Below are 288,358 nucleotides of genomic sequence, written 5' to 3'. Positions count from 1 at the left end.
GCATCCTATTGTTGAATCGTCTTTTAGGATTCGCCTACAGATCCGTGAGTCAGACTAGAGACCGAGGATAACCAACGAGAGCCAGCGTGACCCCGCCCCCGGGGCGGGTCGTGGGCGGGGCCGCGCACGTCCGCGTCCCTCGCTGCGTCACGGACGTCCCGCCCACGTGGTGTGCGGCGCGCGAGCGGCCACTGCTGCGCTAGCCGGTGGTTCGGGGCCTGGGAGCACGGAAGCCCGGCGCGTCGGCTATGGCTCCCTGGGCTGTGGCCGAGCTATGGGCGCTGAACCCGCTGCGCGCTCTGTGGCTCACGCTGACCGCCGCCTTCCTGCTGACCCTGCTGCTGCAGCTAGTGCCGCCCGGCCTGCTCCCGGGCTGCGCGCTTTTCCAGGACCTGATCCGCTATGGGAAAACCAAGCGTGAGGGGCCGTCGCGCCCGGCCGCCTGCCGGGTCTTTGATGTGCCCAAGAGGTAACCGCGCCCCGGCTTGAGCCCGGGAAGCCGAGGCGCGGAGAGCCCGGGGCGCCCGGCTCGGGCAGCCGGCAGGGGGCAGCAGAGGCGGGCGCGGGCCCGGAGAGGCCCAGGCCCGGGCCCGGGCCCGGGAGGCCCTGACAGGTCTCCGGGCGCGGCGGGCCTCGGCGGGTCTCTGGGGGCACGGCCGCGTCGGCGTCGTGGCCCGGGGGGCGAAATGCCCCCAAGGGCCCGCAGACACCGAGGATGCTGAGCCGCGCGTGAATTTGAACGTGTGGCCGCACCGAGTCTTCCCCTCGGGGGAAGTAGCGCTTCCGAATGTAGGCCTGGTCACCCGGCGTCAGGTTATAGCCTTTTGGTCCCAAATTTTCCTTTTAGCCCTCCTCTGCACTCTAGGGCTCGATCTCACTTGAGGTCACTCACTTGTAGACATAGAGGCAGGCCCGCCCTTCGCCTTTGCTTCTCTCATTTGTCTCCGACCTTCGAAGTCAGGACGAGGGGGCGAGCCGCTGGTCACAGGGCGGCACCCCTCCTTCTGCCACACCGACGCTCCTCACTAGCACTTTGGCCCAGGAGTGCACATTTTTGTCAAGACTGACCCCGAAGCTTTGACTTTCAACAGGTTTCATAACCAAATTCAATGAAAGATTAAATCGTTAGGGCTTAAGTAGGGTTCTTTCAGAATTGTAAAGACTTGTAGTTTGCTTTTGTTTGGGGTTTTTTATTTTTTTACTTTGAATTCAGAACATAGCTGAGAAGAGTCAGCCAAGCACTTCTAGACGGTAGGAGAATAGCAGTGGCTCTTCTGTCTTTAAGGTGCATCGAAAGTTGAACATTTAGGAAGGAATCTGGAGAAACGTGATAAGGTTTCAAATGTATTAAAACACCAGGGTTATCGCTTGAACCTCTCAGAGACAGTGTCCCAGGTCCACAGACAAGAATCCGGCTGAATGTAACTTGGCTTCTGAAACGTGGATAATCGCCCCCGCTTTGGTCTGTTGGGAGAGAGTGTCCTTAGGTGTTAGCACTGAGAAGGAAGATGTAGGACATTCACAGGAAGAGGAAAGGGAATGAGGTCCTGGGAAGAGGTAGAAGTATTTAGGACAAATTAGTCAAACCCTGTATTTAGTAGAGGCTCTTTTTAAGCAAACATTATCCATCATCCTATTTTTAATCTAGTTTGATTGCAGTACATCCTTTTATGCTTTATAGCAATGGCATCCCCAGATTATCATTTTTTACTGTTATAAAGTGAAGAAAAAATATTTCTTAGTGTGAATTCTAACAAATTGTTTTCTGAATTTTGAAAAGGATATTGATGTCCCTTATTAAAGGACACATTTCAAGTCATTCCCTGCACTCCGCTGTTTCTCTGCTCCCATTCCCCAGCTGTTAGTGCTCAAGCACTTGATTAGATGACAGCTAACAAAACAGGCCTGGTACCTTTCCTTTATTCATTACTACTCTTTGGGCTTGTTGTAATTTCTCCCATAATTTACACCTTTTTCTTCTTCTAGAATTCTAGAGTAGAACTTCCCATGATGTTCAAGTAATGTTTTGTTTTTGTTTTTGCTTTTAAATTTAAACCATTTATTTTAGTATTGGAAGAAGATACAGCAAATCCAGGCCAAGAAAGAAAGACAAATGTGCCTAGATACTATATTTAAATATTTTTCCTTGTGCAAAATTCAGTTGTACTCTTAAAAGTGAACCTGTAATTTTTATACTTAGAGGCAGCTGTAAATCATATTTCTGCATTCATATTTCTGCATCTAAAATGGTGCTTACGTAATTTTGTTTAGGGTTATTTTTTCCTAAGGAGGCAAGAATAAAACCTTAAATCAGTTCATGGCATGTTCAATTCCATTACCACTGTTGGGTAGGGGTTTTTTTCCCTAAATTAAGGTGATGGTACTTTTCTTGTTTTCCTTTTGGTTCGTAGATTGTTAATTTCCGAGAAAATCTGAATAAATAGGTGATGTCAACATGAGTCACAATGCTCTTGACTTGTGTAATGTGTACAGAAGTACTTCTGCTTCTAAGTTTCAAAATGGTATCAAAGCCTTGCAATTGAATTGAGCTCTGGAAGCAAAGAGCCATCCAGACTTTTCTCCAGGGATGCAGCAGTCATAACCAGGGGACCTGTGCACAGAATTCAGGGCAAACCTGGTTAATTACGTCTTTATTTCACTAATCTCTAGCCAAAATTCAGCATTTCCTTAATGATAAATGTATTTAATGAACCATGGTAGAATTAGCAGTACTTGAATATGGTGAAAGATTTTTTTATATCACATTAAAAATATTGAAGAGACATCAAAACGTTTTCATCACCACAAGAATGAATCCCTAGATCTTGTTATTTGATACAGTAATTAAGCACATATATTATTATATCACAGATTTTTTTTCTAGGAGTTGTGTGTTACCTATATTTCAATATAATTGATTTCCTTGGTAATCCCTATGTATTTTATGATCGAAGTAACATTTTGAAAAGTGGCCAGTTCCCTTCCCCAGACTGCCAGTGGAGTCCAGGGAAGAAAAGTATTAAGAACCCTTGCTCTAGACTATAAACTGGCCATAAGTTTACATTGTCTTGTTTGTTACCATATCCCTGGTTCAGTGCCTGACAAATAATAAGGTCCTTGATCACTCTGTCTTGAATGAATTTAAGAAAAACAGGGTTTAGGTTTAGTTGGTTTGTTGATTAACAAAGGGTTTATAGAGTACTTACGTGCCAAGAGCTTTTGTTCTTATAAAACAGGCAGTAAATATGTAAACAAATCTTACAAAACAAGGTAATTTTGGACGGTAATAAGTGCCTCAGAGGAAATTGAGCAGGATTACTTGATCGTGAGCAAAATAGGGTGGCCGTGACAGTGACAGTGACAACACTGGAGAGGATGGTAAGGGAGGGGTGGGGCAGGAGATGAGCTCACTGTGGGAGGCAAGGCTGGCTCACCAGGGCCACGGTGGAGATGAGATTTTATTCTGAGTGTATGGAAAGCCACTGAACTCTTTAGGACAGGGAAGGAGGCGTGACATGATGTGATTCCTGTTTTTGAAAGGGTGACTAGCCATTGTGTGAAGAAGACTGAGTAAGAGGCTGTTATGATGGTCCAGGCAAAAGGCTTGCTTATATAATAACACCTCTTTGCCATATAGGTGGTGACGACATTGAAGTACTTAGCACAGGCCTGGCACCTAGTCAGAATCAGTAAACATTAGTTCACTTCCTTAGTTAACCCCATAACTCCCATAATGGGGCCTTGGATCAGTCTCAGCTATCTGCAAACCTGTATTATTAGATCCTGCCTCCTGGCTCAAAATCATCCAGTGGCTTCCACCTTACTCACAGGAAGAGCCCAAGACCTTATACTGTTTTGTTCCCACCACCTCACTGACTTTGTGACGTATAGTTAGCCCCCATGTGGTGCCAGTCCAGCCCTGTAGGCCTCTCTGCTAGTCTTCTTTCTCACCTCAGGGCCTTTGCACTGCCTGTTCCCTCTATCTAGAAAGCTCTTTCCCCATAGAGCCACATACTTGGTTTATGTCCTTACTTCCTATAATTCTACTCAAATATTACCTTCTCAGTGAGGTATTGCCTATCCACCCTATTTAAAAGTATAATTCTACCACCACCATGACCACCGCACCCCCCCATATTCCTTCTTCTCTTCCTGGCTTTCATTTTCTCAGTAATGGTAAATGCCTGCTGGCATGCTATGAATTTTACTTTTGTGTGTGAGTGTGAGTATAAGTGACATAAGGGCTGGATTATCTGTTGTTTTCGTTGTTGCACCCCTAGAGCAGTCCCTAGCTTCTAATTAGCCCTGAAATATTTATTAAAGTAGTGCTTGCTTGGTGCCAAGTCCTGTGTTACCATGAGGATCACCTTATCCCTCTTCACACGGGCTTGGAAAACAGTGCTGCAATTAAGTAAAGTGCCAAGGGAGGAAAAAGGGAGAATGTCTAAAACAAAAGGGGTAGAGTTCTTAGATCTGTTGTTGGAGGCTAACGGGGCCTTTTAACGTGGTATAAATTGGCATATGTGATACAGAGACAGAAAACTTCAGGTTCAGGTGGGTCTAGGTTGCATGAATTAGAGGTGTAGCGGTGTGGGGGCATCTGGGTGGCTCAGCTGGTTGAGTGTCCAAATACTATTCTCAGCTCCGATCTTGCTCTCAGGATTAAGAGTTCAAGCCCCATGTTGGGCTCCACGCTGGCCGTAGCACCTACTTTAGAAAAAAAAAGAAAGAGAGAAAGGTAGTGCTACCAGGTGATTTTAACTTCAGAGTCATCGGGCTGAGTTTGGAGCTAAATGCTGCCACTTACTGTGTAACCCTGGATATGTAACTTAACATCTGAGCCTTCGTTTTCTCACCTGCCACGAGATAACCAAGTAAACTTTACAGAATTGTTTCTGCCTACTTACCAGAGGGATTTTTTTTTCTAACTTTAAAAAGAGTGAAATGAATAAGCAATGCTGTGTGTGTGTGTGTGTGTGTGTGTGTGTGTGTGTAAAATATACATGATGTAACACTTAACATTTTAACCCTTTTCAGGTGTACAGTTCATTGGTGTTGTATACATTCACATTGCTGTGCAGCCATCACCACTATCAATTTCCAGAACTTTTCCATTAGCCAGAAGGATTTTAAAACCTAAGTTATTTAAGTCACTCTGCACAAATGGCTCCCTGTCACACTGAATAAAAGCCAGTGTCCTTGTAAGACCCTATAGCATCTGCTTCTGCACACAGGTGTCCTTTATTGTTCCTCAGAGCCTATGTGGTTGTCATTTCCTCTGCCTAGAAAATTCTTTCCCATAGAAGCTCACTAAGGTTATTCATTCTAGCCAAATATCACTTTCAGAGAGGCCATCCTTGACCACCCTTGGCCTCCCCTCTGCACCATCTCTGCCCCCTAAACCAGCATTATGCTACATGTCTATAGGTTGATTCGTTGACCATATGCTGAGGGTAGACATCAAGGCAGAGACCTGGTCTGTTTGCTCCCTGCTGAGTTCCCAGATCCTAGAACATTGCCCAGCACGTTCTAAGTTCCCAATAAATATTTGTGAAGAAATGAATTAGGTAGAGTGGCTGGCCCAGAAGATGCTTTTCAAAAGTCAACCCCTCTCCTTTGCATGGAAGCCTTCAGAGCAAGGTGCTGCTGGCATTCTGCCCTGCTCCTGCAACTCAGACCATACCTGGGCTCAGTTCTAGGAAGCATGTCTTAAGAAAGACCCTAGAAGGCAATCAAAAACCAGTGGCCAGGTAGGGAAGGGAGTATTGGAAATACAAGGATGAACTTTGGAGGAAACTAAGCTCTTGAGCCTGGAGAAGATCGGAATCAGGAACAACAGGCTCGCTCGGCAAGGGCAGATCTAGTGATAGAATTTGTAATAGGAGTCAGGAGAATTAAATGGGTTGCTCTGGAATGATCAGATGAGATCAGTATTTGTCAGACCTGGTTGTGGGCAGGGTCTGGGTGGATGGGGCGAGGATTGCTGTAAAGTCTGATATAATCATCTGGATCTTCTGGAAGAAGACTCCCTGAGCTCGGTCTATTTTGTTGTGACAAGGAAGAGGCTTGATACAGAGTGTTGTGTTGAAGGCCAAGGAGGACAACCTGCAGAGTCAGAAAGATTTTGAATTTACTTAAATAAAGAAAAGTAGGAGAAGGATGGGTAAAGCGACCTCAGAATAACCTGTGTTAGGCCTCTGTGCCATGGTAGGTGATCTCCTTTCGGTAAACCAGCATCCTCCTTCACGTTAAGGTAACCTTGCTAATTTCAGTGTCCATTGGCTCTGGTTTTACTTGTATTTCATGTATAACTGTGTTGATTGCAAAATAGGCGCTGTACTTGATGAAAGGTGTAACCATCAGGATTTGGTTCCTCATTTTATGAGTTAAAGTCATGCTATTATAAAGTAATTTGGTCAACACAATTTCAGAAAACACTGAATCAGAAAACCTTTTAGGTTTCTGGCAACCCCGAGAGCTTGTGGTTTTGTAAATCTTGTGTAACAGCTCTATGGCTGTTGCAGCAACATTGCCCAGGATTTAGAAATCTTTCACACATTTGGCTTCTGTTGGCACAACCTAGGTTCTCTTTGCCAGGGTCTGGTGCCCCCTCTGTTGGAACTTGAGCCAATCCTGTCACCCAGAGATAAGAAAGGTTGCTAATTGACCCTCTATCCAGGTTTAACAAGGTCAATCACGGTCTCGTTAACCTCAGGTGGCCTCTTTTTCCGGAGTTAACTGGTCCCATCCTTTGAAAGCAGATTTTAAAAGTCTGAACGCCTGCAGGATTCAGGTTCTATTAAAAAAACAAAAGTACACTTTGGGAAACGGGGAAAGAGGCTCCAGAGTCTAAAAATAGTCTTCCTGCTTAATGCTTTAAAGAGGACCTCCTCTGATGATTGCCTAACTGGTTTAACCTTGCAGGTACTTTTCTCACTTCTACATCATCTCAGTGCTGTGGAACGGCTTCCTGCTTTGGCACCTTACTCAGTCTCTGTTCCTGGGAGTGCCTTTTCCAAACTGGCTTCACGGTCTGCTCAGAATTCTCGGGGCTGCCCAGTTCCAAGGTACAACTCCATGGACTAGTTATGACCATTTCGTCCTGTTCCTGCCTTTCCTGCCTGCAGGGAGCTGTTCCTGGTATTTCACAGTCACGCCCAGTCTCCTCCTGTGTGGGCCCCGGAAGTGGAGGGTGAGGCCAAAGAGAGTTCTGCGTGCTTCCTAAGCCGGTGGCCCCGGGGATGTCTCCATGTCCTTCATTGAGTCTGCTCTTTGTCCCTGCCTTCCCAGCGAGTGCTATGCTGTGTACAAGACGGCTGTGCTCCTTCTGATATTTTTAGTGCTATCGATATATTTATGCAGAAGTCTTTACACTGTGCGAAAGCTCTTAGGCTCCATTAGGTTTGCCTTGAAACATTTGTCATTTCTCTAGCTGAACCAAAATCATGTCTCAGAACCCCAGAAATAGAATAGAAATTACTCTTGATCACCAGTTAAAAATATTGGGTATACTGTAAGCAATAGTTATATAATAAAATTGGCTCTGAATAGTTGTTGACCAGATGATTATAAAATAGCCTTTAAATTCACCTCACTCAACCTCAAATAAAGGATGCATGGAACAATTTTAGAAATCGGGAAATGAAGGTGAAAACCATAAGACGGCCTCAATTAGTGTCAGGGAGAGGGTGAGGGGCTGAATTAGAAACAAATTGCCCTGGTGCTATCTCTGTCCTTTGTTCCACCACTGGCTCCACGGGAACAGTCCTTTTCTGCATAACCAGGGGAACTTGTTGCAAAAGACGACAGCCCGAGGGAAGACCTATGCAGAGACCTCAGCAGATCCCACTTCACCCATTAAAGCGTCATCTCTCCCTTTGTTTACTGTGGGGCTAGCTGGGGTTCTGGAATTTAGAAGGTTGGTTGTGAGGAGTTTTATTTGTATATTTGTTTTAACCTATTCCTAAAGAGTTAAAACTAGGATTTGCTGTATTTAAAATAGAAAAATAGCCAATGCTGTTCTGTACTGATAGAAGTCTAGATAGGGCTTACCTTTGTTGGGGGTAGGCAGTGCCTGGAGGGGAGACAAGGGAGTGCTGGTTGTGTTCTGTTTCTTGATCTGGATGCTGGATATATGGGCGGAATAAGTTGGTTTAGTTTGTAGAATTCGTTAAACTGTATCCTTAATTCTAATGATGTGTGTGTATATGTCTGTGTGTGTGTATGTGTGACATTCATTTAAAAAACAAAAACATCTAGGTGTTATGTCAGTTTAAAAACCAGTACTTCTGAATTCTTTTGGCAGAGGGGTGGGAAGCAGGTAGGAAGATTGATCTCAAGGCTCACAGTCCCCTGAAAGTATGATTTTGTTTCTTGTTTGTTTAATATGGAAAGAAATGCATATTTCCCTCTGTCTCTGTTCCTGTCCCCTTTTCTGCCTGTCTGGGTGCCTGTGTCTCATCTCCCCTGACCCAGGGATCCCACCGGGTGGGGTTAGTAGAGGTCATCCAGGCATTCTTCCTGACCATCTTCATCTGGCTGTTAGCGCCAGGAACCAGAGGTCCACAGACACCAGGTTCTGCGTGCACAGACTCCTTTGCAGTGACATGCGTGTAACCAGAAGGCTTTCCAAGCTTGTCACTAGTCAAATTCCTTAACTTCACTTGGCCCACTTCCTCATGACTTCAAAAAAAAAAAAAAGAGTGTTAGGCTAGATGATGTTCTAGGGCCCTCTCCTAGCTCTAATCTTATTTAATACTCCGTGGAAGAGGAGGAAAAATAATAATGACTTTGGCATTAATCCCAGAAAGAGAGATGCTAACATGTTGCATTCTGAATTATAGGGGGTGAGCTGGCACTGTCCGCATTCTTAGTGTTAGTATTTCTGTGGCTACACAGCTTGCGAAGGCTCTTCGAATGCTTCTATGTCAGTGTCTTCTCCAATGCCGTGATTCACGTCGTGCAGTACTGTTTTGGACTTGTCTACTATGTCCTCACCGGCCTGACTGTGCTCAGCCAAGTGCCAATGGACGGCAGGAATGGTGAGTGGTCCATGGGGTCTGTCAGCCGAGTCACTGGGCATGTGAAGTGCTGTTCAGGCAAAGCACTCCACCAAGCCTGACAAAAGTTTGAAAACAGACCTGCCCAACCCACTTTGCATTTAAGAGTTTGAACTCTACCAGCCTTGGCAAAAGTCAACATGCCCAAGGATATATACATTAACTATTATACAATTGCTAAAACCTGAGAGACACCAACATAAGCACTAATGCCCGTGGTAAAGATAGTAAAGTACCAGGTGTTGAGGAGGCTTGGTGTAAGGACGAAGAATTGGGATGTGGGTCTCCCTTGGTGGGACTGAAGTCCGTGACCTCACGCGGAGTTACTCTGGAGAGAAAGAGGGAGTATGGGCAAGAGTTGGATAGGAAGCAGGGGAACACCCAAGAGCAGGAGAAAGGGTCCGCAAAGTTGCTCCACCAAAGGCTCAGTCTCCCTCGGGTGTGTGTGTGGAAGGGGAAGGGTGGTACGGGATTAAATCTCAGAAAACCAGAGGAGAAGGGGTGGCCTGGGCCGGGGTGAATAGTTGTGATTTGAAGAGGGAGTAGAGAGCCATTTTGTTGCCATTTCGTTCTTAGGATGATTCCGATCCTAACAAAGCTTTTCTTCAAGGGAGGCAGCCTGAGGGGAGAGGACAAAAGCGTACTGTGGAGAGTCCGAGTTATATCTGAACATTGCTGAGTTCCCACTGGCCGGGAAGAGGGAAGCAAAATCATGACCTTTGTTTATGAGGGGGAAATGAAGTGTGCTTTGCCGGGGGAAGGGAGGCTGGAGATCTAACATATAGGACTATCATTTTTGTAAAAACAATGCGTGCTTTTTACACAGAACTCGAGTCATTTGCGGTGACTCACGTTAGTTTTTAGTGCTGAGGCGAAGTTCACCCTGCTTCGCCTTTGGTGTCCTTCTGCCCACACACTGTAGGGCAGAGCATTCATGACTGTTTTCTCTTAATTCAAGTCTTCGTGTGTCTTATCTGTCCGTGTAAATAGAGACCAAAGTCTGGATGTTTCTAGTATTCAGTGAACTTTCTCCTCAGGTTTGATTTCGGCATCAGAATAGCCCCTTGAGCACCCTCTCTCTGTCGCTGTAGCACAACCCAAGGTCTCTTCGGCTTAAGGAATGACATTAGAGTACAATTTAGTAATGATTTTTCTTAATTCATGAATTATTTATTGGCTTCAGCCACTCAGCTAGCATCTCTCCATCTGATTCCCCTGAATTTAATCAAGTCAGTGTTTCCTCCCTCAGCGTTCTGCTGTGGCACTCACGTGCAGCCCACATCAAGGTCTGAACTATTATTCATGGTGCACAGTGCTAGGATTTCCACCCAAAGGAGCTTTCCGAAGCACGCGGCTAACCCGCTAGCTTTCAGTCTGTTGGCCTCCGTTGGCATTACGTATCTCTTCTGGAGCTTCGTCTGCTAGCTTGACCCCAGCTTCTGCCTTCCCCCCCAAATAAACAGTCAAGAAAAAGCAGCTGAGACACCCCCAGAAATCGCTTCTTAGACACTCCTTTCTGAAGCTGTCCTCTGTTTCACCTACTTGTGTTTCAAGAAGTCATATGCAGGCATTTGGGACAATGTGAGGAAAACAGTTTCAGGCATTCACTGAGAGAGAACACACGGGCATGTGTCAGCCATCGGGTCTGATAGACTGAGTCTGAATTCTGGCTTACTTAACCACCCTGAACCTCAGTACCTTCATCTGTAATCAGGGACACATCCTGATTTCAGAGGGTTCTTGTGAAAGGGAGGAGAAAGGATGTCTACAAGCTGCCCCCTCATCTCCTGGTCTTCAAAGTCTAGAGGGTCTACCTCCAGCCACTTCCCATTACACTGTTGTGTTTTATTTTCTCCTGAGTGCCCTCTCTACCTGAACTTGTCTTGGTCATCAGTTTGCCTACGAGTTTCTGTCTGTCCCTTGCCACTGGAACGTGGGTTCCTGAGGACTGAGATCTTACCTTACGTACTCACTGCTTTATCCCTGTGTGAGATGCCAGGCTCAGTAGACAGTGAGTCAGTAAATAACGAATAAACAAAGAGTTAAATACTACACAGATTGGATTCTCAGCCTTCCACTTGCCTCCCCTTTCCTGCATTATAATTCCAACTTATTCTTAGGAATCTTTCCCTCATAGGTACTTTCTCTGATTCGGAGTAGGTAACTTGGCAGCGATGAGAACTCTCAAACACTTGCTTCAGTTTTTAATCCTAAAATGACTTGCTCTTAAAGCCCTCCAATTTAAAACTATTTTTCATATTTTGTTTATTTTTAACCTGTAAAAATATAACCTTTTCATTAAATGGCTAAGTCTAGTAAACATTAAGAGTATAGTAAACTGTTTCTATAGGGCAGATTTTTAAAAGAAATTAACACAGGTAGACATTGGTGGACTCTCATGAGTCGTTAGCTGTCATTAGTCTTCCCTCCGGGTGCCCATAGGGAATCGCATATTCTCGGTTCTCTTACCTGAATCAACTCTGTAGGGGCTGTCTCTTGGCTCCAGGCCCGCAGGCTCTTCCCCACCGTCAATCCAATCCACCGTCAATGGACAGCTTTGTTTCTTCAGTCAAGTTCCTGACTAGCCTGACTGCTTCCTGCTGATCATAAGGAAGTCCTGAATTTGCTTTTCTGATGCCAGTCCTCAAAAGACCTGCATTCTTCCTATCTTCTTGGTAGCTGGAGAAGAAAGAGGAAGATGATACTTTGAGTGTTTCTACTTATGAGCTAAATCTAACATGGTTCTCTCTAATCAGAAAAGGATAGTTTGGGGCGCCTGGGTGGCTCAGTAGGTTAAAGCCTCTGCCTTCAGCTCAGTCACAATCCCAGGGTGCTGGGATCGAGCCCCACATCGGGCTCTCTGCTCCACGGGGAGCCTGCTTCCCCTCTCTCTCTCTGCCTGCCTCTCTCCCTACTTGTGACCTCTGTCTGTCAAGTAAATAAATAAAATCTTAAAAAGAAAGAAAGAAAGAAAGAGAGAAAGAAAGAAAGAAAGAAAGAAAGAAAGAAAGAAAGAAAGAAAGAAAGAAAGAAGGAAGGAAGGATAGTTTGTGTCTTCATCTTGCAATTTACACTTCTTCTCTTTTGGGAAGCCCCACTGTGAGCTGTGACTTCTAGTGATTTTCTTCATTGGCTGATGCTAGTCAAGTCCGTGCTCTGCATTCAGTGTCTCCCCTGAATGGCTTAGGGTGGCAGCTCAGGGTGAGATTCCTTTAGAAAGTGTCTTACTGACAGTAGACCGTAAGAAAGAAGACATAACACCAGGCTTAGAAATAGAAATGCAAAGCAGTGTCACCACACGAGAGTGCATCACGAGAGTAGGAGACAGAGCCGACCTCTGTGCTTGAAGCATTTGAAGAGCAGCAGGAGAGCATGTCCATGTGGCACTCTCTATCGGGGGCCACCAAAGCTGCCCCTGGATGAGGAGCCTACCCCCTAACCCACAGGACAGCGCTCTCCCCCGCCAGACCTGGTACATTCGGTCAGGATAGTTTTCTAGTCGCGAGGAACAGTATAGTGGGTAATTGTGTTCTACTAACTGTATGGTTCTACTAGCTGTATCATTCCCCAAGCCTCTGAAATTTTGCAGGCTGGCTAATAAGCTAATTCTTTTTTTCTGTAGTCTATGTGATAGGGAAAAATCTCTTGATGCAAGCTCGGTGGTTCCATATCCTCGGAATGCTGATGTTTATCTGGTCGTCTGTCCATCAGTACAAGTGCCATGTCATTCTTGGCAATCTCAGGAAAAATAAAGCAGGTGAGGGGCCTTTCGCAGCCATTGCATGGGAAATTTGAACCCTCAGAAGTTAGTTATCCCTGTTCCTTTATTTTTTCCCCTCCTGCCCTAAATTAACGGACTCATCTATCAAATGCTCCTTTTCGACAAGACATCTCTCTGGGTCTCCATATTCCCCTTTGTAAAATGAGAGCGTTATACTGAAAGACTTCCCCAGCTCCATCTAGCCCTCACACTCTGTAATTCTATTCTGTGTCCACATCTGGGGGCCTGCACAGCAGACACGTGCCTAACCAGCACATGAACATTCCCGTTACCCTGCTGAGTTAGGGTCATTCCAGCCGCAGAAAAAAAAAACAAAACAAAAGTCTTGACTTTTTAGTTAGCTTGTATTGACTTACCACAGGTACAGTTTTCATTAGGTTTTTTGAAATACTAACAGTGGAATAATACTATTCAGCATTTTTCCAGTGCTTATTCTGTGCCAGGCCCGGTTCCTGGAACTTTACATAGAGTCTCACAGTGCTTAGTTGAGTTGGGGACAGTCTTATTCTCCTTTACAAATGGGGAGACTGAGGCACCGAGCTGTTAAGCAGCTTTTCTAAAGTTCCACAGCATGTGAGTGGTAGAGTCAGGATTTGAGCTCATGCCGTCTGAGCTCTTAATGACTAGCTTGGAGGCCTAGTGGGAAACAGGCTTTCCTCTGTGCTTATTTTCAGTTGATAGTGTAACCTAGGCATGTAACTTTCTAATACATAGTAGGTTGACAATGGAAGTGTGACAGGAAATGGGTTTGCACACAGGTCAGCAATCTGAGTTTTTGGAAATGACTTGGGGCCTGAGGGGGTAAATTCTCTTTCTACAACTTCATTTGTTCGTGGCCTTCTGTTTCTGTTTCAGGGGTAGTCATTCACTGTAACCACCGAATCCCTTTTGGAGACTGGTTTGAATATGTTTCTTCCCCGAACTACTTAGCAGAGCTGATGATCTACATTTCCATGGCTGTCACCTTTGGGCTCCACAACTTAACTTGGTGGCTAGTGGTGACATATGTTTTCTTCAGCCAGGCGCTGTCTGCTTTCCTCAGCCACAAATTCTACAAAAGCAAATTTGTCTCCTATCCAAAGCATAGGAAAGCTTTCCTGCCGTTCCTGTTTTAAGGTAACCTCAGTCATGAAGCATGCAAACCAGGTGACAGGTGCGATTCCTCAGGACAACAAAGTCTAGGGACCAAAGCACAGTTTCTACAGAACTGTTTGTAACTCCGCATTCCGTTTTTACACCCAAAAGTCTTCACCGAACGAGCAAAGCAAGACCCCGCAAGAAAATGAATATTCACAAAGGAAATCCTTCTGGCAGGCCTGGGAGTGCTGTGTCTGCCTTCTGAGATGCTTTATAAAACCAACCAACTGCTAACAAGTAGATGAGACTTCTCCAAGCTGCCTCACAAGCAAACTAACCAAGAATATGCCAACGGCTTCACACATGCACCTACGTCCCCAGAGGAAGAGATGAGACCATCCGTGGCTTTTTGTTGGGGACAGGTGAGCTGGACTACATAAGCAGCAGTATAGCAGTGCGCAGTAACTGTTGCATTTCAGTAAAAGCAGAAGAGCTTTTGGAAATCACAATATATAATTTCACAGCAACAGATTTAGGGGAAAATGAGTTTGTTGGAGATAGTGTATACCTTCACATACAGCTATGAAGATTTTCAGTTACGTAACCAGCAACAGCAGTTTCCACTCATCTCCCCTTCAAATCATAGGAAACCACTTTTATTTAATTCTTCTTTTGACATGCCTTTCAAGGAAGTACCTTAAAAGTGAAAGCATCTGAAAATAAAATATTTTTATATTTATGTGTAGAGCTCCTTCATGAATGGACTGACCTTCGCTGCAGAGGGGGCCAGTGCTGTAGCCTCGTTCGTGTGGAGTTACTCACACTGGATTAAGGTTTGCCTGAGTTTGAACTGTTTTAATAAAGTGAATCTGAAGATTTTTAGGAATAAAGTTTACACTAAAGCAGTCTGTTCAAGAAAATACCCATGATTAAATCAAAGGGCAATAAATGCATGGTTTAAAAGAAAAACAAGAACTGGAAAAGTAACACCACAGCCTGAGCAGCTCTGTAAAAACCGCACATTTGTGCAGCACAGGATTTCCTGGCTTAGTGACTAAGGTATTAACTTGATGGCTTTTGTGCAGGTGTCATATTACAGTCTACTAGCTAGTGAAGTTTTGCACTAATAGGTACCTTGCTGTGGGAGAAAGAACCTCATTATTATTCAGACGCATAACCAAATGCAGTGAAAGCACATCCTCCCACCCTCATCCTTGGAGTAGTAAAAACAGAGCTGCTAGACTGAGATTCTTCTTAATCTAAACTTTCAGTATAAGCACATGAAAGCACATTCTAAAGTGCTAAAAATAATTCTGCTGTAGCATTTTCTCTCCCATCCATCAAATACCACCTCAATCGGTTGCTCAGTCTGTTCCAACAAATAACCTATTTGTTTCATTTATCATTTGGGTGCACAATCCTCAGGACCAGGACGCAGAACAAAACTTTCCACACTGGAAATGTAAAGCATATTGCAATTTGGTCTTAATTTCCACTTAAATGACACAAATGCTTTTTTTTTTTTTAAGATTTTATTTATTTATTTGACAGGCAGAGATCACAAGTAGGCAGAGAGGCAGGCAGAGAGAGAGAGAGAGAGGAAGGGAAGCAGGCTCCTTGCTGAGCAGAGAGCCCGATGTGGGGCTCGATCCCAGGATCCTGGGATCATAACCCGAGCTGAAGGCAGAAACTTTAACCCACTGAGCCACCCAGGCGCCCCGACACAAACGCTTTTTAATAGCAAATTACTTGGGGGAAAATGTATTTTGCTTTAGCATGTCATTTCAGACTCAGGTTAGTCTAGGAATTTGAATGATGTTCTGGAATTTCATTGTCCTTTTAAATGAAATGATGATATCCCCTGTGAAGAACCCTATCAGGGGCTATTAGAAGGCATCCCAGTCCCCAGTGTCCTTGTCTCAAGCTCACCACTTGCTGTTGTCCCCTCCTCTCTGTCGTACTCACTTCCAGGTCTTTAACTTTCCCTCTCCCTTCCTTGCCCAAACACCCCATTTCCAGGTGAAGGCTAAAGAGGAAGTAGTGATGTCCTCAAAGGGGGTCAGAACAAAGTAGCGCGGTCTTTGACAAAAGCTTCACTGTGGAGAATCGGAGAATTGTGCTGAGCTTGGGAGATCACAATCGGCATTGCTCTGGGTGGTAGTGAAAATGCTCTATGCGCCCGAACAGGGAGAGTGGGCAAACCCGTGCGTGGAGAAGCCAGGAATAGGTTGGGGCTGGAGGCCCTTGAGCTTCCTGCCACCCTCGTCGCCAAGCCTCAACCTGTCATTCTGTTGCTCCTAAGGGGAAGTGACCAACTACCTCTCTACAGCATTCCCTGGACTAACTACCGACTGTAAAATTGTGCTGAAAATAGCCTTTGCTTTTTTTAAGTCTCCAAGCTGTAGCTCATCCTCTATACTAACATTTGCCGTCAGTGAGTGGATCACTTTTTCTCCACAGGGGCGTGTCCTATGTTACATTTTAATATAATGAGTGATTACATTTTTAATATAATGAGTGATTATTGCTAGATAATAATAATTGCTAGATTATAGGATACTCAATAATTTAAGGAGACTATAAATTTTTGTATAACTACCTGAGAATTCAAGGACATTGATGAGTAATGAACCTCAAAGTGAACCAATATTTGAAAGAAGATCTTAAAATAGTAAATGAGCAAGTAGAAACTTTTTACACCTGTCTAAAGCAGTTTTTTTTACCATTTTATTTATTTATTTGACAGACAGATCACAAGTAAGTAGAGGGGCAGGCAGAGAGAGAGAGAGGAGGAAGCAGGCTCCTCACCGAGCAGAGAGCCCAATGCGGGGCTCAATCCCAGGACCCTGAGATCATGACCTGAGCCGAAGGTGGAGGCTTTAACCCACTGAGCCACCCAGGCGCCCCTAAAGCAATTTCTGCCCACTCTTCACATTGCTTATCAGGGGAAAAATCGTTTAACTGGTTTTATAAATTATGTGTATTAGTCTAACCTAAGATTTTTTTTGAATAAATGGACAAGAAGCAGGGGAGCTGGCAGTGATCCACAAATAATTCACGCTACGCATGCTTCATCATGTTTCTCAAATACCAGTGATGTAGAAAGCCAGGTATTGATTTTAGAGAAAGCAAAATTTAATTATTCAAGTAAAAACTGAATTATAAAGAGCTACTATATGCATCTAATTGAGAAAGTTTAGCATTGAGTCTCTTCCTTGAAAAAGATTCTTGGGGCACCTGGGTGGCTCAGTCAGTTGAGCATCCGCCTTTGGGGTCCTGGGATTGAGTCTCCCTGCCTGCTCAGCAGGGAGCCTGCTTTTCTCTCTCCCTCTGCGCCTCCCCCATGCTTGTGTGTGTGCTCTCTCACTCTCTGTCAAATAAAATCTTTGGAAGGAAAGGGGTGAGGGAGGAGAAGATTCTAAACTCTTGAAGCCTGTAGACGATAAAAGAACACGGGGGTGGGGGGCACCTGGATGGCTCAGTGGGTTAAAGCCACTCAGTGGGTTCTGGGATTGAGCCCCACATCAGGCTCTCTGCTCAGCAGGGAGCCTGCTTCCCCTCCTCTCTCTCTGCCTACTTGTGATCTCTCTCTCTGTCAAATAAAAAAAAAAAAAATCTTAAAAAAAAAAAAGGGGACACAAGGGATTTCTGAGCAGAAAGACAACCCTGACTCCTGAGTCTAGCCCTCTGGTAAAACTTCATAAGATGTGTGTGGTTTTTATCAGGACTCCTTGGCCTATACAACACCTTCCTGGGAATTAGAAAAGATCTCACTCAGAACATCCCCATAGCGGCAGAGCATGACCCTTTGTGGGCATAAAAGGCCACTGGTGATGGGACAGCTGCCCAGTGAGCAGAGCTCAGGCTGGGTCTCAGCCCCACTCAATCTTTGTGTCTGGTGTCCTTTGTGCAGTATTCCAACCGCACAACCTTCCATAGCACAGAGACCAGGTTCATTGTGCTGCCTATCTGCAGATTCTGTTCACTTGGAAAAAAAAAAAAAAAAAAACAAGACTTGATTTCATGGAATCATCTCATTGAGAAAGAAGAATAAAACTAGGAGAAGGTAGAATTAAGCAGTCTATGCAAAACATCTGTGCTTCCACTTACAAAAGGGGGAATCTGGTGGACAGCAGGTGAGTGACCCTCAAACAGTAGAATGTCGGTTTGGATGCCAGAATTCCAGCCCCAAACAGAGAAAATATTTTGCTTACTTTCTCACTACCCACTCCTGCCTTTGCAGCTCTTTGTTCTAGGACTGCAATTCCAACAGTCTTGCCACCCTACTGGGACCTTTGATCTATTGATCTTATGGCATTTTTATAGTCCTTCACCCATAAGTCTTCTCTAATAGCCTTACCCTGCTTAAATTCCAGGAAGTCACCATCATTCTTCCTTCACATTTATCTTCAACTCTTGCCTCTTGGCATTGCCTCTTCTTACTGATTTAGCGAAGCCACAACCCTGGTTAGATTTCAACTCCCGCTGGGTATATGTGCCCACACAATTGAGCAGTGGCTAGAGAAATACAGTCCACAGATAGCCCACTTCCTATTCATGACCACTAACCTCAACTGGTCTTCCATGCTACAATCATACTAAAATTCTCTAGTCCATTCCCTCTCCCACTTGGCTGACTATGTTACATCTCTGTCCCCAGGAAAATGAAGCTACTGGAAGAGAACCGCCCCCCACATGTTACCACCACCTCCTCCACCCACCTAAGACATCTGTCCCTCCGTATGCTACTTTCCCTCCTTACTATTATTGAAGGATACTTTTTTAAAACGTAAAATCCTGATCCTCATGCAAATATAAGATAAACATGTGCCAACAATTTTACTTTACTCATTAAGGAAGGAACTAGCAAACTGTTAGAAACAATTCAAAGAGGACTTCCTAAAAGACACATATATGGGTACCAAGGCGTGCCAAAGTGAATGTAATAGATGCAAAATAATTGCTCAATAGTTTCAAAATTAGCCTCTTCAGCAGAGGGGGGAAAGCAATTGTCCCTCCATCGGACAAAATTCATTTGTATGTCTGTGGAAACTATTTGCATTCCTATCCATTCTCTATGAGTTGTAAAATAGCTCAAAGACTAGGGGTAGAGAACCCAAAAAGTGTGCTAGGAAGGACACCAGTACTATTTTTTGCTCACTTCAAAGTCCTCACAATTTTCTCCTGAAACTATAAACAGTCTCTCTGGATTTCTTCATAAAGCTAGGTCCCCCTTCTTGGGCACTAGATTCTACCCAAGGAGAATACTTGGCCATTCTTCCTCCCGCTAGATCATCATGTTTGCCCTTTCCTCAACATTTCTAGAAGCAGACAAATACCTTTTTAAAACCTTCTAACTCCATTTCCCTCACCAGATAACAAAGCCATTCCTGAGGTTTGGGTTGGTTGGTTGGTGTGCTGGTTTTGCTTTTAGTATTTTTGCAGCAAAACTAGAAAGATTGGTTATATTCTCACTAGCTTTGGTTCTCCTCCCACTGTTAAGATCCCTTTCGTAGATCGCATGACTCCAGCAAAGGAGACCTTTCTGTAGACCACATGACTCCAGTGAGGCTTCTCCGGGAAAGATCTCCAGGGACCCCACTAAATCCGGTGGTTGCTTCTCGGGATCCGTCCTGACACAGCAGCAGCAGCTGGTCACTTGCTCTAATCGTTTCCAAGACACAACACCCCTGGGTTCTCGTCCTAGCTCCCTGGCTCCCCTGATCCACCTACTTTTTATTTTCTCAAACCAATATGATGGCATCTTCCTTGACTCTCCTCCTTTCACACTCCACAAATCGATCTGTGGTTCTACCCTCAGAACACATCCAGAATCCATCCCTGTTATCATAACTCTCCTGACTACCATCTTGATCTGAGCTGCCATCATTTCTTGCCTAATTTACCACAACAGACTCCTAATTGGTCTCTCTGCTTTCTCCCTTATTCCTCCCAGCTGATTTTCAACACAAGCCAGAGTGATCCTTCAAAAACCTGTATCAGATCATGTCATACTCTCTCAAGACCTTGCAACGGCTCCCACTTTCTTTCAGGTAAAGGCCTAAGTTCCTATGATAACCTCCTAACCCCACATGATCTGGCCCCCAGTCACCTCTCTTGCTCACCTCCTCCTTGTGCCCTCATCCACTCCTCCCACACAGTGACCTCCATGCCCTTCCTTACACCTGTCAGTCCTGCTCCTCTGGTAGGCCTTCGCACTGGCTGTGCCCTCCGCCTGGAATGTTCTCCCCTAGATAGCCACCACACAGCTAACTCCCTCACATCCTTCAAGTCACTGTATTTGTTTTCTATCGCTGTGTGACAAAGTACGCCAGCTTCAAACAGCAGACCTCTGACAGTTTCTGGGCCTCAGGATTTCAGGAGCCACTGAGCGGGGTGCCTCCACCCCAAGGATTTACTTCAGTCAAGGTGGCACCTGGGCTGAGATCTCAACCGTAAGCTCTCCTGGGGCAGGACCCAGCTCCCAGCTTGCTCACCTAGCTGTCAGCAGGATTCAGCTCCCTGCGAGCTGCTGACCTAAGGGCCAGGAGCCTCCCTCAGCTCCCCACCATGCAGGTCTCACCACAGAGCAGCTCACAGCACAGTACCCAGGTCCCATCAGAGCAAGCAAGCAAGGGTGTGCAAGACGGGAGACACCATCTCTTTGTAACCTGATCTTGGAAGTGACATCCCAGTTCTCTTGCCAAATTCCGTTTGTTGGGAGGCAGTCACTAGTTCCAGTCCACATCCAGAGGAAGGGAATTATACAAAGGCAGCATGGCCAGGAGGTGGGGATAAGGGGAGCCATCCAAGAGCCTAATTACCACAGTCACCTTCTCAATGAGGTCACCTTCTTACTTAAAGTTGCAGTCTAGCCCTCTCTCATTTCCAATCCCCTTTGCTCTTAGGAGCATTAACAAACACTGTTTTGAGCCACTTCATTTTGAGGTGGTTTGTTCAATGGCAAAGAGCTAACTGATGCTCTCTCTTCTAAAGAAAATCTCTCTAATGTGCTTTTTCACTTATGTTTATTATCTTATTGTCTGTCTCTCTTCATTGGAATCTAAAATGTTGTTTGGGGGTTTTCTGTTTTGTTTTGTTTTGCTTGCAGATGTATCCCCAGCCCCAGCAGAGTGTCTGGTACATAATAGACACTCAATAAATATTCATCTAGAGAACGCTTCTGTTGTCACTGTTTTCTGCATAATCACTAATCTCCTGCCTTTACTTTGTTGCAGAATTACAATAATACCTGCCTGATGAACACTGAGCATCGTTTCTATTCACATGTATGAAAAACAATGATCAATTGTGCATTTATACGACCCAGAAGCCAGTAACAATTATGGTAAAGAGGAAATACAATGAAGTTTGGTCAAAAGAAATGCTTAGGAATCCATAAACTGTTACAATCCTACCCTCATATATTTATCAGGTTTTATAGAAGAAATGCAGCATTTATGGGAAAATTGGAATACATACATTTATTCTTCAAAATATTAAGATTAAAGCCTGTTTAGTGAAGAGGAAAGTGCTTACTCTTCAACATGAAGCCTGTATCTTTCATTCTTGTTCCTCTCCTACACTTAAAAAAAAAAAATCGGCACTTTGAGATTTTTTTTTGCTTCTTGACCTCTAGACCTATTACTCTGTGGCCTGCTATAACTATGACCATAATTTTTGACAAGTGTTTTAGATAAAATGTTTGAGGTTAAAGGAAAAAACAAAAACCCACACCAGGGGAAGTGTATAATTCAATAAGTTGGAAAGAACTTAATCTGATCCTCCATAATACTCCTTCAATCCTGAGCTTGTTTCTTTCAAGATTTTATTTTTGAGTAATCTCTGCACCCAATGTGGGTCTTGAATTTACAACTCTGAGATCAAGAGTCACATGCTCCACTGACTGAATCGCCAGGTGCCCCCAATTCTGTGCTTATGAAATGGTGAGATTAAGTCATTTTCAGTGCAAAATATGACCCATGCTAATGATTGAAAAGGATGGATGTTAGTTCAACATTCCACTTCTCATTCCCACTTAATTGTGGCCAAATCGCATTTCTAATTCATCTTTCTCCCTTCCCATCTAAAATTATCTGTTGGGGAAAAATAAAAATAAAGCTAATAAGGAAACTGCTTGGGGAAGTGAGGGTGGATATTTGGTAGTATTTTGGAAATAAATAAAAAATAAGTTTGCATTGCCATGGGAAAAAAAGCTTCAAAAAATTTAAAAATTAAAAAAATAAAATTACCTATTGGAGTCTCCTTCCATGATTTTGCTTTCAAGACACAGGAAAAAAATTTAGATTTCAGAGTCAACATGCAATTCAGGACCACAGCAGTTGGTGAGGGGCAATGAAATAAGAATGGATTCCCTTTCTTCCTTCCACACTCCGGGGATTAAAATTCTGAGAGTAAACTTTGTTAGTGGATGAGTGCCTTCCATGAAATCAAGGTCAGAAACTTGGAGATGGAAGAGACCTCAAAATTCCTGATTTTTTTCTAAATAATGTATTAACCTTTATAAATAAACCTAAATCTATTTTGTTCATAATCTCAGTAACATCTTTGGTGATCTTGTATCCTCTAAGTTTATCATACAACTTTTGTCTTTTATAAAACTCTCTCTTTCATTCTTCAAAAGTTTCATTTTTCCAGTCTAGAATTCCAGAACGTGTAGAGCAAATCAGTTTACCCCACCCACACTCATGATATTATATGCTCTAATGTTTTTCCCTTCTCAGGACAACTTTTCAGATTGTCACATTATTAAATGTTATTGTTCTTACTGTTGATTTATATGACAGGGACATGAGCTTTTAACTCAGATGAGTTTTGCTTGTGTCCACTGGATTGCATCTTTATTGGGGTGTGGGGATTTAGGTGCAGAAGCACCTGATAACATGAGAATATGTCAGAAATGAATAATCACCTAAGTATACCGTTTGGGGCATGGATGCTAATAAATTTTATTCATTAATAGGGTATAGACTTATCAAGATGAAAAGGCATTTGGGGATATGGATAGACCTTAAAACTGGTTAGTAGAGGTTCACAAGGGCATGGTTACCCTTGAGCATTGTATTGCCTTACAATACTCAGGACTACCTGTCATTTCCATGGCTTGACAAGGTCTGTCTTCATGACCATAAAATCCAAACTCTTTTATAGTGAGTGAAACAATAAAGACCTCAAGGCAAGTTCTTCTGCTCCTTGATGGAGCAACAGCACCCTGATTTGCCTAGTGAAGGAGAGAGTATTTAATTAAAAGTTATGGGCCCAGTTAGAAAGCTCACTCCTTCCTGTCGCACTTGCATAAACAGGCCCTCTGAATTATAATCAAATCATGAAGCCACGAGCCATTGCAGTACATTGAGCTCCATAGAGACAGCACCGGGGCAAGTGAGAGCCAGACGGGCACTGGGCGACTCTGTGCCTCGCTGAGGAAAATAATTAAACATGGGCAAAGGAGATCCTAAGAAGCCGAGAGGCAAAATGTCATCATATGCATTCTTTGTGCAAACTTGCCGAGAGGAGCACAAGAAGAAGCATCCAGATGCTTCAGTCAACTTCTCAGAGTTTTCTAAGAAGTGCTCAGAAAGGTGGAAGACCATGTCTGCTAAAGAGAAAGGAAAATTTGAAGACATGGCAAAGGCTGACAAGGCCCGTTATGAAAGAGAAATGAAAACTTATATTCCCCCTAAAGGGGAAACAAAAAAGAAGTTCAAGGATCCCAATGCACCCAAGAGGCCTCCTTCAGCCTTTTTCTTGTTTTGTTCTGAGTATCGCCCAGAAATCAAAGGAGAGCATCCAGGCCTATCCATTGGTGATGTTGCAAAGAAACTGGGAGAAATGTGGAATAACACTGCTGCAGATGACAAGCAGCCTTATGAAAAGAAGGCTGCTAAGCTGAAGGAAAAATGTGAAAAGGATATTGCTGCATACCAAGCTAAAGGAAAGCCTGATGCAGCAAAAAAGGGAGTTGTCAAGGCTGAAAAGAGCAAGAAAAAGAAGGAAGAGGAGGAGGATGAGGAAGATGAAGAGGATGAGGAGGAGGAGGAAGATGAAGAAGATGAAGAAGAAGATGATGATGAATAAGTTGGTTCTAGCGCAGTTTTTTTTTCTTGTCTATAAAGCATTTAACCCCCCTGTACACAACTCATTCCTTTTAAAGAAAAAAAGTGAAATGTAAGGCTGTGTAAGATTTGTTTTTAAACTGTACAGTGTCTTTTTTCGTATAGTTAACACACTACCGAATGTGTCTTTAGATAGCCCTGTCCTGGTGGTATTTTCAATAGCCACTAACCTTGCCTGGTACATTTTGGAGGTTGTAAATTGGCATGGAAACTTAAAGCAGGTTCTTGTTGGTGCACAGCACAAATTAGTTATATATGGGGATGGTAGTTTTTCATCTCCAGTTGTCTCTGGTGCAGCTTCTATGAAATAATTGTTGTTCTGTTAACTGAATACCACTCTGTAATTGCAAAAAAAAAAAAAAAAGTTGCAGCTGTTTTGTTGACATTCTGAATGCTTCTAAGTAAATACAATTTTTTTTATTAAAAAAAAAATCATGAAGCCACATTAGTCACTTGCATGACTTCCACAAGTTTCAGGAAACATTGGCTCGTGTGTGAGGAAACATTAAGATGCCATTGTATAAATTTATACTTACAATAAAATTCAGATTTACATAAAACTAATTGAGAAATTAAATCTGTTGGGAGAAACGGTTCCACAAGAATCAACACTTCTGAAGTACCAAAATGTATATCTCAAAATAAGTTATTAGAAAATTATCTTAGTGTTGTCACAGCCTATAAAACATTCTTAGCAGTTGCATCAACAGAAAGATCTTTTCCAAAATGAAAATGATCTACTTGAGATCTTGCATTTGCCAAGAGTGACTGATGTTGCTTTCAGTCATAGCTACTGAAAAAGAAACTGCATGCAATGAATTTCTTATCTATGGAAAATGAAAAATAAAATGACAGGATAAATCTTGGTGAATTTGCAGACAAGTAAGCCAGAAGAATTTCATAATCAATCAAGATATCATATTAATGAACTATTATTATTTATTGTGTTATAATTATGACATATTATTACATATTATTTTGCAATTCTTAAATTCATGTAGTTATTCATGTGTCACATTAGTACCTTCAATTAAGTGCACTTTTCCCCCTGCATTTGCTTTTGTTGTTGTAGTTGTTTTTAAAGAGAGAGAGAGTGAGTGGGAAGGGAGAGGCAGAGGGAGGAGAGAACCTTAAGCAGGCTCCACGCCCAGGGCAGAGCCTGACCCAGGGCTTCATTGCATGACCCTGAGATCATGACCTGAGCCAAAAATCAAAAGTGGGACGCTTAACTGACTGAGCCACCCAGGCTCCACTTTCCCTGCTTTTTAAAGAGGTCCCACATTTTCATTTTGCACTGGGCCCAACAAAGTATGTAGCCACCCGTGACTGCATGACAGGTGTTTGTCGTAAGCCATTCCTGAAGACAGTTCACAGCTACAAGTGCTTAAAAAGTGTAGAGAAGATCACGAAATGCAAGAAAATGCGTGTTCTTAATGTGTTCCATACAAAACTTAGCCGCTAGTAGACATGTAATCTATGTTCAGAGTAAAACAATGTAACAGTATGAGCTGGAGTACAGAGTTTTGCATAAGGAAAAATCTGTTTCTATTTGATCCAAAACAGATGTCACGAAAGAACAATTTAGGACAATTCCTCCAATGGGTTGGCGTACTCGTGAAAATTATGGTTTCTGCCGTCTAAAAGAATGAGTTTATCAAGGATAAACTTCCTTTCAAATGAGGGTGAAACTCAGGTGCATTATTAAAAGTAAGCCTGTCTGACTACCCTTCTATCAGCATTCTCTGATTTCTAACTAGAGAAAGCTCTTTGTCCAAAGATCTGAGAAATGGTCACCATAGTATGGGTCCCCCTTCTATTCTTGGTTTCTTCTGAAATGACTCCTTCCAGTAACTCTGCCTGAGAAACAAAATCACAATAGAGATGACTAACATTTGAGGATGAAACAACAAGGAATAGAACTTCTACCAGATAAATCAAATTTGTTTCCCATAAAGCTAAAAAAGATCTACTTATTATAATTATAACTGTTTTAATTTCTGTACGATTGTTGTATAAAATTCATTTATTGCAAGAATTACGAAACATAGAAAAGATTCATATTTACCCAAAACAATTTTACTTCTTTCTTCTTGCCTTTTAATAACATAATGGATTCTTAAGTGGTATAATTTGTACGTCAGTGCTTTTAATGGGCCCATTTTAGCCCCATTTCTAATGCTTGTCTTCTTAAAATAGACTGAGAAAAGGTGTGTGTGTGCACAGAATCACCGTGAAAGGTATCATCACTGTTTAAAAATCAGGAAGAACATTGCAATACATACAAGAATCAGAAAGTAAACATGTGTAATACAAACAGATTTATGAGATATAGATATATCTTATACATTTTATATACATATATGTATCTTACAAGTTTTTTGCATCATGCCTCCGTTTTCAAGGCTGACTCTATCAAAGTTAACTTTGGAAGACAAAAACAAGTGAGGAAGAGCTGTCTGAGGAGTGTGTGGACAAGAGTGGCCTTCCTGGGTGAGTGGCGGCGATTATAGACCGAAAAGCCATGGGACTTTTGTTAGCCCGGGCTCCCTACCTTCCTACCCACCTCTCCCTCCTGGGCCTCTCTAAAGGACTACTGAGTGCCAGAAACAGGATTTTATAGTAAAAATAACGTAATGAGTTAGAAAGGGGTCAGAGAGGAAATCATGTTTACCATACAGCATCTCGTCAACACAGTGGTGTGTGTACACACACACAAACACACACACACACACACACACACACACATACACACGACCAGCTGTCTGTTTCGGTAAAGTCTCCCAGGAAGGGTGGGGCTTTGGGACCTTCCCTGCAGGCTTCTTGTTACCACATGGGTGTGGTTCCAGTTCTACGGAGGGTGTCTGGCTTGGGTACTTTCATACTGTAGGTCTATAAAGGACCAAGCTTCCTGCTCCAGCATGTGGAGGAAGGATAACAAACTGGCAGGCTGCCAGCCAAACCCAATGCACAGATAGGTGTTTTTGTTTTGTTTTTTTATTTGAATTGGTGACGGTAATAGTTAATTTTATGTGTCAGCTTGGCTAGGCTATGTTGCTTAATTATTTGTTCAAACACTAGTCTAGATGTGTCTGTGAAGATATTTTATAGATGTGATTAACATCTACAATCATTTTTTATTTTTTAAATTTTACTTATTTGTTTGAGAGAGAGAGAGAGAGCACGAGGAGGAGAGGGAGAAGCAGACTCCCTGCTGAGCAAGGAGCCCGACGTGGGACTCAATCCCAGGACCCTGGGATCATGATTTGAGCTGAAGGCAGACGCTTAGTGAACTGAGCCACCCAGGCGCCCCCTACAGTCATTTTTTAAAATATATCTTCTAAATAATCTCCATACCAATATGGGGCTCGAACCCACACCTTGAAGATCAGGGGTCATGTGCCCCACCCACTGAGCCAGCCAGGCACCCCAACATCTGTGATCATTTTATTTATTTATTTATTTTTTTAAAGATTTTATTTATTTGTCAGAGAGAGAGCGAGCAAGCACAGGCAGACAGAATGGCAGGCACAGGCAGAGGGAGAAGCAGGCTCCCCGCCGAGCAAGGAGCCCGATGCGGGACTCGATCCCAGGACGCTGGGATCATGACCTGAGCCGAAGGCAGCTGCTTAACCAACTGAGCCACCCAGGCGTCCCTGTGATCACTTTAAGTGAAGGAGATTTCCCTCAATGATGTAGGTGGGTTTCATCTAATAAACTGGAGGCCTTGAGAGAAAAATATGAGGTTTCCTGAAGAAGGAATTCTGCCCCAGAACTATAATAAAAAAATATTGCCAAGTTTCCACCTACTGGCCTGACCAAAGCATTTCAGCCTCACTAGCCCCTAATCACTTGAGCCAATGTTTTAAAATTAATTTATTTCTCTCTCTATGTACACACACACACACACACACACACATTTGTTTTATTTCCCAACTTCCATTGCAATAACTGTGGCCATGGGGCTAGGTTCTTGCCCAGATATAAACAGATGTGCTTTCTGGCAGCTCCTTAAAAGACACTTGTGTCCTCTTCTTTCTCCAGCCAATCCTCCATCCTGCTTCCTGAAACAGGCTGCTAGGGCCTGGAGGTAAAGACGCAGCCTAGGCAGGATAGAGCAGAAAGCTGGGAAGAGCCCAGATCCCTCATCACTGTGGAGCTCCTGAATTAGTTCTCGACTGCCTCTTGCAAGAGAAAAACATTCCAATCTAATTTACCCTAGATGCTGTTTTGGATTTTCTCTTATATTTAGTGGAGTATAATCCTAATTCAAAAGCCAGGAAATTTTGCATAAGAATTTTGCATCATTTTCCACAGGAACGTTCTCGAATTGGTGGAGTCCACAAAGGAAGATGTTTCTGGCGGAACTGAGGCACTCCTCCACCCTTGAGATGCCACATTAGTAGCAGTTCTGCAGGTCCCCCTGTGGACGGAGGGACAGGTCTCAGTGTCCACAGACACTGGCATGGGGTTCAAGCTCTGCTGTCAAGGCAAGGCAGGAGGGAAACAGGGAAGCAGGTGCTTCCATTCCGTGGCTCTGACCTATTTTTCATTTTAAAGACCTTCATCTTGTCAAATCAATTTGTATTCCTCTAGTCCACATGATTTTGACCTAATACCTTACTAATACTCAGTCTATTTTAGTGAAAGAACATTGCCCCCACCCGATTTCCAACCAGCTCTCCACCCTGGACAGCATCACCAAACTTCTTGCATTAACTTGACAATGGAGGGATCTGGACCTGAGAGGATGTTCCCTAATCTGGGGGGAGGTGCTGAGGGGATAGAACTTGGAGTCTCAGTGGCAGTCAGCTTAAATGGACGAGGCCATCATTTGGGAAGAGAAATGTTGTGGGTTGAAGAGTTCTTGGTGAGTTAGAGATTGATTCTTGCCTTTGGCTGTGAATGAACTTGAGAATACCAGGATGTAAGCAGAAAGTAGGATGAACTCTGTTGCTCAGAACTAGGCCAAAGACAAAGAAGGCACAGAAGAGGCCTCAGAGCTGCTCAGGTCATTTGGGTGGATGTCTGAGTGCGGAATGAGACTGACCTTCAAACATGAACATATGACAAGATCAGAAATCTGTGTTTTTGAGCCAGACTGTGTCTATGTCTAGATCTGTCTTCGTCTTTTCACTCTCACAATTTCATTAAATTAATGTTTCACTCGTATCAGAGAATGGCCTGGCACTATTTTAGACCTTGGGGATACAGTGAGCAAAACAGGTAGGATTCCTGTCCTGATGGAGTTTATGTTTTGGTTGAGGAATACAGATAATAAATCTAATGAGTAAATGATCAGAAAATCAGGACAAGTCCAGATAGTGATAAGTACTATGAAAAAGCTAAAAAGAAGGAGGAGGAGGAAGAGGAGGAGGAGGAGGAGAGACAGAGTGAGGAGGGGGAGGGGAGGGAGGGGTATACCCACTTCAATGGATGGGCAGGAAGGTCTCCCTTGAGGAAGTGGTATTTACCCTACATGATCAGAAGATCTGAAGAAAGAGTGAGCAAAGAGTAACAACAAGTACTGGACAAAGGTCTTGAGGTGAAAACAGGCTTGGCTGGACACGGCACATGAGGTAGAGAAAGCCAAGGGACGAAGTCACACAGAAGGCAGGGGATAGAACACAGAACTTTAATTCAGAGAGAGGGACTTTGGACTTTATTCTAAGGGCATTAGATAATTAGATAATAGAAGCCATTAGATAATGTAAAGCCGGGTAATGAAATGACTTATTTTCATTGTGAAAGCACACCAGACTGCTGGTTAGATTACAGATTGGCAAGAGTGGAAGCAGGGAGGCTGTTAATTTAGAAGTCTCTTTTCAGAGTCGGGGTGAGAAATAACACCCGCTTTGGCCAAGGTGGTTACATCGGACTAGGAGCTAGAAGGAGGTGAACAGACTCAGGATCTACTTTAGAGCCAGAGACAACAGAACTTGCTGATGGATCGGATGTGGGCTGGAGGAAATTAGCGGACTCTAACGGGGTGGGGCTGGTTTACTGAGATGGGAAGACTAGGAAAGGAACAGGTTTCTAGGGGGAAATCAAAAGACCTGTTTTGCTCGTACTTTGTTTGAAATGCCCATGAAACACCCAGATGCAGACAGCAAGCAGATAGTTTGAGAAGTGGAAGTGAAGTGGGTCTTCGACAGTCTTCCTGAATTGTCAGCTTGTTTGCAGAAATCTCAGAAAAGTCTGAGAATGGGCCTAGAAGGGCATCCCTCTTTCCTCTGGGCCAGTAAAGGTCCCCTACAAGGACCAGATCCCTGTTATCGGAGGGGTTTGGAGTGCCCGTGGGTAGCATTATGCTTCATTTCACATACTGGAAGTGCATCAGGAGTCGAGGAGGTCAAGCAAGTTGTAAATTGCTATTTGTCATTTACCTACACATCAATTTGCCAAGCGTCTTCTCTTTAATTTTGAGTGATCTGCACAGTTGACTCTTAGCATGAAGTTTCTGGTTTCTGCTTCTTTCTCATTACTCCCTATTCTGGCTTCTCTTACCAGCCTTTACTCTCTGGACTGTTTAAAGTAAAAAGCTTTCATCCACCCCTTGGTGATTTGGGAGTGCAGAAAAGCTCTCTAAGGGAGCCCAGGAAATAGCTTGCCTCTTCATTACTTCTGTAAAGTTGAGGAGGGGAAACTAAGAGTGAGATAGGTGGTTAGGTTGGAAGGAGGGACTTCAGGTCTGGTAGCCAGGTGTGCTGGGCTAATACTGAATTCCAGAATTCCGGCAGTACTGGGCTCAGAGAGATTAATTCACCCTGTGGGCTGTACCTCTTGAGAGGAAAAAGGTGGTAGAACTAAGCCCAGTATTCTAGCTTACTCTGGCCAAATTTACTTTATAACATCAGTGGTAAAATGGTTACATTTCTGAGAGAGCCAGGAAACAGTCCTCTCCATGGGAACCTGGAGTGGGGAGAGGCATTTTCCTCTAATGGATAATGGAAATGTTCTCCATTAATTGGGCTGGTTTTATATTTTTCGATCAGTAAGTAGGGCACAGTTAAATTCAACAAAGAGGCATCTAGTACAATTCTGCCACTTATTAGCTGTTAATTTTGGGAAAGTTTCTTGACCTAAGTCTCAGATTTCTCACTTGTAAAAATGAGGATACTGGTACCTACCTTGTAAGGTCATTCATGTGACATATTCAGGGCACTGCCTGGGTCAGAATAAGTACTCAATAGTGACTTATTACTACTATTATTACTGTAATGATGGCTACCAATATTCCATGTTGGGAAATCGGCTAGGTGCTAGGGAATATAGAAGACATGATCTTACCATCTAAAAGCTCAAGACTCAGTAAGGAGGTAGGAATCAAAAAGGATTAAAAGACAGTATTACACGTATATGGTAAGGTTTCTTCACCAGAAGGATGCCTGTCAGTGAGACTGTGGTGAGACTCCATCCATATAGGCTGGACAAAAACAAAACCAAACCAAAAAAACCATTGTGAAATTGTCAAGTCTCTCACATCCTTCCTGGATAGGGGGTCAAGTAAGTAGCTCAGTGGTTTGCCACAAAATGTATCAAGAAATCTATGTTTTTAGACTTTTTTTTTTTAAGGGAGGTAGTCAGTGGTGAGGTTTTTAGAACGATGAGGAAAATCCTCAGAGTGGGGGAGCCAGGGTTCTGATTAGTCCCCCAGATCAGGCAAAGAATTCATTACTTTGAAATCTGATACCTGGGGCCTAAGCTGGCAAAGCCGAAAGTCCATGGGATCAAGGTGAGACTGGGACAGGCTGCACAGGCTCAGATTCTGACATGGCACTGACCCTACTGGGAAGGTTCCCCATGGTGACAAGGCGTTGGCTGTTTACTTTGCTTTACTTCTGTAAACAGCTTTGCTGCCTCACCCCTGAGCCACCTCACATGCAGCGCTATGCCTAGGCTCCTTGCAGCTGTCATCCATTCATCCTCATTGCCTCAGCTCACTGGGAATTGGGCCAGGCGCGCTTCCTGTTAGAGAGTTCTGGAGTGTGGGTGGCCCACCCCAGAAAATAAGCCAAGTGCCTTCCAGGAATCAGGGACACATGGCCAGTTTTGCCACATTTACCCTTTTGGCTCAGACTCCCTTTCAGGTACCTCTGAAGCACAGAAAATGCTGTAGGCATATGGGCTCCTGAGTGGCTCAGTTGGTTAAGCAGCTGCCTTCTGCTCAGATCATGATCCCAGGGTCCTGGGATTGAACCCCACATCTGGCTCCCTGCTATGTGGGAAGCCTGCTTCTCCTTCTCCCTTCCCTCTGCCTACTGCTCTGCCTGCTTGTATTCTTTCCCTCTGACAAAGAAATAAATAAAATCTTTTAAAAAAAGGAAAAAGACCGGGGTGCCTGGGTGGCTCAGTGGGTTAAAGCCTCTGCCTTCAGCTCAGGTCATGATCTCAGGGTCCTGGGATCAAGCCCCGCATCAGGCTCTCTGCTCAGCAAGGAGCCTGCTTCCTCCTCTCTCCCTCTCTGCCTACCTCTCTGCCTACTTGTGATTTCTGTCAAATAAATAAATACAATCTTAAAAAAAAAAGAAAAAGAAAATCCTGTATGCATAAAGGAGAGGGCATTGGGAGTAGGACAGTTGGACTTCTGGGATATCTATGACTGGTCTGTGAGGGCTTGAGCATTTACACTTTAGGGATGAATTGAAAGGCACAACATCTGTACCCCACACTGTGTAGGAGGCTCCCTGGTTACTAACACACCAAGAGAAGCATGTATGAGCTACAGCAGCATGATGCCAGGGGTAATGAATTCTGTAAGGGGGGGTGTTGGAGGAAGACTTCTTAGAGGTCCGGCCTGAACAGGTTTTCGAAGAATGAGTAGGAGTTTACAGTGGTAGAACAGAGGAAGTTAATCACAGAACAGCACGCACAGAAGCTTTACTGCCTGACTACATAAGGTGGTATCTTGGGTGAACTCAAAGTAAGTTTGCCCACTTTGCCATGTTTTTGTGGATTTCTTGTTCTAGTATTTAATAGGTAACTTCCATGGCTCTTTACAAAGTACAGGTTTAATGTATGTGTATTTATGTTAAGTATTTAGACTATTGCTTGGCACAGCACTCTCTTAGTCAAATTTCTGATAACTAAATAGCTCAACTTTTTTTGTGTAAGATGTACAAACACTTTCAAGCCCAACCAACAACTGTCTTTTCCTGTTTTCTACTCTTGTCTGCCAAAAATCCTAGACACTCAATATCTTTTTGTTGTTGTTGTTATTTATAGAGAGGGAGGGCAGGTTGAGAGGGTAGGACAGGGGCAAAGAAAGAAGGAGAGAATCTTAAGCAGCTTGGAGCGCCACCAAGCTTGGGGCTGGGATCGCAGGCCCCCAAGATCATGACCTGAGACACAATCAGGAGTTGGTTGCTGACACTGAGCCACCCAAACACCTAATTTCAAAAGCCAAACATGTTAGGAGACTAGTCTAAGATAGGTGCAGAATAAAAAAAATCCAAAATAGGCTTTAAATGTTTCTGGTCTGGGGATAATTACAGGCAAACAAATATCTAAAACAAGTTTGAGGATTTTCGCCTATTTCCGAAGTTCCATTTCAGAGATTTGTCTTAAATCTCATTTGACTCTCCAACACTGCCCTCAATAGATGGCCGCACGTTCAAGGCGGCACCGGGCTAGGTGTGGCGGTCCCCACAGCAAGCGCCACGTAACCACAGCGCTCCAACTAATTCAACACCTAGGACAGGCTAAGGGAAGCGTGGGCCGGCCCGGATATTAGGGCAGAAAACTCGGGCGGGAGCAGAAGCAACCGGCCGGGCGGTCCCGAGTCGCCGGGCAGACACCTGGGAGGAAAGATACGCGTGGAGCGCGACAGGGATGCGAGGCGAAGAACGTCACGCAGCCCGGCACCTCCCGGGACCGCTGGGTCCAATGGGAGGAGGGCGCGAGCCGCACCTCAACCTGCCCGCGGACGTCACGACGCCGAGGAGGACGCCGGGCCAATGGGAGGCTGTCACGGGCAGGGGCGGGGCCCCGAGGAATTGGGCTGGGCCGCAGCGAGACAGTTGGCTGAGTCCTGTGGCCGCCGCGGGAGAGGGGGTGGACCGAGGCGGTCGCTGCGGACGCCGGCCTGCTCTAAGCTTCTCGCGCGCCCTTGCCACTTCCCGCATGGTGTCGGTTTCTCACTGAGCGGCGGCGAGGCGTGAGGGACGCACGGCGGGGGCGGCTTGGGGTCGACGTTTCCCGTCGCGGGCACTTCCTCCTGCGGCGCCCGTGCGTGGCCGTCTGGGCCGGCGGGATGGCGGCGGCGGCCCGGGGGAGTGGCCGCGCATCGGCGCCCCAGCTGCTTCTGCTCCTGCTCTTCGCGCTGCCGTGGGCCCCGACCGGCGTCCGCTCCGTCCCCGACGAAGACCTTAGCCACCGGAACAAGGAACTGCCGGCGCCTGCCCAGCAGCTGAAGCCGCAGTCCGCGGCCGTGCAGGGCCCCGAGCCAGCCCGGGTCGAGGTGAGCAGGACGGGCCGGACCGGTGCGCTGGGTACCAGGCTCGCGGCCGCGGGCAGCGCTGTGCTCGGCCCCGGCGGCCGGCAAGGGGGAGGGGAGCCCGCCGCCGCTCCTTGCGGGTGGAGACGGTGGAGGGCGCTTGTTCCCGGGTCGGGCCCGGCCTCGCCCGGCTATTTATGGGGGAGGGGAAGGGAGCGCCCAGCCCGGCGTCCGCGGGAAGCTTCCCGCCCGGGGGCGCCGTGATGCTGCTGCCGAGGGATGGGCTTCTTGAGTACCCTCCGTGTCCTCGAGAGCGGCAGATACCCGTCCCGGGTAGGAAGTTTTTAACCGAGGACGGTGGGAAGCTTTTCGTGTTCCCTGAGGATAACAGCATCGGACGTTTCGGTGTTGAAACCGCTCGTCCCAGACCGCTTCCCGGGATTCAGCTTTGCACGACCTGTGTGTTTTGCCCAATGTATGTGGATTATGAAGCGTGACTCTCACTTTTTTAAAAACGTGCTCTGGCTTGCAGCAAGTAGCCTTCGGGAATGCAGAGGAATAACCAGTCAGAGTGCTGCGGCGGTGTGGGATGGCAAAACTAAATTCCCGACCATACCAGAGCCCGGTCCTTTGGTCTTATTAACGTCTTAATTTACGTTACTAGAATCCCTGAGTCGCTTGTATGCAGACCCTCGGCGGCATTTTTAAATGCCTTCCCTGTAGCCAGAAAGCTTTCTCCCCATTTCCAGTTAGGACTCCTGAATTGAGGCCTCTGGGATCTCTTCTCGTGGGGGAGGTTTGCGGTTCCGCCTCTCCCCCTCCGCCCAGGCAGGCTACATTTAGCCAGACAACGCCTAACGCATCTTTCTGAAATGGAGTTCTCTCCTACTGCTCAGAAACCCTCAGTGAGTTGCCCCCGCATACTGACTTCAGTCCATCCTCTTCTGCCGGATGTTGAGATTTCTTCCTGATTTGGCCCCAGTCAGCCTCCAGGCTTTTTGGACACTACTCCCTTGCTCATAGGCAGTACTCAAACCACTCAGCCTGGACATGTGCCATGTACTCTGTGGCCCGTCTCCCCAGCAGGGAGCCTCCCTAAAAAGCCTTCCTGAGCTTGGGGCGGGCTGTCAGAACCTCCCCACCTCTCCAGAACCAGCAGATACCTACTCGTTGAAGACGTCCCTAAAACTTCTAGTTAAAAGTGATTTCTCTCTTGCCTGTCACTCCTGGGCTCAGCTGACCCGGCTAGCCATTTCCACTTATGAAATGGAACTAAAATGCTGATTCATCAAATGTATTCTTAGTGTTTATCCTTTAGGTTTGTGTCATTTAAGCTCATTATCTGTCATTAACTCATTATTTTCAAACTAGACTACTTTTGGTTAAGTAACTTTGTGAGTGAGAGAGATTTTGAATGTAACATTCCAGGCCTTTCATCATAGTTTTAGTCACATAGTGATTTTTGAGATATAAATAGTGGTAGGTGTGGCTATTAATAATACCTTTTTAGGCAGCAAGGAGAAGTCTAGCCTTGTAAAATAAAGACAGCAGTGTGCCGTGACTGTATTTACGTGGACTTAAGGATCCTTGTCTTTAAAACTGGAGATGGGAAGGGAAGGGACAGGCACAATATAATGTGATTTTTGTCTTAAATATTTTGACACACAGTGGACCCTTGAACAATGGGTTTGAAGTGGATGGGTTCACTAATAGAAGTGGAGGTTCACTAATACGTGGGGTTTTTTTCAATACAGTATTGTAAATGTATTTTCTCTTCCTTACGATTGTAACATTTTCTTTTCTCTAGCTTACTTTATTACAAGAACACAGTGTAAAATGCGTGTAACATACAAAATGTGTGCTAATTGAGATCAGTGTATGTTATCGATAAACCTTTCTGTCAGCAGTAGGCTATTAGTAAAGTTTTGGGGGAGCCCAAAGTTATATGCAGATTTTCCACTGTGTGTTGGGGGGTGGCTCAGCACCTCTAATCCCGCATTGTTCAAGGGTCAGCTGTGTTCTTGGTGGTTCTTTTAAGATAGGAATTTTTTTTTTTTTTTAAGATTTTATTTATTTATGTGTCAGAGAGCACAAGCAGAGGGAATGGCAGGCTCCCCGCTGAGCAAGGAGCCCAACTCGGGGCTCATGCCAGAGATCATGACCTGAGCAGAAGGGAGATGCTTAACCGGCTGAGCCATCCAGGTGCCCAAAGATAGGAATTTATTCTAAATTGTTCTATATTGTGGTAGAATCTTATTATCTTGTTTTAGTCATGTTTTCATCTAAGGTTTTGATAAAGCTCAGGTTTTTTCTGTAGGGTTCTACAGCATTTTGGAAGAGATTTTTCTTTCTAAACTAAAACATGTTTTAGTTAAACATGTTTTTAAAACATGTTTTCTAAACTAATTTAAGGATCCTTTGTGGTTTTTTTGTCCTGTTATAAGTAAGATATGGTCAGAGTTCAATTTAATAACTATATAAGCAAGGGCTGATTGTTGCTGGGTATCTGGAAGTTTCAACCAGTTTGCTTTGCAGCTACATCCAGTAGCTTTTAAAAGGGTAGGTTATTTAAATTTACTTTTTTTCATGCCGCTGTGTGAGAGTGGACTTTTGAAAATGGAGGGGGGAGAATCTCTCCTTCGCTGGTAGACATTCACATGTAGGATGTATTATGAAAATGTTATACCTCAGGATACTTTGAAGCAAGATAACTGAACTTCTGACAGGGCTTTCGACATTTTTCCCCCCCCCCTATAATCAGCTAAAAAAGTTGGGGCTTCACTCTCTACCGACAGTTACAAATAAACCCCAGTTTACAAACCCTTGGGAAGAGTAGTTGTTGGTCACTTGGATCCTTTCATTTATGCAGTTTATGCTTCTAGTGATTTACTTAGCTTTTTGTTTTGTTTTGTTTTTTGTTTTTCTTTTTCTTTCCCTGGGAAGAGCATGTAATCCAAGAAGCCTTAGGTCCATTTAGTTGAGGGAGATCAGACAGATTTTATAAAGCAGTTTACAATTAGCTGCGTATTCTGGACGTCCACAGAACCGCTCTGGTTGCATAGCACAGTTGATAAAGCCACAAAAGCCTATTACCTCACCCAGTGCAAATTCTTGTTACTGTATTTCTGCTTTACTGTTTCTTGGCATTTCTTTTATTTATTATCTTTGAACTGTGAGAAGGCCTTCTGTGCAATATTTTATTTTTTTATTTATTTAATTTTTGTATTGACATATAATGTATTATTTGCCCCAGGGGTACAGGTATGTGAATCATCAGGCTTACACACTTCAAAGCACATACCCTCCCAATGTCCATAACCCAGACACCCTCTCCCCATCCCCCCACCCCCCAGCAACCCTGTTTGTTTTGTGAGATTAAGAGTATCTTATGGTTTGTCTCCCTCCCGATCCCATCTTGTTTCATTATTTCCTTCCCTGCCCCCCACAACTCCTTACCTTGCCTCTCAAATTCCTCATATCAGAGAGATCATATGATGTTTGTCTTTCTCTGACTGACTTAATTCGCTCAGCATAATACCCGCTAGTTCCATCCATGTCATTGCAAATGGCAAGATTTCATTTCTTTTGATGGCTGCATAGTATTCCATTGTGTATATATACCACATCTTCTTATCCATTCATCTGTTGGTGGACATCTAGGTTCTTTCCGTAGTTTGGCTATTGTGGACATTGCTGCTCTAAACATTCAGGCGCACGTGCCCTTTCAGATCACTACCTGTGTGATAATTTTATAAACATTTTTCCATTTTCATGAGATTGCACTCATGCTCCACGCCGCCCAACCCCAACCGCTCAGTTCTAGCCTCTTTATAGCAAAGATAGAGGTTGTCAGGTGACTCTTGTCTTACTCATGATTGCTCTGTCAGAATGAAGTGATCATTATGTTACAGAATTTGGTGGTATTCTACTGTCAAAGCAATTAAAAAAAAAATCAGTGAAGCTAAATACATTTAATACATTTCAAATCTCAATTTATAAATACATTACAAAACTAACAAAAATGAAGTTTAACTCATTAAAATGCATTTACAAAAATCTATTAAATACATAGTATTCTAATATGAATTAACAAGTAACAAAAAAAAATAAAAACAGACCTAGCCATTCACAGAGAAAAAGACATTCTAGTGAAATTCATAATAAAATACAATTTTATCTTTAAATACAATCTCTTATTTTTTATTTGCTTATTTATTGAAAACTTTTTATTTGGGGGGAGAGCATATACGAGCAGGGGAAGAGGCAGAGGGAGGGGCAGCATCTCAGGCCGACTCCCTGCTGGACCTGGAGCCCGGGTCACAGGATACAGGGCTGCGTCTCAGGACCCTGCGGTCACCACCTGAGCTGAAATCAAGAGTTTTGATGCTTCACTGACTGCGCCCCCAGGCGCCGGAACAGTCTTTTAAAACCAGGCTTTTCCGTGGTGTCTTATTTAAGTTGCACATGTGTTTCTGTGCACATTTTCCATCTTGTGGGAAAGGCATTTCTGACTCGATAACGGTAAAGTAACGGTGAGGAGACCGTTCTCAGCCAGTTCTAAACATTTTCCTCTAGACCCCTTGAACTCCAGATTTCCCCTCTTATATGAAGACCTTTGTCGATCGGCTTTCTTGCTGTCTTCTTGCAGGGAGACCAGTCCTTGTTTCACAGGCGTGGGCGGCCGTGTGGAGGTGCCCCTGGGGATCCCAGGCCGCTTTCGTTCAGCCGCTGCCGCGGTGTGCACATCTGAACTCTAGGACTCAAGTATGAGCTATTGTTTGCCTTGGCGGCATGTTCATCCTTCTCTTGAAGATCAAGAGAAGGAACACTTTCTCAAGGGAGAACTTAGCCCCACCCCCACTCCCGACCCCCGCTCCATTTTTCAGTTTGGAATTAATTCTAATTGAGTATGAGTTTTATTCAGCAAATTTTTTTTTCTGCATCTCAAGATGTAAATCATTTGCATCTGACCCCCAAACTGAAATACTGAAATGGTGGTATCTGAACAAAGGCGGACACTGGTGTTTCACCACTGACCCGTCTAACACTGTAACTGGATAGTGGGATCCCAGAGTTACAGTCCCTGCCTGTGAGCCGCCTGGAGCATCTCCACTTCCTGCCTTTCTCCGTGTGTGGGGCCAGATGCCATCCTTTCCGCGCCTCTTCGTGTCCCTGTGCCTGTTCTCTTCTGACCTCTGCTTCTTGCCCTCCTCAGAGTCTTTCTTCTCTCCCTTTCATTGGCTCCTTTCTGTCCACTGACACCAGCCCACAGCCTTCTCCTTTTTGGAGAAGGAGAGAAAAAGACCAATAACTTAACTCCCTGACTGTGTTTGTTTATATTCTTCAGTTTTATAAATCAGATTTTTTGGAAAGGTTTTATTTAATTATTTGTCAGAGAGAGAGGGAGAGCGGCAGGCAGAGGGAGAAGCAGGCTCGCCGCTGAGCGGGGAGCCCGATGCGGCGCTCGATCCCAGGACCGTGGGATCATGACCTGAACCGAAGGCACATGCTTAACCCACTGAGCCACCCAGGCGCCCCTCAGCCATATTTCTCACTGGGGATTAGGGAATAAGCTGCTCTTTTGCCTCACTCTAGTCTTCCTTATTTGGCTTCGGTCCTTGTCTTTTCATTGAAATTCGGTTTTGAAGGGTACCTAAACCTACCTCCTTGCTACATCCTGGGGCCCTTCCAGCTCTCATCTCACACTGTTCACGCTCCTCTTTAAGAGCCTTGACCCCATCTTGGCCGGATGTCCTTGAGTCTTCGGAAGTTCCAGTCTCTCCTCTTACGTTATGTGGAGAGAACAGCGCTCGGGTTTTTGAGAAGCTGGTTAAACGGCACAGAGTAAAAACCTGCATCTAGTTAGTAGCTGAGCGAATGGCGCCCGCCCCTCACTTGACCATCTGTGGTGCTCTCCTGCCGGGCCCTCGGATTGTTTCAGACAGTCGTACTGTTGTTGCTGTCTCCCCCTCCCTCAGGTAAAGACTTTCTCTGAGGCTCATTTTTTCAACTTAATCTATCTCCCTTTCCCTTGGAAATCCCGTCTACGCGCAGAGCTCTAGGCGATCAGCGTAGGCTGCCAGCAAGCAGACGCACGCCTCGAGACTGGGCTGGACTCAGCTCAGGTGTCCCAGTTCTGGTGGCCTCTTGGAAGCCTTCATTTGAAATGTTTTTTACTGCCTCCCAGTGAACGTATCTGAAACTAAACCTTATTTTTTTCCCACTTGCCCACACACTTTGTAGGAATATAAATATTCCTCCCAGTACACCCAGCAGAAAACCTTACCATCATCTTTGATCCATTCCCCCGCCCCCGACCCCACCGCCACCACTTTTTGAAGTTCTTTTGATGTTTTCCCTTTCCATCATGTGCAGAATTGTCCTTTCTCTGAAGTGTCTTCAACATTGGTCTTATGAGGCTGATCTCCTCATTCACTGGTCCAGTGGCTGCCAGCCTTCTCTGCTTTCTGCCCTGATCTATTAGCCACAGTGCCTTGATCGCATTTGTGGCTTCTGCTCAGACTTTTAAGGGCTTCTTGCTGGTCAGAACAAACAGGAGTTTCAGTCTGGGCTCAGTTTATTATCTTTCTCGTCTTACCCCAGCCATGCATCTGATGGGTTTACTCCCTGTTCTCAGAACATGCCTGTAATCTTTCCAGTTGTCAGTCCTGGCAGTGAGGTAAGGGCATGTGCCCCGGTGCATTTTGAAGTTGGAGTGGCTGGTCCCGAATCCTGCTGAGGCTTCAGGGAGGCTGACAAAATGAGAGCCCACTTCCCGCGTTGGTCAAAGGTTGCCCCACAGGTGTAGCTCCTCCAGACTGCCGGGCAGTGAAGGAGTGCAGAGCCCCTAATTTCTGGTTGAACCTGCCTGAAACCCATGAATAGCCTTTGAAGAATTGGTTCTCCATAAGCAGAGCGAGAGATTGGGTAGAGAGATTTTTGAAGTGGTACACAACAGGTGTCTGCAGTCATGTGTATGGAAAACAAAAACAAAAAACCCCGCAAGTACAAAGAACATAGAGTGAAACAGTATGTGTCCCCCTCCCTCTTGTATTCTAGTTTGAGGAGCCAGCAGACTGCATTTTACCCCTGGCTCCTAGGTTTGTTTTGTTTTTAAGATTTTATTTTTAAGATTTTATTTTTTTATTTATTTGACAGAGAGATCACAAGTAGGCAGAGACGCAGGCGGAGAGAGAGAGGGAAGCAGGCTCCCCACTGAGGAGAGAGCCCGATTTGGGGCTCAATCCCAGGACCCTGAGATCATGACCTGAGCCAAGGGCAGAGGCTTAACCCACTGAGCCACCCAGGTGCCCCGTAAAGAAAGTTTTTTACTGGAGCAGAGCCATGCCCGTTCATTAAATTAAAGTCTTCTCTGTGGCTGTTCTCCAGCTCCAACATCTGGGGTTGCATAGTTACCACAGACTTTGTGGCCTGTGAGATTAAACATTTGGCCCTTTAAGAAAAAGTTTGCCGACTCCTGTTGTGGTCATCCTGGTTTCTTTCCTGTAAACACCCACTGTTAACTGATCACTGAGACCTGGCATGAATTAACAGCGAAACCAAACTGTATACCGCCCTCCCTCCGCGCCCCTCCACACACACACATACAATGACTATACGTATAATAGCTGCTTTTTTCCAATTTAAAAATATCTTCCTGATTTTTCTTTATTGGTATAAATAAAACATTCTAATTTTTACTTTTCTTCTATTTTAGAAAACATTCTGATACACAGAGCGACCATTTGTTTTACTAGTTCCCTGTTGATGGACATTTAGTTACTTTGTCTTCTGTTACTACAGATGACTTTACATTTGCACGTGCTTCTAGTACAGAGAGATGAACTCCCCTAGGGCTCCTGTCATAAACTTCGCTTCAGAAATGTACCTGCAGTGCCCACGGAATGCATTTACTTTCTCTTGAGGATCGCAGGTGGTTAGGGGTGGGAAGCGTCGGGCTAGGCCTCGCTTTATAGCTTCTCTGTAAGTTGGATCTTGAGGAACCAAGGCAAATCAGAAAAAGGAGGTAGGAAGGGCGGTAGGACTGTGTGACTGAAGGCTGGTGGTTATCAGAAGCTTAACAGATTCTTGTGTTGTGCTGCCCAGAACGGTAGCCCGAGCCATGTGGCCATCCTTCCGCACTGGAAAACTGTGGCTTGGCTAAACGGGGACGTGCGTGAGCTGGGCGTGCTGAGTAGGTAGACGCCCGTGTGGAAAAAAAGGAATGCCGTGTTCCCAGAGTAGTGTTTTGGCTATGTCGGGTTAAGTAAAATATTATTAAAAATAACTTTATCTGGGGCGCCTGGGTGGCTCAGTGGTTAAAGCCTCTGCCTTCAGCTCAGGTCATGATCCCAGGGTCCTGGGATCGAGTTCCGCATCGGGCTCTCTGCTCAGCAGGGAGCCTGCCTCTCTGCCTACTTGTGATCTGTCAAATAAATTTAAAAAAAAATAACTTTATCTGTTTTTACATTTTTAAAACGTGGCTACCAGAAAATGTAAATTCTGTGGCTTGCATTATTTTCTGCTGGATGCTGCTGCTCTGGCCCATCCTTCCATAGGGAGCGTGAGGCTCTTCGTTAGTGACCAACTTAACGAACCAACTTCGTTTTACAGGGATGAAACTGGTCATTGTGGTACATTGTGGTTGCTGTGTGTCCCTGAGTGCTTGCTGTGTGGCTAGGCGTCATCCTAAAGCTTTCTGTGTGGGAGCTCATTTAATTTTCACAGCAGCCCTGCAGCTTGAGTCACGGGGAGGTAAGCTTCCGGGCCCAAGGTCGTACAGTAAGTGGTAAGGCCTTGGCTGTGGACCCAGGCAGTCTGATACCAGAGCCACGCATTAAACCGCTGCAAGTTATCCTGAAGGTGAATTAGAAAAAGGAGACGCTCCCTGCACACTGTAAACAGTTAGGCCTTTGACAACCAGTGATCATTTTCTGACCCTGTTATTAGCACCTTAAGTTTTAAAAAATCGACCTCCGTATACCCTGATGCTTCGGTTTTCAGTTCTTATCACAGTGGTTGGTGGTTTAACACTATCTTTTTGGACATCCAAGACTAGCCTAATATATGATAAAAGCTGCAGGTTGATTTTCTTGTGTTGTGTATATAGCAAGTTTTTAAGAATATGTGTTTTTTTTGTTTTGTTGTCCTTGCAAGGCAAGTTTTATTTTGTTGTCATTTCACAGAGAAACAGACAGGCTGAGTAATAAAGCCAGGGCTTTATGGTTGGGAATTACAAGGTCAGGAGAATATAATATGCAGTTTTGATCCCTGTGTTTTTAAAAGTAAACATTTTCTGGTTTTGAGCTTAGAGCTAATTGATCATAAATGGTGTATATTTATTCCTAAATGTTTTCTTGGATTTCAGATCCTAAATACTTTACAGTGAAATTCCTTCATACAGGAGGAAAATGGTTGCATTAATGAGAGCCGAGTTGAAATGCTTTTTTTTTTTTTTTAATGATGCTTAATGATCAAGGGTATTTGAAGAGAAAGGAAGCTCATCTTTAAAGGACCGTCAGCATAGATGGAGCTAAAATGGTCATGGAGAGAAAGCAAGAATTTCTTTTTTTTTTTTTTTTTAAGATTTTGTTTATTTGAGAGAGCGCAGGAGAGGAGGGAAGGTCAGAGGGAGGAGGAGACTCCCTGCTGAGAAGAGCCTGATGTGGGGCTCCATCCCTGGATTCAGGGATCATGACCTAAGCTGAAGGCAGTCACTCAACCAACTGAGCCACCCAGGTGCCCAAGAAAGAAGAATTTCTTAAAATGGTACTTGCTTAATAAAGAGCTGGCTTCCAAGGCTGTCCTTTTGATTTAGTCCTAACATCAGATATTTTCGAAAACATTAAATTGCCCCAGTTTTTAGCTCAGAGGTCTCATCTGATAAATGCTTAAATCTTGCTGATCTTTACTGTGGAATTAGGACTCACGTTCCTGTCGTGAGTTGAGGAAAGCTGTGCGCACTAAGAATTTAGAATTTTATTCTTACCTCTGACATCTCTGACTAGGACCTGTGTAAATCAAAATACTTGTTTTTTACCCTGTCAAATATCATATGTGTTTCTGGAGTTTCTTTCTCTTTTTCATCTCTTAGGTTTCTAGAGATTCATGGGCTTTAAAAGTTAATTAAAGGTTGGCTGTTAGGCTTGGAGGAGACATGCAGAAGCGATTTGTCCAGCCCACAGTTTCCCAGCCTGGGAACTAGAGATGTGCTGGGTTTGGTAATTCTTCACAGTGGAGGTTGGGGCCGTCCTGTGCATGGCGATCTGTCCATAGCAGCACCTGTGGCTTTTGCCTGCCAGATGCCAGGAGTTCACTCTCAGTTGTGACAGCATCTCTGGACATTGCATTAAGACCCCTGAGAGACAAAATGGTCCCGGTGGCGGACCTCCGACACAGTGCATGTCCCGTGAGGGGAGGTCTTCTTCTCTGGAACTCTGACACAGAGGAGGAGACTGGCTGCCTTCTCTCGCCATCCAGTATGGCTTCACCTGGCTGTCTTGGGGGAGAACTCTTTTCTCTGGGGTAAGCTAAAATCTGCCCCCTAAAGCTAGCACCTGTGACTTTCTAGTTCTACCTCTTGGACCCCGCAGTGTAGATACAGACCTGCAGACTTTTTGCGACCATGGGAACATAGGCACCTGGTTTCTCCTTGTCCCTTCTTTGATTGTTTTAGAGCCTAAGTTGGAAACTTTTTTTTGACGGCCAGGTAATATTTTAGGTTAAGGTCTCTGTTGCATAATTTTCCCTTCCTTCTTCCATCCCTCTCCCTTCTGTCCCTCTTTTTATTTTTTGCAACCCCTTAAAAATGTAAAAAGAATTCTTTCTTTTAAGGATTTTATTTTTTGGACACGGAGATGAGAGACGTAGCGAGAGAGGGAACACGAGCAGGGGGAGAGGGAAAGGAAGAACAGGCTTCCTGAGGACCAGAAGCCCAATGCGGGACTTGATCCTGGGATCATGACCTGAGCTGAAGGCAGATGCTTAATGACTGAGCCACCCAGGTGCCCCTATAAAAAACAATCTTAGCTGACACAGGCTGATCGTGGCCTCGCAACAGCCTGCCACCCTGGTAGCTTGAGAGCCTCTTCTGTCTGGGATGATCTTCAGGGGGTGGGGCCTTCTCCATGGTGGCGCCCCAGAACTGTGCAGGACTTTGGGTGAGAGCTGGGCAGCACAGAATAATGGACTTGTCACTAGCTGTTAAAAAGTACATCAGGTACTTCTTGCTTCTTGGAGCATGGTCCCATTTCAGCTTAAAATGACCTTAATGCCAACCAAGATTTAGGTTTGTCGTTTTTTTGGTTGTTGTTGTTGTTTTTTGTTTTTTAGTATTTTATTTATTCATTTAACAGAGAGAGAGAGAGAGATCTCAAGCAGGCAGAGAAAAAGGCAGAGAGAGAGGGGGAAGCAGGCTCCCTGCTGAGCAGAGAGCCCAATGCAGGGCTCGATCCCAGGACCCTGAGGTCATGACCTGAGCCTAAGGCAGAGGCTTAACCCACTGAGCCACCCAGGCGCCCCAGGTTTGTCGTTTTTATTAGACCACAGGACACCTCCTAGGATTGTTTAGACACTGGCAGAGCACTAACAATCCAGCTCTATATGTGTACATCTTTTTTAACAGTTTTAATTTTTTTTATTGAAGTGTAGTTGACACGCTGCATCACGAGAGTTTCAGGTGCACAGCATGGTGATGTAACAGCTCTGTATGTTCGCTACCTCACAGGTGTACCTACTGTCTGTCACCAGACAAGGTAACCATGGCACCATTGACCGTATTCCCTGGGCTGTCCCTTTCTTTCCCATGATGCACTCACTCATAGCTGCAGGCCTGTATCCCCACTCCCCTTCCCCCATTTTGCCCGTCCTCCAACCCCCACCCCCCGGCAACTATCAGTTCTCTGTAATTATGAGTCTGTTCCTGTGTTTTGCTTGCTTTTTTGTTTTGTTTTTTAGATTCTATGTGTAAGTGAAACCAGATGTTATTGTCTTTCTCTGATTTTACTTAGCATAATACCCTCTAGGTCCATCCATGTTGTTGCAATGGCAAGATCTCATTTTTTTTTTTGAAAGACTTTATGTATTTATTAGAGAGCACACAAGCAGGGGTAATGGGAGAGGGAGAAGCAGACTCCCACTGAGCAGGGAGCCCGACTCAGGGCCCTGATCCCAGGACCCCAGGATCATGACGTGAGGAGGCTAAGGCAAATGCTTAACGGATTGAGCCATGCAGGCGCCCCAAGACTCATTTTTTTATGGCTGAGTAATATTCATTGTGTGCGTGTGTGCGTGCGTGTGAGAGAGAGAGAGAGAGAAAATACCATATCTTCTTCTGTTGGTGAACACTTAGGTTCTTTCCCTGTCCGGCTATTTTAAATAATGCTGCAGTAAACATAGAAGTGCATAGATCTTTTCAAATTAGCGTTTTTGTTTGCTTTGGGTAAATACCCTGTACTGGTTCATAGGGTCGTTCTATTTTTAAGTTTTTGAAGAGCCCCCGTACTGTTTTCCACAGTGGCTGCATCAGTTTACATTCCCACCAGGTGCATGAGGGTTCCTTTTTCTCCATGTCCTCACCAACATGTGTATCTCATCTTTTTGATCCTAGCCATTCTGACAGTTGTGAGGTGGAACCTCATTGTGGTTGTGATTGCATTTCCCTGATGATGAGTTATGTGGGGCATCATTCCATGTGGCTGTTGGCCATCTGGATGTCTTTGGAAAAATATCTGTTTGGGATCTCTGCCTATTTTAATCAGATTATTGGGGTTTTTTTGGTATTTTATAAGTTCTTTATGTATTTTTATGTCCAGCTATATTAAATCACAGCTAGAACCATCTCTTGCTCCAGCCTGTTGAGAACTTTCTAGATCCTATTTTGTCCTGTAAAATGTTAAAGCAACTTCTCTCTGCTTTCTTTTACTTGAATGTTTGGTAAACATATCTGACTCTTCCATTCAAGTTACAAATAAAAATCTGAATGAGACATAGCTAATAACTAATCTCAGATGTTTGGGAAATAGAATAATTTTAACATTTGGCTATAGCTGGTCTCCTTAAAAAAATTATTTTGCAGAATTATACTTGGATCTGCATTGTAGCATCTATCAGTTAGAAGTTTTGGTCATTACAACTGGCTTTAGTGAGTTAATGACAGTGATAGAAAAACTTTAATTCACATCCAAAAATAAAAGAATTTTAAGTAACGATTTTTTCCAAAAAAAAAGCTGATACAGCTGTATGTATCTTTTTTATTTCAGAAAGGATTTACACCAGCTGCCCCGGTTCATGGCAATAAAGAAGATCCAGCTACCCAGACGAATTTGGGATTTATCCATGCATTTGTTGCTGCCATATCAGTTATCATTGTATCTGAACTGGGTGATAAGACATTTTTTATAGCAGCCATCATGGCAATGCGCTATAATCGGCTGACGGTGTTGGCTGGGGCTATGCTGGCCTTGGGCCTAATGACGTGCTTATCAGGTGAGTGTGCTTTTTTCCTCCTCATGGCTTTATTGAATTAAGGAGAAAGCATGGTGTGGGGCATTGAGTCATTGACTAGCTAGTCAGGTGCACTTGGGTTGACACAGTTCCAGAATTAAGTAACAGAAAATAGTGTCAGTTACGTACATTACTAAAAACCATATTGTACTTTTAAAATTAAAATTTCAAAGTTTGGAAGAAATTCAGACACTTGGAAGCTAAAGACCATCCTGCTCAAGAATATTTGGGCCCATCAGGAAATCAAAGAAGAACTTAATCAATTTATGGAAACCAATGAGAACGAAGACACATAGATCCAAAACCTACTGCGTACGGCAAAGGTGGTCCTAAGGAAGAAATACATAGCCATCCAAGCCTCACTCAAAACAATAGGAAAGTCCTGAATACACACACTGTCTTTACACCTTAAAGATCTGGAGAATCAACAACAAATTAAACCTAACCCACACATGAGAAGGGAAATTATTAAGATTAGAGGAGAGATCAATGAATTAGAAATCAGAAATACAGTAGAACACGTTAATGAAACTAGAAGCTGGCTCTTTGAAAGAATTAATAAGATTGACAAACCACTGGCCAGACTTATCCAAAAGAAAAGAGAAAGGACCCAAATTAATAAAATTATGAATGAAAGGGGAGAGATCACAACTAACACAAAGGAAATAAATACAGTTATCAGAAATTATTATCACAGCTATATCACAATAAATTAAGCAACCTGGAAGAAGGTGATGCATTCCTGGAAACCTAGAAACTCTCAAGACTGAAACAGGAAGAAATTGACAACCTGAATAGACCAGTTACTAGATCGAAGCAGCGATCAAAAACCTCCCAAGAAACAAGCATCCAGGGCCTCTTGGATTCCCTGGGGGAATTCTACCAAACATTCAAAGAAGGAATAATACCTGTTCTCCTGAAGCTGTTTCAAAAAATAGAAACAGAAGGAAAACTTCCAGTCTCTTTCTATAAGGCCAGCATTACCTTGATCCCAAAACCAACGAATTTAAGACCCGTATCCCTGATGAATGTGGATGCCAAAATTCTCAACAAGATCCTAGCTAATAGGATCCAACAGTACATTAAAAGGATTATCCATCATGACCAGGTGGGATTTATCCCTGGGCTGCAAGGGTAGTTCATTGTTCACAAATCAATCAGTGTGACAGAAGACATAGAGAAGAGACAAGAACCATATGGTCCTCTCAATTGATGCAGAAAAAGCATTTGACAAAATACAGCATCCATTCCTGATTAAAACTCTTCAGAGTATAGGGATAGAGAGAACATTCCTCAACTTCATAAAATCCATATATGAAAAACCCTACAGCGAGTATCATTCTCAATGGGGGAAAGCTAAGGGCCTTCCCATTGAGATCAGGAACATGACAAGGATGCCCACTATCACCGCTATTATTCTACACAGTACTAGAAGTCCTAGCAACAGCAATCAGACAACAAAAAGAAATGAAAGGTATTCAAATTGGCAAAGAAGTCAAACTTTCTCTTCACAGATGACATGATCCTCTATGTGGAAAACCCGAAAGTCTCCATCCCCAAATTACTAGAACTCATACAGTAATTTAATAATGTGGCAGGATACAAAATCAGCATCCAGAAATCAGTTGCTTTCTGATACACTAACAGTGCAACTGTAGAAAGAGAAATTAGAGAATGGATTCCATTTACAATAGCACCAAAACCACAAGATACCTTGGAATAAACCTAACCCAAGTAAAGAATATATGTTCTAGGAAGTACAAAACACTCATGAAAGAAATTGAAGAAGACACAGAAAGATGGAAGAACAGTCCATGCTCATGGATTGGAAGAATAAACTTTGGACAATGTCTATGCTACCCAGAGCAATCTATACTTTCAGTGCCATCCCAATCAAAATGCCAATGGCATTTTTCAAAGTGCTGGAACAAACAATCCTAAAATTTGTATGGAACAAGAAAAGACCCCGAATCGCTAAGGAAATGTTGAAAAAGAAAAAGCTGAGGGCATCACATTGCCTGGTTTCAAGCTCTATTACAAAGCTGTGATCACCAGGACAGCATGGTACTGGCACAAAAACAGACACATAGACCAGTGGAACAGAGTAGAGAGCTCAGATATGGACCCTCAACTCTATGGTCAACTAATCTTCAACAAAGCAGGAAAAAATATCCAGTGGAAAAAAGACAGTCTCTTCAGTAAATGGTACTGAGAAAATTGGACAGCTATATACAGAAGAATGGAACTGGACCATACTCTTATACCAGACACAAAGATAAACTCTAAGTGGATGAAAGACCTCAGTGTGAGACAGGAATCCATCAAAATCCTAGAGGAGAACATAGGCAGTAACCTCTTTGACATTGGCCACAGCAACTTCTTTCAAGACTTGTCTCCAAAGGCAGGGGAAACAAAAGGGAAAATGAACTTTTGGGACTTCATCAAGATCAAAAGCTTCTGCACAGCAAAGGAAACAGTCAACAAAACAAAGAGGCAACCCACAGAATGGGAGAAGATAGGCAAATGACACTATAGACAGAGGGCTGATATCCAAGATCTATAATGAACTTCTCAAACTCAGCACACACAAAACAGATAATCACGTGAAAAAATGGGTAGAAGGGGGCGCCTGGGTGGCTCAGTGGGTTAAAGCCTCTGCCTTTGGCTCAGGTCATGATCCCCGCATCGGGCTCTCTGCTTAGCAGGGAGCCTGCTTCCTCCTCTCTCTCTCTCTCTGCCCGCCTCTCTTCCTACTTGTGATCCTTCTCTGTCAAATAAATAAATAAAATCTTAAAAAGAAATTGGTAGAAGACATGAATAGGCACTTCTCCAAAGAAGACATACAAATGGCCAACAGACACATGAAAAAATGTTCATCATCATTAGCCATCAGGGAAATTGAAATCAAAATCACAATGACATACCACCTTACACCAGTTAGAATGACAAAAATTGACACGGCAAGAAATGGCAGGTGTTCTTGAAGGTGTGGAGAAAGGGGAACCCTCTTACACTTGTTGATGGGAATGAAAATTGGTGCATCCATTTTGGAAAACCGTATGGAAGTTCCTCAAAAAATTAAAAATAGAGCTACCCTGTGACCCAGCAATTGCACCACTGGGTATTTACCACAAAGATACAGATGTAGTGAAAAGAAGGGCCATATGCACCGCAATGTCCACAATAGCCAAACTGTGGAAAGAGCCAAGATGCCCTTTAATAGACAAATGGATAAAGAAGATGTGGTCCATATACACAATGGAATATTAGCCATCAGAAAGGATGAATACCCAACTTTTGCATCAACATGGATGTGACTGGAGGAGATTATGCTAAAAGTCAAACAAAGTCTATTATCATATGGTTTCATTTACCTATGGAACGTAAGGAGTAGCATGGAGGACATTAGGAGAAGGAAGGGAAAGATGAAGGGGGAAACGAACCATGAGAGACTATGGACTTGGGGAAACAATCTGAGGGCTTTAGAGGGGAGGAGGGTGGAGTATGGGTGAGCCTGGTGATGGGTATTAAGGAGGGCACAGATTGCATGGAGCACTGATGTTATACGCAAACAATGAATCATGGAACACTACATCAAAAACTAATGATGTGCTGTATGGTGACTAACATAACAGTAATTTAAAAAAATTTCAGCTCGTCACAGCCAAGATCCATACTCCTCATTTATTCGCTAGTTTTTTATCCTTGGTTTGCCTGTGTATACCCTTGTGGGGTTTTTTTGTTTGTTTTGTTTGTTTGTTTGTTTGTTTTTCAGTCCAGATAAGCTTCTGTCTGATTTCTTAGAAATAGGACTCAAGTCACAACAGAGGCTTATAGATTGCAGGACATTTCAAGGGCATGTTGGAAAGCAGTAACTGTTGAAGGACATACGGTAATCTGTAACAAGAGTCACTTTCAGTTTGTTGTGTTTGATTAAGCCCTTCTTACCCATTATAATACAGGGATGAAATGTTCTCATATTCCCAGTTTGTGTTACTATTGTATCGGCTTCAGTTTTTCAAAGAATTAGACCGTGAGAAAGTAAACTTAATACAAAATCATGAAGCATAGTTGAGTCTCTGTTTCAGAAGCCGCCCCAAGCCACCCAGCTGGGAGGAAAACAGCTTTCCCCTGAGAGTCAGGCCTGGGTGGGAACCTCACTGCCGGTAGTGGCCTGCTGATGAGGTCCTTAACCAGCGAGCGCCCCCTCTGTGGAGTGGAGACGATCGAGCTGAGTTCCCAGTTCCCTCGGAGGGCTGCTGTCTGTGTAGTGCTGCAGGCGCTGGGTCCATCACCCCTCCGCACCTCTCCCGCCTCACACGGAAGCTGGTTCTTCAAGTACAGAGCAAGTTCTGTTTTTGGCTGCTTGGATGCCTATTAAGGTTTATGTCCTGTTAAACCTATTACACATGAATATTTTACAGATTAAAATAATCTGACTACTTCTCACATTTTAGAAGTTTGCTTTATTGTTATTCATAATTCATAATAAAAACATAATTTTTTTTTTCAAAAGCAAATTTTGATATAGAAAATAGGAAAAGTGGAGTGAGTTGTTGGTGAAGTCATGTGTTGGGCATGAGTTTGAATAATACCAGAGAATTTTATTTTTGAAATGATTATAACTTCGTGCCTCAAAATCTTTTACGGATTTTGCTTGTTCAGATCTAGGCTCAGTCAACACTGTCATCTGCTGCACAAATATGCATACAAATGGAAATTTTTTTTTAAAGATTGATTTAATTATTTTAGAGAGTGTGCACATGCAGGGGGAGGGGTGGGACAGAGGGAGAGAGATTCTCAAGCAGATTCCTCGCTGTGTGCGGAGCTTGATGTGGGATTTGATCTCACAACCTTGAGATCACGACCTGATCAGAAGTCAAGAGTTGGAGGCTTAACCAACTGAGCCACCCAGATGCCCCCATAAATTGAATTTTAAAAGAGACTAACAGTTTTCTTCTTCGTCTTTTTTTTTAAGATTGATTTATTTGACAGAGGGAGAGATCACAAGTAGGCAGAGAGGGAGGCAGGGTTAGGGGGAAGCAGGCTCCCTGCTGAGCAGAGAGCCCGATGATGGTCCTGGCTTGATCCCAGGACCCTGAGACCATGACCTGAGCCGAAGGCAGAGCCTTACCCCACTGAGCCACCCAGGCGCCCGAGACTGACAGTTTTCTTTAAGTCTCCAAATGTTAATATTTTTTATAGATGAAGTTACAGTTATTAATAGTACACAGTTGATTAAATGCAAAATATATCACAAACTAAATACATTTATATTACATATATTTAGCTAGTATATCACACTACCTAAAACATTTTTTCAAATTTGGACATGCATCTCTTATTGAAATGATTGAACTGTTTGTTTTTAAGTAGGCTCTGTGCCCAGTGTGGAGGCCAGTGTGGGGCTTGACTTCAGCCTGAGATCGAGAACTGAGCTGGGATCAAAAGTCAGATGCTTAACCGACTGAGCCACCCAGGCACCCCAGAACTGTTCTTTTTAAATTAGTTTATATGTCTGTGGACGAATATTTTTATTGACTAAATGAAGTAAGGTTTAGCCTCAACTCTAATCTTTTATGTTTTTTTTAGTAGAGAGGTAAGGCGGGGAAATTTTATTGACATAAATAAGTAGATAGTAAGAAATTTTGTTATAACTGTACTCAGTTCATTGGACTGCTCCTGAGTTTTAGGCTGAAAATTATGTACTAATCTGTCATCACAATAATTTTTAATGGTTTACCAGCTGGCAATAACACTAAATAAGATTTTAAATACTGCTCTTGATTTTGTTGAAAGCAGAGAATTGGAAACCATCAAGTATACCAAAAAGAGTTTCTCTGAAATTTATCAAATGACTCTTCTTATACACGTTAGTCTTTTCCTTAGAAGTACCTTGTTTAACTGTATTTAGAAATGATCGAGAAAATGGAAATATTGTTCATTTCAATGTACTTCTGCCAATAAGGGGTTTTGGTTAAAAACTGTATCACATCATGTATTTTGAATGCATTTGGCCAGGCCTCGGAGCTGCAGAGTTCGGTCGTTCAGTTTGCGGAAACCGTCCACCACCTGACCTGCCTTGGGGGCTCTAATAGGTGAACAGTAAATTATCCAGGCTGGGCTTGCTTTCGGTCTGAAGTCATTTGAGTTGGTGTTTGAAGTGAAGTGAATGTGATACACCTCTCATGACAACCATCTGCTTTAGAATTCTTCTAAAACGGATAGTGGGGGTGGGATTAGGCACGGCAGCCTGCTTGGAGAGTGCCACTGGGGCGAGAGAACACCCCACAGTCTTTGGTGTTGCCTTCTGATGCTCTCTTTGCTTTGTGGTAACAAGACTCTGCCTTAGGGAAAAGGCATTCATTTGCAGTGGCTGGGGAATGAAAGAGGCAGGATTTCGCAGTGAAAACTGTCATTCCTGCCAAGGCTGAAACTCCGTATTTCTAATGCCATGAGCGTTAGTTCCAGTAAACGTAATGCCATTATTTCTGATGTCATGACTTTACCAGAAACTTGCATAAGACAGGGAAGCCCCAAAGCCTCGTGTCTGGTTTATGATGCCTTGATTGAGGACCCCAGTGGTTTTAGGCCCCCCTCTTGCTGCCCGAGGGTCTATATTTTTCCATACTGTGGGGAAATGCACCATAGAAAGCTGGGCACAAAGGGGACAGAAGGGATGAGAGGAAGGGGAGCCTGACTGACTCCTTAACCAGAAGCACATTTCAGGCAGATGAGTTTTAGGAAAGAGAAGTCAGACTTCGGGGAAGTCCTTGAGAAAGTAGTCATCGTGGCCCCTTGGGAATTTTTTGTCTGTCCCTGGGTCAGTCCCGGTTTGGAGCTTGCCATTGCAGGTCTTGTCTCTCTCAGACGCTGCTGGAGGGCTCAGTGCTAGGCAGGCCCCTCACTTCACGGCGGGGTTCACCCGGTCGATCTCGGCCCTTCCACGATGCAGTATAGTCCCGTGTGCTGCTCCCTCCTCGCCTTTCGCCCATCTCATTCCTTCACGCGTCATCCGATTTCTGCTTCTGACACCCTCGGAAAGGCTTCAGTGATCCGCTTTCCTCGGTAGAGTCCAGTTTGCATTTCCGTGAGCCCCTCACGCCACATTCCTGGCCGCTCCCACCTTTTTATTCTCTTGGCTCGTGTATCGCCCTGTGTTTACAGGATAATTATTGTTTCTGTCTCTCTGGGGGAAAATTTTGTGCCATTGAATATTCCTATTCCCCCCAGTTTTACTCCTGGGCTATCTTCCCCCCCTTCACACAGTGTCCTTATGCGGAGTGTTCTCAGCTTAATTACCTGAGAGTCGGCGAGTCCCAGATCTCTTGTCTCCGCTCCAGGGGATTTTTCTGGGAACTTCCACATGGCCAAGGTGTAGAAGGACCAGGACGTGCAGCTCTGTTCTGACTTGTTGCAAAGTCCTTGCTTAAAGACAAGTGACGTCTCCCTGTTCCCAGAGCAAAAGTGCTTGAGTGTCTGAGGGAAAGTTTTCAAAGCAGGAGGAAATACAGGGACAGTAACCAGAAGAAGAAAAAGTTATAAAGCCAGGTAGTTTTCTGCTTTCTCTGGAGATGTGGGGCAGAAAAGATGGCGTTGGAAGTGTCTGTAAGTATCAAGGTTTTTTTTGTTTTGTTTTTTAGATTATCTGAAGATAGAAGGAAAACTGAGTTTAAGAGACTTAAAGAGGCTTGCTACATTCTATTTTTAAATTTAAAGCTTTTATGGAAACTATTTTAAACTTACAGAGTTGCATATATAAAACCGTACAAACACCTATGTACCTTTTATCCAGATTCACTGTTAACATTTTACCTCATTTGCTTTAGTGTTTGTGACCTGTCCATATCTAAATAAAATTATGCATGTGTATGTACGTACATGCTTTATATATTTGTAAATATATGTGACCTATACATGCTTTGTAGGTAAGAATGTACATATATGCTTTTTTTTTTTTCATTAAAGATTTTATTTATTTGAGAGAGAGCATGAGCGAGGAGAAGGTCAGAGGGAGAAGCAGACTCCCCATGGAGCTGGGAGCCCCATGTGGGACTTGATCCCGGGATCCCGGGATCATGACCTGAGCCGAAGGCAGTCGTCCGTCCAACTGAGCCACCCAGGCGTCCCTGTACATATACACTTAATTTATATATAGATTTATATACATGGATAGAGTGGTGCATGTTTTACCAGCCCTGTGTTAGTCAGCCGACCTAAAACTATAGCAGTTTTTCCCCTCCTGTAGAGGAGCGAGTCTAGGGAAGGTATTACATTTGCTTCTTTTTAGTCTTTTAATCTGAAATACTTCCATAGCCTTTTCTCATGTTTTACAATATTAATATATATTTTTTAAAGAATACACCCCCTCCCCTTCTCATGGATTTCTCATCTTGTGTTTGTCTGTTTTCTCATGATTGCTTTAAGATTGTGTATTCTTGACCAGAAGACAGCGTAGATGTTTGTCCCTTCAGAGTGTCACATCTGGGAGAACATGATGTCCCTCTGTCCCTCACTGATGTCAGGATTTCTCTTGCTTGTATCTTCTTCCCTGCAAATAATATGCAGTCTTTAAGGGGACACTGTAAGACAATACGGATACTCTGTCCCCGCTGTTTGGCTGATTCTCACATGATGTCACCGTTCCCTTGATGACTGCAGAACGGTGGCTTTCTCGTGCTGGGGCCCCGTCACCGTTTCCCACGGGCCCCAGCACACCGCACTAAGAGCTCCTTCCTATCCCATGGGCTTGTCTGTGTGTTGTTAGTAATAAACTGGGGAATTCACATTTTCAGTGGGTTTTAATGACTTAACTATATGCTTAAATTGTCCCAGATCTGACTGCTGGGAGCCCCTGCAGGCCGGCTCGTGGTCCTCGTGTCGTGCTCCCGTCTGTTGGTTTTGCTCACGCTTGTTTTCCCATCTAACGAGGTAGTGCAGGTGCAGCTTGTGCCCATCTGCCCAGCCCTGGAGTTAGCTGTTTGCCTGAGGGGCCTTTTCCAGAGGAACACCGTGAGAAACCAGGGTCTGCCTGTGAAGTGGCCTCGTTCCTGAGGTGTCGTTGCTTTGTGGCCTTGTTTCAGTGGACGGAGCTAGAAAATTGATGTATCGTGTATGTGCACACACATCTATGCAGATATACATGTTCATACATAAAATTAAAACATGTACACATAAGCATAGATTTGATGTCTTTCTAAACAGGATTTTAAAATTTTCAATTTTGTCAGGTAACGCACTGGGAATACATTTGATGTGGTTATACATTTAGTGTTCAGGCAGATTTTAAGTGTTGTCCTCATTTTATAAAAAGAGCGTGTGAAGTAGAGAGTAATTGCATTTAGGGCGCCTGGGTGGCTCAGTCGGTTAAAGCCTCTGCCTTCGGCTCAGGTCATGATCCCAGGGTCCTGGGATCGAGCCCCGCCTTGGGCTCCATGCTTAGCGGAGAGCCTGTTTCTCCCTCTCCCACTCCCCCTGCTTGTGTTCCCTCTCTTGCTGTGTCTCTGTCAAATAAAATCTTTAAAAAAAGTAATTGCATTAATTATGTGTATGGAAACATCCTCTGGCCTTTCCATAGTTTTTAAGTTTTAAATACTGAACTGATAATACTGGTATAATTGTGTTTCATAATTGGGATCTGGGCTCTTGATATGGTTCCAAGTATAGTTTTTTGTATAACGTCTACAGTTGTCCTCTTTTTAACGATAGGAAAGAGTGGTACTGAATACATTTGAGTCTGCTGTAAATGTTATTTCAGTATATGTATAGGAATTTTCTTTTATAAGATCTAATTCAAGTAGTTCAAAAGGAGCAGAGTTGGAATCATACCTACCATGAGAATCTTGTCTTGATGTTTCACTATAGAAGTTTATAATTTAAAGAACTGTGGTGAAGAAATACCACTTACATATGAAGGTGGTATCCAGCTTCCAGGATCCTTAGAAAGCATCAGCGTTAACTTTCTCCCTGAAGTACTGTGCCCTGCATGACGCGTGGCAAGCCAGTACCTGGCTGAGTGTGTGCCTGGAGAGGAGCTGGTCATCTCCCCGTGGAAGACGTGCCATCTTCAGCCGGACCGGACCGCTGATTTCATTGTATTAGACTACTGGCTTGATCGAAGCATCCAGAATTGGTGGAGGGAAAGAAGTGGAATTATTTAAGGTTTAATACGTATTAGATTAGCTTCTCATTTGAACCATTTTCCTTTAGAACAAAGTTCGGGTTTGTTAAGACTTATTTGAAAGAGAGAGTGTGTGTGAGTGGGGGAGGAGGAGAGGGAGAGAGAATCTCAAGCCAGCTCTGCCGCTGAGCAGGAGCAGACACAGGGCTTGGTCCCCGGACCCTGCGGTCATGACCTGAGCCACCCAGGCGCCCCGAGACCAGCGCTGAGTTAGGATTCCTGAAGTGCACGACTGCGTGGGTTGGTTGTGCCACATGCTTGTTCACTGGACACACTGCTGCATTTTCTTCCAGTTCTGTTCGGCTACGCCACCACCGTCATCCCCAGGGTGTATACGTACTATGTTTCCACGGCGTTATTTGCCATTTTTGGCATTAGAATGCTTCGAGAAGGCTTGAAGATGAGTCCAGATGAAGGTCAAGAGGAATTGGAAGAAGTTCAAGCGGAATTAAAGAAAAAAGACGAGGAAGTAAGTCATGGCAGTATAAAGTATCTGGACCAAAAAAGCACTCAGCTAAGCACCCTCACTGTCCTGAGGTTCGTCAGTGGCCGTCCCCCCCCCCGCCCCCCGTGTGATGTGTGCAGGCCACCCAGAAATGGCTTGTCGTGCCTGGTTTGCGATCTCAGAGCTGTCCGTGATGGGACTCGGGGCGGGTGGGGCTGTGGTGGGCAGGGACGCTGGGCAGAGTGCCGACCTCGTGTGGGCAGGCTCCCTCCTTCGAGATGATAAGCTCCCGCGAAGCAGGAACTATACTTTCTATGTTACGTGTCTTCCTACAGCATTGAGGAGGGTGAGCGAACAGTAAATCCTGATTTTGTGGCAGAGGAATGGGAGAATTGAGAGTATAGTGTTTGTCGTCATGTGTGAGAGGTTCAGAAGAAAAGTTTGGGGTCACACAATTTTAGTTTCTGGGAGCATAGTCCATAAAATTTAAATACTTTTTAAAAGAAAGATTAAGTAACTTTGTACTATTTTGATTTGCTTCCTGGGATTAATCTACCTCTCTCTCTCTCTCTCCTTTTAAAAATTTAGTTTCAACGAACCAAGCTCTTAAACGGACCAGGAGATGTTGAAACGGGAGCCAGCACGACGATACCTCAGAAAAGATGGCTGCATTTTATCTCACCCATCTTTGTTCAGGCTCTGACGTTAACGTTCTTAGCAGAGTGGGGTGATCGCTCGCAACTAACAACAATTGTTCTGGCAGCCAGAGAGGTGAGTGATACTTGAGAAACGGCCACTTCTGGATTAATAGTGAGACTAAGCGTGACGCTGTTACTTTGCTCCAGAGGACCCTGGACGGTCAGTCTGGGCCGAGGGACTGCTTCATGTGCTGGACTGTTTTAGACCTATCATCCTGATTCTCTTTAAAATGTCGGTGTCCCATTTCTGCATCAGATTTCATTCTGTGTCCCGGCGGAACTGGCGTCTTTACATTTCTCTTGTTGATCCTCTTCCCTTCGGTTTTGCCGGAATGATACTGGGGCAGTTGCCTTGACTTGGTTTTGTCTCTCCTTAGACCTGTAGTGTTGCGGGGGTCGCTCTACAAGATACCACTCAGTAGAACATTAACAACAGCCTAACTGTCCAGCGTGGGGAAGTTAGTTCGTTTATTTACGAAGTTCTGGGTAGTTCTGGGAGTATCCACTCCTCGGTGAGCAGAAGACCGGAGCTTGAGATGTTCCCAGTGCTTGTCTCTGGCGAGCGCGGTTACACTTGACTCCCTGAATACTAAGGCCTGAGTGCTCAACTAGAAGAGATTTCTGATCACTCTGTCCTCTCCTTTGCTCTAAAGATGCAGAACCTGAGGCAGACACTGGGCGACTTGTCCGAAGATAAGCCAGTTGGTAGCAGGGGCAAGGACTGGAAGCTGAGGCTCTCTGCCTTCTTGCGTTTCCTTCTAGATCTTGCTTGTAGTTGTCAGATGCCACTTATTTAAAAGATAGCTTTGGAGGGGGTTGTTTTTAAAATTTTAATCTTTCTTCTGGGAGGAATTTGTTTCGCATGAGGCATCTTACTGTTCATACTGGTTTATTAAGATGTCCTGGGAGGTGGTGGCAGAAAGTGGCGCTGCTGTTCCTTCTCCATCTCTTCTTGGTCTTAGTGGATACAGGGTCTTTTTTTTTAATCTGTTAAATTACACTTTTTACCCAGTGGTAGGATTTAGATAACAAGCTTGATTTGAAGGTGTCCTTAGCTCCTGGGGGACACCTGCCATAAAAGAGTAAGTTTCTTAACATCGGCCCCAGTTTCAGACAAGAACAAAGCCAGGACAGGGCTGAAGTCAGGCTGGGCCAGAAGCAAAAAAATGCTGTATTAAAAAAAAAAAAAAACTCAGTTTTTCACTCGAGTCCTGTATTTTAAAACTTTCTTGGAAAATGTCCCCATAATGGCCGTGCCCTATATTTTTTTGATCTCTAGCCTTTTTTATTGGCTTTCAGATGGCCAGGATTGGGTCGTGAAAGTAAGTGAGCTTTTGGTGGTGGTGGTGGGCTGTCATGATGGAAGAAATCACTGCATTTTTCTTAACAGTGTCGTCTGTGTGGCACAGAGGGCCTTTTGAAAGGTCCGGGTCCGCTGTGCCTGTGTTCCCTCGGTCCCGCCGCTATCTGGCAGCCTGGAGCGTGCTGAGCAGGCTTGCGTCTTCCGCTGTGTGACCAGGTTACTGCGCCCTGTTTTGTCTGAAGATGGGGCATTTCTCCACGTCATGGGGTGGTTGTGTGGATGAAGCAGGGAAGGCACGCGGGGGCCCTGCCACAGGGCCGTCAGCCACCTGCCCTGCTACCAGCACCGAGGGGACACGTAGTGAGCTCTTCAGCAGCAGACATACGGGTGTTCTGTTTTTGCTCCCTTAACATTCCTAACTTTTTTGGGTAATTTTTTGTACAAACCATGCTGAAATGCAGTTCAGTTCTTTTTTTTTTTTTTTTTTCTCATTTTAATCTGAACTATTCTTCCAACACTGCGTCTTTTGAGATGTTAATTAGGTACTAAGATTGAAAAAAAAAAGTGGGGTAGGGGATAAGGTTCCTGGGTCAAATAAATTTTGCAAATGACAAAGACTGAAAACTTCTGTATCAAAGAAACTGTTGGATTGTACTTAATCTGTTGATTTTTCAAGCATCACTTTGCAATAGAACGGCCCCATCTTGGGATGCCAGCTGAGAAGTGCGAATGCGCAGAATCTGAGCGCCGCAGTCCCGCCCTGCTGCCCCCCACTTCACGGGGGAGCGCGGCTCACCCCCCCCCCCCCGCCGTGGCAGTGCTGTCCCTGCTGCACATCGCCGCCCCGCTCCTTGTCCCCACTGGGTTGCTGAAATCTTTGCCTTTCTCCCAGCCCAGTTTTGTGAGCATTTTGGCATGCGCGAGTTTTTCTCGTATAAGAGTTTTGCCACTTTCCCTCCGTTCCGCTTCTCTTCCAGATGCCTCCCTCTCTCCCCTCTCCCCCGAGTCTCATGGGCTTGGCTCTGAGGGGAAACAGGTGTTGGTCCATTTTCTTGCCCTCTAAACCCACTGGCCCCCAGCGTCTGACCCCACCGGCTCTGTGGACGTGGGGCTGAGTGTTCACTGCAGCCACGGGCGGCCCCACGGTGGGGGCTCATCTCGGGAGGCTCAGTGCCTGGCTTCCTCCCGCCGGCTTCTTGGGGCCGCTCTGCCACTGCCCGCCCCTCACGGCTGCTTTCCTTTGGCTGTATTCGCTCTCAGGGTCATTCTCTTCGTTCACTCACCGTTGAACTCAACGGACTCCTGAACCTCTCCTCTCCACTCTAACTCCTGTCAGCACCCATAAACCCCTTCTTCATTCCTTCCACTAACTTTTTAAGTCATGCTGGTAGTATTGTAATTCATCCGGAGAACTGTGGGTGAGAAATACGGATACCAGGCCTGATTTTTCTCTTCCTTAACACCGAACACTCCCTTATCACTAAGGTAGATCACTTATGCCTCCTAAAATTCCCAGATCTACCTGGTTTTCTCTGCCTACAGTCTCCCTCCGCAGCCCAGGCGATAGCATCTCCCTTGACCACCTTACCTTTAATTTTGTTCCCTTCTAGTTCCCTTCCAGTTCACTCTCTGCACTAGACTTTTAAAGCCTAAACCTGTTCTGTGACTCTCCGGCTAAAAAACAACCAGTGTCTTAAAAAGTCCAAATTCTGGGGCGCCTGGGTGGCTCAGTGGGTTAAGCCTCTCCCTTTGGCCCAGGTTATGATCCCGGGGTCCTGGGATCGAGCCCCGCATCGGGCTCTCTGCTCGGCAGGGAGCCTGCTTCCCTCTCCCTCTCTGCCTGCCTCTCTGCCTACTTGTGATCTCTGTCAAATAAATAAAATCTTTTAAAAAAGTCCAAATTCTAAGCTTTTAGATAGGGTCCTTCACGAGCTGACCTCTACCATGTTATGTTCTATGTTAACATGGTCTGCAGTCGTCTCTTATCAGTGGCCTGTTGCCTTCTAGTATGTTCTCTCCTCCACAAAACAAAGTCAAATCTTCCTGCTCGTTCTTCAGGGCTTGCTTTTCTGGAAAGCTCTGGCTGGTCTTCCCAGTCTGAGCACCTCCACGTTGTGCTGGAAGCAAGCATTGACTGAATGAATACGATGTTCCTGGCGCGGAGTTAAAGCACCAAGGACACAGTAGGGAGGGCAGGCGGGCTCTGTGCTGTAAGGGCTCGCCTCGCCTCCTCAGAATAGCAGACAGCACCCAAGGGGAGAGAGGTCTGGGTGGAGTCCCATCAGCACTGGTCACTGTAGCGCCGTGAATGAGGTGTGGCCGTGGCCGAAAGGCCGTATTAGCGCTATTTCGATCTCAGAAACATTTCTGCCGCTTGTAGCTCTATTCCTAGATGTAGCTGGAACATATCCCTTCGAGCAGCTATTACACTTTTCATAAATGATACACTTGAACTCGTGGAGCTATTTTTAGGCTGTGTTGTTCTCCATTTTCAGTGACAACCCATTCTCAGGTAACCATTTCAGCTGCTTTCAAATGAGCGTTACTATACTTGCTTCCAGGACCCGTACGGTGTAGCAGTGGGTGGGACAGTGGGCCACTGCTTATGCACCGGATTGGCAGTGATTGGAGGAAGAATGATCGCACAGAAAATCTCTGTCAGAACTGGTGAGTCTTTGGTTTTTTATTCTTTTTTAAGTAGGCTCCACACCCAGCATGGAGCTCTCAACTCGAGGCTTGAACTCACCCAAGATCAAGAATCAGATGCTTAATTGGGAGCCATCCAGGCACCCCTTTTTATTAAATTACAAAGATAATACCATTTGTTTTAACTTCCAGAATTACTGAGAGAGAAAGGGGAGTTTAAGTTTTTACTTCTGGAGTACTCTTGGTCTCTGCAGTGATGATCTCCTAGAGGTCTAGTTCATTGCTGCTTCTGTTGGACACATGGACTGTTTTTTACATGCATAGATTTAGTAAAATACAAATTCATCTAAAAGCCTTATCGCATTTATAGTCACTTTTTATCAATGTATTTAAGTAAAAAAAATCATCACGTGGGAAATAAAACTTCCAGGCCTTCCAAGTGTGTTTTGTAAGATTGGGATTCATAGGTGGAGACGGTTTATGGATTCCACTGAAGAGTTCCTGTGTAGCTGAAAGGGCCTAAAAATGGAATAGAAAAAGTCTTCTTGCTTGTCAGAGGCTGTTGAACGTTTTCTAATAACTGGGTTTTGAGAGGAGTTAGAGTTCTATTGCTGCTTCTTAGCACTGTCTCAATTTTAATAGAACTGTCGTTTCTGGAAACAGTGCTGGAGAAGCAATGGATGATGACTGCCCAGTCGGGCGTATGTAGTATTCTCTGCTGTGGAAGTGTGGTTTGAGTGTTTCTAGTTTATTTCCAAGGTTAGTTCAAGAGATTGGAGGAATAATGGGCAACATCTGAGCTCCCTCAGAGAAGAATTTTGCCTTATTTCCCTTTTTTTCTCTTCTCTTACAGTGACAATCATAGGAGGCATCGTATTTTTGGCCTTCGCATTTTCTGCACTGTTTATAAGCCCCGATTCTGGTTTTTAAGAAGCCGTTTGCTCGTTTGTATTTCATTTAAGATGGGTAACTGTTTATGTACATAGTGCACGTTATAACTAAAAGTGACGGAAAAGACTGTATTTCGTAGCATTGATTTGCGAGTTTGTCCCATTTAATGAAAGTATTATGTCCAAAAGAAGTAATCACTGATTCTATTTGCAACATGGATTTTTAAGAAACCTGATATCTAAGTGTGGGTTTTTCTTTTCTCCGGCACAATTATGTTCATATGGTCACTGTTTGTTTTCTGTTTTTCTTTTCCCCATATTTTTGGGTTTTCTGGTAGGACAACGATACATAGAACCCCTGTACAATGGGGTCTATCCTTTATTTTCTTTTAGCACCGACCCCTTTAATGACGAAGATCTGTTTTCTCCTGGATCACTGAGTGATTTGCCTTAAAAGTTTTCTTGGGAGGAATGAATTTTTAGCTTTTAAAGTAGTTCCTTAAGCCAGAAAGCAGTGTAATCACAAAGTCTTTTAAAACTTTTTGTTTTTTTTTTTAAAGAATTAATAATGTATTACTGTTATGATGAGAATTGTTTGCCAGGTCCATTCTCCCTTTTTTTTTTTTAATTGGGTAGGACACCCAATATAAAAACAGTCAATATTTGACAATGTGGAATTACTAAATTAAAAGAGAATACTATGAGTGTATTCATATTTTTTCTATATTGAATAAACAATGTAACATAGATACAGTGTAAATAAAAGTGGTATGACCAGAGCTTGTTTTCCCTTGTGCATTTTATAAGTGAGTTTGTAACAGTAATTTATCAAAGTAGTAGTAATATTTATAGACCAGTTTCTAAAGTTGATGTTAAAAAACAGGAGCCAGGCATCTTCTAAAGCCTGTGTTTAACTACCTCAGATCACTCTGGGACATAGTAGCTACTAACAAGGTTAAAAAAAAAAAGTTGTATGGTAGAGCAGTGCGTCAGACCAGTTTCATTCTAGAGCCCATAACCACCAGTCTTTTTATCACCCTAACTTCAGTAATCACAGTCATGTCAGTCTAACTATGAATGATTGTATCCAAATAGCATCACCACTTCTCCCGGCCTCCTCGGTTCTGTTCCCATACGCAGTAGCCTGCTATTGAATAGCCTCTTAAAAGTAGCAACAGCACATATTGATGAAAAAGTCATTTTTGGAAACTCTTTTAAGGAGTTCTCTAGCCACCATAACAAGGGCCATTATAGGGTCGTAAACACAAGGCCCACGTGTAAAAATACTTCAGAGAAATTTCAGGCAAGACCCCAGAATACACCATTAACTCCCCTAGGACAGCCTTAGCTGATTAGAAACAGGGCCGATGAGTAATTACATTTTGTCTTCTGCAAGAAGAGACTGGATGATCCCTGGTTAGGCGGCAGCTGGTACCATCACAGCGCGGCCCGGCAGGACAGACAGCCTGGCCCGAGAACGAGCCGGGAACGGTCCTTGAGTAACAGCACAGCTCCCTGAGGCACCACAACCTTCTAACAGGACATGACTACTCACAGAATTTGGTAGCTCAGTCTTGAAGGTACAAGGTAAAAGTCGTGAATACTGTTAAGACTCCATTGCTGAATATAGGAAAAGAAAATGTCACTGATTTTAAAATATTTAATAGTTGTCCTTTAAAATCCAAAATAATGTGATTCGTGTAAGTTATGTGCCACATAAAGCAAGTGTTATTTTTTTGAGAAATGCAGGTGATACTGAAAAACATAGCACTGAGGTATTTTTTATTTTTAAAATTGAGTAAGGAAACAAAGTCTGGATCTAATTATTTTTACATTTACAAAAAAAAAAAAAAACAACCAATGCTACTGCTTGGCTCTTTTGCTATGATTTTCGGTTCTGAAAACATTACAAAAGTCTGTGGGAAAGAGCATTATAATAGGACATGTAGTTTTAAAAAACTATGCACATCATAACCTGGAGAAATGATCAGATACTAAGAGGCCTGAGTGGAGGTAGGCTATTAAGACATTTTACCTCTTCTCAAAGGACAGCTCTGAAAAACAAGGGTAAGCAACTGTTAACACCAAATTGAAATGGCAATCAACAGTAAGTTGGTAACAGAATGATCCACATTTTATATAATATTGTACTTCCAAACTCAGCTCTTGCAAATCACCAGAGAACCTAATGTAGCACCATGGAAACCATTCATTATCCCGTCCTGCTTCTGTGCAATGTAGGATTTAGGCAGAAGACAGTACCTAGAAAATGTCAGTCTCGTTTTTTTAATCAGTTTGGATTTCAGTTAAATATTTGCTTTAGGAAAGTAGGTGTTCTTAAAGTCAATTAGCCGTTTATAGCTCTACCCTTTTGGGAGTTTAAGAAAAATGGGCTACATCTAATTTTTATTTAAAACCAAGAACCAAGCAGTAAGGACAGCAATGTCAATAGTAGCACACTGAGAAACCACACAGAACATGAGAAAGAATTTGGTGTATGTTTTTACAGCTACTAACTGATGTTAACAATTAAAGATTTACAAAGATAAAACTTTTTTTGCACTAACTGGTTTCAGTACAACACTGAATGTGACTCGTCTTTGGGCTTCAATCTACATAGAGTGAATATGCAAGTGCCACATGAGGCCCTTCCCTAGCTTAAGCCATAGTAAAATAGATTTCAAAATCTTTCTAGAATGGTCTAAGAATTACAGCTGTTCTGGCTGTCATGAATTTAAAAAAAAAAAAGGACATTCCCTGGCCAACTGTTTTTGCTTGATTGTCTCGTTCACAGTGCATCAGTCACAGGGCGGTCCAGCCTTCCCTCCAACAGACTCTCCGACACTGGCGGCGACACTGGCGGCACCACTGCCCGCAGTGAGTCGCCCCGGCACAGACCGACTCAACACACACATACAACATCTGAATGTCATTTTTAAAGCGATGTCACAGTTTGTTTCCTCAGAAATTTAAAAGCATACATTTGAGAACATGACATTTTCAATGTGGCCCTCGGAGTTAAACATTTTTTACATGATTAAATCCAACTTGTGGTTGACATGCTTTCATTACCATTCTTGAAGGGGTCCCGGGAACTAGACCGTATGCCCTGTCCCTGGCGTGTGGGACTCACTCGGGGAGCCCTAACGTGGAAAATTCTGTTCCAACGTGTACTAGGTGGGAAGCATCCTCAGTTTCTAGCCTTCAAAGGCTCAAACACTACTTTCACTGGATAGTGCTGTATATGAAGGATTTGTTTTGTTTTTAAAGGTCCAAGCAACAGTCACTATATAAAAGCAAACATTTTTTGTAGAAGAGTACAGTGCACATACATTGTTCCACCTATATTTAAGAACTTCAAATGGATTTTAATATGGATAGGATAGTGACGGCCACTAGAAGGTGCTGATCGTCTTACTAACATTTCCCCAAATGGGCAAAACACAGGCGGTGTGTGCCATCGGTTCTGTCATACTGGCCTTTGGCTGCGTTGGGGAAGTAATCATATGAAAAGTACCCATAAAATAGAAAAGGCAGCAAGTGAAACTGGAAAAAGGTTGGAGCTATACAGAGCAGATTCGGAAGGAGTTACCTTTATTTTTTCTTAATTGAGTTGAGAACAGGAGAAAGTGCAAGGGCATCTGGCTTTGGGCCCCGCACTGCCGTCCTGAAGTGACACAGATTGGGATTGGCCCGGGACAGTCCTCGTGAGGGCCAGAGACTGCGCCCCAGGTAAGAAGAGTCAGTTCTTTACATAAAGGATCACGAAGCAAAACAAAATAAACCACAAATTAAATACATGACACTGTGAAATCACTTGGATGAGAAAACAACACAAAAGATATTTTAAAATATAAATAAATACATTTAGCCATTTTCATTTTCATTCAAGAAACCCAGAGAACTGCTTTCAAAGCAATTGCGTCTTTAAAATCACTTTCTAAATTCTTCCATAAATACTCACTATTTTGATTGTCACTTAGTGCAGCACCTCAGTGTTTGCTGGTGGTGGTGAAGGATTCCACTAAAACAGTCTCCTCATAGACTATCCTATTCCACTAAAGACCGTTTCCCTAGGAACAGGCAGCTTACAAAATATTGTTAAATACTCAAAGCAGAACCTGCAGAGTATTATTTTATTTACGAAAAACAAGGAATGTAGTGTTAAATTACGACAAGGGGAAAAATATGCAAAAACAGTCACATGGAAAGAAAGTTTTAATTTTTAAACGTCCACGTTTGCTTAATTTCTTGTGAGCTGTTCAATACTGTTTTGAATATCCTGAATTAATAACTATACCAACAAAATGCATCCCCAGTGTTTCCACAGGAGACATTTAAAATAAGACCAAATTATACTTTTCTTCAACCAAAGTAGTCTTTTTCTCAGTCCTTTTTGTGCAAAAATATTACAAGAGCAATTCAAATGGGAAACACTGAAATGACATGCCAACATTTCAGAGCACATTTAAAACACCCAGAATAATTCTTGAAATTATTGTATTCTAAAATATTACTACCAGTCACTTTTAGGTTAGTTCTATACATCTATTCACACTGATGCAATTTTCCTAGACCTCTGAAAATAAACAGGCTCATTGGTCTCTTTTGGTGTCCACACGATAGGCAAGATAGGTTTACAATAGTGTCGAAATGGAACTAGGCATTTTACAATCTCCTGACTCCACCACATTCACAACCAAAGTCAAAATTCATTTGGCTACCTTGAAATCTACTCCCATAAACCTGCTACGGTTCACTGGATCTAAACATTTCTCAGAAATGTGTTATTTTTAAATTTCACCTAAGTGATGATTTGGGGATCCTTTAGAAATGGTAATGCCTAAGGTAATAAACTTTATCAAAATGAATAGTTGCAATAAAGTGCTTGTTACATTTCAAAATGATGCTTTCAGACTGCGGTATGTTGTTTGAAGAGTGTGTGCTAGTCCTACAGAAAGGATCCCCAGGCATGAGAGGTGGGTCCTCTCACCTGTCTCAGGAAGCAGCAGCACTATCTTTTCGTAGGCTGACAGCAGGCACGTTACTCATGCAGATGAGGCTCTACTAGTGCTATGGCAAAAGGGGGAGAAACTTAGAAAAGGGGGAGGCATGTGGAGGGTTCCTACTATACTCATAGTTATATACAAATATATTAAATATGCTATAAAAATAGTCGACTCTTTTCCTTTGCATTTATTTCAGAAGCTCCTTTCAGAGGAATACTCACCCAACCCAAACAAACTTCAGAGGGTCTCGCTCTTCCATCACTAGTAAAATGGCCAGTGCCTTTGTGCTGTTTCTTTTCCACCATTTGAAAATCCCAGTCCGCCTACTCCTGGCTAGACTCACTCGGCAATAGTAGCTTCCAGTGTTTACACCTCCCAACATCGACTCCCAGGGGCTGAAGAGCAGGGTCACAGATATTGGAAAGGTCACAGACGCGAATGAGCTTTACACAAATGTTCACTGACAAACTTTCAATCATCAAAGAAAGAACTAGAGCAAAAGAAAAAGGGAGAAATGGTCAATCCTAGAGAAAAATGCTATTTGCCTTCCACCTTACAAAAACGAAAAGGTTCACCTCACTGTAGTGGAAACATCAGAAAACAAGTTGAGTAATAATCCAGTTTAAAATCATTTTAAAGGATTGTGTGGAGCCAGAGAAAGTACTACTTGAGGGGGACCCTTTCCAAGGCTTCTCGCACAAAGGCTCCCCTCCCCCGAGCACCTGCCCTGCACGGCGCGGCGCAGCCTCCGCCCAAGCGAGCGGCAAGCAGACCGCTTTCAGGCAATGACCACAAACTAGTGCTTCGGCAGAATCCAAATCACATTTTCACTGTTCTGCACGGAGTATCCTATAACCAACTTCTCAAAGTCCCTGGCATCCTCTGATTTCTAGTACATTCCTAAATTTAAGTGACAAAGCAGAGCATGGGACGCAAATGACCCCCTCAGCTTAGGACAGACTTTGGAGGCGGAAGGGTCGTATTTGCTCACGTGCATTCCCCATCCCTCCTGTTAGCGTGTTCTCTGATATATTCTACCAAAAATCAGAGTAACTTTTGAGTGTCCGGGTTCTGGTCTGACACCACTCTCAGCAGCGGCCTGACTGATCCTTGCGGTCCTCCCTCGAGGTGTCCCAAGCAGAGTGGCCGCAGAGCAGCTAACATTTCCCCATGGCTTCAACAGTTTTGGACCTAAAAGTGCCACCCAGAACAAGATGTTTTTTAAGAAAAATCAGATCTCTGTGAGAGTAAAGCAGAGGGAAGGTAATGACCTTGAAGTAGCTGAAAGGTGTCTCTAGTTGGTATTTTTTCATTACGCAGATTTGGGATTTTAAGGAACAACTTTGGCTCCAGAAATGAACAAGAGGCAACTGCGGAATCTTCATCAGAACGTCAAGTCTCAGAGACTGGGGGGTGGGGGGAGGGACAGCTCTGCAACCCAAGTTCAAGGAAAGCAGGAGGAAAACACAGAAGGAGCCGAGGCAGCTGGTGCTCCCTCGCTCTTGGACAACGGTTCGTACTGCCAGAAAAGGGATGGCAGCTAGCCGCTCCTTTTAATTCAGCAATCCATTCCACGGGCAAAAATGAGCTGTGAAGAACAACAGGAATTATAAAATGACGTCTTACCTAATTCTCCTTCCCAAATATGGAAAATACTTGAAGGAACTGGTAGAGGAGAATGTGAACAGTCTACAGCTTTACCTTGTGGCTTGTCTTACGCTTTGCCTTTGTTAACCTAAGTACACAGTACTCACAGCCGGCCCGCGTTCCTTCTAAGTATGGTGTTTAGAGGATAAATCTCAACAGAACAGTTCTTCTATCTTCTGTCACCCATACCGCTAGATACTACCAATGAACAAATGAGGCACAACTCAGATATATATGGAATGGCGTAAGGTTGAGAAAGGCAATTTGAAAGGGGAGAAAATTAATACTGTTGCCGTATTGTACAACATCAGTTTCGTCTATGTGTACCTGTGCTCAAGTTACAACACACTCCGCCAACCGTTCGTGACATTCATGAGAAAGTCAGAAATCTCTTCATCCAGATCATTTAGCTAGAAGAGGAGCTTCTTGATATGTTAATTATTGATTGGTATCTAGTGACACTTCTTTTGTAGAAGGGTAGGTACCAACTTTCTTTGGTTATTTTCTTTTTCAATATAACTTTTTAGTCTAAGTGTGCCCAAGTACAGTTGTCTACAGAAAGACAAAGTATATCCCTTCGGGATGAGAGCAAAGTGGAGGACAGAAAAGTCCTAAGAACTGAGCTTAAGAGCAATTCTGTAGTAGGTTCTTTTCATTGCTCAAAACCTTCTGCTTAACAGCCTCAGTTCTGTTATACATTTTCTTTTAAGGTCAATTTTTATATATTACCAGCTTGCCATCCTCCCTTTCCTCACAGTAATAATTTTTGATACTCTAATATTTCCATTAATTATCCTTTGCTCTATAGTTATAAATTTAATTATTAGTACCATAAGAATCTATAAAATGCTTTATGTAATTTCTGTTGGAATTTATTACCTTTAGAATCTAATATTGCCAAATGAAATCTTAGTTCATGTTTAGAAAGCATGTGAGTTTACAATATTCTATTGTTACAGTGAAGGCAAAGCCAATTCCTACCCCTTCTTTTTTCTTTGTAGGAATATCAACATCATACTGAGAAAATACTTACAGGTAATTCTTAACTGTTTAGCTTGAAAGGAAGATGTTGATTTAGGGAAGTAATTGTGTGATCACATCAATGACTCTGGTAGTGTTAGGATGTCACCCCCCCCCCCCAAGTTACTTGTACCCCCAGTCCAAGAGACCCAAAGCGTCTTCCTGGGAACTGAGGAGAATCTTAATGGCACTGACACCCACATGCTGTTAAAAATGTACTAAGGTTTCAAAACTGCTACTGAAACCAGACAATGAGTTCAAGATGGTGAGTTATCACCTGAATCAAAATCAAGGCACTATGGGTTTTTTCTCTCAAATAACCCTGAATCATTTCTGACTAAAAGAAGCATTGAAATTGTGAAGGATATAATAAAAAGATTCCAACAAATCCTAAAAGTTAAAATTCCCACCAGTGAGAATGTTAAAAAGTGCCTAAAATCTTTTGTGTGCAAATTTTACTCCTATAACTGGAACATTCTTGAAATGACTTTCAGGCTTATTGAAAGCCGTTTACACAACTATTCCCAACTATGAACTGTATCAAAATATGTGACCAAAACTTCCAACCATCTAAAATAAAGCAGTGCAAATCCTATTTTCAAACCTACATGAAAAATAATGAAATGAGGGATATTTCTGGAAATCCTGTTGCTTCAATAATTTAACCTGGAAAAAAATATCCATTCCCAGCAGCACATCATACCTCACGGAACAAACTGTGACATCACAGCCAAAGTATGAACAAAAAGCCTTGTGCCCCGGAAAGTGAGTAGAACACTACTGTGTTGTAAACAAAAGGGGAAACAGAGAAAGTACTGGTTTGTACATGGTGTCAATCTAAGGAAATAGACCTACGAGGAGATAATGCTTTCATGCAGCTTACAAAATGTTTTGCTTTCTTCTCCTTTTATCCAGACATATACATAATTTTTTACAGCATCTATACATAGAGAATTTGAACCACACAACATTCTGAAATTAATGACTATCCAATCATTATCTGAAAACGGGAGAGGGAATGGGGAAGGGGGCCTACTGCATCTACTGGACTGTCTTCATGGCATCATTGTAAGCAACCCCTGACGTGACAGTGGTGTGTCCTCTGTAACACAGAAACAGGCACAGAACCACTAAAAGTTACTAACATTGTTAGTGCCTTTCTGACTGGAGGTCATGTTTCATAGCTGAGCTTCTTAACATTTGGCAATACACTCTTTCCATCGAGAAAATAGCTGGGCGAGGAAAACACGGTCAGAACTGGCTATGGCCCCGTGATCCTCTCCTGCTGGCTGGTACTGCATGGACATCTGGAGCTCTAGGCAGCATTTTCCCTGCTAACCAATCCCAGAAACTACAACACTCAACACTGCATCCTGTGAAACTGCTGGAACTTTTCCTTGTAGCCTCAGATCATCTGAGCAGCTGCTCTGGACAACCCCTTCCTCCCCCGAGGTCAGGGAGGAGGCGCGTGCGCTACTGCGGCTGAACCTTGGAAGGGTCGCTCAGCCCGTCAGTCCTGTGCCGGTGCAGTTGCTGCTGCTGCGGAGACTGGTGCTGCTGGTGATGCGACGGAGGGAAACCGCTCTGCTGTAGTGGAAACGCGGCAGAGAGGATGAGCTGAGCGGAAGGACTCCCGTGGAGCAGCCTTGAAGTCTAAAAGACAAGTGCATTATGCAGCATTGCTTTACCCGGTTAATCCGTCCACATCAAGATTTACTCAAGTTTTCTACTCTGGACAGGGACAGAATTCTTAAATTCCACATAATCTACATCATTTTTTATCTTCTCATTTAAAAATAATATTTTGGAAAATGTTTATGAGATTTCCTTTCTGACAATAAAGAATTTTTTTTAATTTATTTTTTAAGGGAACTGAGCTAGGTATTTTTTGGTATAGAAAGCATTCTATGTCTTGAGAACAACCACACGTACTTTTTCCCTTGGTACACCTTAAAGACTGCAATTTTAAGCAGACAGTAAAATGAGTAAAATGCAAGCGCAGCTGAGAATGCACGAAACACAGATGCTCCGCAGTCAGACAGGGCCTTCAGCGCGGGCTCCTTCAGTTGGTTAGAGCAGCCCTTCCGGAGCCGAGAGCGTGGGCCGCCGGGCTCAAGCCGGCGCAGCCATTCCCGAGACTGTGAGATTTGTTCAAACTACTTACTTCTCTGGGCCTCGGTTTCTTCATTCACAAAATAAAGTGCCTCCATACTGGGTTTTTATGAAGATTAAATATTAACATTATTATTATTTAGAAGTACCACAAAAATGAGGGCAAAGTGAGAGACTTAAGTCCTATATATGTAGCAGTGTGGTTTAGAAAACAAAACAACAACAAAAAAAACAAGGGCCCAGGATGTGACGCCAGAAACCCTGCATCTGAGCTGTGCTCTGCCATTTATCAGCTGCGTAACCTTGGGCAAGTCGCATCTCCATGAGCCAGTTTCTTTCACCTGATTCTGATTTCTGGTGATACAAAGAAAATTAGCCCAAAGAAAGTGAATTTTTACAATGAATCTTCTTCCTCGCTACTGGCAACACAGACTGACGCAGGGCTCCTAATCCAAACACGGGACTGTGATGGGAGACCTTCGCAAATGCATATAAAGGGCACAAGCACGTATACACACACACACGGGCAGATCTTGGAACCTTAAGCTTTGCCAAAGACCTGGACAAACTTCTTTCTCTGTTATTTAGGAAAAGCTTTTGTAACAAAAAACTCAGGATATCTGTGAGCTTTACAGGATTACAACAGAGGCGTATTTTGGAACGAGATGTTATATAATCAGAGAAGCCCAATTTATATCAACTCTCTACACAGAAGTGTATTTCTAAACGATACTGTTGATCTCACTTCTTTAGGGGTCTCATGTCTCTGGCATTCTTCTTTCAGAAGCAGGGGAGAAGAGCGTGCCTGTTCTTGTGCTTGTTCAAGGGCCCTTGATTTAGGAGACCGAGATCTTAAGGCAGGTTCTCTCCTTTTTTAAGGTTTTGCTCAATTGTCATTGAGTATGACTTTCTACAGAAAACAGTTTATAACTTATTGTAAATTCTAGTTATTAATTCATTTATAACAACAGCTAACCTAGTCACTAATAGCTACAGTACAGGCTTCAGGTCTAAGGGGCTGTCAGTAGGACTCTCAGAGGTATTTAGGCAACTAACCTGGTTTAGTTTTCTGTTCTCTTCAAGAACTCTATTTGCACCGTTAACACTAAGGGTGGTAGAGGAAGGATGTATTTATGCCTGAGTATACAGTCTAATACTGAATTTTCTAATCATACCATCATACATACATAATCATACATCTCCATGACTCTAAAACTGATGATACACTATGTGGCTGGCATCCATGGACTGGTCTCCAGACGAATCTAGGCTAGCCTGTACTCAAAACTGCTCCCCATAGGCCAGAACGAAGAAGCTGGATTTCCAGAAGTCAAAACCTGCTACTGTGTGCTCCAAGGAGGGTGCTGAGGTCCAGAAACGTATCCTGCTGAATTCCCAGCTGAGGATCCCAACCTAGGTTAACTTTCTTCTCTACCCTTTAGATAGACAGTTCCAGTCTACTGAGATAACGGGAGATATGTGATGAAATATGCGTCTGCATTTTTGGCTAATCTGAGTGTTTACTCCATTGACCAAGACAGTGCTCATAAATGACAGCTAGTTCTGTGCCTCTGTGTTCAGTGACTTACGCGCATTGTTTACCCACGAGGTGTGAAGTGTGAGCACCTCCATATTATAGATGAAGACACTGAATTTTAGTAAGTAACCTGCCAAAGGGCACACAGCATGTGGAAGAGCAGGGACTGTCTCCAGGCAACCTGACTTCAGAGCGTGTGTGTGTGTATACCGCCACAGTATTTCTCCTCTGACACTAACTCACAACCAAAACATCGTTTCTAAGATTTAATCCAACATAATAATTTAAGGTAATGCCTCCAATTTTTCCAAAATTCCCTTCTGATGCCCCTGGCCTGTAGGAGCGCATGTCTGACGGGCCACTAAAAGGAAGACAGGGTTTGATTTCCAGAAACTCCAGCCAGACAGAGCTCTATATAAAGTACCTTGATGTGGACAGCAAGTAGCTACTCATTCTATCCAGTAGTTCAGATAACGGGGTATGCCCATGGCAGAGCTAAATGTCTTCCAAAGACCAAACAAGGGAAGAAAGAACAGCTAACGAGGACAAGCTTTCCGCCCTTCCAGAAATTTAACTTCTACAATAAGCTTTTATGGATTTTTCAGATGATTTGCAAAATTGTTTTTTTATCAAAAGTGTTATTTTTATTGAGGAATTACTCAGGGATGTACATCCTGCCTAAAGGTATATTTTCACGATTCTACATAAAGAGGACTAAGGAAAAACCATCTATTACATAACTCAACAGCAACATATATGTCACCACAATCATTGCAAACTTGTACTTTTTTTTAATGAAAATGTATTTTATTTTTATTTTTTTTATTTCTTTTCAGCGTAACAATATTCATTGTTTTGAAGGGGCGGGGGGGTGGGAGGTTGGGGGAACCAGGTGGTGGGTCTTAGGGAGGGCACGGATTGCATGGAGCACTGGGTGTGGTGCAAAAACAATGGATACTGTTACGGTGAAAAGAAGTTCTTAAAAAATTTGTTCTTTTAATGCCTAATTTCACTCTGTGGAAGGAAATGAGAGAGCTCCCCCTAGGGGGAATTACCTGTAAGTACTGCTGCGGGGGCGGAGCCTGAGACGGTTGCTGAACCGAAGCGAGCTGCTGCTCCTGGGAGCTCGGCTGCGGCTGCGTGACTGACAGTGTCTGCGGGGGCTGCTGTTGTGGAGCAAAGGTAGGGTAGGCGGTCACCACCTGACCCATGAGCATTGTGCTAGGTACCATGACCGCCCCACAAGCTACGGGAGCAGTTACTAATTTGGTCACAAGTTGCTGACCTTGAGAAAATCTGTGAAGAGGAAAGAAAGAGAAGAAGGGGAGTCAGAAGTGTAAGGTATATATTATAAAAGGTGGTGGGCTGAACACTCCTCTAAGATAATACCCAATGATACTGCCAGTTTAGTTTTTAAAAGCTGTACGTTCCAAGTTCGTTTCCTGTTTCATGTTTTTAAAGATGCCTTTGGGAATACCAGTAAAACAAAAATGTATGTAGCACAATGAAATGATCACAAACAAAAATATAAATTTTTTGGACAACTATATGCAAAAGAATGAAGTTGGATCTTCACCATTCACCACATACAAAATTTAAGTCAGACTGGATTAAAGCACTAAACATAAGAGCAACAACCACGAAACTCTTAGAAAAAAACAGGGTAAGTTTCATGACACTGGATTGGGCAGTGATTTCTTGGATATGATGCTAAAAACACAGGCAACGAAAGATAAACTAGACATCAAAATTAAAAACTTTTGTATATCAAAGGACACTATCAGCACAGGGAAAGACAATTTCTCTTTCTCCTACTCTGTGGGAGGAAATTATCCGCAAATCCGATATCTGATATAGATTATATAAAATAATCCTGTAACTCAACAATAACCAATCTGATTAAAAAATGGGCAAAGGTCTGGAATAGATGGTTTTCTAAAGAAGATCTACAAATGGTGAATAAGCAAATGAAAAGATGCACAGGGAAATGTGAATCACACCCACCAGGATGGCCATTATAAAACAAACAAATTAATGCTGGTGAAGATCTGGAGAAATTACAACATGCACTGTTGGTAGGAATAATAAAATAGTGCAGCCACTAAGGAAAACAGTAGGACTGTTCTCAAAAAATTAAATACAAAATTACCACGATCCAGCAATCCCAATTCTGGGTATATACCTAAAAAGAACTGAAAGCAGGATCTCAGATACTTGTGCACTCATGTTCACAGCAGCATGATTCACAATGGCCAAAAGATGGATGCAACCCAAGTGTCCATCAATGAGTGAGTAAACAAAACACGGTGTATTCACACAATGAAATATTATTTAGCCTTAAAAAGGAATAAAATCGGGGCACCTGGGTGGCTCAAGAGGTTAAGCATTCGACACTTGATTTCGGCTCAGGTCATGATCTCAGCGTCCTGAGATCAAGACCCACACTGGGCTCTGAATGTGCAGCCTGCTTAAGATCCTCTCTCATCTGTCCCTCCCCACTTGCACTCTCTAAATGAATGAATGAACAAATGAATGAATAAATAAATATCTAAAAATAAAAGGAATAACATTCGGACACATGCTACAACATGGGCAAACCTTGAGAACACTGTGCCAAGTGAAATAAGCCAGTCACAAAAGACACACATATTGTATGATTCCATCTGTAATCTAGAGTGTCTAGAGTAGTCAGAGTCATAGATTTATGTGCTCAGAAAGCAGGATGGCGGCTTCCAGGACCTAGAGGGTCCTGGAATGGGGAATGGGGAATTATTGTTCAATGGGGCAGAGTTTCAGTCTGAGACTAAGAAAAAAGTTCTGGAGGGAAAAAAAAAGTAAGGAAAAAGTTATGGAGATTGATGGTAGTGATGGTCCCAACAGTATAAATGTACTCAACGCCAAAGAAATGTACATGTTCAAATAGCCGATGTGGTAAATTTCACGTATATTTTACCACAATGAGAAAAAGTTTTAAACCTGTTAAAAAATATCTTCCTTTTATAAAATTCTAGGTACTTGGGGAATCGGCTATATGTGGCATGTGTTCACTTTGCTAATCATGAATAAACTTAAAGCTATCATAAGGGATTTTTAAAGACCTTTCTATTAGGTTTAAAGATGACACTTATACTGTAAGTTGTACCTTATGAACATAATTCAAAATTAAATGACCTTCTAACACTGAATAAAAATATCCTCAATTTGTAAATTCATCAATGTAGCATATACCCACTGTGTTAGAATTCACTAATATTTGCTCCCTCCCCACCTTCCTTCTATTTTAATAAGACAACAACAAAAAATGATACCTGTTCAGGGAACCAAATAGTATTTCTATTTGCCTTTTCTGTGAGATGAAGTTAGTTTCTAACATTGGCCATTACAGAGCTATGACTCCACTGTGACTGGAGCACGACATCACTGCAATTATACACCGTGTCAAGTACATAATGGTATTAAAGTTAGTAGAAATTAACTTTATTATTTATGTGGTCTGTAAGACAAAATAAATCCATTTTTAAATCCATACCAAATCCTGAAAATAAAATACTCTTATTTTACATACTTCAGGGCTGAATGTATTACTTAATGCAAAAGATATGTAGAAAATAATTTAAAAACTGACATACGGAGAATGATGCCCAAAGAGAAAGTAACATTTTCAAAGTGGCCTGGGCATAGAAGTACTAAATGCTCATTTATCTCTAATCCTAAAAGAAATTGCCCTAACTGGTCACTGATAGAATGTGATGAGAATACTTCATCCATCTCTGGCACCAAGACACATTCTTTAGTCTACTTAGTGCTTAACTCCACTTCTGTGATTTCACATACACTATTCCCTTTGTTTAGAATACCCTTGTGAGAGTCCCTGCCACATGAAAAAGTCTAGCTCTTTAAGACTCAGGCCAAGTACCTCCTCTGTGAAGCTTGGCCTTGACCACACTCCTCTCTTCACCTGTTTGCCTCAACCCATAAAACTGCTAACTTCCTTTTTCTAAAGACCTAGGAAGAAGTATTTATCATGACAAATAATACTGATTTGTTTAACCCTCGACGGCTTCTAAGTCTGATCATTCTCTTGGGACAAGGAATGTGCCATATTCACTTAAGTAGAATGCCAACGGTTGCTGAAATATGTATTTTCACCTAAAAAAAAAAAAAAAAGTCCACAGTTGCTAAATTGTATCATCCAAAATGCACATCGGCATTCTAGATTAATGATGTCTTCCTCCGGCTTTAAAAGTAATCCTCTACATTTCTATGGAGCACATTCATAATACCTCCTTTTAGAATGTCGGAGCGAGAAGTTGGACTTCATTTGAGGAACTGAGTTCCAAAGAGAAGCAATAAGCTCTCTGTGCTCTCACTGCCTCTAGGATCCTACAGCTTCTTTACTCTTTGGAAATTAATAGGATTCTAATCAAATCTATTACATAGTTTGACACAACAAAATTGTATTATAAAAGCAGGAGCCTACTTGTATTGCAATAAAATAAAAACTAAAAAGTATTTAAAATAGGAGTTTTAAGACCATAGAGATCCCACAGAGTTAAGAGAAAGCTTCCCAATAATTTGAAATAATGGCATTTCTTCAAAATATTTGTTTCTATGTCAACTACTTGGACTGCTCACTAAAATAAGTCATAAATGGCTGTTTTTCTAGAATGGCCTACAAAAGTTTAGTGTACTATAAACTTAAGTCCTTGAGTTTTGAAATCAGATACCCAGGCTTAAATTTAGAAACTACTCATCACCCCTTTAACTCCCTACAAGCCCCTAACCAAATTACTATAAACTTACTCTTTTCTTATCTGGGAAATAAAAGACCTAACCACATCTTAAAAAAAAAAAAAAAAAAAATTCAATGAGATAGTGTATTTTGAGCACCTAGCACAGTACTCAACAAACTCAAGAAAGGTAAGCTACTTTTATTCCATAAACCATGGGAGTATAAACCTTAGCCATTGTTACTGCATGAAAACTCATCAACATTTGTATTAAAATGTTGAAAGTTTCAGAGTCGTACAAAGCCTGTCATAAAACTCCTGTAACAGTGTGCTATGGATACTGGACTCTGTAATATTCAGTAGAACATTTTTGGATAGGAAACAAAATTTATTGTTACTGTTTTATTATAAATCCTTAAACAATGGACATGTTCTGCATTTTTTTTGTTTTGTGTTTTTTTTCTTGTTTGTTTGTTTGAGAGAGAGGAGAGAGGAATTGCAAGAGAGAGACAGAGCACGAGAAGGGAGGAGAAGAAGAATCAGACTCTCCACTGAGCAGGGAGCACAATGCGGGACTTGAACCCGGGACACTGAGATGGCCCATGACCCGAACTGAAGGCAGACACTTAAACAACTGAGCCATCCAGAACCCCTCTGCATTTTTAGTTCTAATTCAAGAATGCTGGTGGGAGTTGGCTACAAACTAAAATCAAACTTTTAAAAATCAAATCAGTTTTTTAATTCATCAATTTTTACAACTTTGAAATGACTGAATTTTGACAACTACCTGATCTGTCTGTCCTGAGTGAATGTAGTTACTGCAGCACTCGGGGTACTGCTCTGTGGCATGCTAGATGGGATCTGGACCATGCTTCCGGCTGCCGGCTGTGAGATCACCATAGTGTTGTACAGTGGGGCTGTAAGAGTGCTCTGTGTCTGACTGGGAAGAGATGTTTGTTGACTGTGCCCACTCAACACATTCTGTTGACTCTGCTAGAAAATAGAAGATATTACAGATGAATTAAATGAAAAATTTTTTTTAGGAAATATGCATCTACTATTCATTACTCTAACAATAGTTGACATGACCAAAAAAGGAGAAGCAGGACATATTACTCTGGGAGAAATCTAACTACAAAGGAAAAAAACCTATAGTAATTGAGAATGAATTAGTCTTCAGTATCTTGTTAGAATATAAACTATGACCTTTAGAACTTCTGTTAAATGCCCAGAGTGAGTGACGAACGTTAGACATCTTGACAGATTTCACCTGAAGTCTTGGGATTTACAGTCACTAATGTACACCAATTACCTGCATCAAATTTCCTAAATTACTGATTAAACTATCACTACTGTAACAGCTTATTCTTCATAGTAATGTGTTTCCTGGTCACCCTCTTTTGTAAGTCAAACCTTTATAACATACAGAAGTAGCCTGTATGTTCATTTTCAACAAACTGCAAAATTTTTAAATGTCAAAATACTGAAAGCATTTATAACATTGACATCTTAACAATTTTGCACAAAATATTTTAATGATCACCCTCAAAACTAAACTTCTAATTATTACTATTAAAAGCTAAAATATGGAATTATTTCAGATAGACCTTCATTTTCATTTCTGCAATAGTGTACATTTCAATCACTCAACACTCCAGAGCTCATTGCACTTGATCCATTACCTGACTTGATGTACTCTGTAAAGTCTGCTGCGGTATCATATGCTGACTTGTGCCAATGTGTCCAGTATTCATTCCACTTTGAATCTGGTTAGTTTGAACGACCTGGCCCTGCATATTTATAGGTGTGAGTTGCTGGATGTTAGATGAATTTCCAGAAGAAAGTTGAACAGAACCAAAACTCAAACCAGGGGTTGACTGTTGTAAAAACATCTTTAAAAATAAAGATTACATTAAAATGAGCTTTGTAGATTAAAAACAAAGAAGAATGAGAGCAATTTAAAAAAGAGAAAGCAAAAACAAGCTACAAATTAAGTTTAAAAAGCAAATAACAGGATGGTTAAGTCTTTTTCAGTGACCAATTAGCAATAAACAATTACTGGAAAAAAACCAATTCTTATCCATTCTTCCAGTCATCCCATAACCTTATCATGTTTCCAACTGTCAGAAAAAGGGTGATAAATTTCAAAACCTCTACTTGTTTGAATATTTTACATGCTGGTCACTGTTTGTTCTACCAGCTAGCATTACCCCAATTCAGTGCTACTCAAAGATCTATGGACAGGCAGTTTTTCATCAATCATTGTTTATAATGTCTGGCATCAGACAGAAGTAGCTTTTTTTCACTTAGTTTCCCTTCTCCAAAATCCTAGTTTCTTCTGAAAGATACAACTTTTGTGGCCCTGTCTACTGATCAAATAAGACTAACCAGAATTATATCTACCAGTTTACTAAAATAATGATTGATGATTGATTTATAAACTCTACCTACATGTACCTAGAAATCTACACAAAATACAATATTATGGGTTTAAATTTACTAAAAATTAGATTGCTAAAAAGAGAACTTTAATCTGGAGAAACAATGATGTTGATGGAAATACTCTCAGGAATGAATCAGAGTGTAAATTCCATCATACTGAGTAGGTAACCAATGAGTATTTATTGAACTAAACTGATGAAATGTTATCTCTTGCTTCTCATTTTTAATTAAGAAAAGTCAATTTTCCTAAGAAACCAAAATGTGAATGGCATGTTTTGTTTGTATTCAAATATAATAACTTTACCTGCAGCCCTTGACCATGGACCATTTGAAGTTGTTCTTGAATTTTTCTTAGTTCTTCTTGTTGTCGATGAATATTTGCCTCTATCATCCGTGTCCGTTGCTCTAATTGGTCTTTTAGATGCTGCATGGCTCCTAATTGAGCTGAAAACTGAAACTGAAGTACCAGTTTGGGAAAAGCGTAACATATTTTAGAATCACTTACTCTTCATAATTGTGTGACGTGAAAAATAAATAGTATGTATCCCAAGCTAAGAATGTTACACTAGTTTTCAACGTATTATCTCTCAGCTCCTAATTCACCCACCTTTGCTTGGTTTTCTGCTACTGGAGCTGGACCCTATAAACATCTCCTTTGTCAGCAGACACAAACTTAGTCATGTCCGTAGATGCTGCTGGAGGGATACTGCAAAAGGAGTATCCCTTGACTTTCCGGCAAGTCTTATTGGCATTCTTATGGGAAGCTCCCCTGCAATTTCTGCTGGTAACCCAGCAGGCGGCTTCCCACACTCCAGCCCTGGTCTGTGGTACCTCAGTGAACCTCTCTCTCATCCAGTGGCTACAGCCACACCAGCCCCTTTGGGAACTGAATTTCAACTTGGCCCTGGAGGAAGAAAAGTTGAGGAGGCCTGGGGGAGTTTTCCAAGTTGTTCCTTCTTTGCATACTATACTCCCCCTCTCACAGTTAGTGGCTGTTCTCTACATCCATTATCTCTGTATTACTTAGGATTCCCTGTTACCCTGTTAATAATTTTTTTATTATCCCTATTTCAAATTTCTGGTATGGCTTCTGACTTCTGACCAGATCTCGCCTGATTACAAGTACACACTAGCATTGGAAGACCAGCGCTCAGTTGTTCAAGCCTGCAATTCTTGATTTTGGTTCAGGTCTCCAGGTCCTGAGATTGAGCCCTGTGTCAGGCTCACACTCAACACAAAGTCTGAATGAGACTTTCTCTTTCTCCCTCTCCTCTTTCAGGACCCGAAGACTTTTTCTCTTTCTCCCTCTGCGTCTCCCTTGCCTGTGAACATGCGTGCTTGCTCTCTTCTAAGATAAATAACAACAACAAAAAAACAAAAAGACCAGAGCTCATACTGTGGCTCTATCATTTCCTAGAACAAGTTACTTAATTTCCATCATTTAACAAATGAAAAAGTAGCCTGCTCCTAGAGTTATTCATATTAAATTCTATCATCCCTAGAATGGCCTCTTTGTATACATCATTAGAAGGTTATAAAAATCTAACAGATAACTAACCATATTTTTATTCATATTTTCAGCTGAAACTATTCACAGTTGTATGTTCACAAGTATGAAATGTAGACTTTTATAGACTAAGCAATTATGAATGAATAAATGCATACATGAATGCAAACAGTTATTCTACTTCCAGGATTTTCAATCTTATTTCATGGTTTTACTTGAGTCATAAACAGCTTCTATTTACTACTGCTTGAAATTTAGTCACACTTAGTGATTCATCACTTAAGTGTATCCTGCTCATTTAATTATTTCCATGAATATTTAGCACAGGATATGGCAGAAAGAATTCCAATTTATTGGGAATGTGTCTTAATCTTAAAATAGTCTCCTACAGGGGCACCTGGGTGGCTCAGTCAATTAAGCATCTGCCTATGGCTCAGGTCAAGATCCCGCGGTCCTGGAATAGAGCACACACTGGGCTCCCTGCTCAGCAGGGAGTCTGCTCCTCCCTGCAACTTGTGCGCTCTCTCAAATAAATAAAATCTAAAAAAAAAAAAAAGTCTCCTACAGTGAACTGCATCTAAAAGTGAGCAAAGCCCTCCAAAAAGCCTTTTTCTCTATCTTCAAAAGTTTGTGTTGAGGATACTGAATATTACCTTTCAACAAGTACAGAACTCTGTCTTTTGAATTGACAATCATCAGACCCTATCTTATATTAGATCACAGTAAGTAGGAGAAAACTTACGAGTTTTGTGCCTTAGCTCCCTCATGCCTTTAAGAAATATTTAAAATATTGTATTTTATCCTAACAAAAGTTATTTATACTTTTGGGTAAACATTACATTGTCAACACTGAAAGGATTTCTATTAAATGCAAATAATAGAAACCCAGAAGGCAGAGTAACAGGAAATAACATCACAGAATTAAGAGACAAAGTATTTGGCTTTATCGCTCAATGAAATATGAGATCTGTCTATAGTGTCTCCCAGCGGGGGTGTTATAGCACATAAACCAGGATAATTCCTTGTTGCACAAAACTGTCCTGCATCCTGAAAGATAACTAGCATCCCTGGCCCTTGTCTATTAAGGGCCAGTGATACTCCACAATTAGATCACCGATCAGATCACCGACAATCAGAAATATCCCCCAGACATTATAAATGCCAACAGGTGAGAGTCACTGCATTAAAAAGTATATATTTTTAAAAATTTCTATTAGCTTAAAAACAATTTATCATTTTAAAATACTTAACTGAAACAAACAAACAAAAAAATACCTGGGACATGCCTTGTGGAATTGGTAAATTTGCAGCTTGAGACATCGCTGGCTGTGTTAACGACTGACCAACAGATTGGGAATTTATGGACTATGAAGCAAAACAAAAAATAACACTGGAGTGACAACTATTCCCATCCATAAGTACTTCCACCAGAAATAGCACCATGGTATCTTTATAACTGAATTACAATTTGCCTCATAACATTTTTAGCGGAGTACAGGCATGCATATCGCCCCCTCTACACTGGATGTGCCCATTCCCTATTTATCCTTTCATCTTCTAAGTCATCTGCCACATTACCTTGCATGGGCTCTTAATAAAAATTAAATGGACATAACTGAAGGTGATTGGTATTCGAAATTAAATATGAAATGGCTCTAAATTATTAACTTTCCTTAAGTAAAAGAAATATCTAACGTTTTACCTGGAAAATAATCGAAAGGAGTATGTCTGAGAATGATTTCACAAAAAGGGAAAGATCTCAAATATTATTTATCAACAGCAATTCTGATCTTTATAAAAAGGGGTAATGAATTAATGAATTTCTAAAAATTTACATGATTTCCCCCCCTTATAATAAATCTTTATTCAGATGAGTACTACCTAGATAAAGTTTACCTGACTACTGAATGATGCCCTCCTCGATGCCATCTTTTCATGAGCTGGTAAATGTGGTCTGGGAGGAGTGCTTGTGTCCGTTGGGATCTTTGTTGGTGTTGCTGAGGTTAGTCAACAAAAATGAAACAGCGTTAGTACTTTACAAAATATAATTTGCGAAGATAAATCTCAAGATGGATTCGATAAATTAAAAATAAACTTTCAATTATTTTTCTAAATTATTTCATAGAAGTGAAGTCTATGACAATAAGAGGATTCACTTTAATTACTTCTTTCTTAAGGACAAAGAATATATCTAAAATAGGAAAACTTTATATTTAAAAATGGTTACTACTCCTAGAGCTCAATAGTAAAAAAAAATAATAATAATAATAATAATAATTCCATTTAAAAATGGCCTACAGACAAAAAGACATTTCTTCAAGAAGATACACAAATGGCCAGCTAGAATATGAAATGTTCAAGGTCACTCACCATCAGGGAAATGCAAATCAAAACCACAATGAGACATAACTTCACCCATGACAAGATGGCTATTATAAAAAAACAAGAAGTGTTGCTGAGAATGTAAAGAAACTGGAACCCTTCCACACTTAAAATTGGTGGGGTTATGAAATGGTAGAGCCACTGTGGGAAACCGTAATGGAAGTTTCTAAAAAAAATTAAAAATAGAACTACCACATGTGATCCAGCAATTCCACTTCTGGGTTATTTATCCAAAAGAACTGAAATCAGGATCTCAGAGAGATATTAGCACTCCTATGTTCACGGCAGCACTATTCTCCATCATGGCTGCAAAGTGATCTCGTACTATTCTTAATAGCCAAGATGTGGAAACAATCAAAATGTGTACTGAGAGATGAATGGAAAAACAAATATGTGGTAATATATATACAATGAAATACTACTCAACCTTTAAAAGGAATGAAATTTTGCAAGATAAGACAAAATGGATCAATCCTGAGGACATCATGCTATGTGGAAAAAGCCAGTGAATGAAAGACAAGTACTGCATGACTCCCTTCTATGAGGTATTTAAAATAGAGAAATTCACTGAATAGGAGTAGAATGGTGACTGACAAGGACTGGAGGGATAAGGAAAATAACGAGTTAATAATCAATGGGCGTAACGTTGCCATTAAGTACAATGAATAAGCTCTAGAGATCTGCACTACAACACTGTATCTATAGCCAACAATAATGTACTGTAAGCTTGAAAACTTAAGAGGATAGATCTCACTTGAAGTATTTATACCACAGTAAAATAAAATGTATAAAAAGAGAAACATAGCTACAAAGGAAAAACTTTTTCCCTTAAGATTTAAGAAATTCTATGTTTAACACCTCTTTAATGTTCTACCTATGGTGTTCAGTGGTTCCAACAACCTCCTTTTCCTTACGTGGTTGTAATACCCTGGGAAATTAAACTGCTAAACTCTTTAAACAAAAGAAGGTTACTAATCCAATGATAATTATGCAAGTCTTCATTAAAAATTAAGAATTAAAAATAACATTCAGGAGTTAGTCCAAATGGCAGAGGAGTAGGAAACCTTAGTTCTGTCTGGCCCCAGGAATTCAGCGAGACAGCTATCAGCTCGTCCTGAACACCTATGAACTCAGCTGCAGATCTAAGAAAAGAACAGCTGCAACCCTACAACGAGCAAAGCGACCACTCTCTTCGAGACAGGAGGTGCAGAGAAGTGAAGCTGAGGCCATATGTCTGAAGATGAACTAACTGCGGGGGAGGAAGCCCCCAAAAGCCAGCTCCTGGAAAGTGATACAGCAGTGGAGTGCAAAATCAGAACTTTTAGAAGCCTGCTCAGGTGAGAGACGTCTCTGCGTGAAAGGTGCTCAGGTGGCGGAAGCAGGACGGAATACTAAGTGGGATGGTGTGGTCTCAGGATCCCCAGGGTCACAGGAAGACTGGGATTGCCTGAGCGTGGTCGAGTTTCCAGGCATCAGAGCAGGGAAGCTGGCTATCATCAGTGAGCCCAGGAGTCCGCTCCCACCTCGGGGTTGCCATATACTGCAAATCGGGACACAGCAGAACCACAGCGAGACCACCCCCTCCAGAAGTGGCATAAGGATGCGCCACAGAAGTCTTCAGGGTTTGGAGCCTCAAAATGGGGTCATGTGACTGAAACAGAAATGCTGGGTCATAGGCCAGGTGAGCAGCAACAAGGAAGACTGTAGTGATTGACTGCTCTTCCCCGAGGGTGCACTTAGCAGTGTGGCACTGAACCAACCTCATACTCATCCTCTAAAGCAGCATGGAAAACCTTCAGGGAACAAAAGCCACAAGGAGCAATCAGGCACAGATTACTTAGCCTAGCCCCTGGCAAGGGTGGTTACCATTCCACCTGGGGCAAAGACACTTAAGAATCAATGCAAGAGGCCCCTCCCCCAGAAGATCGGCAAGACCAAGTTTACTGATCACAGAGAACTGCAAAACTCAAGCACTGGGGAAGACAGTTTATATAATAAATGGTCTTCTTCCCACGATTTTTAATTTTTCAAAATTAATTCTTTTTCCTCTTTCCTTTTTTTTTTGATTGCATCATTAAACCTTTAATTAACTTGATGGTTTTGACTTAAGAAAATCAATTCCTCTTTCCTCTTTCAACCAATTTTTACTTTATGAACTTCTTAGAAATCTTTTTAACTTTCATTTTTACATTTACATTCAATCCTCTCATTGTATTTTATTTTTGTATATAAGTTTTTCTTTCTTTACACTTTTGGGATGCAGTTTCCTTTAACAAACAGACCAAAACACACCCAGAATCTAGTGTATGGTTCTATTCTCTTCACCTATTTGATCATATTCTTTTTTCTCCTTTTTTTTGGTAAAAGTCTTTAATTTTCATCTTTACAGATACATTCTATCCTTTCAATGTATTTAAAACTTTATTTTTGTACATGTATGCTTTTTTTTTCTTTATAATATTGACAGGTAGTTTCTTCTAACAAACCAAAATACATTCAGGATATAGCGTATTGCTCTGTTCTGTTTACATTCCTTCTTTTTCTTTTTTTTTTTTGTATTTTAACTATCATTTTTACAGTTACATTCTATCCTTTCATTGTACTTAATTTTATTTGTGTACATATTTTTTTTCTTTACAATTTCCAGATCTAGTTTGGTTTTTTTTTTTAAGATTTCATTTATTTGATAGAAAGAGAGAGAGATCACAAGTAGGCAGAGAGACAGGCAGAGAGGAAAAGCAGGCTCCCTGCTGAGCAGAGAGCCTGATGTAGGGCTCGATCCCAGGACTCTGAGATCATGACCTGAGCGGAAGGCAGAGGCTTAACCCACTGAGACACCCAGGCGCCCCCAGATCTAGTTTTCTAATAAACAGACCGAAATACACACAGCATACAGTGTATTGCTCTTTTCTGTTCACTGTCCGATTGTACTATTTTTTTTTTTTTTATTCAGTCTTGGGTCTTTTCTGATTTGTGCATATTTCTCTGGGGTCATTGTTGCCACTTTAGTATTTTATTCTCTCATTCATCTGTTCTTTGGATAGAATGACAAGATGGAAACATTCACCTCAAAAAAGAGAGTAACAGGTGGTACTGACTACCAGTGACCTAATCGATATGAAAAGTAAGGCTCAGAACTAGAGTTCAGAATAACAACTATAAAGATACAATGCATAACGATACATTAAAAAGTCTACTAATGAGATGCAATAAAAAATGGAGGCCCTAACTGCTAGGATAAATGAGGCAGAAGAGAAAGAGTGATACAAAAGACAAAATAACGGAGTATAAAGAAGCTAAGGGATAAACAACTACTGGATTATAAGGGGAGAATTTAAGAGATAAGTGATACCATAAAACACAACAGTATTAGAATAATTGGGATCCCAAAAGAGGAGGATGGCCAGGGGAGGGTGCAGAAAGTACAATGGAGCATATTATAGTGGCGAACAGGTCTGTAACCTACAAAGGCAGAAACAACAGACTGGCAGGAGACCTATCCAGAGACCTGACAGACCAGAAAGGACTGGCATAATACATTTGGGGTGCTAAATGAAAAAAATATGCAGCCAAGAATACATTATCCAGCTAGGATGTCATTCAAAACAGGAGACATAAAAAGCTTCCTGAACAAAGAGAAACTAAAAGAATTTGTGATCACTAAACAAGGTTTGCAAAAAAAAGTCTAAAAGGATCCTTTAAGCGAATACAGAGCCCAAAAGAAGCACGGACCAGAAAGGAACAGAGACAATATACAGTAACAGTAACTTTACAGGCAATACAATGGCACTAAATCCACATCTTTCAATAGTTACTCTGAAGGTAAATGGGCTAAATGTCCTAATTAAAAGACATAGGGTACCAGAATAAATTTTTAAAAAAAGCAAAAACTTTCAGAAAGCAACCTTAAACAGGTGCCTGGGTGACTTAATTGGTTAAGCATCTACCTTCTGCTCAGGTCATGATCGCAGGATCCTGGGATCACGCCTTTCATCAGGTTTCCTGCTCAGTGGGGAGTCTGCTTCTCCATCTCCCTCTACCCCTCCCCCCAAGTCGTGCACTGGCTCACTCCCTTTCTCTCTCTAAATAAATAAAATCTTAAAAAACAAAACAAACAGGGGCACCTGGGTGGCTCAGTGGGTTAAGCCTCTGCCTTTGGCTCAGGTCATGATCCCAGAGTCCTGGGATCAAGCCCCACATCGGGCTCTCTGCTCAGCAGGGAGCCTGCTTCCCCCTCTCACTCTCTCTGACTGCCTCTCTGCCTGCTTGTGATCTCTCTGTCTCTCTCTCTGTCAAATAAATAAATTAAATCTTTAAAAAAAAAAGAAAAACAAACAAAACAAACTAAAAAGCCAACTTAAAGAACACTGACTGGTTCTACCAGTAAAAAAATGAATAAACAGTTTTGTTTTTTTGAGGGACGATTAAAGGCAACTTAACAATACCAATACTACTACCTAAATATTTTATACACTATTTTATAAACTTAATTCTTTGTTCAACGTGAGCAACATGGCTTTTGCTCATTGGAAAGGTTAGTATATTTCAGAAAAGTATAAATTTATCATTTTGAAGTAGCATTTTACCCATCTTCCCACCTACCTCCCCTCTGACAACAAACCATGCTCTTTTCTATATTTAAGAGTCTGGCTTTTTGTCTTTTTCTTTGTTAACTTGTTTTGTTTCTTAAATTGGTGAAGGAGATTAAGAGTGCATTTATCATCGTAAAGAATTAAGTCATTATATTGTACACCTGAAGCCAACATAACACTGTACGTTATACTTCAACTAAAAAAAGTAATAAATTTAAAAAGAGTGTTTCTTACTTTTTAATGTAAGCAGTGCTACAGTAAACCTTTTCATATAAAAAAATAAAGTAGCATTTGATGAAAAATGCTGACACCAGTAACACAATTTAGAAGCACTCTCCTGAGGGGCACCTGGGTGGCTCAGTGGGTTAAGCCTCTGCTTAAGGTTAAGCCTCAGCTCAGGTCATGATCTCAGGGTCCTGGGATCGAGCCCCGCATCGGGCTGTCTGCTCAGTGGGGAGCCTGCTTCCCCCCCAACCACCCTGCCTGCCTCTCTGCCTACATGTGATTTCTCTCTGTGACAAATAAATAAATAAAATCTTTAAAAAAAAAAAAAAAGAAGCACTCTCTTGAGAGAGAGTGCTTTCAAGTTAGGGTACTCACAGGAAGGGTCTGAGACGGCTGTGTGAGATGATTTTCTTGAACTCCGGGAGGAAGCAGAAGGGGTTGGGCTGTGATCAAACCTTTCCAAAGCTTCCTTGAGACTGACTGTGTTTATACGATTATCAGACCCAGAATCTTGGCTCTAAGGAGACAGAGTAAAATATGTTTTCTTGTAGTTCAGTTCAGAGATCCCTAATTAGCAATCCAGCCTGTTAACCCCCTTCTTCCCCAAAATCAGTTTTAACCCACAACAAGGCAAAGGTACCTATATAATATTTACCTGTGTAATATTAGGTAAAGAAATAAAAATTTTTCTATTGCCAGAAAATTTTGGCTTCATTCTCTACAGAAACAGATGCAGAAGAAAGAAGCTGGACTCTTAACTCACACCACATACAAAAATTAAGTTAAATGGATCAAAAATCTAAGCGTAAGAATTAAAACTATAAAACTTTTAGAAGGGGAAAAGCTTTATGACACTGGACTGGGCAATGACTTCTTGGATGTGACACTGAAAGCACAGGCAGCAAAAGTGCATCAAACACTATAAAAAGAATAGAAAGACAGCCTGCCCATGGGATGGGAGATAACATTTGCAAACCACTATCTGATAAGGGATTAACACCCAGAATATACAAAGAACCCTACAGCTGAACCCTACAGTTCAACAGATCTAGAAAATTAGATCTGGGGTTGCCTGGGTGGCTCAGTGGGTTAAGCCTCTGCCTTCGGCTCAGGTCATGATCTCAGGGTCCCCGCATTGGGCTCTCTGCTCAGCAGGGAGCCTGCTTTTCCTCTCTCTCTGCCTGCCTCTCTGCCTACTTGGGATCTCTCTCTCTGTCAAATAAATAAATAAAATCTTAAAAAACAAAATCCAAATTTAAAAACAAAGTTACAAAGACATTTCTCCCAAGAAGATATATTAATGGCCAATAAAACACACTGAAAAGATCTCAATTTCAGTAATCATTAAGGTAATGCATATCAAAGCCACGAGATATATACCACTTCAAACCCATCAGGATGAATATTACTTAAAACCAAAAAAACCCCAGTGCTGACAAGGATAAATTGGAACCTTTGTACACCGCTGGTGGGAATATAAAATAGTGAACCTACTATAGAAAACAGAATGACGGTTCCTCAAAAAATTAAGTATAAAATTACTACATGATTCAGTAATTCCATTTCTAGGTATACACTCAAAAGAATTGAAAACAGAGACTCAAACAAGTCTTTGTACACCCATGTTCATAGTGGAATGATTCACAATAGCCAAAAGATGTACGCTACCCAAGTGTCCATCACTAGATGATGGATAAACATAATGTGATCTTTTAAGTGGTGGCTCTTTTCTATCTTATAACAGTCAGAGCCTGCTCTGGAGAGGAACAAAAGTCCTCCTACTGCTCTTTCCAGAAGGCTTCCCTTTCCTTTCCCCAAAACTCACAGCCGGAATTTCACATTATCACTATATGACTAACTCTCATTGCTATGGTCAGTCATCTACTGACCTTGTGGCCACTCCTCACTAAGCACCTGAATTCAAATTTCTGCTCCTGGCTCTGTCTTATCCTCACTAATTCCTACTTCCACAGTTACCAATATCAGTATTAACTCACATGTTCAACATCATGAGTTCTCTCTTCCTTGATGCCTTGATCTTGATTTCTACCTGTCCTCAGTCACTCATTCCGTTGTCATTACCACTAAGAATAAACCTTCCATAATCTCAATTTCAAACACCCTCCTTTCTGAGCAGCATCTTCCACATTTCCTACTCATTTCTCTTTAGTATCTCAACTCCAATAACCCTTTAGCAGAACAAAAAATACATTGATTCTACCACATTTTCACAATCACTCTCTCGCTCTGTCTTCTCTCCTCTTTACCCAGCTTAAATTCATGGTTAGCCATCATAACCACACCCTTAGGGGTATCATCAACTCTCGTGCTCCTATCTCCCTTCACCACACTCCCCTGGAAAAATCCCAGGGGACTGCTGGTTAAGCCAAATTTTAATCTATTCTAAACATGGCTGAAGAAATTCAACATGGTGACTGTTCTCTTTAAATTAATGGCCAAGATCCTCAAGCGGGCCCTTAATCCTGCCTGCCAGACTAAAATTACCTTGTTTGTTCACTTTCCTACTCTCCTAGAAAACAATTTAATCCTTGTTCCCCTCTTCTCAAACCTCCAACAAGTCCTGTCCTAACCTCACTCTTAGCCAGTTCCTCTGCTTCCTGTTTGACTGAAGAGTATAGCTTTATATTCCTATCATTCTATCAATCTACCTAGCAGCATCTATACTCATATATTCTGCCTTTCTTCATGTCACCACAGATCAGGGATCAGCAGACACTCTCTGTGAGGGTCAGAGAGTCAGTATCGTAGACTTTGAGGGCCAGTCTCTACTGCAACCATGGGCCATATACGAATAATTGAGTGTGGCTGTGGAATCAGAGGCTGTGATTTTCATGTGTCACAAATACTATTCTTTTGCTTTTTTTGTTTCAATCACTTAAGAACATGTGGAAAACATATTTTTAGCTTGTGGGTGTTACAAAACCAGGCAGAGGACCAGATTTGGCCTAAAGGTCATAGTTTGCTTCTCTCACTGAATAATTTTTCCACTAGCTAAGCCCTGTGTGTCCACTATGGACTGGACCCCCTCCTCTCTCATCTGTTCAAGAATATTGCTCTAGCATTTCTACCTCTGTCTCTATCAGTAATTCTTCTCTCTCCAACAGAGCATTCTCATCAGTATACAAACATGCTATTATTTCTCCCACCTTAAAAAGCAAAAACTTCTTTTAAGCCTACTTCTTCTTCCTACTACTGCACGACTCCTCCCCTTTGTAGGAAAACCTTCCCTCCTCGCTAAATCCCCTTGTCCCAGAAAACTCTCTTAAGCCCACCCTAATTAGGCTCTCACTCCTATTGTTATTCCACCCAATCTGCTCTTATTGATCAACGAATACATGTTGTTAAACTCAGTGCTCACTTCTCAGTGCTCATCTAATTTAATCTACTGTAGGTGACTCTGACAAAGCTAACTGTTCACTCCTCATGGACACACTTTTTCCGGCTTCCAGGACAACTCAGTTTCCTGGTTTTATTCACACTTCACTGGATATTTCCCTTGAGTCTCCTTCACGTCTTAATGATGGAGTGCCCTAGTACTTAGCCCTTCATCATCCTCTCTCTCTCTCTCCACTCATTCCCTGGTGACCACATTTAGATTCATGACCTTCAAATCCATCCACACATTAAAGTTTCTCAAAAACATGTGTCAAATGGACCTCTTCCCTCATCTCCAAGAGGACTGTGGAGATAAGAGTAAACAGAGCTGAACTGACATAGGCAGAGTATATTCTGGAAGTAGGGCTAGTTGAATTTACTAAGGACTGGACACTGGCATAAGAGAAAACAAAGCAAGGAGGAATGACCTCTATATTACTTTAATTTCTATAACTGTCCTCCCTCATTTCAAGGAACCCTAGATTTAAGCGCTTTTCTCGGAAAATGTATTTCACTAAAATATACTGGATCTTCTTCCACTAAGCATACAAAGCCTCTTTGAAAAAATTCTTTCACGTGGGATCTGTGACCGCCGAGCACTTCTCTGGGTTATTCACTGATGTATTCTGAGCATCTGGAGCCATGTCCAGTACTTCCTGGCGCATGGGAAGAGTTCTTAATAAGGGTTGTTGAAAAACTGACAATCTCCCACACTGACCCTGGCAATGCTGCCTATTGAACTCACTTTTTGTACAGATGCTTGATTCTTTTCATTCCACTTATTTTCTGCACATCGAAAGTAACTGTTGTGGGCAGCTTCTGACCAGCTCACAATGATCCCCACTTCCTGGAAGTCACCACCCTGTATAATCCCTCCCCTAGAGACTGAACCTAGTGATTTGCTTCTAATGAAAAGAACAGATAGAAGTGATAGGCTATTTCTGTGAATAGGTTACAAAAGACTCTGACTTCCATCTTGCTGCTGGTGTCTCTCCCTGGATCTTCTTACCTACTTACTCAGATGGAAACAGCTACCTGGAAAGGAACTGAAGGTTGTCTCTGGCCATTAGCCAGCAATAAATCAAGGCCCTCAGTCCAACTGCTGCTAAGGAACCCCATCCTTCCAACAAGCACCGAGGAAGCTTAGAAACAGATTCTGCTCCAGGGGAACCTTGAGTTGACTGTGGCCCCCACTGACACCTTGATTACAGCCTTGTGAGAGACCCTGGCCCTCGAAGCAGAGGGCCCATCTAAACTGCCTAGATCTCTGACCCAGAGAAACTATGAGATAATAAATGTGTATTATTTTATATCATTAAGTTTTGTTACACAACAATAAGTAACTAATATACTAAACTTCCACCTGGTATTAATGAAAAGAGAAACCACAGTTTAAATTCCGACTACAACTCCAAGCCATGTGTCTTTAGGGGAGACTCCCCCCACTTAAAGCCTCAGTTTCAACATTTTCAAAATGGGGATATTACCTATGAGATAAGATGTCTGAGGAATAAATGACTCTTCATGCTTCATATGAAGAACTAGCCAGAGCCTTGCACATTGCAGGAGATTAGTAAATGGTAGTTTAAATCCGAGATAATATGTCTCTCACTAAATAGGAGGCCCTTCAAATCTTTTTTAGAAGCAGAAAAGATTTTTAAATATTAAATTTAAAATAAAAATAAATAGTAAAATATAATTTATAACCCTGTCACAAGTGAGGCAATGAAATATTTGAAAAATACTTTTCTTACATTGAGTCTTGCCTTTCATTGGAAAGAAATAATTTTTTTAAAAACTCTAAAATACATACTTTGTCAGCAGCTGTCTCAGGTAGAGACTCTTCAATGCCAAGTTCTCGTCGTCTTTCAGCCCTAACTTCTGCATAACTACAAATGGAAAAAAAAAATAGAATTTTTGTGCTTAACCATTCATTTAAAATACTGCAGAGATGTGTTCCGTGTTTGTTATGTGTCTTACTTGTTCATCACAGATTCCACAGTATTTGCTAAGCACTACCCAAACCTAGAACCCATCTATAGTGTTCTATCTTAACCTAGGTATCTCAGAAGTTTTATACGCTTCTGTAAATGATCTGTGACTACATAGTACTTAAAAGGAATTAAATAAAGGAAAAGTATGCTTATCTATTCCAGTGCTCCTTTTACACGATGGACTTTGGTACATAAAAGACAGTTACAGCTTCTGCTCTAAACTATGACATTCATGCCAAGAATTATATATGTATATCACCTCCATTCTATCTCCATATAATGCCTTTAATGATGCACTGAAAACATGTATCAAAAATTAAGAGAAAGACCACTGTAGTTCTTAACAAGTTATGCCTAAAAATTACATTGCCAAACTATCAGTGTTTCTGTAATTCAGAAATGCTATAAAAGGATTATTACCTTACTACGGTGTGAGTACAAACAATAAACTCTGGCCTTGAATTCCACTGATGATAAGTGATGTAATAATGAGTCTGAAGCCAAATCCACTGTTGTCCCTTGGTAAGGAACCTATAATAACATGATTTGCCTTTCCCATACTGCATTACTAAGAAGAAAAGAGAAAAAATTTATTGATTCATATCATTAGCTATGAATCTGGTTTTTAGTCAAAGCTATCATTTATATTTAAATCTATATACACAATTCTTCTGGCTTTTCAATAACATATATATCAGTTGTAAGAAAATGTTATTCTACAGAGATTATTCTACAGGCCTTAAGCTTAAGGTCCGAAGCAATTATTGGATCTTCCATGGTGCCCAACTTAGAGTCAGTGCTGATCTCAGAAACTTGTCACACACGATACATTTCCAAATACTTAAGAATGAAGCAGTCACATATTGGCTTCCTCCTACTAACATGGGTTAAGGATAACAGCAATAAATAATCCCATTTGAGGTTTTTACCCCCACAGGTACCCTGGCAGGGACAGCATCTTTGGAGCATTTAATTCAAAACTTTAATGAAAATCCGAATAAGTTAATTGTTTAAAGTAACTGGTAACTATAGTATTACTCAAAACGTTCTTTGTAGATTATAAGTTCTGAAGTCTTGTAATATATTAAGCAAAAAAAAAAAAAAGTTCTATAGTTAATTTGGAAGCATTGTTAAATAGTTGAGTTTTTCTTTTTAAAACTTTGAGTATGCTAATTTATGTCATGATTCTGGGGGTGAGGAGGTGGTGGTAGGGATTGATTATGAAGTGTTTCCCAGTTTTCCTTGACCATAAAATCTGTTTTTAATGGACTAGCATTCTGTGAAACAAACCTTAGGAAATGCTGGTCAGGAATCAATCTCTCTCTCCCTCTCTCTCTCTCCATGAGGAAAATGAGGTCCACAAACTCAACTGCTTGTCCAAAACTACCCAGCTAGTCAAGAGAAGTGTCCGATCTCGTCAATACATCATAGAGCTTAGTGCCCCTATCACTGGGAGTGAATAATGTTCTTTTTGTGCTGAAATAACTTCACTCTGAAATCTTCCATTTAGTTGATACTGTTATGCAACATGGTTTATTTTTCATATAGAGGCTTACTAGACCAGCCTAAGACATCATGAAAATATCTAAAATATCTAATTAAGATTTAGAGGACACTTCAAGAGGGTAGATTTGGGGAGGAGAATCAGAGAAGCAAATAAAACACACTTCTGAAACAAAAAAAGAACAGCATGTGGTAAAGGGTCTAGGTTCTAATCCTGTCTCTGCCACTTATGAGTTGTGGGATTGTCAGTAAATTACTTGGCCTTGCTGTACCTCAGTTTACTTATGGAGATAACAAGAATATCTACTTTCTATAACTCTGGTAATGAATAACAGAGATAACATACATAAATCATTTAGAATTGTGTCAGCCAGGCACAACGAGATGCTACTGTTCCTGCTGCTAATAACCAAACACAGCAGGTAACATTAAGCATTCATTGTGGCTCTCTAAGAGTTTCTTTAAATGTGTACTCGCCTCCTGGGCAGACTTACATGCCTGGGTATTAAAACTAATGAAGTAAGGTTACAATATTTTGACATATACAATTTTCAAAGGAATCTATTTCTCTTATTCCAGATGTAGAACTTATACACTTCAAAAACAAGGTTCACTAGATGCCATATTATAAACCTGTACTTACTATTATAGATTAAAATATGTAAAACAGAAACAAGTTTAAGTTTGATCTACAATTCCTACTGGATGGCTATAAAGTAAAATTTTCCCAAAAAGGAAATCTTCCAGTATTTAAAAAAAAAAATACAAGAATGGTTACAAGTCTGCATTTTACCACCCTCTATTAATACACTATTTAGTTGACCAGAAGCAGTTATTATCACCAGAAATATTAAAATCTACTTACAATGCTCATGACACTTTGCCAAATTTTCTAGGTCATCCACATGATAGTAATCATAGCCTGATGTTCCCAGAACTTCAAATGGCAAATATCCTATTATAGGTGGTGCCCTAAATTATAAAACAATCAATATTATAACTTTTCCATAATAAGAAATACTTCAACTAGAAATCAGTTTTGGGGAGGCACGTGACTCAGTCGGTTAAGCATCTGCCTTTGGCTCATGTCATGATCCTGGGGTCTGGGGACCAAGCCTGTGTTGGGCTCCTTAGTGGGGAGCCTGCTTTTCCTTCTCCCTCTGACCCTCTCCCACTGCTTGCATTCTTGCTTGATCTCTCTCTCTCTCTCAGATGAATAAATTTTAAAAATCTTTAAAAAATAAAAAATAAAATAAATCTTAAAAAAAGAAATCAGCTTTGGGGGAAATCTTAAGTTCTGAAAAATGGATAATGGATTGAACATCTCATTAGAAAAATTTTGTCCCTGAAACCCATTAATTTCAAGACTTACATGACTTTTAGCTTTTAATGGAATTTAAAATGAAGTTACCTGTGATCTAGAAATAGGAACTTCCATTCTAAACTATGCCTGGATGTAAACTCTTCATTAGGTTCCTCAACAGTGCACATTTCCTAAAAGCAAATTAATTAAAATTTAGAAATACTGTTCTGTGCCCTTAGAGAATCCTAAATATTGTCAGCCATGATACTCATTATTAGATCATTTTTCCCTAAATTATTTTTTAATCACATTTTAATTTTCTAGTATTAAAGAATGTGACAATAAACATGCAGAATTCTGGGGAAGTATTTCCCACTCAACATATTTCTCTATTCACTCACATGCCTGTAAACCCTAATTCTAAATTCAGATCTCTCTCCTGAATTACAGTTCTATATTTCTGTCTGGATGTCCCCACGCATCACAAACTCCGTATGTCCTAAAATGAACTAACTGCCTTACTCCTTACATCCACATAGTTTTGTATCTCGTTACTGGAGGCATACCTGTGTTGTGCCATCAGTCTAGAAATCTGATAGTCACAAGACACTCTCATTTTGCCCTTTTAAAAACCACCTAAATGGCTGTTACCAAATCCTTTCAATTTCACCTTCTAAATTTAAAAACAAAACAAAAAACAAAAACAAAACAAAAACAACTATGTAATCCCATCCGTCTGCAGGGTCTTATTAGACTCTAGACTTGCCATCTCTGGCTCATGTTATTGCCATAGCTTCTCCCCAGACAAGTCTCCCTGTTCTTTAACTCGTCTTTTTTTACTCTGGCCACATTTACCTTCTGATACTCAAGTAAGATTATGACTTCCCTGCTTAAAAACCTTGATGATTTCTCATTCGGTTAGGATAAAGTTTAAACTCTTTAGCATGGAGAAACAACAAAGAAACATATTTTATTTCTGGACTCTGCTTGCTGTTCTAACCTCATCTCCCACCATCCCTACGCCCTCCACTCGCAATAATCCTAGACCCTAGTCATACTCAGCAATGTAGTCCAACCTCCTGTGTCCTTGAATGACCTCCTACAGCACAATAAAGTGAATTAAGAGTTTGGGCTTTGAGAAAATGGGAATTGTAATTAATCTACCACTTAACAGCTGCAACTTTGAGCAAGTAACGTAACTTCCCAAAGTCTCAGTTTCCTTACATATAAAATGAGGTTCATACTAGCATCTATCTTATAAAGTTCTCACAATAATTAAATGAGGCCGTACGTGTGAAGTAAGCAGCAATCAACAAATGTCAGCCGCTGCTATCATTTCCTACGAACAGAAAAAGCAGAACGAGACCGGACTAAGGTTCTCGAACTGCTACTTCTAGAATGCGGTCTCCCTCTAAATTTAAAATCTTAGCCTGGCTTATTTCAAGCCACTTTCTAGTGGCTGAACTATTTTCCCACTTGTCTACTGCTAATCATCTACTTCTTGAGCCCCAGAGAATAAAATAAATTATTTAACTGAATTTTAAAATTAAAAAGGTAAAACTATATGCAGTAAAAGGTCACTTGCATATTTCAAAAGAAAATTTCAAAAGCAATCTTTAAAAATCACCTAGATTTTTGGTCTTTCCCCTGGAGTATAGACTGTGAACTATATAAAAAAGTAACCTAACACTTTGCACAAAAGCAAGACAGTGGTGATATATAACCACTGGTTAGCTGCAAAGGATATGTATTTTAAAATTAATTATAATTTAATGAGTGCCTTGATAACTCATTTGCTTCAAAATAAATTAAGATGAAATCAGAGAGGGAGAGAAACCATAAGAGACTTTCGACTCTGGGAAACAAACTGAGGGTTGCTAGAGGGGACGGGGGCTGGGGGATGGTGTAACTGGGGGATAGGCATTAAGGAGGGCACTTGGAAGTAGTGAGCACTGGGTGTTGTATGCAACTAATGAATCACTAAATTCTACTTCTGAAACTTATAAAACAGAATATGTTACTTAACTGATTTTAAATTAAAGAAATTATCACAACCACGTATATTTAATGGCTCATGATCATTACTGCTTTAATGTTTGTAAGAAATATCAGTTATTCTGGAAACAAAAAAAATTACATAAAGCTAGTTCTCATAATATGAAGTGAAATCCTCTTTGGAAAATAGAAACATACCTTGATGAACTGAGGTGTAGCTAATCTCACAGTAGCTACAAAACAAACTCTATCATCATAAGAAGGCCTGTGTGTGCGTTGTATAGTCCCTTCAAAACCATTGTGTGCTGAAGTGGATACTAAAAAAATAAGGAAACACTTATCAGTTACTCCAGTAAAATCTAGTTATTACTGATGTTCAAACATCTGTGTCTTTAAGAGTTTAAAGAACCAACTTAAAATTCACTATATTTTTAACTCACCACTATTTAAAGATTTGAAATTTCCTATAAATTTCACATATTCATAGGTAGACGGCTCCTTCGGGTCTATTGTTCCTCGAAGCATATGGCAACAGAATTCTAACTGATTTTTTGCTGAAATGAGAAAAAATGTGATATATTTGTGATTTGTCATAGTGAATGATCTATAAGATGATAAAAGTTGTGTAAGTTTATAATCATTATTTTCTCCAACAGAAGTTCTCAATGGCATTTTGTTTAGTTCGTAAAAGTAAAATATCTTTAGGAGATGATCTCATCTTATTCTTAATAGAGGAGACATATCTTCTGTTATAAGCAACTGTATATTTCCCTACTTTTATCTGTTTTTCCTTCTCATTCTTCGCTCTCATGTGAAAGAAAGGTTTCGCTTCCCATTACAAAGCTAATGCTTTTCTCCACCTCGAACAGTCTTTCCTACCTTTTCTAGGACTAGGGCTACTCCACTGTCATTCATTCCTTTAGCATCCATACATTCTCTTTGGGTCCTTACTTTCCAATTTTAAATTTGTTCAGGTCTTTCCACCTTAAACAAAGGGTTTTTCATGCTACTCTTTTTAGTATCATAGATCTTCCTTTTTATTATGTGCTCTATTTCCATAGATTCATCTCTCTGAACTTTCATGAAATGTGGTGTTAGTCCTTACACCTCTGAAGAAATTTCTTTTTAAGATCACCAACATTTGTATTGAGTTAACAATAAAATCAGTGATCTTTCCTCGTTGTTTCTACCTCTTTAAGACTCATTACATTTTCATCTCCATAACACGAAACTTAACCTTCCTACCTTACTATTTCCATAAACTCTCCATCAACTCTCCATCAATCCATTTTTTAACTATGAGCATTCACAAGAGTTCTTTTTCATCTTTTACTATCCCCTTATAAATTTATTGGCATTGGTAAATTTATTTGCTCCTAAACCTCTAATTCTAACATTTTATGTTTAAGACCAAATATCATATCATTATTTGCTTTAGGCATTTCTACTTGATTGTCCCACCAAGCAACTTAAACTCAAAATATCTGGAAGTGAATTTATCCCTCTTTCTTCCAAGCCAGCTGTTCTCCTTTGTCTTATGTGTCTTATCTCCCCAGTTAGAAACCCTACCAGTCTGGTCTCTTCTTTATCGTATGCCCCAAATCTAATCTGTCACCAGGACCTGCTGTTTAGTTCACCAAACTCTCACTACTCATTTTTTCCAACTTAGCATCCAGTACCACCAATTTAGTAGAGAAATTACCCTGCATTCAGGTAGCTGCAAAATGTATTCTTTAAGCTTCTACACTCCTGCCACTAGAATTCAATCCTGCCTACTACTCTTAGACTAGTATTACCTTCATCATTATTTCAGCACTCAAGGACTAGTAACACCTCTTTTCACTCACAGCATCAAACTCATACTCTTCTGTTATTACCACAAAAGGCTTTATTATCAAACTCAACAGATCTAACTACTTTCTTCCTAAAACCTTCCTCACTGATGATCCCTGGCTACTTGGTCACCTGTGCCTAAGGCCAAGTCCTCCTGAGTTCATCTACTCAACACTCATATATAGGTTTTTCTTTCCACCCTTACTTCTATTGCTATTCTTACCTCCAGTCTGGTCCTTCCAAAATTTTCCACCTGAGGTATACTTTTTTCCAGACCACCTTTTTTGTTTTCCCCCAAATCCCTTTCACTAGCTCCTCATTATGTAAAAAATAAAACTCAAACTCCTTAGGATGAACTAGTGAGCCCGATTTCCTTCTCTGGACACAAATCATACCACCTGTACCACCCCACCTTCACTATGGCCCAAACGACCAGCTTGCAGGATCCTGAATTTTCTAAGCCATTTCCTCTGTTATATATCATATTATTCACTTGGCATCAACACTTTTGGGGGAGAAATAAATTTGTTTTGTATACTAATTGTTTAACTAGGGCGTCAGGAAGTCATTTAATTAAAGCTTTTCTCTATCAAAAAGTACTGTTGCCAACCTCACCTCTGGTCTTGGAAGCAGAAGTCTAAGAGCTGTCTTTCTGCCAGAAGCTTGCCTGCATTCAGTTCTCCAATCAATTCTGCCCTTACGAAGGTCGCTAAAGTGGACCATCTCTCCTCTGTCCACCTACTGCTATGGCCCAGAGTTCCAACTTTCTTCTCTTTGCTCTATATGTTTACCTTAAGCAGTGCCATTCAATCCATGACGTCAAGCCCTATTTACAGACACATAACTGCCTCTGTGTCCAGTCCAGATCTCTTTCCTGGAATGGTCTATTGGTCAGTGTCATAAGAACTAGGCTTTAAATGGATTTTCCTTATCCCTAGTTCTTCTTGACTCCTTCTAATCCGTTCTTAACAAAGATATACATTCACACATAGTTACACATAAACATGTGTGTGTGTGTGTGTGTGTGTGTGTGTCTATTCTTAGTAAGTATGCTACAGAATTTCAGGGTTCAAAATAAAAATAACTTTTAAAACGATTAAGCAGTATTACCAGAAAACTCAAATATTTTAAATCATGAAAAAAAATGATTAAACACTAAACAGTGTTATAATAATTTCAGGTTAAACAAGGGGTAATTTAGTGAAGAAAATGAAACATTCTGGTCAAATTGATTTGTCAAATGAATCTAAGAGAAATGTCTAATTATACCACAGTATTTTGTACTTCTTGAAGGCAAGGACTATTTTTCACTATTCTAGGCACTCTTATGAGATAGCCCAAGTTCCAGGCATATTAAATATATACAATAAATGATAACTTAATTTAGTTTAATTAATAAAGCAATTTCCTTTACATAATAATATTCTGAAATACAAAAGTTACTTTTTTCTACAGTTCCAGTGTTCAATTGGTCAGTGATGGTGAAAATGAGACTATTTTCTTTCATTACATACAAAAATATTTTTTCTTAATTTATTGCCAGGTTCCACTTCTGTGTGAAATATATTTTTATGGCAAAACTATTACAACAAAAAAGAATGGGTTTCAATATACCCTGAAAGAGAGTGCAGACTTTTAATATGGTCATAATTCCATTATGTATATACTAATATTTAAAAAGGATCTAATAGGGTATATTGCATTATGCTATGTGTTGATATGGTTTGACATGTCTGTGTTTGTTACAAAAACTGAACTGTGTTTGTTATAAAACTAAAGGAAAGTGCAACCAAATACATTTAACTTTTTGCTTGATAGTAACTACTTACATTTTAAATATTCAGGGGTTAACGAATCACTTTCCAGCAGATGAGTAGAGAGTATTTTATAAACCTCTGAATGTTCCCCCTCTGGGATAAAATTAAATATACTTTGATCCACAAGATCAGACTAAAAAAGAAATTTTTAAAAAATACAATAATTTTAGTGATTCAAGATACATTTATTTTAAAAGTATATCATCATTCTTAAAACATCACATTGAGCATATGGCTAACTTTCAATCATCTATAAAAACTGACAAATTCCAAGTTATAAAGCACAGCTCAAAAAACAAGAGAAGGTGGAAGAAGGTTAACATGACTTCCATGCCTCTGCTATGAGTGTCATCAGATCAATGATCAATATATGACTGTGAAAGTCTGATAAATTATTTGCAAAGGTGAGTTTGACCTAATTTGAACAGTTACTATATAACAGGACTAAGAAGGTTTAATACTAATATCTTTGGCTAGGAGATACAGCCTTACCACATATCCAAACCTCTGGTAAATTAGGGTGGTGTACGATATAACAAAGGACCAAAGCATTATCCACTGGCTAAGTGAAGAGAAGATTTGACTGCAGTGTTATTTCAATTATCTAGTGTGTCCTTTCTTTTTTATTTCATTTTTTCCTGCCATCTATCCTGTATCCCACTGACAAAAAGCCTTGCTTTTAGATAAAAAAAGAGGCAAGTAGTATGTTAAGCTTTACAATCCTTGCTAAAAATATGGCTTTTAACCATGGTTTAGTAACCAAAAATAATTTGACAAACATCAGGTTGTCTATGATGTGCCATGGCTGTGGAATAAAAAACGGTTAAGATAGTTCCTACCCTTGAGGACTACTGACGAGGGGCACCTGGGTGGCTCGCTTGGTTAAGTATCTACCTTTGGCTCAGGTCATGATCTCAGGGTCCTGGGATCAAGCCTGCCTCAGACTCCATGTTCAGCAGGGAGTCTGCTTCTCCCTCCCGCTCTGCCTTCTTCCGTGCTCATGCATATGTGCACTCTCTCTCAGATAAATAAAAATAATAACATAATAATAATTAAAAAAGAATCACTGACAAAACTTCAGTGACTTCACATTTCCTATTAAATCTAGCCCATTTGACTTGGTTTCTCTACATTTTCAAACTGCCCCCATGGAATTCTGGGCCAGTGAAGTGGTATGCCAAGAACTGTGGAGGAAGGGGTGGAGGGTAAGGGAAGTGAGAAGGTGTTGTGGAGGCCGGGCTAAAGGTCTATGCCCCTGCATTCAACCAAAGCACTTCCACTGTTTCTATTTTAAACACTAAACACTTTGTTTGAAAAAAAAAAAGGGGGGGGGCAAAACAAAGGAAAAAACCCTCAAAGAACAACAAAAAACAACCATGGGGGCTAGTGAGAGGTAAGAAAGGGATGTTTTACTACTCTCCACACATTTTCTTTTCTCTAGCCCTCATTGTCCAACCCATGAAGTAGAGTATCCTTCCCTCCTCTTTCCAGATTTGTACACTCTACCTTTCAAAGTTTAATTCAAATTATTTCCTTCAAAAAAGCATTCTCTTCCTGCTCTTTGCAACGACGTGGATGGAACTAGAGGGTATTATGCTAAGTGAAATCAGTCAGAGAAAGACAAGTAACATATGATTCCACTCATGTGGAATTTAAAAAACAAAAACAGATAAACATAGGGGAAGGGAAGGAAAAATAAAATAAGATGAAAATTGAGAGGGAAGCAAACCATAAGAGATGCTGAACTCTAGGAAACAAACTGAGGGCTGCTGGAGGGGAGGGGATAATTGGGTGATGGACATTAAGGAGGGTACTCCTTAATGGATACTTGATATAATGAGAGCACTGGGTGTTATACACAACTGTGAATCATTAAATTTTACCTCTGAAATGAATTTTTTTAAAAAAGCATTCTCTAAACACCATAAACCACAGTAAAAATAATAAAATCCTTTAGTATTTATTACTCATATCATTCCTTTTTCACAAAAAAACACTGGTTATATTTTAATGTCTATGTCCTGCTACTCCATGAGTGAACAAAAGGGCCCTATCTCTTACACCTTTATCTCCTGTCCTTCAAATCAAGGCAACACTGGCACAGTGCTTTGCATATAAGTGTTACCAGTACAGTAAAATATTTTGGACTAAGGAGTTATTTGATAAAACTTAAGGGATAACCATACCAAAAATATATCTGTATTTTAATGAGATTTTTCTAAAAGTCTGAAAAATCTCCAGAAGTAATGAACTAAAAATTGAAGCACGAATAAGAACAAAAGCTAGAAAACTACTTTTTATTGACAAAATAAAGTATCAATAATCTATGCATTGATACCAGTATAAAAATTGTCTTAACAGAAAAATAAGACACCAATGTGAAAAACTAAAACTTTCATTTTGGAAATGATTATTGTTTTCTTTTCTTTTTTTTTTTTTAATAAACATATATTTTTTCCCCCAGGGGTACAGGTCTGTGAATCTCCAGGTTTACACACTTCACAGCACTCACCATAGCCCATACCCTCCCCAATGTCCATAACCCCACCCCCCCTCTCCCAACCCCCCTCCCCCCAGCAACCCTCAGTTTGTTTTGTGAGATTAAGAGTCACTTATGGTTTATCTCCCTCCCAATCCCATCTTGCTTCATTTACTCTTGATTATTGTTTTCTATTATTTATTCTTATCTACAATTTCTTCTATTTCAGTAAATTATGATGTGAGCCATGTTACCCTTGCTTTTCCACCCATAAACTTATAGGAGGTTTCATATTTATAGAGAAAATATGAATGACTAGTATAGAGTGGTATGGTCACAGGTAATGCTTCCCCACCATTCTGCTTCCCCTGACACTTGATAATCTGAAATGTCAGAGTGAGCAAGCAACTAATGAATTAATTAATGTGTCAAACTTTCCTTCAACCACTACATTTAAAATCTCTAAATGAAGGTAATCATACTTGATGTTGGCAAACCACCCACTCAGTTCCCAAACACAATTCAAAGGAAAGAAAATAAAATGGTAGCTATCTGGCTCCTTCTATCCCTCTCAATCATTTTCATGAAGAAATATAAAATCTGCTATTTATAATGTGACCTAAATCAACAGCCTTTCTGTTTTCTTTCTTTACTTTTCTTAAGCTGGAAATTTGTGCCTCTTAATCCCCTTCTCCTATTTCATCCATCCTCCCCCATCTCCTCTGGTAACCACTAGTTTCTTCTCTGTGTTTAATAATCTATTGGGATCTTTTTATTCATTTCTTTTCTTTTTCAGATTCCACACATAAGTGAAACTATTTAGGATATGACTTTCTCTGACTTATTTAACTTAACATAATACCCTCTAGGTCCATCCATGATGTTGCAGATGGCAAGATTTCATTCTTTTTTATGGCTGAGTAGTATTCCATTATATATATACACCACACCTTCTTCATCCATTCATCTATGGATGAACACTTGGGTTGCTTCCACACCTTAGCTATCTTAAATAATGCTGCAATAAACAAAGGGGTACATGTATCTTTCTGAATTAGTATTCCTGTTTTCTTTGGGTCAATACCCAGGAATGGAATTACTGGATCATTCAGGTCTTTCTGTTCTTCTCTACAGTAGGTCAATGTGACCATTAAGTGGAAACTATTCACTCCCACCAATTTCCTTTCCTTTCAGGTAGACAACCAACAGTCAGATAACTGCTTTTAGTTTGGAAATATAAACACAAGTTGCTTAAAAAGTATTAAAAGCTCCTCTAAAAAAGTATCAAATATATGTTGGATATAATAACTATGTTCCTTTTGTACAGGCACCAGGAACAAAAATTCTGGCCCTATCAAATAAGCTTTCAAAATCATTATATAACTATTCAAAAAAAATTCTAAATTATATTGTGGCATACTATATTTATACCAAAGTCTGTACTGACTTTCTTAAAACACACTTTCGTTTATACTTCCCAACTAACAAGTTAAGAAGAACAGAAAAGGAAAGGAAAAGTATCTTCAGAGCAGCACTTTCACTCTTGGACTCTGTTACACTGTAACATGGTTAATCATTCTCCCACCCCCAACCCCCCCCTCCCCGCCCCACATTACAGGTGATTACAAGTTTAATATACTCTCCCTCTCAGGAGCACATTTAAGCAAGTGTGAGGAAATCAAGTCTTAAGTTGTCAAGTGTTAACCAATTTTAAGTTCCCAGTCAAGAGGCCTGACTTTTTGTGTTGCCCTTTTTACTAAATGTTTGCATAATTAAGTCCAATTTCTTTGGGAACATGTCTGCTGATAACATAAAGGCAGGCTGGGCTGAGGAGGTCTAAAATCCCTTCTGATGCTGAGGTTCTATGACCCTATGATTTTGTCACAGAATGTCAAACCAAGAAGGGGGAAAAAATCAACAAAATGCCTTCTCCTAATTGTTAGCCACAAATAGTTAAAATGTACCTAAGTTAATTTCCTAAGTATGAAGTGACAAGAATATTCTTTTTGGAGGACCTAAACTATCAATTTTATAATTTTATAGTCAGAATTAGAATTTAAAAATTTTAAGTTCCACTGAACACTAAGATGGCAAATTCTAGTTTCTCAAGAGAACTGAATTATAAACACTAAAGCCAAATTTGGGGATTTGCTAATGTTTCTTTCCTTACAGGCAACAGCCAAAATTCTATTTTAGACAAAAAAGGTATGCATATTAAAATGAAAAAATTATTTTAAACTACTTGTTATACTCAATTTTTTAAAAGATTTTATTTATTTATTTGACACAGAGAGATCTCAAGTAGACAGAGAGGCAGGCAGAAAGAGCGGGGGAAGCAGGCTCCCTGCTGAGCAGAGAGCCCAATGCAGGCCTCGATTGCAGGATCCTGAGATCATGACCTGTGCCGAAGGCAGAGGCTTAACCCACTAGCCACCCAGGTGCCCTGTTACAGTTAATTTTTAATGACAACTCAAAATAGGAAAGCACATATTGTTTTCTCCTATTATGCATAATCCTAAACAAGTATTATTTCATTTTCTCAAAAGACACTTGTGCTTATGTTTTCAAATCATTAAATAACATATAATTCAGCAATGTCAGTGATGTGAGGGAAAGTACAGTAAGCAGAGAAAAGCAAAAAACTGTTTTAAAAAAGGCTACTCTTTACTCAGAATGAAATGAAACGGGTCTACTGGATCAGCAGCAATCTTCTCTGCCAAAAAAATATACCTGCCAGTCTATAAGCTTTGGCTTACACAATCAACTAAAAAGATCCAGAAGATGTGAGTAAGAGAGGAAACTGGGCATGCGGCATATGGGAACTCTCTGTACTATCTTCTTCATTTTTCTGTAAATATAAAACCAGTTCTAAAATTAAAAGTTAAAAAAAAAAATAGGAGGGAATGTGAGGGCAAAGAGGGTTTGCATTGGAAGAAAAACATTAATGATCAAACACCTAAATCCTAACTGGACGTGCTGTAGAATCTGATCTTTAAGTGTGATGTCTATTCTTTTGGTAACATATAAAGTAGCAGAATAATCAAAGGAAGGGTGATAGTGCTTTTTGCTATCTCTTGAAAAAGACCTTTACAGAAGAGTTACTCTGTATTCTAATAGATCTTCAAAAGATGGGCAATTTAAGAGTAATTTATAAATAACTTCAGAATATTTATACTACAAGTCCTATCTTAGATAAGAACAATTACATTTTTTAAACAATTACATTTTAAATAAAAACTTTAAATTCATAAAAACTGTCAACTGCAGCACAGCACCTAGCATAACAGTGACACAGAGTAGTCAACAAATACACGTTTAATAAAACAGCAAGCAATAAGATACAATTCAGGTATTCATCATCCTGATCAAAATTATACAATATAATTTTCTAATTCTGTTGGGTCATATTGAAAATAAATTGAATATGGTCATTATAAAATTCTCATTTCTAGCACAGAGCACAAAAATTCTGTACCTATTATTTTTAGTGTGTTATTCTAAGTTATTCTTTTGAAAAAATTACTTGAGTTCCTCTGAAAGGAACAAATAACTCCCCCCAAATTTACTTACTCTTAAGTTATTTCCAGTGACTTAGCAACACTGTCACCAGGCTGATTAAAAAGGAAACACTGAGAACAGCATGAGAGTAAGAAGGGCAGAGGTTAGATACAGTGGCAGTTAAGTATTAGTTACTGCCAAATAGAGAGACATGGTTAGAGCTCACCTCCTGACTCTAACAACTGTTCAACATTGCTCTGGAGATCCTCTTCCTCATGCTTTAGAACATTTAAAATAGGTCTTAAATAAGAAAAAGATCACAGGATACTTACTGGTAAATGTTCAAGTAATGAAGTTATACTCTCAGACACATATATTATGCTTCCATCTGTCATGATTGCTAAAAAAAAACCATCAAGAGCCTGAAATTAAACATAATGGTCAGTTAAGCTAAAAGAAAAAAAGTATAGGACAGAAAAAAAAAAAATCTAATTAAATGACAAAGACTTAGTGTGTAATTTCCAGAGTGCTGCCAAATGCTAACTTTTCCCTTTACAACACCGTAGTACATATCTTTGTGCATTCTTAAATGTTTCTGGGGGGAAAAATCACAATATGGTCATACATGGGAGAGTTGCCTTCTAAAACAGATACCTAATGTTCTATCATTATTTTATGTACATTATAAGAGAACTGCCTTATTTGAAGATGCTGGTATCTGACATGACATCAATGATATGTCTGACACAAAAGAACACATTCCCACCTTTTGGGTATATTAATAAAAAGATGTTGAACTGAAACTTAAGGAGATACATGAGGTTAAAGTGAAAGAGAAATTAAGCTGAAAAAGTAGGCTGGGTCAGGTCATGAAAGGCCTTGAATACCAGGTCAAGACATAAGGACTTCGTTCAGAAGTAGTCTAGAAGCAGTATTACATGGATTTAGAAGAAACATAAGTTAGGAAAATTTCAGTGGCTTCTGGAAGTCAGGGAAGTTAATGAAAATATGAATGAAATCAGTAGCAGTAAGAACAGAGAATTAGGCAAACTTTGAAAAATGGGAAGTTAGAGTTCAGAGAGAAGCTAGTACAGGGGATAAGATAATTAACAATAAAGCAACGCTGTACTTTATATTTTATAAAGTATTTTCACTCGAGAGCCCTAGGCACAGAAGTGACAGCTGAAGAAATGAGATCTGCAAAAGACAGAAGCATGCCGAAGACAAATCCTTGGAATAATTATCTACACATAGGGATGAGGAGGAAGACAAGGGCCAGAGAAAATGACAGAGAATAAAGACATTGTCAAGGAAGGCAGTGGAAGAGCAAATGACCAGGTGAGTGAGGAGGAAGAGGGATTGTTCACTATAAAAAGAGATCAAATAGGATAAGGACTAAGAAAATGACAAGTGGATTTTGATGACTTTTAAGAGTTATGTCAGTAGCAAGGTGCATCAGACTACACTGAGTTTAGAGACAGTGGATATTGTCCATTACAAAGTACTCCTTTATGAACTTCAGAGGGAAGGAAGGAAAAGGGTAAGTTCTAAGGGGACCAAGTATCAAGGGAAGTAACTGAACTATATATGCAGGTTGAAGGAAAAGAAGATCCAGTGGAAAAGATGCTGAAGATACACAGCAGAAAAGATATACCATAAGAAGAGTTCCTCTCTGCCTATCAGAACGGCTATCATGCTAAATTTAAAATTATTTTTAATTATAGGGCTCTCTCAAAGGATAGCAATTGCTGGTAAGAACCATATGTATCTTCTTGAACACCGTGTCTGCAGTACCTCGCAGATATGTGGCATGTAGTAGATAAAAAAATATCTGTAGTATATAATGTATGGACCTGGGAGTTAGAGTCATCTCCTACTTCGAAATAACTGTTGAAGAATTGCTGAATATATAGAAAAAGGCACCCTCCACCTCACCTCACCTTCTACTGGGGGACAGCTCTGGATGTCAGAAAGAACTTACTTTGAGTAGACGCCTATCTTCTAGAATGGCTCAGAAAAACCCATTCTCGGCTGAGCATGTGTGAGAGAGAGAGACAGAAAGAGAACCTTGTAATTTAAGAAAATTCAAGGGTACCTGGGTAGCTCAGTCTGTTAAGTGCCTGACTCTAAATTTCAGTTCGGGTCATGATCTCAGGGTTGTGAGATCGAGCCCTGTGTTGGGCTCTGCACTCTCTCTCTCTCTCTCCCTCTTCTCCTTCTCTCTTTCCCTCCCTACCTCTTACCGCACCCCCCCCCAACACACATATGTGTGTGTGTGCTGGCTCTCTCTCGCAAGCGAATAAAGAAATCTTTAAAAAAGAAGAAAAGAAAATTCATGAAATTATTTTTATCCAAACTCCTTAGTACAATAATGCTTGTATTATTATTTCATAATGAATGGGTTAAGAAGAACATACTTCACGTGAAGCTAGATCCTGTTATCTCTGAAAGTAAAATAATATTTATTATGATGACCTGTATTTGCTCTTGGGATATTTGCTAGAAGCTGAGTGGAGCTCTCTTCTGTGAGGGGAATGAACTGAAATCAGAACTCTTAATAACGTAAGCGCATCGCCAGAACCAGAGCCTAGCCGTTCATCTTCGAACAGGCAAAGACTAAGCAGAGAAAAGTCTCCACCAACATACCACAAAAGTCTTAACACAAGAAAGGACCCAGGGCCCAGGACTTCTTTTGAGAGGAGGGATATAATTTCCGAGCACAGTGGATATGTACACCAAAAACTTAAGGGGTCTTGAGGAGAGCCGTAAGGAGGAAGACTGGAGAAATATGGATGAGAAAGTAAGACAGGGAAGGACATCCTACTCCCAAGACTGAAGCCTGTGAGGCTTATCCCTTTTCCCATACTGTCTGATATAATGGGAAGAGATCATTAGTTAAAACTGTTTGTCTTCAATGATGGTGGCAGAGTAGCAGGATCCTAGCTATACCTTATCCCCAAATACAACTTGATAACTATCAAATCACCCTAAATATCCCAGAAATCCATCTGAAGACTGGCAGAGCAAACAACTAAAGGTAGAGAAGAGAGCACATTAAAGAAGGTAGTAAAATGCAGAGAGGCAGTGAAAAAGACGGGCTGCTACAGTGGGGAGGGAGCCCCAGTAACAGAGACTCACAAAAGACAGACTAGCACACAGTGGAGTACAAAAGAAAAACAAATCCCCATAGCACCTGGGCTTGGAACATAAGAGGGGCCAAATTTCATGAGTTCTGGCAATCAGCAGGGCTTAACGCTAGAGTTCTAAAGATCTGCAGGTTTGGCTCAGAGAATCCGGGGTCACTGGGGAAGAAGGCAGGGCAAACATCCTGCGGACACAGTGCGGAAATGGAGATCTGAAGAGCAGGTGGGATATACAGTGGGGAGGTTATTTGCTCATCTCAGAGTGTATCCCAGAGAGACAGCATTCATAGAAAGACCCCACCAGGAACAAAGGAACTGGCAGGTACCATTTCCCTCTCCCACCCCTCAGCCTAAGCACACAGCCACCTGTGGGAACAAGGGCAACCTCAGCACTCACTACTTAATTCCTTTACACCGAGTGCCACCCTTCTGTGCTCCAGAAAAACCACCCTTTCCAGTCACATTTGTGTCAGTCCCAGTGTGATGCCCCCCCACCACCCCCAAAACCCAGCCCAAACCCTTGGCCATACCACTTCTCCCCACCCAGAAGTCTTACAGGGCCTCAGTTCCACTGGTGGTAGTGACAGGTCTCATTTCACAACAGGTGAAGAGAGCCTCTGCAGACGACTTGCCTGAAGGATAAAGTGGCCAGGACACAACAGCAGAAAATACACAGCACACGCTGGAGATACTCCTTGAAGTGCTAGGCTCTGGGGAAGAGGTAACACTACTTAGCAGGGCATTACAAAACCTCTCCTTCATAAGGCCATTACCCTCAAGAACAGGAGATGAAGGTGACTTTCCTAGCACAAAGAAGCAGCCAGAGACTTAAACAAAATGAGAAGGCACAGGAATTTGTCCTAAATAAAATAAAAGGGCAAGGCCACAGGCAGAGACCTAAGTAAAACAGATATAACTTACATGCCTGATAGAGAATTTTTAAATAATGATCCTAAATATATTCAACAGACTTGAGAAAAGAGTGGAAGATATCAGCAAGACTCTCAACACAAAGATAAGGAATAACATAGCAGAGATAAAGAGCTCAATGAACAAAATGAGAAATACACCTGATGGAATGAAAAGTAGAATGGAAGAAGCAGAGGAATGAATTAATGACCTACAAGACAGAGTCATGGAAAATAATCAAGCTGAAGAAAAGAAAGAAAAAAGAATAACACTAAATGAGAATAGACTTAGGGAACTCAGTGACTCCCATCAAACTTAGTACCATTCATATTATAGGAGTCCCAGAAGAAGAGAGAGTAAAGAGGGCAGAAAATTTATTTGAAGAGATAAAAGCTGAAAACTTCCCCAATCTAGAGAAGAAAACAGATATCCAGACCCAAGAGGCACAGAGAACCCCCAACAAAATCAACAAAAGCAAATCCAGTGGTAAAGAAAAAAATCTAAAAGCAGCAAGACAAAAGACAACAGTTACATACAAGGGAAACTCCCTAAGATTAGAGGAGGATTTTTCAACAAAAACTTTCCAAGCCAGAAGGGAGTGGGCATGATACATTCAAAGTACTTAATGGGAAAAAAAATCTGCAGCCAAGAACACTCTACACAACAAGGCTATCATGCAGGGGTGCCTGGGTGGCTCAGTCATTAAGCCTTCAGCTCAGGTCATGATCCCGGGGTCCTGGGATTGAGCCCCGCATCAGGTTCCCTGCTCAGCAGGAAGCCTGCTTCTCCCTCTCCCACTCCCCGGCTTGTGTTCCCTCTCTTGCTATGTCTCTCTCTGTCAAATAAATAAGTAAATAAATAAAATCTTTAAAAAAGGGAAAAAAGACTATCATTCAGAACAGAAGGAAAGATAAAGAATTTCCCAGACAACAACAACAACAAAAAAGTTTTTCCCAGGCAAACGAAACTAAATGAATTCACAACCACTAAATGAGCCATTCAAGAAATATTGAAGGGGACTATGAGTCGAAAAGAGAGACCAAAGTGACAAGTGTGAAGACAGAAAACACAAAAGCAGGAAAAATGAGTATTTCTGTAAAATATCAGTCAAGCAACTTAAAAATAAAAGGATGTAAAATATGACACCATTTACCTAAAACATAAACAGGAGAGGTGTAAAGAATGGGCTCAAACTTAAGCAACCATCAACTTAATATAGACTGCTATATGCAGAAGATGTTATATACAAACTTAATGATAACAACAGATCAAAGATACTAATAAATATGCAAAGAATAAACAGGAATACATCTGAATATATCACTAAAGAAAACCAGCAAACCATCAAAGAGAAAAGACAAGAAAGGATCAGAGAAAAATCTTCAGAAACAACCACAAAACAGGTATTAAAAGGGCAATAAATACATACCTTTGGATAATTACTTTGAATACAAATCGACTAAATGATCCAATCAAAAGATACAGAGTGATAGGATGGATAAAAAAACAAGACCCATCTATATGCTGATTATAAGATACTCATTTTAGACCTAAAGATACCTGCAGATTGAAAATGAGGGGATGGAGAAATATTTATCGTGCAAGTGGATGTCAAAAAAGAGGCAAACCAAGAAACAGACTCAACTATAGAGAACAAATTGATGGTTACTAGAGGAGAGGTGGAGGGGCTGAGGGGGGTTTGGGGAGGGTGGATGCCAAACACATGATGGGCATTAAGGAGGGTACTTGTGATGACCAGTGACTGTTGTATGTAAGTGATGAGTCATTATATTCTGCAACTGAAACTAATATTGCACTACATGTTAACTAGCTGGAATTTAAATAAAAACTTGGAAGGAAAAAAAAAAAACAGAATAGTAATACTTACATAGGACAAATTAAACTTTAAAACAAAGACGGGGTGACTTCCAAGACAGCAGAGGAGTAGGAAACCTTAATTTTGTCTGGCCCCAGGAATTCAACTAGACAGCTATCAAACTATTCTGAACACCTGCAAACTCAACTGGAGATCTAAGAAAATAGCTACAACTCCAGGAATAGAAAAGCAACCACTTTCTGTAAGGTAGGAGGTACAGAGAAGTGAATCCAAAGTGATATATGGGAAGACAGTGGGGGAGGGAGGCTCCATCAGCCAGCCACCTGCAAGTGACAGAGCAAGGAGCACAAAAAATCAGAACTTTTAGAATTCTGCTCCAGTGAAAGGATGTCACTTAGGCAACTAAGCAGAAGGTGGAAGCCTCACTAGGGCAGTGCAGTCTCAGGATCCTCAGGGTTACAGGAAGACCAGGGGTTCGTATTGGAGCGGGGAAGCCAGCAACAAAGGGTCAGCCCAAGAAAGGGCTCTCAGCTCAGGGTTGCCATAAACTGCGATCCAGGGCACAGTGGGGCCCCTGCTCTTCGAGCAGCGGCCCAACAAGCAGGAGAATCATGGAGAGACCCCTGTTTCTCCCCCAGGAGGAGGAGTGCAGAGGCATGCCACAGAAGTCTGCTGGGTTTGGAGGCTTCACATGGGGTTGTGTGCCGAGACAGAAATGTTCAGTCATAGGCTGGGTGAGCACATGGTGTGGCCAGAGACTAGGGACAGGAATGACTGACTTCTTTTCTCTAAGGGCTCACTGAGGAGTGGGGCCCTGAGCTCTCAGCTCTGGGAACAGAGATGAGAAGACTGCCATTTTCCTTCTCCTCGTCTAAAGCTGCGGGGAAAACCTTCAAGGAACAGCAGCCACATAAGAGCAAACCAGAGCAGATGACTTAGTCTGACCCCTGGCAAGGGTGGTGCAATTCCACCTCAGGCAAAGACATTCAAGAATCACTGCAATGGGTCCCTCCCCCAGAAGATCAGCAAGAACATCCAGTGAAGACCCAGTTCACCGATCAATGAGAACTGCAGAACTCCAGTATTAGGGGAATACAGCACATAGAACTCGTGACTTTTGTCCCATGAGTCTTTAGTCTTTCGACTTTAGTTTTTTAAATTTTTTTTTCTTTAAAATGTTTCTTCTTTCCTTCTTTAATCAACTTCCTATTTTATCAATCTTTCTTTAAATATATTTTTAATTTTCATTCTTACAGTCGCATTCTAACCCTTCATTGTATTTAACCTTATTTTTGTATATATAAGTTTTTCTTTCTTTAAAAGTTTGGGATGCAGTTTCTTCTAACACACCAAAATATACCCAATATCTAGTATATAGCTCTGTTCTATTCTCCTGCCTGACACTTTCTTTTTTTTTTTTTTTAAGATTTTATTCATTTGTCAGAGAGAGAGAGAGCACAAAGAAGCAGGCAGAGGCCGAGAAAGAAGCAGGCTCCCTGCCGAGCAAGGAGCCCGATGTGGGATTCGATCCCAGAAACCTGGGATCATGACCTGAGCCAAAGACAGGAGCTTAACCAACTGAGCCACCCAGGCGTCCCACACATTCTTTTTTTTTTTTTTTTTTTAATTTTCACCTTTACATTTACATTCAATCCTCTCAATGCATTTAATATGATTTTTATATATATAAGTTTCTCTTTCTTTACAATTCTGAGAGGTGGTTTCTCCTAACAAACTGACCAAAATACCCTCAGGAGACAGTGTATTGCTCTGTTCTGTTCACCCTTGTTGTTGTTATTTGTATCCCTTTTTGTTGTTGTTCTTTTGTTCTTTTCTTTCTCTTTTGTTTTTTCTTGTTTTTTTTTTTATTTCATCTTTACAGTTACATTCTATCTTTTCATTGAATTTAATTTTATTTTTGTACATATACAGGTTTTTCCTTTGTTAGAATTTTGGGATCTAGTTTTCTATAAACACAAACCAAAAATACACATAGAATCCAGCATATTGCTCTATTCGGCTCACCTACCTAATTATATTCACCAGTTCCCCCCACCCCCAGTATTGGGTCTCTTCTGATTTGTTTAGTGTATATTTCCCTGGGACTGTTGTTGCCCTTTGAGTATTTTTTTCTGTTCTTCATCTATTCTTCTCTGGACAGAATGACAAAACAGAAAAACTCACCTCAACAAAGAGAATAAGAAGTAATACTGACTGCCAGGGACCTAATCAATATGGACATAAGATGTCAGAACTACAGTTCAGAATAATGATTATAAATAAACTAGCTGGGCTTGAAAAAAAACATAGGAGCCACTAGAGAATCCCTTTCCAGAGAAATAAAAGAACTGAAATCTAACCAAGTTGAAATAAAAAGGCAATTAATGAGATACAATTAAAAATGGAGGCCCTACCTGCTAGGATAAATGAGGCAGAAGGCAGAATTAGTGATAGAGAAGCCCAAACAATGGAGAATAAAGAAGCTGAGAAAAAGAGAGATGAACAACTACTGGATCACAAGAGGAGAACTCGAGAAGTAAGTGACAACATAAAGCAAAACAATATTAGAGTAATTGGGATCTCATAAGAACAGGAAAGAGAGAGAGGAGCAGAAAGAACACTGGAGCAAATTATACCAAAGAATGTTCCTAATCTGGGGAAGAAAATAGGTATCAAAATCCAGGAGGCACAGAAAATCCCCTCAAAATCAAAAACAGTTCAACACCCTGACATATAAGAGTGAGACGTAAAACATCAGAGACAGAAAATCCTGAAAGCCGCTGGGGAGAAGAGATCTGTAACCTACAAGGGTAAAAACACAACACTGACAACAGACCTATCCACAGAGACCTCCTAAGTCAGAAAGTACAGGCATGATATATTGAAGGTGCTAAATGAGAAGAATATGCAATCAATAATACTTTATCCAGCTATGATGTCATTCAAAATAGGACATATAAAAAGCTTCCAGGACAAAGAGAAACTAAAAGAATTTGTGATCACTAAACCATCCCTGCAAGAGATATTGAAAGGGATCCTCTAAGCAAAGAGAGAGCCCAAAAGTAACACAGACTAGAAAGGAACAGAGACAACATATAGTAACAGTCACCTTATAGGCAATACAATGGCACTAAGTTCATATCTTTCAATAGTTACCCTGAATGTAAATGGGCTAAATGTCCTAATCAAAAGACATAGGGTACAAGAATAAGTTTTTTTTTTTTTAAATCAATCAGGATTATTTATTTATTTATTTGACAGAGAGAGAATTCACAAGTAGGTAGAGAGGCAGGCAGAGAGAGAGAGGAAGGGAAGCAGGCTCCCACTGAGCAGAGAGCCTGATGTGGGGCTTGATCCCAGGACCCCGGGACCATGACCTGAGCTGAAGGCAGAGGTTTAACCACTGAGCCACCCAGGCACCCCCAAGAATAAGTTTTTTAAAAAGCAAGACCCATCAATACACTGTCTGCAAGAGACTCATTTTAGACCAAGAAACACCTCCAGATTAAAAGCGGGGGCAGGGCAGAAAACCATTTACCATGCTAATGGACATCAAAAGCAAGCTGCGGTGCCAATCCTCACATCAGACAAATTAGATTTTAAACCAAAGACTGTAATAAGAGATGAGGAAGGACATTATATCATACTTACATGGTCTATCCAACAAGAAGATCTAGCAACTATAAATATTTATGCCCTTAACATGGGAGCAACCAATTATATAAGCCAATTAATAATAAAATCAAACACATAGATACTCATACAATAATAGTAGGGAATTTTAACATGCCCCTCACTGCAATGGACAGATCATCTAAGCAAACTCAACAAGAAAACAAGGGCACTGAATGACATGCTGGACCAGATGGACTTCACAAATACATTCAGAACATTCCATACCAAAGCAAAGAAATACACAATCTTCTTGAGTGCACATGGAACATTCTCCAGGATAGATCCCATCTTGGGTCACAAATCAGGTCTCCACCAGTACCAAAAGACTGAGATCATTCCCTGCATGTTTTTGGAACACAATGCTTTGAATCTGGAACTCAACTACAAGAGGAAAGTTGGAAAGAACTCAAGTACACGGAGGTAAAAGAGCATCCTACTAAGGAATCAATGGGTCAACCAGGAAATTAAAGAAGAATTTTAAAAATTCATGGAAACAAATGAAAATACAACTGTTCAAAATCTCTGGGAAGTGGCAAAGGCAGTCCTAAAAGGGAAGTGGATAGCACTTCAAGCTTTTCTCAAGAAACAAGAAAGGTCTCAAATACACAACCTAATCTTACACTTAAAGGAGCTGGAAAAAGAACAGCAAATAATGCCTAAACCCAGCAGGAGAAGAGAAATAAATACTAAAGACTGAGCAGAAATCAATGAAACAGAAACAAAAGAACAGTAGGACAGATCAATGAAACTAGGAGCTGGTTCTCTCAAAGAGTAAGATTGACAAAGCCCCGGCCAGACTTATCCAAAAGAAAAGAGCAAAGACCCAAATAAATAAAATCATGAATGAAAGAGGAGAGATCACAACCAACATCAAAGAAATACAAACAATTTTAAGAACATATCATAAGCAATTACATGCTGACAAATTAGACAATCTGGAAGAAATGGATGTATTCCTAGAGACATACAAACTATCAAAACTGAAACAGGAAGAAATAGAAAACCCGAACAGACCCATAGCCAGCAAGGAGATGAAGCAGTAATCAAAAATCTCCAAACAAACAAGAGCCTAGGATCAGATGGCTTCGCAGGGGAATTCTATCAAACATTTAAAGAAGAACTAATACCTTTTCTTCTGAAACTGTTTCAAAAAACTCAAAACAGAAGGAAAACTCCCAAACTCTTTCTATGAGGCCAGCATTATCTTGATCCCAAAACCATATAAAGACCCCATCAAAAAGAAATACAGACCAAAATCCCTGATGAACATGGATACCAAAATTCTCACCAAGATACTAGCCAATAGCATCCAATAGTACATTAAAAGGTTTATTCAAGTTGGATGTATTCCTGGGCTGCAAGGTTGGTTGAACATCCACAAATCAATCAATGTGATACACTACAGTAATAAAACAAAGACTAAGAACCATACGATCTTCTCAATAGATGCAGAAAAAGCATCTGACAAAGTATTTCTAGATTAAAACTCTTCACAGTGTAGGGAGAGAGGGTATATTCCTCAACATCATAAAAGCCATCATCCATGAAAAGCCCACAGCGAACATGACAGGATGGCCACTCTTACCAATGTTGTTTGACACAGTACTAGAAGTCCTAGACTCAGCAATCAGACAACAGAAAGAAATAAAGGCATCCGAATCAGCAAAGAATTCAAACTCTCACTCTTTGCAGATGACATGATATCTATGTGGAAAATCCAAAAGACTCCACCCCAAAATTGCTATAACTGATAATAGGATTTCAGCAAAGCGTTAGGATATAAAATCAATGCACAGACATCAGTTGCATTTTATACACTAACACTGAGACAGGAAAAAGAATTTAAGGAATCAATCCCATTTACAACTAAACCAAAAATCATTAAGATATCTCAGAATAAACCTAACCGAAGAGCCAAAGGATCTGTACTCAGAAAAATACAGAATACTCATGAAAGAAATTGAGGAAGACACAAAGAATTGGAAAAACTTTCCATGCTCATGGATGGGAAGGACAAATATTGTTAAAATGTCTCTGCTACCTAGAGCAATCTACACATTCAACCCAATCGATATCAAAATACCATCAACTTTTTTTCACAGAACTGGAATGAATAATCCTAAAATTTGTACGGACCCATAAAAGACCCCAAATAGCCAAAGGGATGTTGAAAAAGAAAACCAAAGCTGGTGGCATCACACTCCCAGACTTCAAGCTCTACTACAAAGCTGTAATCGTCAAGACAGCATCTTACTTGCACAAAAACAGACACATAGATTGATGGAACAGAACAGAGAACCCAGAAATGGACCCCCAACTCTATGGTCAACTAATCTTTGACAAGGCAAGAAAGAATGTCCAATGGAACAAAGTCTTTTCAGCACATGGTACTGGACAGCCACATGCAAAGGATGAAACTGGACCTTTTTCTTATACCACACACAAAAAATAGACTCAAAATGGATGAAAGACCTAAATGGGACACAGGAATCGATCTAAATCCTAGACGAGAACACAGGCAGCAACCTCCGTGACCTTAGCCACAGAAATTTCTTGCTAGACACGTCTCCAAAGGTAAGGAAAACAAAGGCAAAAATGAAATACTGGGACTTCATCAAGATCAAAAGCTTTCACACAACAAAGGAAACAGTTGACAAAACCAAAAGACAACCAACAGAATGGGAGAAGAGATTTCCAAATGTCTTATGAGGTAAAGTGTTAATCTCAAAAATCAATAAAGAACTTATCAAACCCAACACCCAAAGAACAAATAATCCAATCAAGAAAAGGGAAGAAGACATGAACAGACATTTCTCCAAAGAAGACATCCAAATGGCTAAGAGACACATGAAAAAGTGCTTAGCATCATTCGGCATCAGGCTAATACAAATAAAAAACACAGTTAAGATACCACCTCACACTAGTCAGAATGGCGCTAAAATCAACAGGTCAGGAAATAACAGGTGCTGGCAAGGATGTGGAGAAATGGGAACACCTGTTGGTGGCCGTGCAAGCTGGCGCAGCCACTCTGGAAAACAGGATGTAGGTTCCTCAGAAAGCTGAAAATAGAGCTACCCTATGACCCAGCAATTGCACTACTGAGGATTTACCCCAAAGATACGAAGGTAGTAACCCAAAGGGGCAACTGCACCCAATGTTGATAGCATCAATGTCTATAGTAGCCAAACTATGGAAAGAGCCCAGATGTCCATCGACAACTGAATGGATAAAGAAGATGTGGTGTATATATATTTGATGGAATATTATGTAGCCATCAAAAAAAGAAATCTTGCAATTTGTGACAACATGGATGGAACTAGAGGGTATTATGCTAAGTGAAATAAGTCAACCAGATAAAGAAAATTATCATATGATCTCAATGTGGAATTTAAGAAACAAGGCATAGGATCACAAGAAAGAGAGAAAAACATGAAACAAGATGTAACCAGGGCGGGAGACAAAACATAAGAGACTCTTAATATTAGGAAACAAACTGAGCTTTCAGGAGGGGATGGCAGTGGTGGATGGGGTGGCTGGGGGATGGACACTGAAAAGGGTATATGTTGTAGTGAGCACTGTGTGTTGTGTAAGACTAATGAATCACAAACCTGTGCCCCTGAAATAAATAATACATTATATACTAATTAGCTGAATTTAAATTAAAAAAATTAAAAAACAAAGACTGGAATGCTTGACTAGCTCAGTCAGTGAAACATATGACTCTTGATCTTGGGGTGTGAGTTTGTATGGAAATATAATTGAAACATTATAAAAAACTACATGCCAACAAATTGGACAACATAGAAGAAATGGATAAATTCCTGGAAACAAATAACCTACCAAAACTGAACAGGAAAATAAAAATTTGAACAGACCAACTACCAGAAAGAAATGGAATCAGTAATCAAAAAACTCCCAACAAACAAAATCCTAGGACCAGATGGCTTCACAGGCGAACTCTACCAAATATTCAAAGATAATACCTATGCTTCTCAAACTCTTCCAAAAAACCGAGGGGAAGGAAAGCTTCCAAATTCATTTTGTGAAGCCACCATTTACCCTGATATGAAAACCACTAAAAACCTACAAGAAAAAAAAGAGAGAGAGAAAGAGAGAACGACAGGGCAATCCCTGTAGTTCATCCCTGATGAACCTAAGTGCAAAATCCTTACGAAAATATCAACAAACCAAATCCAACAATACATTTTAAAAAGCATTCATCACAATCAAGTGGGATTTATTTCTGGGATACAGTGGTTCAATATTCACAAACGAATTAAGTGATACATCAAGTCAATTAAGAGAAAGGATACAAACCATATGAGCATCTCAACAGATGCAGAAAAAGTATCTGACAAAGTGCACCATCCATTCATGATTGAAGATTTCAATAAAGTGGGTTTAGAGGGAACATACCTTAACATAATAAAAGCCAAAGATGAAAACACACAGCTAACATCATACTCAGTGGTGAAATACTAAGAGCTTTTCCCTTAAGTCAAGAACAAGACAATCATGTCCAATCTCAGCACTTTTATTCAACACAGCACTGCAAGTCCTAGCCACAACAATCAACCAAGGAAAAGAAATAAAAGGCATCCAATTTGGTAAGGAAGAAGCAAAACTTCCACTATTTGCAGTTGACAGGATACTGTATATAGAAAACTCAAATGACTAACATCCTTAATGGGGAAAAATAGCTTTTCCGCTATGGTCAGGAGACACACAATGCTATCCACTCTTACCACTTTTATTCAACACAGTACTGGACTTACTAGCTACAGCAATCAGACAACAGAAAGCAATATAAGGCATCCAAATCTGTAAGAAAGAAGGAAAACTTTCACTATTTGCAGATGACATGATCCTGTATATAGAAAACCCAAAAGATTCCACCAACAAACTGATACAGTAAATCACTAGAACTGATACACTAATTCAGTAATCAATCTACAGAAATCTGCTGCACTTCTAGATACCAATAATAAAGCAGCACAAAGAGAAGTTAAGAAAACAATCCCATTTACAATTGCACCAAATTAATGAGATACCTAGGAATAAACCTAACCAAAGAGATCAAAGACTTATGCTCTGAAAACTGTAAAACACTTACAAAAGAAATGGAAGGTGACACAAAGAAATGGAAAGACATTCCATGATCATGGACTGGGAAAGCAAATATTGTTAAAATGTCTACACTACCCAAAGCAATCTACACATTTAATGCAATCCCTATCAAAATACCAACAGCAACTTTTATGGAACTAGAAGAAATGATCCTAAAATCTGTATGGAACCACAAAAGACCCCAAATAACCAAAGCAATCTTGAAAAAGAAAAGCAAAGCTGGACACCTCACAATTCTGGACTTAAAGTTACAGTATAAACCTGTAGGAATCAAAACAGTAGGGTACTGGCACAAAAACAGACATACAGATCAATGGAACAGAATAGAAAACCCTGAAATAAACCCACAATTATATGGTCAATATTCAACAAAGCAGGAAAGAATATCCAATGGGAAACAGTCTCTTCAGCAAACACTGCTGGAAAAACTGGACAACATGCAAAAGAATGAAACCAGACCACTTTCTTACACCATACCCGAAAATAAATTTGAAATGGATTAGAGACCTAAATATGAGACTTGAAAATCCTAGAAGAGAGAATAGGTAGCAACTTCTCTGATATGAGCCATCGCAAACTTCTAGATAGGTCTGCTGAGGCAAGAGAAACAAAAGCAAAAATAAACTATAGTGACTACATCAAAATAAAAAGCTTTTTCAAAGGAAATAATCAACAAAACTAAAAGGCAACCTATGGAAGGGGACAAGATATTTACAAATGACATTATCTGATAAAGGGTTAGCATTCGAAATATATAAAGAACTTATAAAATTCAAGACCCCAAAACCAAATAACCAATTTAAAAAAATGGGCAGAAGACATGAACAGACACTTCTCCAAAAACATACAGATGGCCAAAAGACACATGAAAAGATGTTCATCGTCACTTATCATCAGGGAAATGCAAATCAATACTACAATGGGATATCACCTTACACCTGTTAGAATGGCTAAATCAACAACACAAGAAACAACTGGTGTTGGTAAGGATGTGGAGAAAAATGGAACATTCTTGCATTGTTGGTGGGAATGCAAACTGGTGTAGCCACTGTGGAAGACAGTATGGAAGCTCCTTAGAAAGTTAAAAATAGAACTACCCCATGATCAAGCAATCACACTACTAGGTATCTACCCACAGAATACGACACTAATTCAAAGGGATACATGCACCCTTATGTTTATAGCGGCATTATTTATAACAGCAAAGATATGGAAACAGCCCAAGTGTCCATTTGACAGATGAACCAATAAGGAAGATGTGGTATGTATTTATGTATGTACAAACACACACCCACACACACACAAATATACAATGAAGTATTATTCAGCCATAAAAAAGAATAAAATCCTGCCATTTGCAACAACATGGATGGAGCCATAGAGTACAATGCTAAGTGAACTAAGTCAGTCATAAGATTTCACTGATATGTGGAACTTAAGAAACAAAACAAATGAGCAAAGGAAAAAAGAGAGAGAGACAGACCAAGAAACAGACTCTTATATCTAGAGAACAAACTGATGGTTACCAGAGGGGAGGTGGGTAGGAAAAGGGGTTAAACAGGTGATGGGGACTAAGGAGTACACTTCTGATAAGCAATGGGTAATATACAGAATTGCTTTATCACTATATTATACACTTGAAACTAATATAACACTATATGTTAACTAACTGGAATTAAAATAAAAACTTAAAATGGAAGTTTAGAGAAAGGGACAGTACCTCCTTGTGGATCTGTATCTAAGATAAGGCTGACAAGGCACTAGCCCTTCCCTTATAAATTACTGGAGAGAGAGGCCAGCTGCCAAGGGGAATGAGGTACATACTAGGAGATTATTTCACATAGATACAACTTTGTAGAAAGAGCTGATCAGCCTAAATCCTCCTGATTTCCTAGACAATTCTCAAGCTACCCCCCCTCCCTCCCAAGGATGAGAAGGAATATTCCTCAGGCAATAAAGATAAAAGGGAAACAGACAGGTGGCAATGGAGGAAAGGTGAGAAACAGCCAACACAGAAGTTGTAAGTTTCCCAGTTTTGAAATTAATTAGCTACCGGACCTTGGACAAGCTGCAACTTTTCTGAACCTCATCCATAAAATGAGCTGAATGATTTAATATCTTCTACTAGCAGCTCTAATATTCTAAGATAGAGCCTATATTTAAAATTCTGCTGAAAATGCTTTCAGGACTGCTTGTCTGTAATCTAATCAACACAAGTGGCCAACAGTAACACAACTAGGTTAGGTGGACCAAGGTTGTAATATATATACACATTTATACATGTCCTCCTTGTATCTTGTACATATCTTGGCATATTAATGTTAGAACATATATAATATATAGTAGCTAATATATAGTAGTAGATATATTGTATATGTATATGTAAAGTTAATATATAGTACCTGTTAATATTCATTAAAAAGCAAAAATGTCCTTATTAATAAATAAATAAATGTAACACTTTTTAGTAATCTTAAAAGTTGCAAGGATAATAAGACAATTCATATTTTCAAAAATTTTTAATATGTTCCAATTTTCTCTGTTGCATGTGACAATGTTCTAATTTCCAAATTTATTTATTTTTTTGTAGTTACCTATGTTATGTACTACTATGTCTTAACAAATAATAATAAAAAAATCTGACCAGTGTAAAGAAAATTTGGAGACAATACTTCTCTGTATAGCCTATTAGGGAATTTACCTTCATTAAGATATTAAGAAACAAGTGAAGATATTATACAAATTTGTGTAAGAAATGTTTCACACCAATAAAGTAGAGTGGGTACTTTATGATTAATATAGAAGAGCTTATTAAACCACTGCGTTGAGGTTATAATCATAAAACAAAAATTAAGGAGTGATTAAGTGAGTTATTTCCTTTCTCTGTTTAGACATTAGGATGTGTGTACACTTTCATAAACACATTACTTATATCTAACAAGATAATTTTGGACAACTTCAATGAGTTTAGTGATGAGAAGATGATCAGAAGGCTATTACAGACCACTCCTATAAACTCTAGAAGTAATAAAACAATTTTGTTACAGAAGAACACTTACCTTTTAGAGGAAAAAGACCCTTAAAATTACAGACTATTATTTGGTTTGTAACTAAAGTGTCCGCTAATTTAAAGACCCAGTTGCTGGTTTTTGAGCTACAAGATCTGTTCTTGGGCTAGCTTTCACTGAAAAGAAGTTTCATGAGTGGCAGTGTGCACAGAGGCTCAGGCTATGGAGCTGAGAGGCTACAGTGAATCCTAGCTGAGCTACTTCCTCTGTTTTGGGTAACATAATCCCTTTGTTCCTCGATTTCCTCATCTGAGGCAAGTAAGAAAGGGATACTAACAGACTCTACTTCATAAGATTACTGTGAGCATTCATTGAGTTAATATGTGAAATATGTTCTATTACTGTTCAGATTTAAAGCACAGCAATATATATATATATATATATATTTACAGTCCAACAGATTTTCATATGGTAACATTTCTACTGAATATGTACCTAAGCAATCCAGCAATTAACTATCTAAAGTATCAACAAAAAAATAACTCATTAATTTCCAAAGTATCTTACATTGCTTTAGACTTTAGCTGATATACAAAGACACTTGCAATATGGTCATTACACATATATACATGACATAGATAAATGCTTATGGTCTAAAATAATATATCCAAACAAACAGGGTTTAAGAGATGTAAATTATCTCTGTTAGAATATCTCTAACATCTCTATCTCGACTGCTTTCTTCAGCTCTATGTCTACTTTGTTAAGAGTTTATTTTTCTTGTCCTTAACTGTTATTGCCAAAGTATACCACCTCCGTTTCCTATTTAAGTTTTCATGGAAATTTGATAATGAGCTGTGTACTTTGTATACAGAGATGATACCTATATTATTCTACACAGGAAATGATTAAAAAGTAGAAAAGTAAAATTGATAGATATGAGTGACTCAAAATGTTTGTGGATTTTATAATTGACTGTATGAGGTATTGAGTTTTTTCAATTACAAGCAAGCACGTTCTGAATTGTTTTCAAAAATAATTTTGTTACAGAACACTTATTTCCTTTTAGAAGTTTCTACTTGAATTAAGAAAGGTTGTCTTTCGATGTATATTCAATGTTTTAATATTTCCAAAATACTTCATTTATTATCATTCCACATTGTATTTAGGTGAATTTCAACTTGTTAAAAATGATCCTTGGTCCAGTAGTATACATTTCATAATAATATTTAAAGACTTTATTTTTAAGTAATCTCTATAGCCAATATTGGGCTTAAACTCATGACCCAGAGATCAGGAGTCTCAGGTTTTACCGAGCCAGCCAGGGCTACCTGGGCATAAATAATATTTAACATGTGATGAATAAAATACATTATTCTTCACTTGAATGTTGTTAGTGGCCTCAGGTAGAGAACTTGATAACTATAGGTTTCTGACTTTTACTAAACCTCTCAAAAATCATATAATATTAAAAAATATAAAAATTTAACACTACCTTACCACACAGTACTATTTACTTATACATATCAGGGAACTAAGACTTTCCAATATTAAATTAATATTGTTAAAACCATACTAATATTCATCACCTCAATGATTTTTTTGAGGAAAACAAACTTTTCAAAAATTAAATCTAGACATACCTCTAACATTAATTGTGTAAATTCTTCATTACTAAGGAATGTAGGTTTCCAGTCCTGTCGAATTTCACTGGCATCTGACTGTGCAGTGATTTCTGTAAAGATTATTTGACACATTAGTGGCATACTCCAAACACAGGGTAGGGGCAAGGGGTGATACAAAAGTCCAACAAGTTGCGTTCTCTCCTCCCTCTCTATTTAAGATGAGAACCACAAGCAGTAACATTTATTGGTTTTAGGTAGGTATCAGGAGGCCCAGGTTTGGGTATGATGAAATACATGCACAAAAACGTGGCAAGTTATCTCCTTGGATTCGGTCTTTTGGAAATACCAGTCTTTGGTTTTTCTTTGGGGAGCTTTGGTATTGCTATATTGCTGAAGGCCTGAGAATGCTTCCTGCTTGACATAATGACCAAATAAGAATCAAAATAGGCATACTAGTAACAAGCACTGGGAAGAATCATCTTTCTCTTGACATTCAAATAGTGGAACCTAGCTAGAGCAATCGGACATGAACCTGGAGGAAAGAAGCCAAGGAGGTCAGTCAATCAGTCTGCTTTTAACTAAGATGACTTTAGGTTTGCCTCTTACCAGGCAGAAAGATTCCTCCCAACCTGAGGTGCTCTATTCCAAACTAATCAAGGAGACTAAAATTTGCGGAAAAACTTTAAAGTAATAATCCCAGAGTGATTTTGCTTAGTGTCCTCTTGAATGTTTTCTTAGTGGTAAGGAACTGGTCAGAAGTCTGGAAATCCCTGGCTTGGGGCACACGTTTTAACAAAATTATTAGTTTATTTTGCAACATTATTCTAATGGATTTAGTTACAAGAAAGCTATAAATGATGAAACCTGAACTATTTAGTTAATAAATATTTTTCCATTTTTAAATGCAGACATATTCAACAACTTGGCAAAATAAAAATCTGTATCATAGATTTTACTCTATAAAATATATTCTACTTTGCAGTGAATAGTAGGGACCAAGTGGTTTTGATTTTCTATTAGCAAATATATAAACGTAGGATATTAAATTATCACCCAACATTTGGCATATTGAAAATGCCTGTATTACAATATTATAAGTAACTAAGAAGTCTAGCTACTAATTCTGTAGAATATAGTCATGCTTTTCAAATTCACACCAATTATATACATCCAGAAAAAGAATTTAAATCCACAAGCAAATCCATCAAGTTTAGTTAAACACAGGCTTAGAGTATTTAAGAACTCCCTTTCAATTTAAGGTAAACGTTGCTTTTATGAGAATTATATATCCAATTTTGGAAAAAACAAAACAAAACAAAACAAAACACAAAAAACCTGACCTACTTAATGCCAGAATTAATCCTGTATTATCAGGGGCAAATGCATTCATATGATTTCATTTCATTCAGCAATCATTTATTGAACTGCAGTGTTTGAGGGGACTAGGTGTGCTAACAAGGGACACTACGGTTAGTGAGAATACGATTTGCAGAGGTAAAATGTAATGATAATGGTGACAATAAAAAAAGGAAAACAAGCAATTTTGACACATTTACAGAAGAATCAACAGAATTTGGCAACTGTGATACAGTACTAAGGAAGGTGAAAAAAAACTGTCTTTTCAGGCTTGAGTCCTAGGGCCTGAAAGGGTAGTGTTGTAAAAATGTAAAAAGGAAAGGTGAGAGAAAGAGGTGACTTGACAAAATGAAAATGAATTCAGTTTCAGATACACAGTTTGAGCACAAGCAAAAGAAAGATCTGGAAGTTATATGGAAACAAAAGACTGAAAAGTTTGCATCTAAAAATACAGATATGGTAGTTTAACAGGAGGCAATAGAAGCTATGGAATGAGATAACCAAGGGAAAGAGTATAAAACAAGAGCACAAAAGAGAAGACATATGGGGGGAAAAAGAAAGAGTTTCAGTTAGGGAGGAGAGGTGAATGAAGAAGTGCAGTATAACACAGGCCAAGGGAGAAAAAGTCAGTGGTGGATGGATTAAAATTTCCAGCACAGGGGCACGTGGGTGGCTCAGTGGGTTGAGACTGGACTCTTGATTTTGGCTCAGGCCATGATCTCAGGATCCTAGGACAGAGCCCCAAATCTGGTCCCACACTAAGCATGGAGCCTGCTTGGGATTCTCTCTCCCTTCCTCTGTGCCTCCCCTCACTCATACTCTCAGACTCTCTCTCTCTCTAATAATAAATAAATCTTTTTTGAAAAATTTCCAGTGCATTCGATATAAGAAAAAGCTATTGCTATTGTCTGACTGGCAGCAGAACAGGTGGGGCTGCTGGCAATTGTGAAATTACCAAAAATAATTTCGAAGAGTGGTGAAGCATAAACCAGCCTGATAATGCATGACTGAGTGAGCTCCAGAGGAGTGACTGAAAGTACTAGTTACAAATTCTCCTTCTGAAAAGTTTTATGGTTTCATTTGCCATCTGGAAAAGGACATGTCCTTCTACAAGTTTTTCATCTATTATCTCTGTTACCAAAACATTCAATATTCTTTAACTTTTTCATAACTCAGTCAAAATTATTTTCTTCAATTAATAATCACTTTATTTAATGAACAGTATTTATTTCCTAGACATACACTGAAATAATCTTTTAAATAGCATACAAGGCCCTCATGTTGTGGTTCTTGCCTTTCTTTGAAATATACGCACGATATTCCAACTCAACTATGCTCCAATTACACTGAACTCTTCCTGCTTCTCTGCGTTTGCACACACTATTCCTATTTCCTCCAGGTGAAATGCTGTTCTCCTTAATCTAAAAGGAAGACTAGCTGCAAAATCAACTATTTTTAAGGTTTTCTTGACACATTCATTTCCCCTCTGTGTTCTCATGGTAAGTTTTTGTTTGCAAACGTTACTCATGTTTTAAGTATCTGCAATGTAAATTAGCTGTTTCCATATCTGTCTTCCTTGGCTTGAGTTAACTGAGGGCCAGGACTGCTATTCTGTACCCCAAGAACCTAGGATACAGTAGGCACTAAATAAATGTTTGTTGAATGAAATAAAGGACATACCAGGAAACCTTTAAAAAGGCAATTGATCACTTTCTCTCAAAAAAGGGTGAGGAAGCATCCAATTTTAAGAATCACTGTCAAGATTCCATCACATTATGCTTTAAAGAAGACTCTTATTAAAAACATGTCTTATAAAGTTAAAATTTTACCTTTATGTTTTCGTAAAAAATCAATGCTCTTCTGCAGAACAGTAGATTTGTCCATCTTCCTAGCATTACCAGGAAGCATGGATCCCAGTTCTTTAATGAGAACATTAAATTGATCTCTACGTTTCTTTTCAGATTTGTTTCTAGATACTCTGATGGAAAAAAAAAATTAAGCAGCTTTCAAACAATCCATTTGATTACACACATAGTTTAATACAATGCTCGCTTTGGACACAACTACACATGTATGCACTTCCATCAATATAGGTGTAATAAATATTTATCCACAGGTTACCAACAATGTACAGTTAACTAGGGCAGTAATTTTCTTCTCAGTTTATCACTGAAGAACTTAACATATTCAGCACTTGCAAACATGTTCTTAGGAAAAGGCCAATAAGACAAACCTCATTCAAATCACAGGTTGTATCTGATCTAATATTTACCAAAAATTTGTATTTTACTTATTTGGCTATTATGAGTATTACTGAGATATATTTGTGGAAGTGCATATAATGTGTAAATACAAACTATTCAAAATTACTAGGTAGGAGAAAGTTAACCATTTCCTGTAAGTTTTAAATTACAAACAAATCTAAAAATGAAAATCTACCCTCAAGCTTATCCATTCAGTCTTCCTCTTTATTCCTGTATGGCCAGACTCCGGCACCGAGCTAGAACCATTTGTCTGCATCTCTCTTTCCATTAGGCTGTGTACTCCTTGATAACAGAGGCCCAATTTTTTCACCTAAGCACTTAAGGGTAACAACTAACAAATATAAGCACTCAAAATATGCACACCAAATGAATAATTAGTACTGTTGTATGTGAAGTAGCTAACCAGTAAACATTTATCGAGTGGCACCAAGACCTTTAGACAAGCAAATACAATTATTTATATAGCAACTAATCATTCTACTCTAACCTCTAACTGTATACTTTGTGAAGTTAGATTTTCTAATTCAGTTTTTGTTTAAGCAAAACTTGTTTATACTCATTTCCCAAAAGGTCAGAGGACAATTTTATTTATTTTTTGCTCGGTAACAAAGAAGTATATATTCTATATTATTACTGGGAAATGACTCCTCCTTCAAACAGTGAGTGCTTGCTATAATAACAGAGACTATGTTAATAAAGGCTAAGGATACTGAGAAAACACAAGCTCTTTCAAGAAATTTATCAAATTCCAATGGAAATTCAGAGGAACCACAGATGGCATCCTCATCTACTGAAGTGAATCATGAAGGCTGAATGAGAAAAGGATGATAGTGGAGTGTACACAAGGCACTGCAGGTACAGAAAGCTCGTACAGGAACAAAAACCTATCACTAGTAGTCTGATATGGCTAAACACAGCTAATGAATAGGCTTTCTGTGCCCCAGTATGCTAGAGCTGGGGGCTGGGTGGGAGACATAAATGCTGGAAAAAATCATGAAGTTTTTATGTTACATAAAAGGATTTTAATTTAATCCTGAAAGTAATGGGAAGGCACTGAAAGGTTTTAAAGCAAAGAAATGATGGGAACGGAACAGCTCGTTAATAAGATCATTCTGGCATCAGAGTGAGGAAAGGATCAATGCTTGGTGAAACAAAGTCATTTAACAAATACTCTTGAAAACTTACTGTATGGCAAACAAGCCTGGACACCAGATGACCACCATGTAGAAGGCAAGTGCACCATCCTAGCCTATAAACCATGGCAGTGGCAGTGTTAACAACAGCGTGGGTTTGAGGGTTAAGAGGCAGAACTATCCATTCTAGGTAAATCAAACCAGGTTTACAGTGGGAAGCAAAAGGGAAACCTACAAGGACTCCCAAGTTACCGATAACGCTGTTTATTAATATGAAATAATAACATGTGATACTGGTTTTGGTGGACAGATGGTTTGGAGAGAATATGATGAAATTGCCTGTTGCATATTTTAAAAGATATGCACAAGAGGCTTAGATATACAAATCCAGTTATATCCCTTCAGAAAACAGTAAGAAATAAGCATTTGAGAATTAGCATGTATGAAGTATCTGAACACATGAACTGGAATAAAAATAAAAGCCAATATTCATTGCACACTGATGTGCCAGGCACTACTACAAGCACTTAAGAAATCTCATTTACTCCTATAAGGTAGACTTTCTTACCACTTTTCATTTTCATTTCATTTTACAGGTGACAACTCAGGCACAAGGAGAACGTGCCCAGTACCACATAGCTACCATGAAGTAGTAATTCAAATCAGCCATTTTTATTCCAGGGGAAGAAAACATACAGAAATCACATACTGCCAACTCTATCACTGGATGACAACCACTAAAGCAAAGTTTACTTCATACTACATGGAGGATGGAATTTCTCAGCCCTTACGATAACTTCACTGAGAACAGGCCACAGATGGTTCATTTTGAGGGTGGCTATAAAACTCCCTTTGTTCTTAGGTCAACACTAAGGTACTTGAACTCATCATTGTTTTAGTCAGAGTTCAGTGTGGTACTCCTTAACTGTGATAGTATAGTGAGATTCTTTTTCTTTCTCCGATATCTTTCAGAGCCACAGTATTTCTGGTTCCCTAAAAACATTATCAAACTTTCAGAATCTTCAAAAATAGAATACCCGGGGCGCCTGGGTGGCTTAGCTGGTTAAAGCCTCTGCCTTCGGCTCAGGTCATGATCCCAGGGTCCTGAGATCAAGCCCCACATCGGGCTCTCTGCTCAGTGGGCAGCCTGCTTCCTCCTTTCTCTCTGCCTGCCTGTGATCTCTGTCTGTCAAATAAATAAATAAAATCTTAAAAAAAAAAAAAAAAAGAATACCCTTAGCTTACCTTACCCATCAATAAGCTTGGCCTTTAAGAACGTCCAAGTCAATTCCTTATAGTTCTACCTCTTCATTCAAGCAAGACTGAAGAACTTTCCTTCATCAGACTAAGGTTAAGGGATAAGGGGTTGTCCTATATATTTTTAGTTTCAAATCCAGGTCTTTTTTTTATTTCCTTGAAACATTGTATAGTTTTCCACAAAATCTTCTTAGATGTATTTTAACCATTCATTAAAGTTTGCATTTTTTATATCCCAATACCCCCACTCCCTTTTTTTTGGCTAAATACAGACATGTAAGAACTATTACTTATTACATGTTTATCTTTTATATATATGTATAAAACAACATCTACCCTTGTCTAAGCACCCACAGAGTTCAACATAGCTGGGGAAAAAACCCAGAAAGTGTTTACTGCTCACTCTGAGGGACTACAAACTTTGCTATAATGCTACCTGGACTCTCCCCCTCCCGATACTATAACTAACTGCCCACGCTCCTATTTAAGGTAGAAGCCCCTATCAATACCACCATGGCCCTAGATCCCATTCCCTCACCTAGTTGAGGATATCTCTCCAACAATTCTCCTCTCCCTTTCCCCATTATCTACTTTCCCCTCTCTTGGGAGAATGGAGGCATTGGGAGGTCCCAGGGGCCTACCCTGAAAGAACTCCCAATCGCCAAAGCTGAAACAATTTGAGCAATAAAATAAAAAAGCATGGAGTACATAACCTAAAGCATAAAATAAACCGATGAGTCCCTACAGACATAAAAAAAAAAAATGGGAGAAAATGTTTTTACAGAAATATTCCAAATGTGCATAGATATCCCTCCCTATGGGAGGTGGAGCTTAATTCCCTCCATCCCTACTCTGAAGGTAGGCTACATCCCTACTCTGAAGGTAGGCTACACTTCGTAACTTGCTACCAAAGAACAGAGTAAGTCAAGGGGAAATGAGTAACTATAATGGTGAATCTGGCAAACCCTACCTTAGCCGAGTGATGAAAGTTAACATCCTTAGTGATGCCTTATAGATATTATATACTTGTAATATGATGTAATGAAATGAGCACTTTTACTGGATAATTTTACTTAAATTATAAAATGCATATTGATATTCTAAGCTTTCGCACCTTGCTAATATACCTAAGTTCTTAAAGCAGACAGCTTTTGGAAACCACTGATTTACTATTTACTTACTTTTACATTTACTTATTTATTTACTACTTTACATCTTAAGTTGAACTACCTTTTTGCTTTGTCCTTGTCATCTTCTTCCACCAACCCATCAAAAATACTACCATCTTCTCTAAAAGAAAAAAGAAAGTGGATAGAGAAAATAAGAGCAAACTCATTGAGCAACAGCAATTTCAAAATGACATGTGAATCAAATCAGTTCTATCCTAGGATTTTTGTAGAGTTAAAGGATTGTACAAATTCAAATTGAATTAACTGCTCACCTGTTCTCTAACAAGTATTAGAAAACTAAAGTTAATGCATGTTTAATTACATTTTTTAAAAGTTTATCACAAATGTGAATTTCAAAACTACTTATGTACTATATATACAACATGCTAAACCAGAATTTAATTTAATCAGAGGTTAATACCTTGTTTCAAACTGGTAGTAATCAATGAGAACTACAGAAAGTGTATTTGCCATTATATAAAAGGATTCATTTGAAATTATTTTTAATTATAATAGCATGGCTTAAAAAATTTTGAGACATTCATGTTATAAAGCCACAAATTACTCATAAACATCACAGTATCTAGCTTTTATATATACTTATATTACTACAATTCATTCAATACTGATTCATGCGACAAATATTTACTAATACTCGTGTGCCAGGCTCTGCTCTGGACATGATTACACAGCATTAAAACAGTTAAACACGGAAATCCCTCCTTTCCTACAGCTTATTTTCTAGTAGAACAAAATAAATCAAGAAGGAAATATATGATGACAAGTTTTATATTTTTTAAAAAGGGGTGATTTTTTAGTTACTGTGATGTTACTTTAATCTGAGTGGTTAGGAAAGGACCTGCTGAGATGCAGACATTTAAGCTGAGATCTAAGTGACAAGAAGGGGTTGGTTATGGGAAGATCTAGGGAAACAGCATTCTAACAAATAAAATCATGAGCACCGGTGGCTAATTCCTTAACCTAAGTAGTGATATTAAATATTTTCATATGACCTTTATAAGAATTCACTATTCACTACTTTAACCGCAACTTTCTGAGGCCTACAAAGGCACATATGGTGTCTGTTGGACCCACTGTTGAGAATATCTACAAATTTTATATTATAGAGTTCCATGTCTGGACTTTCAGGGTTCCATGTGTGCACTGCAATTTATGACAACTTTTGTATGTATATGCACATTATTGAGGAGAAAGTCCGTAACTTTCATGATATTCCCAGAGATAACTAACTCATATTAAGAATCACTGCTTCTGTCTGAACATGATGTTGTCTCTAGATGTCATATTGTCTAGAATGAGAATTGGCAATCATCAAGAAGCATAATACCACAATCATATTTAACCATTTAGGAGTACTGAAGGAACATCCTTTCTGAGGAGACAACTACACATAGAGCCCACCTGAAAATATGGCATAGCCCAAATCTATGGCAGTGCTGCAGGCAGGCCTCTCTAAGGAAACTCCTTGCCCCTTAGGTCTTAAGTTCTGGTAGAGTATGTATCTTCACTGTTTATCTCACAGGAAAGGGAGACGGGCTGGCCCCAGACGTCAAAGGTCACTTCTGTATACAAGTCTAGCTACAAAACTCTTAAAGAATCCCCTACGGAAGAATCACACAGTACACTATAATAAAAATACAGGAACTTGAGTGTCAGACAGACCAAAACAGGTCCTAATCCCAGCTCAGCACTTAACTATGTGACCTTAAACAAGTTATTCAACCTCCCTGACCTATTGTTTCCTCAGCTGTAAAATCTCATGGCATTACTAGGAAGTAAAATGAAATAACATATAAAAAGTACTCGACAACAAAGAGCTGTCAAAGAATAAGAGCTTAAAATATGTTACTGTATTTCATCAAATTAAAAACACCATTAATCTTTATAAAGACTTATCAGTATTTTATATGCCATCACATTGGGAAAAAAATGCTACCAATTAAACTACGATAAGGCAATTGTAAGATGAATCTCAGAGGTGTTAAAACGTAAACAAACAAACAAAAGTCTTAAAATCAAAGAAACAAGGTTTATCCTACACGTGAGAGTATGATTTAAAGACTGTAATTTTAACTAATAAAATCCTAATTAAAGTTACCACTTATCAATCACAAATGCTAAAACACTTAAAGGGATGGACTTAGCAGCAATAAGGAGAAAAAAATAAGACGTAAGGAGATAGAAGATTCCATAAGAATCTTCTTCAATAAGCCAAGGAAACATCTGCCACTGTCACAATTTCTTTCAGGGCAGCTCTGACCAAACACTCAAAATTATAGTTCATGATCTGTTTGGGACACAAACCATATGCTGTTGACTTTGGCTACAGATAGTAACAGTATGTCTTACTATTACACTCTGTTTGCTCAATATGGAAATTAAGTGTAATAGGAATTATGTTTAAATACGAAACTCCTTTTATCAGTATGATACAGACCATTACTTTAATAATAAATTTTAAAATAGCTTTATAGGATTCAAAATAAAGAGTCTCTAAAAACATACCTGTCAACAATTGAGCTCATTTTACTACAGCTTACGGTAAACAACATAACATATTACGTTTTCGTCTTGTGGTAGACATTTGTACTTCTCCTTGGGTGGAAGGAAAAATAAACAGTCATTAGTTTTCAAAAAATGTATTTCTACAAACATAGTAATATTGAGGAACACTGTATGTTATCATAGAGAATTTAAATGTTTTGGTTTGTACCCAAGGCTGAAACATTATTTTCAAGCAAATACCTAGAACCGGGGCAAATGTGAGGCTCCCTTCTAAAAAAAGGAACACAGGGGAAGAAAATTGAGGATTCATTTTCTATTATAAAGCAGTAAAAAAAGGCCACTCTTAATATTTAGTATATAGATTAATTAGAGTATGTAACTGTGAATAGGCTATAATTCAAAAAAAGATACATACATCCTTATGTTCATGCATCAGTATTTACAAGAGTCAAGATATGTAAATAACCTAGATGCCCACTGAGACAGATGAATGGATAAAGAAGATGCTGTGTGTATGTGTATGTGTACAGTGGAATATTACTCAGCCATAAAAAGAATGAAATCTTGCCAATCTTGACAACATGGATGAACATAGAGGGTATCATGCTGGATCAAAGAAGTCAAACAAAGACAAATTCCATATGATTTCACCTATATGTGAAATCTAAAACACAAAACAAAACAGAAACAGAGTCATAATACAAAGAATAAACCTGATAGTTCCAGAGGGGAGGGGAGTGGGAGGATGAGTGAGCTAAGTGAAGGGAAGTAAGGTGTACAAACTGCCAGTTACGAAATCAATAAGCCATGGGAATAAAAAGTACAGCATAGGGAATGTAGTCAATAATACTGTAGTAACATTGTATGGTAACAGATGGTAACTACACTTATCATGGTGAGCATGTATAATGTATACAATTGCTCACTGTTTATACCTGAAACTAATACAACATTGTATGTCAACTATTCTTTAATTTAAAAATCGAATCAACAACAAATATTTGTTAAAAACCTATTTTCTATTAAACAGTAGGCTAAGCTTTAGGAATACAAGAAGAAAACACAAAGTCCCTGTAGGCAAAAATCTGCAATTGAATAGGGAGACAGATACCTAAAGAATAATAAAAAGGATAATGAAGGTATACAGAGAGGAGTCAGAGGAAATAGTCTTGATGACAATGAATTTGTCAGGTAGTCTAGATTGTTACTAAAAATATGGTGCTGAGACCATCAGCAATGGCATCATCTGAGACCCTGTTAGAAGACAGTCCTACTGAATCAGAATCTACATTTTAACATGGTCCCCATGTGATTTGTATGACCATTTGGGTATGAGAAATAATAGACTAGAGGACAAGAGAAGGTAATATGTGAAAGGCTGGAAAGCCACAGGAATGGCAATTTGCAAAGGCACAGGCCTTTATGAGACAAGGGAGCACCCTATTTGAGAGACTAAAGAGGGTTAGCATTTTCTTTAGGGAAAAATCCAGTCATGTTACAACTTCAAGTGTAATTACTAGAGCATAAAATGAGAATAAGAGTGGATAGAAGGGTGAAGGTAAGACAAGTAGAAAAGAGCCTTATTAGGGTGCGCCTGGCTGGTTCAGTCAGTACAGCATGCAGCTCAGTCTCGGGGTAGAGGTTCAAGCCCCACACTGGGTGTAAAGATTACTGAAAAATAAAATGAATGAAGAGAAAAGAAATGAAAGGAAAAGGAAAAAAAAAGAAGAAAAGGAAGAGAAGAGGAAAAAAAAGGGAGAAAAGAGCTTTATTATAAGGAGTCTCCTACCTACATTGAAGGAATTAAGATTTACTACTTTAAAACAGAATCTTAAGCCTAAAATTTGTCATCCTGTATTCTACAGTTTTTATAAAGTGTAAGGCAGGTTTTATTCAAACAAAATACTCATATCCTATAGCTATGAACTAAATACTGAACAACCACCTCAACGCTAATAAAAACCTTAACAGTTTTGAGGCATGAGAATTCTACTTTAACTATTATATCTTTTGTTTAAAATTTAGAAAATACTATAAATTAAGGTGGAACTCTAGGTGAGAACAGATGGAAGTTGTCCTAAGAACATGGGAGTCTGAACTGTTCTGTCACTGTTTTCAAATGTACAGGCACAAAGGAGCGAGGGAATGGTCCTTGCTCAATGACGCTCCAGTGCCCATGTGGTAATGGCTACAGAAGTGAGACTGCAAAGGGCTAAGAGCTCTTGAAAGAAAATGAATGTGGAGTCAGAGGTAAAAATAAGAACTAACACTAGATAAAATATTGGTTTTAAGTGTCTGGGTCAACATCAGCAGATAGAGCGTGGAATTACACAATTTGGGAGTTAGAGGAGACTTTAAAGATGACCCAAGCACAACTCTCTAAGAGACAAACCTATCATCACGGTAATGACAGAGGCTGGTTCTATCACTAGAACAAAAAGAACGATGCAAAGGTAACAGCCAAGTTGGGTGAATTAAAAAAGAACAGTTTCACTTTCAAGTTAAAAGGCCAGATCTGAGCGTTAAGTGGCACCAAGTATATGCTTCTTTAATTATCGAAAGGTAGAAAATATGACAAACTAGGAGAAAAAAAAGACCCCAAGAATTAGGGCCTAGACTATATCAAGGGCCATCATAACTGAACCCAAAATGGTTTAGAAGATACAGGCCGATGCTTTATTAGGCTATTTTACTAATGTCATTAACAATATGCTTTCCAAACATCTATTGTGCTGCTAACTGAATGACATAGACTATGTTTCTCTACCAGTCTAGTCCAAGATCTTTTTTTTTTCCCTTTCTAGACAAGTGACAGGATATATTTAAGGGAAAAGTAAGGGGAAAAGTGAAATGGGCCCAACTAAGTACTCTAGGGCCGACTATGACTTCTTTAAATAGTGCCAAATTAATTTTATCAAAACACAAGGGTAATGGTGGAACAGCCAAAAGGTCTTATTTTAGAACCATCCGAGGCCTCACATTTTCAGTACGAAAAAAACTATCCTGAGTCATACTTTCCAGTCTATGGATTCTAAGGATTCAGCTTTTAAAAATAAGCAATGTCCCTATAGACAGCATGGGGTTCAACTATATAATCTAATACAGACCAAATTTTATTATTAAAAATCTTTTTTCTTGGGGCATCTGGGTGCCTCTGTCAGTTGAGCTTCCAACTTTTGATTGTGGTTCAGGTCATGATCATAAAACATGATTATAAAACATTCAAACTTTGCCAAATACAGAAGCAGATATGTTTTTAATTCAACATGCAACATTAAATATAATTAACAGAAAATCTCAGTGCCTGGAAATCCATCTTTGGAAAAGGATCCCTACGCATAAAATAACACATTCTATATTACAAGTAAACTGTGCAATATCTAATGACATAACACTAGTCTTCTGAATCCCATCTGTTATCACCTCTCAAGGCTTTCCATTCCTACATCATGAACTTGTCTCTTGATAACTGGATTTTTCTGATTATCAACTTAGTATTTTACCTTAAAAACAACAACAACAACAACAACAACCAAAAACCACCCTTGACACACCAACCCCCTTCAGGTACTACCTTTCCTTTTTTGCTCCCTCTCGCAGGAAAATTGCGTGGCAGAGCACAATTGTTGTTCCAACATCTTTAATTCCATTAATTTAATTCCATTTAATTTAATTCCATTCTCTCCCTTCCTTTAAAATGTAGTGTTTATTTTCACCACTGTATACATGTTCAGATCTAAAGTGGCCACAAAGTTTTATAGGAATTATTAAAAAATCAGAAATCCTCTGTCCTATGATCCCCATTTCCCACTTTTCACCACTTTCACCTCTTAAACTATTTCTTCTGGCAGTTAACGCTCCAATATTCTTTATTTTGTGACCTCTTGATTCCTTCTGTTTTAGGGAGGGTACCTACACAGTCCTAATTATTCAAGTTGTCCCAATGTAATTATTTAAAATGTCTCCTTTTGCTCTCAAAGGAGTCTTATTTTTCAGGCATAACCCACTGAATTCCACTAAGAAAAATACGAATTTAGTTTTCTTTGATTCCCCATTCTTACTCCATATATGTGCATATTTGCCCAAATTCCCAGTACCATAACTTTGGCTAGGTGGTTATATTCAGTTAACATTATAATGACTCTATAAAGGCAATTCACAGCTAAGCCATACAGCATAATACAATTGCCTTCCCTTTCTAAATAATTTTCCCTAGAGTTAATCATTGTTTTATTATTGACTTACTTTTCTATAAACTTATCACCAATTTACCCCAAACTCTTCCCTGTCTAAATCCTCTTAATATCTTCAAACACATTACACATTCTACCAATGTAATCTCACACCTATTTATCTTGATACCTTCTGACCTACTCCTGTTGGGACTGGACGTTCCCCATAAACAGCAACCAGCGATCATCTTGGGATCATTATTCACAATCTTCCTGGTGATTTCCTGGGTTTCTATGTAAGGTGCATTTTCTGTTTCTTCTATCTTATGGCTTCATCCCTTTCAGTTTACTTCTTTATTTGTGTTGAGTACCTCCTACAATAACTCCCCAAGAAAGGGGGCATGGCAGATAAGTATTTTTAGATATCCCAAGTCTGAAACTGTCATTAGTCTGTACTTAATCAACAGTTTAGCTCCATAATGAATACTGGATTGGAAGTAAGTTTTCCCTTAGCATTATGAAGGCTCCAATGCTTCTAGTTTCCAGAGTATTCTCAAGAAACCCAAAGCCTTCTGATTACTGATCTTTACAGGTGACCTATTTCTCTTATTCTGGAAGCTCTCTTATGTTTTAAAATTTAACAGTGATATGTCCTATTTTGGACTTATTTCCATAATTTTCATACTATAGGCTCTTTCTACTTGGAAACTTATGTCCTCTAATTCTGGATAGTTTGCTGAATCAGTCTCTATTCTTTATTTTATTCTTTTCTCCTTTTTTGGAATTCCCATTATTTCAACACTGGATATGCTGACAGTTGCTCCAATTTTCTTATTTTTTTCTCTCCCATTTAACTTTGCTTTACTCTCAAAATCTCAGTTTTACTTTTCCACTCTTCCACTGAGTTTTTCATTTCTAATGTAATTGTTTTTCTTTCATGTTTCATGGATTTAGCATCTCCTCTTACCTCTCTGAAACTACTAAACAACAGTTTTGTATTTCAATTTTTACCTGCCTGCCGGCCCCCAACTTGGTATTTTCTTTTGGCATTGTATTTGGCTCTTACATAAGAGGTTTTCCTAAAATGTTTAGTGATCTCTGGCCACCAGCTCATTTAAGGGTGGGGTCTAATAGGATCCCTGAAGCTCTGTATGATAGGGCTTGCTGACTATCAACTTTATTGCAGGGATACCAGGTTGGAATATTTCTTTGGGGAAATTCTTTGAGTCTGTATCTTCAGATCTTTTCTCTTAGGCTGGTTACAATTTCCAGAAAAGAATCTCCTAAACTACTGACTGAAAATTATAAAAATCTGGTAGCCTAAGTTTTTAATCTCTTTACTTTCAATATGGTACTCCCATTCTCAACCATGCTATTTTATCTTTCCTAGAGAATAAATGTTTAGCCTCCTGCTAAGATAGTGATTGGGTAGTTGCCTGGAATTCCAAGGTCAAGAAAAGGAGCTATAAAATATAATCACCTCTTAGACTGGCAACAAATCAGACTGTGTTTAGTCCCATTTTTACTCCTTTGCAGAAGTAAAGCATGCTCTCAATTCCTGACATTTTAGAGATCCTACAGTGCCATAAAGTTTCTCATCATTCTCATAGGTGGCTCAGGATTCTAAGATCCATAAGATAGATATCACACTTCTTTTTGCTTTTCAGCTTCCAAAATTTTGTTCTAATTGTTTTTCCTCCCCTTCTCTTTGTTCTTATGAAGTTATGTCTTTTGTTAAAAAAAATTCTTTAGCTTTAATGGAGTTTCAAGAAGAAATAGAACTTAATTGCATTTTTTGCCATCTTCAACTGGAAATACCCCATTTTCTCTTCATCAATTTTAATCAGGCTTTCACCTTCACACAATCCCACTGAGATTGCTCACTCTTATTAGAGTTGTAAAAGACATTCAGGCTGCCAAATCTAATGGCTGCTTTACTCTACTCTCTATTTTACTTCTTAGTAGCATATGATGTAACTGATCACTTCTGCATTTATTACTTTTCTTTTTTTGCCTTCTGTGACAGAACACTTTCCTAATTTTTCACCCATCTCATTGGCTGTTCCTTCTCCTCTGATTAATACTGGCATGTCCTAAGGCTACATCCTTCCCAGTCTATGTACACTTCCTAGATAATTTCATCCAGACATACTCCTCTAAGTATCTCTCTATGCCAATAAATCCCAAATCCATACCCCTAGACCAGATTCTCAACTTCAGAGTCTTATATCCAACTACCTTTGATATTTCTACAAATTTTACAGGTGCCTAAAATATTATACAGCAAAACAGAACACTTGACTTTCTTACAAAGAAAGCACTTCTTACAAAGCACTTTCTTACAGAGCACTTTTTCTGCAAATTTATAAATCTGTTCCTCTCCCAGTTTTCTTCTCCAACCTAAATTCCATATGCTCTTCCCCTCATTATACTCTAGTCACATTTTTCCTTTCTGTTCCTCAAGTATTCTATGGTCATTTTTGTTTACTGCCTGTAAATCTCCTCTCTCAGATCTTCACAGGGCTGGCACATTCTTGCCCTTCAGATCTTAACTGAAATATTTCTCTTCAATGAGAGCTTTCAAATATTTCATATTTCTATCAATTATGAAAGCAGTCACCAGTCTCTATCACATTATCCATTTTACTCTCTGCACTGAACTACAAATGTTTCATTGGTTTGTCTATTATTTATCCTCCCTCCCTTTAGAATGCAATCCTAATGAGAGCAGGGACAGCTTCTGTCTTGTCCATCACTGGATTCTCAGTATCTAAAGTAGCATCTAAATATAGCTGATACAATAAGCATTTGGAATAAATTAATACAACAGGAAAAATTTTAAAATAAAACATTCCTCAAATTAGTATTTCAAAATACGTATATGGATTCATTTATATATTTTGCCGAAAATAAACTCTAAGATACAACCTTTTCATTACCTTTTGTATGTTTTGGATCTTTGAACTGATTCTTCAGAAAACTATAGGTTCAATATATTCTTCTATATGGCTGACCATCACTCTCAAAATTCTGTTTAAACAACAAAAAAATTTATTAGATGTACTGAACTCATATAGAAGTTTATCATGAAAAGTTTTAAAGTAATTTTTAAACTTAAGTTTAGAACTTAGTCACAAAAGTGTGCGTAACAAATGTTAAACTCTACAAATTGTTTCTAAGAGAAAATAACTTAGAGAATAAATGAAAACAATAACTTAATTCTAGTGTAGAAGTTAAAACATAAATATAAATATAACTACAAAATACATTAATAAGCTACACAATAAAAAGATGTAATTTGTGATACTGATGATAAAATGTAGGAGAGACATGTAAAAGAGAGTTCTGAAGCACCATCAGTTTATTATAGATTGTCAAAATTATGAGACGCTTTGTGTAAAACCTATGGTTAAGCACAAAGAAAACACCTGTAGAAGATACAAAAAAGGAAATGAGAAAGGAATCAAAGCATGTCACAAAACAACAACAACAACAACAACAACAACAACAAATCACCATCACCAACAAGAAAACAACAGGAGGAACAAAGAGACAAAAAACCACAAAACAGTCAAAAACAAATAACAAAATGGACGCAGTAAGTCTTCCCTATCAGTAATTATTTTAAATATAAAAGGACTAAAGTCATCAATCAAAAGACAGAGTAGCTAAATGGATCAGAAAAAGTAAGATCCAACCATTAGCTGTCTACAACAGACTCACTCTAGATTTAAAAAGACATACAGAGGATGAAAGTAAAAGTGAAAAGATATTCTATGCAAATATAACTGAAAGAGAGAAGTGGCCATACTTATATCCAAAAAAGTAAAAAACTGACAAGAGGCAAAAAACAGGACAATATATAATGATAAAAGGGTCAATTCATCAGAAAGACGTAAGAATGGTATATACACCCAACATCAGAACATACCCTAGTATCAAAAAGGATAAAATATCTAGACAGACCCAATGTTCATGCCAGCCATGGCCACAGTCACCAAACTGTGGAAAGAACCAAGATGTCCTTCAACAGACAAATGGATAAAGATGATGTGGTCCATATATACAATCGAATATTATGCCTCCATCAGAAAGGATGAATACCCAACTTCTGTATCAACATGGATGGGACTGGAAGAGACTATGTTGAGTGAAATAAGTCAAGCAGAGAGAGTCAATTATCATATGGTTTCACTTATACATGGAGCCTAAGGAATAACATGGAGGACATTGGGAGATGGAGAGAAGTGAGTTGGGGGAAATGAGAGAGGGAGACAAACCATGAGAGACTGTGGACTCTGAGAAACAAACTGAGGGTTTTGGAGCGGGGGGGAGTGGGGTTGGGTGAACCTGGTGGTAGGTATTAAGGAGGGCATGAATTGCATGGAGCACTGGATGTGGTGCATAAACAATGACTTTTGGAAGACTGAAAAAAATAAAACAAAAGAAAAAAAGAAAACAAATATCTAGACAGAATTTCAACAGGGAAACAGGCAACCTGAATAACATTACAGACCAAATCAACTTGACAGATGTATACAGAACATTCCACCCAACAGCAGCAGAATACACATTCTTCTTCACTGCACATGGAACATTCTCCAGGACATGTCACATACTGGGTCACAAAATAAGTTTTAACAAATTTAAGAAGATTTGGTATGAACCAAGTGTCTTTTCCACCAACAATGGAATGAAACTAGCAATTGATAACAAAAAGGAGAACTGGAAAATTCACAAATGTATGAAAACTAAACAATACACATCCTTAAGCAGTGGATAAAAGAAGAAATTGGAATGAAAGTTAAAAAATACTTGGGAAACAAAAACATAACACATCAAAATTTATGGGATGCAGCAAAAGCAGTACTAACAGGGAAGTTTATAGTGGTAAATACTACATTAAAAAAATGTAAAAAAAAAAAAAAAAGTGCCACCTGGGTGGCACTGTCAGTTAAGTGTCCAACTCTTGGTTTCAGTTCAGGTCATGATCTCAGGGTCATGAAATCAAGCCCTGCAACAGGGCCCATGCTCAGCACAAAGTCTGGTTGAAATTCTCTCTAACCCCTCTGCCCCTTCCCCCAGCCCTGCTCTCTCTCAAAAATAAATAAGTAAATCTCGTAAATAAATAAAACAGAATCCAGTAAGGAAGGAAGGAAGGAAGGGAGAGAAATCTCAAAAACGAACCCTAACTTTATACCTCAAGGAACCAGAAAAAGAACAAACAAACCCAAAGTTAGCAGAAGGAAGGAAATAATAAAGACTAAAGAAGACTAAACAAAACAGGATAAACAATAGGAAAAAAAAAATGAAAAAAAAAAAGAGTTTTTAGAAAAGATCAACAAAATTGAGAAACCTTTAAGCAGACTAAGAAAAAGAAGAGAAAATTCAAATCAGAAGTGAAAGATGCAGTGCTAAAACTGACTTTGTATGAAATACAAAGATTCATAAAAGACTACTTATATGAACAATTAGATACCAATTAGATAAACCAGAAGAAAGAGATAAATTCCTAGAAATGCACAACCTACCAAGACTGAGTCATGAAGAAGGAGAAAATCTGAACACAACTATGTAACTACTAAGGATACCTAATCAGTAATCAAAAACCTCTCAACAAAGAAAAGCCCAGCACCAAAAAATTCAATGGAGAATTCTACCAAACACCTCAAGAAGAATTAATTAACATCAATCTTTCCCAAACTCTTCCAAAAAATTAAAGAGGGAACACATCCAAACTGATTGTATGAAGCCAACATCACCTTGACACCAAAGCCAGTCAGTCAGACTCTACAAGAAAAGTACAGTGTCAACATCCTTAATAGGTGCAAAAATCCTCAACGAATACTAACAAACCAAATCCAAGAGCATATTAAAAGGGTAACATCCACGACCAACTGGGATTTATCCCTGGAGTGCAAACATGTTTCAATCAATATCAGTACAAATCAATATCAATACCAATCAAAATCAATATGATACAGCAAATCAACAAAACAAAGCATAAAAATGACATGATTATGTCAATGCAGAATAAGCATCTGACATAATTCAACACTCTTTCATGACAAAAACACACAATAAACTAGGAATATAAATTTTCTCAAAATAACAAAGGTCATAAATAAAAATCCACAGCTTACATCAGATCAACAGTGAAAAACTAAAAGCTTTCCCTTTAAGATGAGGAACAAGGCAAGGATGCTTACTCTTACCACTTGTATTCAACATTGTACTGGAAATTCTAGCTAGAGTAATCAGGTAAGAAAAAAAAGGCTTACACGAATCAGAAAGTATGAAGTAAAATTATCCCTGTTCACAGATTACATGACCTTATATGTAGAAGACCCCAAAGATTCCAAACAAAACAAAACAAAACAAAAAAAAAACCATTAGAACTAACAAATGCCAAAGTTGTAGACACAAAATCAACACATCAAAATCAAATGCACTTTTTATACACGAACAACAAACAATCTTAATGGGAAATTTTTTAAAAATGTCATTTACAATAGCATCAAAAAGAATAAAATAATTAGTAACAAACCTAACCCAAAAGGCAAAAGACTTGTACACTGAAAACTACCAAAAAAAGCTGAAAGAAATAAGACACAAATAAATGGAGGGACATTTACAGTGGACATACAGAGGATGTTTATGGAAGATTTAGTATCATCAAAATTGTCCATATCACCCAATGTCATCTACGGATTCAATGTAATCTCTATCAAAATCCCAAAGGCATTCTTTGTAGAAACTGGAAAAAAAAAATCCTAAAATTCATATGGAACAACAAAGACCTCAACTAGTCAAAAACAATCCTGAGGAAAAGAACAAAGCTGAAGGCCCCACACTTCCTAACCTGTAAAGGTATTACAAAGCTACAGTAATCAAATGGTATGGAAATGGCATAAAGACAAACACATAGACCAGTGGTAAAAAACAGAGAGCCTAGAAATAAACCTTGGTATATATGGTCAAATGATCTTCAACAAGTGTGCCAAGACTACATAATCAGAAAGCACAGTGTCTTCAATAAACGACGCTGGGAAAACAGTATATCCACATGCAAAAGACTGAAACGGGATGGACCCTACCTTACGCCACACACAAAAGCCAAATCAGTATGGATGAAAGACTTAAATGTTAAGACTTGAAACTATAAAACTCCTAGAGGAAAACAAAAGAGAAAGTTTTAGGACACTGGATTTGGAATGATATCTTGGATATGACACCAAAAACAAAGGAAACAAAAGCAAAAACTGACAAGTGAGACTCATTCAAGTCAAATAACTTAATAATTCCTGCAAGTGAGGTCTACTACCAACAAATTCCCTCAATTTGTTTGAGAAAGTCTTTATTTCTTCTTCATTTTTCAAAAATAATTTCACAGGAGGGGTGCCTGGGTGGCTCAATGGGTTAAAGCCTCTGCCTTCGGCTTGGGTCATGATCGAGCCCCACATCGGGCTCTCTGCTCGGCAGGGAGCCTGCTTCCTCCTCTCTCTCTACTTGTGATCTCTATCCGTCAAAAAAATAAATAAAATATTTTTAAAAAAATGATAATTTCACAGAAAAAAACAATTCTAGGTTAGTGAGTTTTTCTCTCGATACTTTAAATATTTTGCTCTATTTCCTTCTTGCACAGTTTCTGAGAGGAAGTCAAATGTAATTCTTTGTTCTTCTGCAGGTAAGCTGTTTTTTTCTCTAGCATCTTTCAGGATTTTTTTCTTCCGATAGGATTTTCTATAGTTTGAAAATGATACACCTAGGCGTTGTTTTAGGGGATACTTATCCTTCCTGGTGGTCTCCAAACTTCCTGGATCTGTGATTTGGGGACTAACATTAACTTGGGGAAATTCTCAGTCATTACAATTTCAAAACTTCCCTCTTTCTCCTGCTATTCCCACTACACGTTACTTTTGTAGTTGTCCCACAGTCCCTGGATATTCTGTTCTTTTCAGTCTTGTCCTCTTTTCTTTTCTAAGATTTTATTTATTTATTTAACACAGAGAGAGAGAGAGAGAGAGAGAGAGAGAGAGAGAGAGAGAGAACAAGCAGGGGGAGCAGCAGAGGCAGAGGGAGAAGCAGGCTTCCCACTGAGTAGGGAGCCCGATGTTGGACTCGATCTTAGGACCCAGGGATCATAACCTGAGCCAAAGGCAGCCACTTAACTGACTGAGCCACCCAGTACCCGCTTTTCATTTTTGAAGATTCTACTAAGATATCCTCCAGCTCAGAAATTCTTCACTCATGTCTCCAGTCTAATAAGCCCTCCAAAGGTATTCTTCATTTCTGGTACAGTGTTTAACTCCTTATCTACCTTTTCTCTTAGGATTTCCATCTCTCCACTTACACTGCCCACCTGTTCTTGCACACTGACTATTTTATCTATTAGATCCCTGAGCACATTAATTATAGTCACTTTAAATTCCTGATCTGGTAACTCCAACACCCTTGTGCCATGTCTGGTTCCGATATTCACTCTGTCCCTTCAAATTGCGTTTTCTGTCTTTTGGTATGCCTTATAATGTTTTCTTAATTGCTGGATATGATGCACTAGGTAAGAGGAACTGCTATAAACAGGCCATTAGTAATGTGGTGGTGGGGCATTGGGGGAGGGGAAGCATTCGATAGTCCATGATTAGGTCTCAGTCTTTTAGTAAGCTTGGACTGTGAACTTCATCCGTGTTTGTCAGGCTTTTTTCTCCCTCCTTAAATTAACATGGTTAGAGTAGGCAGGCATTTGATATTTTCCTTCCTCCAAATCAGTTAGACTTCCATTAACTAGTTTCCATTAACCAGAGTGAGTCTTGTTAAGAAAAGAGGGTGCTGGTATATTTCAAAATGGTTCTTTTTTCCCCACTCCTGCTGGAAGCAAGAGGAGATTTTTCTGATATTCACTATGGGAACCTGGTTGAGCTCTTAAGAGGTAAATCTCACAATACTGCTAAGGCCCCCCTGTGACTAGGTCCCTTTGGAGTTTTTAATTGTCAAAGTTATCCAGAGTAAGCCTCCAGCAAATTGTCAATTACAATTACCAGAATTACAGTTCCAGTTCTGTACTGGTTTCTGAGATGGTTTCAGCTCCTAAGTCTCTGTTCTAGGAAGTTATGACCTCCTATATTTGCCTGTCTGACTCTAATCTTGGGGAGATTGCTCTGTAATCAAGTTTTCCCTGTGCCCCCCCCCACCTTTATGCATCCAAGAATTGTTTTTTTAGACCATTCAGCTTTTTGGGACAAAGTGGTGACTTTGTATTTGTTTTCTTTTTTCCACTATAATAATTTTCTTAAACCTAAAAGTGTCACTTTAATAATATAATTTTAATGTTTATATCACAAATGTATTTTTACCTAGGAACTTTAAAATAAAAAAATTTATGAGAGACTCAATTTTTTTTCAATTAGAATTTTTATTACGTAAAAAATTACAGAAAAATAAAGGTACCCAAGATTAGATTAAGGCTGTCAATTACTCATTTTAAGTCAGTAAGTATTTAAGGATCAACAGAAGTTCAAACTCTATGTTAGAGATTATAGGTACTTTATAAATTGAAGTAACTAATTAACAACAAGGAATTTCTTGGGCCTTTTCCTGTAATAGACCATGGTACAAATTAATGACATGATCTAATGCTTTATAACACCAACTGTACAGAGGCTGCCACAGTATTTACTATTTAATAGTTTTTCTGTGAATTAGTTCTCAATAGTTCAAATGCTTGCTTTAAAAACACCGATGAACATACAGGAATTATTTTCACTGAAATCTCTGCATCAGCTAATATAAAAAAAGGTCATGACCCAACAGTGACTGATAATCATCTTTACACAATATTTATTAAAGAGTCAACTATTCACATGGCTGGTTCATATTTGGTTTCTCCCACTGTCTTCCTACTTTGTGTGTGTGTGCGTGCATACTTTAGTTTTCATTTTCGCCTTCAAGAAGGAAAATTAGGGTGAATTTTACTCAAATTTTTTGGTGCTGAAAACTTAAGGAACCTGTCAATTTCAGTTATCAATGTTCTTTCACGGACAAGGAAAATTAGGAATTACTGTGTTCTCACTATTTTTCATTGTAAAAGTGGAGTATCATCATAACATTCTCATTGACAATAGTCTTCTAAATCATGAATTCCTTCAAAATAGGAGTAATAATTTATTCATCTATTACGAGGAACCTGTCGGAGTATTTGACAAATACTAATACTCAACAGGCACTGGTGAGTAACTCAATTAACTGAGACCAATTCAACCTTCCCACAAAATTAGTACAAAACTTTACACTCAAGTTTGCTTCTGACCCACTCAATGCCCATTCTAAATTTTTTTAGGATTTTATTTATTTGACAGAGAATGAGAGAGAGAGAGCATGAGAGAAGGGAGAGTCAGCGGGAGAAGCAGACTCCCCACTGAGCAGGGAGCCTGATGCCAAAAGTGGATCCCACGACTCCAGGATTATGACCTGAACCAAAGGCAGTGGCCCAACCAACTGAGCCACCCAGGTACCCCATTCTAAATTTTTTAAGATAAAGAATATAATTGTATATGAAATATAACAGCAACAAAAGGATATTTTTTATAGGAAAAGACTGATATATTTTTGAGAAAAGGGGATTTTTTTTTTTGGATAATGAAACATTATCCTGGAAAACTGAAGGAATCAAAAATAAATCAAAAAATTTCAGTTTAAAAATAAACTGAAGGAATAAAAAAATAAATCAAAAATAAAAACTGGTGCTCAAAAGCACCAGAGCAAAAGGACTGAGTTCCTAAAATGTGCATGCAACAAAATTCAGAAGCCAGATCCCTAAGTCCTAGTTGGTTTTAAGTACTCTGGGATAGTGCTCCCCAGTCAGAATTAAAGCAGCTAATAAAGAGCATGCTGGAGGAGTCCGTATAAAATTTAAGATCTTCGGAATTTAGAAAGGAATGGATGGAAATCTCTGGAAAATAACTTACCCAAACTAAGCTTCAAAACTCTTAGCTAAAAGGGTTCTTGTGAAAAATAGAAGATATAATGCTGAGGGATACCTATTTTTGTTAACAAAATAAAGACAAATGGTAACTCCCCTTGGGGGGAAAAAAAAAAACAGAAGGCTTAAACATTTGCAGCATGACAAAGGGTTAATATCTTTACCACATAAGGATATTTAGAAGTTACTCAGAAAAATGTTAAAATCCATCCCCCCCACCCCTGGCCCTAGGTTTTCAGTGGATTCACCAAAGCAGCTTTACCCAATCTGGGCCCCAGAATCATCTTAGAAGCCCAGTGAAGAGAATCCCCAGGAAGGCTCAGCTGCCTCTCAAACTATCTCCAAAGTATTAATAAAGAACCGTAGTAAATTGACTCAACCCTAGGATCCAACTCCTTTCCCCTCTATGAGAATATCCACCCCAACGGGAGGACAGAAAGAAGAAACCACAGGGGCTCACTGACCGCATCCGCAGCAGCAGGAGGAGGGGCAGAGAAGGACCCTGTTAATAGCTCCGAAGAAAGGATGGAAGGATGATGTGACTGATCGAATACCAGCGCTACCACAACCAGCAGTGCACACTTCAAAAAGATCTAAGCAGAAGGAAACTGAGGCTGAATCAGAAGAGTGGAAAGATTTAGAAATAGCCGTCATTGTTGCCTGTATCATAAAGATCTTCCTGAGGACACCAGCATGGAGAATAATTATGACACAGAGCCCATGTAAACATAAACTTTATCCTTGTACCGTCCCTTCTTGCCAGCAATTTTAGGATCATCATGTAGTGACTTGGGAAAGCTGCTCTACGTTAGGGCAAACTGTATAATATTTTAATAATCTATGGTATAGGCTCTGTCTTTTTTTTTTTTTAATCTTTTCTACCTTAATACCAGTAATTTGGGAGGAATCCTATCGTTTACATTTGAATGACCTCAATATACTTCCATGTTTTGATTTGACCTAAGGAAGCACTAACAGGTTTCAAATGTGGCCCCTGTGTTTGATAAGCCTGAAGTTATTAAGATAAAACCTAACATCAAAAATTGGAAGCTAAGTAACTTGTGCAAAAGAAATACACAGAAAACTTTGGGTGGTTTGGTTAGAGCGTAATTGGCAGGGTGCATAGGCCAAATTTTCTGGTTTTCAAAAACTGAACTGTAATAAAATTTTTTGGTGCTATTTAAATTTTCAGTAGCAACTGTGTAGAGGTTATTATTAAAACTGAGACTTATTTGAAAAAAGTAAAACAAGTTTTGCACAGTGGCAGTATCGTAGCCAATGAGGTTTATCTGAGGCACGATTATTGCTAATTTAAAAAGTAAAACAAAGTAAAATAAAATCCAACCCTCCAAAATGAGCAAAAAGTGTAACTAAATGAGGCACAAAGAAAATACATGGCTAATAAATGTAAAATTATTCCTGGCTAGAAATCAAAGAAACTTAAAATAAAAACTTGTTATAAATATCAGTGACTCCTTAAAAATTATACTTCACATATTTATCATTCAGCAAATATTTACTGAGCACCAATACAAGTGTCCAACACTATGTTATGGTAGTTTTAAAATGGCAAAACAGACATAGCAACTGCATTTGAGGCACTTCCCAGAGGCATGCACAAAATGCTCTGTGAATACATACGAGGGACACAAAGGCTGAGGAAGCCTGCTGGAAGAAGTAATCCCTAAATTGGGATCTGAAGGATGAATAAAATTCACCAGGCCGAGAGACAGAGAACTGTGATGCCATAAGAACAGTAAATGCAAAGGTCTGGAGACATAAGTAATAACTATAATTTTAGGGTACTATAAGTAGTTCAGTATGATTAGAGCAAAAACCTAGGGACAGGGTGGGGTAAAAACTGGGGGTAAGAGATAAGAATGATGAGGTCTGTATGTAACGAAAGGTCACATGAAGTTTAAAAGAAAAAAAATCATCTGCCCCTCAATGGCAACATGAAAACACTGAAGTAACTTTAAGCAGGGAAGTGAAATTAATAGATTTGTTCTTTTAAAGTATCATTCTGGCTATAATACAGAGAATGAAATGAAAAAGGCAAGACTAGAGTTAGGGAGACTAAGAGAAGTAGGTTATTATAATAGTTTAGGCAAAATAATGAGGCAGGGGTCATATAAATAAAAGAATTTCAATAAATGGGGCACCTGAATGGGTCAGTCAGTTAGCGTCTGACTTCAACTCAGACCATGATTTCAGTGTCCTAGAACTGAGCCCTTCATCAGGCTCCTCACTCACTGGGGAGTCTACTTGTCTGTCTCCCTCTGCCCCAGCCCCCACTTGCACACACTCGCTCTCGCTGTCTCAAATAAATAATTAAATCTTTAAAACAAACAAAAAAAAGAATTTTAATAAATATACTAAGATGACTACACAGAACCTGGTGATTAATAATCACAAGTGCGGTTCAGGAAGCAGCTGAGAAAATCATCCAAATTTTGGCTTGGACATATCTATGGGTTGGATAGGAAACATAGGAAGAATAAGCTGGAGGAAAACGAGAACTAATGACACTGAAAGCAGTGGCTACTATTTATTGAACACTTACTGTGTGCCCAGCATTCCTCAGTCTTCTCTCATTTAATACTCTTAATAATCATATGAGGTAAACTCTATTATTAGCTCCATTTTACTGATGAGGAAGCTAAAAAACAAAGACTACTGGTAAACTAAGCAATAAAGCTAAGGTATGAATGTAGATAGTTCAGCTTGAACTATGCTCTTAATCACTATGTTACAGATACCTCACATATATTTCAGATGATGGATTCAGTTTTATACATGTCGTGTTTGAGATATCTAAGGGATATGCAAGAGGAAAAACATCCAGTGGACGGTTAGAAGTGAGCTTGGCATTCAAGATAGAACTGGATGAAGATGTAAATCGGGAACCATCAAAATAAATATGTAAATTAAAGACAATGATGGGATATTCTAAGAAAAACATATAAGAAAGTCTAAGGCTGACACTTGATAAAAAATTCCTATTTCAGAAACCAGAAGATTAATAAAATGGGAAGGAGGCAGAGCAAGGAACTTAAAGAAATGAGCTCTGCCTATACTTTGAAAACTATAAAACATTAATGAAAAAAACTGAAGACAACACAAACAGAGTGATATTCCATGACCATGGATTGGAAGAATTAACATTGTTAAAATATCCATACTACCCCTATACTGAATCCACAGATTCAGTTTAATACCCATCAAAATATCAGTGGTATTTTTCACAGAATTAGAACAAATGATACCAACATTTGTATGGAACCACAAAAGACTCCAAATAGCCAGAGCAATCTTGAGAAAAGAACAAAGCTGGAATATCATTATCAGAGATTTCAAGATATACAATAAAGCTATAGTTATCCAAACAATATGATACCAGCACAAAGATGGACAGAGATCAATGGAACAGAATGGAGAACACAGAAAAAAAAAAAACAAAAACCCATGCAAATATGGTTAATTAATCTACAACAAAGGAGGAGAGAATATAGACAGTGTCTTCAACAGATGGTACTGGGAAATGGAATATTACTCAGCCATAAGAAAGATGTTATCTGTGACAATATGGATGGACCAAGAGGGCATTAACCTAAGTGAAATAAGCAGACAAATACCATATGATTTCACTTACATATATGGAAGCTTAAAAAACTAATGAACAAATAAAAAAAAACAGAAACAGACCCATAAAAACAAAGAACAAACTGGTAATTGCCAGAGGTAGAGGTGCCCATCAAAGGATGGGCAAAATAGGGGAAGGGGAGTAGGAGATACAGGCTTCCAGTTACAAAATGAATTTAAGTCATGGATATAAAAGGCATAGCACAGAGAATATAGTCAATGGTGTTGTTACAGCGCTGTATGGTGACAAATGGTAGTTACTCTTTTGGTGAGCACAGCATAATGTATAGAACTGTCCATCACGATGCTGTACACCTGAAATTCATGTAACCCAGTGTGTAAACTATACTTCAATAAAACAAAATGTTTAAGTAATTTAAATAAGAATCAGAGGCGCCTGGGTGGCTCAGTGGGTTAAGGCTCTGCCTTTGGCTCAGGTCATGATCCCAGGGTCCTGGGATCGAGCCGCGAATTAGGCTCTCTGCTCAGCGAGGAGCCTGTTTCCCCCCTCTCTCTCTGCCTGCCTCTCTGCCTACTTGTGATCTCTGTCAAATAAATAAATAAATAATCTTTAATTTAAATAAGAATCAAACAAATAAAAAAAGAAATGGGCTCTGAAAACAGATTTCTTGGGTATGTATTATAGCTCAGTCCCTTTATTAGCTGTGGGTCTCAGACTAGTCAGTTCATCTCTACGCATCATTTTTTTTTTCATTTTTAAAATGGAGATATGACAGTAGGTACATGCCATTGTTCTGAGGATTAAATATGTTCCATGTTTGGGACAGCACACAGAAAACAGCAAATGAATTTTACTTTTTTAAATTTTTTTTTAAATTTCTTTTCAGCGTTCCAGAATTCATTGTTTATGCACCACACCCAGTACACCATGCAATACATGCCCTCCATAATACCCACCACCAGACTCACCCAACATCCCACCCCACTCCCCTCCAAAACCCTCAGTTTGTTTCTCAGAGTTGGGGGAAATTGGATGGGGAGACGAACCATGAGACTGTGGACTCTGAGCAAATGAATTTTAAATATGATTAGTGCTAATATTATCAATTAGATGAGACGGCAAAGGATCAAAGAGACAGAAGAAAGCCAAGAAGGATTAGCTGTCCCTAAAATTAAAGGAAAAGAGTGCTTTTAGAAGTTGACAATATTACAGTGCAGACAAGACAATGACTCTAAAATGTCCACTGTATTTAATAACAAAAGAATTTGATACCTTTGGTGAAGGAGATACGAAACAGACACTGAGCACTGCTTTAAGAGAGTAAACTGGAAACCCCTTCCTTAAAGTTTGGTGAGAAAAAGTTTAGAGAAATGTATCAATAGCTTGAAAATATTTATACCCTTTGACCCAGTAATTTTACTTTGAGAAAAAAGGGAACAATCAGAGGTGTAGCCAAATTCTGTATTCACTGCACTACTGTGCAAAATCTAACTGTGTAAAGTTAGAAAGAATTTAAGCATCTAATAGCAGTAACAGTGGCACCAAGATATATCAAATATAAATCGAAATAAGCCAAAAGTAAAACTGTAGTTAAGTAGCTTATGAATTTTTAATTTTCTTCTTTAGTGCATTCTAAAATTTGTTGCATGAGCATGCACGATTATTATAATCAAAAAAACTGAAGTGCTGCCTTTTCCTTTTTAATTGTCCAATATTAGAGCCCTGATACTTCAGGAACATAAATTACATGTTTATCCATTCCAGAAAACAAAGTATGAGGAACAAAATAACATGTTATTGTTAAAAAATAAGAGCAACAGAGGCTATCTTCCTATGTACTGTTCCCATAGTTTAAAGAAAAAACTTTTAATTTTACCTAATTATCAATAATCTTTAAATTATTAATTTAAAATGATTAACTCAGGAACTTGGGTTTAAGAAATGGAAACTACAATAGATCTTTTTCTAACCTAATAACCTACTGACCCACTGACCTACTTTGGAATTTAGGTCAGTTAAATCTGATATCCTAGATTATTTCTGGAGCTGATGGATCTACTAACATTAATTAAAAGTAGTGCTGAAACTTAACTGACTGGTATAATACAAAATCCAAGCAGAAATCATCACTATGTTTATCATGATTTATGAAAAACTCTAACTTGCTTCTGCAGATCACTCAATGTTTGTATTATAACTGAAAAGATAATTATTCCTAAGAGAACAATTTTAACTTGTGAAGATTCAAATACTTTTTAAATTAATTGTTTAACATATGAGTAAAGATGAAATTAAATAGTTCTTAACTTACTCAATACTAAATGGGAACATTAGCCTACCCCTATGTACAATGGATATAAAATATTAGCAAGATGAAAAACATTCTTACCTCTCTATATAGGAGTTTCTGAAACTAACTGAAATGGAGAACTGACAGTAAGAACAAGAAACACACCCCAAACCAAACTTGAACTATGAACCAGATGAAATTCTGGCTCCAAACAAAAAACAAACAGCCAGAACTATTGTCTTTCAAAGGTCTAAATGTGAAGAATTTTGAAGCTTCATTACATAAAGAAATATTAAAAAACGAGTACAACGTTCTTAGTAGGACACAAAAGAGTATTCCAATGATTCAATTAATGTATTTCTTCAAATAATGCCTGAGATCCCTACTCATGTAGTAGACTATTCTGGTCCACAGAATATTAGGAGCATCTTATTCCTTTTTCAGAGAGAAGACTGAGGGCTGAGCCTGTCCCCAGCCTCCACTGAGTCCCACAGAAGATCTGAAGGTACAGAACTGAAGCCGGACTCTGAGTGAATTACACAGGAACCAGGTACCACAACCCTGAAGCTACACTCCACAGCCCTCCTGCCCCCACACCAGGACTCTTTACTAGGCTCAGCAGGAAGATAGAGGGAACCCTGTGGTTGACAAAATATGGCGCCACTAAAATGATCATTCATGCCCTAATCTCTAGAGTCTGTAAAATGTCACTTTACATGGCAAAAAAGGACTTGGCAGATGTGATTAAGGTTAAAGATCTTGAGATGGGGAGATGATCCTGAATTATCTGTGGGTGTAGTGCGATCATGTGAGTCTTTAAAAGAAGAGGATCTTTCAGATACATGCACCCTTATGTTTACAGCAGCATTATTTACAATAGCCAAATTATGGAAGCAGCCCAAGTGTCTATTCAAAGATGAAGCGATAAAGAAAATGTAGTGTGTGTGTGTGTGTGTGTGTGTGTGTGTGTGTGTATGTATAGGGGTACACACACACACTGGAGTATCATTCAGCCATAAAAAAGGATGAAATCTTACCATTTACAACAACATGGATGGAGCTATAAAGTATAATGCTAAATCAGAGAAAGACAAATGTCGTATGACTTCATATACCGTAATGCCATATGACTTCACTCATATGTGGAAACAAAACAAATGAGCAAAGGGAAAAAGAGAGGGAGAGAGGGGGAGAGGGAGGGAGGGAAAAGAGACAGACAAGCAAGAAACAGACCCTTAACTCTAGAGAACAAACTGATGGTTCAGAGGGGAGATGCGGTGGGATGGGTGAAATGGGCAAAGGGGATTAAGGAGTGCACTTGTGATGATGAGCACAGGGTGTTGTGTGGAAGTCTTTAATCACTCTACTGTACACCCAAAACTAATATAACACTGCATGTTAACAACTGGAAATAAAAATGAAAAAATGAAAAAAAAAAAAATACAAAAACACCAGAGACCTTTCCTGGTTGTGGTCAGAGAATTTATGAAACCCAGAAGAAGGGTCAGAAAGATACAATGTTGTTGGGTTTGAAGGTGGAAGAAAGGGGCCATAAAACAAGGAATATGAGGCTTCAAGAAGCTGAAAAACACAAGAAACAGATTCTCCTTGGGAAAAAGAGGAAGGAATTTTCCAGAAAGTAATGCACCCCTGCTGACACCTTGAATTTAGCCCAGTGAGACCCATGTGGCGCTTCTGAGCTTCAGGACTGACTGTAAGATAATACATTTTTACTGTTTTATGTCATTAAGTGGTAATTTGTAGGACAGCAACAGAAACAATCCAAATCCAAATATCTCTGGCTGCTCTTGATAAATTTGCCTTTCGCAAATCTCTCTCCCTCAATATTTACAATAACCTGCCTTGGAAACCAACAAGACTAATCCCATTATGCCCTACTTTCCTTTTATATCAGTTACTAAAAGAGGCCCAAGACCCTCCTCCCCCCTCCAACACACAATTACCTGGATTCTTGTCCTTACACACTCTTTATAGCCCTACATTGATCCCTTTTCCCTTCCTTTCCCAATTCCCAAACTCCTTTAACTGTGTTCTCTGGAACTCATAGTGGTATCATTAACAAAATCTCTTACTTCCTCAATATATTCTTGCACACTCTCTTCGCCTTCCTTGCACCCAATGAAACCCCACTCTCCTCTAGAAGTTCTGCTCTAACTACAGTCCTTTCAAATGACAGCTGTTTTCCTCTCCCATGTCACAGATGACCAAGTCCTGGTGGTGAGGTGGACCTCCTTTTCCTCACTGTCACTGCTGAATTATTCCCTTCTCATGTCTCCAGATGATGTCAGCTGCAACCCTCTCTGTGTTAGAACTACTCAAAAAATTCCCAGAATAAACCCTCTTGTTTCTTCAGGGCTGTTACTCTCTCCACATTTTCTCTCCTCCAAAATCCTTCCAGCTCATTCCCCTGAGTTATTCTAGAACTCACCATCAGAAATAATCACATGCCTCTCCATATTCTCTGTTTCAAACACTGATCCCTCCATAGCTCACACAAGCTGAGACAGCTAGCATGTGACCTGCTTGATTCAAAATCACAAAAAACAGATTTTTTAAAAATTGGCAGTACAGCTCTAACTTATTTATTTATGCCTCTGACTTTTTTTTTCCCCCAACCTGTCCTAGCCTCCTAATCTTTGCTGGGCCTCCACAATTTCTCATCCCAGAAAAGGCACAAAGGAACAAGGCAAGTTTATCTGAGATGGTCAGGGAATATCAGAGAGAAATGCTTACTTTTTTTCCGTGTTTGTCTAAATGCCTTCCTTTTTGCCACTGAATCCTTTGTACATTTATCATGGATAAGCCGCTCCATGAGACGCTCTGTAGCAAAATGCAATGACTGCTTACAACTCTATACAGTGCAAGTCATACTGATGATAAAAACTTCTTATAATTCCAACTTACAGCATTTATTAATACAGGCACAAATCACACAAATACTGAAAAACATGTGGAGGGGAAACCAGGCTTCTGAAGGTCACATATCTTGCCACATTGCACAGTACCATTTTTCCTTTCTAACTTCATATTTCTCTAACCTCATCCCCCATTTCATCCTCACTGTAGACATACTCCCTATTCTTGAACCACAGTGAACTTCTCACCAGTCCCAGGAGGTAGCAAACAAAAAGACCCCTGGGTAAGCCAAGGTCCACGCGTCACTGCCCAACATATTATCAACACAAAAAACTTCTGAATAAACTAGAATTAATATTCACAGGAAATCACATTATCATTCACATCAGGATTCAATTAATCAGTATATAAAATTGATGTTGTTAGTGAAAAACTAAACAGATGTACCATGTATTAGTTTCCTATGGCTTCTAAAACACATTACCACAAACTTAATGGAATGAAAAAAACACAAATTTATTCTCTCCCAGTTCCAACCCCACTGGGCTAAACTCAAGGCGTCAGCAGGGCTACGTTCCTCTCTGGAAACTTTAGCAGAAACCGTTTCCTTGCCTTTACAACCTTTTCAAGGCTTCTCACCTTCCTTGGCTTATGGCTCCCCTCCTCGATCTTCAAAACCAGCAGCAGGCCATATGCTTCTCAAGCCGCCATCTCTTCTGCCTCCCTTTTCCCTTACAAAGACCCTAGTAATTGATCACACTGGGCCCACCCCGATAATCCAAGAGAACCTTCCCAACTGTAATTCCTCTTTGCCAGTCAACCTAACATAATCACAGGTTCTGGGAGTTAGGAAATGGACATCGTGAAGGACCATTATTCTGCCTACCACATTCCTTGACCAAAGAAGTCTCTCTTTGGTGAGGACAAAATTAAGTATCTTTGGGGAAGATAAGACATCAAAGAACAATTTGATCCATCAATAGATAAAGGACCACACCACCAGAGCAGGTAGTTTGTAACCTTTTTTGTTTTTTGGTATTTTATTACTGAAGTACTGTAACTTCTGAGCTATCTTTTCGTTTTATGTTTCTTCAAGGAACCTGAAGAATAATGTGGATGATAATTCATGTTCTAGGAATTCAGCCGCAACTTTCAAGCCTAACATTATTGCTATATGGCCCCAAGAGGCTCTATGTCTGCTTTTTCTGGATGGCAAAAGTTAGTTTAATGTCCAAAAGAATATGAAAGCATTCTTTCCCTTTTGGACAACTATTTCATGTGCTATACTGAGTTTAAAAAAAAAGGCATAATTTCTAAGTGTCAAACATTTGTCCAAAGAAGATAAATTAAATTTGATCCTTTGTGGATTGGCCCGTTTTAAAAAGACAAGTGTATGCAAATTTCTCTTTTCTCCCCAAGATTTTACTTATTTATTTCAGACAGGGAGCGAGCACACGAGGGATGAACAGATCAAGGAAATACCTAAACAGACTCTCACTGAGCACATGGAGCCTGATGCAGGGATCTATCCCGCAACCCATGACATCAGGACCTGAGCCAAAACCAAAAGTCGGCCCCTTAACCAACTGAGTCACCCAGGTGCCCCTGGGTGTATTTAAATTTCTGAGCTGGATCTGAAGAGGGGGAGAAAAGAGGGAAGGAGAGAAATGGAAAGGAAAGGGAGGGCGAGAATGAATGAATAAAACGTATCGACCTAGAAGTACAGAATTTTATTAGAGATAAAAATTTCCAGGGACCTGTTTTTAAGTAGTAGTATGAAATAATGGGCTTAGGGGCTAGCTCATAAGATATTTAATAACTTAAAACTATTATGTACAAATATGACAACGCCACCAGACCCATGTAAAATGCCACTAAACATATATCAATTTTTAAGGCCACAAGTATTCCTCTTTTTGCAGTATAATCCCTTTATAAAATAGGCAGTTGTTCTGTCCTATTAAAACTTGGGTAAACTGCCAGGTTGTTTTTGTGTAACCAAGTAGGCCAAACAAGTTCACAACTATCTGAAAACTAGTTCAAATATGTTTAGATGGATCCTGAACCACAGATTATTCAGAAAACTACCATACAACATTTCTTCACTGAAATAATCATTATATCTACACTTTAAGATAAAATTTACTCCCTTTACATTTTAAGATTTTGCAGTATGACTCATATGCTATCCATTTCCACTTTTCTGTCTTATCCTTATTTACCTTCAAAATTCTGAAATAAATATATGTGGGTCTCTTAGTTGACTAATAACTATTTTTTAAACCTGATTAAACAGATTTAAACTGACTGCCAAATCCTCACCTGAAATGTTAAGGTCTTAGAAAATGGCAGATCAAGACACTATGTGGATCTGTGGAATAGGAAGGGAGATGGGGGCTCACATTGCACAGACAAATCATCTCAGTAGCATGCAAGTAGGAATCATTAATGACAAAAGAGAATGTGTGAGTGGCAGACTAATTCACAGCCAGAAGGCCTATGACCAGGTTTCACAAGATGCAACCTAGACTTGACAAGTATTACAGAACAGAGACATTCATGATACAGAAGACGCAGGATTTGAGATTTCGATGGATTTATCTTTGTGTCTGCTACTGAGCCCAGAAAGCAGATTTGTATTTCATATATTATTTGTTTTTTGGTTCTGAAATTTCCATTTCATTCTTTTTTTTTCAAAGATTTTATTTATCCATTTGACAGAGATCACAGGTAGGCAGAGAGTCAGACAGAGAGAGAGGAGGAAGCAGGCCCCCCTGCTGCACAGAGAGCCCGATGTGGGGCTCGATCCCAGGACCCTGAGACCATGACCTGAGCTGAAGGCAGAGGCCTTAACCCACTGAGCCACCCAGGTGTCCCCCATTTCATTCTTTTACATGATTTCTATTTTTCAGAGGAGAACTATGTTCCATTCATTTCAAAAGTGTTCACTTTTACCTCAAGGAGCACAGATATAACAGGTGTTTTAAAGCCTTTTTCTAGGGGCACCTGGGTGGTTCAGTTGTTAAGCATCTGCCTTCGGCTCAGGGTCATGATCCCAGGGTCCTGGGATCAAGCCCCAAGTTGGGCTCCTTGCTCAGCCGGAAGCTAGCCTGCTTGTGTTTTCTCTCTCTCTCTCTCTCTGTCAAATAAATAAATAAAATCTTTTTAAAAAATTAAAAAATAAAGCCTTTTTCTAAAAACTCCATCATTGGATCATCTGAGGTTTGGCATCTATTCATCGTCTTTTCACTTAAAAAGTGGTCAGTTTTTCCTGTTTCTTGGTATGTCAAGTAATTTTGGATTATATCCTAGACATATATAACCTGAGTATCAGGTTGTAAAACTCCAGATTCTATTAACCCCTTCTGGATAATTTGATTTTTTTACTGAAGTTTATTTTAAGTTCCGTATTGCCTTCCATGGGTAGTAGTTCAAATGTCAGTTCAGTTTTTAAAGCCTTTAACTATATTATTTGGGTCTATCCTTTGCATGCAACACTCAGAGGCAAGCCTGGATCTGAATAGTTGTTCATATCATAGTTCAGTTCTCTAGGTCTTTGCTTTGTTTCTTTGGATCTGTTCTGTGCATGTATAGCTCATGAGTAATGTAGGACCTTTGTGGGTCGTACTCACAATTAGGGAATCTCCTCTCAGCTCTCTTCTCCCTGAGATTTTCCTCACATGCTCCAGTTTCCAGCAGCCCCTTTCCCAATTCCTCTGCCCAGAGAAATCAACTTCTCTCAGAGTTTTAAGTGCTAGTGCCGCCATGGCAGTGCAATTTTAGAAGTGGAGAGAGTCTTATTGCAGGTTTGAGAGAGAAAAAGGAAAGTAAGTGGACCCCTCTTCCTTATTCTTTGGCTAGAAATAGAGGTTTCTCTTGAACTTTTTGCTAACTGCTACACCTGCTGTGTATTTCTACAATTCAGCCCACCATGTGGTCAAAACTGGGTCAAAGAAAGAAAAAAATGATAAACTCACGATTATACAAGTTACCCTTCAAACTACAACTTCCCTTCTCAATTTGCTTTAATTTCCAGTCTAAAATAGTTGTTTTTGTATTTCATTAGGAGTTTCTATTTCTAATCAGTCGGAGAATTAGGCTTATTCCATATCTTGGTCTACCCACTGTATTATAACCATGTCCCAAAAGACTTTTCACCTACTGGCTTCAGTAGTCACTTACTGATCATTATCTTGATCCATTATTTCATTAGAAGTTGCACTGTGGTGAGTTTCTAATCCTATTATTTTCTCAAGATTTCTTATCAGCTGTGATCCTTCTACATAGGTAAACTTCCCCTCTTAACTATTTGGTTATTCTGGAATATAATCTGTGCAGAAAAACATTAAATGGTTAGTTCTTTCATTTATAAATGATTTTCAGAGTAATGACCTGATACCTGGGGGAATTTTTAAATATTATGATGAACTTCTGGAATCTTATATGTGTATCAACCTACTACAGTCATTACATTTCTTATAACTATTTTTATGAAAATTTGCAAACACACACAAAAGTAAAAAGAATAATATAATTATTAACCTACACATCACCTATTTTCAACAATAATCAAATCACGGTCAATCTGGGTACGTCTATACTGCCCCTTCTCTATTCCTCCCCACCCTCCTTTGTATTATTAAAAGTAAACCCCCAAAACTGTATCACTGCATCTGTAAATACCCATGTGAATCTATAAATTATAAGGACCAATAAAAAACATAACCACAATATCATTACCCTAGCTTAAAAAGTTAACAGAGATGTGTAAGATCTCCATACACAAAATAAAATTCTGAGATTCTGAAACTCTCAATACTGAAAGATGTCCAATATACCTAATTTGATCTATAGATCTGATATTAAGCTGGCCAATATAAATATTAAATAAATAATATTAAAGTTGCTTTTTTTAAAAACTTGCTTGCTATAAAGAAGGTTATTTATCTATTTAGGAAATTGACAGGTTGACTATAAAATTTTTATTGAGATTCAAAAGACCAATAAAAACCAAGGCAATTGTGAAGAACATAATTGGAGAATTTAAAGCTACAGTAATTAGAAGAGTATGGCACTGGTACAACAACAGCCCAATGGAACAGAAGAGCCCAAAAACAGACCCACGAATAAATACCCATCTGAATTGCAACAAAGGCACTAGGGCCTTACCATAGGGAAAGGATAATCTTTTCTTCGACAAATAATGTTTGACAAAATGGGTTTCCATATGGAAAATAAAATGAACCAGGAACCTTACCATATGCCATGCCTAAACCTAAGTGTAAAGGTTAAAACAATCAAGTTTGTAAGAGAGAACATACAAGAATACCTTCTTGGCTTTGGGATAGAAAAAGATTTCTTAAAACACAAAAAGCACAAACCATAAAAGAACTATTTGGTAAAATGAATTTTATTAAATTTAAGAAATTTTCTTAATAAAGACACACTACTGAGGCACCTGGGTGGCTCAGTCGGTTAAGTGTCTGCCTTTGGCTCAGGTCATGATCCCAGAGTGCTGGGATCAAGTCCTGCATCAGGCTCTCTGCTCAGCAGGGAGCCTGCTTCTCCCTCCCTCTGCCTGCCCTCCTGTCTGCCACTCTGCCTACTTGTGCTCTATCAAAAAAAAAAAAAAAAAAAAACTTTTAAAAATAAAGATACACTGTTAAAAGAGTAAAAAAGTAGGATACATATCTTCAATACTTAATCCAACAAAAAACTTACCCTAGAAATAAGGAACTCCTACCAATCCATAAGATAAACAACTCAACAGAAAAATGGTCAAATGACATGAAAAGGCATTTCTCAAAAGAGGATATCCAAATGGTCAACAGCATACAAACATGTGCTAAATCCTTAAAGACAGCAGGGAATTTCAAATTAAAACTCCAATAATTTTTTCACCGCATATATGGCAAAGAAGCTAATATTAAAAAACACTAATAATTTTAAGTGCTGGTGAGGATGTAGAGCAATGAGAAGCCTGTTCACTGTACCCTTGTACACTGTTGGTAGGTACAAAGAATTCCAACCATTTTCAAAAGCTAGGGGCACCTATTAAAGCACAACAGTGAAATACCGTGATCAACAATTTCACTCTTAGATATTTACTCAAAAAAAAAAAAAAAATGCATGCATATGTGCACCAAAAGACATGCTCAAGAATATCCACAGCAACATTGTTTATAATAGCTAAAAATTGATAATGATCCAAATGTTCATCAACAGTAGAATGGATAAACTGAGGCAATATACAATGAAGTATTACAAAGCAATGCAAAAGAATAAGTTAATGTTGTGTGAATCAACATAGGTGACTCATAAACAAGATGTTGATCAAAAAAGATAGTCAAAAGATGTTTAACAACAGACAATACTAATGAATAGTAAATGAAGTCAGAATAATAGTTACCTTTGGAAATGTGTGTTGACTGTCAGGGGGCATGAAGGAGGCTCCTAGGTTGATGAAAATATTCTATATCTTGATCTTGGTTAAACGAGTGTTGACTTCATAAAATTTAATCCAAAGGATACTCAAGATTTATCCACTTTATAAAAAGCATGGTTTAATTCAATGCAAAAAGTTTTAAAAGTTAGCAATACTGTATCAGTCCCTTAATTTTTAAATTTTTAACTTTTTGGTTGTTTTACTTGGTAAAATTCAAGTCTAGGAAAACAAGATTTCTACATCAGTTTGCTTCTTAATTGGCTATTAAAAGACGTATTTACTTCCTTTATCAGTACAGTTACTGAAGAATGATCTTGATATACTGATCTTTCCCAAATTATGAAGGCAACAGAAGGTCTAGGTTGAAGTTAGACCCATCCCATTATTTACAACCTAAAAATTGTAAGACGACTTTTTTTTTCCTTCAGAGACAATGTGTGTGTGCAAGTAGAGGGAGGAGCAGAGGGAGATGGGGAAAGAATTCTCAAGCAGACTCCTTGTGGAGCACGGAGCCCAATGCTGGGCTCAATCCCAGAACCCTGAGACTGTGATCCAAGCAGAAACCAAGACATGGACGCCCAACTGACGGAACCACCCAGGTGCCCCTATTGATCAATTTTTCTATATTAACTCCAGATCCCTACTTCCCATAATTTGTATTTGGTGGGGGGAAAAAAAAAAGTAAGAAATTTAAGGCTTCTGAAGCTTAGCAGCAGTTTTAACTAGAATTGCATAGCAAATCAAGGCAAGGTGTTAGCATAAGGCTGTTGTGAAAATGAAATAAATTACTAAATGTAGCATGCTTAGAATATAATGTCTGGCACTAAAATAAAAAGCTCAAAAAGGTCATCAATTATTAGTAGCAGTATAAGAACCACTATAGTAGATCCTTACTCTTGAATTTCCTTCAAAATATAATAAATTTAAGGTCAAATATAATAAATATAAGACAGTAAAACCAGATCTACTTTTAAAAACAAAGCTGCTCTATGGCGTTAAGGGACACAATAGACTTTTAATAAAACAAGCTAAGTGGACATTATATTAAAGCAAAGTAGCAGATAGAACAAAATTTAACACATTATACCTAAAATTTTTCAAGTTCTAAATTCTACTAATTGGTATTTAACTATGACTTTATGATTAAAAAAACTGATGAGATAATCAGCAAGAATACTGCTAATATAAAGACTTCATCTTTGCATAGCAGTTTTACATTTGCTAACTTCTATTTCATCTCCACATTACTATAAAATAACTAAATTTTATAGACTATTTATAAGTCAAACTTATTAAATCTAATAAAGAATCACAGAAGAGTATCTGCACTTACAACCACAAATTAAGCATAAAACACCCAATAAAAAATATTGTTCAGAATAGTAGCACCATGTACACAGAGTATGTGTGGAAAGCATTTTGAAAAAAGCACAAACACTGTAAAGTATATTTTTAATCAAAGTAAATAATTTAAAAGTAACAGTATTTGGACATAATCTCTAGGTTTTTGGTAACTGCTAATGTCATTTCTTTAAACTTTTTACTTGGAAATACCTTCAAACTTCCAGAAAAGTGCACAAATAGTTCAAAGAATTTCTATGTATATTTTATCCAGACTGATCAATTAACATTCGCATCATTTTTCTCAACATATATAGATAAACATTTGCTGAACCATTTGAGAATAGGTTGTATCTATCATACCTTTTACCCCTAAATATGTGAACATATGCCTCTTAAGAACAAAGACATTCCTTTAAATAGCCATAATATAGTTACTAACTTCAGGAAATTTAACAATTACACAAAATTTTAATTTAATGTCTATTTTCCTTTCTTTTTTTTTTTTTTTAACTGACCAAATGAAGTTCTCTTTCTTCCTCCTCCAACACAGGATCCAGTCCAGAGTCATGTAATGACTGCACTTAGCTGTCCGATCTCCCTAGAATCCTTTAATATGGAACAGTTTTCCTCCACTAAATGCCCCTTAAACTATCTCATCATTAACAAGGTGTTGGGCAGGATAATGCTTTAAAAGCTGGGTTCTTGAGCAAACTATACAGGGAAGGTTCATTAAAAAAAGAGATTCGATGGATAAGTTGGGGAAGTTTCAGACGACTTAAGATGAGAATATATGAATCTTCCTATCCAAGAGCAGCTTTTAATATATATATAAAACATATATATATAATTTATTTATTTATGTATTTACACACATACATTTTAAAGCTTTATAAGAAGAAGGCTTCTAAGTTTCTTTGAGATTGGTAATTTCTGGATTAATAGTTTATTTTAAAAAGTAACAATTTATAAACAACTTAGACAAATAAATCTAGCCAATGATTTCATGGCTATCTGTAAAGAACAGATCCAGAGAAAATTACTGTTTTCATCAAAATTCTCTCCTATAGTTTTTGTTTTGTTTTGTTTTAAGATTTTATTTATTTATTTTGACAGACAGAGATCACAAGTAGGCAGAGAAGCAGAGAGAGAGAGGAGGAAGCAGGCTCCCTGCTGAGCAGAGAGCCCGATGCGGGGCTCGATCCCAGGACCCTGGAATCATGACCCGAGCCAAAGGCAGAGGCTTTAACCCACTGAGCCACCCAGGCGCCCCAGTTTTGTTTTGTTTTGTTTTTTTAAATTCTCTCCTACAGTCAACAAAAAACACCCACTCCCAATAAGCAAACCTTTAAAGAAACTAGAATTATTGTGATCATACATACATAAAATAGGTACTAGAGCTACAAAAGATCTTATTCTTTCACTCAACACTGACTTTGTGCCAACCATGTGTCAGGCCTACAATAGCCATGGTGGCATCCATTGTTTAAAAAACAGGCACAGTATTTACCCTTAGGAAACTTACAATTTAGTAAACCCAACACCCTGGTTTCAGATAGAAAAGGTATTATTTTTCCCTATTTTGAAAATAAACCTACTAACACTCAACCTATAAGTACTTCTCCAACCATGAAGAGCAGAGGTCAGTTAACGTATTCTGAAAAGGGCTACATAGTAAATACTCTTGGATTTCTGGGCCCTAGGGTTTCTAATGCAACCACTGTACTTAAATCAACTCTGCCACTAGAGCATGAAAACAGCCATACACACTATGTTAAAAAAAAAAAAAGAGGGGCTGTGTTCCAATAAAGCTTTATTCACAGATGCTGAAATTTGAATTTCATATCATTTTCACTTCACAAAATAGTATTCTTTTGAGATTTTCTTTTCCAAAATTCTAAATATAAATTAAGGCTATCAAAACAAGTAGGAGATCATGCTCTAAATATTCTTATAATACTTTGTCCTATGCTTCTTGCCAGGTGATCGTATACCTTACTATAACCAACAATTATGGATTACACAGAAAAAAGAAAAAAATACAGCATACCTCAGAGCTCAAAACGAAAACTGAAGGTATCTAGTGAAACTCACCAGGTTCTAAAAATTCATCTAAGAAGAATGCAGAATGTTCCAAACACATCTTACACTGTGACAGAATCAGCTTCTAAGTTTCAGCGGCTTTACAGGAAAAAATAAAATAAAAATACTGTAAAACAAGGGCAGCTGTGGAGATAATGTTAGCCAAAGCCTAAGCAAAAATATCTCTAGTATTTTTCTTTCCCATGCATGTATACAGCATTAATTGGGGCCTCCTATGTGCCAGGAACTGGGGATGCAGCAATGAACATGTCAGATCCCATCAACCCCTGTGGGAGCTCACTATGTAGGGCAACTCCAAATGGGATGAAAGGCTTTAAGAATCATGATGTTGTGAGGGGAAGGTATGGCAGAAAAACAAACCAGTCTGGTGAGAATTGGTTAGGAACGGCCTCCTAAAGGAGAAGCATTTAATGGAAGCATGAACAGGATCTGGCCAGATAAAGAAAGGCAGGAGGGAAGAGAAAGTGTTTCATCCAAAGTGAACAGCAGGTTCAAAGGGCCAGATACAAGAGAGAAGTCGGCATTTGTGTAGAAGTAAAATAAGTGCAATGTGGCTGCTCAGAGTAAGAAAGGAGATAAAAATAACATTCTTGGAGGTGAGACAGATAAGATAGGAAATAGGCGAAGAAATTTGCCCCAAGTCACAGAGTCACAAAGGGGTAAAAGGCAGAGCCCATTTAAAACCTTCATCACCAGACTGGGATATACTGCCCATTCTTAAGTTCTTTTCAACCCACTAGCCTCGAGGGTTCAGAGTGGGCCCTTGGAAGGAAGCTGAGGAAAAAATGCTTGTGAAGGATGATTCTTTTAGGGGGCTTTTGCAAGGGCCTGAGGGAAGACTGCCTTGGGCCAATTGCCTGCCTCCCTATGAATGAAATGGACAACTAACCATCAAGAAATCCTCTTGCATGGGGCATCTGGGTGGCTCAGTGGGTTAAAGCCTCTGCCTTCGGCTCAGGTCATGGTCTCAGGGTCCTGGGATCAAGCCCCACATGGGGCTCTCCCCTCAGAGGGGAGCCTGCTTCCTCCTCTCTCCCTGCCTGCCTGCCTCTGTGACTACTTGTAAGATCTATCAAATAAATAAATAAATAAAATCTTAAAAAAAAAAAAAAAACCCTCCTGCAGAATGATGGCAAAGAAGTCAGTCTCCAGCATCCTTCTCAGTTACTAACAATTACCAAGCACTTTACTATGTGTGAAGCCCTGCTATAAGTGCTTTACATATGTATTAACTAACTCAATCCTCATAATATCCCTATAAGGTAGGTACTTTTATTACCCTCTATTTCCAGTGTGATTTTATAAAACCATCCCATCATGACCAGTAATTCTTATTAACAATTAAAATTAAAATGATTAGAAACATTAATATTTCTCACCACAATATTAAAAGTATTTTCATTACCCTTCTACCAGAAAAGTACCATTTTAAATATCAATTAACAAAAATAAAAGACTACAACATTAATTCGGTTAATTTTTTTAAAAAACTAGCAGTTCTATTAAGGAAAGAATCTGGAAAATCCTGTTCTCCTTATTCATTCGCTCACTATGGTCTGTTCTGATAAGAAAAACACACCACATTCCTGGCCTCATGGAGTTTTAGGCACTGAAATACAATGATGTTTGATACTCCTGGGCAATTACATTTTTGTAACATATACTAAGTTTTTTAGGTTTTTTTGGGGGGGGGGGGGGTCCTAAGTTTTTTTGAATGAAGAACCAACATCACATAGACAAAATCTGATGCAACAGAAGAGAATCAAAACTTGAGGGAGCAGATTGTGAGCCAAAATATACAAATGTTAAAAGAGGAAGAGAAAGAATAAGAAACTGTTCCACTGAGCAGTATATTCAGGAAGAATGAAAAAGAATCCTCCCTCAAAGAGAGCAGAGAGAAATAGTAGTAATTAGTGCACAGTGATGAAGGTCCTTAAGGAAATTAACAGTAATGAAAATAAAAAGTATATGAATATTTTGCAGCATCAGATTCAAGACTATAATCTAGTGACGAAAGATTAAACCTTAATCCAGCAAACTTCACACTGGGGACCAGATGGTTTTAGAAGAATCAACTTCCATATCCTTAATTTCCAGAGTTATCAACCAATTACTAGAATTAATACCAAGGTCAGAGCATTATACTCCTTTCTCCTTTCCTACACTCTACATTCCCTACACTATACATTTAATAATCCTCCTTCTTGCAGTTCACAAAAGATGTATCTCTCACACATCTAACATCTCACTACAATGCATCTCCTCGAATTGCTAAAAAACATCCAAAACACCAAATTTGAAATATTGGTATCAGGGGAACACTTAATGGAAGCACCATATATCTAAGGTGGTTTTGTTTTTCCCTATTCCTTACACTTCTGTTAACAATAATACCTGATATTAAAAAGGAGATATTTTGGCCCAAATGGGTTGCTACAACTTTGGGAGGCGAGAATAAGAAAAACTTTTGATTAAGAAAGCTCACATGAGAGAGAATCCAATGAAAACAGTGATGATAAATATTGAAAAGTGCTATAATTTAGTTCATCCAGGTAAAAACAGTATGACTAGAGTCCTTATATAACTTATCTAGAATTATTTAGAATCTAAGATCCGGAAAGCATCTTGAATTAGAATTCAACATCTGTACTTTCAACCATTCTCAAAAAAAACAACAGTCACCTGTGTCTTACGTCTGTGAATTGAAGATACTGTGCATGGTTTTAATCAGTTGAAAAGAGCACTTACAAAAAAAAAAAAGGAAAGAAAGAAAGAGAGAGAGAGAGAGAGAGAGAGAGAGCTCTTACTGTCAAATCAATAGCATCTTTCCAAGTGAAAGTAGCAAACACTAAAGTTAGTGTTTTACATTTTTTTATTGAGAAACATTTTTATTAACTTTTGTTAAAAGAATACTGGACACAGTGAATCCGTATTTTTTTCTAACCTGGACAAAGCCATCATGCTGTCCACATATCAACCAATTCTTTGCCCAGTTTTTCATCCCTATGTGAACTTAGGAGATACAGATTAATTTATCAGGAATATGCTATATATTCTACTATAAATGATATACTTAACAAAAAGTTACCAATAATCTTTTGTAAACCTCATACTAATGGCCTAATATTTCTTTTTATTATTAATTTCCACAAAAACCAGTCTTATTCTAACATAAGTAATATTCATCCATGGATACATAAATTCCATGAAAAGAGCAGTCTGCTCTAAAGAGATGCGTTTATGTTTAAGAACAACTTAATAAACAAAACCAAGAATATATTTATGTTATACTCATAGTAATTATAATTTAGGAGAAAATTCTTTAACACTTAGACCACTATGGTCACAGTTAGTAAACATTAAAAATTTCAATTTACATTCATATTTTTGGTGCCCAGAAACACTTTTCAAGTGCTGGAAAAAAAAAAAGGACTACCAATCCAGAATCCTGTATCCAGACAAAATATTCTTCAGGAAAGAGAGGGAAATTAAAACATCCACAAATGAAGGCAACCAAAGAAAATCTGTCACCAGTAAAACTACCCTAGCATAATAGCTAAAGGAGGTCCTTCAGACAGAAAATACATTTACATATGTATTAACTAACTCAATCCTCATAATAGCCCTATGATGTAGGTACTTTTATTACCCTCTATTTCCAGTGTGATTTTATAAAACCATCCAATCATGGCCAGTAATTCTTATTAACAATTAAAGTTAAAATGATTAGAAACATTAACATTTCTCACCATAATATTAAAAGCATTTTCATTACCCTTCTATCAGAAAAGTACCATTTTAAATATCAATTAACAAAAATAAAAGACTACAACATTAATTTTAAATATTGGAAAATCAGGAAGGATGGTAAGAATAGAAAATGGATAAATACAACAGACTTTCCTTCTCTTATATTCTTCTTCTCTTATATTATTTTTAATGGCTTACGCAAAAATGATGACACTGTGTGGTATGGTTCTCAAAATGCAGGAAAAAAAAGGCAATATATTAGAAATGGAGGGGGGATAAAGAGACTTAAGAACCAGCAGGCTATGATAAATTATGTATACATAAAACAGTACCTAGAGCAATGACAAAAAAGCTATTCAAAGAGATACCATATCTCAAGGTAGCCAAAGAGACCTAATAGTGAGAGGGCTAGTCCTTCAAAGAATTTCAGCTAATAAGAACAAAAGAAATGACACAGATGGACAATAATCATTAATAGATTTGAAACAATTAGGGAAAAAAGGAATAGTAAATTTCACAATGGATCATAGGGTTACCAACTGCATGTGAACTTATGAGTTCTTAGCACTAATCAATCTTAGCACCTCCAAAAGTGAGACAACAAAATATTAAGTACCCCCTGAGGTAATATGTAATACATAGTACTACTTATAAAATATTCTTGTTGAAAAGAGTCAAAATAGGATCAAAACTTTAGATCATATATTCCTTTTTTAAAGATTCTATTTATTTATTTGACAGAGACAGACACAGCAAGAGAGGGAACAGAAGCAAGGGGAGTGAGGGGTGCCTGGGTGGCTCAGTGGGTTAAAGCCTCTGCCTTCGGCTCAGGTTATGATCTCCAGGCCCTGGGATCGAGCCCCACATCGGGCTCTCTGCTCAGTGGGGAGCCTGCTTCCCCCTCTCTTTCTCTGCTGCCTTTGTCTCCTTGTGATCTCTGTCTGTCAAATAAATAAATAAAATCTTTGAAAAAAAAAAAAAAAGAAGAAGAAGAAGAAGCAGGGGGAGTGGGAGAGGGAGAAACAGGTTTCCTGCCAAGCAGGGAGCCCAATGCTTAATCCCAGGATCCTGGGATCATGACCGGAGCTGAAGGCAGACACCCAATGATTGAGCCACCCAGGTGCCCCTAGATCATATATTCTTAACTGGAGTAATATTACACCCAAAAGGTAAAAAGATCTTAAAATAATAAATTAAAAGTTTCTTACCCTTCAAAGCACAACACTATGATCTGTCCCCTGGGTCTCAGGAGGTAGACAACAAAAAATTCTAAAAAGGCCCTTTAACGGGACAATAATGAAAAAAGAAAACAGTAAGTTAATAAACACTACTTTGGATCAAATTTCCTGTTTACATTAATACTGGAAGAAAACAAATAAAATTACATCAGGAAAAAGCAATCAGAAAAACCCAGAATGTGAAATATTCCATAGAACAGTTCCTTCAACATGGAGGGAAAAAAAGGTAAAGGCAAATGGAGAAGAAGGCCCATCAATTGTTCTGAAATTTAAAAAGACTCAAAGTCTTCAGTTTTAAAAATATACTTAGAAATACAGAACAATGACATGTGGAATTTGCTTCAAAACAATATTAGGAAAGGAGTGAGGGTTTAGATGAAAAAAGACCCCATTATTAAAGCTGGGTGACAGAATTCTGTCATTTCATTATTCTATTCTGTATACTGTTGTATAGTTTAAAATATTCCATTAAAACAAAATCATGAGTTATTTGAGGAAGATTCTTCTTTCTTCATTAGAGAACTATATACACACAATAAAATACAGCAGCTAAAAAAAAAGAACAAAATAAATAAGTATATCAATTAACTCTGGAAGAATCAGATTACTTAGGGTACAGAAGAAAACTCAAAACAAAACAAAATATCCTCAAGACACTCCTGAATAAACTGCACTGCATGAAACAAAACCAGGACGCTATATATTTAACAAACAATAATACAGATTTTGCTACACCAATAACTGTTGAAAATGTTTTACAAATATAAACTCCTTTGCCCACAAACTAGTTATTCTCTTCGTTTTGGTTACAGTAAGTGACCTAAGATAATATATTAAGTGGTGGAGCTGAGATCTAAACCCTCACAGTCTGGTAGTCTGGTTCTACTGCACAAGCTTGTAACTACTATACCATGTTGCCTTTTGAAATGATACAAGGAATATTAACAATGCTTTTACAGACATTCACAGAAAGGCAGAAAGATATAGTTGAAGGAATCTGTCAGAATACTTAATAAAAAAGAAGAGGTAGAAAACATGAGAAGAGATAAAAGATGTAAAATCACTCCAGAAGGCCAACATTCTATTGGTAAGCATTTCAAAATGGGAGAACAAAGAAAACCAAGAACTATTACCAAAGAAATAATAAAAGAACATTTCCCACCTGCAGAAAGACACAGGCATTTCAACCACAAAGGGCCCATCAACTCCAAAGGGTCCAGTGAGGACAAAAATAATTCATACCTAGACAAAAAACTTTAAGATTCCAGAACTACAAAGATCCTGAAGCTTCCAAAAAGAGAGGAAAGGAGTCCTTTATAAAGTAACAAGTCTCAGAATAACATCAGACTTCTCACCATCTTGACCCAGAGAAAAAGAGCAAAACTCTCAAGTTCTGAGGAAAAATTAACCTAAATCTAAATTTCTACACCCAGCCAAACTATCAAGCAATTATGAGCCAGGCCAAAGCCATCTGAAGACAGCAAAAATTTAGAACCCTGTACGCTGAAGTTAATTTTAAGTACTTTGGATACTGACATTAATTTAGGACACATTCCAGAAAGAGGGAGAATGCCATGAAAGAGACATATGTGGGAATCTAAGAAACAGTAAATCTAACCCAGAAATGCAAGAATACCTTTGAATGGAAGCTATACAGACTTCCAAACCTATCATGACTAAAGCAGGCAGGAAGAGGGCTCTAAAAGAGATTCCATCAACAAATAATAGATGTTATGATTCAAGCAGGAAACATGTGAGGATATGGTAAAGGTATCTTTTTCAAGGAAAAAGGCAATTAAGGATGATAATGGCAGAAGATAAACAATATAAAGCAAACTAGTAAGAAAATCAAGTCAGATTATAAAGCAAACTAGTAGTAAGATTTTGAAAAACTTCCTATTTGTAAGTAAAGATAATCTAACACAGAGAGCAAATATTTTATTTTTTGAGTTCCATTAGCATCATGACCTTGAACCCACCAAGAACAAAAATTAACCTTAGCTCAATAACTGCAATTTACTGTGTTTAAAATCAACCTGACAAGCCTGGATTCTTGTCATTACAGAACAAAACATAAATGTTACATTATAAACCTACTCAAATACAAAACAAAAGATAGAAATGGAAATGAAGGAGTAGAAGACACAAGATAAAGAAAAGGATAAAGTCTTGATGTTCTTTTTTATTATTAGAAGATTTTGTTTTTAAGTCATCTCTACACCACATATGGGGGCTCAAAATTACAACCTGCAAGAGTCACATGCTCTACGAACTGAGCCAGCCAGGTACCCCAAAAGGCCTAGTGTTTTTAACTTGCATAGTAGGGATTTAAAATACAATATCTGAGGAATTCAAATATTTTATTTACAGTTGAAAGCATTAATAAGAGAACTAAATATCGTAAGTATTAAACTGGAATATAGAGAGAAAAAAAGAAGTCTAAGGATAAATAAGCTAAATCCTCATCTTTTTTAGCAGGAAGTAAAGAGACATAATTGAAGTTAATTAATCAAGAAATAAAAGCAGATCGCAGAGGAAGAAAAGCCCAGGACCACATGGCTTCACAGGAAAATTCTCTAAAACATTTAAAGATCCTTCTCAGGGGCGCCTGGGTGGTTCAGTGGGTTCAAGACTCTGCCTTCCGCTCAGGTCATGATCCCAGGTCCTGGGATCGAGCCCCACGTGGGGCTCTCTGCTCAGCAGGGAGCCTGCTTCCTCCTCTCTCTCTCCGCCTGCCTCTCTGCCTACTTGTAATCTCTGTCTGTCAAATAAATAAATAAATAAAAATCTTTAAAAAAAAAAAAAAATCCTCCTCAAACTCTCCCAAAGAATTAAAGAGGAGGCAACATTTCCAAATGCATTCTACAAGGCCACCATTACCCTGATACCAACACCAAAAAAAGACACAATAAGAAAATCAGAGAGTAATATCCCTGATGAATACCAATGTAAAAATCCTCAACAAAATACTAAGAAACCAAATTCAACAGCTCATTAAAAGGATTATGTACTATGATCAAGTGGTATGTATGGCAAGAATGCAAGGATGTTTCAACATATGAAAATACACCACTATAATACACCACATTAAGAAAATGAAGGGGGAAAAAACACATGAACATTTCAATTGATACAGAAAAAGCATCCAACAAAATTAAATGCATTTCCCAACAAAAACACTCAGTAAGCCAGGAACAGAACTACTTTAACATAATAAAGTCCTAATATGAAATGTCTACAGCTAACATCATACTCAAAAATGAAAAAATGAAAGTTTTTCCTCTAAGATTAGGAACAAGGCATCACTTCAACATAGTGCTGGAAATCCTACCTAGAGCAATTATTAGGCAAGAAAAAGAAATAAAAGGCATCTAAATAGGGAAGGAAGAAATAAAAGTTTACTCTTTTCACTGATGACATATATGTACAAAACCCTAATGATCCTACACCCAGCAAAAATCTTTTAAAACCAATAAATGATTTCAGCAAAGCTGCGTAATATAAAATTGACAAACAAAAACCAGTTATGTTTCTACACACTAACAATGAGCAATTTGAAAAGGAAATTAAGAAAGCAACTGCATTTACAATAGCATTAAAACAAATAAAATACCCCAACTTGGTGAAAAACGTGTATACTGAAAAATACAAAATACAACTAAAAGAGATCAAAGATACAAATAAATGGAAAGATACTCTGTATTTATGAATCGCCTCCTATGACTAGTGGCTACTACTGTTCAGCACAGTTGTGGAATACTTCTATCACCAGAGAAAGTGCTATAAAACAATCCTGGTAGAAATTATAATGTAACAAAACTAGAAAATTAACAATAAAAATTTTTAAAAGGCTCTCCACCCTGTAAATTAATGTGTCTGTTTTTACATGTTTTCTATTTTTTATATTCCTTGCTATTTTTTGTTGCTATACTGTTTGTGTTTATTGAGTGCAAAGTATATTTTGTCTATAAAGTTTCTTTCCATTTACTAAAATGAGTTTTATTCTGACTCATCTGCCTTTTCCATGTTACTTTTTTGTTCATATATTTGGCAGTTTTACTTAAGGCCTGTGCCAATTTTTTTTTTAAGTTTTAATTTCACATCACTTTTTTTTAATAGGACTTGCATTAGTTTCCTAGGGCTTCCAAAACAAAGGACTACAAACTGGGTGGCTTAAAACAACAAATATTTACTCTCTCACAGATGAGGTATGTGCCTTCTCTACCCAGTCTGTTGAAAGTTTTTATCTTCAAAGAACGTTTAACTTTATTAATGCTTTTCCTGTATCTATTCAATAATAAACTGTGATTTTTATCTTTCATTCTATTAATGCTGTTTATCACATTCAATGACTCTTATATGTTGAGTCATCCTTGTACCCCAAGGATATACCCCACTTGATCATGGTGTATGAACCTCTTAATGTGCCACAGAATTTAGTTTGCTAGGATTCTGTTGAGAATTTTTGCATCTATATTCCTCAGGAACATTGGCCTCTAGTATTCTTGTAGTATCCTAACCCAGCTTTGGTATCAGGATAATACTTGTCTTATAAATGAGTTTGGGAGTACTCCTTCTTCTTCTGTTTTTTGGAAGAGCATAAGACTAGTGTTAATTATTCTTCAAATGTTTGGTAGAACTCACCAGCAAAACCTGATCCTGGGCTTTTCTTTATCGGCAGGTTTTTGATTACTATTTCAGTCTCCTTATTTTCTACTTCATAATTCAATCTTGGTAGGTTATGTTTCTAGGAACTTACCCTTTCTTTTAGGCTAACTAATTTGTTGGCATATAATTGTTCATAGTAGACTCACGATCCTTTCCGTTTCTGTTGTATCAGTTGTAATGTTTCCTCATTCGTTTCTGAATTTGAGTCTTTTTTTCTTAGTCTAGATAAAGATCTGTCAAGTCTCTTTCCAAAGAACTAGCTATGAGTTTCCTTCATCTTTTATATTATTGTCCCAGCCACTAGTTCATTTATTTCTTCTTTCAACTGTTTTCTTCCTTCTGCAAACTTGGGCCTAGAGTGTTGGTTTTTTTTTTTCTAGTTCCTTGAAGTGTAGTTATATTGTTTATTTGTCTTCCTTTTTTCTTAATCTAAGGTATTTATCACTATGAACTTCCCTATTAAAACGGTCTTTGCTATATCCCATGTGTTTTGGTGTGTTTCCATTTTTAAGGGATACAGTTTACTCTTGAGCACCACAGATCTGAACTGCACAGGTCCATTTATATATGGGGTTTTTTAGATACATACTATAAATTTTTCATATAATTTTAATAACACTTTTCTATAGCTTTATTGTTAAGAATACAGTATATAACACACAAAACATACAAAATATATTTTAATCAACTGCTTATGTTGACCAGAAGGCTTCCTTCTGGTCAACAGTAGGCTATTAGTAATGTTTAAAGGAAGCCAGAAGTTATACGTGGATTTTTGACTATGCAGGATTTTTGACCCCGTATTGTTCAAGGAGCAACTATATTTTTATTTCTTTTACTTTCTTTAACCTGTTGATTGTTCAGGTGGGTGTTATTTCCATACAACTATGAATTTTCCAGTTTTCCTCTTGTTGTTTCTAATTTTATTCCACCGTGGTTGGAAAAAATACTGGATATGAAGTTATTCTTCCTACATTTGCTAAGGCTTATTTTGTGACTTAAGATGTGCTCTATCCTAAAGAGTGGTCCATGCACACTTGAGAAAAATGTGTATCCTGCTGCTGCTGGGTGGAATGTTCTGTTCTATGTGTAAAGTGTATTTCATGTCCATTGTTTCCTTAGATCATCTGTCCATTGTTGAAAGTAGGGTATCGAAGTCCCCTACTATTATTGTATTGTTATTTCTCCCATGATTATCTGTTATTTTCTTAATGTGTTTAGATGCTCCAATGTGGGGTATATATATAATTGAGATATCTTAATGAATCAACCCCTTTTTCATTTTATAATGACTTTATCTCTTGATACAGTTTTTGACTTAAAATCTATTTTGCCTGATATAAGTATAGCTACCCCTGCTCTCTTTGGTTTCCATTTGCATAGATTATCTTTTTCCATCCCTTCAATTTGAGCCTACATGTGTCCTTAAAGCCAAAATGAGTCTCTTGTAGGCAGCCTATACTTGGGTCTTGTTTTTAAATCCAGTCAGCCACTCTATGCCTTTTGATTAGAAAATTTAATCCATTTGCATCAAATTATTGATAGGTAAGAACTTACTGATGCCATTTTATTGTTTCCTGGCCATTTCATGTAGTCCCCTCATTCCTTTCTACCTCTTGCTGTCTTTGTGAACTGACTTTCTGTGGTGGTATGTTTTGAATCCCTTCTCTGTCTTCTGTGAATGTACTGCAGGTTCTGCTTTGTGGTTGCCACGAGGCTTACATAAAACATCTTACAGGCATAACAGTCTATTTTAAGCTAACAACTTAAACATACAAAAATTCCATTCTTTCATGCCCCCTCCAATATTTTATTTTTGATGTTGAATTTACTTTTTATGGTCCATATAAACTGCTGCAGCTATAATTTTTAATAATTTTACCCTCTAAACCTTTATACTAGTTAAGTGATTAACATACCACATTATATTGTAAGAATACTCTGAATTTGATTATATACTTACCTTTACCAACATGTTCTGTAATTCTGTAAGTTTTTACGTTACTAAGTAGCATCCTTTCATTTCAGCTTCAAGAACACCTCTCAGCATTTCTTCCAGGTCAGATCTAGTGGTGACACCCTCAACTTTTGTCTATTTGGGAAAGTCTTTAACTCTCCTTCAATCTTAAACAATTTTGGTGGATAGTTTTCTTGGTTGGCAGGTTTTCCCTTTTGGCACTTTGAAGAGATCATTCCACTTTCTCCTCACCTGCAAAGTTTTGCTGAGAAATCTGCTGACAGACTTACATGGAAGCAATTTTTTTCCCCCTTGATGCGTCTAAACTTTTATGTTTGACTTTAGATAATCTTTTTATAATGTCTTGGAGAAGACAATTCTTGGGTTTGAAATTTTGGGGACCTATTAGCTTCATGAACTTGGGAGAGCCAAATCTCTAAGTTCTTAGCCATTATTTCTTTAAAAATTAGCACTTTAGGGGCACCTGGGTGGCTCAGCTGGTTGAGCAACTGCCTTTGGCTCAGGTCATAATCCTGGAGTCCTGGGATCGAGTCCCGCATCAGGCTCTCTGCTCCGCAGATAGTCTGCTTCTCCCTCCGACCCTCCCCTTCTCATGCTCTCTCTCCCTCAAATAAACAAAATCTTTAAAAAAAAAAAAAAAAGCATTCTGCTCCTTTCCTCCTATCTTCCTCCATGATTTCAATAATGCATAGTTTAATAGTATCTCATCATTGCAAAGGCTTTCTTCACTCATTTTCATTCCCCTTTAATTTTGCTCTAATTACACAGAGTGACCTGTCATCTTCTTTCTTCTGCTTGGTTGAATCTACTGAAATCTTCAGTTCAATCACTGTATTCTTCAACTCTAGGATTTCTGTTTATTTTAATGGTTTCTATTTATTTGTTGAATTTTCTTTTTGAGAATTTGTTGGGTGATACTGTTCCTCTAAGCCTAGTGTTTATATTTAATCCCTCTATGTTTAATTTTCTTATTTACTTGTAAAGCTTACTTGAATTATCAAACTACAAATTTCAGACTGTCAAACTGTAAAAACTGGCTTAGCCAGTCTATCTAGGAAATTGGGAAACAAATACTGTACCCATTCAACAAGTGACACTGTCTTGATATAGTCTGACTATATGCTTTCAAGTAATATTCTCAGATCACAGAACAAAACTTTTTTCACCCTAACCCTTACCTATGTTTCCTCTCTCATAATGACTTCATAATAAGATGTAATATATCTTGAAAAAATATAATAACTACAGCAGTTGTGTATAAATTATCTAATACAAAGTGGTACCTTATATTGAGTACCTTCATTTTACAAATACTAAAAATTTCAAATTTGCCCTGGGTCATAATTAAAGATGTCACTCCTTCTATTTAAAATATTCCCTAGAAATTCCAAAGGAGTAAATGCCTTTGAAATAGATCATAAATCTTTAGAGGCTAGGAGTACTGACCCATTTAAGTATGCTTTTGTTGTTTGAAAGGTATTTATTTAAATTAAAATCTTAAGGTGCTCCCAATCTTTTACTGACTACCAAAATCAAAATTAAGTAAAGAGAAGCTGCATATGCCCATGACAGAGAACTACTTGCTATCCCTGTAAGTAGAAGAGAAGACTAGGCTACTGGTGCCTGAAAAAAAACTTGTATTTTCAGTATAAATTAGCTGTAATCAAATCTTAAGAGAACTAGAGTATTTTTCACTTTATACAAAAGAATGAAATCATATTTATTGTTTAATGGGTAAGAAACTATTATACAAGACAGTTTCTAGTGTATTTTTATTTTACTTATCTTACCAGTTTCTTAAACCTTACATATGATTGATGTAATACATATACATGGTTTAAAAAGAAAATAGTAAAAAAGGCTTATAATGGAAAGGCAGCCAGCAGTCCTGCTGCCTAGAAACAATCACTTTCAGCTACTTTTTTGCATTTCACTTGTTTTTATACTTATCTCCGAAATTATAGGTCACATATCCTTGTCTTTATTACCAGATTATGTCTATTGACTCCCTGTTATGCAAAAGAATTATTTAGTTCACTTATATTATCTTCAGTCTGCATTCTTTTCTCCTCATTCCGAAGTCAATCAATCCTACTGAGGCATGTGAGACTAAAAGCTGAATTTAACTTTTATTTCATGTTAATTAAATTGTTAGGTATAGCTAGCAGCTACCATATTAGGTGGGTAGCTCTATATTACTCCTATCTTTTGGCATAAAGTTTCCTTTACAATCTAGAATTAGAATCAATTTTTATATATGTTCTACACGTGCTTAAGAAGGTATGGTGTCTATGAATTCACTTTATCCATCAAATTTTGATTATTACTTGGGGTACTTAGGTGTTCTACTGCCTTAAGGTTTTGTTCATTTGATATTCTATGGTCTTCTACTAGTTATAGTTTTTGTGAATAAATCTCTAGAATGTTTTTTGCCTTTAAAATATTAAATTTTTAATTATTATTTTTGTACAGATATTTGGTACATTATGAAATGAAACATTACAATTAGAGTACTCATCCTTATATTGCTTAATTCCATCCTCTTTATATTTTACAGAATAGTTTCCTGTTACTTTTAGTAAGGTTTTTATTATTGCACTAATTGACATCTTTATAATCATCTCCATATATAATGAACTTAGCCCTCTATTTCTTTATATTTTACCTTTCAGTTCCCTACTACAAGCTATGATTCAATGTGTTTTTTTTTTTTCCTCCTCCCTTTCTCATCACTAGAGTTCAATCAAACACATTATCTTTGTTAACTGTTTATACCTTTCTACTGTTAGGTATACTTCTATTACTATACCTACTGATTTTAAATGCTATTGATTCCTAGTTATTTCATAGGAGGTAATTAGCATATTGGCACACTTACTCAAGCTCCCACATTCTTTCCCCGTCTCCTTCTGAAATTGATAGTTGTTTCATTATTCATGTATATAGAAGACTAATAAGGTCTGTTCAAACACTGACTTCTAAATGAAAACTTCTCTGTTCACCCAATTTAAAATTATAAACCTGGCCTACTCCCCTCACATTCATATATTACAACTCCCTAGAGTCTGATGGGTTTTTCTCCAACGGTACTAATGACCATCTAACATGCTTACTGGTTTCTCATCTAGCTTCCTCTAGTTGGAATATAAGCTCCCCAAAGCACAGTTTTTTTGCCTACTTTGTTCACTGCTACAACACCAGCAACTAAAACAGTACCTGGGGCACAGAGTAGATACTCACTGCTTGCTGAATGAGCAAGATAAAGTCCACTACTAAAAGTTATTAAAAAACTATAAAAGCAATCCTGAGAGAAATTACAGGCCTAAATGAATTGAGTTCTACTGTGTTTGTGGATCAAAAGACTTGGTATTAAGATATCCTTTCTAAAACAATCTATAGATTCAATATAATCAATCACAATCCCAGGAGCCATTTTTATATGAGTGGCCAAGTTAATCTTAAAATTCATATTAAATGAAAGGAATCTGAAAAAAACAATTTTGAAAAAAGAAACACAGTGCTAGAGAACTTCCATTACTAGACTTAAAGCTATAATCATCAAGACATTAATATACTGATGTAAGAACAGACATACAGATCCCTAACTAAAGCAGATTTCATAAAGACCCACACATACATGTTAGTTGATTTTTAACAAAAACAGAAAGATAATTCAGTGGAGCAAAGATGATCTTTTCTCAACAAATGGTGCTAGAACAACTGTATATCTATGTGGGGGGTGGAAATTTTTTTAAAGAATCTTACCCTTTCTTCACACTATATATTTAAAAAAAAAAAACTTGAAATGAATCAGACTTAAACACAAAAGCTAAAACTATAAAACTTCTGCAAGAAAACATATGAAAAATCTTTGAAGTAGATAAATATTTCTTTGAACATAAAATCTGAAGCATAAAAAATTGATAAATTGTATTTCATCAAAATTTAAAACTTTTCAAGACACCATCAAGAAAATAAATGAAGGAACAGGTTGGGAGGTAACTTTCACAATTCTAACATCTGATCAGAACTTCATATCAAAATATATTAAAGAAATAGAACATATCAAAATATATTAAAGAAAAAGAACATTTTATGTCTTACGTTGTTTACAATAAGCAACCCATTTTTTTCTAAATGGGCAAAAGATTTTAGCAGACACTTCACAAAATACAAGAATGACCAATAAGCACATGAAAACATGCTCAGTATCATTAGTCATTAGAAAAATGCAAACTGAAACCACAATGAGATATACCACTACACAACCACTAGAATGACTGAAATTCAAAAGCGACAATACCAAGTGTTGACAAAAATGTAGAGCAACAGAAACTCACACAATTCTAAGGAGGATATAAAGTAGTACACCCACTTGAGAAAACAGTTTGATGGTATCTTATAAAATTAAACATACAACCCAGCAATTCCATTCCTAGATGTTTGCCCAGGTGAAAACCCATGTCCAAAAAAGGTTTAGCAGTTTTGTTTAAGGCCAAAAGTTGGAAGCAATCCAAATGTCCACCAACTGATAATTATAAACAAATTATGTCATACCCCACACAATAAAATAGTCCACAGCCATAAAAAGAAACAAACTATTGATAGAAATATCAAAAGCATTAAGCTAAATGCAAGCCAGACCCAGAAGACAACATAAAGTATGATTTCTTTTATACTACATTTGCAGAAAAGACAAAATTGTGTTAATAGAAAACAGATGAGTGGTTGCCAGGGGGGGAGAGAATTTTTCAGGGTGAAAGGAATTTTCTATGTCTTGATTGTGGTGGTGGGTACAAGAATGCATCTGTCAAAACTCAATCATACATATACTTACACTGAGTAAACTTTAATATGTATAAATAAACCCGAGTTTTAAGAAATAAGCTAGGTCAAAAACTAAAATCCAACTACCTAATGTACAATAGAATACTTAACAAAAAAATAGCTCATGGAAATTAAGTATTCTGTGTAGTTTAAAAATAAGAAGTCCATATTAAGGTAAAATAGAATAGCTTACAGTAGCCCAATATTCTTGCTGAGAACAACTAGAAAAGCTAAATAAGTTACAAAAATCCTATTCTTAAAGCCCACAGAAAGATGTGGAAAGATGGAGAACAAGTCAGTCTAAAATTACAGAGAAGAGAGAATCTTTTAAAAATGTTTAGATGGGGACGCCTGGGTGGCTCAGTCGGTAAGCTTCTGCTTTCAGCTCAGGTCATGATCCCAGGGTCCTGGGATCAAGCCCCGCATCAGGCTCCCTGCTCCACAGGAAGCCTGATTCTCCCTCTCCCAAACCCCCTGCTGTGTTCCCCTCTCTTGCTGTGCCTCTTTCTGTCAAATAAATAAAATCTTAAAAAAAAAAAAAAAAGTTTAGATGATCTGCAGTTGTCACTGGGTATAATCAGGTATTTCCTGATTATGAGCATGGGCTGGAGGCTAAAAACATACTTGCCCTGTGCAGAACATTGATGCTAAAGAATGCAGAGCTCAAAAAGCTTTCTGTGTTCACACAGGGCTAGATTAACAAAACTAGACAACTACAGGGACTTCAAGGGACTTCAAGAAGCTACTATCTCTGCAAGAACATCTGATTAATTTTAAAACCATGTAGGGTAAGAAGGCTAAATAGTTAACTGAAAAGCTTTGAAAAGCAAACTGAAAATTCCCACCTTTGGCACTGCTAAGAGGATAAAGACCATCAGGCTTTGAAGGGAAAGCTGTGGAAAACCACACTGTACAAATAAGGCAAATAAGAGGAAGAGTATATCATCAAACTACTAAAACAGTAATCTAACCTCCATATAAATTAAGATGATTGGTTCCCCATTCTACCTGTCTAGAAGAAAAAGGGGACCCTGTATGGCAAAACATACTCAGTAATGCTTTATTTTGTTTTTAATCACAATGTCTGGTATCCAATAAAAATTATAAAACAATCAACCAACTTGACCTAATTCACATTTATGTAACATCAGCTAATAACAACAGAATATATATTCTTTTCCAAATGCACAAAGAACATTTACCAAGACAGACACCATATTCTGGGCCACAAAACAAATCTCAATGTAATTAAAAGGATCCAAGTCATATAAAGTATGTTTTCTCATCACAATGATACTAGAATATAACAGAAAGACCTCTGGAAAATCCTCATAGATCTAGAAATTAACATGCTTCTAAATAATGTATTGGTAAACAATAAGATCAAAGTAAATTAGAGACTATTTTGAGCTGAATGAAAATGGAAAAAATATATACATATAAAAATTTGTAAGCAGTACTTGGAAGTTTATAGCACACAGGGAAGCAGGGAGGCAGAGAGGGAATCAATGACCTCAGCTTGTACCCTAAGAAACTAGAAAAACTAAAACGAAAGTTAAAGGAAGAAAATAATGAAGTTCAGAGCAGAAGTAGGAAATAAACAACAACAACAACAAAGATAGAGAAAATTAGCAAAACCAAAAGCAGATTTTTTGGGAACCTTAAAAAATTAATAAATCTCTAGCCAGACTGATCAAGTGGAAAAAAAAAAAAAAAAAGACACAGATTTAAAGTCCAACTGAATCTCTATGGATTATATATAAAATTCACTACAGATTTTATAGATATTTAAAGATATTAAGATTATAAAAAACTTTACCAATAAATTCTACAACATAAATGAAATGGACAAGCTCCTTCAGAAACTCAGCATACACGTCAAGAGCTAGAAACAAACAGGACCAATAATCAACAGAACAACAAACCATATAAGCAGACCAATAGATGATGCAGATACTGGAACAAATAGATAAGCATTTAAGTAAGCAATATATTCAAGAGAATTGGGAGTATTAAAAATCTGTCAAATAGGATTAATGCTCTAGCACTTGAAATCACAACATAAAATTAAGAATACAAGAGATCAGGGGCACCTAGGTGGCTCAATGGGTTAAGCCTCTGCCTTCAGCTCAGGTCATGATCTCAGGGTCCCGGGATCGAGTTCTGCATCTGACTCTCTGCTCAACAAGGAGCCTGCTTCCCCACTCTCTCTGCCTGCCTCCCTGCCTACTTGTGATCTCTCTCTGTGTCAAATAAATAAAATCTTAAAAAAAAAAAAAAAAAAAGAATACAAGAGATCAGTTTCAACAAAAGAGAAAATAGTTTTACTAATGGAAGAGGGGTCAATAGAAGATATCTGAGTGATATACTGAGAAAAAACTATTTAAGAGATGTGTGGAACATGATCATTGACCTGTAACATCTAAATTAGAATCTGAAAAGAGGGAAACAGAAGCAATATTTGAAGAGGAATAACAGAACATCCTCAAACTAAAAGGCATCAAGCTATTAATTCCAAAAGTTGTATGAACATAAAGCAAAATACTTACAAAACACACCTCAACACATTATAGTCAAACAGCTAAAACACTAAGACAAAAGAGAAAGTCTTAAGAGTAGTCAAAGAAAAATGAAAGACACATTATTCTCAGCCAGATAATTACCTTCAATAAGGTGATAATTACCTTCAATAAGACTGGCAGCTGACTTCAACAAAAAGCCAGAAGACAACAAAACATTTTTTTAATAAAGAAAAAAAATAACCACCAACTTAGAATTCCATATTCAGTAAATAATATTCTTCAAAAAAGACTGTGAAATTAAGATGGCCTCAAAAAAAAAATCACTGTTGGTAGTGTTGCCAATATTAAAATATATACTAAAGGAAGCTATTCAAACAGAAGGAAAATGATCCTAGAAAGAAACACACAAAGACAGGAAGGAAAAAACCTAGAAAGGGTAAATATTAACAAAAATTAGCTGCCTAATAATGCTTTCTGCAGTTTAAAATACGTTCAAATAAAATACAGAACAATAATGATGCAAAAAGATTGGAGGACTCATTGGGGAATGATAGTAGTTATTTGTACAATAATAATAAGTCAAGTATACTGTTATAATCTCTAGAATAACCACTAAAGATATAATGAAAAAATATATAATTCACAAGCAAATAGGAGGAAAAACAATCAAAATAACTTAACTCAAAAGAAAGCAAAACAGAAGGGATAAAAAGGAATGCAAAGCAGATAATTCAAAAAAGTCAAAGTTGGTGGTAGTGGCAAACTGAGCAGTAAAAAAGTAAATGAATTAAATACTCAAAGTCTAACAGTTCAATAATGATAATCTGTATTTATTCACAGACATCCAGAAAACATGAAAGTTTACAAAACTGCACATATTCCACTTTAAAACTGCAACAGGTAAACACATACATACACAAATGCCTCAGAAAATACTGAAAAAAATTTTTAATCTCAGGGCTCATCCCTGAGATTTTAGGTGATTTTCTTTATCATAGATTTTCTTTGTAGTTTTTGGCACTTTAATTCTTTTCTAAGGAGCAAGACCCATTTTCATAAAAACCACAACACTTTTCAAAAAAAAAAAATCAGTTTACAAATTTTAATGATCAGCTCCAACAAAGTAACAGACTTACAGAAAAAGAACATGATCAGGCCTAAAAAGAAGTTAAAAAATATAAACTTATTTCATACAATAAACTCTAATCTGGAAACTAAGAAAGTTTTATAATTATAAATACATCATATCATCACCATTTCTGATGGAGACAAAAATTATCAGGTAAGAGTTGGAAACAGGTTTTCCAATTAACAAATGGTTCCCTCACTTCTCTTCTTACTTCTAATAAAAATCTCTGATATTTCCATTGTAATATATTATATGTTAAACTTGTAAAATAAAATTTAAGTCCTAACATTTTTCATTTTAATTTATGGGTTGTTTCCTAAATAAGATTTTTAATACTACCTCAACTAAAATTTAACTTTCGACACAGAAGAAAACCAGTTACCAGTTTCATGAATCAAAACTTGTTAAAGGGCATCAAAGAAAAATACACAATACCATGCATCTTGGAACCATATTCTAGTAACTTTATTATTCTAAGTCACATAAAAAGATCAAGGACTCCCAAACTCTCTATATAAAAATAAAACTCTAAGCAACTTATTTAAATATATTTAAACTGGGAGGGAAAAAAAAAGGTAAGAGCCCTGTCTGGTATACACTATGAAAATAACAAAACCAGAATCACTGCTAACATTTATTGACCACTTCACTATGGGATACTCTTTGCTCAAGTAATCTGCATTTTTGTCTCACTTAATCCTCACATCATATTATAAACTAGTATTATCTTCCTTTTACAGATGAGAAATTGAGGTAACATTTGCCCAAGGTCATACAACCATCCAGCAGTAAAGCCAGGATTTGAATGCCAAGCAGGCTAGCTCTAGAACCTTGCACTCTTAATCACTACACTACGCTATCAATGAAAGTAATTAAGATCTTGTTAAAGTAGTATGCTGTCTTTGATATTAAGTTTCAGGCCACAAATAAGCTTTATTTAGAATAAAACCAAACATTTTAACTATGTGGTCCTGTTGCTGAGACAATAATATCTAAAATCTTCGTACTTTCATGACAGAGAAAAAAGCAAAAAAGCAGTCACTTTTAAAAGTATATTCAATAAACCTGAGAACTTCCAAAAATAGACAATCGAAGGCACATTAAAAACTACTGCATTAAACTGTCTATGAAATCTTATCTATTTTCTCTTGAAAGTAATTTAACTTAGTTTTTCTCCCCAACTTAAACTGGAAGATCCAGATACCTAGGAGTAGAATAAAATGTCACAGAAATCCTAAATGAAGCTAATGTCAATTTTTTGGGTGATGAAGGATTCTTTCTCAGTATTTACATTTTCCTTTTAAGGAAGTGTTTTGGAGCAAGCAAAGAAACCTCTCTGTTGAACTTCATTTTAATCATGTATGGACTGATTCATAAATCCCCACCCTACTTAGAAGGCTCATCTAGATAACTGTTATCCAAATGATTTATGCTCATGAAATGCAAAGTTAGTTTAATTCGAAGTAAAACATAGTTTAGAAATAAACATTATAAAAGCCTTGGATTCACTATTATGGATCATTATTAATTTATTATATACTTATATATTTTCAACAAAAAGCATAAACGTTCAGTTTAATCTGGAGATTAATACAAAGTCAGTATCTACTTAAATTCTAATTCAAAAGTGACACCATTTAAAAATTGATAACTTAAATGTCCAACTAAAAAAGATGAATTAGTAAATTATTACACAAACATAGATGAGAGTACTCCACAGCCATTAAGAATAATCATGTTGTGGAAAAACACTGACATAAAAATGTTCAGGATTCGTTGTTAAGTGAATAGAATAATTTGCACTACAGTAGATGCATTATTAGCCCATTTTGTAAATATCATATGTCTTTAAGTACACATATATTTATAAAATGGCTAAACAAAATGCAGAAAGAAAATATTCCAGAAGGTTAACAATGGCACCTCTTTGTAGTGGGATTTCCAATAATAAAAATTTAATTCATGCTTTTTTGTGTCTCCCAAATTTTCTACGTTAGGGATGTGCTATTTTTATAACTAAGGGGAAGAGATTAAGAAAGAGACAAAGGAATTATTTACATTAAAGCTGTATTTTAATATAAATCACAAATTCTTAACTAGAGATATGGCTTAACCCGTACTAGTAAAGCCCCCACTTTTTTGTTTTGTTTTTAAATACAAAACCGCTTTACATGAACCAACCTGTATTCTTGCTTTCCACTATTCTGGGTAAGAATTAAAAATTAAAGTACCTGATTAAATGTGAACTCTGAAAAAAGATGGGAATTTCTGTCTTACTATTTGACCTCATAATTGTAGAAATTAAAATATTCCTAAAAAATAAATATAAGTCACATCCTTAGCAGCATAAGTCAAAAGGAATTCATAAAAAAATTTTTTATAAGTGATTTCTTTCTGTTGACTTCTAAAACTTAAAACAATAAGCAGAATTACATCTTTGTGAAATACACACCTAAAGCAGGTAGCAAAAATAGTCCAGTCGACACTAAAGAGGATGAGTTTAGATAATTTAAAACCTGCATAACCAAAAACATGGAGAAAAACAGTAATCTCCTATCCACCTAATTCCCAGAAGTTACACTAACAGAGCTATATAAATGACTAACAAATGGTTGTAAAGCAACCTATAAATAAAAATGCCATAATAATTAATCAGTAAGCAATAAATTGCTCTGACACTTTATTCTTTAAGTAATTCATACAACTCCATCTAGAATTTTAGACTTGGTGAAAGGGAAAATGTAGTCTTGAATAGTACAATGTCTGTAAGAAACTACACATTAAAAAAAAGTATGCATCTGCAAAGAACTGGAAGGAAATAGACACAAAGTGATTTGCTGTAATATGGAACTTCAATTTTTTACAATGTTGTTGTTTGCTTTCATAGTTTAAAATATTTGCAGCAAACATTTTAATTGACATAATACTAGTAGTAAAAACGGGTGGGGAGAGGGTATATTAAATATGTCCTTTGAGAAAAGTTAATAAGAAGCAATTTACTTTTAACACTAATACTCTCTGATATATTAGATGGTAGGTAACAGTTAACAGACAGAATTAAATTTCCCAATATTCCTAACAATCCTGAAATCTAACAGAGGCTGTGTTATAATTATCAAACTAAACATCAGATGGCTCTTTCCACTGGACTATTGTAAAAACAAAAAAAAAAGCAACTATCAATTAGTCCTATAAATGCTATAACAAGGCAATTTAATTCCTTACTTCCTTGCTCATTAAAAGCTAAGATTTGAGCTTTCTAAATTTGTTCTATCCTTTCTTAACGATTTAAAAGGTTGAGATATAAACTCCTCCTCCAATCCCCATGCCTGTAAAAATAAAAAGCTGGAAACATTCTCACCCTTATAAACCTTATATATATTTTTCTTCTGGAATCAATCATTTCCTACCTTGGGTTAAAATCATTACATACGTGCTCTTTTAACTACACTAGATTTCAAACCCAGAGAGCACCGTCAGTGATACTGCATCTTTCTATGTATATCACATATTGTAGTAAAGACTAAATAGTAAAGATTTAGTCTTGATTAATCCCCTGAACTTTCTGCACACTCCATTACCTGAAAAGAATTATTAGAAAGGTAGTGTTCTCTCGCAGGAGGAAACAGGAGGTGAGTGAAGGTGTGCACACTCCTTTGTCTGCTGTCAGGTAAGCACAAACCAGACCTAGAGGCCTTTCTATTCCTTTTTCCTTCCAAGGCGAGACTCCATCTACGTCAATCAGCATCTCCCAGCTAAGGACAGAGTGGGCCTTCAGAGGACCTGGAGAGGTTGATGTAATCTAGGGAGTTTCTAGTGGTCTGCAAGACCAGGTCAAAATCCAAAGAAAACCTTAGAATGTGGACTCTAAAGAGTCCTACAAAACCCAAGGAATCCAACTCTTTCAGCTGAATACAATCTACAACCAGATAAAACTCACAAAGGTATGACCTAATTGCAAACTGTAAATGCCCCCCAAGCTGACTGGACCCTCACAAGTGAAAAGATGAGTATAAGAAGTACACCATATGTTAAACTTTCTGACATACTCCAGGTTGTTTTCCTGTCCCGGGAGTAGTAACAGAGCCCATAGTAGAGGCAAACTGACAGAAAAGACAATTCATTTTCCAATATTAAAAAGTCTATGTTTGTAAACACACAGCAAAAGATCTACAAGATTAAACAGTGTTAACAGCAGTTCTCTCTGGAGAGGGATATGAAATAAAAGTTTAATTTTCAAAGGAGGTTTTCACTTATATGCATATTGTATTGTTTTCATCTTTCATGAGCATCAATTTACTCTGGCAATTTTTAAAAAATATTAAGTAAAATGCTGAAATGTGATTCTATTTTTTCCAAAAAGGGTTAATAGACCCACATGGAATTCAAATGAAAAATAAATGCCATTTTGCAGAAGCTTGGCTACTACAGACCTACAGTTCAAACAGAAATAATGCAATTATCCTATCCTACAAAATAAAAAGGAATACTGGTAACATAACAAAAATGCCCATAGCAACTGTCACCCACTACTCAACGTTCACTACTTTGATTATACAATATTAGCCATCAGAGGGAGTTTCAGTACCCTCCCCTCAAAATTATATCCACTCTAACAAAGCCCTTTTTCAATTTTAACCTAATTAAAAAGGTTACACTAGCAGAAAAAAAAATCTTAATACAATTTTTATAACAATCCATAAATCATAAGAAGTTTTTACTTTATTGCACCAAGAGAACACTGCTTCTCCATTTTATTTTAATTTTTCATTAGAACTATATTCACAAATTGACATTTCTTTGAGGTGCGGGTCTGATTTCCTTAAGAGAAAAAAGTTTCCCAGTCTGAAAAACAAGCTACCTGGACAATCAAGTCTATTATCATTGTAATGGGGTCCATATTCTCCACTTATCACCACTTTGTGGTTAGAAAAAGTAAAATTTTATACAACTATGACTCCTAAAAAAAGAGGAAGAGGGACACAAAACTACCCTCTGAAAACAGCATACTCCAGCCATAATGCCCGAAGTAAATAATGCCATTGTGCTTTAGCAAAGCAAAATACAACTAAGCATCTTTATGAGTTAGTCCGTGATGTCAGCATCTTAAAAATCAAAGTTGAAAGAGCCCAGCTTATCATAAACTTTCTTTCAATGTTAGTTCATTTTTCTAAAAAACATTAAGAGAAATCACACTGAAAATGTCCAAAATTATAAGTAATGGAACAGAGACAGGCAGGCAGACAAAACCCACACAGCAAATTGGGAGGGGAGGATTTTTGTTTAATCTAGTTTATGAGTCTGTAACATAGTCACAAAAAAATTGTGAATACAAAGACATATACAGTGTAAATCTCATTTCCCACCTCCCTTCTTCAGGCTACTACTTCTCCCTCTCTCCCACTGTTATTACTTCCCAGTATCCTCCCAGAGTATCTTTATAATTGAAGAGCAAACTCAAGTTCATATTCTTATTCCTCCCCCACATCTTAACACATAAAGTAGCACATTATTCACACTGTCCTACACCTTGGGTTTTTTTCCCCCCTCTCTATAACATATTTTGCAGATCTTTCCATGCCAGTGCACAAAAAGCTTCCTCAATCTTTTTCTCATAACTGATCATGACTAGTTCCACCATAACTTTCATTTGTCATCCTCTGGCTAACCTCTAATGACATTCTGTTCATTCAAATACCTAATACCTGAGTTAGTTTTCTTCCCCCAACAAGATTTTTTTTTTTTGAAAGATTTTATTTATTTATTTGACAGACAGAGATCACAAGTAGACAGAGAGGAAGGCAGAGAGAGAGGAGGAAGCAGGCTCCCTGCTGAGCAGAGAGCCCGATGCAGGACTCGATCCCAGGATCCTGGGATCATGACCTGAGCTGAAGGCAGAGGCTTTAACCTGCTGAGCCACCCAGGCGCCCTCCCCAACAAGATTTTAAAACAAACCAGATTTGAGGTGTCCCAGGAGATAACTTTCAAGAAAGCAACTCATTAGCTAAATTATGTCCATTTCAGAACGTTTGTTTTTCAAGCAGGTGAAGACACAAACATACCACAACTCTCAAATCACTAAAAATAAAGCGACAAATTAGAATGCAATCTTCACGTGAAATTACCTTTTTTTTGATTTGGGGGATCAGCATAATAGTCATATCAATAATGACTGTAAAACTTTCTTCTTGTGCTTTTCTTTCACTGTAAAGGGGAAAAAAAAATTAAGGCTAGTAAGCCTTGAAGTCCTAAGAGCATGGCATCCTAAGAGCAAGAGAACGACCACCTGACTCGATCTTCAATCCCCAGGTCAGAAGCCAAGACATTTATCTTTCAGGATCCTGCTGACTTATCAACAGGACGACTTCTACACCAACGAAACACTCTGAAGAATACAAGCTCTGCGGCGCTACGTGTTGGAAATTATACACCAGGACCCAGAGCGCCAGGACCAGATCCACAGACTCCAGCTTCGCGGGCGGAAAGGGATCTAGATCAGCCAGCCGCGGTGGTGACAGGGCGCGGGGAGGCGCGGGTGGCCAAAAGGAAGACCCCGCGCCGCGCCGCAAGCCCTCGAACCCGTGCAGTCTCCCGAGCTGGACGCGCGCAGTCGCGCGTTCCCCGGGAACCGAGCCCCGGAACCACGACCACTAACGGAACCAGCCCACGGGCGGAGGCCGCCGCTCGGACAGCGGACCGCGGCGCGCGGGCCGGCAGCCGGGAGGGCGGGGGTTCCCCGGAGGAGCTGGCCGCCCCGGCGCCCCATTGGGCGCCGCTCCAAACGTGCCCGAGTTGTGACAGGAATAAAGTGGGTCACAAGGCCTAGCGGGTCCCCAGCGAAAGCCCTCTCGGCACCGCGTCTCCGGCTTTCCCGGCCTCTGGAATGGCCCCAGCCCGGAGGCGCGCTCCGGCCACCGGCCCCACCGTGCACCCCAATCCCGCCCTTGCCCCGCAGGTAACCCCAGCAGCCCCGGAGGGCCCCTCAACCAGGGCGCGACTCCACCCCAACTCCCGGGAAAAGGCACACTAGGGCGACAGGCAAAACTTGGGCTTCAGCTCCCGCCTTCCCCTCCCTCGGCCGCCGCCCCCCCGGCCACACACACACACACACACCGCCCCCCGCTCCCTCCCCTTCTCCGCGCCCCTACCGTGTGGCTTGCGGCCGCTCCGGCTTCTTCCCTCCCCCACCCTGGAGTCTGGCTGCGGTGACTCGGAACCAATAACCCGGAGCGTCCAGGAGACACAGCGGCTTCCAGCACAAGCAGCACCTGGGGCTGTGAGTGGCGCCCCCCCCCCCACCAAAAAATTCACCGCTACTGCCACCCGCTCCTCCCCCTCCCTTCCCGTCCCCTCCTCCACCGGCACCGGGAGCACGCATGCGCCGCCGAGGCAAGCCTACCGGCGGACTTCAGGCCCCGGGCCCACCCGGTGGGGCGCTACTCACCGGGAGCGCGCACGCGTTGGCGGCCAGATTTCCTTCGCGCTCTCGCTCTCGGGGGTTTCCTTTTTAAGCCGGTAGCCGCAAGCCCAGTCTGTGATTGCGCTCCCTGCTGGCGCATGCGTCGTCAGTGACCCCCGCGGGCTCCGACTGCCGGCGCTCAGTATTTGCCCCTCCCCTCACTCTCCCTTTCCCGGCCGCAACCCGGTGCGCATGCGACTTGCCCCGTTAGGCAGCGCTGAGCCGCGGAGGGTATCCCGGGTGCCGAGGAGACTCCGGCTCCCTCGGGCCTTGCGTCTGCGCCGTCTGCGGAGGGAAATCGGGATCTCCCCGACGCCCTCTTCCCCGCTCTCATTACTGGAAAGCTGGGGAGGCGGGGCCTGCTCGGGTGGAGGGTACGGTCGGTCCGGGGAGCGTTGGCGTTAGGTCCGGGCGGCTTTGGTTTTCACCCATTGCAGGGAGGGAGGAGGAGGAGGGAGAGCTTCTTGCCAGATGAGGCACCCGGAGGCCCGAAAGGGGACCCTCTCTCTTTTGTAAAGCAAATCACTTGGCCAGCATGCCGGGGAAGATTTTCTGGGTGTTGGCAGACGGAAGGCTTTTTTCATTCTCCAGCGGCATCACTCGCGTTTCCTCTCTTGGGACTGGGAGAGGTTGTTTGCGAAGGTGGAGAGACATCCCGAGACGTCTTTTCCTTCTCCCTGAAAGGAGCGCGGCTCGGGTCGCTTCTTATTGGTGGGTGGGCCTGCGGAGGCCGGATATGCGCCCGGGGCTGCAGCGGGAGGTAAAAGGAGGTCAGGAGGTGTTCGTTTGGAGTTTTTCACCTGGCCTTAAAGGCCTGGCGACAGTTTAGTGGAAGATGGGGAATGAAGCAGTGGGATACACCAGGATCTGATATGCACGGCCTCCCTTGTTAGAAAAATGTGTGACTTCCTACTTAGGTTAGGGGAAATTACTTCCCTTGATGCATAAAACACACTTAGTCCACATGGGAAAGCACTTTTCAGTAGATGTAAATGATTGGAAAAGAAGCTTATACAGTCCCAACTCCTAGTCGCTTTTATGTTTTAATGAATGTCCTTTGGATTTAAAATAGAAGCCATCTTGTTTCAAAAAAATAACCATTTGGGCTATAAATTACTCCCTTGGAGGTAACATGCACCTCAGTAAGCATTTAAAATTCTTGCTGGGGACTCCTGGATGGCTCAGGTCATGATCCCAGCGTCCTAGGATCGAATCCCACATGGGGCTCCTTGCTCAGTAGGGAGCCTGCTTCTCCTGCCTTGTGTTCCCCCAGCTTGTGTGCACTCTTGACAAAATCTTTTTAAAATAAACAAAATTATTGCTGTATGCTCAGAGGAAAAAGAACATCAAAACTGAGGAACTTACCCTCTTCCTTCACCCGAGGATTTTTCTGTCAAGTGTGGAGAAAGGATTTATTAAGCTACTCCATTATATAGCAGAAGGGATTTTAGTAGACGTTTTTGTTCTTCATTCCCTATTCTGATAATTTCCTTTGGGAAACTATTCACTCAGCCCATATGGCTGCGGCAGGACTCCAGGGTGAAAGCATATTTGAGTTAATGCTCTGCTTTAGGCTGGTTTTACCAAGAAGGGTGCTCTATCTTTGACAATGGATTTAAATTTAGCAAAAGGGGGGCCTGAAGCCATCTTTTCACTCATGGGTTATTCTAAGGAGGAAGGTAACTTGGAAAAAAGCAGATTAAAAGATGGAGATTTGGCCTGGAAATGTGTTTGATGCCCTGAATCCAATGTGGACTAAATAACTGAAATTTCAGTTAAATTAGTTCTTTCATGCGTTTGTTTTATTGCTTAAACCAGTCACTTACTACTAAAAATTCCAAGAGATGCTGGTAGCACCAGAGGAGGCAAGGTTAATAATACAGATAAAGTAGGTTGTAGCCAGACCAGAGGGTTTGAATGCTTCCCCTGCAGCATGGATGTTTACATTCTATTCTGTTCTAAAGTGATCCCTCCTCAGTTCTACATCATCTCTAGACTTCATATCTTCAAAAATACCTTTGCCCCTTTTAATGGTTCCATTGTCCTCTTAGTCACTACTGTCAACTCATTCATCTTTGACTCCTTCCTTCCTCTCACTTTGTGTTTAATCATTTACCAAGACCTGTTGATAATCCTGTTTTTCTGCTCCTCTGCCACTGCATGAACATTTCCCACAGTTTGATTCACTTTATCTGTTTCTCCCATATTCTCTCCAAGAAGAAAACTTATCATGTTTTTAAAAACTTTTCCAACTTTCAGATTCTACTTTTCCCTAAAACCATCATTCTGCCTCATAGTTGCACAGATCCTAAATTTATGTCCCCACCCTAAACACAATTTATATATATGTATACAGATATATATATAATTTAAATATTCTGTTAATTCCTTCTGATATACATTGCTGTTACTTACACTCAGAATATCCAACACTTTCCAACTGATTCTCCTAGTTGATGTCTTGATAGAGACAGTATAGCTTAGTTGTTAAAGAGTGCAAAATTGGAAACTAAAGTGCCTGGATTGAAATCCCACCTCTTAATATTTGCATGACTTTGAGCAAGTTATTTCTCCGTTCTTCATTTTTCTCATCTGTAAAATGAGGAATAGCAAACCTATCTCATGGGATAATTGAGATATAAAAAATAGATGTAGTTGTGTACGTGTGTGTGTGTGTGTGTGTGTGTGTGTAAGTAATAGTACCTGGCACATAAGAGATCTCGTATAAGTGTTGGCTAGTATTTTTTTTTAAGTAGGCTCCACACCCAATGTGGGGCTCAATTTCATGACCCTGAAGAGTCACACCCTCAACCAACTCAGCAAGTCAGGTGCTCTTTAGTGTTGGCTGTTACTAATGATAATCCACTTTTGTGTAATTCTTAAGTCTCTTGCTCAAATTCTTCCCCTAGTTCCTGGGTCAGGTCAGTTACCAAATCCTGTTTGCCCTTTCATAGTATTTCTCTTATCCATCCTTTTGTTGGCATTACTAGTTTCACCACTATAGTTTAAATTGGAACATAGGAAATTCAAGATATGTATAATTGGTAATATACAGAAAGCTTGTGGTCTTTTTTTAAGATTTGTATTTATTTGACAATATTTCAAATTGAAATATTTCAAATTCCTAATCCTGGTCAGGATACCCTGTTTAATCTAGCCCTTGCTATCTCTCCAATCTCATTTCTCCCATTTTCTCCTTTTCCCATAACACTCCCACCTAGAAATTTCCTTCAGTTCCTTGCTAATCACCCTGTTCTCTGGCATTGGTACATGCCGTGCCCTTGCCTGAATCACCTTCCTACCTATTCTCATGGCTGGTTCCTCAGTCTTCATGTCTCAAAGTTCTAACTACCCTATTTTTAAGTAGGGGTGTCTCCTACCTCTCAGCTGCCCCGCCCTCCCCCACAGAGTACCCCCAGTTACTCTCTGTTGTTTTGCCCACTGTTTCTTCCATAATACTAAATTTAAGTTCCATGTATATTTGACATTTGTTTTCTCATTTATTAACTTACATCCCCGCCATCACAGGGGATATTAGTTAATAAAATAAATAAAAGTAAACTCCAAGAAGCAAGGACTATGTGTTTTGTCCACCACTGAATTTGCAGCATCTGTTTCAGTACCTGAGGTGAATGAATGAATACATGAAAGGTAAAACATGCTAGAAAGAAGATTTTTAGGATTGTCTTTGAATCTTAGATTATGAATGCAGGCAGATTATAATCCTATGAAACATTAGCCTTAATAATGTGTCTTGAAGTACAAAAGGGAGATAAACTGAAATCAAATAGCAAAATATGATAACTCTTAATAACCAGGAGTGCAGAGGAACAGTTAAAGAAGGCATACAAGGAGCACCTGGGTGGCTCAGTCATTAAGCTTTAAGCATCTTCTTTCTGCTCCGGTCATGATCTCAGAGTCTGGGATCAAGGCCTGCATAGCATCGGGCTCCTTGCTGGGCAGGAAGCCTGCTTCTCCTTCTTCCCCTGCTTGTGTTCCCCTCTCTCCATGTCTCTTTCTGTCAAATAAGTAAAATCTTTAAAAAAAAAAAAAAAAAAGCATACAGGATGTCTTTAACGGGTTTGATACTGAGTGCTCCCCAGTCACTTAAGGATCTCATTAAAACAAAAATTGCAATTCAGTTAGTCTGGGATGGGGCCTGAGATTCTGCGTTTCTAAGCAGCATCCGGGAATGCTGCAAATTCCAGGACTATACTTGGACAAACGAACACTGTAAAGTAGGGAAGGGAATTGCATGGTTGGCAGCAAGGAATAGAGAAAAATCCTAGGTTGGGGTATATGAAATATCCATTTTTTTATAGGCCCCAAACTTGTTGAATATTGGCAATTAAAAAAAAAAAACTTTTCAGTTTGTATCCCATTAAATAAAAATCATTCAATAAAATGGAAAACAAATACTAAATAATTTCTCCGCATTCTGACATTTATACCCTACTGAAATGAGAATGTGTCAATGAAAGAGCATATGGAAGTAACACTGACCCGCAGCGGCCCGTGTGAGGACTTGCTGGAGCAATGTGTGTGTTTAGGCATGTGCACACACACGCTTCATTTGAAAAAGACTGGCCTCACAGCCACTTAAAACATGCTAGAATTTTATGATTTTTACAAATGTTTAAGTCTTCATGAACTGTTCTTATGAATAAAAACTTACTGCCACCTGGTGGATTTAACAGTTGGAAGGGAAATCTGTATCATTTCATTCAGGTATCTTAAATACTGTACTCCCTCTGCTAATTTTAACTTAAGAAAACAAATATGTATTTACTTAAAAAATTTCACTTAGTGGGATTTTTTTCATTTGGTTTTAACTGGAGATAGGATAATGTTTGCATTTATATGCATTACATGGTATTAAAGTTACATTTTAACCTTATAATGTGGCTTTTCATTTCCACAACTTTCATCCTACTTAGAAAGATATCCACCCATTTGTTAAAGAGAATTTTAGGAGTTGGACCTGTATAGGTTATTATTTCTCTTACATGTGTGCATATTACTATTAAAAAAAAGACCATCTTGGGGCACCTGGGTGGCTCAGTCACTGGGCGTTTGCCTTCGGCTCAGGTCGTGGATCCAGCGTCCCGGGATCAAGTCCCACATTGGGCTCCCTGCTGGGTAGGGAGCCTGCTTCTCCCTCTTGCACTCCCCCTGCTTGTGTTCCCTCTTTCACTGTCTCTCTCTGTGTCAAATAAGTAAAGAAAAAAAAAATTTAAAATAAAAAAGACCATCTTTTGCAACCCTCAACTTTCCCTCCCTTCATCCCAATATGTACGGTTTCAAAAGCCCTTCTTAGCTGTCTCAGAAGAAAGCCATCTTCCCAGTCCTTTGCGAAGTTAGATCATTTGGTTTTACCTTACCTGGTTACTGTATTCAAATCTGTATTTAACTTTCCTCCCACTTCCTCATGGTCTGGCGCCTCTGTGATTCCTACTTCCTCCCCCCCCAAGAGCAGCCGTCTGTTCTTGACTCCATGTTGAACTGTCTCAATTCAGCCAATTTATTTTTGTAACTTAGTCTAGATTCTCTCACAAACATCAGTGAACATCCAGAATCAGGATGATGGGTCATCAATACAAATAAAGTAGAATAAAATGTTATTGAACTATTACATGCTGGATTTACCAGCCTTTTCTCTAAAAGTGGTGTTCATTACTAAGCCAAGATAAAACATCCTCCAGGTCTTTCTCAGTGTCCCAATTTTGTATACTTTTTCATGATGAATTCCTCTGTGATTACTATTAAAACATAGGAAAGCCTCACAATATATTTTTCTCACTTCTCCTGATTTAGAAACTTTACATGTCATGTACTTGTGATTCTATAGTCTATCAGTGAGAGTACTTAGTAATTTTCTAACTTCATAACAGAATTATCTAAAACAATAATAATGTGTCCAGCTGTTTCTTATGTACTTTTCAGAATCCTTAAATTGTGTTTTTCTATTGAGTGGTTAATTTTTTTTAACAGGTAAGAGATTTCGAGGTAAAAAATGGTCATAAATTTAAGTATTTTCGGTCAAGTCCCCTAAATAATAGAGTTTAAAATCTGTTGACCTATCTTGCTCAGTCACTGGAGCATGTTACAATCTCAGAGTCATGGGTTCAAACCCCACATGGGGTATGGAGCTTACTTAAAAAGTAATAATAAAAATAAGAAAATAAAAATAAAATCTATTGACGTAAATGAAATGAAATGAAATTTCATGGTCATCTTTCATTATGTTCATTCATAGGCCTCTTTGGGAGTAAGCGACACGGAGGACCTATAATATCTGTGCCTTTATCCAAAATGGGTCCAAAAGATGATAAACCACAGAAAAATATTAAGGGTTTAGTACAAATTCTGGTTTTGTTGGAGGCAATAAATATTCTGAAATACTTGAAAGTTTTTGAAATGATATATAAGCTATAATTCTAATATAAAAATAAAATAAATCCATAAATGTTCTGATCTCTGATTGTAAAGGCAGTGACAAAACAGTATATAAATACTTTGAAGCTATTTATTAAATATTTCTATTTGGTATCATCATTATCACTGTTTGAACTATTAGTGTCATCATAAATAGAAGTGTTTCTAATTGAAGATACCATCACATCTACAATGTCTTTTTTGGGGTTTTCTTCTAAATCAGTCTGTATTGCTCCAACTTCTGCTAGTTTCCATTCAAGTTCTGCAATAAATAACCCATCATTAAATCCAGTAAAAATCTTGGAAAATGAAAATAATTCATTTATGCGACAAAGTAACTGATACTAATAAAATCAATGTGTAAATGAGGATATCTTTAGAACTGACTGACAATGAAAGTACTACAATATCAAAACACATGTTGGATACAGCAAAGTTAAAGGGAGACATTGTAGCTAAAATGTTTATTGTAAATTGACTGAAAATAAGTGGCTTAAAAGTTCAAATCAGGAAACTAGAAAAAAATAAAGTAATAAAATAAGAAAAATAAAATAAAATAAGAAAAGCTGAAAGAGGAATATAATGAAGAAAAGGCCTAGCAAAAGTAGAAAAACTAAATCAGTATAGATGACCAACAAAATCAAAAGCTCATTCACTGAAAAAACTAACAGATATACCTCAACAAAAATTATCACAAAAGGAAAGAAACCAGTTCATATAAGGAATTTACATGGGACATAACCAAAGTAAAGATTCTAATATGGCTATAAGACTATGAGAAATTTATGCCAAGACATGTGAAAACTTCAATGGGAAATTTTTAACAAAAATATAAATTACCAAAATATATCTGAGAGAGAAACCAAAAGAATTGAGCTGATAACCAAAAACCCCAATCCCTATAAATTCATCATTATGTCAAATTTATTCTTAAGTACTATATGGATGAACAGAACATTTATGAGGCAAATTACAAACACACTTCTGAGGAAAATACAAAATATGTTACAAAATGTAATATATACATCTATGAGGAAAATTACAAAAGACATAAAAAATAAATGATGAGATATATCTCATTCATGGATTGGAACATCCATTGTTATTGGATATCAAATCTTCAACAAATCATCTATAAATATGATTCTAATAACAGGATTTTTCATGTAAGTTGACTAATTCCAACATTTATATGAAATTTTGAGAAAGGCTTGTGCTGCTAGAGATAACTAGGTTGTTATAAAGCTGTAGTACTAAACACAGTGCTGTTGATTGATTTGAGGACAGACAAATAGTATAGACTTCAGAAATAAATTGAAGCATTTTTGGAACCAGGAAAAGTGACATTAGCAAACATTAAAAATCAGTGGGGAAAATACCTCACATACATTAGGACTGTTACTATACATAACACATACACACAGAGAAAACAAGTGTTGGTGAGGATGTAGAGAAATTGACACTCCTATGCATGGTAGGTGGGAGTGTAAAACGGGGAAGCCATTATGCAAAACTGTATGCGGTTTTTCAAATCCTTAAAATAGAATTACTGTATGATCCCAACAATTCTACTTCTGAATATATACCCAAAAGACTTGGACTACAACAGAGTAGTTGTATGTCTCTGTTCATAGCAGCATGATTGACAAAAGCCAAAAGGTAGAAATAACCCAAGTGTCCATGGACGGATGAATGGATAAACAAAATATGGTCTAAACATAAACTGGAATATTATTCAGCCTTAAAAAGGAAGGAAACTCTGACAGATGCTATAAAATGAATGAACCTTAAGGACATTATGCTAAGTGAAATAAGCCGTTACAAAAAGACAAATACTGTATGATTCACTTATATGAGGTATTGAGTGTAGTCAAATTCATGGAGTCAGTAGGTAGAGTGGTGGTTGCCAAGACTGGAGGAGAAGGGAATGGGGAGCTATTGTTCCATGGGTATAGAGTTGCAGTTATGTAAAATGAAAAGAGTTCTAGAGATGAATAGTGGTGATACTTGCACAACAGTGTGAATGTACTTAATAACACTGAACTATATCCTTAAAAATGGTTAAATAAGTCCTGGGTATGTAATGCACAGCACAGCATGGTAACTATAGTTAATAATTCTGTATTAAACATTTTTATAAAAATGGTTAAGATTATAAATTTCATGTTATGTGTATTTTACAACAATTTAAAAAATTGTTTAAATATATAAACACACACACAAACCCCAAAACATGGACCAATAATACACTATTCATCTTAGTGATTACCTGTAGGGAAACAGGAAGGGGAATGGGACTAGGAATGACAATATAAGTAACTTCAACTATATCTGTAATGTTTATTTGAACAACAAACAAATAGCTCAAGCAAACGAATAAATGTTCACATTTGTTATTTTGGGGCAGTAATCGATTACATGAATGTTTGCTATATTATTGTTTGTACTCATGCATTAATTTTTTTAATTAAAAGGGTGAGGTTCAATGGCTTTCACATGATGGTATGAGAAAAAGATTTTAATGGTATAGATTAAAGCAATTCCAAGAAATGACTAGATCAAGGATATGGCCTTAGGAGTAGCTTAGAAAGTAAAAATTATTAAAGACGTTAAAAGTATAAAGTACTGTGCTATGAAAAGAAAAGAAAGGGACTTGATTAACTGACAAAATCAGATAGTATGTGGATAAGTGAAAGATAAATTGTACAGAGAAAATATGCTATATATATTTAGTAGAGAAGAAGAAGACAAGATTATGAGTCCATCCAAAATCACATAATGAGAGAAATGGAAACCTAGGAGTAGGGTATGGGAGAGAAAACAAAGAATGGTAGGGTGTTTGGGGTATAGGGAACATATGATGAGACAAGGAATAAAGGCACAAATGAATAAGGAGTTTCTCCAGTAGTGGTTGAAGAACAGCTTGGCTGGAGCAGAAACTAGAAAACATTGAGTAATATAGTTGGGTAGGTAGGCTAAAATTTTCAAGCAAAGATTCTATATTTTTAACTTATTTCACAGAAAGAACTATTAAGGATTTAAGCAAGTAGTTGTTGTAGTAAGAGTATTATTATAGGAAAACTAATCGGGAGGCATACAAGAAGAGACTAGAAGGGAAGGAAAAACACCTTATATTTTATGGAAATAAACTTTCATGGTACTTGTTAATTTATGGAAGTTTTCACGTTTTTTTAAATAAACATTTTAAAAATAATATCATTACCTTCTAGCTTGAGATTTATCCCTCCACATTCTATAATTCCAATGAATTTGCCTTCTATCTGACCATTTTTATAAACAAAAATTGTTGGTAAACAATTGTCATGGTAGTGTTGAATACAGCTATTCACGATGGCTTTAACAAATTTAGTTTCTGGAAACTTTCTTGCCAGGAGACTAAGATGCTGGTTAACCAACAAACACATTGGGATGCTAAAAAGAGAAGTAGTACACAATATCTTTAAAAACAGACTACTTATCTCAGTCTAACAGAGTAAGTGAAACATCTCCATGACAAAAATGTACCTTTGGATATTCTTTTTTATTTTTAATTTACTTGTTTGACAAAGAGAGAGTGTGTGCGGGTGTTGGGAGGGGCAGAAGGAGAGAATCTTCAAGCAGACTCCCTGCAGAGTGCAGAGCCCCATCCCTTGACCCATAAGATCAAGACCTGGATGGAAACCAAGAGTCGGAAGCTTAAACAACTTGAGCCACTCAGGTGTACCTCTTTGGATATTCTTTTAATATAACAGCATATCAACTCTCATCCTCCATTGTTATCTTTAGTAATGATAAACTACAGAGTCCTCCCATATTTATTGTAAACACAATTATAGCCTGGGAGTGAAGCTTGCTACCATAGGAATTTGATGCCTAACTAAGGCTAACTACATCTGACCTAGCATCAGTTTCATGAAGTTAGTTCCCAGTTTATAGGACCCAGGAAAAATAAAACAAGACAGGGCACTTCTAGGGAATCTTTGGCAGTTCTGAGATGAAACAAGGGATTCCAATACTTTCCACCACCTTGGGCTTATTCCCACATGAGATTATGGCATCCAAAGTGTCTCATCTCAAACTTCCTTGAATTTCTTGACTCTAACATACTTCACCCACTTTTCTTTGACATCCCACTCTATGCAGCACCCTGTTCCCCATTATCCAGAACTATTCCCCATCAGCTATTTAAGGGGCACCTGACTGGCTCAGTTGGAAGAGCATATGACCCTTGATCTTGGAGTCAAAAGTATGAGCCCCGTGTTGGGTATAGAGATTACTAACAACAACTAAACTTAAAAAACTTGATTGGAAGTGTGACCAGAACCTGCAATTCTTTCTGCTATCACGAGACTCCAAAAATACCCATTCTTCAATGAATTCCTTTTCTCTCTTACTCACTCACAGCCTTATCAAACTGTTTCAGAGCCAATTCTTTATCTCATACTCATTTCGCATGGGAACATTCTCTGTTATTTTGCTTTCTCTTTAACTGCTTCTTTCAATCTTCTCCACTTTCTATAAATATGTTACTAAATTTTTTAGTTCTTACAACTCTGTCTCCTTCAAATAACTACTCTCTTGTTCATAGCCCAAATAAAAAGGAAAGTAATAATCTCTATGCTCCATTCCCTTCCTTTCTTGAAAGGTTTTCCCCATTTTTGGCTTTTGTGATAACACTCTTACCATTCTTTTTTTTTTTTTAAACATTTTATTCATTTATTTGACAGAGAGAGATCACAAATAGGCAGAGAGGCAGGCAGAGAAAGAGGAGGAAGCAGGCTCTCCACGGAGCAGAGAGCCCGATGCGGGGCTCGATCCCAGGACTCTGGGAACATGACCTGAGCTGAAGGCAGAGGCTTTAACCCACTGAGCCACCCAGGCGCCCCAGTCTTACCATTCTGATATCAACATTGATGAACATCATCTCCCCTCCTCCCTCAAAGAAAAAAAAATATATCCGTATATATTATACATTTCTCCTGTATTTTCTTAGGTTGTCACTAAGGCCAAAAATCTCTATTCTCTACAATATCTAATCTGTTATACAATATCTCTACCATATCTAATCTCTATTGTCTACAATATCAAATCATGTTGCTTCTACTTCCTTATCTCATACCTAACCTGTCCTCTTTTTCACCATTACCTTTCTCCTTTCCTTTTTTTTTTTTTATTTTATTTATTTAACAGAGAGAGATCACAAATAGGCAGAGAGGCAGGCAGAGAGAGGAGTAGGAAGCAGGCTCCCCGCTGAGCAGAGAGCCCCATGCGGGGCTCCATCCCAGGACCCTGGGATCATGACCTGAGCTGAAGGCAGAGGCTTTAACCCACTGAGCCACCCAGATGCCCCCTCCTTTCCTTTCTTATCTGAGCTTCATTAGATTGTCCTAAGTGGTCTGTTTCCAGTCTTGGTATCCCAAATTCATCCTTGACCCTGCTGACGAAGGGAGCTCAGCATGAATTCTCACCATGCAACAACTGCTCTGCCCTCAAGCTTAAAATCCCTCAATGGCTCCTCACTGCCTTCAGTATAAAGTCTGGGCTCCTCAATGTAGCTTTCATGGTTCTCTGTGGTCTCTCCAGCATTCAGGGGCCAGAATTTAACCCCAGAAGAACTGTAAAATATAAGGGGGACTTCTGCATGAGAACGTGAGATTAGGGCCTAGTTATGATATTCAAGGCTTAAAATATGCATTTGCATAGGAATGATGTAGAAACCCAAAACTGGAATTTGGACACAGGTGTAAGACTGAATAAAATAACAGTCAAGGCTGACCTGAAGCTCAGCCACTAAGCTCACTGGCCCAGGGAGATTAGATCCCCCTAGGGGACACCAGGCAAGCTGAGCCTTCACTTGGAGGAACAGTAGGTCCAGTTCTATAATTTTAATGGCAAATTTAATGGCAAAAAGACATTAAAATTACAGAACATAGGAACCTACTTAAAAAACAAACTCTTGGGGTACCTGAGTGGCTCAGTCCATTAAGCCTCTGCGTTGGGCTCAGGTCATGATCCTCAGGTCATGGGCTCAGGTCCTGTGTTGGAGCCCTGCCTCAGGCTCCCTGCTAAGCAGGGAGCCTGCTTCTCCCTCTCCCTCTGCAGCTCCCTTGCTTGTGCTCTCCCACACACTCTCTCTTTCAGATAAATAAAATCTTAAAAACAAACAAACAAACAACAACTCTGTTCCTGTAAAATTTATAGAAGGCAGCTAGAAGGGGCACCTGGGTGGCTCAGTGAGTTAAAGCCTCTGCCTTCAGCTGGGGTTGTGATCCCGGGGTCCTGGGATGCTTGGGCTCTCTGCTCGGCGGGGAGCCTGTTTCCTCCTCTCTCTGCCTGTCTCTGCCTACTTGTGTTCTCTATCTGTCAAATAAATAAATAAAATCTTAAAAAAAAAAAAAAGAAGGCAGCTAGAAATGCAAATATATTTAGCAGTTATACTCTACAATATGGAAAGTTACGAGTCAAACCATTATTAAAAACTAGACATTTGGGGCACCTGGGTGGCTCAGTCATTGGGCATCTGCCTTTGGCTCAGGTCATGAACCCAGGGTCCTGGGATGGAGTCCCACATCGGGCTGCCTGCTCAGTGGGAGGCCTGCTTTTTCCTCTCCCACTCCCCCATTTGTGTTCCTCTCTCCCTGTGTCTCTGTCAGATAAATAAATCTTAAAAACAAAAACAAAAACTGGAGTTTTCTAAGCAATATTTGTCACACAAGTAATTATTTTGTTTTATTAATTTGATTATAGATTAATTTTCTTAAAATGTGTGTTTTATACCAACATATTAATTCATTATCTTAATGTCAAGAGAAATGAATATTTTATGTAACTATCTTAGACTGACTGAACCTGAAAAAATCTTCCAGGGTCACAAATACTTAAATTATTTAAAAGATGCTTATTCTTTGAGTCCATCAGAGGAAATGAGAGTTTGAAACAGCCTAGCTGAAACTGTAACACATTTGATCTCTTTCATGAATTTTTGAAAATTATTTGTCCAATGTAATCATTTATCTAGAAATAACCATCAAAGTAAGTAATTTTATGCTGTGGTATGGGCATTCAGAGCCAGCATCCATTCTGCTAATCATACTGGGTCCCAGAAAAGATACTCAGTGAACCACTTCAGTATGTAACATTTCTCACACAGAGATCCCACTATTGTAAATGTCAGTGTGCTTCATACTTCCTGGTGAGGAACCAAAATCAGCATCATTTACGAATTGGTTTAACCAGCTAAGTGGTATGGGAAAAGTGGGAAATGATTCTTTTTAAGGCTTTCAGCTACTCAAAAATTAATTACTAAGCATTTTAGTTACAATGACAGTAATGTCTTCTTCAGTGGGACATGGCATCCAAAATTTGTGCGAGAAACTGGTAAGCTGGTAAACAGCGGGGCTCTAATTTGCATAAATTGCTCTGTGCAGAGTTTCTGTGAGGACCTGAAAAGAGAAGAAATTTTTTATTCAAAGAATGAGATGAAGACAATGGGGGAAACTTGTGTGGCCTCTGTTCCTGGACTGGCTTGGAGCCCAGGCAGAGTAACGGGGACCTAATGCTGGAGAGATCTGTGAAACTCTAGGAGCTAGCAGTGTCTCTGTGGCACAGAGTTGGAGAAAGTCCACTCTACCCAGTTACTGTATACTAGGCTGGTAGGTCAGGGGACATTTGGGTTATGCTTAGTACAAGTAGGCACTATAAATTAATTGATTTAGGAGCATAGGGGAGTACAAAGGAATTGTTCCGTTAAAAGAGACTTAAAAGACATGATATATCCAAATGCACTGCATGACCCTTGACTGGATCCTTCATCAATTATTATTAATTTTGGAATTAGTAATTTTGTTAGGTGAGAAAATAGCATTATGGTTATATAGAAAAATGTCCTTATATTTTGAAGATGCATGCTGAAGTACTCAGGAAGAAAGGTTTATGCTGTATATAATTTACTTTGAACTGATTCTGCAAAAAATACACATGCACACACCCACATATAAATAAAAACATACAAAAGTGGGAAAATATTCATTTTTGAATCTACCCAGCTGGCCTTTAGAGTGTTCATTTTATCATTCTTTCTACTTTTCTGTATGTTTGAAATTTTCCATAATAAATTTTTAAAAAAACTGCCTAAAAGTGTTATTTTTCTTCTTTTTTTCTTTAAGTGGATTTATTTAAGTAATCTCTACACCCAACATGAGGCTCAAACTCACAACCCTGAGATCAAGCGCGAATGCTCTTCTGACTGAGCCAGTCAGGTGCCCTGAAAGAATGCTATTCTCCTAAAAAGTGTGACAAGTTCTTTAAATTAGACATGAAAACATAATAAAATACCTAAATCCCTGAAGCCCATTACTCTCTACATACATGTATGTTTATGTTATAAAGAAAGCCACAGGCCCAAGGTGGAATCACTTGCCCCCAGGACAGCAAAGACTTAATTACAGTTTCAACCTCTCCAGGAGTGATATCTGGAATTTTCTGGTCGGTACCAAATGAGGTAATCTGTTACATGAGCTCTCCATTCCCCAAAGGAAGATGAGGTGATCCATCTAATTAAAAAACCCTCCTGTTCCCCCTAAGAGAAAGTCACTTTGCCTGAAATAATCCTTTCTTTTCTTTTACTAATAACTTCCTGTCCCACCCTCCTTGCTATAAAAACCTTCCATTTTGTACAACTCCTTGCAATTCCCCTCCACCTGCTGGATAGGATGCTGCCTGATTCATTAATCACTTAATAAAACCAATTAGATCTTCAAATTTACCTGGTTCGATTCTGTTTTTTAATATTATATATGCTTTCTTTTCTTGAATAGGCTTTGTTATATGCTTTATAAAATCTCAAAACCAGACATAAATATCTTAAAATATTCCTAATATATTAATATTTTGCAAAAATGTTATGATAATTACCTTGATCTGTATAAATGAATTATAACTGATACATCTTTTTCTGCATTTGTGACTTCATTCACGTACTGATTTCCAGAAATTTCTCTTAATTCCCCAAATTTTTGTTTTTTCCTAAGAGCTTTCCATTCCTGTAACCGCTTTTCTCTGATTAAAAAAATGAAATGGAAAAAGAAAATTATTATAGTCTTCAGGCCATCCCTAGATATAGTAACAATTTAGGGCAATGAATGTGATGCTAGTACCTATCAAAAACTTTTAAAGAATGGTAGAATAACTATTAATGGTATTATAATACCAATTTTTCTTTTTTTTTTCCCCCTTTTTTAAGATATTTATTTACTTGAGAGAGAGAGCTCGCACAAGCTGCAGGGAGAGGCAGAAGGAGATGGAGAAGCAGAAGGAGATGGAGAAGCAGGCTCCCCGCTGAGCAGGGAGCCAGACAAGGGCTCATCCCAGAACCCTGGGATCATGACATGAGCTGAAGGCAGACACTTAACCGACTGAGCCACCCAGGCACCCCCCAATTTCTCTTTTCATATGGGCATTTGTGTTACAGGTATTGCAAAGAATAAAGAGTTAGCTATTGACTTAAATTTATTTTTATTTAAGACTAGGTCTTAATCATAGCTATTTTATAGTTTATTTAAACATTGAGCCAACAAATTCTCATACACAGGTTAAACACTTAGTAAGGAATATACATTAATAATAGCTGACATTTATTGAGTGCTTACTATGTTGCCAAGCACTGTTTTAAGTGCATTACATTAACTAATTTATCAAGTTAGTACTATTATTACCCTGTTTACATGCTCTTAACTATCATGCTAAATTGACCTTCAGTCCAAAAGCTTTGCAAATATGTATAATTACTTGTTATTTATTGCAGGAAGAGAAATAACAGAGAAGAGTGATTACTCTAAGGTGAGACTAAACTGAGTTTAAATACCAGCTCCCACTTGGGAGTAGCATGAACTCAAGTTATTTAATCTCTCTAAACTTCAGTTCCCCAACTGCGAATGGTAATAATATTAATACGTACTTGCATAAGATTGTTGGGGATTAAATGAGATATTCCATGTAGATGTCTTACAATGGTGCCGAGCACACAGAGAGCATTCAGTACGTGTTACCTAGAGAAATTTGTCATCCATAGAGAACTTGGAAATGTTGTTAAACAACTGTCAATATTTGCGTGTTTTGGGCACCTGGTTGGCTCAGTGGGTTAAGCATCTGCCTTCCGCTCAGGTCATGATCCCAGAGTCCTGGGATCGAGCCCTACATGGGTCTCCCTGCTCGGTGGGGAGCCTGCTTCTCCCTCTCCCTCCACCTGCCGCTTCGCCTACTTGTGCTCTCTTTCTCTGTCAAATAAATAAATAAAATCTTTTTAAAAATTTGCATGTTTTGATTTAGTTGTTGAATGCTTGGATTTATGAAGCACATCAAATGGTTTCTGACACATCCACAAGTTTCTGAAAAGTTACAGATTCTATATCTCTAAGTTATCTGGGAGTACATGCTCCATTCTTTCTCTGTGTATTAACTATATTTTCTTATTTTCTGCATAATTAAAAAAAAATTTTAAGTAACCTCTATGCCCAACATGGAGCTCAAACTCACAACCCCAGGATCAAGAGTCATGTGCTCTACTGACTGAGCCAGCCAGGCCCCCCGTTTTCTTATTTTCTGTACTGATGCTCTGGCATCTGGGACCTTGCTGATCCTGGAGGGACTGCCTCTCCCAGGACTAGGTAATTTCTAAAGATAGCAAGTAACCACTGCAGAGCACATTGCTTAAAAGCAAACCAACCAATCGAGAGCCCAATCCCTCAACCACCTCCTTTATTGGCCTGAGTCACTATTCCTATTCCCTAAGCATGCCTGCGCCAAGAGTCAACTTAGACAACTGGGGACAGCTCCTACAGCCCAGAGCCTGACAAAATTATACAGACTAGCCAATCCTAAATCTGCTCAGCCTGTGTGGCTTGCCTATTCCACAGAAATCACAGCGAAGTGCTGTGTTCATACTATCACCTCACTCCTGCCTCTTAGCCAACTCTGGTGCTTCCTTCTATGGCCCTGAGTTGCAGGGCATGCCCGCTGCTCTTGAGAACTGAGTAATAACCTGTCCTTGCAATGGCAATTATCTCCTGTTCCGTTGGCATGACCATACCTGAATAAATACAAAATCCCGGGTATATTTTAGAACACTCTGTCCTTATTTCACGTATTAGAAACATGTCAGGTAAAACCACTCACTTTACATAATGAGTAAGCCAAGCAAAATGAAGCCTAGAGGAGAATGCCAAGAATAGGAATACAAACCTAGGGCCTTTTCACAACTTTCAAACTGAGGTCCTTCAATTTTCTCTCTATTGACCCAGATATTCAGAATTTACGGTTACTCCAAAAATCTCTTGGGAGCCCTATTTTGTTCACTATGAGTATTTAGCGTCACTACCATTAATTCCTCCAATTTGATCTCACTGGCTAGATCTACCAAAAATTTCAAAAAGCTTTCTTTCCAGTGATGGGACCACACCCTACTTAATAGTGTGACTGTCAACTACTTCTCTTCCTCCTCTACTCCCGCACCTTCTCCTCATTTTTCTCTGTTATTTCAGTGGATTGGGCAGGGATATTCACAAACACCCAGGTTGTTTTTGTCATCAGAAAGGGATGTAGTGTTCAATGGCCAACATTTTTCACCTAGCAATCATTATCAGTTGGGATTCAGACACAAAACCAGAAAGCCCTCCAGCCATTTTAAACAGGCTTAATCTGGGGGGTTAAGCGCTTTACCCACTAGGTGTAAAAATGAAGATTCTAGGCTGAGCTACCATGAATGACTCCCAAAACAACATTAAAAACTGGTCTGCCAGGGGGAATAGCTTTCTCTGCTTGCAATCCAGAAACTGGGGAATCTGGAACTACTGTTTCAATGTGTCCTACTTTCAGCCTACACTGGGGATCAGAAAGCCACGGCAGCAACCGTTGTCTATAGGGACCTAGCTCCTTCGCAAAGACTGGAAGAAAATATTTGCAGAAGACACATTTGATGAAGAACTATTATCCAAAATATACAAAGAACTCTAAAACCTCAACACTAAGAAAGCAAACAATGTGCTTTGAAAATGGGCCAAAGACCTTAACAGAGAACTCACCAAAGAATATGTTGATGACAAATAATGGTATGAAAAGATGCTCTACATCTGTGTCATCAGGGAAACGTAAACTGAAATAGTAAGAGACAGCTATGTATCTATTAAAAGGGCCAAAATCCAGAACACTGACACTGAAAAATTGAGAGGATGTGGGATAATAGGAACTCTCATTCATTGCAGTGGGAATATAAAATGTATACCTTTTGGAAGACAGTTGGAGGTTTCTTATATAATTAAACATACTCATACCATATCATCCAGCTATCACGCTCCTTGGTATTTATGCAAAGGAGTGAAAACTATGTCTACACAAAAATATGCACGCAAGTGTTTATAGTAGCTCTAACGTTTATCATTGCCAAAATTTGGAAGCAATCAAGATGTCCTTCAGCAAGTGAATGGATACACTGTGGTACATCCAGATAATGTAGTATCAGTCAGTACTAAAAAGAAATGCACTATCAAGCCATGAAAATACACAGAAGAACCTTAAATGCATATTACTAAGTGAAAGAAGCCAATCTGAGAAGGCTACATGCTGTATGACCCCAGCTATAGGACGATCTGGAAAAGGCAAGACAACAGAGACAGTAAAGAGATCAGTGGTTGCCAGGAATTGGCAGGAGGTGGGGAGGCTGGCAAATGGCAGACATAAAAATTTTTCAGGCAGTGAAAATACTTTGTATGATACCATAATGATGGGTACATGTCCTGCATTTGTCCAAGCTCATAGAAAACACAACACTAAGGATGGACTGTAATGTACACTTTGGACTTTGGGTGATTATGATGTATCAGTGTGGGATCATCAGTTATAGTACATCTATCTCTCTCGTGGGAGATGTTGATAATGGGGGAGACTATGCATGTGTTGGGGCAGGAGGTATATTGGAAATCTCTGTATCTTCCACTCAGTTTTGCTGTGCATATAAAACTGCTTTAAAAAAATTCTTAAGGGGCACCTGGGTGGCTCAGTTGGTTAAACATTTGCTTTTGGCTCAGGTCATGATCTCAGGGACCTGAGATGGAGCCCCACATCAGGCTCCCTGCTCAGCAAGGAGCCTGCTTCTCCTCCTCCTCCCCTGCTTGCTCGCTTGCTCGCTTGCTCATTCTCTCTCTCTCTCTCTCTGTCAAATAAATAAATAAATAAATAATAAAATCTTAAAAAAATAAAAGACCTAAAATTTTTCTGTTGTTTTGGCTCTAATAAGGAATTTACTTTAAATCACCACTATCAGGATGACTACAGAATTTTCCCTTGTTAATAACTTTTGAAAGGTTACATGTTCCTTTTTCCTTTGAAGTGACAACAGAGATACGAAAGTAATACCATAAGTTGGTGGCAATTAGAGTTGGACTTTTTGATATGGAATATGGCAGTGGGAGAACTTCCACACAGAGTATTTCTCTTTAATCTCTAGGGCAGAGATTGGCTGGGTGGTCACTGGTATAGCTTCTTCTTCCAGCGCTCATGGGAAGACTACATTGGCCAGCTTCCCTTGCAATTAGATTAGGCCTAGGAGCTTGGATTATGGCCAACAGGAGTGAAAGTGATATGTGCATTTCTGTGACTCACCCCTGAAATGTCCTATGCTGTCACTCACTTTATCTCCCTAGTCCCCAAGCCTGGAGGGAAAGGATTCTGACATGATGAAGAGAACCTAATGAAAACAGCCCAGATCCCTAGTCATCACCCAAAGGAGAGCTGCTCAGGAGAACTGCAGGACATGCACCCCCTGTGGGTGAGGAACTGTCCTGCCTAAAACCATTGAGATCCTGTAGTTGTCTGTTACAACAGCATTAATCATCTCAATAAATTCTGCTGACACAAATGATTACATCAGTACAATTGCCATCCTTGAACAATCTTTGCATTCCTTGAACAAACTAATTATTCACTCTAGGTGATTATTTTAATATACTGTTTTATTTGCCAATATGGTATTTAAGGTTTTAGCACCTATGTTTTACAAGTGAGACTGGTCTAAAGCAATGCTTTTCAAGTTAAGACATGTGGACATCCTATATGATAATCACTTAGGCACAGCAGTTTCCACAGATGGGCATATTCCTGAGATCCAACCCAAATTTACTGAATATTACCTCTTGATACTGGTCTCAGGAATGAGCACTTTTAAACTTTATAATATGGACACTACTAACATACCAAAGGTAAAGAGACCCCAGATGTATGCATGGCCTATCTTCTTACGTCTCCACCCCCATTAACTTCCCATCTCAAGAACTATTCTAAAACAAATGTAAGACATCATGTAATTTCATCTGAAAATATTTCATTACATATCTCCAAAAGATGAGGATACTTTAAAAAATTTAATTCACATGACAAAGTCACACCTAAAACAATTAATTCCTTAATATATTCAGATATTATTCAAATAATCCTATTCTAAAATACATAAAATAGCCATAAAATTTACCATTTAACCATTTTCAAGTGTTCAGTGGTACTGAGTACTGTATCCATTTTTAAAAGTTCATTTATTCAAATGTGGATCCAAATTAGATTTATTTATAAAAATGGTTGTTATATCTCTTAAGTCTCATTTAATCTACAGATTCCTTTCCATCCATCCTTTTTCCTAGCAATAAAATACAACTATTTAGAGTTTAGGTCAGTGACTTTTTAAAAATTTTTGATTGATTGATTTTAAAGAGAGAAAGAGAGAGAGAAAATGGGAGCAGGGGAAGGGGCAGAGGGAGAGGGTGATGGAGAAGCAGATTCCCTGCTGAACACAGAGCAGACCCCGAGGTGGGGCTCCAACTCACGACCCTAAGACTATGATCTGAGCCGAAGTCAAGAGTTAGACACGCAACGGACTGCGCCAACCAGGCGCCCCCAATTCAGTAATTTTTAAAATATTCAGAAAGTTGTGCATCCATCACCACTATCTGATTCTAGAATATTTTTACTAACCCCCCAAAATCTAATCTGTAGTTATTCCCTATTCCCCCATCATAGGCCTTAGTAATTGATAATCTACTTTCTGTCTCTATAGATTTTCCAATCCTGGGACATTTTGCATAAATGGAATCATATAAAAATGTGGCCTTCTGTCACTGGTTACTTTCACTTAGCATAGTATTCTCAAGGTTCAATCCTGTAGCATGTGTCAGTATCACAATCCTTTGCCCGGCTAAATAAAATTCCATTGTACAGGTATACCACACTTGATCTACTACCCAGTTAGTTGATGGACATTCACATTCTTTGTATTTTTTTGACTATTACAAATAATGCTGCTGTGAACATTCATGTACATGTACATGTTTTGTATATATATCTACCTCAGAGTAATTTCTGGATCATATGATAATTCTATGTTTAACATTTGAAGAAATTCCAGACTGTTTTTCAAAGCAGTGCACTATTTTATATTCCCACCAGCAATTTCTGAGGGTTCCAGTTTCTCCACATGCTCACCAACTCTTATTGTATTCTTTATCATAAGCACCCTAGTGAGAATGAAGTGGAATCTCATGGTTTTGATATGCATTTCCCTAAGGACTAATTAAGTTGATTATCTTTTCAAGTACTTATTTTCCATTTGTATTTCTGCTTTGGAGAAATGTCTATTTGAGTCCTTTGCATGTTTTTAAATTGGGTTCTTTTCTTTTGTCGTTGAGGTCTAGGAATTCTTTATGTATTCTGGTTAGTAATCCCATATCATATATATAATTTGCAAATATTTTCTCCCATTCTGTGGGTTATCTTTTCACTCTCTTGACAGTGTCCTTTGCACAGAAGTTTTAAACTTTGATAAAGTCCAGTTTATCTATTTTTTCTTTTGTTGCCTGTGCTTTTGGTGTCATTTCCAAGAAATCATTGCCAAATCCAATGTCACGGACACTACTCCCCTTCCATGTTTTCTTCAAAGAATTTTACAGTTTTAATTCTTACATTTAGAATCTTTTAAATGTAATTCTTATATTTAGGTCTTTTAGGTCTTTGATCCACTTTATTTTTCATTTATGATAAGTGTAGGAGTCCAATTTTGTTCTCCTACATGTGGAAATCCAGTTTTCTCAGCACCATTTGTTGAAAAGATCAAATGGTCTTGGCACCTTGTTGAAAATCATTTGACGGTATATAGGGAGGTTTCTTTCTAGGTTTCCTATTCTATTCTGTTGGTCCGTATGTCTAGCCTTAGGTCATTGCTATATTATTTAGATTACTGTCACTTTGTAATAAGTTTTAAAATCAGGAAGTTTGAGTCCTCCAACTTTGTTCTTTCTCAAGATATCTTTGGTTTTCAGAACATGGATTATGTTTCTTTGTATTCATTTTGCCAACTTCTGCTCTTAATTGGAGATCAGCTGGACTAATTTAAAATACACTTAAACTATGCAATGTTAAGTGCCTGACGTGACACTTTTTAATTTTCGTATAAGTGCCTGACATTAAGCTCTTGATTGCTGAGGCACCCATGTCAAAAGATATACATCTTGAAAAACATACTGCCAGCTGTATGACACAGCTACAAGCAGAACAACCAGATAAGGAATTAGGCTGCCCCCACCCATGAAGATCCCTCTTTCAGACTAACTTCTGCCATTTAACTCTTTTTTGTGTTTCTTTATGTGACTTTCCCCCTTAATTCTCCCTTCACTGTTTCTTTTTGTATTTAGTTGATTTTTATAATGTGCCATTTTAATTTGCTTCTTTTCTGTTCTTTATTCTTTTAGTTTTTTCTTTGTGAGAAATCTTAGAGATTAAAATTAATATAACAACCTACTGTGAATAATACCAACTTAATTTCAGTATCACACAAACACTCTGCTGGTATACACTTCATCCTTCCCCTTTTATACTATTATTGTTACAACCTACATTGTTATATACTGTCTGTCCATTAACATCAACTTATAGCTGTTGTTTTATATATTTACCTTTTAAATCATACAGGTAAAAATAGAGTTAAGAACCAAAGTTGAGTAATTCTTTTATATTTACTTGTGTAGTTACCTTTACCTATGCTACTTACTTCTTCAGAAGTCTTTGAGTTACTGTCTAGTGCCCTTTAATTTCAGCCTGCAGGACTCCTTTAGCTAATTTTTTAGGGAAATTCTAAGAGTAACAAACTCACTTAGCTTTTATCTAGGAATCTCTTTATTTATCCTTTATTCTTTTTTTTTTTTTTTAATTTGACAGACAGAGATCACAAGTAGGCATAGAGGCAGGCAGAGAGAGAGAGAGAGAGAGGAGGAAGCAGGCTCCCTGCTAAGCAGAGAGCCCAATGTGGGGCTTGATCCCAGGACCTGAGATCATGACCTGAGCCAAAGGCAGAGGCTTTCACCCACTGAGCCACCCAGGCGCCCCTCTTCATTTCTCCTTCATTCTTATAGCATAGTTCTGCCAAATGAAGAATTCTTGGTTGACAGTTGTGTGTGGTGTTGTTTTGCAGCATTTACAATATATCAACTGGCTGACTTCTGGCCTCCAAGATTTCTGATGAGACACTGACAGTTTTTTGTTTTTATTTTTATAATTTTTAAATTTTTTTTATAAACATATAATGTATTATTAGCCCCAGGGATACTGACAGTTTTATTAATGGTTTCTCATATGTGACAGGTCGCTTCTCTCTCACTGATTTCAAGTTTCTGTTTTTATTTTTTCATAGCTGATTACGAAGTATCTGTTTGTAGGTCTCTTTGAGTTTATCCTACCTGAAATTCATTGAGCATCTTGGTTTTACAGACTTATTTCTCTTCTCAAATTTGGGAAGCTTTCAGACATTATTTCTTCAAATATGCTCTCTAGTCCTTTCTCTTCTGCTGAGATTCTCACACTTATAAATTGGCTCACTCAGTGTATCGTAAGGCCAATTAGTGAACAGTAGGCTCTGTTCACTTTTCTTCATTCTTTTACCTTCTCTTCCTCAGACTCAATAATTTCAATTGTCTTATCTTCAAATTTGCTGATTTTTTCTTCAGCTTGTTGAAATCTGCTTTTGAAGTCCTTATATATATCTCACTTCAATTTTTATTGTAGTTTTTATTTTCAGAATATATTTTTACATTCTGTTTTATAATTTCTGTCTCTTTATTGCTATTCTCACTTTATTCATATGATCCTTTCCTATCTTTGTCCATGTCTTCCTTTAGCTCTTTAAGTAACTTTAACTTAGTTGGTTTAACGTCTTTATCTAATAAGTCTGACATCTGGGCTTCCTCGGGTATACATTGTATCAATTTATTTTCTTCCTTGAATGGGCCATAATTTTCTATTTCTTTGTATGTCTTGTGATTTTTTTTTGTTGTTGTTGAAAAGAACACTGGATTCTTATAATGTGGTAACTCTAGAAATCAGACCCCTGCCTCCTATGATTTCTTATCGTATGGTGTCTCTGTGCCAGGGATCAGCCTGATGAAAAAGCACTAAGGTCATCTCTGGTCTTTTCTGAGCTTTCATCTTCCCCAAGCCTTTCTAAATTCCCTCATTTATAGAGTAGTTTTTGAATTCCCAAAAAACAAACAAACAAGTGAACAGATATGGCTCCTTTAAATCCTCTGGAAGCTACCTGAGCCAGTAAAACTTGATACCATGGCAACCACTCTTTGTGCCTATACCTCCACATTCCAAAGCAACAATTCATAATCAGAACATCAAATGATATTGAGGGCAGAGTCTTTATTGTCCACTCTGGCTCCAGCAAACTGTGCCAGAAACACAGGTTGCTGTCCAAACAGGGTTGCCTACCGTGGGGGTGGGGATGAGGGGCGGGTAGCTAATACCACACTGAGGACTGAAATCAACCAATACTAACTACAACTTACCAGCTAAACTTTATCTGGGAAGCTGCAAGTATTCGAACAGACTCCAGAGTTCCAAAGCTGTAGCTTGAGATCGTTTCTGCAGTACAATAGTTATCTAGGTGGACATATGTCTTTCTGGAGCTTTCTACTCTGCCTTCTTTCCTGATGTCAACTTAGTCAGTTGTTTTTTTGAAAGTCTCTCAAATTTGGGTTTCTCTCATGTATTTTTATAATTTGACAGAGATTATGAATTATTGACAAGGACACTACATAGGTAATGTGTCCTCCTCAGTGTGTCATATCAGGAGTTACCTGATGTCAATATATATTTTTGGTGATGTTAACCTTGGTCACTTCCATAAAATGGGGTCTGCCAACACTCTACACTGTAGACTTACTACTTCCTCCCTTATAATTACTAAATATTTTAGGGGAGAAACTCTGAGATTATGAAAGTATTCTTCTATTTAAACTTCCCCACTTATTTCAGCATCTGTCAGCAGGCCTGGCCCACGGGGAATTATTACTCTCGTATTCTGATGTGGGTTTTTTTTGTTTTTTTTTTTTGTTTTTTTTTTAAGATTTTGAGAGTGGGAGCGAGAGCGAGAACACAAGCAGAGGAGGGAAGGGGCAGAAAGAGAGAAAGAGTGAGAAACAGACTCCCCACTGAGCAGGGAGCCTGATGTGGGACTCAATCCCAGACCCTGAGATCATGACCTGAGCCAAAGGCAGACACTCAACCAACTAAGCCACCCAGGTGCCCTTGATGATGATTTTTCTATTTTCCTCATTTCATCTAACACATACTGGAATTTTCAGTGAGAAAGAGGTGTTACTTTCTCTGAATTTTTTTACATATCAAGTTATTTATGTCACTAGGGAATTCTGGATATTTATTTGGTCATTCAGTATTGTAAGTATTTATTTTGTTGTTCAAGTTGTTCCAACTATGGCCATTTTCTGATCTTTAGTTTGGCTCCTATACCTTTAAAATACTTGTTTTCTTTAGCATTTCTTTACTTTCTGGTACCACAAGATGCTCCAGACTCATATTTTAATTACTCAACTCACACAGTGTTCTCTAAGGGACAAAGATTCCTGTTATTAAAGAATAGCATTTATAAAACAAGAGCAAAGAGCTAGGTACACTCATTGCTACCAGACTATTCCTGCTTCTAATCCAATTCACTGCTGTTGGGGTTGTTGTTTTCTTTTTTTTTTTTTTTCATTTTCATGTTAAAACAAACCATTCTTTTTTTTTTTTTTTAATTTAATTTATTTATTTGACAGAAAGAGTGAGAAAGAGAACACAAGCAGGGGGATTGGGAGAGGGAAAAGCAGACTCCCTGCTGAGCAGGGATCTCAATGCCGTGCTTGATCCGAGGACCCTGGGATCATGACCTGTGCCAAAGGCAGACACTTAACAACTGAGGCACCCAGGCACCCCTAAAACAAAGCATTTTTGGGGCTAATCCCACTTGATCAGGATGCATTGTTCTTTTTTAATTGCTGGATCTAATTTGCTAATATTTTGTTTAAAAATTTTGTGCCTATATTCATAAGAGGTATTTTTCTGTGACATTCAGGATAAGTTGAAAAAAATATATATCTGTTCTAATTTCTGAAAGAATTTATTTATGACTGGCATTTCATTATTTATTATATGATAGACATTATCTTAGATGGAAAACTGTGGCTCCTATTGGTCTTTTATTTTTCACTTTACTTATTTTCCACTTATATTTTCCACTTTACTTAAATGTAACTTGATGAAGTTCCACTGTATATCATTGGATAGTTTTTTTTTACTTAAGCAAAAGCAAAAATATGCAAGAAAAAAATTTCCATCTTATATATAGTGAGTTGATTTTAAAATGTTCTTAAAAGGACACCTGACCAGTTCAGTTGGTAGAACATGTGACTTTTGATCTTGGGGTTGTGAGTTCAAGCCTCATGTTGGGTGTAAGGCTTACTTTAAAAAAAAAAAAAAAAGTGACAAAAAACTATAATGTTCCTGGGGCAGCTGCATGGCTCAGTCAGTTAAGCATCTGCCTTCAGCTCGGGTCATGATCCTGGGGTCTTTGGATCAAGCCTTCCCCCACAAATCAGGCTCCCTTGATCAGTGAAGAGTCTGCTTCTCCCTCTTTCTCTGACCCTCCTGCTTGTGCTATTTCTCTCAAATAAATGAATAAAATCTTAAAAAAAAAAAAAAACTAAAATGTTCTTAAAAACTCATTTTGTTCTTTTAAAAAATCTATTCCGTAGGAAAAATTGGATTTTTTTTTGTTTTATTCTTATACTTTTCCATTCAAAAACTACTAAGTTGCCCAAATAAATCACTGTACCTATATATTTCAATAGCTCTCATATCTTCTTCATCAAATTCATCTTCAGCTTCCTTTAACTGTGCAAGAGTCATCTTTTCATATGGTTTAACTAAAACAAAATAAATTATAGATAACTGAATTATATAAAAAACATTTTTTACTTTATAGTCACATGGCTAGAAAATACAACGTATAGATAAAGGGAGATAAAGAATATCTTTAATGTTGCAGGTTCTCCAATATATAAATCTATTTTCCAGCTGACTGCTTCAGCTTTGTTTAAAGTGTGAATTTCCCTCCAAATTCACAGAACTACCAACCTACATTTAAAGTAGATGTGAACATCAATTAGACCCCATAAATTTAGATTTCCCAAGTACTTGAAAATCTTGACAAATGAAAATCTTGATCAAAATAGAAGATAATCACAAGGTGAAGGAATATGGCAGAGAAAAGTCTCATTAGGTTAGATACCAGGACATTACAGCTCTGTTACTAGCTTATGACATTTGACAGATCAATTGAAAATTTTATGTGTCAGCACCCTAATTTTAAAAGAATGGGTGGGATTTCTAATGTTCTTTCTCCCTCTAAGTTTATGAAATACATTTTCACTATCATTATCTCTATCCAGCCCACTAAATGCATAACTGTACCCATTGCTTCTTTCTGTAAACGTAAAACCATTTCTTCAATTTCATCTTTTGGCTCTTCTTTTGGAGGAAGAATGCCAAAATCTCTTAAAATTTCATTCCATTCTGTATCTTCATTTGGATCCTATTTAAAAAATAGAAAATCTATTAACATAATTGTACATTTTAATATGTGTATGTGAAATTGATATATAGCATTTTCAACGATGCAATTATTCAGGAGCTCTATGATAACTAGACAATTAGTTTCAAAGACTAGAACAAAGTGGCCTACTTTATCCTCACTTCCCAGCACTAGCAGTACTACATACTTCAATAAATAGGATACATCCTCTACCCTCAAAATTATCCTGAGATGCTTAATAAAAAATCAATTTGGAACACATATATCAAATATTAATGAAGTAAACTCATAAATCATGGAAAATTCTCTGATGACTACAGAAGCCAAACCAATTCACATCATGCACAAATACTGTTTTGTTTTTCTATATAGGCCTTTAAGACCTCCAGGTGAACATGCTTCTCTTTTCAACTGTATAGCTTCAAGGGGCTCTTACTCCCAGGCTAAATGTTAGAAGAAGCTAGGAACTTTTCCATATTTTAAGTTCTAATTATAGTTTCTTTCTAAAAAGTTAACCTTGTTTTCCTTGTAGATTAGACTTATGATATTTTATTTGCTTCTTTTCCAGTAGTTGTAATATATTAACTGTTTTCTTTCTGGTCTGCTGAAAATTTTCTCTGGTATTTCCAGAAGAGAGAAGTTTTTATACATGAGGGAATACTGTGACAAAGTATTTGATGGCCTTGAATGATCTCCACATTCTGGTATTCAAATCCTTCCACAGCCTCCTCTCCTTGATTATGGGTGGGAACTGTGACATACCTCTCACCAAAAGAACATGGCAAAGATGAAGAAATGTTATTTATGCGCTTATACTCCAGAACATTATAACTTAATTTATATATATATATATATATATATAGCTTAATTTTCAAATGATTTGAACTTTCCTAGATATCTTATTAATAATATATAATTTAATTCTCTTTGGTTAGAGAACATACTTTCTTAAGATTTTGGTTTTTTTGAAATGTATTGACTTGTTTTATAACCCAGTATATGATGTATTTTTGTGAATGCTTAAAAAAAGTGTGTATTCTGCCACCGATCGGTATATTTCTCTAAAAATCAAAAGATGGTTGACAGATTTGTTCAAATTTTCTATTTTGTTAGCAATTTTTATACTTAGTTGTTCTATCAATTACTAAGAGGAGAGGTGTTAAAATCTCAAATTATGACTGTGGATTTGGTTTATATTTTAGAAGCCTAATTATTAGGCAAATACACACCTATATTTGTAATATCTTCTAGATTAATTTCTCCTATCATTATGAAATCTTCCTCTTTATTTCTAGTACTAATCCTCTTTAAGTTTGTATTCTCTTAAAATTTAAACAATTTTTTGCATCATTTCTTTCAATTTTTTTAGCCCTCTGTCTTTCTTCACTTTCTAGGATTCCAGGTCCACGTATGTTAACCCATTTAATGTCTCCTCCATTCATTAAATCTCTATTCACTTTTCTTGAATATTTTTTCTCTATTCTTCAAATGGACACTTTCTACTGATGCATCTTCAAGGTCACCTACTCTTCTGCTGACTCTGGTTTGCTGTGAAGCCTGTTTAATGAATTCTTTATTTCACTTGTTAATATTCTCAGTTCTAAAGCTTCCACTTGAGTATTTTATTACTCTATTTCTCTGCTAAGCTTCTCCATCTGTTAATTCATTTTCCTTTAATTCCTTAAAGATATTTACGATAGCTGTTTTAAATTCTTTGTTAACCTCAATATCTGGATAATCTTAGGATGTTTCTATTGATTGCTCCACTTTTTAATATAGATCATATTTTCATCTTCTCTTTTTGCTTATCTAATGATTTTGTACACTAGACATTGAGGATGACAGAGATTCATGATTCTGTTGTGTTGTTCCTCATAAATGTGCCGATTTTTATACTTTCGGGAAATTAACTTGGCTGGGCTCAACTGAAATGGTCAGCAGCTGGAACCTCAGATCTGTTCCGTTCTTTCACCTCCCAGTGGTGACTTTTTACAGGCTCCTCAGAGTATCCTATGTACATATGGAGTTTAGCTGACCAAGAGTTGGATGGATTTTATATATAGAATTTAAGGTTCCTTTCTACATTACTTTCCTTTCTGAGACTTCCCCACAATTCTCCACCACTCTAGTAGCCCAGTACTTTACCCTCCAACAACTCAATCATTTTCTATCTCCCTGTGGCATTGATTGTAGAATGGCCTCAGGTACTCAACAATATCTAATCTTTTTTAACCTATTATGAAGGTTTTAAAGTAATCCACAAATTTGGGGTGCCTGAGTGGCTCAGCGGGTTGAAGACTCTGCCTTCAGCTCAGGTCATGATCCCAGAGTCCTGGGATTGAGCCCCGAATCGGGCTCTCCGCACCATGGGGAGCCTACTTCCTCCTCTCTCTCTGCCTGCTTCTTTGCCTACCTGTGATCTCTGTCAAATAAATTAAAAAAAAAAATCCACAAATTTACACTCCTTTTTGGAGAAGTGAAGTTTCATCCCACTTGCATTGAGTAGGCTGGACTCAGTGTCTCAATTCTAATAAACTGAAAACATGATGGAAGTGATACCTCGTGACTTCTGAGACTAAGTCAGAAAAGGCATTGCTGCCACTTTTTTCTCTCAATCTCTTTCATCTCTTGCTCTGGGGAAAACCAGCTGCCATGCTGTAAAGATGCTCAAGCAGCCCATGTTAGTCTGTGGGTTTGTGCTGCCTCAGCAGAATATAAGACTGGGTGGCTTAAATAGAATTTTATTTTCTCATAGTTCTGGAGACTACAGGTCCCAGATCAAGGTACGAGGCAGGGTTAGTTTCTAGTGAGACACCTGGCTTGCAGGTGGCCACCTTCTTGCTGTATTAACACGTGAACTTTCCTCTGTGCACAGAGAAAGACTGGGGAGTTGGCAGGGAGAGAACGCTCTCGTGTCCCTTACTCATTTTAGAAGGACACCAGTCCTTTTGGATTAGAAACCTACCTTTATGACTCCATTTAACCTTAACTACCTTCTTAAACATGCTATTTCCAAATATAGTCACATTTGGGGTTAGGGTCTCAACATATGAATTTTGGGGAGACACAATTCATTCCATAAAACAGCCCTATTGAAAAGTTCAAATGGTGGGAAACTGAGGCCTCCTTCCAGCAGTCATGTGAGTGAGCCATGTTGGAAGCAGATTCTGCAGCCCCAGCTGATGTGTTAATGATAAATGCTTATTAGGTATTTTGAGCCATAGCCACCTGGCTAAGCCACTCACAAACTTCTGACCCGCAGAAACTCAAATAATAAATATTTGTTGTATTAAGCTGCTAGATTTGGGGCTATTTCATCACACCATAATAGATAACTAATATGCTTATTCATGCAGGGGCTTTTGTTTTAGTTTCTTTTTTTTAAACTTCTAGAAATCTTTATTAAAAAATAATGAGAGATAAAAAAAAATTCCCGTTCCCCCATTTACCACAGCAGTATTCATAATAGCAAAACTTAGAAACTTCAGTATTCAGCAAAGAAATTAGAGGTCCATTCTGCTTTTTACTACAAGTATAGTTTCTATTTCTACAAGCTCCTTTCCATTCCTTTATCTATTCATTCTTTTTTTTTGTATTTTAATCAAAGTATTTCATTTTTCTGTTCATTCATTCATTAAAGATTTTAATTCCATTATAGTTACTATACAGTGCTACATTAATTTCAGGTATACAATACAGTGATTCAGCAATTCTATATATTACTCACACTGCTCATCATGATAAATATACTTTTTTTAAAAAAAGATTTTATTGGGGCGCCTGGGTGGCTCAGTGGGTTAAAGCCTCTGCCTTCAGCTCAGGTCATGATCCCAGGGTCCTGGGATCGAGCCCCACATCGGGCTCCCTGCTCGGCGGGGAGCCTGCTTCCTCCTCTCTCTCTGCCTGCCTCTCTGCCTACTTGTGATCTCTGTCTGTCAAATAAATAAATAAAATCTTAAAAAAAAAAGATTTTATTTATTTGACAAAGAGAGAGAGCAAAAGAAGGGGGAGAGGCAGAGGGAAAAGCAGGCTCCCCACTGAGCAGAGTCAGACGTGGGGCTAAATCCCATGACTTGAGCCAAAGGCAGATGCTTAACTTACGGAGCCACCCAGGTGCCCCATGATAAGTATACTCTTTTTCCATCACCGATTTCATCAATCTCCTCATTCACCTCCCCGTCAGTAACTACCAGTTTGTTCTCTATAGTTAAAGTCTGGTTTTTGATTTGTCTTTTTTGTTTCTTTCTTCCACATATGAGTGAAATAATATATTTGTCTTTCTTGGACTTAGTTCACTTAGCATTATACTCTTTAGAGCCATCCGTGTTGTTGCAAATGGCAAGATTTCATTCTTTTTTATAGCTGAGTAATATTCCTGTGTGTGTATGTGTGTGTGTGTGTGTGCACGCACGTGTGCATGTATCACATCTTCTTTATCCATTCATCTATTGAGGGATACTTGGGCTGTTTGTTCATTCTTAATAGTTTCCCATATAAACTCATCTTTGTAATCTCACTTTCTATTTCTTTGAACACTTCATGACAGGGATTTTGTATTGGGCAATTACAATCCTTAGGAATCTATATCTGTGATTTCTTGCCTTTGTTCAGCATTTGTAGTAGTCTTGTGTGATTATTTTGAGATCTATTTCTTCTAAAATGTGAGATAATATTTCTTTTAAAATGTGGGTGTTTTCTGGCTATACTGCAAATTTTCTTCAAAAAGGGTTTGCTTCATTGTTAACCAGGAGTACTGTTTCTCACTCACTAAACCTCTGATACCTCCCTAGAGGACTTTTGATAATGAAGAAAATTTCTCCTGTAACTTCGATTGTTCCAAAGGTCAGTGTGTTGCTTTGGTCTTCAGGCCTCAGGGAACCCTTCCTTGCTGCCTACACATCTTCAGTTTCTCTCCACCTCTCAGCTCTTTCCTGTTCCAGTCCTGAATCCTGCATCTGTTGATCTGACCCTGGTGACCCCTTACCCTGGATCCTGGATATTCCCACCCACAACATAGTCTTACCTCCCACTCAGGGCTCAACCCTCATTTGTCTGTTTGGAGTGGAGCAGCTCTCAGAGACCTCTATGAGAGCAGCAAGACTACACACAAGTTTTGTGGGTTTTTGGTTTTTTTTTATTATTCAATTAGCCAATATACTGTACATCATTAATTTCAGATGTAGAGTTCAGTTAATCATCAGCTGCATATAACACCCAGTGCTCTTCACATCACATGCTCTTAATGCCCATCACCTAGTTATCCCATCTCCTTACCCACCTCTCCTCCAATAACCCTTCGTTTACATACAAGTTTTTTTGCAGATTGTATTTGTTGTGGATTTTTTTTGTGGATAGTGAGAGTTCCTCAAATCTCCAGTTACTTATAACTCAAAACAGAATTTCCTTTCCCCTTTTGTGGCTTATCCATCCATTTATGTTCAACTGTATCTACATGTTTTAGACATATAAATAGCATATACTTAGGGGGTTTGTTTGTTTTTAATCCAATCTAAAAGTCTCTAACTAGAGTGTAGATCCATTTACATTCTAGGTAAATAACAGATATATTAGGTTTAGAGCTACCACTTTATTTTGTGCTTCTCTGTTGGTCCTTTCTGTTTTATATTTATAATACATCAACTCCACATACCCCTTTTCCAACTTACAGGTTACTGTCTTAGTTCAAGCTGCTGTAAAAATTTACTGTTGACTGTGGCTGATAAACAACAAATTTATTTTTCACAGTTCTAAAGGCTGTAAATCGGAGATCAGGATGCTAGCAGGTTGGGTCCTGGTGAAAGCCCTCTTCTGAGTTGCAGATGGCTGCCTTCTCCTTTCAGCATTTCATGGCTGAAAGACAGCAAGCTAGCTCTCTGGCCTCTTCTTTTGTGGACAGTAATCCCATTCATGAGTAATTCCCACCCTCATGACCTGATTACTTTCCAAAGACTCCACCTCCAAATGCCATCACACTGGGGATATTTCAACATGAATTTTGAGAGAGGGGCCATAAGTTACCCTTATGTAACTCATTCTATTTCCATATTTTTTTTCTTAATAATACATTATCATCATTAATATTGCTGTTATAGTATAACAGTATAGATTTACTCACATTATTTACCATCTTTTTCTTCCATTCCTTGTTGAATTTCAGACCATCCATGTGGAAACACACTCACTCTCAACCTTGAGAATTCCCCTTAGTCAAGACTTGCTGGGGCATTATTCTCTCAAATACCTTCAGCATGTTTTTATTTTGCTCTCTTTATAAAAATAATTTTTCTTTGCTCAGCCATAAAATATAATGAGATCTTGCCATTTGCAACAACATGGATAGACCTAGAGGATATACTGCTAAGTGAAATAAGTCAATCAGAGGGACAAATACCATATTATTTCATTTATATGTGGAATTTAAGAAGCAAAACAAATGAACAAAGAAAAAAGAGACAAAAACAAAAACAAACAAAAAAACCAAAAAACAACCCAGATTCTTAAATACAGAGAACAAACTGGTAGTTGCCAGAGGGGTGGGAGGTGAGGGGATGGGTGAAATAGTAAAAGGGGATTAAGAGTACACTTATCGTGATGAACACTGAAAAAATGTACAGAACTGTTGAATCATATTGCACACCAGAAGCTAATATAACACTGTAGACTTATTATACTTCAATAAAAAACAGTAAAATAGAGTCCAACAAATCTGGAAGCCTAAAAAATAATTTTTCTGAGTATAGCTTTTTTTCTTCCTACACATTGTTCACTACTTTTTAGATCCACTGTTGAAAAATCAGTTGTCGATCTCTTATACTTTTGAAGATAATCTGTCTTTTCTTTGTTTGCCTGCATTTGACATTTTCTTTGTAGTTCTATGCACGGTTCATGATGTATTTAGTTGTATATGTAAGTCCCAAGGGCAGGCTGCCTCAAGATGGGCCACTTTGGCACCCTGGTTATTTTAAATTAAAGTTAGTTAAGAAACAGACTTATGCCAAGGACACTCAAGACTCTTCTGTCCCCCTGAAATCAGGAAATAAATCTTCCATGTGAAAAGTACCCTCCCTGCAACAGGAGGTAAAGAGACATCCTTATCACCAAAGATGGGAAATTTAGAGCCCAGAAGCCTGTATTAATAACCCTTGTTCTTTTTTACTAATTTACTACCATAGCCCAAATTCTGTTTAGAATTCCTTACTAACTGAAGTTCCCAAAGTTTTCTTTGATTTGTCAATTCCTCACAGATTTACTGTCTCTATCTAGAAAGTATAAAAGCTATCTGCCTCCATCATTTCTTTAAATCTCAGTATCATCGGGGGATTGGGGTGGCTCAGTGGGTTAAAGTCTCTGCCTTCAGCTCGGGTCATGTGATCGAGCCCCACATCGGGTTCTCTGCTCAGCAGGGAGCCTGCTTCCCCCTCTCTCTCTGCCTGCCTGTCTACTTGTGATCTCTCTCTGTCAAATAAATAAATAAAATCTTTTAAAAAAAAAATCTCAGTATCATCACTGGGTCTCCATGTGCACATAATAAAATTTTGGTTTTTTTCTCTTGTTACTCTATCTTACGTAAATTTAATTTAGTCCAGCTGGAAGATTTTGAAGATAGAAAAGAATTTTTCCTTCCCTTCATGTAGTTCTTTCATTTATCCTGTGTGGATTCACTGGGCTTTTAGAAATTGTAGAATGGTATCTTATAAAAGTGCTGGAAAACTCTACAACTGAAATCCAACTTGAAATGCCAGATTTTTCCTTATTTATTAATTTTTGTATCTTTCCATATTTCCATACTGACCTGATAAACCTATCCACCAATAGTTTTTATTCCTTTTATTGAACATTTTCATTTCAAGACTTTTCATTTAGCTCTTTACCACAAATTTTTACTATGGCAAATGTAAATAATATGAAATTTACTACCTTAACCATTTTTGAAAGGTACACTTTAGTGGCATTAAGTACCTTCACCCTGTGATACAATGATCACCATTATTCATCTCCAGAATTTTTCATCATCCCAAAATGAAATTCTGTACCTATTAAACAATAGCTCCCCATTCCTGAGCTGTACCCGAGTCTTGGTAACCACTATTTTACTTTCTGTCTCTAAGAATTTGACTGTCCTAGTTTACCTCAGATGAGTGGAATCATACAGTATTTGTCCTCTCGTGACTGGTGTATTTCCTTTGGCATGTTTTCAAAGATCACCCATGTGGAAACATGTATCAGAATCTCCTTCCCTTGTAAGTCTGAATAATATTCTATTTTAAATACATCCCACAGTTTAGCCATTCATTCACTGATGGGACATTTGGGTTGTTTCCAGTATCGATGTACAAGTATGTTTGAGTCCCTTTCAAATCTTTTGACTATATACCTAGGAGTGGAATTGCTGGATCAAATGATAATTCTACATGTAACTTTTTGGGGAACTACCCTAATGTTTTCCACAGCAGTTGCACTATTTTACATTCCCTCCAGCAAACCCACAAGATTTAAATTTCTCCACATCCTCATCAACACTTGTCATTTTCTGTTTTGATAATGTTATCCTATAAGTGTGGCCTCTGATTGGGAATTTCATTTTTATGTTTTAAAAGATTTATTTATTTTGGATAGAACATGTGCACAAGCAGGAGGCAGAAAGAGAGAGAGAAACCCAGGCAGACTCTGCACTGAGCATGGAGCTTGATATGGGGCTTAATCTCATGACTCTGAGATCATGACTTAACCAAAACGAAGATTCGGTCAGATGCTTAACTTATTATGCCACCCAGGTGCCCCTATTTATTTTTATTTTTAAACTTCTTCTTTTTTTTTTTTTTTTTTTTTACCATAAACTCTACACCCAATGTGGGCTTGAAGTCACAACCCCAAGATCAAGTCACAGGTTCTACTGACTAAGCTAGTTAGGTACCCCTGTGATTCTGACTTAAGAGTTCTCTAACAATTAATGATATTGAGCAGCTTTTTGTGTGCTTATCGGCCGTTTGTATATCTTCTTTGAAGAGATACATATTCAAATTCTTTGCCAATTTTTATTTTTTTTAATTTTTATTTATTTTTAAAATTTCTTTTCAGTGTTCCAGAATTCATTGTTTATGCACCACACCCAGTGCTCCATGCAATACATGCCCTCCATAATACCCACCACCAGGCTCACCCAACCTCCCACCCCCCACCCCTCCAAAACCCTCAGATTGTTTTTCAGAGTACACAGTCTCTCACGGTGCATCTCCCCCTCTAATTTCCCCCAACTCCCTTCTCCTCTCCAGCTCCCCTTGTCCTCCGTGTTACTCCTTATGCTCCACAAATAAGCGAAACCATACGAAAATTGACTCTCTCTGCTTATTTCACTCAGCATACTCTCTTCCAGTCCCGTCCATGTTGATACAAAAGTTGGGTATTCATCCTTTCTGATGGAGGCATAATACTCCATAGTGTATATGGACCACATCTTCCTTATCCATTCATCTGTTGAAGGGCATCTTGGTTCCTTCCACAGTTCGGCGACCGTGGCCATTGCTGCTATAAACATTGGGGTACAGATGGCCCTTCTTTTCACTACATCTGTATCTTTGGGGTAAATACCCAGTAGTGCAATTGCATGGTCATAGGGAAGCTCTATTTTTAATTTCTTAAGGAATCTCCACACTGTTTTCCAAAGTGGCTGCACCAACTTGCATTCCCACCAACAGTGGAAGAGGGTTCCCCTTTCTCCACATCTTCTCCAACACAACGTTTACTGTCTTGTTAATTTTGACCAGTCTAACTGGTGTAAGGTGGTATCTCAATGTGGTTTTGATTTGAATCTCCCTGATGGTGATGAACATTTTTTCATGTGTCTGTTAGCCATTTGTATGTCTTCATTGGAGAAGTGTCTGTTCATGTCTTCTGCCCATTTTTGACATGATTATCTGTTTTGTGTGTGTTGAGTTTGAGGAGTTCTTTATAGATCCTGGATAACAGCCCTTTAACTGTATTGTCGTTTGCGAATATCTTCTCCCATTCCGTGGATTGCCCCTTTGTTTTGTTGACTGTTTCCTTTGCTGTGCAGACGCTTTGCCCATTTTAAAAAAATCTTTGGTTTTTGTTCTTGTTTTTGAATAACGACAATTGTTTAAGAGCAGTTTTAGGTTTACAACAAAATTGAGAGGAAGGTACAGGGATTTCCCATATACCCTTGTACCTACATATGCATAGCCTTGCCCATTAACAATATCCTTCACCAGAGTGGTAACTTTGTTTAAAGCAAATTCTTCACAGGTGTCACAATAAGGGGCACCTGGCTGGTTCAGTCAGTTAGGCATCTGCCTTTGGCTAGGGCTGTGATCCCAGGGTCCTGAGATCAAGCCCCAAGTCAGGGTACCCGCTCTGCAGGAAGTCTGCTTGCCTCTCTCTCTGTCTGTTGCTCCCCCTGCTTGTGCTCTCTCTCTAGCAAATAAATAAAATCTTTAATAAATAAGATGTTGATTCAACATTTTTTAAGAAGCCAAAATAAAACAGCAACAAATTTTATTTTATTAAGACTTTATTTTATTTTTTTTAAAGATTTTATTTATTTATTTGACAGAGAGAGATCACAAGTAGACAGAGAGGCAGGCAGAGAGAGAGAAGGAAGCAGGCTCCCCGCTGAGCAGAGAGCCTGATGCGGGACTCCATCCCAGGACCCCGAGATCATGACCCGAGCCGAAGGCAGCGGCTTAACCCACTGAGCCACCCAGGCGCCCCAAGACTTTATTTTTTAAACAGTTTTAGGTTCACAGCAAAACTCAATGGAAGATACAGTGATTTCCCATATACCTCTGCCCCACATACGCACAGCTGCTACCACTACCAACATCCTCCACCAGAATAACACATTTTTCACAAGTGGTGAACCTACATAGGCACATCATACTCACCCAAAGTTTACTGTGTACATTGTGGTTTCCCTCTGGGTGTATATTCTATGAGTTTGGGAAAATGCATGATGACATGTATTCATCGTTCTGGTACCATACAGTCTATTTCCCTACACTAAAAATCCTCTGTGCTCTGCCTATTCATCCTTCCCCCCTTCTTTTTTTTTTCCCCCATTTTTAAATTGGGTTGTCTTTTTATTGTTGGAATTTTTTAAATTAACACAGAATGTATTATTTGCTTCAGGGATACAGGTCTGTGAATCATCAGTCTTACACAATTCTCAGCCTTCACCATAGCACATACCCTCCCCAATATCCATAACCAAGCCACCCTATCCCTGCCCCTCCACACCACCTCCCAGCAACCCTCAGTTTATTTCCTGAGATTGAGTCTCTTATGGTTTGTCTCCCTCCCTGGTCCCATCTTGTTTCATTTTTTCCCTCCCTACCCCCCACACCCCCCTGCCTTCCTTCTCAGATTCCTCATATCAGAGAGATCCAACAATTGTCTTTCTCTGATTGACTCCTTTCACTTAGCATAATACCCTCTAGTTCCATCCACATTGTTGTAAATGCCAGGATTTTGTTTTTTGATGGCTGCATAGTATTCCATTGTGTGTGTGTGTGTGTGTGTGTGTGTGTGTGTGTACACCATATCATCTTTATCCATTTATCTGTTGATGGACATCTAGGTTCTTTCCATAGTTTGGCTATGTCCTTCCCCCCTTTTCAACTAGTTATCTTTTGAATGTCTCCATAGTTTTCCAAAGTGGTATATAGTTGGGATCAGTTAGTTTATGGTCTTCTGTCTTCTCAGACAGATTTCTTTCACTTAGTAATATGCATTTAAGGTTCCTCTATGTCTTTTCATGGTTTGATAACTCATTTCTTTTTAAGCACTAAATAATGTTCTATTTTCTGAATATACCATATTTGTTTAATTTATCCATTCACCTACTAAAGGACATCTTGGTTGCTTCCAAGTTTTGGCAATATGAATAAAGCTGCTATTAACACCCAAGGGCAGGTTTTTGTGTGGATATAACTTTTCAACTCTTTTGGGTAAATACCAAGGAATGTGATTGCTGGATTGAATGATAATTGAATGCACTGAATGAATGCATTGAATTGAATGCATTGAATGATAACTGAATGCATTCCCACAAGCCATAAATGAGAGTCCTCGTTCCTCCACACCTTGGCCAGCATTTGATGCTGTCAGTGCTCCAGATTTTGGCCATTCTAAAAGGCGTGCAGTGGTTTCTTACTGTTTTAATTTTTTTTTTTTAAAGATTTTATTTATTGGGGCGCCTGGGTGGCTCAGTGGGTTAAAGCCTCTGCCTTCGGCTCAGATCATGATCCCAGGGTCCTGGGATCGAGCCGAGCCCCGCACTGGGCTCTCTGCTCCACGGAGAGCCTGCTTCCTCCTCTCTCTCTGCCTGTCTCTCTGCCTGCTTGTGATCTCTGTCTGCCAAATAAATAAATAGAGAAATAGAGCACAAGTGGAGGGAACAGTAGGCAGAGCGAGAGGGAGACACAGGCTCCTCACTGGGGTGGGTGGGTGGGGGAGCCTGATGCAGGGCTCAATCCTGAAATCCCAGGATAACCTGAGCCAAAGACAGACACTTAACCGAGCCAACCAGGTGTCCCTATCCCTAAATATCTTATTCTTTCTGATGTAAATATATATGGGATTGCTTTCTTAATTTTCTTTTGGATTATTCATTGTAGTGTATAGGTGTATTTTAATCAAATTTTTAAACTCACTACTCCCTGCAGATAATTTCAGTCTAGGCTTTTACTTTTTTAAACTAAGAAACATAATTGTTTTATAACCTGCTTCTGATCATTCTAGCAAAAGTCTTCTGTTTGTTCATGTTCATGGTGCCCTGTTTCCTTTATGTGCTTACTTTTGACTGATTTCTGTTTGAAGAAATTAATTAATTAAGAAATTAATTCCGATTAATAAGGTAGCTTTACACAGAAGAGCCTCCTTCTGAGGAACACAGGGAAGCCTAACAGAGCTTTTGCAACCAGGTAGGAGAAACTGAGAAACTCCACGGACAGTCGGTCTCTCTCAAGACAATGCGGATGCTGGGTTTCCGTTAGGATCTTGTTATAAGGCAGGGGAGCAGAGGAATTACACTGCGTCACACGGAGGCTGAAGTTGCTGGTCTAGTTCTCAAGTCAGAACTTACCTGAGGGAATTCTCTGAGGCCTAAAATAAAGATATTTCCTACACAGAGGATTTTTTATTGCTTTCAGGCATTATGGGCAGTAAGTATATAACTAATATATACCAATTCATAATATGAGTCTCACTAGACCACCTAGACAATATGCCTTAGGTTGTAATCTATGTGAGAGCTGCCACGGGCCACAACTTCTTGGGGACAGGTATTATTTCTTTTTCTCCCCTTTCCACTAAGCATCAAGACAACCTTCTCTGAGTTCTCCTATACATGAGTTTATCTCTTGTTCCTATTCCTATTAGTTAGTCTTCCACTCTTTGGTGGTCCATACTCCTTTGCCTCCTTCTCACCCTGTGATTACACCCACGATCAACACACAGACTGCTAATGCCTTCATGGTAAAAGTGGCTTTGGAACTGTGGAAATCCATTTACCTGGCTTTCCAATTTCCCTTCAATTTTTGTCTCCTAGTTTCTTACTATCATATCATCTCTTTGACGCTTTAAAGGAAATATGTTTTACATGCTAGCCAGCATTTTTACTTGTATGCACAGAAGAGTAGCTCATTATCATCAGAAATTCCAGCACTACCTTTTTAAAAAACTCCTTCTGCACCTGACATCCCCTACCATCTTCTCCTTCATCCTTCCCAGTTAAACTTCTTGAAACAATTGTCTACATAAGCTGTAACCACTCCCATATCCCATTAACTCTTCAATCCACTCCCAAGTTTGCTTCCAATTCTTTCAAAAGTGCTCTACCTAATCACCTACAAGCTCCATGTTGTTCATTTCAATGGATATTCACTGTACTTGATCTCTTAAGAAGAACTGGAGAGACACTGTCATTCCTTTCTTGTTAAAATGATCTTTCTTGATACTCATGATACCACTTTCTTATGGTTTTATTTATACCTTCTCTGCTCTTCCTTAACTGATCTAGGAGTTCAGTGCAATGGAATTTAACAGTAAAGGCTCCCGAGTCTATTCTTTCCTTCACTTTTAGAAATTATCTATGAAATTTTATCCGCTAGAAATAGGTACCACAATCTATTTGTTAAAACTATTATGGCAAATAGTTACATCTGTTTCCCTCTTATTCCCTCACAGTAAACTCTTTCAGAATAAGTCCAAAACTAAAAATAAACACTGAATTACTGACTGCTGAATAAATCAATGAATAAATGAACAAAAGCTAATGGGCTATTAACTTCACTCTCAATCATATGTGGCCTATTTCTTTTTTTTTTTAAGATTTTATTTATTTATTAGACACACAGAGAGAGAAATCACAAGTAGGCAGAGAGGCAGGCAGAGAGAAAGGGGGAAGCAGGCTTTCTGCTGAGCAGAAAGCCCGATGCAGGACTCGATCCCAGGACCCTGAGATCATGACCTGAGCCGAAGGCAGAGGCTTAACCCACTGAGCCACCCAGGCGCCCCATATGTGGCCTATTTCTTGAAGAGAGGTATAAATACAGACAAATTTGCAACTTTTTACAGACTGGACAAAATGTACTTGCTAGGAATCTATTATTAACACCAAAGGACAATCCATTAAAAATTATATTAACTGGGGCTCCTGGATGGCTCAGGTCATGATCTCAGGGTCCTGGGATCGAGCCCCACATCAGGCTCTCTGCTCAGCAGGGAGCCTGCTTCCCCCTCTCTCTCTGCCTGCCTCTCTGCCTACTTGTGATCTCTCTCTCTCTGTCAAATAAGTAAATAAAATCTTTAAAAAAATTATATGTAACATATTCAAAATATCCTAGTGAATTATGCAGTATATGCAAATAAAAAAATAGTATGTAAAACAAGAAAAATCACAGTGGTTTTCATCTGGGGAGCAGGTGGGAAGAAGCTGTTTCTGAAAGTCACCAAGTGGAACTTTTACCCTGGTAAAAGAAGAAACGAAGACACAGGCTTCCGATTAATAAGGAAGCTTTACCCAGAGGAGCCTCCTTCTGAGGAACACAGGGAAGCCTAACAGAGCTTTCGGAATCAGGTAGGAGAAACTGAGAACTCCACGGACAGCTGGTCTCTCTCAAGACAATGCGGCTGCTGGGTTTCCGTTAGGATCTTGTTATAAGGCAGGGGAGCAGAGGAATTGCACTGCGTCACACGGAGGCTGAAGTTGCTGGTCTAGTTCTCAAGTCAGAAACAGTCCAGCAGTTGAGCTCCAAGGACTCGGGTGTGAAACACAACAACCCCCAACAACTCCGAATGCTTCGCCCCCCCCCCCCCCCAACAAACCTGTCTTGAGCGCTGAAAAATGGCGTTCTCCTGGAGTCAGTTCGGACTTCCCTGAAACCTCGACTGAGACGCACGCAAACTTTAGCTCGTACCAGAACAAATGTTAGAACAAATGTTAGAACCCTCCCGTTGTGAACCGCCCCCCAACCCTGGTGCTCACTGGAGGCCCAGCCGGTGACTCCCCTGGGTGCCCACCTGCATGGTGTTCCCCTTTGCCCCTTGCGTGCCGGCGTCGTCCTGCCCCTGGCGACGAACTCCTGACTTACACCGAAGTCTCCTTCAAGGTGGAGGCGAGCGGGGCCGCAAGCCTAATGGTTTCCACCGCCCAAGGGGAGGGGGAGGGGAGAACAACGGCCTCCCACGCACGCACGTGCGCTTGCGCAGCTCTGTTGCCAGGCAACGTGGAGGCGGGAGCTGGGGGTTTAGCTGTGCGTACGGATGCGCAAGTTAGGGGGCATCTCTCCTAAGTGGTATCTCTCCTGTTCGCAGTCTTCTGCTGGTGGTTGTACTCTTCCCACCCTTCCTTCCGCCACCACCAAATCACCAAGTTGTTTCTGAGCCTCTGGCACCCTTCAACCCCTGAGCACCGTCTTCATAGAGAAATAACAAAATCCTGGGGAGAGAACCTTCCAGAGGAAGGCTTCTTAACCTGGAGCCCATAGCCTATATTTGGATGCATTTTAGGGGATCCCTAGCCTACAGCCCCAATTGTACATAATTTTGTTTTATAGGTACATTTGTTGGTTGGGGAAGGAGGGAGGGATTGGGGGTTTAGGACCAGAGATTTCATCAGATTCTCAAATGGTTTGCCGCCGCCATCTTAAAAACCCACTGCCTTCGAAGACAGGAGCTCTGGCTTTAGGTAGGAAACCTAGACAGTCGGGTTCCTTGGTGGCTGGGTTAAGGAAAGGATGTTTACTGGGAGCTGCCAGGAATGTGAGGAAAACATTTGATATTATCACCAAATAAGGTTATATACATGGTCACAGGGATATACTGATAGGATTTAGCAAAGAATCAAAAAATGATTTTTAAACTTGGGTTCAGTATTAGACCTCTTCATGTGTAGTGCCCATTTAATATGTAATACAAATCCTGTACTCCTGGTAGCCTATATATTTTGTTGTGTTTGTATATTAAATATTAATTTGTTAAATATAAAATATTTTAAAACATCCCACAATTTTTGTAACCATGTTTTGGTATTTTTTGCTTCCTTTTTTTTTTCTTTTTTCTTTTTTTTTTTTTTTTAATATCCTGGGATCCCTGAAAAATGTAAATGACCTAAGTCTCTCTGTATTTTTAAGAGGCTCTGGAAACTACTGCTTAAATTAATATTTGACTCCTTTTTATTTTAACAGTCCAAAATCCAAGCTAGTTGAATTACTACTGTGTGTAGCACCAATTAATGTTGCTCTATATATTTGTGGCTGTTGAGCAGGAGACCTCAATCCTCTCAAGTCCCCATCTTTCAAAGCAATTCATTTTTAAAATTTTTTGTATTCTTCTTCCTTCTTTCCTTACATTTTTTGCATAGGTTGACAAGAAGTGAAATTCAGGGACTTTGTTAGTAAAAGGCATAATTTAAGCTGTAATTATTGGTCAGCATTAGTAAGATAAAGCTTTGTGAGGTCCTCTACCCTGAAGAATTTAAGACAATCCTATCCACTCTAGAGCCAACCTCCTCTAATCAGGCAGCCTGCTTGGTGGTAGAGGAGGTTATCCAAGAGGGGGGTCAGAAGGGAAAAATCCAGGGGAACCTGAAGGCAGATAATCTCAGCATCCATCTGAGGTTAGTTCTGTGTCCAATAAACACTGATTTGATGTAAAAAGTTTTCCAAGTGTGCTCATGATCCTCTGCTAGTGAGATTTTCTTTCTGGTAATGGACAAGACTGGTTGTCTTTCAGATGTTGCAAGGTGAAATGACTAATTTTAAGATAAATTGAACACTACCAGTTGGTAGAAAAAGCTAACTCTCTTGATATGTTTGTAGCACTCAGACATCCCTTTTATAATAGATAAATCAGAACTTGCTTATTGGACTATTTGGATGGATCATGGCCAAATTCTCCAACTAGTGTAGTTTCAGTTGCTAGTCACATTCTAAGATAGTTAGCTACTGGACACTAAGGTATTTATAAGAGCTGGTGATTTTGTCACTGATGAAATCCAAACAGGATGAACTAAAATAGCTCATTAAAACTCAACTCTCTTCTGAGTGTCTTTAACAAAAATAACAAAAGAACAGGTATGTCGGTGCAGTTGATCCTGAACCACACAGGAGTTGGGAGGACCCCCTGGAGAAAATCCCACAAACTTAACTGCCAATAGCCTACTGTTGACCAGAACCCTTACTAATAACATACTCGATGAGTACAAATTTTTTATGTTATATGTATTGCATGCTGTATTTTTACAACAAAGTAAGCTAGAGAGAAGAAAATGTTACCAACAAAATAGTAATAGGAAATAGGGGTGCCTGGGTGGCTCAGTCAGTTGAGGGTTCCTTCAACTCTTGGTTCCGGCTCAGGTTATGATCTCAGGGTTGTGGGATCAAGCCCCAAGTTATGCTCCCAGCTAAGTAGGGAGTCTTCTTGGGATACTATCTCTCCCTCCCCCAAGTCCTCCCCCTGCTTGTGCATGCGCACTCTCTCTACTCCAAAATAAAATCTTTAAAAAAAATTTTTTTTTTTTAAAGTCCATGTATAATTGGATCTTGCAGTTCAAACCCATGTTGTTCAAGGGTCAACTGTGTTGTCAAAAACTGCAAGGATCTAAGGAACATCATTATTTAGAGATTTATTACATAAGAAAAACTATTTGGGGGCACCTGGGTGGCTCAGTGGGTTAAGCCTCTGCCCTCGGCTCAGGTTGTGATCTCAGGGTCCTGGGATCCAGCCCCGCTTCGGGCTCTCTGCTCGGCAGGGAGCCTGCTTCCCCCTTCTCTCTGTCTGCCTGCTTGTGATCTCTCACTTTCTCTCTGTCAAATAAATAAATAAAATCTAAAAAAAAAAACACAACAGATTTAAAAGAAAAACTATTTTAGGATGCTTTTAAAATTGTTGACAAGTTAAACATTTATACTCTCAACCAACTTTTATTGAGAATGTTTACAACACAGGGATTCTCACACATGGTAAGTTTAGCAAGCAGTTTTTCTGAGAAGAAAACAAAATGTCAACATTTTGCATTCCCTGGTACTGCTTCTGCGAAAAATAGTTGGTATCCTGTATAAAAAGAAAAATTAAATGTAAAGTCAAGTATAAGTATGTGAAGGTGTATGTATGTAATGTTAGCATATAGACATTTCTATAAATATTTCTTCAGGTCTGATAAAATTGACACAAGAGAGATATCTCAGCTATTCTTCAGTTAGTATATTTTTAGCTATCAATCTCTCTGTGATAGACCACTTATTCTATATGTCTGTATTTTCCAAAGTTTTACAGTATTTATATACATACATGTATATTACAATATAAAAGTGGTTTTCTAAAGTTCATTGATGCCAATAAGATTTATGAATAAAATATTTCAAAAGTTGTAGTTATTCCTCATGTATTTATTTCCTTTGGTTTTGCAATTAAATCACTCTATTTTACGTCTAACCATTTTCTAAGTAAACATAAGTCCCCAGGACAAAGTAAAACCTCAGACAATCAGATGAGAAAAACAAAGAAAAAATGATTATTGAACTATTTTGCTATTAACAAAATAAAATGAAATCTTAAGTGAGTTAGTCCGTGTAAGCCCTAATCTTGAAAACAATCCAAATCAAGCTATTATCCTCAGAAAAAAGTTTTCCTAAATTAACCAAATCACGGATTAAATTCTATTTCATATTTGTGAGCACTCTACCACTTGGTTTGGTGTTACAAGCACATACATTTTTTTCCATTTAATATTAAACGTTTTTGTGTGTACTTTGTAAATGTCTCTACATTTTAATATTATAAAAGATAGCCACTTTCCCATTATCCTTTTGTTCTTAGTTCCTTAAAAAAAAAAAAAAAGAAAAGAATTAAGGGTATATTTGCTCATGTTTCTGATGTGAACAGCTCGTTGCTGAAACAGAAATTAATGCCAAATATAGTCTGAAAATTTAAGTTCCTAATTAGGTTCTAGAGCACACTAAATTTTTTCTTCACATTTTCAGTATATTTGGCTCTTTCATTTCTTATCTAACTGAATTGGCCAATGTATAAGAACCACATTAAAAAAATGGTGACAGAGTACTCTTGCTTTGCTCCTGACATTAACAGAAATTCTCCAAAGTGTTTTACTATCAAAACTGTTACTGATGGGTGCCTAGGTGGCTCAGCAGGTTAAAGCCTCTGCCTTCAGCTCTGGTCATGATCCTAGGGTCCTGGGATCGAGCCCCGCATAGGGCTCTCTGCTCAGCAGGGAGCCTGCTTCCCCCTCTCTCTGCCTACCTCTCTGCCTACTTGTGATCTCTGTCTGGCATATAAATAATAAAATCTTTAAAAACAAACAAACAAAAAACCTGTTACTTACTTTGAGACCATTACATAAATAATGTTAATAAAGATTCATCTCTTTCTATAAGATATTCTCTTGGGGCACCTGGGTGGCTCAGTGGGTTAAAGCCTCTGCCTTCGGCTCAGGTCATGATCTCAGAGTCCTGGAATCGAGCCCCAAATCGGGCTCTCTGCTTAGCAGGGAGCCTGCTCCCCGGCTCCCCGCCTACCTTTCCGCCTACTTGTGATCTCTGTCAAATAAATAAATAAAATCTTAAAAAAAAAAAAAAAAAGATATTCTTTTAAAACATCAGACATTGATGTGGAATTTTGAAATGATTAAATAATTTTTCTTCTAATGGTGAAAATATTTTAATAGACCTCCTAATGTTGAACCATCCTGAGTTGTTGGAACAAACTTCACTTTTATGGAGTTACATAATTTAAAAAATTTTTAAAATATGGCCGAATACAACTTACTAATATTTCTTTAACATTTTTATGTTGATATTTATAAATAGGATTGACTTCCAGTTTTCTTTTTTTTTAATATTATTTTTATAAGGTTTTGATATTAGTATTTTCTGGCTTCATAAAAATATTTTTATATTTTCTTCCATCTCTGAGCTGTAAAAATTCAAAATCTATTGGTCTAGTACTTTGAAGGGGGAAGTTTTTAGATAATGTTTTCAACTTTTTTTCCATGCCCATTAGTCTGTTCAGAGGTATTCTTTTTTTCTTTCTTCTGACATCAGTTTTGGTAGTACTTACTTTATTAGACAATCCTCCATTTTATTCAGGTTTTCAAACTCATAGTCATAGAGATTTGTAAAGTACTGTTTTGTGATTTCCATTTATTCTATATGTTTCAATTTCCTTACTTTCATTTGTATATTTGTACATTTATGGTTTCTCTTTTTTTTCTTGATTAGGTTATTAGGTTTTTCTTGATTAGGTTATTAGGTTATTAGATTAGGCTAATTAGGTTATTTTATTTTATTTTATTTTTTGCAAATAATTAGATTTTGCTTTACCAATTTTTCTTTTTAACTATTTTGTAATTTTTTAATTTCATTTTTCATTTTATAATTTTCTTCCTTTTGCTGTCTCTTGAGGTTCACCCTGGTTTTTTTTGTTTTTTTTTTTTTTTTTGGAACTAAAACCTTAATTCACTCATTCTTTCTTGCTTGATAGCATTTAAAGCATTGAATTTTTCACTGAATATGCCTTTGGCAGAATCCCGTAAGTTTTAACATGCAGTGTTTTTATTATCTCTTTGTTTTCTGGATAGTGTATAATTTTGGTATTATCTTCATTAGTTAGAAATAGTTCATTTTGATATTTGTTTCTATGAGAAAATACTAAGAATTTTAACATTCTTAAGCTAACTATGTATTTAAGGGTTGAGATAGTGATATGAAAAAATATATGCAAAAGTATGTTAAGTACAGAATCTACATTAAGACTACATGAGGTTAACAGAATATACTTTTATTTGTGTGGTATAAATTTATCAATCTGAATTTGGGTCTAATTTCAAAATTTACAACCTAGTAAGATATTAGGATTAACATGTTTATTAAATATGTAGGACCACCTATATATCTACTCTATCTCCAGCTCTGATGTGGAAATTCTGTGAGTTCCAAGGTAGAAGTCATGTTCTCATGTCTTTCCACATTTCTTAGTTCTCTAGAAGTGGTAAATCACAACTTTTCTAAAGAATCTTTGAATACAGGTCACTTGGAAGGCAGAAATGCATTCAGCCTGTAAGTTCTGGCCCATTATTGTGGACACTGATTACTACAATAAGAACACAATCCTTGACATATTACCTGTGCAATAAATGATGATTAGGTCAATGTCTACAAAACCCAACAGGACTACTGTGACATAGTCCAAGGAACACACAACATGGGCAAAGCAAATCTGGTCCTAAAATACTGATATTTTCCATCATATAAAGCCCCCACTGCCCCTATAACAATAGTATGTATATAGAATATTAATGCACCCATGCAGTCAAGTAATAGAAATATACTGAGCATGGTTTAATTTGTGAATATCTGAAAATGACAGAAATTTTCAAACTGGGTTGAATTGGGAAGTACATACCATTTTAAATGTAACCTTCTGATCTTCTTCCATTGCGTGGCTAGAAAAGAATAAATAAAAAATAAAAAATAAATCAGTGTAACTAAGGAGTGAAGTTAACTTTCATACAAATCAACCTAATGATTTCTATGGGAATTATTATATCTTCTTTTATCTAGTTTTGCTCTCCCTTCCATCCATTCTCCAAATTGTTGTTAAAGTTAGTTTCCAAAATGCCAATCTTACTGCATGGCTCTTCCCAGCCCAACACGAAAGTTGAAATTCCTTAGTTAACTATTTCACTGGCTAATTCCTATTGATTCTTCAAATTCAGCTCTTAAAGCCTTCTCTGTACCTCCTCCACTCTCTGGCCTGGGTAAAACACCTTTCTTCCAGAAACCAACTGCCTGGATTGAAGGTGCATTTAACATAGTATTTTGTATTTGTTTATCATTTCCTGTATTAGGCTGTAAACTCTTACAGCATAAGAATGGAATCGTATCTGTATGCTTCTAATCTTTGCAACATTGCCCAGCACCCAGTAGAAATTAAAAAAAAGTTGCTAAGTGAATGAATAAAAAAAATCTCTGACAATGTAGTAAGGATACAAACATTTTAGAAAGTAAAGCTGCTTAGAAAAAAACTCACATTTCTTACACAATTTGGACAAGCAAAATATTAAATGCAATTACAAAGTTTTGTTGACTTATAGCCTCTAGTATAGTTGATTCTTTCACTTTTAAAAACTTATGAAAATAGTCATAACTGTTCTAGTCTCCTGAATCAAATATTCGGTAAATGATTCCTTGGAACTTAAGGAGTAATGCATCTTTAAGACACTCACTTACTGCACATGAAATTTGATAGAAATAAACTGTTTAATATCTGAATGTCACTTGGGGTGTTTACAAACATGAGTGGATTAGAGAAAAGATCAGAGCTACCATAATATTAAAACAATATGGTGGGGGAAGAAGTGAATCTCAAGACTAGAGCACCTGATGTCAAATATCTATAAACAAACTTAAAAACTTAATGTAAATAAGTGCATAGTCAGGGTATTTTTTTCAATTTAAATGTTGCGTGATTAAAAAAAATATATATGGTATTTGCATACCCTGAACAAAAACTGTCTTCGAACTTGGCTTGCAATAGGACCTTGGAATTCTTCCTGGAAGAGAAAAGGAGGGCATTACAAATCAAAACTAACAGTAAAAATAAGTGCAAATTCTTAGTGAATTCTTAGTGAAGCTCCAAGTTATTTTCAACTACCATAATTAAACAAGGACAGAATCAAGGACTTGAGCATAAAATTCCTATCAATGAGTAATCTTTAAATGTATACCCGAGGAACTTTCACTTAGCAATATCACCGGAAAGTTGTATTTTAAAATAATTTCCTAGGGGCAACTGGCTGACTCATTCGGTAGAGCATGCAACTCTTGATCTCAGGGTCATGAGTTTGAGCCCCATGTTGGGTGTAGAGTTCACTTAAAAATTTTTTTAAATAAAATAATAAAATAATTTCCTTATCAACATAACAGCTTCTAGGAAGTTTGTCAGTTGCATGTGTGTTCATCAGTTAGTAGAATGAGAGATGAAAGTTCATAGATAATTATTTTAAAATCTCCTCTCAGCATTTTGTTAAAACGAAATAGTTTCCTTAAAATACATATTGTACGTGCTAACACATGATCAGGGAAAAATGTAAAATAGAATTGTGTCAGACCTAAAATACACTGTTTCCATAGGAATTGAAATTGAAATTGAAATTGAAATTGAAGGACAACTTTGGTAAACGATATTTATTCAAGGAGACTTAAATAAATTAGATTTATTTATTTATTAGTAGATTATTTATTTATTAGTAGATCAGTAGATTTTCCCAATATAATCATATTCACAGAAATGATAAGGAAAAAAAAACAAGTAAGAACACACAAGTTTTTCATAATGGGTGTTATTTTGAAGTTGCTTCTTTTCTTAAAGCATTTCATTTTAAACAATGGAAAAGATTTAACGTTTTATGGTTTCCATAAAATGGGTTCTCATAGCTTCCTATTTCAACAACTTCTTCTTATAGCAGTATCAGGAAGGATGGCAATCACTATGACATATGTTATCAAGTCCTTTTGAAATTATTCTGTAAGTATAATCAAATTTTAAATTCTAAGAAATGGCTCTATTAAAATTCTGAAATCCCATATTAATTTGGGGTGCCTGGTTGGTTCAGTCGGAAAAGCATGTGACTTGATCTCAGGGTTATGAGTTCGAGGCCCACATTGGGTGTAGAGATTATGTAAATAAATTAAAAACTTGAAAAAAAACCTTTGAAATCCTTGTTTTACAAGAAATGTATTTTAAATTCTCAATATTTTGTACCTAATTCTCATCCTGACTACAAACTCCCCCAAATTACTTAATATTTTAAAATGCACACATAGAAACTATGTATTTATATGCTTGTATAAGAAAAGTTACGTATGTTACATTAAACAGGAAAAAAAAAAAAGACAAGGGAAATGTAACTTAAAGAGTGCCAAATTTTAAAACTTTCAAGCCCAAACATACAGGTCTGTTTAGTCTTATTGGAGAAAGAATTTAGGAAGTAGAGATAAAAAAGTTGTGGGGACGGAAGTGAGGACGTCTAGCAAAGAACATTTAAGAAAAGTGTTTGGATGTCCAAAATCTGAAAACTCATTTTCCTTAAGAACACAAAACATTTCACTATCAAAAATCTGTTTTAAAATTAGGAGACTTAGGCCCAACAAAGCTTACACTCTACTGTAATTTTTTTTATTCATGTCTTACATTCTTTTCTTTCATCGGTTCCTATGAAACTTGGCTTGTTGCAAAATACTTTTAGGAGTTATTTGTCCAACAGGTCATACTGCTAAGTCAGAGGTTACATATTCAGCTAGTTTTCTGGAAATACAATCTTGCTCAAGGTGGAACATTTAGACAAAGTACCAAGTGGCCACAATACTGAGTGTTTAGATCTGGTAAATAATGACAGTGAAGTGATATAATAAACAAGTCATTTGTTGGTGTGTTTTAAGAAACTGCATCTTTAAATTGAAATCTTACACTATTCATCAGTCAAGCAAAGTGTTCAGAAAGTAAAAGTTAATTCAAAAAAGCATATGTTACTTCTAGGAAGTTTGTTGACAACGAATTTGACTTTTTTTTTTAAAGAGGCTATTACAGTTCCTCTTACATTTCTTATTCAAGTTGGCAGTAGATATTGTCTTCCCTGACGGAAGCTTAGTTTAAGAATGTGAAGAATTTAGGAAGGAAATAGTGACCATAAAAATAAATTTTGATGAATTTATTTGCCTAGACTGTATGCATTTTTAAAGGTATTTGAAGACCGTTTGTTGGTAGTGTTTTAAGAATAAAATTAACATGGTACTTAAATTAAGGGAAAATCTAACAATAAAGTAATAGAAGTATGTGGGGGCGCCTGGCTGGCTAAGTCAGTGGAAAGTGCAACTATTGATTTCGGGGTTGTAAGTTCAAGCCCCATGTTGGGTGTAGAGATCACTTAAAATCATTTAAAGAAATAATAGATGAATCCAAGATTAGACAATAAAGAGAGCATAGTGAAAAAAATATTTGCCTAGGCAAGAAGTCAGAAAACTCTGCTGTAATCTCTAATCTCACTTACTAGCATGATCTTGGAAAACACCTTTATTCTGAGTTGTTTCCCTTTTAGTAAACTGGGGATAACAATACTTGCATAAGTACTAACAGAATTGCCAAAAGAATAAATTGAGATAATGTAAGACTTAAAACTAAAATGCATTACAACAATGTGAGGCATTACTTAAAAGTAATACCTAGAAACTTTCACCAATGAAAGAGTTAAAAATTCTTTTAAAATGACAATAAAAACTCCACAATCTCTAGTTAAAACATGTTAAAACTCAGTTGTATTCCTCTTAAACACAGATACTGGATTGAGGCCATATTTCTGTTTAATTGTGAAAATTAAAGATGCTTGCATTTAGTTTCTGATCTATTTCCTTCACAAGCCTTACTCTTCCCAACATTTTAGTATTTGGGTAGAAAGCTTCCCATCCTAGCCAACAGCCAACCTGTACACTGAGGGGCAGCAAATGGTCCTTCACCTTTTCTCCTGTTCCATCCTAAGTACTAGGCACGCTGTTGTGTCCTTTCCTTGAACCAAGAAAAGTTTCCTCACCGGGAGGGTCATGGCCCTTGGAAGAGCGTGTAACCCCAGCTTCCCTCATTGCCCTCAGCTTGAATCCAAGGGGAAATAAATACTAAGGGGGGCAGGAACGATTCTCCTCCTCCTGAGTGAAAACACTTCCTCACTTATATCCTCCAATATAAGTGAAAACACTTATATTGGGCTTGTCCTGAGAGAGTGTCTTGTACATCACCACAACTGGGAATTCAGGGCCCCACAGAGAGTGACGAAGCAAGCATGCAGTTTGTGTTACGTACGTCCAGTCTGAACCTCTTCATTCTTCTCTCATGCAGTTGAGGAACAAGCTGCAGTAGCGGATGGACGACAGACGACTGAGAGACACGAACACACACACGTGATGAGCACGAAAGCTTCTCAGCATTGGGCATAAAGATGGTTTCCTATTTGTTTGGTTTTGGTTTTGCTTTTACCCCACTCTACTTGCTCCAGACAAAAAAGAACAAGAAAGATGTTATGTGATGTAGCTCTTTGAGAACGCTTCAAAGAATGTGGAGAATAAGCCAAGAGATTGAATGAAATGTGGTAGGGTCTGTGCTAGGATCCTTGTCATCAGGCTGGAGAAATGCTTTCCTTAGGGCCTCAGCTCCGTCATCAGCTGCCGGCAAGTAAATCACCCACCAGCATCTCTGAGATGCTTCCAGACTTATGCAAAATGGTTTGGACCGATGGAACCAACTCTGAGAATCAGTTTTCCACTATGAAAATGTTTTGTCTGGAAGATTATCGTATACGCGCATCTGGGAACCTCCTTCACAAAGGTTATTTTGTATTTAAAACTGAACATATGAAACAAGACAACAGGGGACACAAAAAGTGACAAACGTGTCATTGATCGTGAAAAATGGGACTAAGATACATTTTCTCAAAATGTAAAGATGTCAAGCAGAAGGAAATGAAAGTATTATTTGAGACATGGGATTACCCGATACAGTTTCATTTTAAAGGCATGGCTTGGATTGAACCTTCTCACAAATATTAAATTTATTTGTCAAATGGATTACTTTAAGCCCTATCTAACGGTGATTTGTTAACCAGTTCAACCTACCATTCAACTCCTCGTACATAAGAATATTCAATATGACAAACATTTGAAACTGAGTTTATATTACAGTTACCTTTTCAGAGGTACACCTATGTTTAAAATTCACTGTGCTCCTCATTCCCTAAATTGGTCCATGGCAGTGAATCACAAGCATAGAAGGAATATTATGGTTGAATAATTACTAAGCATTTCAGATTGAAACACCAGAATAGCTTTTTAAAAATTCATCTGTATAAAAAGAAAAACTACCACTAAAACCACACAATTTGGGAGTGAACTGAATTCACATTACTGGTATCTGGCTAATCTTAATAAATTCTCACATTAAAAGCCTAATTACAAATAAGGTGAGCTGAGGAATAGTACTGGATATTTCTAGTTACATTTAATGACATTTTTGGCAATCATCATTTAAAGTCATTCTTAAAATGATTTTGGTTAAATCTTGTTTTTCCTTGTACTAATTGAGCTCTAAAACAATATGTTTTACTTAATCATTTGTGCCCTTTTTTTGCATCTAGAATGTAAATTTCATAACAGGAGGGATTTCTTTTTTAATTTTCTAATTTTATTGCTACATTTCTAGTACCTAGACTTGTGCTTGGCACAGAATAGATACTCAGTAAATAACTGTTGAGTGAATGAACAAACTTAATGTACATGTAGTTAGTAAGATATAAAATAAATGAAATGTGTAATAAAGATTGAATTACATTTGTTTATTCACATATAAACTCTTAAAGGGAAAAACATGAATTTTGATCTAGCTCTATTAGATAAACTGCAAAAACAGATTTTAAAAAATACTAGCAATTACTAATAAGAAATAATTCTACAACCTACCACAACATTTGAATTGCCCAGCTTCCGTGTCTTTGAATAATGAAATAAGAACTGTTGGAAAAAAAAGTGAGATTTACTATAAATGGTTACCGACTTCTTTTATTATTTTTTAGTGTATGTGTTTACAGAAATCACCTTACCCTTTTGGTATTATCTTTTTCATCTGTTTCCTATTGAAAAAAGAGAGCAATAAATATCATCTTATATATAACGTAGTATAAGATTATAATATATAAAATACTATATTATTATATTATGTAGTATATTATAATCATATACTATAATGTATGTAGTATAAAGTTTATAACATAAAATTATTTTTAATCTTTAAAAATATGTGATATAATATGCAAGCGTGAAACTGGTTAAGCATATATTGCTCTTAAATAAATGGGAAAGGGCACCTGGGTGGCTCAGTGGGTAAAAGCCTCTCTGCCTGCTTCTCTGCCTACTTGTGATCTCTGTCTGTCAAATAAATAAATAAAATCTTTAAAAATAAATGGGAAATTAATTAAATATTGTTTATATTAGAGGACTGTAAACTCCCTTATTATTGTCGCTAAATTCTCCCACATCTGAGAAGCTGAACTATTTGTTTCTTTTTTTTTTTTAAGATTTTATTTATTTGTTTGACAGACAGAGATCACAGTAGGCAGAGAGGCCGGCAGAGAGAGGGAGGGAAGCAGGCTCCCCGCTGAGCAGAGAGCCCGATGTGGGGCTCAATCCCAGGACCCTGAGATCATGACCTGAGCTTAACCCACTGAGCCACCCAGGTGCCCAGAACTATTTGTATCTTATCCAAAACCAACTTGGGCTCTTCTAGCTCTTCACGAACTGCTCCCGAAATTGGGCATACTTTCTTCCAGAAGGAATTCCAAGGTATCACTGAACAATTTTTTGCCTATAAATAAAACACTATTTCAACCTTACCTGGGGCTTTGGTAGAGTTCCCATAATTGTGATGCAAAGCTCCTCCAATGCCTTGGATGCCTAAAGAAAACAAGAAGATACACAGGCCGGGCTTTTGCTTTAGCATCATTTACTGAGAAGAGAGAACTGTGGAATGTGAGGAGCGTGAGGATATTGCAAATACCCAGAAGAGAATCCTCCTCGTGTCCCATTAAAACTCTGTAGGAATCCCTTGGTTTCTCTCATGACAAACACTTGACTCCTAAAAGTAAAACCTTCCTTGCAACCAGCGGGGGAGAATGTTGTGTGCTGGGCATAGGCGTGGATGGGGGCTTCCGCTGTGATCCGGATGCATAGTTCTCAGCACTTGCTAAGACCCCATGAAATTCTATGACCGAGAGAAACGAGAACAGGGCCGAAAGAGGGATTATTCTTCCCGGCTTGTAGCAGAATCTGAATGTACATGCCAAATCTGTGAGCCTCGCCGAATATTACTCATTATTGGCTCATTTAAAAATCTTGCAATGGCTCCCGAACAATGGGAGGGGAGGGAGCCGCACACGGTGCCCCTAATCTGAGTTACCACCCTTCCAGGCTGCTGACTGCACACCCCGGGATCAGGTTTGTCAAAGCATCTGAGCACAGAAGTAGGGCAGGGCTCCCTGCGGTTAGGCGCCGGCTGGGTGTGGTGAGGAGTAACACAAATGGACAAGCAGGGGCGAAACCTGCTTTGCACAGGATTCAGCACACTAGCACCACGAACAATTGATTACTTAATAAACGCATAGCAGAAGTACGGAGGAGCTGGAACCGTGCCGGGGGCGGGGGCCGCGGGGGGCCGTAGATTTAGTAGTTGAAAACGTGCGCTGCGGAGCCGAGCTGCCTCAAATTCTAGAGCCGTGCAATCCCAGCTCTGTTCCTCAGCTGTGGCCCCCTGGGCTGGTTATCTAAGCTCTCTAAACTTTACGGTCCGGGATGACAACATCCCTGCGGAGAGTTCTTGGAAGGATTAGGCGGAGGCGGAGCTCTCAGCACGGTGCCAGGTACGTGGCAATTAGCTAGCAAGAAGAGCAGTAAAGAATGTGTGGCCTGTAAAGCTGGATTTACAACAGCAGTTACTCTTCGTTGGGGAGACGCGCCATAAAGGATTGTTCGGGGCCAGCGACGGTCTCGCCCTTGCAACAACAGCGCATGGTGACCGCGTGGCTTGTAGCGAGGGATCCAGGCGGAGCCGCGAACGGCATCCTCCCTAGCGCTTCGGAGGTCTGCTTTGCTCTCTTCCATTTGTTTGCCTGCCGGGCACGTTGTGGGGATGTTTAGGAATCATATGAAATGGATCCTATTTTCGTAGTGCTTCAGCAAATTGCAAAACACTTTCATATACCTAATTCGCATTCCGTCCTTAAAACGCGGGCGTGAGGAGGACAGGGAGGTTCTAGGAGACTGTCACGTGCTCAGAACCACACATGACCCGCAGTTAGTCCTGGGTGGCCTGGGGGCTTGGCCGTCTGGCCTGCAGACCTTGCTGTGTGGCCTTGGCATTGGCCGTTAAGCCTACAGCTGGGGTGGGGGTGGGGGGTCGGATGAGAGAGAGTAACACTGACACACTCCTTCCCACTTTTTCCTCTCCGGGTTGGGTACATAGGTCACCCCATAAAAATCTGGAAACAAATTCCTGAAACCTCCTTTTATGGCCCATGTAGAAATGCTGTAAAACACAAAACAACAAAAAGAAAATATCTAGTGATGTCATGTGTCTCTTAACACACAGAAGAATAAATTCAGTGTCTCCTAAGAACAGCTTAGAAGCCAGACGAGGCTTGGCGACAGGACCGAAGTTTGACAGAAAAGGTTTCAAAACATGTTGCATTTTCTCCACCCGCTCTTCTCATGAAGCCATGATTCTCCGAGCTACAACTATTCTTTAAGGATTTTTCTCATACTGTTTTTAATATTTTATTTTTTATTTGTGGACTTTAAAAGATCCTTTCTTTCCTCTTTGGTAAAAATGTTTTGAATGTGAATGCTTTGTATGTGAATGCTTTGTATGTGAATGTTCAGATAATCACACAAACAATAAAATTATAATTAATGTGAAAAGTAATGATTTTTTTAAAAAGTTGTATCAGTAGGGCGCCTGGGTGGCTCAGTGGGTTAAGCCTCCACCTTCCGCTCAGGTCATGATCTCAGGGTCCTGGGACTGAGTCCCACATTGGGCTCTCTGCTCGTGGCAGGGAGCCTGCTTCCTCCTCTGTCTCTCTGTCTGCCTCTCTGCCTACTTGTGATCTCTCTCTGTCAAATAAACAAATAAAATCTTTAAAAGAAAAAAAAAGTTAAAAAATAAATAAAAAATAAAAGTTGTATCAGTAAACATAAATGATTCCATAGTAAATTTACCAAAGCTCTCCTCAAAAGATGCAGTCTCCAAATCCAGCAAAAGCTTCGTCTGGCTTCATGGGGTCTAAATGAGTGTTTTAAATTCATGCTTTTAGTACTGAAGAAATAAGATGACTCTGAGGGTGTTCCTGACTTTTAAATGCATGCTTCTGCATTATACGCTGATTAACATCCATCCTATGTTATAAGCTGTTAGTGCTCCTCCAGCACCTTGAAATATTATTCATAAATGTCATCTATTGTGATCCTGGTCTTGCTTTTTCCATCTAATGCCGTGAGCTCGCCTGCAGACTGGGGGATGAGTCAAGGCAGGAGGAATATAGCACTGCACGAGGCTGCTTCGCCACCTCGGCCATGATGACACTCTGGAAGGAGGACGTGACCTTGGCATAGCATGGCACCTTAGCCAGACCACAGAGGGTTTACATGGGGGCTTCGCAGTTAGTAGTTAGGCCGCAAGCACGCCACTGATTGGTCTGAAAGAGGCTGAGCCCTCCTCTCCGGCCAGGGAACTAGTGATCCTGACGAACAAAGGCAGCACACTGAGGCTAACTCTGCTGCACCCACACTAGGGAGTAGAGCAGAAGACAGAAAGCAGCGCACCCCCATCGAGATGGTGTGGAGAGGGCACACGCTTACGGTCAGCGCCTCATGCTTCCACGTACACGAGCTATACAAACACTCCCCACTTCCCCACCATCTCTGAACTCTGGCCTGTGGAAGAGGCAGGAGTTCGCTGAACGTTGACTGAGAGGAGGAAAGCGGGCGTGCTCCCTCCAGCCCTTTCTTCCTCGGGAGCCGCTCTCTGGCTGGTGGCCTTGTCGGGTCTCTGCCTGTGCCTGGAAACCTGACTGGCCCGGAGGCCTCGAATCACCCTCCAAGCCCAGTGTCAATTCCGGGAGTAGTTTTAGCAAACACACTCGGTATCGGATCTAAGGCCACCTTCGTAAAGCGACTTCGCTGTTACGGTGACACTTTGACCTCCGTAAGTCTGACTCCATGTTTCTCTCTCTGTGGGTTTCACACTCAGTTGAGGGAGAGGATATTAGCCTCCAAATGCAACAACACATACGTTATTTTTAACCTAACGCAGAATTTTTGAAATTAGCATTTTCATTTCTAAAATATGTGCATATTATCTGTAAATCTATTTCCCTTAGAGAGAAAGGCCCCGGGATGACCTCACAACATAAAGTCACAGAACTGATTATTACCTGGCGATGATGTAAGGATTTCTAAAGTGTTGACATGTTTTAATGAGTCCATAAAGTAATGACAGGTCCAGAGGGAGAAATGGAGTGACATCTACTTATGTCGCTACAAAAACACCTCCAATGCGAATTACCTGAGGCTGAGAATCAAGGGACAGCCAGGCCGAGCAAGCATCATCTATCTGTGGAAAGGAAAAATGCCAGTTACAGCTTGGAAATAGAAAGAAAGGGCTCAAAATTAAGAAGCACCCTGTTATCCTGTGGTTCTTTATTATGTAAATCCAATCACATTATCTAAATTAACATGATAAGGGGCGCCTGGGTGGCTCGGTGGGTTAAAGCCTCTGCCTTAACTGGCTTGGGTTGTGGTCCCAGGGTCCTGGCTCTCTGCTCAGCAGGGAGCCTGCTTCCTCCTCTCTCTGCCTGCCTCTCTGCCTACTTGTGATCTCTCTCAGTGTCAAATAAATAAAAAATCTTTTAAAAAATTAATTAACATGATAATAGCATAAGTGCTAATTGATAAATAATACACAGAAAAAACTCTACACAACAGCTACCAGTTCTCTAGCAAGGAGCCAGCATTAGGAAAGGGTTGGAGTTCAGTGGTTTACTACGGAATCAGTAAAGGTTTTGTAAGTTCACTTTTGTAAGTTTTCCTCCAGTTCGGGCTGTCTTCCGTCTACTTAGACGTAACCACTGACCAAAGACTTTCCCAGATTTATTACATCTATATGGGCTTTTCCAACCTGAATTCTCTGATGTTCAGCAAGTTTGGAGGATTGGCTAAAAATTTTCCCTACATTCATTACATTTATAAGGTTTCTCTCCAAAACGGATACTCTCATGTATTATAAGTTCTGAGCTTTCAGGAAAGACCTTCGCACGTTTACTACATTTATAATGGTTCTCTGGAAAGTGAGTCCTCAGCCGTATATCAGCATTTGAGCCTTGCTTAAACTTTTCCTCAGACCCACTGTATTGATCTATTCTCTCTGCGTTATAAAGCCTCTGGTAGTTTTTTAAAAATTTTTATTTAAATTCAATTAATTAATATACACTATATTATTTCAGAGGTAGAACTCAATGATCCATCAGTTGCATACAACTCCCAGTGCTCATTATTCAAGTGCCCTCCTTAATGTTCCTTAACGTCCATCATCCAGCTGTCCCATCCCCCACCCACCTCCCCTCCAGCAACCCTCAGTTTGTTTCCTAGGGTTAAGAGTCTCTTATGGTTCGTCTACCTCTCTGATTCACCTTATTTTATTTTTCCTTCCCTTCCCCTATGGGCTGTGGTAGTTTTTTATGTTTGACTCCTCTGTAAAGCCTCAGTTTGCTACACAGGTGAAGTTCTTCCTCGTGATTGATACTCTGATAGTTGTTGAGCACTGACGGATGGTTAAGCATCATCCCACATTTATCAAGTTTATAGATTTCTGAATTCTTTGCTGTTGAGTAAGTCTTGAGTGTCAGTTAAAGAATTCAGCAAGCCTTTAAACAATGCTAATCCCTGAGTCATTACCAGAGAATTTATACTGGAGTGAAATTTTACAAATATGAAGAATCTGGAAGCCCTTTGATCAGTGGTGAAACCTCATTCAGTATCATGGAATTAGAGAGAAGCCTTATTAGTGTAAAGGACGTGGTAAAATCTTTAAGGACTTCTCAACCCTTATTCACAACACGGAGTTCAAACTGAGGAGAAACCTTGTAAACACAAAGATTTGTGGCAAGCCTCTTGCTGGAACTCACGACTTACTCACCATCATAGATCTCATACAGGAGAGAAACCGTAACATGTAAACAAAGTGGCAAAGCCTTTAACTGAAATTCAGTCATTACTCAGTGTCCCCAAAGTCACTCTAGATTCAAACTCTAGAAATGTAATGAAAGAGGAAAGACCTTTGTTTTAAAAAAAAATACACCTTAGAAAACGCGAGGGAGGGGCACCTGGGTGGCTCAGTGGGTTAAAGCCTCTGCCTTGGGCTCAAGTCATGATCTCAGGGTCCTGGGATCCAGCCCGCATTGGGCTCTCTCTGCTCAGCAGGGAGCCTGCTTCCCCCCCTTCTCTCTGCCTGCCTCTCTACCTGTGATCTCTCTCTGTCAAATAAATAAATAAAATCTTAAAAAAAAAAAAGAAAAAAAGAAAGAAAAGAAAAGAAAACACGAGGGAGTGCCTAAAGGAAAATAACTTTACAGATAGAAAAAATTTAGAGAAGTATTTCATGGAACATCAAATGTCAATAAATGTCACAGTTAACAGTAGAAGTCAGTCAATCACTCTTTTCAGACATTAGTTTAAGTCAGAATATTTACTATAGGGAATATGAGTTAAATGTGTAGATAACATATTTGCTAGTCTGCTTTAAAAGGTAAAGGGGAGTGCGCCTGGGTGGCTCAGTGGGTTAAGCCGCTGCCTTCGGCTCAGGTCATGATCTCAGGGTTCTGGGATCGAGTCCCGCATCGGGCTCTCTGCTCAGCAGGGAGCCTGCTTCCCTCTCTCTCTCTCTGCCTGCCTCTCTGTCTACTTGTGATCTCTCTCTGTCAAATCAATAAATAAAATCTTTAAAAAAAAAATAAAAAAAAAATAAAAGGTAAAGGGGATGGATTTTTGGAAAAGCATAATTAATGACAACATGTTTTTTCATACTGACCCTATTTGGCATTTGTAACTAGCAAATTTTAATGTATTTCTACTGTCCAATCACTTTATGAAATACCTGTACTTCTCGTGGGTGTATGAAATCATGTGGACGATTGCGGCTGAAGCAAAGATTACATGACAGCCTTCTTCATTCAGTGGGATTTGTGCATATCTAATTTTCCTTTGAAGATTAACAACAATATAATACACAATATATGATGAAAATCTAAATGGAGATACTGTTTGTGGCTGACTGATTAACACTGATGTATGTTACCATGAAATAGATGTTCAGGGAATCACCTGTGTTTTGTAGTACTAAGGAACATTTTGAATTCTATAAATAAAACGTGATATCAAATCGTCTTTATGAAAAAGGAGGTGGCAATACAAGAAAATACTATTGTATTTTTGTCATGGCTGCAGTTAGAAGTAGGGAATATTAGCTGCTGTGGTTGAAATAAAGAAATCTTTACAGATTAAAAAAATAAGGTTTAGTGAACTACAGTTGACAGCTGTTTTCAGTCTTTATCCTAAAGAGAAAAATTGAAAGACTTTAAACTGTAGTATAAGAGATTTATATTAATCATTAAAGAACTGTGCTGCGAAGTTTAGCACTAAAGCTGGATGTCTGGAGTAGTTTATGGCATTTAATTCTTCGGTGGCCTTTTAAAATGGGACTGGAAAAAATGGTACTGATTTCTTGTCTGTCTGGGATAATATAACTGGAGTCCTGTTTATGGTATAACATCTTGGAATTCTTTGTTGATCAGGTTAATTTTGTTTCCATTCTTATACTATACAGAAGAGGGGATAATCATACTCTTTGGCCATAATTCCTCATGCTCCTATTGCTTCCAAGATGAACATGTACTTTAACAAATGATTCTCTAATCTAGAGAATAAGGAAGGTATACAATATTATAGAAGACCAAAGTCTTAATGTCTCTTTCCTTTTTATCCTCACAGAGCCTGTCATGTTCTCCATATATCACAAATATTTAGGGAATTTTTTAAAAGATTTTATTTATTTATTTATTTGACAGAGAGAGAGAGAGAGACACAGTGAGAGGGAACACAAGCAGGGGGAGTGGGAGAGGGGCAGGCTTTCTGCCGAGCAGAGAGCCCGACCTGCACGTGGGGCTCTATCCCAGAACCCTGAGATCATGACCCAAGCTGAAGGCAGACCCTTAAGTTTTTTTAATTCTTCTCATCCCTTGTGCCCACCCACCTGCCCCTCTTCCATACCATGCAAATCCAGAGTCACAACTATAAAGACACACACACACATATGCGCACAGGATATGGCATATCCAACGTGTCAGGAATAAGTGCTCAATAAATATTCTTTAAGTAACATTGAACTTGTAGAAAGAAAATAAAATCAATTGAGAGGGGAAAGGCAAAAAGATACCTTTCTAAAGCCTTGAATTATGACCAGTGCTTTAATATATCACCCTTAAATGTTACTTAGTTTGCGTCAGCAGGGTCGGAGGAACCGATCCCTCCTGCAAGGTTTTTGTGGTACTTAGGTATCTGAAGATACCACCCACTCAAAGGCAAAGTTGTCCACCTGCAGAACAGGCTGCGTGCCAAGGTGAGGTGGCCTTGTCCAAGAACAGCAGACCCTTGAACCTAAGGGCTAACTAATCAGTGCATCAGTGTTGTTTGGAGAAAAATATCAGAATAAGAAAAAACACCAATTAATCAAATTAGGAGATAATTGCAAAGCTCTTCAGTCTTTGTTCTTTTTTCTTTGAAAGGCACAGCAACACTGCTCACCCACTTTCCGTTTGGATAAGCATTCGTTCATTTTACTCGGCTTGTGGCCCTAATGGGTTTAAGAGCCACTAATTGCTTTTGAGAACTCTGTAGAGTCTGTTGATGAATTTGTTTGAAAATGGTTAGGTCTCCATACAAGGTTCGAAAAGGACGTGTTTCTAGTGTCTGGATAGCTCAGTCATTTTTAAAACCTCCAGCGGAAAAGCACATCTTTTAGTGTCTTAATTTCTTTAAATATCTCTTCCTGTAAAAGAATTTATAGTGTTTTACAATTCTAGTTTTTCCCAGCTTTATCATCTAAAATTTAATTTCAAAAATTTTCCACAGAAATATGGTTTCCAGCTAAAATAAATGTTTCTGAATTATACATTAATCTCTGTTATCCAAATTATTCTTCTTGTTTATATACCTCTGGCATGTATTTTGATATATCAAGGCAGAGAACCTTATAACAGACTTTATGAGCTTTCTTGCTATTAGAGATTGTGTAGCAGTTGGCACTACCCATTTTATGTATTTTATGGTCATGATCAAGAGGTCCTGAGATCAAGCCCCATGTCAGGCTCTGCACTCAGTGTGGAGACACAGCCAACATCTTTCAAAAGCTCTTACTTTGTAAATGTAGTCCTTTTGAAAGAAATCTTTACTTTTAATGTAATTCAATCCATCATCTTTTTGGCCTCATGATTTATATTTGCAATTTTGTTTTAGAAGTCATTCCCTGCTCCTAGCTCACGAAGATACTGTCCTAATAAAAAAGATAGATTCTATTAATTCTTATAATTTACCCTTTATATTTAGATCTTTAATCCACTTGGATCCCCCTTAGTTTTTTTAATTGAAGAATAATTGGCACACAATGTATTAATTTCAGGGGTGCAACATAGTGATTTGTTATTTTATACATTACAAAATGTATAAAAAGTCGTGGGGTGTTAGTTTTATTTCTCTCCATACAGCGAGCCAGTTCCTCACCTTCACTTGCCAAGCAATCTGTGGTTTTCCCTCTGATTTTTAATGGTACTTTTATTGTAAGTTGTGCATTTCTGCCTTAGTTAGGGTTTTCGCAGAAAGAGACCTTGAGATAGTGATGTGGATATGAGTAGGTTATTAGGGAGATGATCCCAGAAGCACTAGTGGAATAGCGAAGAAGATAAACAGGGAAGAGAAGGAATGCCATAAAGTATATGTTATCGAGTGGATTACCACCATGCCTAACTGGGATCAGTCTGTCTGGGGAACTCTAGGAGCCAATGCAGAGCACATCTGTTATCCCAACCCAGGGAAGAGGCAGCTGAGGTATTTATCTACCAACTCCCTTGGGTTAGCAATTGAGGGGTATTCTCAGGGGTGGGAGCATTTACTCTCAGGCATTTCTAGTCCAACTACACCCCACATGGGGCTTGAACTCACAACCCTGAGATTAAGAGTTGCGTGCTCTACTGACCGAGCCAGCCAGGCACCCCCAAATTTTGACTTAGAATTTTTTATGTCATTTAATTCTAACTATTTTGTAATTTCCTCTTTAGCCTGGGATTATTTACCAAAACGTTACTTATTTTCCAAACAGTTGGGATACTGAAGTTATACTTGTGTTGTTAATTTCTAATTTTATTGCATTATGACTGGAAAACGTTTAAAATGGTTCCTTTTTAACTTGTGGAAATTTTCTTTGTGCCCTAACACATGGCATCTTTTTGTTTAATGTTCCAATTATGCCCAAAAAGAATGTATATACTATTTAGTGTATGTTTTAAAAAATATTTCGAATAGATTAAACTTATTAATTGTATGGTTATATCTTTGTTATATCTATTGATGTCATTTGTTTTAACATCGGTTTTGAACAGGTGTATTAAAATCTCTAACTACAAATGTTCACTGATCTATTCTCCCCTGAAGTTCTATTAGATATTAAGTAAATTTTGAGTTTTTAAAAATACATATTAATAATGGCTGTATCTTTTACCTTGCTGTTCTTTTATCAACATAAGACACTGAATATAATTTAAGATCTGCGCATACTGAGATACTGAGCATAATTTACTAAAATCATAAAACAAGGTCCCTCTTTGCTAAGATCGTTTGTTTATCTGGCTTTTATTTTATCAGATGTTAAGACTGATACTCCAATTTTCTTGCAATTCATATTTGCTTGGTATGTCCTTTTCCATCTTTTTGCTTGGACTTTTTTTCTTTTTTAAGTGTGACCTTTTTTTTTTAATATTTTATTTATTTATTTGACAGAGAGAGAGTTCACAAGTCGGCAGAGAGGCAGGCAGAGAGAGGGGGAAGCCAGGTTCCCTGCTGAGCAGAGAGCCCAATGTGGGGCTCGATCCCAGGACCCTGACATCATAACCTGAGCTGAAGGCAGGGGCTTAACCCACCGAGCCACCCAGGTGCCCTTAAGTGTGACTTTCATAGACAACATATTGTTGGATCTCTAAAAAAAATTCCAATCTGCGAATTTCTGTCCTTAGGTGGTATTTTTGGTACATTCACAATATTGAATTATTATTAGGGCTTATTTTTGCCATCTCACTTTACCATTTACTATAATTGTTTTGTTTCTATTCATCTTTCCTTCTTTCATTTCAAAAGAATAATAATTCTGAATGTTATGATATCAGAATATTAGTAAACTTATAGTTGTTCCCAAATTCAATTATCTTATTTCATTTGATAATTTCAAAGAAGATAAAGTTTCCACTAATGTATAGGGACAATGCTTTACCTCATTCCACAGCTGTCTTTCTTGTTCAGGCTGTAATCCTTGAGATAATACTGGAGCACCTAAAAATAAAGTTATACTTACATGTTATTTTTATGGTATTTATTCTAAAGTTAAACATTTATATATAATTCAGTTTTGGATGCCATTTTTCATTTTCACTGTACATCATTACCCTCTTATTTCAACTAGATATTTCAGCATTTGACTTAGCATAAGGATACATAATTATTAAATAAGCCTTAATAGCATTTCAAAGACATAAAGAGTGGATTTCTTTTTTCTACACATCTATGAACGTGCATAGCAGCATTATTCTAAGAGCCCCAGAGTGGAAACAATCCAAATGTCTGTTATCTGAAAAGAGATAAACAAAACGTGGTGAGTGCACATATGGAATACTACTTGCGCAATAAAAAGGAATGAAGTATTAATATATGCTGCATCAAAGAGGAATCACCTACATATTATGCTAAATCAAATAAGCCAGATGCAAAACAAAACAAAACAAAACACAAATATTGTATGATTCTATTACATAGAATGTCCAGAAAAGGCATATCCATATTAACAGAAGGACTGGTAGTTTCCTGGAGCTGGGGGTAGGAATAGAGACTGACTGCACATGGACATAACGGATTTTGGGGGAGTTATATGGAAAATTGTATTATTGTCATAACTGGACAGTTCTAGAAGTCTACTTAAAACTCACTGAGCTGGGGCACCTGAGTGGCTCGGTTGGTTACGTGTCTGACTCTTGGTTTCTGTTCAGGTCATGATCAAGGGGTCCTGGGATCAAGCCCCATGTCGGGCTCTGCACTCAGTGTGGAGATTGCTGGGATTGAGCCTCACATCAGGCTCCCTGCTCCCTGCTCAGCAGGAAGACTGCTTCTCCCTCTCCCACTCTCCTGCTTGCATTCCCTCTCTTGCTGTGTTCTATCAAATAAATGAAATCTCTAAAAAAAAAAAAATTTAAAAAGTTTTTAAAAAAGAAAGAAATGGAGGATTGCCTCTTTATTCAACAGAACTAAGCAGCTCCAAGAAACATTTTGGGTCTAAGCTTCTCTTTAACGAGTCTGAATCTTTCCTAAAGGAGGATATGAACGTTCTCAGGAAAACGGTCTAAAAGGCCATTGACCCTTTCCTCACAACTTGGACACGCGGCTTGTCTACAGTTACTAAGACTTGAGTAATAAGGAGGTGAGAGGAAGAGGATGGAGGGTGAGAGCAGGAGTCGACTTTAAAGAACCAAACCAGAACCAAGTACTGATGCAAAGGGAAAACGCAAAGATTTCCATTCTTTGGATTCAGTCTTTACCGGCATTTACTTTTGATTTCTCCACTCACTCTACTGCTGTTTGTTTCACAGGTGTTCCTGCGCAAAGGATACAATTTTATGTTCTTCCTATGCCTGCCGGTCTCCCACCCTCCTTCCTCCACACTACCTCACCAACAACCATGAGCTTGCCTCCTTCCATGCCCCCAAGCCTGCTCCGGGCCACACAGAAATCGCCATTATATCTAACTTAGTCCCAAGCTCTTATGTAATCAAAAAGGGGTACTTTGTGGCTCTTACCCAACACATGTAAATACAGTCTCAGGGTAAAAAAGTTAGAGGAGCCAACATTTTAAAATGCTTTCAACTTTAGAAACCCACTAATAGCCTAGTGCCAAACCCAAACCTTAGGGGGAATTATTTTTCTCTCCTTTGTGTATCTGTCAACCAAAGTTGGTGTGATGTTCTCCCCCAAGATACCCTAGATATGGGCTTTATACTGTCAAATAAGAGTACTAGACACTTCCTCCAATATAGTCAGAGACATTGCCCTTATCTTCGAGATCCTGAAAACTGCACTGTTTTTGGTGAGTTTTGAGATATTTATACTTACGTACTATCTAGTAAAGTGAAACCTTTAGTCTTATGTTGCACAGTCTAACTAATGCAAATAATATGGATAGACAACTTTTGTATCTGTCAATACACCTCTGTAAGAGAAAGAAACATTGACCTTTTTATTGCGGTATAACTTACATACAACATTATATTAGTTCACAACATAATGATCCTAAATTTGTATATATTGTGAGATGATCACCACAATAAGTCTAGTTAACATCCATCACATACATAGTTACAGATTTTTTCTTGTGATGAGAACTCCTAAGATTTACTCTTAGCAGCTTTGAAATAGACCATATAGTGCCCATGCTGAACATTACATGCCTGTGGCCGATCTATTTTATAGCTGGAAGTTTGTACCTTTTGACTCCGTTTACCCATTTCACACACGCACCTCTCCACCTCTATGAACCACCCATCTATTCTCTGTATTCACATATTTTGCTTGATTTTTTAAAAATATTTTATTTATTCATTTGATTGAGATCACAAGCAGGCAGAGAGAAGCAGAGGCCGGGGGGTAGGGGGAGTAGGCTCCCTGCTGAGCAGAGAGCCCAATGCAGGGCTCCATCCCAGGATCCTGAGATCATGACCTAAGCCAAAGGCAGAGGCTTTAACCCACTGAGCCACCCAAGCGCCCCTTGCTTGATTTTGTTTTGTTGGGGTTTTTGTAGATTCCACATATAAGTCAGATCTTTTAGTATTTGTCTTTCTCCGAAAAACAGATTTGATTATTCTAAAAGTGGTGCTAATTTTCTTTTCTCATCGCTTGAACTTAACGAGTATAGGGTTTGGAAAGGGAGAAACTTCTTGTTGACTGAATTTTAAGAATTACTCAATAAGTAGGGGTCAGAGTAGGAAAAAGCAGTTTTGGGGTTTTTTTTAAGATTTTATTTATTTGTCAGAGAGAGAGAAGGAGGGAGCATGAGCAGGGGCAGGGGCAGAGGAAGAAGCAGGCTCCCCGCTGAGCAAAGAGCTTGATGCAAGACTCGATCCCACCACCCTGAGATCATGACTGAGCTGAAGGCAGACACGTAACTGACGGAGTCACCCAGGCATCCAGAAAAAAAAAAACACTTCTTAATTTAGTCTCGGGTATTTTGATCACTTGCTGTCACAAACCAAATCAAAGTCTGTTGCAGTTATCCAAAATGGACCCTCTTTTAGGAAATTTCCTTCTTTATTTTAATAATGTTCTCTGAAGCATAAACCGTTTCCATCCACTAAACCTGTGGCCGGTTCTTTGTCTCGCATTGTTGTTGCAGGCTCTGCTGACTCGTCTTGCCAAGGCTGCTCCACTTACTGACACTGTCTTACTTCCCTCTGGCTTTGTGATGTTTGTTTCACTGTTTTTTTTAGGTACAACCAGTTGCATCCTGCATAGTGATTAATCTTGGTGGATTATCTCCCAAGTTCGGTCATACATGGCGTGCTTCCCCTCCAGGGCCATTTTTAGGGACTCGGGACTAGGGAAGATCACACTTTATGTCTCCCCTCTCTCCTCTCTCTCACATCTTTAGAGAGATAAGATTAGGTTTTTAAAATATCAAGAGCAGGTCTAAAGGGGGAAAAGATACAAAATGGTAGTCTAGGGGGTCTCTGTGCAGTGAGAAAGGCATCTTATCCCTTTGCTTGAGAAATACTAGGGATATTGATGAGATGATTGGCCAGCCAGCAGAAACACTCTTTTCTGAAATAAAACCCAAGACTTGTCCTTTTTAGAAAGCAGCTTTCCACAGTTTCTGCTTGATCACCAGTGGCCTGAAAATTCCCCCTCTTCCCAAAAAGCAGGTATCCCCAGCTGATGCAAATATCACTGTAAACATACAACATGTAATGTGCATGGCAAGTACATTTGCTTTACAGAAAAAAAAGACACTTTTAAAACTATAATTATCAAAAAAACTGTAATTATCTGTTTCCTTAATAAGGTAGATAAAGGCTGCCATCCTAATTCTACTAATAACAAATTTAAAACAGAAAAATATTCATATTACTTTGCATAAGTTATGCTGTATTATTGCTGGCTCTGTGATGGAGAAGGTTAAGACTAGCTTCTGACTGCTTAGATCCCACAGCCAAAGGGCCCCATTTTCCTTGCCCCCTTCTCCAATGCCCCCAGGAAAGGGGGAAAAAACCCAAAACAATGAAAGGACAGCGATAAAAATAAACCCACTGGAAAAGAAGACTTGCTTCAGTCTTTCTACCTCTAATTGAGGGCTGGCCTGCAGGCTCTGAAAGGTCCCGGGAGTTATGGTTTCAAGTCCCCAGTGCTCTGGACAATGATGAGATGGTCTGCCTACCTTTGCCTCACTGACAGGAGAGCAGAGGGAAACTCAGAGACGCTGCTGTGCAGTTAGAAAATTCGTGATCTTAGCGAGACAGTGGCTGGCCCTGGGGGCGGGGTTGGGGGGGACTCTGGGTCAAAGGTGAGAGGTAAAGGATGGATCCCTCAAGGTACCTGGAAAAATAATATTTAGGGAATAGGGAAGTGATCTCCCCATTGGCAGGTGCTGGGCTCAGCTCTACCTTGTCTGCAAGCTTCAGACACCCTTCCCTGACCTCGCCTTTGCTTTTCCCACTTCTTTTCTCTAGGTCAAGAACAGGAAGTCCCTGTTTTATCAAGTCACATTTGCCTTCACTGGCTTTAGCTGTAAGCATGGACTGAAAGCCAGGCTTGCCCACTTGCCTCTCCAATTGTATGTTTAAAAAAAAAAGTCTCCAGGGCACCTGGGTTGCTCAGTCCCTTAAGCTGTTGCCTTTGGCTCAGATCCTGATCTCAGGGTCTTGGGCTCCCTGCTTCAGGGAGAGTCTGTTTCTCCCTCCTCCTACCCCTCCTCCTGCTTGTTCTCTCTTTCTCTCTGTCAAATAAATAAAATCTTTTAAAAAAAAAGAAAAAAAAAAAAGGTCTCCATTCTTTTTTTCCTGATCTGGTGCGTCAAAACCCAAACGGCACAGAGCCCACCTAGAAGGGGGACCGCGCGGGTTATGTGGATGGAGTTCATTCACTAAAGATGGGCCCTATCCACGTTGACCCGGCACCAGCAGGTGAAGTATCAAACTCTCGTTTTACTTTAGCCATCAGTCCCTCCAGTAATTGCAGTGAAAGGGAATGCATTTTAATTTTCACTGTTAATTTATGTCAGTTTTCACCGGCCACGGGCCAGGGACGACCCGAGTGCGAGGGAGCCCTGCAAGTTTCCGCCAACCATAGGCCACCGGGGGCCTGGGGATTTCGGCCCTGCAGGGACTGCGCTCTGGCCGGGCCACTCGCACCTGCTCCGCTCGCCGCCCGCGGACAGCGACGCGCGCGGGTCATCAAAGGCGAGAAGCTGGGGAGCCCCACAGCAGCAGGGGAAGGAGAGAACCAGAAACCAACGGAAGAGGCGAGAAAGGGAGGGAAGAGGGCGCGGCAGGTGGCAGGGGGAAAGGCTCGAGAAGCGGCGGGCGCGGGGCGGGAGGGTGGAGGGAGCCCGGGAGGCGCGCGGGGCCCGCTTACCTAGGCAGGTGCCCACGTAGCAGGCGAGCAGCGGCAGCAGCAGCAGCAGCAGGGGCCGGGACGCGGCGGCCACCTGTCCCGGGGCGGCCGCGGGGCGGCGGCGGCTGGCTGCTTGCGGCATCTCGGCGCTGGAGGGAGGCTCGGGGCTCGGACTCTGCGCTGCCCGGGCCAGCACTCCACGCGGGAGCCTGGCAGTGCCTCTGTGTCTTCTGCGCGCAGCTCGCGGGGCTCCGCGGCCAAGCGGACCTCCCCGCGCGCCGCCAACTTTTAAATCTCGCGGACACGTGGGCTGGGACGGCGCGGGCCCCACGCGCGTCACCTCGCGGCCCACCGCCCCCGGCCTCCGTCGCGTCACTAGCGACCCGCTGCCCGCCCCCGACCCCCCACCCGCAGCGGGATCCGCCCCCGGTCATAGTTCTGACTCAGGGCACCGCGCATTCTCTCTGCGTGCCCTCTGGGCTCTGGGGTGAGCGTGGAAATAAAACAGTGCACGTCTGTTAGCTTCTTGGCAAGGGTTTGACTGGGAGCCAAGGAGGATGGCAAACCAGGAGGCCCGAAGAGGCTGGGATCGGGGATTTTAAGGTTGGTGGTGGCGACGCTCTCAGTTCTCACGTCTGGCTGGGACGCCCCTTATTCTGCCCCTAGGAAAGACTTCTGTGCCCCCCACCGACTGTGCGTGCCTCCGCCTCTGTAGAAGCACTTCTGTCCTGCTCACTCGTTCATCCCCAGCCCCCAGCACCAGCGAGGTGCCTATCAGAGCCGTAGTGATGTTGGTGTGCCCCAAATTCCTGCAAGGTCTGAGATCATTTAGGGAAATGCACTTACTTGGTGAAGCAGGTCTAGAAGAAAGGATTGCTGAGATTTGACCACACATATATTTCCAATAGGTCTGGAAGGTCTGTGACTGTCCTGTGGATTTCCAAGCCCAAGGTTACTCCTTTTTCTATGCGTTTCCGTCACTCCCTACCCGTTGCCTTCTGATTTCTAGGGCGATGGCAGCTTGGCTACCCCCCTCCATACTTTCCTTTACTTCCTAGGTAGAAATGTCCAGGAAGCAGCCTCTCCCAGGAATACTGGCTGACACTGTTTTAATTTCCTTCTACAGAAGGAGGGAAGACTGATCTCATTTGACCTCCTTTCGAAAGGAACCCAGGAAAAGATAGAAAGGACGTAATTAACGTTTAAGAGACATCTTCCCATGCTATTTAATATAACACTCATGGCATCTCTGGGATATAAAAGTATTATGATTTTCATCTGATGATGCTTGGAGATGTTAAACTGCCCGAGGATATCAGCCTGTGAGGCAGGCCCCTCTGTGAAGACGTTCCTTCTCTAAGTTGGAGATTTTAATGCATTAGATGTGCACTATGCCACCCACTATAGGCAAAGCATGCCCTTAAGGACTAGAACATTAAGTAACAGGAGGAACTTCCCTAAAGGAAATTAGAACTTGGTGAAGGACCCAAATCCATACTCAAAGAGCTGTCTTACAAGGCAGGTTGGGATAGTCAATAATGGAGGCAGGTATATAATCCTGACAGGTAATGTGAAAAAAAAATATTCACTACCTTTTTTTAAGTTATCTGTATTCAGATACATGTTCATGTATCTGATACAGTTCATGATACAGTTCATGTTAGCACATGAACAAGGCTGGATTAGAGTCATGGTTCAGAATCAAGGATGGATGAGAGCAGATTCGCGTCAAGATTGCTTATGCTTTGATTTATTCCCAAAGTAGTAATAAGGTAGTGCAAAAGCTGTCAGCGGATGGAGATGGCTCTGATTCCCCAGTCTTCCTTGTGTTTCCTGGAGGGGCACTAGAGGATAGCTAGCCTCAGCAGCCTGTGGGGAGTGAGATGTCAGTGAGAACAGAGAAGCCTGAAAATAGTGCCCTCAATGCTTTTTATACCCCCTGGCAGGACAGCAAAAGAAACAACTTAGGTATTACAAGTGTTTTCTGCGTGAACCTGGCGGCTCTGAATGTCCTTGTAGATGTCCCTTGGTGCACATGTGCGAGAGTTTTCACAGGTATATACTTAGAAGTAGAGGTATCATGGGAGAAAATCTGGTTAAACTCTGCTTGAAATTGTTTTCCAGTGTGTTATACCAATTTGCACTCCACCAGCACTGCATGAAATTTCCTTGCAAAAAGCTTTACCAGTCTGGTGAGTGTGGCATCTCATTATGGATTTAATTTACAGTTTCCAGCATTAATGAGGGTGTCTTTCCACACATGTATTGGCCATCATTACTTTCTCTTCAGTGAAATACCCATTTGTTTCTTGTCCCCATTGGGTTGTTAGCATTTTTGGGGTTTTTGTTTTGTTTTGTTTTGCCTTTTTTAAAAAAAATTACTCATTATAGGAATGCTTTCTGGAATTTTTAAAAGATTTTATTTATTCATTTGACAGAGAGAGAGATCACAAGTAGGCAGAGAGGCAGGCAGAGAGAAAGGGGGAAGCAGGCTCCCTGCTGAGCAGAAACCTCAATACGGGGCTCCATTCCAGAACCCTGAGACCATGACCTGAGCCGAAGGCAGAGGCTTTAACCCACTGAGCCACCCAGGCGCCCCTGGACATTTTGTTGGTTAAATGTTTGGCAAATATTTTCTCCGTATTTATAGCTTATCCCCTACCTCTCTCTATATGAGTTATTTTTGAAAAAATGCTTAAGACAAGATGTGTAGACTAGTGGTCATGCCGTTACACGACTTGAATCATAAGAGAAGACAGATGAGTGAATGAAGATAGACACTTTATTTACCCAGGAGCAAAGATTGGGGATTCCACAATTGACTCAATGAAATGAAGCTGGTGCCACAGGACCCCTCTGTCCAAAGAAGTTAGATCCCAGAATCTCTGCAGGGGACACTTAACAATTCAGTTGCAAACGTTCCAATCTCTACCTAGACGTTCACATTATTTAAACTGAGCTTATACATCAGTTTGTACCATCAAGGGTAGAATGGCATCTAAAGTACTCCCACTTACTCTGTTCAAGTCAGAAAGTTTGATTCTGGGTACCATGCTGATTCCTCTCACCCATTATCTCTTGCATTCTTGATTGCAAATGGGCAACTGAAATTTGCTTTCTGCCCTAAACCTATAAGAATGAAGGCTCACTTTGATCATGGACCTATGGGTTAACAGGACCTGCTGGCCTGTGATAGGGATGTCCAGAAGAGTTGTCACGGAGGGCGTTAGGGAAGGGCTGAATGTCAGACGATGAGAGTCAGCAATAGAGACAAATCCAGTCAAGAAGTAGTTGGCATTAGAAAGTCCAGTCATAGGTAAAGAGACCCAGCTTTAGGAATTGAGAATTGGGGCAAGATCTAGAAGCTTTAGAAGCTCTAGGCAAGTCAGTCATGCAATCCTTTCAATATTAATTAAGCACCTTCTAGGCTCCCTTGTAGAAGCTTGGGATATAGCAATGACCAAGCCATTTAAAGTCTCTGCCTTTGTGGAGTTGACAGATTTTTCAAGGAGATAAAGATAATAATATGATAAAACAAAACAATTTCATATAGTAGTAAATACAATAAAGAAATTTTAAAAAGATAATACATTAAGAGAAGGTGACTGGGAGTTAAGGGAAAGATACTTGAAACAGGTTTATCTCACCTTGCCTCTCTGAGGAGATCCTATTGATGCTTTAAAGATAAGAAGAGACCAGTCTTGGGAAGAATTGTCAAAGAAGAGCCCAGGTGAAGGTATCATCAGGTACAAAGGCCCTGAGGCAGAAACAAGCCAGAAAGGTTAAAGAAGCAGAGGTCACTGGCACAGAGTGAGTGGAGTGTCGGTAGTTGAGGTCAGAGAAGTAGACAGGGTCAGATCCTGATCATTGAAGCCTCTTGGAGGACATGGCAAGGAGTTTGAATTTTCCTCTAAGTAAAAGAGCTTTTGGAAGATTTTGAATAATGGAGGTGATAAGATTTATATTTGAAAAAGATTACTCTGGCTTCAATTGTGAGCAGGTTCTCGAGGACCCAAGTAGATGCAGGCAGAGTGACCAGGTGGGAGGACATTGCAGAAGTCCATACGAGAGCCATAAAAAGGGATAAAGGACTAATACTTGTACAACCTGGATGAACCTTGAAAATATTTTGCTAAGTCAAAGAAGCCAGTCACAAAAGGCCACATGTTGTATGAGGCAGCTCCACAGAAGCAGAAAACAAATGACTGGTTTCCAGGGGCTGGGGAGAGACAGAAATGGTGGCTAATAAATAAGGGGGTTTCCTTTTAGGGTGATGAAAATGTTCTGGAATTAGACAATGGTGATGGCTGCACAGTGTTGTAAATACTAAAAACCATTGAATTCCATACATGAAGAGGATAAATTTTATGGTATGTGAATTATACCTCAATTTTCAAAGAAGAAAGAAATCCAGATCAGATACGATGATGGTGACCTGTTGGACTAGATGGTGGCAGTCTTTGCTAAAAATTTAGCACAGGAAAATTTTATCTGTTTTTGGCATGAAATATCTGAAATTTGTTATTTAATTCCTGGGTGTTCTTTTTTAAAAAGATTTTTATTTATTTATTTGATAGATGCAGAGAGAGCACAAGCAGACAGAGGAGCAGGTAGAGGGAGAAGGAGAAGCATGCTTCTCGCTGAGCAGGGAGCCTGATGCGGGGCTTGGTCCCAGGACCCTAGATTCATGACCTGAGCTGAAGGCAGACGCTTAACCGACTGAGCCACCCAGGCACCCCTAATTCCTGGATGTTCTTGGCAACTATGAGATCCTCCTCTCCCACTTTTTGAAGACATTCACTTAAGCCATGTTTGTATCAATGGCTATGCTATAGTCACTAGCTTTGATTTTTTTTTTTTTTTTCAGGTCAGGAAGTACTTCATTTACACCCAGATGGAGAACCTTTGTCTTTATGGTCACTTTGATATAACCGTTAACCATGAATATTGTCATTATCTAAAACATGGAAAGTAGATTCTATTTGTGAAATAATGACAACTTGAATATTTTATAGGACGTTTGTTCGTTCACTCATTTGTTCATTCATTCAGTGAGCACTTATTAAATCAGTGTCAGCTATAAGAGTTATAGACTCACAAAATGCTGAAAAGTCTGTGTCTTGTTTTGTCTTCTCTAAGACCACTTATCTAAGACCACCTATCATCCATCTTCTTTACTTCCTGTTACTTGCTGCCTGTACTCATGTAGGATGAACCTTTGTCTATGAATTTTCCCAGCACAGTCTAGGGAAGGTTGACATGCAGACTGAAAGCAGCACAGGTTTATCTCCAAGTCTTTAGAGATAAATTCCTTTCAAGAAAAGTAATAAGAAAATTTTTTAAAGGCAAAAGTCAATAACTTTTTGCAGTCACATCAATGCCCACAGGGCTAGATTTTTCACATGATAGATGTTCTGAGGGCAAAACAAATACAGAAAAGCAGCACTGTTACTGCTAATTTGAAAACATGATGATAAAAAAAAATTCAATCAGTTGATGGCAGAATCTCTTCTCTGTTCCTTAAATTGCAATTAAAATATTAATACATACTAATGAAAGATTTATTAGATTTTCTTGACATATTTATGAATCACATCAGGGCAAAGCTGGCAGAAAAACAAACACTTCCAGACATATGAGGTTTTATAAAAACAGAACCTACAATTAAATGATAGCTATAAAAATAAAAGGGCAGATAAAGTAAATTTTATTATTTCTATATAGTAAACTGTAAAACCAGTTTTTAATCACCAGATGGTTTTCAATCTATTTAAAAATGAATTAAAACATTATTATATTTTCTAAAGATATCTGGTACTTATGAAAAAATACATAATTTCCTTACATAGATATGTTCAAATAAAAAATCTTATTGCATTTGGTCAAAGGTAATTGAAAGAAAGAGAAGAAAATGGTATAAAAAATGTTTCTAAAAAATGTTCTAAAAAATGTTAAAATAATCAAAAGAGACCTGGAGTAAGTTTCTGAATATAAAAATTAGTGACATTTCAGTTAGTCTCATAAAAGGAGTAATCACTACTCATTTTATCTCTAGTGTCTCAAATATTTTTAGCTCTGATTTTTTAAGTGGATTATGCAGACACAAAATGCTGCAAGTTGTATATATATGTATGTCATACTGCTCTAAGTTAAATACTAGTTGATATTATTTTTTTTTAAGAATTTATTTATTTATTTGACAGAGATCACAAGTAGGCAGAGAGGCAGACAGCGTACATATGTATGTATATATATATATATGAATAAGGGAATAATATAATTTGTAAAATTTTTATTTATAATATTATATAATCTTTAAGCATATATCTCACTCTGTAAATGATGATACACCCTTAAATCATAGGGGAATAATGAAGAGATCCTTCACTGTGTAAAGCATTGCTTAGAATCTTCCTGGGTTCTCTTTCCTATTTTCTTCTACTCAGTTTGGGAGACTTCAGAACCCAGAATTTTTTTTAAGTCAATAAACATATGGTAGAAAATAAAAATAAATGTAGAAATCTTGTTTGGCACTGGGACGATTTCTCCAGAAGAGCAGGAATCCTTGGAGGCAGTAAGACCTTGGGATTGAGAACCAGAGCAGTACAGCTGGACTAAATTAACTGGCTTTGAGTCATGGCCACACCACCACCAGCTGGAAGACCTGGGATGATAACTGACCTTTGAAAGATCCAGCTTTTATGATTCATAAGAGTGTATAGTTTTTTGCCCGCATGACATACCTTCCTTTGGAAGACCAGCACTTCCCTCTTTTGTAAAAATCGTACAATTCAAGGGACAATACCTGGACTGGCACAGGGGCTATGGCAAAGGCTTTCTTTTTCTCTGGGAGTCTGACATAGATCATGGGAGCTACATGGAGAGGGGCTGTCTTAGAACGATACCAAGTCGTGATGAGAAATGAAGAGAGAAAACAAGAGAGAAGAGATCGAAATTGTTTTATGTGCTGACGTTCAGTCATGCCTGAAGAAAGGTTCATCCTTTGACCTGCAGAATGAGGCAAGTCAGAATTTTCCATCTTCCTTTTAAGTTGGGTGTCTAAAAATTTCAGTAGTGACTGGCACAAAATAAGTGCACCATAAGTTTTACTGTGTTGGTGAAGGTAAGCAAGTGGAGGAGGAAGAGATGTCTTCAAATAGAAGAGAGGGTTTTGGAAACTTCTGAGGTTTTTCTCCATTTTATTTATTTTTTAATTTTATTTATTTATTTTTTAAAGATTTTATTTATTTATTTGACAGACGGAGATCTCAAGTAGGCAGAGAAGCAAGCAGAGAGAGAGAGAAGCGGAGCAGAGAGCCGGATGCGGGACTCGATCCTAGGACCCTGGGATCATGACCTGAGCTGAAGGCAGAGGCTTTAACCCACTGAGCCACCCAGGCGCCCCGGTTTTTCTCCATTTTAAAAAAAATTTCACCATGAAGGGTGGCATGTCGAGAATAGGAAGAACAGACGTAAAAAAAGGAGAATCCGTTTTCTTGCATGAAATTCTCAAGACCCAGACCCACCAGTTCTTCGGAAAGTCAGAAAAAGGAGATGGGACAAACGACTACAATGGTCATTTACCATCTCAATAAACACAGGACTCAAGCCCTCATGAAGTTTTTAAACTTTCTATTTTGAAATAATTATAGATTCACAAGAAGTTTTTTTTACAAAAAAGTATACAGACAGGTCCTATGTGTTCTTTATTTAGTTTTCCCCAAAGGCAACATCTTGCATAACTATAGGACAATATTAAAATCAGGAAAGTGGGGCGCCTGGGTGGCTAAGTCCTTAAGTGTCTGCCTTTAGTTCAAGTCATGATCCCAGGGTCCTGGGATCGAGCCGGGTGTTGGGCTCCCCGCCCAGCGGGAAGCCTCCTTCTTCCTTTCCCACTCTCGTTTTCTCTCTCTCTGTCAAATAAATCAATTTAAGAAAAAAAAAACAACTAATAAATAAATAATAAAAGAAAATCAGGAGGGGCACCTGGGTGAGTCAGTGGGTTAAGCCTCTGCCTTGGGCTCAGGTCAAGATCCCAGGGTCCTAGGATCGAGTCCCACATTGAGCTTTCTGTTCCGCAGGGAGCCTGCTTCCCACTCTCTCTCTGCCTGCCTTTCTGCCTACTTGTGATCTCTCTTTCTCTGTCAAATAAATAAATATTTTTAAAAATAAAATCAGGAAAGTGACATTAATATAGTCCTTAGGACTTACTCAGATATTCTGGTGTGTGTGTGTGTGTGTGTGTGTGTGTGTGTGTGTGTAGTTCTATACAATTTTATCAAATGCATTAATTCTTTTTTCTTTTTAAGATTTTATTTATTTATTTAATAGAGAGAGAGACAGCGAGAAAGGGAAGACAAGCAGGGGGAGTGGGAGAGGGAGAAGCAGTCTTCCTGAGGAGTAGGGAGCCTGATGCAGGGCTCAATCCCAGGACCCTGGGATCATGAACCTGAGCCAAAGGCAGACGCATAATGACTGAGCCACCCAGGGGCCCCCAGATGCATAAATTCTTATATCCACCACCAGAATCAAGACATAACAATTCCATCACCACAAAGCTCCCTATGCTACCCCTGTATAGTCATACCCAGCCCCTACATCCTCATTCTAAATCCTAGCAACCATCTGTTCTTCCTTTATATTATTATTTTAAACATGTTATATAAATGGAATCACATAGTATGTTACCTTTGGAGAATGGCTTTTTAAAAACTCAGTAATTCCCTTCGGATCCTTCCAAGTTGTATCCTTAGTATGTTCCTTGTATTATATTCTGTTTAGCCATTCAACTGTTGAAGGGCAGCCAGGTTTTGGTTATTATAAACAAAGCTGCTCTGAATATTTATGTACAAGTATTTGTGTTGACATAACTTTTCACTTCTCTAGGATAAATGCCCAAGAATGCAGTTGCTGGGTCATATGGTAAGAGCTTATTTAATTTTTGTAAGAGATTGACAAACTATTTTCTAGAATGGCTGTATCATATTACTTTCCCATCAGTAGTGGGTGATACAATTTCTCTGTATCCTTTCTAGCATTTGTTGTTGTCATTATGTTTTATTTTAGCTATGCTGATGGTGTATAATTCTTGTGGTTTAAATGTGCACTTCCCTAAGAGATCTTGATGTTGGGCATTTTTTCATTTGCCTATTTGCCATCTGTATGTTCTCGTCAATGAAATGTATGTTCATGTTTCTTGCTCCCTTTTTTTTTTTTTTTTTTTTTTGGTTATTGGGTTTTAAGTGTTCTTTATACATTCTAGATACAGGGTCTTATGTTGAATACATGATTCACAAATATTTTCTTTCAGTCTGTAGATTGGCTTTTCATCATCTTCACAAGATCTTTCACAGAGCAAAAGTTACAATTTTTTTTTTTAATTTATTTTACGTAAACTCCATGCCATGCACAGGGCTCAAACTCACAACCCTTAGATCAAGAGTTGCATGTTCTACTGACTAAGCCCGCCAGCTGCCCCACAAAGGTTTTAATTTTGATGAGGTCCAGTTTATCGCATTTTTCCTTTTATGGATCATGCTTTTGGTGTCACATCTGAAAGGAAGTTTTTCACCCATTCTAGATTCTGAATGTTTTCACTATGTTTTTTCCTAAAAGTTTTATAGTGTTATATTTTATATTTAAGTCTGTGATTAATTTTAAATTAAATTTTACATAAGGTATAAGGTTTAAGTCAAAGTTTTGTCCAATTAGATGGACGGATAGATGTCCAATTGCTCCTGCACCATTTTTTGAAAAGGCTTTCATAACCTTTTATTTTTTAATAGATTTTATTTATCTGTTTGAGATAGAGAGAGTGAGAGAGCACATGAGCTTGGGAGTAGGCAGAGGGAAAGGGAGAAGCAGACTGAGAGAGAGCCCAAGTGAACCCAACCCCGGGCTCAATCCCAGGACTCTGGGATTATGACCTGAGCCAAAAGTAGATGCTTAACTGACTGAGCCACCCACGCACCCGGCTCTTGTAAACTCTTGAAAATGTTAGGTTACTTTCTAATGTGTTTTCATCCTTTTGGTATTTTCAAAGCTATCTAGAAAGTAGGATAGCCACTTTTATTCAAAAGTCACTTCTGGATAATCTTGTTTGTGTTGATTTGATTTTACTGTAGTTTTTGAAAGTCATTTTTGCTGACAGATCAATTGCATCTCATTACATTTCAGGAAAAGGAACAGCAGCACCCTCCCCCCTCATCCCCTCTCCTCCTGCCCCACAAGAGCATACTTAAAAAAAAGGTATGACCTTTTCCAAACTGAGAAAAATTGGTGCTTGTAAAAGTAATACCCAAACCTCAAGGTTCCCATCATTTAACATTGTTTCTTCTTCCTCCGCAAAACCTGGCATTTACATGGAAGTTAATGAGATTGCAGAAACATCAATGCTTCAAGTGCTACATGGAAATTATTTTCAAAAAACCCATGTATGCAGCAAGTCAGCTGACAATAGGAGATCAAAACATATGCTGGGACATGACTTCATTTACAAGAAAACATACTCAGTTGAGAACCTGAAAATGTCAAAAAAAAGACCTGTACATTCATTCCTTCTGCTAACTGGAAAACTACTGGAAAGTGAATATGGGCTTGCGTATGGAAAATTTCAGTATCTTTTCCCCTGAAACCATCACAAAGACCTTTGCAGTCCTCAGGAAAATTTAAGCAGATTTGCATATACCCTAGAGAAAGAAATCAAACCATCCAAAGACAGGTGACTGTACATAATGCTGCTGCACACATGCATATCATTTTGCTAATTACCTCTTCGATCTGACCATGATAGAGTAGTATCAGATAGTATGCTTGGGGCTTTGAAATTCAATATGGTTGCATTCCTATGATTTATGGCTACAAATCTGACCATTTCTTCAGGAGCATATGCCTGTGGAAGGAATAATAATTATTATTAATATATATAAATATAATTTATATATATATAATATTATTATAGATACTGTATATTATATATATAATTTCACAGAAGAAGAAGTAGTTGCATAAAAAGATAAAAAGAAATAAACCAAAAGGGTAATTATGGTTGTTTTTATTTTCTCTCATTTTCATATATTGTACAATGTGGTTAAATTACTTTTTCTAATTAGAAATACATGTACATATTATAAGATCATCAAGCTACATACCCTGAGCACTTTGTTTTTTTGGTTTTGGGGCTTTTTAAAGATTTTATTTATTTGACAGAGAAAGAGAACACACACGCAGGAGGAGTGGCAGGCAGAGGGAGAAGGAGAATTAGGCTCCCCACTGAGCAGAAAGCCCAACCTGTGGGGTTCCATCTCAGGGACCCGGGATCATGACCCAAGGGGAAGGCAGACACTTAGCCAACTGAGCCACCCAGACACCCTTGCACTGAACACTTTGAATTTTCTTATATATAATTTCTCCAAAAGGTACTAAAAATAGAGTAAATGAAATGTATGTGCAAAACACACTACCAATAAATCAACTTTGTTGTATTTCTTTTTCTTTTTAAGATATATCTTGAAGTAATTTCTATACCCAATGTGGGGCTTGAACTTACAACCCTGAGATCAAGAGTCTCATACTCCTGCCAGGCACCCCTTGTTATTTTTCTTGAGGAAAAAAAAAAAAAAAAAGACTTGAGAGACACACCAATCAAAGGCAATGTGTGGAATTTGTTTAATACTAATTTAAACAAATCACATATATATAAATAAACAATTAGGGGATTTGAAACTAGATATTTGGTAGTACTAAGGAATTGTTGTTATACTTCTAATGCATATATAATTTACAAGCAACAGAACATACAGATCTTAAGTGCTCAGTATGTCAAGCTTTAACAGTCGTATCCCCTTTAATAATTTGGTATCTACCACCCAAAACAAGATGTAGATGTAGAACATTCTCATGACCCCAGAAAGTTCTCTTCTGTTCCTTTCCAGTTAATAGTCACCCACTCTTACCTCAGGGCAACCAATTTCTGGCTCCTAACACCACTGATTAATTTTGCCTATTAAACTTCATATAAAAGGAATCATACATGAATATACTCTTCTCCATCTGGCTTTTTATTTTATTTTTTTACAAAACATTAGATTCACCCATTCTGAGTGTACAGTTGAATGACTTCTAGTAAATTTACCCAGATGAGCAATTATATAACCTAGTTTTAGAATATTTTCATCATCTCAGTAAGATCCTTCATGTTCATTTTCGAGTAATGCCCAAACCCACACCCAGGCCAGGCAACTCCTAATTTATTTTCTCTCTTCACACATTTGCCCTTTCAGGAAAATCCGTATAAATTGTCTCCTATAATATGCAGCCCTTTGTATATGGCTACCTTCACTTAGCACACTATCTTTGAGTCTCATTAATATTATAGTATAGATCTGTGCCGCATTCCCTTTTATTGACTAAATAATATTCCATTGTGTGGATATACTTTATTTTATTTACCCATTCATTTTTTTCAATCCATTTATTTGTTGATGAGCATTTTGGGTTGTTTCCATTTTTTGACTAGCATGAAAAATGCTGCTATGAGTATTTATTGGTAAGTCTTTGTTTTCACATATGTTTTCATTTATCTTGGGTAGACAAGTAGAAGATTAATTATTGGCTCATATGGTACAATTATGTTTAATTTTTTAAGAAACAGTCAAACTGTTTTCCAAAGTAGTTACATAATTTTACATTCCCACCAGCAATGTATGAATGTTTTAGTTCCTTCATATCCTTGCCAACATTTGTTATTGTCTTTTTGATTACAGCCATTCTAGTGGGCACTTTGATTATCCCAGAAGCATGGAAAACTACTTAAAGACATTGTAACCAAATTGTATTAAATCATTAGCATTATTTTCAATCTCTTCAAGAGAATAAATAACTTGCCCAGATAATAGATAAATAAATAAGAAAGAAACATTATCTTTGGATATAGACTTCTAATGTATTATTTTTGTTCTCATTTATTAGAATCTAGTTTTTATATTTATTAGTGATACCACAACTGCCAACTATCAGCATTCTCATCTATAATGGTTGCCATTTTTAAAAACCACAGTAAGGACTCCAGAAAGGACATCATCTAGATCCAGTCACACAAGATAACTGATCATTTTTATTAGGTCAGAGGACAGTCCAGAGAAAATAGTTCATTCTAAGTATCATCTCTCAGCGTTATTAGCATTCTCTTGGGAACAGAGAAGGGTCCCCTTGCCTGTCAGGAGCTTTAATAGTGGACTTTCATTTCCAGGCACACATAGTACTCATTTAAAACTTATAAAGATATCAAGTGGATA

General features: G+C 38.9%; 6 protein-coding genes and 1 pseudogene across 12 annotated transcripts; 4 read left to right on the top strand and 3 right to left on the bottom strand.

The window, feature by feature from the left end:
- Positions 1-216: 216 nt before the first annotated feature.
- Positions 217-14,662, top strand: SRD5A3 (steroid 5 alpha-reductase 3). Its single transcript, XM_032851406.1, has 5 exons — positions 217-469; positions 6,925-7,067; positions 8,844-9,041; positions 12,682-12,816; positions 13,696-14,662. Exons 1-5 carry the CDS (start codon positions 249-251, stop codon positions 13,953-13,955), a joined length of 957 nt encoding a protein of 318 aa, XP_032707297.1. The 5' UTR covers positions 217-248; the 3' UTR covers positions 13,956-14,662.
- Positions 14,663-23,276: 8,614 nt separating this feature from the next.
- On the top strand, positions 23,277-24,109 carry LOC116864124 (high mobility group protein B1-like). The gene has a single exon (XM_032851396.1). It carries the CDS (start codon positions 23,377-23,379, stop codon positions 24,013-24,015), a length of 639 nt encoding a protein of 212 aa, XP_032707287.1. The 5' UTR covers positions 23,277-23,376; the 3' UTR covers positions 24,016-24,109.
- Positions 24,110-34,070: 9,961 nt separating this feature from the next.
- TMEM165 (transmembrane protein 165) lies at positions 34,071-64,386 on the top strand. The gene is made up of 6 exons (XM_032851382.1): positions 34,071-34,509; positions 47,745-47,970; positions 58,462-58,637; positions 59,202-59,384; positions 63,176-63,281; positions 64,114-64,386. The coding sequence occupies exons 1-6, from the start codon at positions 34,303-34,305 to the stop codon at positions 64,188-64,190; spliced, it is 975 nt and encodes a 324-aa protein (XP_032707273.1). The 5' UTR covers positions 34,071-34,302; the 3' UTR covers positions 64,191-64,386.
- Positions 64,387-72,129: 7,743 nt separating this feature from the next.
- CLOCK (clock circadian regulator) lies at positions 72,130-201,744 on the bottom strand. 6 transcript variants are annotated; one of them, XM_032851331.1, is made up of 24 exons: positions 201,567-201,744; positions 200,248-200,326; positions 174,002-174,088; positions 147,312-147,402; positions 140,201-140,290; positions 137,736-137,795; positions 133,681-133,829; positions 130,514-130,605; positions 111,504-111,593; positions 105,207-105,327; positions 101,985-102,098; positions 101,743-101,861; positions 99,658-99,740; positions 99,112-99,218; positions 97,164-97,311; positions 96,563-96,638; positions 91,729-91,870; positions 86,051-86,151; positions 85,430-85,519; positions 82,952-83,104; positions 81,888-82,097; positions 80,993-81,198; positions 76,531-76,771; positions 72,130-73,479 (listed from the first exon to the last, which is right to left on the bottom strand). In XM_032851331.1, exons 5-24 carry the CDS (start codon positions 140,245-140,247, stop codon positions 73,300-73,302), a joined length of 2,529 nt encoding a protein of 842 aa, XP_032707222.1. In that variant the 5' UTR covers positions 140,248-140,290; positions 147,312-147,402; positions 174,002-174,088; positions 200,248-200,326; positions 201,567-201,744; the 3' UTR covers positions 72,130-73,299. The 6 variants fall into 6 exon arrangements, with proteins under 6 accessions (XP_032707222.1, XP_032707232.1, XP_032707204.1 ...); XM_032851341.1 differs by lacking the exon at positions 201,567-201,744 and adding an exon at positions 201,271-201,426; XM_032851313.1 differs by lacking the exon at positions 174,002-174,088.
- On the top strand, positions 156,600-156,687 carry LOC116871500 (annotated as a pseudogene).
- Positions 201,745-208,096: 6,352 nt separating the features above from the next.
- PDCL2 (phosducin like 2) lies at positions 208,097-245,597 on the bottom strand. Of its 2 annotated transcripts, none has more exons than XM_032865497.1 (6): positions 245,515-245,597; positions 229,857-229,977; positions 229,219-229,309; positions 216,930-217,073; positions 211,240-211,448; positions 208,097-208,278 (listed from the first exon to the last, which is right to left on the bottom strand). In XM_032865497.1, the coding sequence occupies exons 1-6, from the start codon at positions 245,518-245,520 to the stop codon at positions 208,121-208,123; spliced, it is 729 nt and encodes a 242-aa protein (XP_032721388.1). In that variant the 5' UTR covers positions 245,521-245,597; the 3' UTR covers positions 208,097-208,120. The 2 variants fall into 2 exon arrangements, with proteins under 2 accessions (XP_032721388.1, XP_032721441.1); XM_032865550.1 differs by lacking the exon at positions 245,515-245,597 and adding an exon at positions 245,320-245,412.
- Positions 245,598-248,460: 2,863 nt separating this feature from the next.
- On the bottom strand, positions 248,461-278,377 carry NMU (neuromedin U). The gene is made up of 11 exons (XM_032869507.1): positions 278,226-278,377; positions 275,085-275,449; positions 269,689-269,747; positions 262,663-262,710; positions 258,942-259,001; positions 258,152-258,181; positions 258,012-258,062; positions 256,363-256,437; positions 253,010-253,063; positions 251,914-251,953; positions 248,461-248,547 (listed from the first exon to the last, which is right to left on the bottom strand). Exons 1-10 carry the CDS (start codon positions 278,375-278,377, stop codon positions 251,918-251,920), a joined length of 930 nt encoding a protein of 309 aa, XP_032725398.1. The 3' UTR covers positions 248,461-248,547; positions 251,914-251,917.
- Positions 278,378-288,358: the final 9,981 nt, after the last annotated feature.

The sequence above is a fragment of the Lontra canadensis genome, unplaced genomic scaffold, assembly GCF_010015895.1.
Source record: "Lontra canadensis isolate GAN:19392208 unplaced genomic scaffold, GSC_riverotter_1.0 scaffold1, whole genome shotgun sequence".
In the NCBI taxonomy this organism is placed as follows: domain Eukaryota; kingdom Metazoa; phylum Chordata; class Mammalia; order Carnivora; family Mustelidae; genus Lontra; species Lontra canadensis.
Note: the sequence above shows the minus strand (reverse complement) of the source record. Positions and strands in the feature narration are given on the sequence as shown.

Coding starts and splice junctions, on each gene's coding strand:
- LOC116864124 (XM_032851396.1), top strand. CDS start 23,377: ATGGGCAAAGGAGATCCTAAGAAGCCGAGAGGCAAAATGTCATCATAT.
- CLOCK (XM_032851331.1), bottom strand. CDS start 140,247: ATGTTGTTTACCGTAAGCTGTAGTAAAATGAGCTCAATTGTTGACAG. Junction 133,830..137,735: donor GACAAGGACAAAGCAAAAAG/GTAGTTCAACTT, acceptor TTTTTCCATCAG/AGTATCTAGAAACAAATCTG. Junction 111,594..130,513: donor TTACACAATTAATGTTAGAG/GTATGTCTAGAT, acceptor GTTTAATTTCAG/GCTCTTGATGGTTTTTTTTT.
- TMEM165 (XM_032851382.1), top strand. CDS start 34,303: ATGGCGGCGGCGGCCCGGGGGAGTGGCCGCGCATCGGCGCCCCAGCTG. Junction 34,510..47,744: donor CCGAGCCAGCCCGGGTCGAG/GTGAGCAGGACG, acceptor TTTTTATTTCAG/AAAGGATTTACACCAGCTGC. Junction 47,971..58,461: donor CCTAATGACGTGCTTATCAG/GTGAGTGTGCTT, acceptor ATTTTCTTCCAG/TTCTGTTCGGCTACGCCACC.
- PDCL2 (XM_032865497.1), bottom strand. Junction 217,074..229,218: donor AGAGCTATTGAAATATATAG/GTACAGTGATTT, acceptor TTTTTTAATCAG/AGAAAAGCGGTTACAGGAAT. Junction 211,449..216,929: donor ATTCATTTATACAGATCAAG/GTAATTATCATA, acceptor TTCTCTTTTTAG/CATCCCAATGTGTTTGTTGG.
- SRD5A3 (XM_032851406.1), top strand. CDS start 249: ATGGCTCCCTGGGCTGTGGCCGAGCTATGGGCGCTGAACCCGCTGCGC. Junction 7,068..8,843: donor CGGGGCTGCCCAGTTCCAAG/GTACAACTCCAT, acceptor TCTGAATTATAG/GGGGTGAGCTGGCACTGTCC. Junction 9,042..12,681: donor GCCAATGGACGGCAGGAATG/GTGAGTGGTCCA, acceptor TTTTTTCTGTAG/TCTATGTGATAGGGAAAAAT.
- NMU (XM_032869507.1), bottom strand. CDS start 278,377: ATGACTGGACTTTCTAATGCCAACTACTTCTTGACTGGATTTGTCTCT. Junction 262,711..269,688: donor AAAGACAGCTGTGGAATGAG/GTAAAGCATTGT, acceptor TCCTTTCCACAG/ATAGATGATGCTTGCTCGGC. Junction 258,063..258,151: donor AAAAAGATAATACCAAAAGG/GTAAGGTGATTT, acceptor TTTTTCCAACAG/TTCTTATTTCATTATTCAAA.